Source organism: Oncorhynchus masou, chromosome 31, assembly GCF_036934945.1.
Source record: "Oncorhynchus masou masou isolate Uvic2021 chromosome 31, UVic_Omas_1.1, whole genome shotgun sequence".
NCBI lineage: Eukaryota > Metazoa > Chordata > Actinopteri > Salmoniformes > Salmonidae > Oncorhynchus > Oncorhynchus masou.
This window is the reverse complement of record NC_088242.1, coordinates 32,474,870-32,763,227: the sequence shown is the minus strand read 5'-3', so window position 1 is coordinate 32,763,227 and position 288,358 is coordinate 32,474,870. Positions and strand designations below refer to the sequence as shown.

Genomic DNA, 288,358 nt, shown 5'->3' with positions numbered 1-288,358 from the left:
ATAGTGAGGAGGGAGGTCAGACACCTGGCCGTTTGGTGCCAGGACATCAAACTCTCCCTCAACGTGATGAAGACAAAGGAGATGATTGTGATCTACAGGAAAAGGAGGACGAAGCACGCCATTCTCATCGACGGCGCTGTAGTGGAGCAGGTTGAGAGCTTCAAGTTCCTTGGTGTCCCCATCACCAACTAACTGTCATGGTCCAAATACACCAAGACAGTCGTGAAGAGGGCACGACAAAGCCTATTTCCCCTCAGGAGACTGAAAAGATTTGACATGGGTCCTCAGATCCTCAAAAAGTTCTATAGCTGCACCAAAGAGAGCATCCTGATTGTTTGACTCACTGCCTGGTATGGCAACTGCTCGGCCTCCGACCGCAAGGCACTACAGAGGGTAGTGCGTATGGCCCAGTACATCACTGGTGCCAAGCTTCCTGCCATCCAGGATCTCTATACCAGGCGGTGTCAGAGGAAGTTCCTAAAAATTGTCAAAGACTCCAGCCACCCCTACTGTTTTCTCTGTTACCGCACGACAAATGGTACCGGAGCGCCAAGTCTAGGTCCAAAAGACTTCTTAACAACTTCTACCCCCAAACCATAAGAATCCTGAACAGCTAATTAAATGGCTACACAGACTATTTGCAATCCCCCCTTCTTTAACGCTGCTGCTGCTCTCTGTTTATTATCTATGCATAGTCACTTTAACTCTACCTACATGTACATATTACCTCAATTGACTCTGTACCGGTACCCCTCTGTATATAGCCTCGCTATTGTTATGGTACTGCTGCTTTTGAATGATTAGTTACTGTGTTTTTTTACTCATCTATTTTTTACTTAACACTTATTTATTGTTAAAACTGCATTGTTGGTTAAGGGCTTGCAAGTAAGCATTTCACTGTAAGTTGTGTTGTGTTCCGCACCTGTGACAAATAAGATTTGATTTGATATGCTAGAGGGTAGAGCGCCTAGGCTATGTCCACATGATACGGTGCAATGGTTACAACACAATAAGATCAACTCAAACTGCAATTGTTAGACTACGTACTATACCTCCACACATAATCATTGTCAATGAAGTGCTTACTACACACGTTGTCACACCTGCTCTTGCTCGAGCGCCAGGCTCCCCAGCGCCAGGCTCCCCAGCATTGCACACTCCTGCCATCATCATTACGCACACCTATCTTCCCCACATTGCACACTTCCCCATCATTACGCACACCTGTTAAACATAATTTTAACTTTCACTGCTATGCGGATGACACACAGCTGTACATTTAAATGAAACATGGTGAAGCCCCAAAATTGCCCTTGCTAGAAGCATGTGTTTCAGAAATAAGGAAGTGGATGGCTGCAAACTTTCTACTTTTAAACTCGGACAAAACAGAGATGCTTGTTCTAGGTCCCAAGAAACAAAGAGATCTTCTGTTGAATCTGACAATTAATCTTAATGGTTGTACAGTCGTCTCAAATAAAACTGTGAAGGACCTCGGCGTTACTCTGGACCCTGATCTCTCTTTTGAAGAACATATCAAGACCATTTCAAGGACAGCTTTTTTCCATCTACGTAACATTGCAAAAGTCAGAAACTTTGTCCAAAAATGATGCAGAAAAATTTATCCATGCTTTTGTCACTTCTAGGTTAGACTACTGCAATGCTCTACTTTCCGGCTACCCGGATAAAGCACTAAATAAACTTCAGTTAGTGCTAAATACGGCTGCTAGAATCCTGACTAGAACCAAAAAATTTGAACATATTACTCCAGTGCTAGCCTCCCTACACTGGCTTCCTGTCAAAACAAGGGCTGATTTCAAGGTTTTACTGCTAACCTACAAAGCATTACATGGGCTTGCTCCTACCTATCTCTCTGATTTGGTCCTGCCGTACATACTTACACGTACGCTACGGTCACAAGACGCAGGCCTCCTAATTGTCCCTAGAATTTCTAAGCAAACAGCTGGAGGCAGGGCTTTCTCCTATAGAGTTCAATGTTTATGGAATGGTCTGCCCACCCATGTCAGAGACGCAAACTCGGTCTCAACCTTTAAGTCTTTACTGAAGACTCATCTCTTCAGTGGGTCATATGATTGAGTGTAGTCTGGCCCAGGAGTGGAAAGGTGAACGGAAAGGCTCTGGAGCAACGAACCACCCTTGCTGTCTCTGCCCGGCCGGTTCCCCTCTTTCCACTGGGATTCTCTGCCTCTAACCCTATTACAGGGGCTGAGTCACTGGCTTACTGGGGCTCTCTCATGCCGTCCCTGGAAGGGGTGCGTCACCTGAGTGGGTTGATTCACTGATGTGGTCATCCTGTCTGGGTTGGCGCCCCCCCCCTTGGGTTGTGCCATGGTGGGGATCTTTGCGGGCTATACTCAGCTTTGTCTCAGGATGGTAAGTTGGTGGTTGAAGATATCCCTCTAGTGGTGTGGGGGCTGTGCTTTGGCAAAGTGGGTGGGGTTATATCCTTCCTGTTTGGCCCTGTCCGGGGGTGTCCTCGGATGGGGCCACAGTGTCTCCTGACCCCTCCTGTCTCAGCCTCCAGTATTTATGCTGCAGTATTTTATGTGTCGGGGGGCTGGGGTCAGTTTGTTATATCTGGAGTACTTCTCCTGTCCAATTCGGTGTCCTGTGTGAATCTAAGTGTGTGTTCTCTAATTCTCTCCTTCTCTCTCTCGGAGGACCTGAGCCCTAGGACCATGCCCCAGGACTACCTGACATGATGACTCCTTGCTGTCCCCAGTCCACCTGGCCGTGCTGCTGCTCCAGTTTCAACTGTTCTGCCTTATTATTCGACCATGCTGGTCATTTATGAACATTTGAACATCTTGGCCATGTTCTGTTATAATCTCTACCCGGCACAGCCAGAAGAGGACTGGCCACCCCACATAGCCTGGTTCCTCTCTAGGTTTCTTTCTAGGTTTTGGCCTTTCTAGGGAGTTTTTCCTAACCACCGTGCTTCTACAACTGCATTGCTTGCTGTTTGGGGTTTTAGGCTGGGTTTCTGTACAGCACTTTGAGATATCAGCTGATGTATGAAGGGCTATATAAATAAATTTGATTTGATTTGATTCCCTCCGTCACGCGCATCAGCGATTATTGGACTCACCTGGACTCAGTCACCTCTGTCATTACCTTCCCTATATCTGTCTGATTCCCCACTCTGTTCCCAGCTTCTGCATTAATGTTCATATGTCCTTGTACCCGTGTGCTGACGCTATTTCTGTCCTGTTAAAACTTGTTAACGGTACAGGTTCCCAAGGGGGTACCACACCCCCCCCCCCCTCAACTCAAACGGTGGCGCACAGAATGCAAAAATATTCTGAGAAATATTCAACCTCCCCACATTAACAAGTCCAATAGCTCAAATGAAAGATAAACACCTTGTGCATCTACCCAGCGTGTCAGATTTCTAAAATGTTTTACGGCGAAAACATAGCACATATTTATGTCAAACCACCACAAAGACACAGACGATATACAGCCATTTTGTCGAACAAAAGATGCAATCACAAACGCAGGATTAAAAGAAAAATAATTCACTAACCTTTTGAAAATCTTCATCAGATGACAGTAATAGGACATGTTACACAGTACATTTATGTTTTTTTCAATAATATGCAATTTATATCCATAAATCTCCCTTTACATTGATGCCATGTTCAGAAAATCCTCAAAAATGTCAGGAGAAATTATAGATAGCTCCGCCAGATAACAGAAATACACATCATAAACTTTGACTAAATATACATGTTCTACATATAGTTAGAAAGATACACTGCTTCTTAATGCAACCGCTATGTCACATTTATTTTAAACGTTACAGAATTAGTTCACTATGCAATAATCTGAGGCGGCGCTCAGACGTAAGCAATATTTCTCCGCTATGTTGGAGTCAACAGAAATACAAAATTACAACATAAATATTCCCTTACCTTTGATGGTCTTCGATCAGAATGTAGTGGAAGGAGTCATACTTACCCAATACATCGTTTTGTTTCAATTAGTGTGTCATTATATTAGCATCTGCTACCACTTTCAGCTGAAATGCATCCAAAATGACTTCTGGTCCCGAACAGTTGCGCATCAAAACTTCAAAATTACATATTATATGTCGACTAAACTGGTCAAACTAAGTGCAGAATCAAGCTTTAGGATGTTATAAATGTACAAAACAATTGGCAATTCAACCGGACAATAGTAGTTCTTCTCAGGCAAGCTGGAACAGAGGAAGGTCTGTGTCCAATTCGCGCCCTAACGCACATGTATTTTCTCACGACACCCACTCTTTTGCCTCCCAAAGGGTCAAAGCTCACGGGATTTGCACAATTAAATGCTCTACTGAATGAGGACATCTAGTGGAAGACATAGAAAGTGTTTCCAGATCCATTGCTGGTTGGGAAGGGTGGGGGCGATGATGTCAAAGTTGCCCCAACTTTCAGGATTCCAAAACTAGTTTGGGAGATTGCCTGCCCTGTGTGTTCTGCTATACTTACAGACATAATTCAAACGGTTTTAGAAGCTTTAGAGTGTTTTATATCCAATAATAATTATTATATGCATAGATTAGCAATTTTGGACAGATTTTTTTTCAGTTTACTATGGGCATGTAATTCATCCAAAGGGGGCAGTGTTATGCCTAGCCTTAAGTATTTTTAAATGTTTGACTCCCCATACCTGCTTCTCATCCCCGGCATCGGTCCTTACACATGTAGATTTGCAAGATTGGCTGTATGAGTGTTTATATCATATTTACAGTTTTTATTGTTTCTAGCCTTCTTCTGCATCTGTCTGTACCTTGTAGTGACATTTTGTGCCTTCTTCCCTAGATTTCTTATATAAAGTGCAGCCAGGGACCGAATACCAGCCTGGTTTTGATTCCATCTCTTCGTATTTCCACTTTTCAGTGTATGGAATCACTTGGGAAATTCTGGATTTTAGGTTAAAAAAAGGACATTATTTTGACAGAAATTATAAAATAGTTTGACAACAATGTTTGTAAGCTTTTAAATTATATCAATCTCAACCGTTTATCTTTTCCAGTGATGATGTCTAAAAAGTCACTTTTTGAGCACTTCTACAATGGGCAAATATGTATGAAAGGTTTCCAATCAAAAGGGCTGCTGTCAAAAAGTGATTGAATTCAAATGGACAACAGTGGCCGCAGGCAGAGGAAACGTTACCGGTTCCCACCAACTTCTCTGCCCGATTGCAATGGGAGAAGTATGGCTTCAGCATGTTTACATGACACAGCCTGTTTTTCTATGGGTGTTTTTTGCTCCGGTGTGGCGAAGAGCTAATCCGGATTACTAACTTTTTATGGTGTAAGGGTCTTTAAAAGTGATCTTTCAACGGTGATCCCAGTACGGTCAACAAAACCAAGACTTGATCACCCCCATTGAAAGTGCGATTTGTACCAGACTTTCCTTCTTGTTTGAACCTTCTCACTGGCAAACTCACAGGCACAGTGCAACCTGTATTGAAAAGTGCTTACGTGCTTCAACAGATTTGTCTTTAGATTTTGAGGTGTTGTCCTGCAACAACCTCTCTCTTAGCAAGCTCAATGGACCCCTGACATAATATCCAAACACCAGCTCATTCGGACTGAAACCGAGAGACTACTGAACAACCTCCTGTGCTGCAAATAGCACTAGAGGCACCCCTTCATCCCAATCTTTCTCAAACTCAAAAAGCTTTCAACGTAAACTTCAAAGTCTGATGAAATCTCAAGAGCGCCTTGAGACTCTGGGTGATATGCACTAAAGGGGCAATGGGAAACATACTACTGCTGTAGCATTTACTTGAAGACCTTTGAAATGAAATGTTAATCTTGGTTAAAATCTGCAGAACCCCAAATGTTGAAAATCATTTCACAAGGGCCTTAACAATACTGGGAGCAATGATGTTCCTCAATGGAATGGCCTCAAGGAAACGAGTGGCAGCACACATTGTCGGGTTCACCTCGGGATCATGGAAAGGGTTGTACCAAAATGTTTGATGTATTAGAATAATTTATTATGCTTATGTTTTATTAATATAAGGGGAGGGGTTATAAGACCCCTACCTCCTTACATTTATAGGGTCCTTGACTACAGATTAACAATATATATTCATTATAAAGTGTTAGAATTGTTCCACAGTTGTTTACTCTCTCTCTCTCTCTCTCTCTCTCTCTCTCTCTCTCTCTCTCTCTCTCTCTCTCTCTCTCTCTCTCTCTCTCTCTCTCTCTCTCTCTCTCTCTCTCTCTCTCTCTCTCTCTCTCTCTCTCTCTCTCTCTCTCTCTCTCTCTCTCTCTCTCTCTCTCTCTCTCTCTCTCTCTCTCTCTCTCTCTCTCTCTCTCTCTCTCTCTCTCTCTCTCTCTCTCTCTCTCTCTCATATAAAGACCCCTCTTAGAGATGTGTGACTGAGACAGAACTCTGCATGGGAGTGTAGGAGATAAGAGACTACTCAGACATTCCAAAATAAATCAACTTTGGGGAGGGGAAAATTATTGCCTAGCTTTTATAACACTGAAACTCTATGTTTGTATAGCTATGGATGCAGTGTTTTGGCCTCAGGAGTAAAAAGGTAATGACGTAGTCAGTGACATCACTAAGGTGGGACTTCAGTTTAATAAAACAACTTGAGACCTTTTGTTTGATGCAGAACGGAGTCAGAAACATGCGCGATATGTTCCTGTTGGTCAACATCTGTCTGCAATTGCATTAATAAAGGTTTTGAATGATTGAATTAAAGATATTGTAATAATGCTAATATCACCAATGAACCAATGTTTGACAAGGAAGGACGTAAGGAACGAACCCTAACAACATGATGGTGTCTACTCTTTTCTTTGAGCAAAGGACCAACACAGTTCACCTGAACCCTGGTGAAAGATTAGCCAAAAGCAGGTATAGGCGGCAAAGGTGGAACCAGGCACAGTTTGGTTCGGTTTACCCTTCAGCTGGCAAATGTGACAGGTTTGACAGTAAGCCACAACATTCTGTTTCAGACACGGACAGAAGTTACACAAGATACTGTCACACGTCTTGTTGACCCCAAGATTGTCCAGCCATGCTTCCATTATGAGCCAACCTCAGTATCTTTTGTCAGAGTGTAACTGGAACAAAATTTTTAGGTACACTGGGCCTATCGTCTTTCCCAGAATTGGCCTGGGAACACAATTTCCTCATCAGAACATCATCTCTGTCAAACCCATATGTTCTCTGTTCAGCAATCAGCTGTTTCCTAGACGTCGAAGTGTTCACTGTAGGGACCCTTTCCTCTTTCAGAGGTCGTACAGTACCAGCTCGCTCACTGAAGTTAGGACCACATATAAATGTCTCAGACAGATCAAACTTCGTGGGATAACTGACATCCTCCTCAAAATTAGACTTGCTCTCGGCAATCTTCTTAGACACAGCATGTGTAACGGCACACGCTGGGGACACGCTAGAGTACTTCTCTGAAAACCAATCAGGTTCCTCTACTCGAGGCACCTTACAAATTACAGGATTTGGCACAACCTTCCCAACAGCCAAACCGTTGCCCAAAATGAATGAGGCTCACTTCACAGGTAGGCTCGGCCTCACTCCCACAACCAGACTTGAGTTTAACATTATACAAAGGAACTTCCATGCAGCCCATCTCCAATCCTGTCATCTGTAGTGTCAAACAAAGGCAAAACACCCTCCAAAATGAAGGACTGGGCTGACCCAGTGTCCCGCAGTATATTCACAGGCTGCTTAACAGCATCACCACTCTGAAGACACGAACCCATCTTACTTTTTTTTCCATACAAATGATCCAAAATCTCATTTAGGAGATAAACCAGTCCCAACCAGAGATGTAATGGTCTGGAGAGATCCCTCAAGAAAAAACATATTTTTCTCTCAAATTCTTCTGTTTCAACTTAGGACATTAGACAATATGCCCATTCTCATGGCAGTAATGGCAAACTGGCAGATAGAAAGAAGCAGTTTTCTGCCCATCCCTGTCTTTGGCAGACTGAAACCTCGTAGTGGAAGGTGACTTGGAATGGGAGGTGACTCTGGATTGTTTTTTTGTGTAGGGATTGTGTGGATTGTTTGTTGGTGCCTTGCATGTGAAGGTAGTTTTGTGTGTCAACACACTCATCTGCAAGGACTGCAGCATTCTCAAGAGTGAGATCCTTGTGTTCATTAATATAGGTAGCAGCCCTATCGTGAAGGAAATTCTTTAACCACATGAGTAGTATGAATCTTTAAATCCTCAATGTCCTTGACCTCTTGAGAAGCACACCAGAGATCAAAAATAAATGCTTTGTTCCCTTCCAAATTCAGCATGACTTTGTGACTGTCTTTTATAATTTACGTTACTGTTGTCTGTATGCCTCTGGGACCAACTCGTAAGCCTGAAGAATAGCAGCTTTAACAGGGTCAAGAGAAAGCAGCGTACACTGAGCTTTTTTCACAAGAATGCTTTGGAAGAGCAGTGACCAGATATTGCAGCAATCAGCTCCAACAGAGTAAAAAATACAAGCTGGATGATGGCCTGGCTGGATACAGAGTGTTTCCAGATCTAACCCTTTTAATCAAATGGCATGCTCCAACTCCAGTTCCCCTTTCTTGTACTCAAACTTTAATCTCTGATGCTCCAATGTAGTTCTACCTCCCATGGTTGCACGTCTATGGGATTTACTCTACTACCCGTAACACCGCTTTCATCATCCTCTCCCTCCGGTAGGATATCCTTCTCTACCAAAACAGTATCGCATAACTACTGCTTTTGAATGGGCAGATGTCATAATGCTTTACAATGACGATCAGATTTGCCTTTGTACATTTATCTAGTATCTCCTTCATACATTAATCTAGTTTTACACAAGTGTTCCAAATTCAAGTTAATGTTTTTTTTCTTCGGTTTTCTTATGCAACTTTCAAACATATTTCACCAATTGTATAACCCCCCCACATTGGTTGCTAATGACAGAAACTCTATATTTTCTTCAGAAAAGACAAACCAAAGGAAAAACCCACACCAACCTAGGATAGGGTGTAACAAATATGGACCAAATTAAACAAGGAAAAAGGCCAGATTCTGGCTTTGTTTGGCTACCTAAATTGGAAGCGCTAACGTCTCTTCTCCAACTGATGCACTGGGCCAGCAGGTCTTAAATACCAGCTAGGCCAGCACAGGTGAAACACATCCTGACTAATGAGGTGACTCCAATCAATGTGTGCCACCGCGAATCAGGACCTATGCATCCAAAACCAACCTCGAAATGCAGAGGATGACCAACATATTATTTTCTTATTTAAAATAAAAGTGACTCCAAAATGACCCAAACCACTGGGCACACCACAAAATTGATTCCAACCTATTTTCACACACTCAAAAAGTTTGTTGAATTCCCAATGTGTTATCATCATGCTTTCAACCATCTAAAAGCCCAACCAAATTCCAATGGAAAATCAATGTCTTGTTTTTGTTTATCACCTAAATGTTTTATCACTGCACTTTCAACCATTAAAAAGTTCAAATGGGAATACAAAGTCAGATATTTTCTTCATTTATATATTCAAGAACTATACCTGTGCTTTATCTAATAGCACAACCAAATGACCTGGATTGCAATTGAGATTATTAAAGTGCATGGTCCAATTGATCAATGCCATTTGAGATTTTGTGCAGATGTTTTAGCAATTGTGAAGATTTACACAGACCTGAGACCCTGAATGCTTTCTATGATTACAAAAGAAGACATTTATTGTTACAGTAACCTCAAAATGTGGTCATGGATGTTACTCATTTTAAGATTTAATAAATACTGTTACATTAGTTTGTAAGCCTTAACATTGGGATATTTACTGTCTTACAGAAGTCAAATTTAGTCATGTTTAGATGACAATGCAACCAAACAAAAACTTTTAAAGGAGACGTATCTACTGCTTGGATAGTTCCATCTGAGCCACTGACTTAATCCTATTCTTAAACTTTTATTTTTGGTTGAAATGGAGACGTGAATCCAACATATAATTTCTTAACTTGTTGACAAGTTAATAGGCTATTTACCGTATTGCAAAATTGATATTGAATTATGTTTAGCTGTAAAAGCAACCAAATGTCAACTATCACCAGCTTGGATAGCTCCATCTGTGTCACGCCCTGGTCGAAGTATATTATGTTTGTCTTAATTTATTTGGTCAGGCCAGGGTGTGACATGGGTTATTGTGGTGTGTTTTTGTCTTGGGGTTTTGTCTAGCATAGTCTATGGCTGCCTGAGGCGGTTCTCAATCAGAGTCAGGTGATTATCGTTGTCTCTGATTGGGAACCATATTTAGGCAGTATATTCAGGCTGTATAGGTTTTCACGTTCCGTTTGTTCATTTATTGTTTGTTTGTTAGTTAGTTATTTCATGTCGAGTTAATTTCATTAAAGAACATGAATAACCACCACGCTGCATTTTGGTCCGCTTCTCCTTCACCAGACGAACGGCGTTACAGAATCACCCACCACAACAGGACCAAACGGCGTGGTAACAGGCAGGTGCAGCGAAAGGAGGAATGGACATGGGAAGACGTTTTGGATGGCAAGGGTTGTTACACTTGGGAGGAGATACTGGCTGGAAGAGATTGCCTCCCATGGGAACAGGTGGAGGCACTTAGGAGAGCAGAGGCAGCCGGAGGGAGGAGCCGGTGATACGAGGGAACACGATTGGCTAGGAAGCCCGAGAGTCAGCCCCAAAAATTTCTTGGGGGGGGGACTCACAGGGAGTATGGCTACGCCAGGTAGGAGACCTGCGCAAACTTCCTGTGCTTACCGGGGGGCTAAAGAGACCGGGCAGGCACCGTGTTATGCTGTGGAGCGCACGGTGTCTCCAGTGCGGGTGAATAGCCCGGTGCGGTACATACCAGCTCCTCGTATTGGCCGGGCTAGAGTGGGCATCGAGCCATGTAAGGTTGGGCAGGCTCGGTGCTCAAGTGCTATCCAGTGCCACCTCCACACACCAGTCCTCCGGTGGCAGCTCCCCGCACCAGGCTTCCTGTGCGTGTCCTCGGCCCAGTACCACCAGTGCCAGCACCACGCATCAGGCCTACAGTGCGCCTCGCCTCTCCAGCGCTGCCGGAGCCTTTCTCCTCTCCTGCGCTGCTGGAGTCTCCCGCCTGTTCAGCGTTGCCCGCGCCTTCCTCCTCTCCTGCGCTGCCGGAGCCTCCCGCCTGTTCAGCGCTGCCAGAGCCTTCCTCCACTACAGCGCTGCTGGAGTCTCCCGCCTGTTCAGCACTGCCAGAGCCTTCCTCCTCTACAGCGCTGCTGGAGTCTCCTGCCTGTTCAGCGCAGCCAGAGCTGCCAGCCTGCATGGAGCAGCCAGAGCTGTCAGTCTGCAAGGAGCTGTCAGTCTGCAAGAAGCTGTCAGTCTGCAAGGAGCAGCCAGAGCTGTCAGTCTGCATGGAGCATCCAGAGCTGCAAGGAGTTGCCAGTCTGCAAGGAGCTGCCAGTCTGCAAGGAGCTGCCAGTCTGCACGGAGCCGCCAGAGCTGCCAGTCTGTAAGAAGCCGCCAGAGCTGTCAGTCTACATGGAGCAACCAGAGCCGCCAGTCAGCATGGAGCAGCCAGAGCCGCCAGTCAGCATGGAGCAGCCAGATCCGTCAGTCTGCCAGGATCCGCCAGTCAGCCAGACTCTTCCAGATCCGCCAGTCAGCCAGACTTTTCCAGATCTGCCAGTCAGCCAGACTCTTCCAGATCCGCCAGTCAACCAGATCTGCCAGTCAACCAGACTCTTGCAGATCCGCCAGTCAACCAGACTCTTGCAGATCCGCCAGTCAACCAGACTTTTGCAGATCCGCCAGTCAACCAGACTCTTGCAGATCCGCCAGTCAGCCAGGATCTGCCAGAACCGCCAGCCAGCCAGGATCTGCCGGATCCAACTACCTGCCTGAGCTTCCTCTCAGTCCCGAGCTGCCCCTCAGTCCCGAGCTGCCCCTCAGTCCCGAGCTGCCCCTCAGTCCAGTGGGGTTCTGGGTGAGGACTACTAGGTCATGGTCGGTGGCGAGGGTGGACTATAATAGGACGCGAGGGGGAGGAACTAAGACATTGATAGAGTGGGGTTCACGTCCCGCGCCGGAGCCGCCACCATGGACAGACGCCCACCCGGACCCTCCCTATTGTTTTGATGTGCGTCCGGCAGTCCGCACCTTAGGGGGGGAGGGGGTTCTGTCATGCCCTGGTCAAAGTATATTATGTTTGTCTTCATTTATTTGGTCAGGTGAATGCCGTTACAATCTGTGTCATTGAGTCTGGCTTTAATTCCAGTTTGTCTGCAAATGAATCATTTATATGTTGGATTCACAAAAATCTAAGTTTAAGAAAAGGACTAAATCAATTCAAATTTAATGAAATGCACTTTAAATCAGGTTTGATTTGATTTGATTTTACAGCCTGAATTTAAAATGGATTAAATGTAGATGTTTTTGACCCTGGCCTACACACAATACCCCCGTAATGTCAAAGTGGAATTATGTTTTTAAATTATTCTTTTTACAAATTGATACAAAATTAAAAGCTGAAATTTCTTGAGTCAATATGTATTCAACCCATTTGTTATGGCAAGCCTAAGTAAATTCTGGAGTAAAAATGTGCTTAACATGTCACATAATAAGTTGCATGGACTCTGTGTGCAATTATAGTGTTGAACTAGATTTTTTAATACAACCCCATCCATGTACGCCACACATACAATTATCTGTGAGACACCAATGGGAAGCAGTACATATCAAACTGTTAAGGGAATTTTTATCTATAATGGCTAATTATGTATACATTTAAATCAGGATGTACTAATCAGAATACCATTATGCTACTGTACATGTATGAATTTTCTCTCTTGATCCCAGTATTGAATATAATGTAGTGAATGTGGTCAAGAGTTTAGAACAATGACGGTCTGTTCCTTGGTACAAATGAATGAACTATATCTCCAAACTGTCTAGAATGCTTATCTACACTGACTGACCTTGGCTCTAGGCGAGGAGGGAAGCCTTGAGAGCTATAGAGCCTTTCTACCAGTGTCAAGAAGAGACGGAACATTTAGAAAACGCTGACGTTTCAGTTTATAACCTGTGATAAAATGTGTGTGTACTCAGTACTCTCTTGAATAAAGGCTGTTACTTAACTTTTAAGGCTCTGTCCATTCCTATAAAATAAGGGTCTTACAAATTCTTATGAATTGACAGAGTGTTTAATTTTAACTGGGAATTAAAACAGAGGAATTAAATTCCTTCAACACAAACACAGTTTTTGACTTAAATCTGTTAGAAAATCTATGGCAAGGGCTGAAAATGGTTGTCTAGCAATGGTCAACAACCAATTTGACAGAACTTGAAGAATTTAAAAAAATAATAATGGAAAAATGTTGCAAATCCTGGTGTGGAAAGCTCTTAAATGCTGACAACACTCCTCACACTAAGTGTGTGAGCATTGCAAAATAAATGTACACATACAGTACCAGTCAAGATTCAACGACCAACTCATTCAAGGGTTTTTCTTTATTTTTTATTTTTTTTCCCTACATTGTAGAATAGTAGTGAAGACATCAAAACTATGGAATCATGTAGTAACCAAAAAAGTAGCCATCTTTTGCCTTGATGACAGCTTTGCACACGCTTGGCATTCTCTCAACCAGCTTCACCTGGAATGCTTTTCCAACAGTCTTGAAGGAGTTCCCATATATGCTGAGCACTTGTTGGCTGATTTTCCTTCATTCTGCAGTCCAACTCATCCTGAACCATCTCAACTGGGTTGAGGTTGGGTTATTGTGGAGGCCATGTCATCTGATGCAGCCCTCCATCTTGGTCAAATTGCCCTTTTACAGCCTGAAGGTGTGTTGGGTCATTGTCCTGTTGACAAACAAATGATAGTCCCACTAACTGCAAACCAGATGGGATGCCGTATCGCTGCAGAATGCTGTGGTAGCCATGCTGTCACACTTGCTACTGCTCTCCCTCTCTGGTGCTTGAGGGCCCCAGGCTGCCTTTCATTACGCACACCTGTCACTATCATTATGCGCATCACTGTTCATTGGACTCACCTGGACTCCTTCACAATTTGATTGCCTTCCCTGTTTCAGTCTGTTTCCTCTGTTTCATCCCCATGTCAGCATTATTGCTGTTTACATTTCCCCTATCCAGTCGCTGTCCGTATTCTGTTCCTGTCCGTTGGATATTAAATGTTGATTATAGAATGCTGACACCACTATACAAAACATCAGGGAGGGTTTTGTTTTTTGTTTTGTTAGTGACATTGCGACCAGGAGCCGCCGTAGATGGAACCGGGGATGCCTCATGCTGGCTCGTCGGGCTTCCACGCCGTAGCTGGCTCAAGAGGTTCCCTTGCCTCATTTGGGTCGGCAGGCTCCAATCCCATATCATGCCTCAGCCGGCTCGTCGGGCTCCCACTCCTCAGCGGGATCGTCAGGCTCCCACGCCTCAGCCGGCTCACTATGCTCCCACACCTCTGCCGGCTCGTCGGGCTTCTACATCCCAGCCGGCTTGTCCAGCGCCTATGCCTCGGCCGAACCTCCAGGCTCACCCAGGTGGGACGCCAGGTAGGGCGCTCTGAGAGGGGGGGGTACTGTCACATCAGGCTGCCTTTCATTACACACACCTGTCACCATCATTACGCGCATTGGACTCACCAGGACTCCTTCACGTTTTGATTGATTTCCCTATATCTGTCTGTTTCCTCTTTCATCCCTGTGTCAGCATTATTGCCATTTAATGTTGCCCCTGTACAGATGCTGTCCGTATTCTGTTCCTGTCCGTTGGTTATTAAATGTTCACTCCCAGTACTTGCTTCTCGTCTCCAGCGTCTGTCCTTATACATGCTGGTTAAGTGTGCCTTAAATTCTAAATAAATTACAGACAGTGTCACCAGCAAAGCACCCCCACACTATCACACCTCCTCCTCCATGCTTCATGGTGGGAACCACACATATGCGGAAATCATCCGTTCACCTGCTCTGCATCTCACAAAGACATGGCAGTTGGAACCAAAAATCAAACATTTGGACTCATCAGACCAAAGGACGGATTACCACCAGTCTAATGTCCATTGCTCGTGTTTCTTGGCCCAATCAAGTCTCTTCTTATTGGTGTCCTTTAGTAGTGGTTTCCTTGCAGCAATTTGACCATGAAGACCTGATCCACGCTCCTCTGAACAGTTGATTTTGAGATGTCTGTTAAGCATTTATTTGGGCTGCCAAATTGTTTTTTTGATTTCACATTGAATTCACGTTAGTTTATAAATCAACCAAATGTAAATCAAAACTAGACGTAGAACTGACGTCTGTGCCCAGTGGGCTGTGAGTGAAGACATGCCTTCTGAAATGGGATCAACAACAACTATTTTTATTTTTTATAATACTGATGAAAGAAATGGTGCAGCTCTCACACCTATCATCTCTGAAAAGTGTGAAAATGTTCCAGCAGTAACCAAAGAGAAGAAACCACAGAGAGAAATACAAACGTGGTCTGTTTGACTCTGCCAAGAAAGACTACTTGACAATAACCGCAAGATGAGCTTTTAAGGTATTTCAGAGGCCAAGGGAACACGAAGCTTGTCTACTGAAATAACCTTCATCTTCTCCTGTCTCTCAGGGAGCTTGGCCGTAGAACCATACCAGCTGTAGTGCATCTCTGACTTGCAACCTCTGATGATCAATCACCTGTCTCTGGAGTCTGTTCACTACCATAATTACAGGATGTCACATTGTTCAAGGGCAATCATGAAGTGACACTTTTAGCCGTTGTCGTGGAAATTTCCTCTATTTACCAAATCATGAGAGCAAACCACACACCAGTCAGAGTTATTCTTAATCTTCACCTTTAATAATAATTAAGCTTTTGCAATAGCATTTTGACTTTCAACAGTTCAGTATCTCTAATGAAAAGGTTGAGAGTCCCAACATAATGGCAAATGGGATCCTTTATAGCAAAGATCCACTACCCTAGACGACATGACAAACCACAGGTCTTAGGAACTTACACAAAGAAAGACTTTACTTCAGAGAGGAGTATCCCCTAGCCAGACAGAGTTGGCTATAAATTATCGTTCAGTTTGGTCTCCTAAACAAAGCTCTTATTTCGTCCTTGGTAGAAAATGGTACCAAGACATTACCCCACCCTATGATATTTATCAAATTGTCATTTAGATACAACCAATTCTAAATACAACCAATCCTGGACAAGCTCACGGAGAGGAGCGTGAGGCTATAGGTTAAGATAGGGGCAACAAAAGAGGGAGCATAGAATGATTCCAGACACTGCCATCCTCCTCTCCCCGATGGGAAAAGTAGGGAGTGACTGGCACACAGACACAGTGGAGCAAAATATATGTTTACACATGATGACACCTTGACCTCTCCCCTCTCTGCGGCCCAAGCAACTTAGTCCTGACAGAGAACAGATAACTGCCAATGGTCACCACTATAGTACAACAAAATACATTCTTATGAGAAATAACTCATAAGCATATCATGAAAATAAAACATCCTATCTATGTTACCCAACTAATTCTGATTATTCCCCAACACCGTGCCTATATGCACATTTGAATGCTGATGGGGCAGTGATGAGACCTGTCATTGTGTGCAACTTATGCGATTTCATAGCCTATACTTGTCATTCAACAGAAGTGGTGCAAATTGAGGATTGGGGAAAAAAATCTAATTTGTATCCTATTATTCCTCAACTTTAAGCACACGTCTTCCAACATACTGTATGTCAGGTAGATATACAGGTAACTGCCAAAATAAAGGAAACAATTGAGTAAATTGTAAAGAGTTTGATTAGAAAATTTGATATGATTGATGTGTGTGTGTGTGTTCAACCCAATTGAACACTTATGGGAGTTCCTGGAATTAAAATAAAGTTACACAACATGCCTACCACTTTGAAAATGCAAAATATTATTTGTTGTGAAACAAACAAGAAATAAGACAAAACAACTGACACGTAGAATTCTGACCAGTTTCCCAGTCCCTGGCAAAAGCATCCCCACAGTGAAGCATGGTGGAGGCAGCACCATGCTGTGGGGATGCTTTTGTGTCCTCGGGGTGATGAGATGTGTTGGGTTAACGCCAGACATAGTGTTTGCCTTGACGGCCAAAACGGTCCATTTTAGTCTCATCTGACCAGAGTACCTTCTTCCATATGTTTGGGGAGTCTCGCACATGCCTTTTGGTGAACACCAAATGCGTTTGCGTATTTTTTTTTAAGCAATGGCTTTTTTCTAGCCACTTTTCCGTAAATCCCAGCTCTGTGGAGTGCATGGCTTAAACCACTAACCACTACCCTGAGAGCACTTGATTCAGTATATCATGCAGCCCTCAGGTTCATTACAAAACAAACATGTCTAACACATCATTGTGATCTCTACAGCGCTGTTGGCTGATTGTCATTGACCTAGCATAGGCTAAAACACTGGAATACACTGATTTATAAGGCCATTACGGTCCCATTCTCATTTGCTTCTAACAGTACCAAAAATTAGAACAGGTCATGGTAGAAATAGTTTTAGTTACTTACAGTTGTAGTCTGAAGTTTACATACACCTAGGTTGGAGTCTTTAAAACTTGTTTTTCAACCACTCCACAAATGTATTGTTAACAAACTATAGTTTTGGCAAGACGGTTAGGACATCTACTTTGTGCATGACAAGTAATTTTTCCAACAATTGTTTACAGACAGATTATTTCACTTATAATTCACTGTATCACAATTCCAGTGGGTCAGAAGTTTACATACACTAAGTTGACTGTGCCTTTAAACAGCTTGGAACATTCCAGAAAATGTCATTGATTTAGAAGCGTCTGATAGGCAAATTGACATAATTTGAGTCAATTGGAGGTGTACCTGTGGATGTATTTCAAGGCCTACCTTCAAACTCTGTGCCTCTTTGCTTGACATCATGGGAAAATAAAAGTAAATCAGGCAAGACCTCAGAAAAAATTATTGTAGACCTCCACAAGTCTGGTTCACCCTTGGGAGCAAATTTCAAATGCCTGAAGGTACCACGTTCATCTGTACAAACAATAGTACACAAGAATAAACACCATGGGACCACGCAGCGGTCATACCGCTCAGGAAGGAGACGCGCTCTGTCTCCTAGAGATGAATGAACTTTGGTGCGAACAGTGCAAATCACTGTAAAACGAGTCCTATAACGACATAACCTGAAAGGCCGCTCAGCAAGGAAGAAGCCACTGCTCCAAAACCGCCATAAAAATGCAAAAATACGGTTTGCAACTGCACACAAAGATCGTACTTTTTGGAGAAATGTCCTCTGGTCTGATGAAACAAAAATAGAACTGTTTGGCCATAATGACCATCGTTGTGTTTGGAGGAAAAAGGGGGAAGCTTGCAACCCGAAGAACACCATCTGAAATGTGAATCACAGGGGTGGCAGCATCATGTTGTGGGGGTGCTTTGCTGCAGGAGGGACTGGGGCACTTCACAAAATAGATGGCATCATGAGGTGGGAAATTTATGTGGAAATATTGAAGCAACATCTCAAGACATCAGTCAGGAAGTTAAAGCTTGGTTGCAAATTGGTCTTCCAAATGGACAATGACCCCAATCATACTTCCAAAGTTGTGGGAAAATGGCTTAAGGACAACAAAGTCAAGGTACTGGAGTGGCCATCACAAAGCCCTGACCTCAATCCCGTAAAAGAAATTGTGGGCAGAACTGAAAAAGCGTGTGCGAGCAAGGAGGCCTATAAACCTGACTCCGTTACACCAGCTCTGTCAGGAGGAATGGGCCAAAATTCACCCAACTTATTGTCGGAAGCTTGTGGAAGGCTGCCAGAAATGTTTTACCCAAGTTAAACAATTTAAAGGCAATCCTACCAAATACTAATTGAGTGTATGTAAACCTCTGACCCACTTGGAATGTGATGAAAGAAATAAAAGCTGAAATAAATCATTCTCTCTAATATTATTCTGACATTTCACATTCTTCAAATAAAGTTGTGAATATAATTGACCTAAGACAGGGAATTTTTACTAGGATTAAATTTCAGGAATTGTGAAAAACTGAATTTAAATGTATTTGGCTAACTGTAGCTCCGTTGTCCTGGAATTCTCTCCTGAACATTTAAAGATATTGTTTCATTGGTGGAGTTTAAACACTTGATATATCATAGAAATATCATATAATTGTCTTTAGGACAGCTGTTTTTAGTCAAGACTTTTGTGTTTTTAACATAATATGTAATTGTTGTACTGTATGTGTGTTTATAGTTTTGTTTAATGTTGTGTTCATTTATGTAAATTGTTTTGTCTGAAATGTTGTTCCCCCTTCTGCTATCGGACCAGGTCTCTCTTGTAAAAGAGATGCTATATCAATGAGAAAAACCTGTATAAATAAAGATTAAATAAATAAAATGGTCCTATGGACAGATACTCCATTCTCCACTGTGGAGCTTTGCAGCTCCTTCAGGGTTATCTTTGGTCTCTTTGTTGCCTCTCTGATTAATGCCCTCCTTGCCTGGTCCGTGAGTTTTGGTGGACGACCCTCTCTTGGCAGGTTTGTTGTGGTGCAATGTTCTTTCCATTTTTTAATAATGGATTTAATGGTGCTCCGTGAGATGTTCAAAGTTTCTGATATTTTTTTAGAACCCAACTGATCTGTACTTCTCCACAAATTTGTCCCTGACCTGTTTGGAGAGCTCCTTGGTCTTCATGGTGCCGTTTGCTTGGTGGTGTTGCAGACTCTGGGGCCTTTCAGACCAGGTGGATAAATACAGACATCATGTGACAGATCATGTGACACTTAGATTGCACACAGGTGGAATTTATTTAACTAATTATGTGACTTCTGAAGGTAATTGGTTGCACCAGATCTTATTTAGGGGCTTCATAGCAAAAGGTGGTGAATATATATGCACAAACCACATTTCTGTGGTTATTTTTTAATTTCACATCACCAATTTGGACTATTTTGTGTATGTCCATTACATGAAATTTAAATAAAAATATATTTAAATAACAGGTTGTAATGCGACAAAAATAGAAAAAACTTTCGCAATGCACTGTAGATGCTAATTTAGCCATGTTCAATAATAAACTGCACTCTGGCTATCTGTCCATAGTCTTTTTTTTTTTACAAGAACTGATTTCGATATCTCTTCTGTGCTTTGCTCATTGAGTGTCAGAGGTTAGCAATGGGCCAAAGCATGTGCTGCTTAAGGGGGCAGAGAGACAGATCCCCTCCAGGACTGACTCACAGACACCTGGCATCAGTCAGTGGAACTATGCCTAACGGGAGTCTGACAGTCCTGCAACAAAAAAAATGTACATCCTGCGTCAATGGCTGAGATCACATTTCAACCAGAAAAAAAACGATGGAAAAGTCATGTTTGTATTGTCTTTAACACATCTTATTCAGTCAAAGTCCATTTTTGTTTCCGATCTTCATAAAATGACATATCCACAATGTGAAAAGCAAGATGACTGTAGCAGTAAAGAATTGCAGTGGTGGTGGTTGTGTAGGAAGGCCTAATGTTTGGGGGAACGTAAAGTGATATAAATTACTTTTCACATCCCACGGCAAGGCAATCCATTCTAGGGGAACAGGTATCGGGACTGTGGGTTATTAATCATTACTCGACATCAGCTGGCACATCAGTTCATTCCAGTTTGACTCAAGCCTCTTTTTCAGGCACCGAGTGCTTTCAACTCGTCCAAATCCACTAGGCTTCTTCTCTCAAAGCTCCTCCTATCATATGTTGACAGATCCTGTCATGTCAACCCATCTCTGCACAAATACTGCAGATGAGATGCGGTGGTTTTCTGACACCTGACTGACACGCAACTGCTATCCAACATTTCAGACGGGATCAGTGAAAACAAACAGAAAAAGAAAACATGTCAAAGAGCAAAAACTAATTATTCTATAAAAGGCTGTTTGAGGATAGAAGGACGGCCTATAAGGCCTATCGCAAACATCAGTTCTAAAAGTCCTAATCAAAGGTGAATTCTACCATCTTGGTAGTTTGAGGGTGTTTTCCCCCCCCCCCCATCTTTGTATTCCTGGGGACCAGAGTGTTCAAGGCTGTCTTTTAGGACCCTGCTGAACCTTAAAGAGCACCAACGCTTCAACAGTCTGACTTGATCGGAGTTGAAAGGTGCTCAATATGTTCCATATCACGAGTAAAAGCAGAAGTGGCGGACTTCATTTGGTCAAAAGGCTTAATCAATAAGACACATTCCATCATTATGCTATCCCCTTCTACATCATTAATTCAACTGAAAGAACCTAACACTCGATTGGATTAGACTTCAATTAAACAGCCCCATTAAGGAAATACACTTATTACATGGCTAGTTGCTATGAGACTCTCTTTATGCCTGCAGATACAGGGATATCTTACTTGAGAAGATGCACTGTATCTCCTCTCAAGGTACTAATTAAGGTATTGGTATAATCGGTAGTCTATTTTAAGAAGGTCAGTATCATACAGCTATGCACATTATGAATTGAACCACATGTAGAAAATGTCATGTATTGAGCAGCTATATAAATGTTATATTAATACATGAGAGAATGAGAATGAACACCACAACCGATTAATATTACCTGTAATCAAGGTCTCAGCTTTAAGGCTATGTTAATCAAAAATCTCTGAATTTAGCTAGGTAAAAGATACTATCACTTTGTAACAACTTGAATACTCAAATGACTGAATTTGCGACGGTTTATTTGTGTGAGTGATGTAAGTGAAAGGGGCGTGAAGTTGGCCGTTTGTGGGCTGTGATTCACTGGTATTTCATAATTGTCGTTTCCTCACCCCATCAGTAGGCTCCTGTTGATGCGCTTCATAAGACGCCGGCAGTCTCAGGAGTGGAGTCGGTCCGGAAAACACAACTGATGTAATACATTGTTTTGCCCGTTTGACGTGTGTCTGGAGAATGAAAATGAGATAAGAAAAGATGTTAAAGGATTGTCTTATTTGATCCACAAGGGACAGATCTCTATCACAAACAGTACAGTACTGTACTGTACTGTGAAAACATTGGGCCAATAGTGGGTATTTACAACAGTGACATTTACAAAAATTCCACATGTTATTTTCCAGAGGGTATAAAACATGAAAGGGAGAATAACATGTAAAATAAATATTTGGGCATGAGGGATGAGACCTTAAGATAAATTGTAATAGGTTCTTGCCCTTAGCATCTCAAATAACACGTGGGCATACCATTTTGATAGACAAATCTGTCACGCCTGCTCCCGCTCCCCTTCCCTGGCGTTCGAGGGTGCCAGGCTACCCGTCTTCACACGCACCTGTCACCACCATTACACACAGCAGCGCTCATTGGACTCCTTCACGTGGTGTTCCCTGTGTCCGCGCTCATTGTTGTTATGTGTTCCTGTTCTGTTTCATGTCCGTCACTTATTAAACCTTCACTCCCTGTACCTGCTTCTCCTGCGTTGATCCTTTCAGAATGCGGACACCATTGCAAGAAGCATCAGGGAGTTTTAAGGGGTTTTGTTTTGTTGGTGACTTCGGACCCTGGGGTGCCTTAGCTGGTTCGTCGGGCTGTCATGCACTAGCTAGTTCGTGAGGTTACCTTGCCCCGGTTGGCTCGGCAGGTTCCCATCCCACGCCATGCTTCCGCTGGCCCATGGGGCTTCTACGCTGCAGCGGAATCGTCAGGTTGTCACACCTCCGCCTGCCCATCCGGCTCGCGCCCCTAAAGGGGGGTTACAGTCATGCCTGCTCCCACTCCTCCTCGTGGGCGCCAGGCTGTCCGTCTTTACAAGCACCTGTCACCATCATTACTCACAGCAGCGCTCATTGGACTCATCTGGCCTCATCTGGCCTCCTTCACGTGGTTGATTGCCCCTCTACAACTGTCTGTTCCTCGGTGGTTTTCCCTGTGTCCGCACTAATTGTTCTTGTGTTCCTCTCCAGATGCTGTTCCTGTTCTGTTTCGTGTCCGTCAGTTATTAAACCTTCACTCCCTGTACCTGCTTCTCATCTCCTGCGTCGATCCTTTCAACATCAAAAATCCATTCAACCCCAAAACAGGAAGAAAAAAAATAAGTGAAACGGGAGTAAATGGAAAGTGCACACACCTGTCGCTGTGCTGGGCTAATTGGCATTATTTTCTTTGGCATTAAAGAAAACATGTGGAAGCAAAATGGCTCAGGGGCCCTTTAGACCTCAGAAAGTTTTTTTAGTTTTTTTACTTAAGACTTGTAAAAGCTACATTAGGCTGTTTCCTCCAAAACAGACTCGAGGTTAATGTAATCCAGTGTTCTCAGATGAATTAAGAGATGCCAGAAGTAATACAAGTTTTTAGCACTAACGAACCTCTGCTGGAGGAATTTTCCAGTGATATCTCAACAGAGAGTACAGTCGAGAAATTATAGTTTGTTCAAGAAAGTGAATTGCAAGCTGCATAGTATCAAGAGACTCCTACTTTGTTGAATTGTGTATACAATATTCATGGAAACACTGAGGCCAGAAGTTTAATCAATATTCAACTATGATGGAAAACATGAACATCTACTGGATGAGATATTTATCATAATTCCGTATCTCATCAAATAAAGGATGCTAAGATGTGCCAAGCAGTCCTTGTGTCCAATTTATAGTAGTAACCACTACATATTCTGTTCTCTGAAGGCAGTGCTAGCCCAGCCATTTTGAGTGAGAGTGGTGTAATAACAAAAAGAGGTAAGAGAAATGATCGCAATGTACAACTTTGTTTGACAGCATAGAAGACGGAAAATTCAATTAAAGTCCACAGGCAGTGATCTGAGGACACCATGTTCTACATTTCATCTGATCTGGGAAAGGTTGAGCTGTGTGCTATGTGACTGGACAATGGAAGCATATGGATAGGAATTTCCACACTATTGTTGTTCTAATATATTATAGGGTCTACTTTGTTAAACCACCGAAATAAAATGTTGTTTCATGGATGTGGTATGACGAAATGAATTAGACAAGTTAGATTGTGCATATTATTTTTGCATTCCTCTGTAGATTCTGTTTCACCCTAAAATCTCCCGTCATTGGTGTCCCAAGAGGTGTGAGCGGGTGTATTCGGTCTGTATTGTTGATATGCTATCTTTTCGGCACCATTATGGGATGATAGTCATGAAATTCGCTTTCATACTGGTATCTCAGCTGATCTGAGCTGATCTGTGGTTCACCTCTATACTTTAGTCACTTAGTTGATGCTCTCATCCAGAGCCATTTACAGTAGTGGGTACATACATATTCATACTTATGTTTTCTTCCATACTGGTCCCCCGTGGGAAACAAACCCACAACACTGGCGTTGCAAGTGCCAACCTCTTCCAACCTCTACCAACCTAGCCACACGGGACCTACTCAGTATGCTTTACTGAAAAGTAAACAAAGAGCAAAAAATGTGGTCCCCTTAGCAATTCTTTTTTATATTTTATGGATTAGATTAGCATAAAATGCTACAGCAATCCCTCCAGAGTGCAACGCTCAAAACGTGGCATTGCCCCACTACCTGACATATGAGCTTCTGCACTGAATGTAGGCTCTGATTTGAATATGCTCCAGTTTCAACTGTTCTGCCTTATTATTATTTGACCATGCTGGTCATTTATGAACATTTGAACATCTTGGCCATGTTCTGTTATAATCTCTACCCGGCACAGCCAGAAGAGGACTGGCCACCCCACATAGCCTGGTTCCTCTCTAGGTTTCTTCCTAGGTTTTGGCCTTATTAGGGAGCTTTTCCTAACTACCGTGCTTCTACACCTGCATTGCTTGCTGTTTGGGGTTTTAGGCTGGGTTTCTGTACAGCACTTTGAGATATCAGCTGATGTACGAAGGGCTATATAAATCAATTTGATTTGAATATCAACCCTATCCAGACACAGTGTAACTGGGCAGGTAGTTCTGATAGGAGTTTGAAGGGCAGCAAATATCAAATATCAAACCAAAAGGCAAAAGAATGGACACAAGGGTAAAATGTATTGCTCATTTGGAACTGATAAAATGACTTATATCCTCAGTAATCTGATAAAGAAAATACGAAGGTAACCCTCAGCTGAGTGAGAAAGGTCAGGGCGTCTCTGTCTGCACAGGCCACTGTCTGTCTGCTCAGTATTCTGATTCTGCCAGGCCATATGTGCCTGGAATATGCTAGGCAAATGGCACTGGCAAAAGTTGAGTTGAGAGTTGTAAGTGATTGACACAGGAATTGGGTAATACAGCTAAAGTGCCCCCTGAGATGGACAATTTGCAAAAGTAGTTCTGAGCAAAGAGAGAGGCACGTGGTACATGAAGGAAGGGGTCTGTGGGATAGGGGGGTCTCCTCCCCTTCTGCTCAGCACATCCCATGCAGCTCTCAAATACACAGGGTCAGGGTGATATTTTCACTGTGCAGACACACAACAGGTGTCCCAAAAATACCAAGTACATCATTGCTCTGGTCTTTTGAGGGGGAGAAATTAATCTCCCAGTCTGATAATCGTTACCCTGAACATTTATGGGCCGTCTGAACATTACCCAGAGATATCCCCCTTCTCAGCGTGATATCAAAATTGTATCGGGGTAACTTATTAAATGGTTGTGAGAGACTGGTGCAATTACAGCTTCAGAGGAGCCCGCTGTGCCAGACAATTTTTCTCTGGAAATCCAGTCCCTGCTCAGTGCTAACCAACAAAGGCAATAGGACTAATTTCATATCGGGTTAATGGAACTCAATTTGAATTTCTTAATGCTAAAACTACAATTTTGAAATGTAAAATGACACTTGAAAGGAAATTGTCGTTAAGGAAAAAGGAAGAAGTTGAAGTGTTTGAAAAGACAGGGGATAAATGTGAAAATACACTCTTCTCCATCACACACTATATTTAGTGAGTGAAACTCTAAAAGTAGTGGTAAGGGCCCTGAAAATATCCTCAAATATCTATCCCAATAACATACATCAAAACAGAATTTGTATTTTTATGTCCCATATAGTTTTTTTCTGATAAAGATCCATAAAACCCTGACTGTGCCTCCACTGTATCCACAATCCTTTTTTAAACAGTATGCATTTTGCACCTCAACTACCTCTTAATGTTCTGATCAGACCTAAACAGCAATATAACAAAATGCCAATGTTTGACTTTACCAAGGGCTGGTTTTACTTGACGTCTTCAAAGCTCAACAGTGTGTATGAATCTGTTCTTGGGTTGTCCTTCTTTCTGGTCCAAAAATAAAATGACTCAAGAACCACCAGCAGTGGTGCGGATCAATTCTCCACTGTTGGAATTGTGAACATCAGTAATCCCCAGGCGAAGCATCAAGTTAAGATTTTGATTGGATAATACTGACTGACTGGTTGCCTGGGCATGTTTTTAGAATGTGAATAATATCTGGAACTGACGGGATTGTAGTGCAATATTGAACCTGGGAAAGTATCCACTCACCTTGCCTCAAGAGCAGCATCAACGTCAGAACATTTAGCAAATCTACATGGCGCAGAACTGACCATATTTTAGAAAAAAATGTGTTTATTCTCAAACCACAGCCAAATGCTTCCTCTTGGGAACATTAATTGGTGTGAGGCCAGGCCATGTACTGAGCATTCAATGTATGTATTCAATGTATGGCAAGGCACCACAGGCTAAAATTACATTTTTCCTTCTACCTATCAATTTAGAGATTTGTTGGTATTTTTGTCCATGACTATTAGTATTTTTTTTTAAGTATATTTTTCATCAACATTTTAATGAATTTGAATTATTTTAAAATGGATCTATATAAATAATTGCGAAGCTCACTACATTAAATGATGCATCATTTAAAAGCTCATTTCATAGAGAATGTTACAAACGGCACAATTGTTTTGTAACTTACTTTGAAGAGATGGATGGTGATTGGGTCTAAATACTGTAGGCATTTGGCGTTTGGTAGTCTAAATTCAGTCTACATTCATTTCCATTTCCCGAAAGTCAGACTCTTCTCACACGCCGACTCATTTTTCTCAGCTTCAGAAGTATCTCCACTCGCCGAATTAGGTGTGGTTATCCTTAGAAATATTCTCCAGACTTTGTTGATATGTTTATGTATCAAATCAATGCTAGTTTCTAATATCTAATTAGAAAGGTTCATGCAGGTGACTGACTGATCGTGTATAGAGGTATCCTCACAATCACTGTTCCTCAACTTGGCAGTATGCCCAGAATATCAATTTCAATGTTTCAACTTGGAAAGAGAGAGAGCCTCGTGAGGTATTGGTCAGTCACATGTGCGAGCCATCGGTAGTGATGAATTATTTATGCTACATGGAAATATAACTTGTCCGTGTATAGCCATTGTGGCAGTCAGCAGGGAGAGGTGAGGGGAATGGTAATTGAGGAGAGATATCTTGCAGGTTGCTGGCTCCACTCCCAAGCCTTATATGGACTTCCTGCCCCAACAAGGCAAGACTGAATCGTTAAGACTGGGCAACAGAGTCTCACAATCAATTCGTGCATATATGTACAAAATGCATTTCAGCAAATTTTGTGTGTTTTTCTGGCTTAATTCGTGAGAAACGACACAAATTTATGTGCTTCTTAATTAGTGCGAAAAGACACAAATTTAACCAGTAGGCTACACACAAGCCTTTTCAACAACCATATAGATGCGATAGTTTATATTTAATTTTTGTTCTTAAACTCGATGTAGGATCAGGCAAAATCCCTTGATTTAAGCAGGTTTGGTCCTCGGTTGGTTGCCATGTGTCCATATCGAGTGGTGTGTTCATGATGTCTAGGTCCGCTTGTCAACGGATGTGGAAAGCATAGTGCAACCTAGGAGTTTGGTTTCTAGTTTTGAGTCGGTTGATCCACTTCCATCTCTGACACGTGGAAACCGAAGGCGGGAAGGGAGGGGGTGCACTCCACACATATGCGCGTAAGCCATCCGTAGGGTGGGGGTTAGGGTTAGGTCCAGTTGGGGTTAGGTATAGTTAGTAGAATGGTTAAGGTTAGGGTTAAGGTTAGGGTAAGGTATAGTCGCGTATATGGTTGTTGCAAAGGCTTGTGTGCCTACTGGATAAATTTGTGTCTTTTCGCACGAATTGAACCACAAAAAAATGCACAAAAACGCACAAAATCTGCTGAAATACATTTTGTACATATATGCGCAAATTGGATGTGAGGCTGGGCTGGCCTGGGAGTGCTTGGGGATAAAGGAGAAAGCAGCCTGCACAAAGGGGCAGAAGAGGAGCGAACCGAAAGAGTGATGAAGAGCGAGAAGCAGCGAGAAGCAACGAGAAGCAGCGAGGAGAAGCAAGAGCAATACCTGTGTGGTGACCTGGACTGTCGGATTACCCCCTTGTGTACCGGACCGGATTTCCCGAGGACCCGAGTGTGAGGAGTACCCCTGGAAAACGGAACAGAGAATGAGAACTGCTTGTGGACTGTGAGGTGATTGGTGCATTCCCCCCTTTTACCTGGTATACCAAAAAACCCTAATAAACATCCCATTTGCATTCTATTTGTGCTACTGGTGCCTGTTTGTTATTGAACTTGGTGACGTGGAAACTCCACACCCTTGATCTCGCTACACCGTATATAAGACAACTGCTGGAACCGCCCCAACAGGTCTTCTGATAGACCTGATAGTGCAACTTGTTGTAACCTCTCCATTTTGCTGATAATAAGGAGTGCTTCATTTTAAGATTGGCTTCGGGTGTCCCTGGTGTCAAATTTCCCACCACAATCTGGCGTCATGGACTGGATCAGTGCCTCCACCTGTGGAGCATCCCAGTGAAGATCTGCGAGGGAGACACCGTTGCCGCATTCCCTAGGGTGAAAGTGGAAAGGAAATTCCCATATGATCGAAGTCGACCCGCCCAAACCAGATTTTTACTGAGAGCTGCCCGGTGGAAGATACCTGCTCTGCGAACATCTACTGCATTTCAGTAAGTCAATTTAAATGCATCGGTAAAAGATAAAATCAATAAAATAGAAAATAAAGATGTAGAAGAAGGGACCACTAGTCTAGGAGAAGGTTAGATTGAGGACAGGAGAGGCCCCACAGACAATTTTCTGAAGGCATTTATAAGAGAAGTGTCTGCATGGTCAGGGAACCACTGAGAATAGCATAGGGTGCTATTCTACAATGTATGGGAAGTGGCAAGACTATAGAGTCTATAGAGACCATAACATTTATGATTACATAAACTATTGATACTATGGATAATAAGGGACTGTAGGTGCTGAGGGACCATAGATGCTATACCTATAGGGACTATGGATTCTATTGGGACTATTCATACTCTAGAGACTATGGTAACTATGGAGGAACTGCAGAAGATACATATGTATGCAAAGGAGGTAATGACGAGTGATATGGGAGATTACTGAGTGTGTGAATGTGGATGAGAGTATTATGTGCTTGACTAATTAACTGAACAAGGGTTAAGACCCGGTGTGAGTGTGGGATGACGTGTTAAGCTGGATGTTTTTTTCTAAAGATTTCAACAAAGGGTTTGAGTATGGGACAGGGGAATAGTAAGAGTAGGATGGAGGATCCATGCTGAGAACCAAAAGTGCCGTCTAGTGTAATGGCAACAACAACAAAAATGATAGGGGGGTACTGGACAAAATGGACAGATGGACATTTCCCTGTTGATGGGACACTGAGCACAGAAAGACTGGAGTAAGTGAAAGGCCAACTTGAAAGTAAAGAAAGAAAACACAAGAAGGTTAAAGTGAAGTGGGACGATTTCAGAAAGTGGGAGAGAGAAGCAGAAAATGCAAAGGATAAAGTTGTAAGAGGACTGATGGTCAAGCAAGTGGAACTGGAGAAGAAAGAGGACGATGAAAAAAAGAAAAAGAAGAAGACTGGCTGGCTGGCTGGCTTTTCTCTGAGGGGAACACTTGCATGGGGCCCCCCTTGTATCCGCCACTGCCAAATCCTCCACCAGCACATGGAAATGGTGGCCTCCCACCCCCTCCTAAAACCTTGGATCATTGTTATTCTAACTTCCGCGACGCATGTAAGGCCCTGCCCCGCCCTCCTTTCGGAAAAGCTGACCACGACTCCATTTTGTTGATCCCTGCCTACAGACAGAAACTAAAACAAGAAGCTCCCATGCTGAGGTCTGTCCAACGCTGGTCCGACCAAGCTGATTCCACACTCCAAGACTGCTTCCATCACGTGGACTGGGATATGTTTCGTATTGCGTCAGACAACAACATTGACGAATACGCTGATTCGGTGTGCGAGTTCATTAGAACGTGTGTTGAAGATGTCATTCCCATAGCAATGATTAAAACATTCCCAAACCAGAAACCGTGGATTGATGGCAGCATTCGAGTGAAACTGAAAGCGCGAACCACTGCTTTTAATCAGGGCAAGGTGACTGGAAACATGAACGAATACAAACAGTGCAGCTATTCCCTCCGCAAGGCTATCAAACAATCTAAGCGTCAGTATAGAGACAAAGTAGAATCTCATTTCAACGGCTCAGACACAAGAGGTATGTGGCAGGGTCTACAGTCAATCACGGACTACAAAAAGAAAACCAGCCCAGTCACGGACCAGGATGTCTTGCTCCCAGGTAGACTAAATAACTTTTTTGCCCGCTTTGAGGACAATACAGTGCCACTGACACAGCCTGCAACGAAAACATGCGGACTCTCCTTCACTGCAGCCGAGGTGAGTAAAACATTTAAACGTGTTAACCCTCGCAAGGCTGCAGGCCCAGATGGCATCCCCAGCCGCGCCCTCAGAGCATGCGCAGACCAGCTGGCTGGTGTGTTTACGGACATATTCAATAAATCCCTATCTCAGTCTGCTGTTCCCACATGCTTCAAGAGGGCAACCATTGTTCCTGTTCCCAAGAAAGCTAAGGTAACTGAGCTAAATGACTACCGCCCCGTAGCACTCACTTCCGTCATCATAAAGTGCTTTGAGAGACTAGTCAAGGCCCATATCACCTCCACCCTACCTGACACGCTAGACCCACTCCAATTTGCTTACCGCCCAAATAGGTCCACAGACGACGCAATCTCAACCACACTGCACACTGCCCTAACCCATCTGGACAAGAGGAATACCTATGTGTGAATACTGTTCATCAACTACAGCTCGGCATTTAACACCATAGTACCCTCCAAGCTCGTCATCAAGCTCGAGACCCTGGGTCTCGACCCTGCCCTGTGCAACTGGGTACTGGACTTCCTGATGGGCCACCCCAGGTGGTGAGGGTAGGCAACAACATCTCCACCCCGCTGATCCTCAACACTGGTGCCCCACAAGGGTGCTATCTGAGCCCTCTCCTGTACTCCCTGTTCACCCACGACTGCGTGGCCACGCACGACTCCAACTCAATCATCCAGTTTGCGGACGACACAACAGTGGTAAGCTTGATCACCAACAACGACGAGACGGCCTACAGGGAGGAGGTGAGGGCCCTCGGAGTGTGGTGTCAGGAAAATAACCTCACACTCAACGTCAACAAAACTAAGGAGATGATTTTGGACTTCAGGAAACAGCAGAGGGAACACCCCCCTATCCACATCGATGGAACAGTAGTGGAGAGGGTAGTAAGTTTTAAGTTCCTCGGCATACACATCACAGACAAACTGAATTGGTCCACCCACACAGACAGCATCGTGAAGAAGGCGCAGCAGTGCCTCTTCAACCTCAGGAGGCTGAAGAAATTCGGCTTGTCACCAAAAGCACTCACAAACTTCTACAGATGCACAATCGAGAGCATCCTGGCGGGCTGTATCACTGCCCGGTACGGCAACTGCTCCGCCCACAACCATAAGGCTCTCCAGAGGGTAGTGAGGTCTGCACAACGCATCAACGGGGGCAAACTACCTGCCCTCCAGGACACCTACACCACCCGATGTTACAGGAAGGCCATAAAGATCATCAAGGACAACAACCACCCGAGCCACTGCCTGTTCACCCCGCTATCATCCAGAAGGCGAGGTCAGTACAGGTGCATCAAAGCTGGGACCGAGAGACTGAAAAACAGCTTCTATGTCAAGGCCATTAGACTGTTAAACAGCAACCACAAACATTGAGTGGCTGCTGCCAACACACTGACTCAACCCCAGCCACTTTAATAATGGGAATTGATGGGAAATTATGTAAAATATATCACTAGCCACGTTAAATGCTACCTAATATAATGTTTACATACCCTACATTATTCATCTCATATATACACATATATACTGTACTCTATATCATCCACTGCATCTTTATGTAATACATGTATCACTAGCCCCTTTAACTATGCCACTTTTATGTTTACATACCCTACATTACTCATCTCATATGTATATACTGTACTCAATACCATCTACTGCATCTTGCCATCTTTATATTATACATGTATCACAAGCCACTTTAAACTATGCCACTTTTATGTTTACATACCCTACATTACTCATCTCATATGTATATACTGTTCTCGATACCGTCTACTGCATCTTGCCTATGCCGTTCTGTACCATCACTCATTCATATATCTTTATGTACATATTCTTTATCCCTTTACACTTGTGTGTATAAGGAAGCAGTTGTGGAATTGTTAGGTTAGGTTACTCGTTGGTTACTAATGCATTGTCGGAACTAGAAGCACAAGCATTTCGCTACACTCGCATTTACATCTGCTAACCATGTGTATGTGACAAATAAAATTTGATTTGATTTTTGATTTGAACCCAGGACGGGTTGGGCCTGTGCCAGGTGAAGGAGTCATGGGATTAGGAGCTGTTGAAGGCACTGCAGGTGCTGGAGCTAGAGAAAAAAAACAGAGAGGAACAGAGAGTGAAGAAGAGGAGCTCGAAGAGCTTACAAAAGAACTGGAGAAACGTAAGAGAAAAAAGGAAAGTAGAGAAACAGGAAGCAAATTAAGGAGTGCAAGCAGTAGAGAAACAAGAAGAAAATGAAGGAGTGCAAGCAGGAGGATATAGAAAGTAGCCAAGACAAAGATAAAAGGAGCAGAAGCAAAGACAGCAATGGAGGGCCAGCAGAAGGATATAAAGAAAACCTCTAGAAAGAAGCTTGTGTCACGGCTTTCGTTGTGGGAAGGAGGAGCGGACCAAAATGCAGCGTCGTTGTGATTCATTTTATTATAATAAAGAAAATATATACACGATAATCTAACAAAATAACAAACGTGCGAAAACTGAAAACAGCCCTATCTGGTGCAAAACACAGAGACAGGAACAATCACCCACAAACACAGTGAAACCCAGGCTACCTAAATATGGTTCCCAATCAGAGACATTGACTAACACCTGCCTCTGATTGAGAACCATATCAGGCCAGACATAGAAATAGACAAACAAGATATCCAACATTGAATGCCCACTCAGATCACCAACCGGTGCTGGACGTGGCCCCCACTTCACCGTAGTCCTCCCCCACCTTGTCCTAGCCACGGCAACCCTACTAAATAACACGGGACAGAGGGGCAGCTCGGGACAGAGGGGCAGCTCGGGACAGAGGGGCAGCTCGGGACAGAGGGGCAGCTCGGGACAGAGGGGCAGCTCGGGACAGAGGGGCTCCTCAGACTCCGGCCGTACAGGCGGGAGACTCCGGCAGCAGCGCCGGACAGGAGGGAGACTCCGGCAGCAGCGGAGAGAAGGAAGGCTCTGGCAGATCCTGGCTGACTGGCGGATCTGGAAGAGTCTGGCTGACTGGCGGATCTGGAAGAGTCTGGCTGACTGGCGGATCTGGAAGAGTCTGGCGGATCTGGAAGAGTCTGGCTGACTGGCGGATCTGGAAGGGTCTGGCTGACCTGGAAGAGTCTGGCTGACTGGCGGATCTGGAAGAGTCTGGCTGACTGGCAGATCTGGAAGAGTCTGGCTGACTGGCGGATCTAGAAGAGTCTGGCTGACTGGCAGATCCTGGCAGACTGGCGGCTCTGGCTGCTCCATGCTGACTGGCAGCTCTGGCTGCTCCATGCTGACTGGCAGCTCTGGCTGCTCCATGCTGACTGGCAGCTCTGGCTGCTCCATGCTGACTGGCGGCTCTGGCTGCTCCATGCTGACTGGCGGCTCTGGCTGCTCCGTGCAGATTGGCAGCTCTGGCGGCTTCTTGCAGACTGGCAGCTCTGGCTTCCATGCAGACTGGCAGCTCTGGCAGCTCCTTGCAGACTGGCAGCTCCTTGCAGACTGGCAGCTCCTTGCAGACTGGCAGCTCCGGCTGTTCCATGAAGACTGACAGCTCCGGCTGCTCCATGCAGACTGACAGCTCTGGCTGCTCCATGCAGACTGACAGCTCTGGCTGCTCCATGCAGACTGACAGCTCTGGCTGCTCCATGCAGACTGGCAGCTCTGGCTGTGCTAAACGGGCAGGAGACTCCGGCAACGCTGTAGAGGCGGTAGGCTCTGGCAGCGCTAAACAGGCGGGAGACTCCAGCAGCGCAGGAGAGGATGAAGGCTCTGGCTGCGCTGAACAGGCGGGAGACTCCGGCAGCGCAGGAGAGGAGGAAGGCTCCGGCAGCGCTGGAGAGGCGAGGCGCACAGTAGGCCTGATGCGTGGTGCTGGCACTGGTGGTACTGGGCCGAGGACACGCACAGGAAGCCTGGTGCGGGGAGCTGCCACCGGAGGGCTGGGGTGTGGAGGTGGTACTGGGTAGACCGGACCGTGCAGGCGCACTGGAGCTCTTGAGCACCGAGCCTGCCCAACCTTACCTGGTTGAATACTCCCGGTCACTCTGCCAGTGCGGCAAGGTGGAATAACCCGCACTGGGCTATACAGGCAAACCGGGGATACCGAGCTTAAGGCTGGTGCCATGTAAGCCGGCCCAAGGAGACGCACTGGGGACCAGATGTGTAGAGCCGGGTTCATGGCATTTGGCTCGACGCTCAATCTAGCCCGGCCGATACGCGGAGCTGGAATAGAACGCACCGGGCTATGCACCCGCACTGAAGACACCGTGCGCACCACAGCATAACACAGTGCCTGCCCGGTCTCTCTAGCCCCCCAGTAACCACAGGAAGTTGGCGTAGGTCTCCTACCTAGCGTCGCCATACTCCCTGTGAGCCTCCCCCCCAAGAAATATTTGGGGCTGACTCTCAGGCTTCCATCCGTGTCACCGCGCTGCCTCCTCATACCAGCGCCTCTCAGCTCTCGCCACCTCCAGTTCTTCCTTGGGGCGGCGATATTCTCCAGGCTGATCCCAGGGTCCTTCTCCGAATAATTCCTCCTCCCATGTCCATTCCTCCTTTTGTTGCTCTTTGGGGCGGCTACACTTCTCCTGGTTTGGCCCAGGGTCCTCTCCCGTCGAGGATTTCCTCCCAAGTCCAAAAGTCCTTTTTACGCTGCTCCTGCTGCTGCCTTTGCTGTTTCTCGTTACCACACCGCTTGGTCCTGTTGTGGTGGGTGATTCTGTCACGGCTTTCGTTGTTGGAAGGAGGAGCGGACCAAAATGCAGTGTGGTTGTGATTCATTTTATTATAATAAAGAAACTATACACGATAAACTAACAAAATAACAAACGTGCGAAAACCGAAAACAGCCCTATCTGGTGCAAAACACAGAGACAGGAACAATCACCCACAAACACACAGTGAAACCCAGGCTACCTAAATATGGTTCCCAATCAGAGACAATGACTAACACCTGCCTCTGATTGAGAACCATATCAGGCCAGACATAGAAATAGACAAACAAGACATCCAACATAGAATGCCCACTCAGATCACACCCTGACCAACCAAAACATAGAAACATACAAATAAACTATGGTCAGGGTGTGACAGCTTGAGGGAATGTTTCCAATAACACGCTACCCCAACCCCAAAACAAATGGAGAAAACGTAGAATGTTGACGAAATAAAAGCAATAGTGGGCGATCTCATTGACCCAGCCAAGGAAGCTGTGAGGTTTGAGGAAGAGGTAAAAGCAATCATCTCAAAGTACAACCCCACCACCAGAACAATTGAAGAAATACTCCACTAGTGCTTGAAATTTTAATGGAAGGACTATAAACACATGTGGGACCGCAATGTACCCGTTGATGGTCGTGGTGATCAGCTGGATGCAGTTTTTACCACAATAAAGGCTGATTTCCTCAAACGCACAGACTGGCAGAAAATCGATTCCACCAAACAGGGAACTGATGAGAAATTAAGTGACTACATAGAAAGAATGGAGACAGTCTTCCTCCAGCACTCAGATCTGATGCCTGACAAAGACTCATACAGTAGCCTACTGTGCAATGCTGTGGTGACAGGCCTGAGACAAGATCTGAAGACAGCTGTAACTACAACTTGTATTGCATTGGGAAATGAAACTGTCTGACGTAAAGCTATGTACTGTACATCACCCATGCAGAAAGACAGTTGAAGGAAAATGAAATTAAGGACAGAAAGACACTGAAGAAGGCACAGTTAATGTACTACTCTGGAGGAGGAAGAGGACATTGGGGGAAATGGTTGCAACCAAGGAAACCAAGGAGGCAGAGGGAGAGGTAGAGGCCGAGGGGACCCAAGACTGGAGTTGCTGCAACTGTGGGAAGGTAGGGCATCTTTCAACACACGGCCCAGTAGGAGAAGCCCAAAGAGAGCAGCCGTCACCACCTGCAGGCGTGCTGGTGAACAACCCATCGGGAAGAGGTGGCGGACGAGAGGGCTACCAATCATAGGATGAGGCGGAAACAGAAGAGAAAAACAAATTAAGAGAACAATTATGAAGAACCGGGAGAAAACTGTCAAATGCTAAAAACAATTACCACCTTGTCAACCCAAAACCAACCTTATTGATATCTTAGTTAATAAACATAGAATTCAATTTTTTGGTGGACACTTGGATCGCGGTCTCAGTGTTGAAAATGTCTGCCCTGTCTGTCTCCCCCCTCAAAGAAAACAATGCCCACAGCCGGAGCGTCTGGAATTCCCTCTGAAGAATGTTCGACTTTTCCCCTGGACGTGAAGTGGGGAGAGGGCAAATGGAGACACTGATTCCTGTACTCCTCCACCTGCCCAGTAAATTTACTAGGAAGAGATTTGACAAGTAAAATTAATCTCTGTTGCCTGTACGTACTGAAGAAGGATTATTATTGGGATCGAGAGAAAATGCAGTCTTCCCATGCCTGATGAACTATTACAATGCTTGGCACCTGAATGATCACCATGTTGAGAGACAGCCGAGAGAGAAATCCCTTTTTTTCCCCGTTGCATGGTAACTGGGAAGTGTCTGAATACCTACATTCTACTGCTGCTGTTCCCTCATCTGAAGAGGACCCTGAATACCAACATAGATGGTCAAAAAGAGAAAGAGAGAACCATGAATGGGATATTCAGAGGAGAAGTCTTCGTAGCAGCTGGAGTGTTGTTGACCGATACTCGGATGAGTTTGCATGAAGCCCCTGACTCTGTTCCCCATTGTAGCTTGTCAAAAGCTCCAGGAAAACAATGAACATATGTGGGTATTTGGATGAAGAAAGTGATGGAAGCAACTGATTGGGTGGCCTGGGAAGGGGAAGGACAGTAGTCAGCTTCTACAGCAACTTTCTATTCCCCATACTGGGCTACTCCAAGAAAATAACCAATTCCTGTTGAAACCATGTCTGTGGTTTTACAAGATAATTCACACATTGATTGGCTAAAAGATATCCCTAAAGAACTGTGGGCTAAATCAAAGACCGACATTGGACGCATGAAAGGAGCTGCACCTGTTGTGGTAATTCTAAAAAGCACCAACAGACCTTACAAAGCTCAGTACCCTCTTAGCAAGGAAGCCGGAAAGGGTATCATTCCCATTCATAGTGCGTTAGTTGAAAGAGGCGCTCTGGTTCCTTCCTCAAATTCACCTTGTAACACACCAATTTTACCTGTCAGGAAACCATCTGGTGATTATCATTTTGTGCAAGACCTTAAGACTAGTAAACAACGCTGTACATGCTAGAGCACCCCTGGTGCCTAACACTGTTACCATTTTATTCAAGGTGCCTCAGGGTAGTTGTTGTGTTTCAGTAATTGTTTTAGCTAATGCTTTCTTTAGCATCCCTGTGGCTGAAGAGTCACAGGACTGGTTCTCATTTACGTTTTGTTGCTAAGGGAGGGAGTACTGGTTCAGTATGTTGACGATTTGTTGGTTTGCTCAAAATCAGAGAAGGTATTGTCATGAGGGCATTGTTGATTTTTGGGGCAGAAAATGGTCATAAAGTTTCAGAGTAAAATGCAATTATGCCGGAGCTCTGTTAAATATTTGGGTCATGACATTACTTCCGGGGGTCGCGCCATCTTCAAAGATAGATTAGAGGCAATTAAAGCTTTGCTTAAAACTGTTAACTGTGGAAGAATATCGTTTTTTTATTGTTTACCTCGTCTGGAAAACAGTTTGCGCACAGTAACCTTGTTCTGTCTCTCTTACAGTCTGTCCCTCCTTCGTTTCTATAGTCAAGTACTTTCTTCCTCTAACGTCAACATTCCTCTGGGGAACGCTAAAGCTAACCGTGCAGCTAAATTAGCTGCTTCCTCTTCTGTTCCCCCCCCCCCCCTCCTACAGATGGCAGCAATTCCAGCTCCCACCAACCCTTTCTCTGTTTATGACATGGTTGCTTTGCAGGCAACGGTTGATAAGTCAGAGAGATGCAAGTGGGCTGGGTGTTGTTTGCCCCGTTGTACTTTCCATTTCCTTGCTAAGTTGTCACATGGTCAGGATCATGTGTGCAAAGCAGGGATGGTGGATCTTGTAAATAAATATTGGTGTACAGTAGGTTTTACTGTGATTGCAGAAAATGTCTGATTTGCATGACATTCCAGTATTCACAGTGTACCATTCAAGGCCTGAAGGACCTTTTGAGCACTTAATGATGGACTTCATTGAGTTGACCCCTTGAGAGGGGAACAAGTATTGTTTGGTGATTGTTGATATGTTTTCTAAATGGATTGAAGCATTCCCTTGCAGGAGTGCCACAGCGGTTGCTGTGGTGAAAGAACTCATAAGCGAGATCATACCCAGGTGGGGTCTGCCATCAAAAATCTCTTCCGACAATGGTTGGCATTTTGTGAATAAGATTGCCCACTCCCTGTCAGAGGCTTTGCAGATTGATTTGAGAACACATTGTGCCTATCATCTTCAACTGGGTGGACGATAGAGAGGGCGAACCAATCTATGAAAATTAAATTAGTTAAATTGATTGGTGAAACAAGCCTGACACAGGTGAAGGTGCTTCCATTGGCACTGATGAGTATGAGAGGCAGAGCCCATACAGTCACTGGTCTCTCCCCACACAAGGTGATGACTAGCCATTGTTACTGTAATTTAATTATGTCAATATGTTTTCATTAATTGAAAACCCTTAGTCTATTTTATGAGAATTTGTAAGATTCATGTTTGCATAAAATAGACGGAGACCAGTCTTTTCAATAATAGGTAACATAATTTATTCTCCGAGCTTGCTGCCACTTCACCACGAGCAACAGTTTATATACAAAATGACGTCATTTCATTGCTTAACAGAAACCCCTCCTCTCGACAGGGACAAAATGAGGTGAAAAGTTCATTCTAACTTACTAACACACTCCCAGGTAACATTTGACCCCTCAACATTATCGATCACCACTTAGCTGACAGTTCTAATTAACAGAAAACCTAGGAATGCACTCACTGTCTTTTCTTAACCTCTTGAAACTCCCCATCCCGGATCCGGGATCGTGACTAAAGCCTCAGGCTCATTAGCATAACGCAACGTTAACGATTTCTGAAAATCGCAAATAAAATTAAAATAATGCGTTTGCTCTCAAGCTTAGCCTTTTCTTAACAACACTGTCATCTCAGATTTTCAAAATATGCTTTTGAACCATAGAAATGGACTAATTTGTGTAAGAGTATGCAAAGCTAGCATAGCATTTTGTGTAGCATGTAGCACGCAACATTTTCACAAAAACCAGATAACCAAATAAATAAAATCATTTACCTTTGAAGAGCTTCTGATGTTTTCAATGAGGAGACTCTCAGTCACATACCAAATGCGCAGTGTTTCCTGAAAGCGTCTGTGTGTAGGAGAAATCGTTCCGTTTTCTACATTGCGTCTGGCTACCGAAACGAACCGAAAATGCAGTCACCTACAACGTGAAACTTTTTCCGGATTAACTACATAATATCGACCGAAACATGGCAAACGTTGTTTGGAATCAGTCCTCAAGGTGTTTTTTCACATATCTCTTCATTGACATGCAGTTCGTGGAAGCTTGCTTTACTCTCTGTATCGCATGGAAAAATACTGGCAGGTGACTTTTGCGCACCAATTTCGGCGCAGGACACCGGGCGGACACGTGGTAAATGTGGTCTGTTATGGTCAATCTTCCAATGATCTGCCTACAAATACGTCACAATGCTGCAGACACCTTGGGGAAACGACAGAAAGGGTTGACTCATTCCTCTTGCGTTCACAGCCATATAAGGAGATCATGAAAAACAGAGCCTCAAAAATCCTTGTCATTTCCTGGATGCCATCTCATCTTGGTTTTGCCTGAAGCTCACGTTATAGGGCACGCACAGAGAAGATCTTTGTATTTCTGGACACGTCAGAGTGTTTTCTTTCGAACGGTAGCAATTATATGCATAGTCGAGCATCTTTTTGTGACAAAATATCTTGTTTAAAACGGGAACGTTTTTCATCCAAAAATGAAATTGCGCCCCCAGAGTTTCAAGAGGTTAAACACCCCAGAGCTAAGTTTTGTCGGTTCAACCATGCTGGAAACCTGACAGAGGGTGAGATAAGTCCCGAGCCAAAGGGGCCAATGCCGGTCCAGAGTAGTGGCCCAGAAGTGGATGATCATCGGAGAAGGAGAGCCCTACTGGGCCCTCATAACCATGAGGAAAATCTGTTCCTCTCTAGAGCAGAAATGGTTGCCAATCTTACATCTGAACAAAAATAGTGTTGGGTGTGTTGGTTGGGGCCAGTTAAGGTAGGAGCAGGTTTACTACTTGTGGGCGTTCTCTTAGGGGTAAATCTGACTATACAAATGGACTTAACGTTCCTGGAAGTGATGCCACGTGACCCTGACCCCATGACGTTTTCTGCATTATTTATCCACATAGGCCCACCATTGTTTGCTAGGCCAGATAATACGTCACTCCCACCCATCTCAGTAGCAGGGGTGATGACAACCCCTTGGTGTATTAGAGGAGAAGGAAGTAATCATTTGGGTGAACTACAATGTAATTGTACAATGTATTACAACGGGTCCAATACCTATAAGTTAACTGTTAACAATGCCGACACTGGGGAACCTGGTAATGTAAACTTATGGCATTTCAGTCTATAATATTCTTATCCCTTTAAAGGGAAGCCCCAAATGGCACCTATTGGTTGTGTGGAAAAATGTCTTACTATAGCCTGCCCCTGAACTGGGGAGGTAGTTGTACTGTTGGGTTTGTGGTAACAGCTATGAGAACCGTTCCAAACAATGATAAGAGTCTGAAGGCTCTGTTTAGAGACTACAAACCTTCTGGAATGAAGAGAGATAAGAAGTCTCTGGCTGACATCACTCCCACCAGGTTCTTTGGTGTGTTTTTTCCAGGGTATGGAGATGCATGCGCCCTAGATCAAATGTGTGATATCTCTAATCCTGGGGAGGAAATTGGCAATGCTACCCGAAATGCCCTGGAACAATTGAATGATGCATTAATTGGCTCTGCAAAACAGAGAGGCTCTTGACTATATTTTGGCAGGTCAAGGGGGCACATGTACAATAATTGGAAATTAATGTTGCACTTTTTCCTCAGATCGGTACTCTGTCACCGATCTCGCCAAATACATTGCCACTGTGGCTAAGAACAATTCCCCACAGCCCAAGTGGATTCTTGCAACTTGGTTGAAATCTGTGTTTGGGAGTTGGGGATCCCAGATTGCACAATGGGCTGGAGCGTGTGTTTTTTGCTTAGTCTGTCTAATTGTATTACTAACATGTTGCATAAGGTTATTTGTGCCTCCCTAGCTGAGAAGGTTTCGCACGCCATTATGTTTAATGCTCCCCAAGAGGATGGTGAGACTGATGAGCTGCCGATACTGGATGAGCTTCCTTTCCCTCCTGTAGATAAGGACGATGTGTGAGAATTGGGGGTTGTTTATGTTTGACACGTTTAGAAGGCCCAAGCGGATTTTTTAAATGTTTTGACTCGTCTCAGGAACAGTTGGTGCAGAACAGATGTCGCTGCAAACCGATGGCGGTAAGAACTATGTAAACAATGCTTAAACATTGAGATATTTAATCAACCCTGATATTTAATCAACCCTGTTAACAGATCCCTTGTATGTGTATATTTTAGATTGTAAAACCCAGAGTAAAGGGCTTGTAAGGATGGAGTGTCTGGAGTGTCTGGTGCAACGTGTTGATTTAATGTACTTTAATATAAATATTTTGATAGAACCTCTTTTTATAGAAGCAGTAATCTGATGCTTACATTAACATTTAACAATATTTATCAGAGTGATTAAAGGGGGGAACGTGAGGGAAATGTTTTGTTTATGTATCAAATCAATGCCACAGAGTATCGAATCAATGCTACTTTCTAATAACTCATTAGAAAGGTTCATGCAGGTGACTGACTGATCGTGTATGGAGGAATCGTCTCGATCACTGTTTCTCAACTTGGCGGTATTGCTATGGGAACAACCAAGGTATCTCAGTTTCAAGGTCTCAACTTGGAGAGAGAGAGAGCCTCGTGAGGTATTGCTCAGTCGCATGTGCGAAGCACCGGTAGTGATGAATGAATTATGCTAAATCATGCAAATATAACTTGTCTGTGTATAGCAGTATATAAGACAACTGGTGGGACTGCCCCAACAGATAGACCTGTACGGTGTGCAGTTTTTTGTAACCTCTCCAGTTTGCTGATAAGAGTGTTACATTTGGTTGAGTTCAACAAATGTGAATTCAATGTGAAATCAACAAAACATTTCACCATGTCATTGGATTTAGCTTAAAAGTGGGGTGAAAAAAATACCAGATGCTCTCATGTTGATGACTTATTACAAATCCAATCAGTTTTCCACATTGATTCAATGTCATCACATACATTTTTTGATATGCAAAATCGCACATATTTAATGACAAATCCTCATTTGCATATTTCAATAAAATATTTCTGAAAAAGAATCATGCAAAAAAGTATTATATTTGTGCCTACATGTAACGGCTTTCCTCTTCCTCTTCTGAGGAGGAGTAGCAAGGATCAGACCAATACGCAGCGTGGTAAGTGTCCATGATACTTTAATAATAACTGAACACGACTCAATACAAAAATAACAAAGTGAATGGAATCGAAAACCGAAACAGCCCCAAATGGTGACACAAACAACAAAACAGGAAACAATCACCCACCAAACACAGGTGGGAAAAGGCTACCTAAGAATGATTTTCAATCAGAGACAACTAACGACACCTGCCTCTGATTGAGAACCATACCAGGCCAAACACAAAACAAAACATAGAAAAACGAACATAGACAACCCACCCAACTCACGCCCTGACCATACTAAAACAAAGACATAACAAAAGAACTAAGGTCAGAACGTGACACTACATTTAACTGGTAAATGTTGATTGTGGTATGATTAGGGGGGGGAATGCCTGGCATTCCCCCCCCTGGTGTGGTGGTGTGGTGTGGTGCCTGGCCTTAACTGTTATAAAAAACAGCTCCCTAATAAGAAGCCTGTTCTGATGGCTGAATAATTATTTGAAGAAATAAGGCATCTTTGTGGGATAGATCTGTTCACAGCAGACAGAGCATGATAAAAACCCTTCTTTTACCCACCGGAGATGTGAGAGGCATTTAAATATGTTGACCGCCACTGCTGTGTCTTCCTCCCTCCATCCTCCCTCCATCCCTCACCACTTGTTCTTATTAGGGAGCTGTCTTTTGTACTTAAGTACTTACCATACAAAATGACCCATAGCACCAGGGAGGTCAGAACCAGTGAATGCATGTGTCTCACAATATTGTACAGGATAATAATGAGGTAGTTATTTCTTTACTGGTACAGCACTCTCATTCAAATGTTCAGAATGTCAATTCTATTAATGATGTTATAACTAGGCCTATACCAATATCTCTTGGAAGATTCTTCCTCATATGGCTCAAGTCCAACCCATAATAAAAGCATCGCAAACATGCTGAATGGGTGACGTGTCCCGTGAGTATGCAGGCCATGGAAGAACTGGGACATTTTCAGCATCCAGGAATTGTGCACAGATCCTCGCGACATGAGGCCATGCTGAAACATGAGGTGTTGGCGGTGGATGAATGGCACAACAATGGGCCTTAGGATCTCATCTCGGTATCTCGCTGTATTAAAATTCCCATCGATAAAATGCAATTGTGTTTGTTGTCTGAAGCTTATGCCTGTCCATATCATAACCTCACCGCCACGTTGACATCAGCCACGCCATACACGTGCTCTGTGCTTGTGATGCCGGTTCGACGTATTGCCAAATGATCTAAAATGACATGGAGGTGGCTTATGTTATATCAATTAACATCAATTCTCTGGCAACAGCTCTGATGGACATTCCTGCAGTCAGCATGCCAATTGCACACTCCCTCAAAACTTGAGACATCTGTGGCATTCTGTTGTGTGACAAAACTACACATTTTAGAGTGGCTTTTTACTGTCCCCAACACAAGGTGCCCCTGTGTAATGATAATACCTTTTAATCAGTTTCTTGATATGCCACACCGATCAGGTGGATGGATTATCTTGGCAAAGTGGAAATGCTCGCTAATAGCGATGTAAACAAATTTGTGCACAACATTTTTGAGAAATAAGCTTTTTGTGCACATGGAACATTTCTGGGATCTTTTATGTCAGCTCATCAAACATGGGACCAACACTTTACATGTTGCGTTTATATTTGTTTTCAGTGTAGTTATGCAAGAGGTCTGAACCTCTTGATGAGGTTACTAGGTGTTAGGTTAAGGTTACTACATTAACCCCTTCCTTTGGGAGAGCATGTCCCCACACTTCTATATACCAAGTCTCTCATGCATATACGCTTCTCCGATTTCCTCACAGGCGCCATCCCACTTCTGACACCAAGGTACTGAATGTGGGGGTAGGCTCGATTGGGACTCAAAGGCAACACCTTAAGCGCTACACCAAGAGGTCCGACCCCTCGAAGAGTTTGCTACGTGTTGGTTTAAGGTCGCTACAATTGTGTAACCGGTGTCACTGTGCTACTAACAGCTTCGCTTCCTCCAAAGTCCCTGTCGCCTTACTGGGCTCGAACCAATAGGTGACCGGCCGCCTGGCAAACAGACCAGATGTCATAAAAATGTGTCTCCAGCATCAGATTTTGTTTTCACGATGACAACAATATTCATGATAGATGGATGAACATATTATTTATTAGTAGTATTATTCTATTATCAATGCCTCTATTGTTATTTTAAATGACCAAAAAACAACAGATTGCAATTTAGGTTGAAAATGCAACAAAACATTTTTTTAACAGGGTAAAATAAAAATGACATGTTTTAATGAGGATTTTAAAAAATCCTGAGATTCACACAATTCATATGAGGATGATTCCTTTTCCCAGAGAATGACACCAAGTTCTTCAAGCATTTCGCTACACTCGCATTAACATCTGCTAACCATGTGTATGTGACAAATAAAATTGGATTTGATTTGAAGTTCTTATGAGGATGAGACATGTGACGAGTGCGCTGTGAGTCAGGTAGCAAGTTCAGGAGTGAGTGTTTTAATAAACTAAAAAACTAAACTGACTAAAAAGAAACGTCCTCTCACTATCAGCTGTGTTTATTTTCAGTAAACTTAACATGTGTAAATATTTGTATGAACATAACAAGATTCAGCAACTGAGACATAAACTGAACAAGTTCCACAGACATGTGACTAACAGAAACTGAATAATGTGTACCTGAACAAAGGGGGGGGGGGTCAAAATCATAAGTAACAGTCAGTATCTGGTGTGGCCACCAGCAGCATTAAGTGCTGCAGTGCATGGCCTCCTCATGGACTGTACCAGATTTTCCTGTTCTTGCTGTGAGATGTTACCCCACTCTTCCACCAAGTCACCTGCAAGTTCCAGGACATTTCTGGGGGAAATGGCCCTAGCCCTCACCCTCCGATCCAACAGGTTCCAGACGTGCTCAATGGGATTGAGATCCGGGCTCTTCTCTGGCCATGGCAGAATACTGACATTCCTGTCTCGCACAGAACGAGCAGTATGGCTGATGGCATTGTCATGCTGAAGGGTCATGTCAGGATGAGCCTGCAGGAAGGGTACCACATGAGGGGGGAGGATGTCTTCCCTGTATTGCACAGTGTTGAGATTGCTTGCAATGACAACAAGCTCAGTCCGATGATGCTGTGACACACCGCCCCAGACCATGACGGACCCTCCACCTCCAAATCGATCCCGCTCCAGAGTACAGGCCTCGGTGTAACGCTCATTCCTTCGACGATAAACGCGAATCTGACCATCACTCCTGGTGAGACAAAACCGCGACTCGTCAGTGAAGAGCACTTTTTGCCAATCCTGTCTGGTACAGCAACGGTGGGTTTGTGCCCATAGGCGACATTGTTGCCGGTGATGTCTGGTGAGGACCTGCCTCACAACAGGCCTACAAGCCCTCAGTCCAGCCTCTCTGAGCCTATTGCGGACAGTCTGAGCACTGATCGAGGGATTGTGCGTTCCTGGTGTTGTTGTTGCCATCCTGTACCTGTCCCGCAGGTGTGATGTCCGGATGTACCAACCCTGTGCAGGTGTTGTTACACGTGGTCTGCCACTGCGAGGATGATCAGCTGTCCGTCCTGTCTCCCTGTAGCGCTGTCTTAGGCGTCTCACAGTACGGACAATGCAATTTATTGCGCTGGCCACATCTACAGTGCTCATGCCTCCTTGCAGCATGCCTAAAGCACGTTCACGCAGATGAGCAGGGATCCTGGGCATCATTCTTTTGGTGTTTCTCAGAGTCAGTAGAAAGGCCTCTTTAGTGTCCTACATTTTCATAACTGTGACCTTAATTGCATACCGTCTGTAAGCTGTTAGTGTCTTAACGACCGTTCCACAGGTACATGTTCATTAATTGTTTATGGTTCATTGAACAAGCATGGTAAACAGTGTTTAAACCTTTTACAATGAAGATCTACGAAGTTATTTGGCTTTTTACGAATTATCTTTGAAAGACAGGATCCTGAAAAAGGGACGTTTCTTTTTTTTCTGAGTTTAGTAAGTTTTCTTAAAACAAAAACAAAAAAGTTTTTTACATGTTTTTATTGTTGAGACATTTTCATGCATTTTCAGTCTAAATTGCAATCAATCAACTGAAAGTCAGTGGTGAAGAACAGGCAATTGACAGTTATTTCATGGTCACTTATATAAACAATATAGCCATTGATTCTAGAATATAATAATAATAATAAGTCCATCAATTTAACAACTAATCTATCAATAATGATAAATATTGTTATCAACTCTTACTGAGATCGACTCAAGTCCTTGTGAGTGCGACTCAACTCCTGCGGCATAAACTCTATCTGTGACTGACTCAACTCCTGAGACGGACTAGACTCTTCCTGAAACCAGTCTGACACAATTCCCTGCTGACTCAACTCCTACTGTGAGCGTCCTAACATGGACACTGTACATCTTTTAAAAAGAGCACTTGAGATGTGAATTAGACGTTAGCTCATTCACAGTCTAAAGATGTAGCCACGAGACACTTTGCCATTTGGATTGATTCTATGATGGAAAGACGGGACTGGTCGCCAATGAGGTTGGACTGGTGCCTGATGCATCACTAGTTGGCAACAGAGCCACTGATGAAGTTATTAGGTCATGACAGAAGACGTAATGGAGGATGACATGTAGGGTACAGGAGGTCCATCTGCCAGTTGAGGTGACCTCTCCCCTCTGAGACACTGTGGGGCTCTCAGGTTGCTGTCACATGGTACAGTAGCTGCCACGTGACTATTGGTTCGATCGTAAACTATCTCAATCAGGATTACGTTGAAATACATAGATTTTGCGGGTTGGGAGGTCACACTCCTTTTGGAAGATGCATTGCTGGTTCCAGACTCGAGATGCACTGGTGCCAGATGCACGGCTCGTTGGCTTCAAAGTCACTGACGAAGCTATTAGGTCCTGGAAGAAGACGTGTCAGGTGCAGGATTATGGAGATTGACACGTCAGGTGCAGGATTTCCATCTGCCAGTCAAGGAGCTCTCCACAGACAACTGAGACACTGTAGGCTACTCAAAGTTTGCTGTCTGATTCTACAGTAGCTGACATGACTATTGGTGTGATCCTCCTACCTCAACTATCTCAACCGGACACAATGGTTTAGCCCACATATCAAGTGTTCCGTTTTAACTCAAGTTGTCCCAGTTTGCCACTGCTGTTCTTATAACAAGTAAATAACAACAAAAAGAGGAGTGCTGGTAAAAAAAAAAATACTGCTGTGCATTGATCCTGTCCTGTCACCCACTGACAAATGTTTCCCAGGGCAAGCATTTCAACATTCTATCAATACCACCTCTTAATTATTCATTGTGTATAGGTGTTCAGTTTGCGTTATCACAAACGGTGTTACATTGATGACTAAATACTGGAGCCTGATCAATCACAGAAATGTAAGATCTCTCTCAGGGGGAGGCTGGCTAATTCGAAAAGCAAGTGAGATGTTGCAAAGTTCAACAGACTATGCGGCTTTAAAAATGCGTAAGCTTAACAAATTTCCCCAACATCTGCCCAATGAATCATTCCTCAGATTTGTGCTACCTTTGAACCAACACCAGCCCCATGTCTCGTATTCTCTCCTCTCTTCTGTACTGCAGTAATGCTGTAGGTACTGTGTTTCACTACATTTCAGGGTTGTTAACCTTCGATTGTTTCTTGTTTCACCCACACTGTTATTTTCTACCTACTGCAGATTGTTTACTATTGACGACAAACTGCTATTGAATTTGGCAAACAAAGCCACAGTAAAGTGTGTACTTCAGCATTAAAGGTCAAATCAAATTGTTTTGGATAAAATATGTTGGGCTCCGCTGTTCAGCGTGCTATTCATTGATCACACCAGTGCTTTCATTTGAAAGACTTGCTCGGGGAACACATCATTGTGCCTAAGGTTTTCATGCTGAGACGTGGGAGGCCATTTTAATGATACGAGTGCGTCAGTAGATATAGAATCACCCAAGAAGCAAGCCACCTCTGTGAACAACCATTCCATCTGAGGAATTTGATTCATCCTCTCTGAAGCATCACGGTGCCCTCAGAAACAAGACGGCAGACAGACAAAACTGACATTTGCAAGCACGCACACACATCCGTGGACCATGCCATTATGTTGTCCTGCAGGTGGGATTTCAGATACAGAGCTGTTCTGTCCTTAACGATTTACTGTCAAAGTTGGATAAAACCAAAGTTGTGTTTGTTATTGATGTCTGTCAAGAATGACACAATAATTTACTCTGGGTTTCCAAATGCTGAGCAGAATGCCTGTTGTCATTATTGACAGGTGAGCAAACCCTGAAAAGCACCTGTATATCAAGACATAATTTTTAATGACTATCAAATGTGTATAATATTGCTAAGAAAGTAATTAGGAATGGAAGGTCCACTGTAAGTAGCTTATTATTATCATCATTAATCATTATCACATGCAATATAAGTGTTATATTATTTCCGCAAAATGCATTAGAGTAAATACATCTTACTATTAGCCTTTATGAGATAATAAAAATAACATTAAAATATACAGTTGAAGTCAGAAGTTTAGCCAAATACATTTAAACTCAGTTTTTCACAATTCCTGACATTTAATCCTAGTAAAAATTCCCTGTCTTAGGTCAGTTAGGATCACAACTTTATTTGAAGAATGTGAAATGTCAGAATAATAGTAGAGAGAATGATTTATTTCAGCTTTTATTTCTTTCATCTCATTCCAAGTGGGTCAGACGTTTACATACACTCAATTAGTATTTGGTAGCATTGCCTTTAAATTGTATAACTTGGGTCAAACACTTCAGGTAGCTTTCTATAAGCTTCCCACAATAAGTTGGATGAATTTTGGCCCATTCCTCCTGACAGAGCTGGTGTAACGGAGTCAGGTTTGTAGGCCTCCCTGCTCGCACACGCTTTTTCAGTTCTGCCAACAAATTTTCGATAGGAGTGAGGTCAGGGCTTTCTGATGGCCACTCCAATACCTTGACTTTGTTGTCCTTAAGCCATTTTGCCACAACTTTGGAAGCATGCTTGGGGTCATTGTCCATTTGGAAGACCCGTTTGCGACCAAGCTTTAACTTCTTGACTGATGTCTTGAGATGTTGCTTCAATATATCCACATAATTTTCTTTCCTTATGATGCCATCTATTTTGTGAAGTGCAACAGTCCCCCCTGCAGCAAAGCACCCCCACAACATGATGCTGCCACCCCCGTGCTTCACGGTTGGGATGGTGTTCCCCGGCTTGCAAGCCTCCCCCTTTTTCCTCCAAACATAACAATGGTCATTATCGCCAAACAGTTATATTTTTGTTTCATCAGACCAGAGGACATTTCTCCAAAAAGTACGATCTTTGTCCCCAGGTGAAGTTGCAAACCGTAACCTGGCATTTTTATGGTGGTTTTGGAGCAGTGGCTTCTTCCTTGCTGAGCGACCTTTCAGGTTATATCGATATAGGACTCGTTTTACTGTGGATACAAATACTTTTGTACCTGTTTCCTCCAACATTTTCACAGGGTCCTTTGCTGTTGTTCTGGGCTTGATTTGCACTTTTCGCACCAAAGTACGCTCATCTCTAGGAGACAGAACGAGTCTCCTTCCTGAGCGGTATGACGGCTGCGTGTTCCCATAGTGTTTATACTTGCATACTATTGTTTATACAGATGAATGTGGTACCTTCAGGAGTTAGGAAATTGCTCCCAATGATGAATCAGAATTGTGGAGGTCTACAATTATTTTTTCTGAGTTCTTGGCTGATTTATTTTTATTTTTCCATGATGTCAAGCAAAGAGGCACAGAGTTTGAACATAGGTCAGAAGCTTCTAAAGCAATGACATTATTTGCGGTAATTTTCCAAGCTGTTTAAAGGCACAGTCAACTTAGTGTATGTAAACTTCTGACCCACTGGAATTGTGTTACATTGAGTTGTAAGTGAAATAATCTGTCTGTAAACAATTGTTGGAAAAATAACTTGTGTCATGCACAAAGTAGATGTCCTAACAGACTTGCCAAAACTATATTTTGTTAACAAATACATTTGGGGAGTGGTTGAAAAATGAGTTTTAATGACTCAACTGTACATTACCCATGGCTAATAGAGATGTATTTATATTCCATCGAAGTGCACTAATCATTTCAAATGGGCATTTCTTTACACAATCGATTGTCGGCAATGGTGTTAACATTTACGCAAATTACATCCATGATCATTGTAATCATAATCTCATCCTCGCACCCAAAGTTAACTTCCTACAATTCTGTTTTGCCATGGAGCAAAGGAAAACATTTGCACTTTTATAGCTTTGAGCAAACTGGAAACCGCATGTCCTGAGGCCGCATTCATTGTAGCTGGGGACTTTAATAAAGGAAATATGGGGCCTTCCGAGTGACACAATGTTCTGTGATTGAGGCGTCACGACAGACCCAGGTTTGATTCCAGGCTGTGTCACAGCCCGGCCGTGACCAGGAGACACATGAGACGGCACACAATTGTCCCAGCGTTGTCCGGGTTAGGGGGTTTGGTCGGCAGCGATTTCCTTGTCCCAGCATGCTATAGCAACTCCTTGTGGCAGGCCGGACACCTGCAAGCTGACTTCGTTCACCAGCTGGATGGTGTTTCCTCCGACACATTGGTGTGGCTGGCTTCCGGGTTAAGCAAGTAGTGTGTCTAGAAGCAGTGCGGCTTGGCAAGGTCATGTTTTGGAGGACGCATGGCTCTCGACCTTCGCCTCTCCCGAGTCCGTAGGGGAGTTGAGACAAGACTGTAACTACCAATATATCACAAAATTGGGGATAAAAAGGGGTTAAAGTACAAAATAATTATGAAGGAAATATTAAGAAAACACTCGACCATTGTTACTTTCCCTTCCGGGACGGCTATAAGGCCCTCCCCCGCTCTCCCTTAGGCAAATCAGACCACGCCTCCATCCTGCCCCTACCCACCCATAGGCAGAACTGTTGAACATTGGTCTGACCAATCGGAATCCATGCTTGAAGACTGTTTTTATCACGTGGACTGGGAAATGTCCCTTGTCGCCTCTGAGAATAGTATTGACGTATACACTAACTTGGTGACAGGGTTCATCAAGAAGTGCATGGAGGATGTTGTTTCTACTGTGAGGATAAGAACCAAAAACCGTGGATAGATGGTGGCATTTGCACATAACTGAAAGCTCAAACCGCAGCATTTAACCACAGCAAGGTGACTGGAAACATGGACGTGTACAAACAGACAAGCTATGACCTCCGTAAGGCAATCAAAGAGGCAAAACGACAGTATAGGGACAAAGTGAAGTCACAATTCAACTGCTCATTAGGGACTCCAGATAATCACGGATTATAAAGGGAAAGCTGGAGTGTTTACGGACATGTTCAATCTCTCCCCATCCCAGTCTGTTGTGTCCACTTTCTTCAAGATCTCCACCATTGTTTCTGTACCCAAGAAAGTGATGGTATCTAAACTAAATTTGTCATCGTGAAGTGCTTTCAGAGGCTAGTTAAGAATCATATCACTTCCACTTTACCCGACACACTAGACCCACAACAATTTGCATACCGCCCCAACAGATCCATGAACGACGCAATCGCCATTGCACTGCACGCTGCCCAGTACCACCTGCACAAGAGGAATACCCATGTAAGAATTCTGTTCATCGACTACAACTCAGCCTTCAACACTAAGCTCAGGGCCTTGGGTCTGAACCGTTCCCTGTGAAACTGGGTCCTAGACTTCCTGACGGGCCAACCCCAGGTGGTGACGGTAGGTAACAACACCTACGCCATGCTGATGATCAACACGCGGGCCCCAGAAAGGTCCCTGTACACTCATGACAGCGTGGCCACGCACGTCTCCAACTCAATCATGCAGTTTGCTGACGACACAACAGAGGTAAACCTGATTACCAATAACGATGAGACAGCCTACAGGGAAGAGGTGAGAGCCCTGGTAGAGTGGTGCCTGGAAAATAACCTCTGCCTCAACAAAACGAAGGAGCTGATCGTAGACTATAGGAGACAGCAGAGAGAGCACACCCCCATACACAGACGGGGCCGCAATGGAGTGGGTCAAAGCTTCAGGTTCCTTGGCTTGCACATCACTGAGGGCCTGCCATTGTCACTTCACACTGACCTCAAGAGACTAAAGAAATGTGGCTTGGCCCTAAAGATCCTCACAAACTTCTACAGATGTACCATCGAGAGCATTCTCAGCCTGTTCACCCCACTACCATCTAGAAGGCGGGGACAGTACAGGTGCATAAAAGCTTGGACAGAAAGACTTATAAACAGCTTCTATCTCCAGGCTTCTATCTTTGCACTCAGAACAGCCTCAATTTGTTGGGGCATAGACTCAAGGCGTCGAAAGCATTCCACAGTGATACTGGCCCAAGTTGACTACCATACCCCGTTTAATGGCATTTTGATTTTTTGTCTTGCCCTTTCGCCCTTTTAATGTCACACGTACAGTGCATTCGGAAAGTATGCAGACACCTTGACTTTTTCCACATTTTGTAATGGATTAAATCGTTTTTTTCCTTTATCAATCTACACACAATTCCCCATATTGACAAAACAAAAACTGTTTTTTAGAAATTTTGCAAATAAAAAATGGAAACATCATATTTACATAAGTATTCAGACCCTTTACTCAGTACTTTGTTGAAGAACCTTTGGCAGCGATTACAGCCTTGAGTCTTCTTGGGTATGACGCTACAAAGCTTGGCACACCTGTATTTGGGGAGTTTCTCCCATTCTTCTCTGCAGATCCTCTCAAGCTCTGTCAGGCTGGATGTGGAGCATTGCTGCCTTGTCTTGGGGGAGTGCATAGGGTCGGTGTCCTGTTGGAAGGTGAACCCTTGCCCTAGCCTGAGGTCCTGAGCCCTCTTGAGCAGGCTTTCATCAAGTATCTCTCAGTACTTTGCTCCGTTCATATTTCCTTCGATCCTGACTAGTCTCCCAGTTCCTGCCGCTGAAAAACATCCCCAAAAGCATTAAGCTGCCACCACCATGCTTCACCGTAGGGATGGTGCCAGGTTTCCTCCAGACCTGTCGCTTGGCATTCAGGCCAAAGAGTTCAATCTTGGTTTCATCAGACTAGAGAATGTTGTTTCTCATGGTCTGAGAGTCCTTTAGGGGCCTTTCGGCAAACTCCAAGCGGGCTGTCATGTGCCTTTTACTGAAAAGTGGCTTCCGTCTGGCCACTCTATCATAAAGGCCTGATTGGTGCAGTGCTGCAGAGATGGTTGTGCTTCTGGAAGGCTCTCCCATCTACACAGAGAAACTCTGGAGTTATGTCAAAGTGACCATCGGGTTCTTGGTCACCAAGGCCCTTCTCCCCCGATTGCTCAGTTTGGCTGGGCTGCCAGCTTTAGGAAGAGTCTTGGTGATTCAAAACTTCTTCCATTTAAGAATGATGCAGGCCACTGTGTTTTTGGGGACCTTCAATGCAGTAGAAATGTTTTGGTACCCTTCCCCAGATCTGTGCCTCGACACGATCCCGTCTCGGAGCTCTACGGACAATACCTTCAACCTCATGGCTTGGTTCTTGCTCTAACATGCACTGTTAACTGTGAGACCTTATATAGACAGATGTGTACCTTTCCAAATCATGTCCAGTCAATTGAATTTACCACAGGTGGACTCCATTCAAGTTGTAGAAAAATCTCAAGGATGATCCATGGAAACAGGATGCACCTGAGCTCAATTTCGAGTCTCATAGCAAAATGTCTGAATACTTATGTACAGTGGGGAGAACAAGTATTTGATACACTGACGATTTTGCAGGTTTTCCTACTTACAAAGAATATAGAGGTCTGTAATTTTTATCATAGGTACACTTCAACTGTGAGAGACAGAATCTAAAACAAAAAACCAGTAAATCACATTGTATGATTTTTAAGTAATTAATTTGCATTTTATTGCATGACATAAGTATTTGATCACCTACCAACCAGTAAGAATTCTGGCTCTCACAGACCTGTTCATTTTTCTAACAAATTCTTATTTTCAATGACGGCCTAGGAACAGTGGGTTAACTGCCTGTTCAGAGGCAGAACGACAGACTTGTACCTTGTCAGCTCTGGGATTTGAACTTGCAACCTTTCGGTTACGAGTCCAATGCTCTAACCACTAGGCTACCCATACCTGTATTAACTGCACATGTTTGAACTCATTACCTGTATAAAAGACACCTGTCCACACACTCAATCAAACAGACTCCAAACTCTCTACAATGGCCAAGACCAGAGAGCTGTGTAAGGACATAAGGGATAAAATTGTAGACCTGCACAAGGCTAGGATTGGCTACAGGACAATAGGCAAGCAGCTTGGTGAGAAGGCAACAACTGTTGGCGCAATTATTAGAAAATGGAAGAAGTTCAAGATGATGGTCAATCACCCTCGGTCTGGGACTCCATGCAGGATCTCACCTCGTGGGGCAATGATCATGAGGAAGGTGAGGGATCAGCCCAGAACTACACGGCAGGACCTGGTCAATGACCTGAAGAGAGCTGGGACCACAGTCTCAAAGAAAACCAGTAGTAACACACTACGCCGTCATGGATTAAAATCCTGCAGCGCACGCAAGGTCCCCCTGCTCAAGCCAGCGCATGTCCAGGCCCGTCTGAAGTTTGCCAATGACCCTCTGGATGATCCAGATGAGGAATGGGAGAAGGTCATGTGGTCTGATGAGACAAAAATAGAGCTTTTTGGTCTAAACTCCACTCTCTGTGTTTGGAGGGAGAAGAAGGATGAGTACAACCCCAAGAACACTATCCCAACCGTGAAGCATGGAGGTGGAAACATCATTCTTTGGGGCTTTTCTGCAAAGGGGACAGAACGACTGCACCGTATTGAGGGGAGGATGGATGGGGCCATGTATCGGTACATATGCTCAGTAAGAGCATTGAAGATGGGTCGTGGCTGGGTCTTCCAGCATGACAACGACCCGAAACACACAGCCAGGGAAACAAAGTAGTGGCTCCGTAAGAAGCATCTCAAGGTCCTGGAGTGGCCTAGCCAGTCTCCAGACCTGAACCCAATAGAACATCTTTGGAGGGAGCTGAAAGTCCGTATTGCCCAGCGACAGCCCCGAAACCTGAAGGATCTGGAGAAGGTCTGTATGGAGGAGTGGGCCAAAATCCCTGCTGCAGTGTGTGCAAACCTGGTCAAGAACTACAGGAAATGTATGATCTCTGTAATTGCAAACAAAGGTTTCTGTACCAAATATTAAAGTTCTGCTTTTCTAATGTATCAAATACTTATGTCATGCAATAAAATGCAAATTAATTACTTAAAAATCATACAATGTGTAGATACTGTTATCATGACTTTGCCCTCTTTGGGTACAGCAAGCCCCATCCCGCTCTCCCTGTCTCCTACACACAGGCTGCTGTGGTCAGAGAGAAGTTGTACATTCCTGGAGGAGATTATCTCCTCATGGCCACAGTATAGAGACGGTGAATTTTCATAGAGAACAAAGGAATTTCTTCCACCTCACAGAACTTGAGGTCCGAACAACATTTATGTTCTGGAGAAAGTATAAAAGATCGGTTGTCATGTCTTGTTATGTCTGTTCCTGTCCTTTCTCTTCACTCTGTCTCTCTCTGCTGGTCTTTTTAGGTTACCTTCTCTGTCTCTCATTCTTCAGCTGTTCTACATCTCCTCTAACTAGCTCATTCACTCTTTCACACCTGTTCTCTCTTCCCCCTCTGATTAGGTCTCTATTTCTCTCTCTGTTCCTGCTACTTTCAGTGTCTTATTCTTGTTTGTGTTTTTTGATGCCAGAAGCAAGCTGTCGTCCCGTTTGCTTCCACCTTGTCCTATCCTGTCGGAGTCTGCCTGGCAGGTGCATCCTGCATTATACTACGTTCTTTTGTTCCATTGACTACGTTGGAAGAGGATTTATGCCATTCCTGTTTTTTCATTAAAGAACTCTGTTTTCTGTTAAAACCGCTTTTGGGTCTTCACTCAAGTACATAACAGAAGAATCAGACCAAGAATGGACCCAGCGGCTCCGGACCCTTTTCACTCCGCCGTCGAGATCCAGGGAGCGATGCTAGGCAGACACGAGGAGGAGTTGTCTGCTGCTCGACATGCCGTTGAGACCCTGGCCGTCCAAGTCTCCGACCTCACAAGACAGGTTCACCAACTCCACCTCGATCCACCGCCCACTTCCAGGGTTTCCGAGTCTCCAGAGCCCAGGATCAACAACCCGCCGTGTTACTCTGGGGAGCCCACTGAGTGCCGCTCATTCCTCACTCAGTGTGATGTGGTGTTCTCTCTCCAGCCCAACACTTACTCCAGGAGCGCAGCCCGCATCGCCTACGTCATTTCTCTCCTTACCGGACGGGCGCGTGAGTGGGGCACGGCAATCTGGGAGGCGAGGGCTGAGTGTATTAACCAGTATCAGGACTTTAAGGAGGAGATGATACGGGTTTTTGACCGTTCTGTTTTTGGCGAGGAGGCTTCCAGGGCCCTGTCTTCCCTATGTCAGGGGAATAGATCCATAACGGATTATTCTATTGAGTTTCGCACTCTCGCTGCCTCTAGTGACTGGAACGAGCCGGCTTTGCTCGCTCGTTTTCTGGAGGGTCTCCTCGTCGAGGTTAAGGATGAGATCCTCTCCCGGGAGGTTCCTTCCTGTCTGGACTCCTTAATAGCTCTCGCTATTCGCATAGAGCGACGGTTTGATCTTCGTCGCCGAGCTCGTGGAAAGGAGCTCGCGTTCTCCGTTGCTCCCCTCTCCACATCACTGCCACCTGCCGCATCACTGCCACCCTCCTCCGCCGGCTCGGATGCTGAGCCTATGCAGCTGGGGGGTATCCGCATCTCGGCCAAGGAGAAGGAACGGAGAATCTCCAATCGCCTCTGTCTCTACTGCGGCTCCGCTGGTCATTTTGTCACCTCATGTCCAGTAAAAGCCAGAGCTCATCAGTAAAGGGAGGGCTACTGGTGAGCGCAACTACTCAGGCCTCTCCTTCTGGATCACGCACTACCTTTCCGGTCCATCTCCGCTGGCCCGGTTCATCTGCTTCCTGCAGTGCCTTGATAGACTCTGGGGCGGAGGGCTGTTTTATGGACGAGACCTGGGCTCGGGAACATGACATTCCTCTCAGACAGTTAGGGGAGCCCACGGCCTTGTTCGCTTTAGATGGTAGTTCTCTCCCCAAGATTCAGCGTGAGACGCTGCCTTTAACCCTCACTGTCTCTGGTAATCATAGCGAAACCATTTCTTTTTTAATTTTTCGTTCACCTTTTACACCTGTTGTTTTGGGTCATCCCTGGCTAGTGCGCCATAACCCTTCTATTAATTGGTCTAGTAATACTATCCTATCCTGGAATGTTTCTTGTCATGTGACCTGTTTAATGTCTGCTATCCCTCCTGTTTCCTCTGTCTCTACTTCACAGGAGGAGCCTGGCGATTTGACAGGGGTGCCGGAGGAGTATCACGATCTGCGCACGGTGTTCAGTCGTTCCAAGGCCACTTCTCTCCCTCCACACCGGTCGTATGACTGTAGTATTGATCTCCTTCCGGGAACTACTCCCCCGGGGTAGATTATACTCTCTGTCGGCTCCCGAACGTAAGGCTCTCGAGGATTATTTGTCGGTTTCGCTCAACGCCGGTACCATAGTCTCCTCCTCCTCTCCCGCCGGAGCGGGGTTTTTTTTTGTTCAGAAGAAGGACGGGTCCCTGCGCCCATGCGTGGATTATCGAGGGCTGAATGACATAACAGTTAAGAATCGTTATCCGCTTCCTCTTATGTCTTCAGCCTTCGAGATCCTGCAGGGAGCCAGGTTTTTCACCAAATTGGACCTTCGTAACGCCTACCATCTCGTGCGCATCAGGGAGGGGGACGAGTGGAAGACGGCGTTTAACACTCCGTTAGGGCACTTTGAATACCGGGTTCTTCCTTTCGGCCTCGTTAACGCTCCAGCTGTCTTTCAGGCACTAGTTAACGACGTCCTGAGAGACATGCTGAACATTTTTGTTTTCGTTTACATGGACGATATCCTGATTTTTTCTCCGTCTCTCTCGATTCATGTTCAGCACGTGCGACGCGTCCTCCAGCGCCTTTTGGAGAACTGTCTTTATGTGAAGGCTGAGAAGTGCATTTTTCATGCCGCCTCTGTCCCTTTTCTTGGTTCCGTTATTTCCGCTGAGGGCATTAAGATGGATCCCGCTAAGGTCCAGGCTGTCATTGATTGGCCCGTTCCTAAGTCACGCGTCGAGCTGCAGCGCTTTCTGGGCTTCGCTAATTTCTATCGTCGTTTCATCCGTAATTTCGGTCAGGTGGCAGCTCCCCTCACAGCCCTTACTTCTGTTAAGACGTGCTTTAAGTGGTCCGTTTCCGCCCAGGGAGCTTTTGATCTTCTTAAGAATCGTTTTACATCCGCTCCTATTCTTGTTACACCTGACATCTCTAGACAGTTTGTTGTTGAGGTTGACGCGTCAGAGGTGGGCGTGGGAGCCATTCTTTCTCAGCGCTCTCTCTCTGACGGCAAGGTCCATCCTTGCGCGTTTTTCTCTCATCGCTTATCGCCGTCAGAACGTAACTATGATGTTGGTAATCGCGAACTGCTCGCCATCCGCTTAGCCCTAGGCGAATGGCGACAGTGGTTGGAGGGGGCGACCGTTCCTTTTGTCGTTTGGACTGACCATAGGAACCTTGAGTACATCCGTTCAGCCAAACGACTTAATGCGCGTCAGGCTCGTTGGGCTCTGTTTTTCGCTCGTTTCGAGTTTGTTATTTCTTATCGTCCGGGCTCAAAAAACACCAAGCCTGATGCTTTATCTCATCTCTTCAGTTCTTCTGAGGTCTCCACCGACCCCGAGGGGATTCTCCCTGACGGGCGTGTTGTCGGGTTGACTGTCTGGGGAATTGAGAGGCAGGTAAAGCAAGCACTCGCTCACACTCCGTCGCCGCGAGCTTGTCCTAGGAACCTTCTGTTCGTTCCCGTTCCTACTCGTCCGGCCGTTCTTCAGTGGGCCCACTCTGCCAAGTTAGCCGGCCACCCCGGCGTTCGGGGTACGCTCGCTTCCATTCGCCAGCGTTTCTGGTGGCCCACTCGGGAACGTGACGCGCGTCGATTTGTCGCCGCTTGTTCGGTCTGCGCGCAGACTAAATCTGGGAACTCTCCTCCTGCCGGCCGTCTCAGACCGCTTCCCATTCCCTCTCGACCGTGGTCTCACATCGCTTTAGATTTTATCACCGGACTGCCTTCATCAGCGGGGAAGACAGTTATTCTTACGGTTGTCGATAGATTCTCTAAGGCGGCTCATTTCATTCCTCTCGATAAGCTCCCTTCTGCTAAGGAGACGGCTCAGATCATTATCGAGAATGTTTTCCGAATTCATGGCCTTCCTTCTGACGTCGTTTCCGACAGAGGCCCGCAGTTCACGTCCCAATTTTGGAGGGAGTTTTGCCGTTTGATTGGGGCTTCCGTCAGTCTCTCGTCCGGCTTTCATCCCCAGTCTAACGGTCAAGCCGAACGGGCCAATCAGACTGTTGGTCGCATTTTACGCAGTCTTTCTTTTCGTAACCCTGCGTCTTGGTCAGAACAGCTCCCTGGGCAGAGTACGCCCACAACTCGCTTCCCTCGTCTGCTACCGGTCTATCCCCTTTTCAGAGTAGCCTCGGGTACCAGCCTCCGCTGTTCTCTTCTCAGCTCGCCGAGTCCTGCGTCCCCTCCGCTCAGGCTTTTGTCCAGCGTTGCGAGCGCACCTGGAAGGGGGTCAGGTCGGCACTTTGCCGTAATAGGGCGCAGACTGTGAGGGCCGCTAATAAGCGTAGGACCAAGAGTCCTAGATATTGTTGCGGTCAGAGAGTATGGCTCTCCACTCAGAACCTTCCCCTTAAGACAGCTTCTCGCAAGTTGGCCCCGCGGTTCATTGGTCCGTTCCGTATTTCTCAGGTCATTAATCCTGTCGCAGTGCGACTTCTTCTCCCGCGCTATCTTCGTCGCGTTCACCCGGTCTTCCATGTCTCCTGTGTTAAGCCCGTTCTTCGCGCCCCGCTCGTCCCTCCCCCCATCCTTGTCGAGGGCGCACCTATCTACAGGGTTCGTAAGATTTTGGACATGCGCCCTCGGGGCCGTGGTCATCAGTACCTAGTGGATTGGGAGGGGTACGGTCCTGAGGAGAGGAGTTGGGTTCCCTCTCGGGACGTGCTGGACCGTTCGCTGATCGATGATTTCCTCCGTTGCCGCCAGGTTTCCTCCTCGAGTGCGCCAGGAGGCGCTCGGTGAGTGGGGGGGGTACTGTCATGTCTTGTTATGTCTGTTCCTGTCCTTTCTCTTCACTCTGTCTCTCTCTGCTGGTCTTTTTAGGTTACCTTCTCTGTCTCTCATTCTTCAGCTGTTCTACATCTCCTCTAACTAGCTCATTCACTCTTTCACACCTGTTCTCTCTTCCCCCTCTGATTAGGTCTCTATTTCTCTCTCTGTTCCTGCTACTTTCAGTGTCTGATTCTTGTTTGTGTTTTTTGATGCCAGAAGCAAGCTGTCGTCCCGTTTGCTTCCACCTTGTCCTATCCTGTCGGAGTCTGCCTGGCAGGTGCATCCTGCATTATACTACGTTCTTTTGTTCCATTGACTACGTTGGAAGAGGATTTATGCCATTCCTGTTTTTTCATTAAAGAACTCTGTTTTCTGTTAAAACCGCTTTTGGGTCTTCACTCAAGTACATAACATCGGTGAAGAATCCAGCTACGAACTGGTCCGTTTGGTACAATTTAGTGAAACTCATGGGAGGCATTACCATAACGCTGTTTATATAATAGCCTCAGATTTGAGGTTTACATCTAATTGTTGTATAAAATAAATGAGTGAGGATGATACTGTTTGTAAAATTGTGTAATGTGATTTTGGACTGTTTAATGAAGGAAACTCCAATTCCCTGAGTTTAACTAAATCAGAGGACCGCCTATGAGCCCAGTTAGGGTCGGGCATCCTGGGACAGGCCCTTTTCTGCAACTCCCAAATAAAACCCCCACTTTGAGAATTTCTCAACAGACCAAGTTTCTCTCAATTACGAGAGGACAAAGGTTGCAGACCAGCTTACCTCGATGATGAGAGGGCCAAGGTTGAGACCAGACTGCGGAATCTTTTAACCATCCCACCTGGTTAAACTCTTAGACTATCGATACCAACTGAATAAGAACAAGTCTTTGATATTAATTACTAGTCTGCAGCTAGGAATTCGGTATCATTGACCGACAACTGCTGAAACATCTATTCTTTAATGACATGAATGATTGTCACTCTGAACTATCCATTCTAACCATGACAGAGAGAGAGAGAGAGAGAGAGAGAGAGAGAGAGAGAGAGAGAGAGAGAGAGAGAGAGAGAGAGAGAGAGCGAGAGAGAGAGAGAGAGAGAGAGAGAGAGAGAGAGAGAGAGAGAGAGGGGACGGACGGACGGACACTCTCCAACAGAAACAAACTTTTCAACAGAGACCCCGACGACACACTGAGCGTAAATAAATATATTGATTGCAATTGGTCCGGAATTTTATTTATTTATTTTACCTTTATTTAACTAGGCAAGTCAGAATGAGTGAGCGTTCAGTGCAAAGGATTAGAATTTCAATTGTTATAATTATCAACTGTGTGTTGTCTTCTCAATCGACCCCCACTTTCCTTTTGTACACCAAGCCGCTATGCCGGTTTATCCCACTGGGGAAACTCCGTTATCATTTCCTTGTAACTATCTACTGTTTGTTTATGTATTTCTGTGAATTACTTAGTAAATAAATTATTTTAAGACAATTGATGTATGGATGACTCATATTGAAGACTGGGTTCGTGCAGATAATTTACGACGTTTGCAATGAGACTAACGTGAGGTAAATTAATCAGAAGACTAATTGATCAGAAATAAAATATCTGAAAAGTTATATTAGGAAAATTATTACTTTGTAAGCTGATTTTCCTTGGTGCTCCGACTTCCTAGTTAATTACATTTGCCTGATTAGTTAATCATGAATGCTAATTACAGAGAATCTTTGATTTAAAAAAAATATTCAGTTAATGATAGTAAAGCCACGACACTGTATAATAAACCGGGTAGTGGATGCTGATTAGCTAAAACAGCATTTAGCTGTGTGTATGTGAAACTATATACCATGACTATAACGTTTATCCTTTTCACCTTGATATCATTGCGCCTTTTCACCTTGATAAAATGGCTACAGTTACAATAGTTTGCCAATGTAGAAAATAAGCGTTTAGATGAACTTGAGAGAAACCAAAATGATAGTCCTTTTGTGGTTCAGTGAGAAGCTTGAATGGCGAAGAATATGGGATTAGCAGCTACGCTGGATTTAGAGCTTGTTTGTACTGACATATCAACAATCCCCTCTTAGTTTGTACCCCCAACACATTGACTCGGTACCGGTACCCCCTGTATATAGCCTCATTATTGTTATGTAAATGTAGTCTTCAACTTATTGATTGATACATTTTTCTTTTACTTTAGTTCATTTAGTAAATATTTTTTGAACTCTATTTCTTTAACTGCATTGCTGGTTAAGGGCTTGTAACTAAGCGGTGCATGTGACAAATACAATTTTATTTTATTTATCCATGAACTCTGCGCTGTTTATCCAGGAACTCTGCGCATGACGGTGCGTAAGAATAACCCTAAGCCATGGTAAATTGGCCATATACCACACCCCCTTGGGCCTTATTGCTTAATTCTAGTCATGGCTAATCCTGTATAGCTACTTCTGTACACAACGTTTCTATTCATATACTGTCTATACACACCATTCACATCAATATATACTGTATATTTATTTATATTACGTACTCTGGCATTGCTCGTTCTTAAATGTTTACATTTTAATTTTTTTTTATTTTCTTTGGGGATTGTGTGTGTATTGTTATTGTATTACTATATATTACTGCATTGTTGGAGCTAGAACAATAAGCATTTCACTGCAACTGCGATAACATATTGAAAAACAGTTTACGTGATCAATAAACATTGATTTGATTTGAATTCCCATTCATTTAGTTTAAACACACCTACTAATTTGTCTTTATTTGTCCTATTTTCTACATTGTAGAATAATAGCGAAGACATCAAAACTATGAAATAACACATATGGAATCATGTAGTAACCAAAACAAGTGTTAAACAAATTAAAATATATTTTAAATTCTTCAAAGTAGCCACCCTTTGCCTTGACAGCTTTGCACACTCTTGGCATTCTCTCAACCAGCTTCACCTGGAATGCTTTTCAAAACAGTCTTGAAGGAGTTCCCACATATGCTGAGCACTTGTTATGTGCTTTTCTTTCACACTGCCATCCAACTCAATTGGGGTGTGGTCGATTGATTGTGGATGACAGGTCATCTGATGCAGAACTCTATTCCTTTCCTTCTTGGTCAAATAGCCCTTACACAGCTTGGAGGTGTGTTGTGTAATTATCCTGTTGAAAAACAAATTATAGTCCCACTAAGCACAAACCAGATGGGATGGTGTATCGCTGCAGAATGCTGTGGTAGCCATGCTGGTTAAATGTGCCTTGAATTCTAAATAAATCACTGACAGTGTCACCAGCAAAGCACCCCCACACCATCAAACATCATTATCCATGCTTCACGGTGGGAACTACACATGCAGGGATCATCCATTCAACTACTCTGCGTCTCACAAAGACACAGCCTTTGGACTCATCAGACCAAAGGACAGATTTCACCAGTCTAATGTCCATTGCTCGTGTTTCTTGGCCCAAGCAAATCTCTTCTCCTTATTGGTGTCCTTTAGTATTGGTTTCTTTGTAGCAATTCGACCATGGAGGCCTGATTCGCGCAGTCTCCTCTGAACAGTTGATGTTGAGATGTGTCTGTTACTTGAACTCTGTGAAGCATTTATTTGGGCTGCAATATCCGAGGCAGGTAACTGTAATTACCTTATACTCTGCAGCACCGGTAACTCTGGGTCTTCCTTTCCTGTGGTGGTCCTCATGAGAACCAGTTTCATCAGAGCGCTTGATGGTTTTTGCGTCAGCACTTGAATAAACTTTCAAAGTTCTTGAAATTGTCCGGATTGACTGACCTTCGTGATTTAAAATTAATTATGGACTGTCATTTCTTGTTGCTTATTTGAGGTGTTCTTGCCATAATATGGACTTGGTATTTTACCAAAAAGGGCAATCTTCTGTATCAAATCAAATCAAATTTTATTTGTCACATACACATGGTTAGCAGATGTTAATGCGAGTGTAGCGAAATGCTTGTGCTTCTAGTTCCGACAATGCAGTAGTAACCAACGAGTAATCTAACCTAACAATTCCACAACTGCTTCCTTATACACACAAGTGTAAAGGGATAAAGAATATGTACATAAAGATATATGAATGAGTGATGGTACAGAACGGCATAGGCAAGATGCAGTAGACGGTATCGAGTACAGTATATACATATGAGATGAGTAATGTAGGGTATGTAAACATAAAAGTGGCATAGTTTAAAGTGGCTAGTGATACATGTATTACATAAAGATGGCAAGATGCAGTAGACGGTATAGAGTACAGTATATACATATGAGATGAGTCATGTAGGGTAATAAACATTATATATTAAGTGGCATTGTTTAAAGTGGCTAGTGATACATTTTTTACATCAATTTCCAGTATTAAAGTGGCTGGAGTTGAGTCAGTATGTTGGCAGCAGCCACTCAATGTTAGTGGTGGCTGTTTAACAGTCTGATGGCCTTGAGATAGAAGCTGTTTTTCAGTCTCTCGGTCCCTGCTTTGATGCACCTGTACTGACCTCGCCTTCTGGATGATAGCGGGATGAACAGGCAGTGGTTCGGGTGGTTGTTGTCCTTGATGATCTTTATGGCCTTCCTGTGACATTGGGTGGTGTAGGTGTCCTGGAGGGCAGGTAGTTTGCCCCCAGTGATGCGTTGTGCAGACCTCACTACCCTCTGGAGAGCCTTACGGTTTTGGGCGGAGCAGTTGTATACCACCCTTACCTTGTCACAACACAACTGATTGGCTCAAATGCATTAAGAAGGAAAGAAATTCCACAAATTAACTTTTAACAAGGCACACCTGTTAATTGAAATGCATTCCAAGTGATTACTTCATGAAGCTGGTTGAGAGAATGCCAAGAGTGTGTAAAGCTGTCGTCAAGGCAAAGGGTGGCTACTTTGAATAATCTCAAATATAAAATATATGTTGATTTGCTTAACACTTTTCTGGTTACTACATGATTCCATATGTGTTATTTCATTGTTGTGAAGTCTTCACTAATATTCTACATTTATAAAATAATGAAAATAAAGAAAAACCCTGGAATGAATAGGTGTGTCCAAACTTTTGACTGGTACTCTATATCAATAATAGTGTTTTTGAAACCATCAAGTATCCATTTGTTATTTGAAATAAGGCAGACTGTTACTTCAAACGATACAGAGCCAAAATGTGACAACATTTCCAAATAAAAGAGATACCAGATATGATTAGATGTGACAACACTAAGTTAAAGGGCATCTCTGCTATTCACATCACTGACAGTGTGACTGTGACTGCAATATTTACCAACAGCCTTTGCTGACAACAAAACCAAAAAGTATTTGACCACTCACTGTTTGTTTCATAAGCTACAAATAAATCATATGTGGTTTGATTGTGTGCACTCATCATTTCCATCTATATCGATTCGTTCATTCCTAATTTTACATCTGATCCCATAGATTTTCTTCAAATATCTCTTTCCTCTGGGGCGACAGACAGAAACTGTTGCTTCTTTAATGTAGACTTGTACAGCAGCCAATTAGCTAAGTCGCCCTTAGTTAAGCTAAGTTTGATGACAGCCTTGCCCTGAAGCCAGTGGTGACTTGTTAATTGACACCTCCTCATGATCATCCTGAACAGATGGTCAGAATTACTCAAAATACTAAAATGATCACTGACTCTGATATCTTAACAATTCCATGCATGCTGTGGGGCTCTTGGCTCCAGATGTTGCTTACAGGAATTCATCATGGATGCTCTCTGAGCCTTGACATGCTGTCATGTCTGTAATGAAGACTAGAGATCAAGCTTCTGATGGGATTTCTCTCATCAGACCGCATGGTTTCCATCTTCATCTATGTTTTCCTTTGGTTTCATCTGACTTCATCTAAGTCTGAGACGGAGCGGATGGGCAAAATGAAGACCATGGTGCTGTAGAGCAGTATTCCACATCTCAGTATCTGAGCACTGGCTCAGTCGGTTTGCAACCTGGGAACTCTGAGAGAAATCTGCTCACAGAGTGTGAATGAAACTGTTAGATGTCTGTTGGAAATAATATGATATAAAAGGTGAGTGTCGCCGTCTCAAGGATGGAAAATGAACGATCATCCGTATTCCATTTGTCACACCTCATAACAAAACAAATTAAATGACAGAGAGTAACCTGAAGGTAAACAATATTTAGCTTTTCCTGCCTGAAGACAGAGATGAAAAGGTATTGAGTCTTGGGGATATGAAGTGAGGTGATTCAACTAATAATGCACAAATTTCTTCTTTGTTGGACAGCAGCAAGAGACTGTAAATATGAATCTGAACAATATGTGAGGCATATTCATTTGGCCAGGGTCAAATGAGGAGGTGGTTGAATTTAGAAAATCGGTCTTGGGGTCATCATTGCAATCTGAAACCTTTCTTTGGCACCTGTTGGTTTGATTTATGAACTCGTTGTTTAATTTCGTCCATCTGAGAGACCATCCACATAATCTGTGCATCTGATATAACTGATATTTATGCACATGATATTAGGCGTACAACAGAGTCTGTGATACTCAACTTCATACCAATCCCATCACCAGATGCCTACAATGCCTATTTGCCATTAGCAAATCAAATAATGCCTTCTCCTTGTACAGACAAGGCAAGGACCAGCAGCTGAAACCACAGGGGGAAACGTAATTAGGAAAAAGTCTCCATGACCCTATCAGGAATAAGCTATAACAATGTTGTGTTTAGGAAGACAGCAATATTCGTTGGGGCTCTACATGATGTGTTATCCTCAAATAGTGTGACATATTGCCGGTGGCCTGATTGTTAGCTGGGATGCACTACTCTTCATCAAGCCAATCCATTGTGTCTGTGACAGCCGCGGACCGGGGCCCATGTTGCACAAACAACGCAGATGATTGCATTTTCCTTTTAGGGCCGCATGCGCCTATTAAGTCGCTCATAATGCACCGCTCACATGTTCGCTGGTTGCGGGACCGTGTAGCCTATCAGCGGCCTAATCATTTCGCATTTTGCATTTTCACTTTACAATTCTTTCAATAAATCATACATCTTAAGTTATTGGATTTGCTTCATTAGTTCTGTTCCATTAACATCGTAATTTGAGCATTGGCTCACAAATGAATAGCAAAGTCTAAATCAACAAGATCATAATTAAAACCTCAGTACATTAAAGGGTGGTGATGAAAGGATTTTATCTAGGCTCTTTTTGGAAAAACTGCTGAGAAGTTAGCAGGGGATATGGGGGGATTTAGGGAAAGATTCAATATCAATCGGCAGGGAAATGCAGCATTAATTTACATACTATTGCCTGTGTTTACATGCATAAATGTGAGCAATATTCCCTCGAGACTGCCGTGCAGCTCCCACGGGCACTGTTGCCAACTCCTCAGTAAGGAAAGTAGCTATTGAATGTCTTAAAAGTCGCTAGAAGTCGCTAAATGACGTCATCACCAAAGTTCACATAATTGGCCATGTGCATGTAATTGTGATGGACGCTGTAGGAGAGAGAAACAACGTCGTGAGAGAGACAAAAAAGTGAGTTAAAAAAAACACTCTAAATATGATTAGAACTACAAATGAACTTTCTTCTGTTGTTTTATGACACAATTCCAACCCTGCTCCTTTATCTGGGCTTGACACGGCAAAAGTGACCCAAAAGAGACACTTGACGGAGTTACTTCGTTTTTTATTTATTTATTTTATTTATTTTTTATTTTTATTTTATTTTTATTAATTTGGTTTGTTTTTTTAACCTTATGGTCCACAGGAGCCTACAACAAGTCACAGTAAAACATGAATATTTTTAACCACAACATTGTTTTGGTATACAATCTACACTAACAATTTAAATGGACTAAAATGAGACAATAGAAAAAAACTGTCAATGGCAATGTGAGAAAATTATGGTAATTCAGGTTAATTATCGTTTTTTCCAGACCCCCCTCCACACACACACAGGCTGTGCTGGCTCACAGAAAGAGTGGGTCATCGTAATTTTGGTCAAGGCTCTCTATGGCAGGTTCAGCCACTGAGGGAGCTGATTTAAATGAGTAAGCAGCTGATGAGCCAAAAAGCTGCAAAACATTATCAGGCAGCTGGTGCTCATAGCAAGCCTCACCAGACAGTTTCAGTCCATATTGAATGTACAGGATGGAGTTAAGGGTCTGCAAGGACATCCCATTTCTAAGTTTGATTTTTACCACACTCATCTGACTGAATACTCTCTGGACTTCAGCATTCGAGTGTGGCAAGGACAACACAGACACAGCAGCCATGGCAAGTTCTTGAAACGGGTTGATATCAGCTGCATCCCTGAACATCCAAATCTCACTCCAGCAGCCCAGTGTGTTTTTTGTCTCATTCCATTTACTAAGATGGATGGCACGCCATTGCTGGACAATCTTGTCTATCTCTGCAGTGGAGTAGCCAAGGAGCTTGGCTATTTTTTTTATATTTCTCCAGGGCTCTTCTTGTGCTTTAGTGTTTCCTCCACATTGAAAACTGACATGTACTGCAATGCTTTGATGTTGTCCGGCAGTCTCACCCTCAACTCATTAGTGAGGGAGATGGTGAAGGCTACACACCGCTTTCGGACATTGTTTTCATCCTCAGGCGAAAGGTGGAGCTCAGCTGCCTTTGACTCAAAAAGGTAACCAAGGTATTGTTTGGGACTGATGTATCCATCTATTGGCCCTTTGAGTACATCAACATTTGCCAGTAGATTCAGCACCCTGCTGCTCACAGACTTGATCAGGCTAACCAAGCTGTCAAGTAGCTTAAGAGGATCTACTTGCTCTCCCTCAAAAGCCTTGATGGTCAACTGTATCTCACCCAGCACTTTTTTGTCTTCAAAAAAGTCTGATACAATATGTTTTGAGGATCACTGTACATGGAGTATAAAACCACAGCCATGTAGCAGTGTTCACTGGACTTGGTGACTGCGAAGTGCAGCCTAAGCTCCTACCACTGGTCCAAAATGCGTGAAACTGTGGGTTCAATGGAGAGCCAGTGTGGCACACACCTTGGTTATCTGTAAATGTTTCTCCCCACAGTTGATGGTCTCATATATGGCCTTGTAGGCCTCCCTGTGCTTTGAAGACACTGAAAGCCAGTTATAAGTCTCTCGTACCAAGTATTCCACACTAGGGGGGATGGTGTCATTGGTAGCACGACTTACAGCAAGCTGCAGAGAGTGGCACACACAGCGAATAAGAACCAATATTTGAGGCCATACTCCTCCTTCAGCACTTTATGGAGCCCATTGTTAATCCCCGTCATAACAGAGGCATTGTCGGTCCCTATCCCCAGGAGTTTCTCTTTGGTAAGACAACACTTCTCGAGGAAAGTCACAACAGCACGGGCTATAGATTTGGCATCTCCTCCCTCCAACTCAACAAGTCCCAGAAATGTTGATACAATTGTCTGCTTGGTGTCACTAAAGTACCTTATCACAATCCCCAGGTACTTAGAAACACTTACACCCGTGGACTCATCGAGGAGGAGGAGGCTGAAACGCTGGTCACCCACATCTGCGACCAACTTTTTCAGAAAGTATGGTGCTAAAACAGCATTAATCATTTCTGTGCACTTTGTCCTGTGCATGTTGAAGTGGGTAGCAGCAGTGGAGTCTGAGAAAGCAGCTCTACATGCTTCTCAAATGTGATCACATGCCAGCATGGAACAGTGTTCAGTGATAGCTAATTCCATGGTGGCCTCAGCCTTTTTTGCAGAGTTACATTTTTTAACCATAAATGGCAGCTTGTTTTGAGTGGAACTGTTAAAAGGCTTTGCCTTTTGAGTATGTTTTTGGGTTGTCATGTGTTTTTTTACATCACTAAGTTTGGCGGAGAAATCAGCCTTACAATACAGGCAGTATGTCCGTGTATCATCTCCAATAAACGGCTTCAACCAGCCTTTGAATTCAGGGTTTGATTCCCACTCCGTTCTGTATTTTTGAGTGTACAGTTTAGATTGAGACTTGATGAGCTAGCCAGCTGCATGTTTAGCTTATGTCACAGGGAGGCACACACAGCGGACTTGGTGAGTAAGTGACAGGCTGTGTGAGTCAAATGCAGTGATTTATTTTTGTGCAGTGATTTATTTTAGACAAAGAACATTTTACATCCCGCCCAGAATGCAAGCCACGGCGGGATCAGCCAGCGGCAGTTTCCCGCATGCGCAATTCATTTGCAGTCTGGACACGGAGGGTTGAACATCTCCTGCTCTGACTGCAGCTGGGAGGGACTGCTGCGCGAGGACTGGGCCACCTGTGAGTGCTTTGGGACGAGAGTGCGGCCCACGGCTGCACCCGCTGCTCGTTGAGAAGAGTAAGACCGGTACGTACTTTCACGTCAGTCTCCAATAACACCAGAAAAAGTCGCTAGATTTTGTCGTTAGTCGCTTTTTTGAAAATGTGCCGCTAGAGGGGTCTGAATACTCGCTAAATTGGCAACACTGACCACGGGACTGTCGTGCAGACTAAATACTGTATCAGCCCACGGAGAGATGCACAAGATGGAACTTCACTCAACTTTCTAGAGATGTCCCTGTTAGTTAACACTATCAACGTTTCCCTTTACTGTGGCAATTATGATCAAATCAACGCAATAATAGCCACTTTCAATGCAACATATCAAAAGAAAACGAACTATGCAAGAGATGTTGTTCACACAGCCTGTCACTAGGCAGAACGCATCCGAGTTGGATTCTATTGCATTGACACACCCTGACTCTACTCAGACCGGGTGCGGCATAACCAATCAGAGCTGCATTAGGCCAATATGCAAATAGATCATTGCCATATGTATCTATGCCATTTACTATGATATGGACTGTTTACAGCTGTGGTCGTGAGTAGATGTGCTTGTTTTGAGATCAAAGCGAGAGCTTCATGTAGCCACGTGTGCACATTTTGTTCATAACCTTTGCTAGTTAGTGAGTTATTAGCCCAGTTGTAGATCATTTTTAGTCAGCAGTAGGGGAGGGATTGCTTCCTACAAGAGCACAAAAAGTGTACATTTCTCGAGATCTTTGAAAAGCAAGTCAGGTAAAGAGCTTTTGTTTAGACAGGCTTGAATAAGGTAAGTAGCCAATAGGCAGAGAGGGTAGCATAATTTGTCTGATTCTCTGTAATAATGCTATAGGAATAATAATGCATTTTATTTTGTAAAGGTGTTTCTTGCGTCCAACACCACAACACCATTTTCAGTCGCCTCCTTGTCTGAAGGACAAGTGGATAAACAGGTTAATGTCAAGCCCTACATGTTTCTTTCAAAAGTCTCATGGAATGTCGGCCTACATTGAACACCACATATTGGCTGCGACTGTAGGCTGAATGATAGAACAGCTATTTCCATGTTAAAATGTTGTGGGATGCATTTCCTCTATAGTTTTTGATGGTAAGACACTGGTAGGCCTACATTATGATCAAATAGCCACAGTCGTCTACTTGGCCACTGTTAAAAACGTAACTTAGAGCGGGTACAGTTCACAGTAAACGCGCACTGGACGTTGCACAGGATTTTCACAACATTCAAGTTTGCGCTCAGCAGACCTAAAATTTGCTTTGTGCCGAGAAAAATTAGAGGGAACATTGCCTGTGAGGGGAGTTTACCAGTTAGGTTATTCTTCCTAATCATATTTCGAGTCATAGCCATAATTCAATATTTCTGTCTCTTTCTCCAGGGGGCCTTTTTGAACAGATACATCATTCTCTCAGAGAGGCTGGGTCTACAGCCATGACAAGACCTCCGGATGACAACCAGCAGAGCGTAACAGACTAAAACACCAAGCACCAAATCCATCATCCTAATCAGCTTGTAAAGAAACCCAAGATTAGACCATGAAAATGCAACACCCCACACAACACAACTCCCACGGCCCCTCAGTGTCCTAAAATGATTTATAACCTGACAATACTGTATTTCAGATAGCTCATATGTAGATTTAGACCTGCCAGTTTGGGGGCATTGTTACAGTAGGGCACTATAAGGTTATTTTGGATGGGGGTGTACAATGCATCAGAGGTGATATGTCTCTGGTGGTTGGTGGAAAGGAGTTTACTGTACCTGCCACGGTTGTGACAGTCAGGATGCTGCCCTTAGCTCCGTTGTCCTCACCTGACTGAGTAGCCCCCACAGAGGGTATTGATGGAGCCCTCTGTGCAGCCAAGGAAACACAGCACAGAGAGAGTCATCAGAACAAAACAGTCTGTCCAAAGAGAGACAACGATTTGTCTTTGGCCACCAATAAAACTGACTCTCTCATGCTTTTCTTTCTCTCTGTATTTCAGTTTCTCCTTCCCTGTCTCTCATGATCGGTGCCTTTCAAAAATCTATTTGCAATGTCTCACTCTTCACTTTGGTAAACACTATATCACCCTCTTGACGATTGTAACTTATTTGATTATGAGTCGTAAAAGTGTGAAAAGTCAGCCGAAGGAGAGCGTTCCTGTTAATATTAAACAGCCTTGCAACTTATGGCCATTAGTGTCTTGGTATTACAGCTTCTGTTTTAATTGCTGAAGGTATGGTTGCATTGTTTTATCATTACCCTTGAAGATGAGGGGCAATTCTCTTTTTAAAACTCTTCTGAGGCAGAGACTAATTAGTGCTTCTGTATGGGAAAGGAGCAGAGCAGAGCTTGGGAGCTGTTTTTGAATTCTCATGCCTGCCTCTCTCTCTCTAGCGGGTAAACATCTGGGCTCCAGATATTTTGTGCTGTAAATCTTCATTTATTATTAAGCGTCACAGAGTTGAAACTTCAGCACCTTTTGAGTTTAGTTCATTGATGAGGTGATTTTAGTCAGACAAAGCTATGGTTTTGCATAACTATACATTCGTCTGCTATGTTGAGGCTACAAATATACACTAGATATCCAAAAGTATGTCAACTCCCCTTCAAATTAGTGGATTCGGCTATTTCAGCCACACCTGTTGCTAACGTGTAAAAATCAAGCACACAGCCATGCAATCTCCATCGACAAACATTGTTAGTAGAATGGCCTTACTGAAGAACTCAGTGACTTTCAACGTGACACTGTCATAGGATACCACCTTTACGACAAGTCAGTTCATCAAATTTAGAGCTTCTCCGGTAAGTAAGTGCTGTTATTGTGAAGTGAAACGTTTAGGAGCAACAACAGCTCAGCCTCAAAGTGGGAAGCTACACAAGCTCACAGAATGGGACCACCGAGTGCTGAAGCGTGTAGTGCATAAAGATTGTCTGTCCTCGGTTGCAACACTCACTACCGAGTCCCAAACTGCCTCTGGAAGCAACCGTCAGCACAATAACTGTTCATCGCAAGCTTCATGAAATGGGTTTCCATGGCTGAGCAGCCACACACAAGCCTAAGATTACCATGCGTAATGCCAAGCTTCGGCTGGAGTGGTGTAAAGCTCGCTGTCATTGGACTCTGGAGCAGTTGAAACGGGTTCTCTGGAGTGATGAATCACACTTCACCCTCTGGCAGTCTGACGGAAGAATCTGGGTTTTGCGGATGTCAGCAGATTGATACCTGCTCCAATACATAGTGCCAAATGTAAAGTTAGGTGGGGGAGGAATACAAGTCTGGGGCTGTTTTTCATGGTTTAGGCCCCTTAGTTCCAGTGAAGGCAAAAAAGCTACAGCAAACAATGACATTCTAGACGATTCTGTGCTTCCAACTTTGTGGCAACAGTTTGGTGGAGGCCCTTTCCTGTTTCAGCATGACATTTGCCCCCGTGCACAAAGCGAGGTCCATAAAGAAATGGTTTGCTGAGATCAGTGTGGAAGAACTTGACTGGCCTGCAAAGAGCCCTGACCTCAACCCCATCAAACACCTTTGGCCTAATTGCCGAACATCAGTGCCCGACCTCACTAATGCTCTTATGGCTGAATGGAAGCAAGTCCCCACAGCAATGTTCCAACATCTAGTGGAAAGCCTTCCCAGAAGAGTGGAGGCTGTTATGGCAGCCAAGGGGGGGACCAACTCCATATTGATGCCCAGGATTTTGAAATTAGATGTTCGATGAGCATGTGCCCACATACTTTTGTCATGTACTCTATGTGTGTTTGAGGCTACCACCTCTTCCTTCATTTGGCCATACAGTTACCATTGTGTCCATAGTGACCGTAGAGGTTTCCAGAGTGGTGGGTTTACTGATTTCCACAGTTGTCTTTGGCCCTGGTAATGACCTTTGTTCTCTGAGGCGAAACCTGAACCTCATCTGTCACTCCCTGCAGGACGTGCCTCCTAGAAAATGAATTGAAAATGCCACATGTAAGAATGGTTTATTGATTTTTTATCATCTTTACAATGACATTCAGCTCCATAAGTATCTGGGGAAATTCCAAGTGCCATGTATTTTTAAAATGTCATGATCAGTTATTTTTTCCATCAGGGAATAGAATGTTATTACACTGAACAAAAATATAAATGCACCATGTAAAGTGTTGGTCCCATGTTTCATGAGCTGAAATAAAATATCCAAGAAATGTCCCATATGCACAAAAAATATATTTCTCTCAAATTTTGGGTACACATTGGTTTACTTCCCTGTTAGTGAACATTTCTCCATTGACAAGATAATCCATCCACCTGACATGTGGCATATCAAGAGGCAGATTAAACAGCATGGTAATTACACAGGTGCAGCTTGTGCTGGGGACAATCAAAGGCCACTCTAAAATGTGCAGTTTTGTCACACAACACAATGCCACAGATGTCTCAAGTTTTGAGGGAGCGTGAAATTGCCATGCTGACTGCAGGAATGTCCAACAGAGCTGTTGCCAAACAATTGAATGTTCATGTCTCTACCATAAGCTGCCTCCAACGTCGGTTTGGAGAATTTGTCAGTATGTCCAACCGGCCTCACAACCTCAGACCACGTGTATGGCATTGTGTTGGCGAGTGGTTTGCTGATGTCAACGTTGTGAACAGAGTGGCCCATGGTGGCTGTGAGGTTATGGTATGGGCAAGGCAATAGCTACGGACAACGAACACAATTGCATTTTATCGATGGCAATTTGAATGCAAAGAAATACCGTGACGAGATCCTGAAGACATTGTCATTCAATTCATCCTTCGCCATCACCTCATGTTTCATCGTGATAATGCACGGCCTCACGTCTCAAGGATCTGTACACCGACACAGATTATTCATGATACAAAATAAATGAGCAAGTCCTCCTCTAATTACCTGGCTCCATCTGCACCTTTGTTTAAGAAACTCAATATCTTGTCTATTTACGACATTAATGTACGCCAATTATGCACTTTCATCTACAAATACTCCTACCTCCTAGACAGTTGACCTAAACCCCTTCAATTGATTCTTCCAGGTTTATTCTGAAATCCATCTATATAACACAAGACACTGTGATAACCTTCACCTTCCCCACTGCCAGACCTCACAAAGTCAATTGTCTGTCAGATGCAGAGGTACAATACTCTGGAAGTCTTATCTTCACATTGGCAAAACATCATTATCCCGCAATAACTTCTTGCAAAGACTTGGGGTCAGCCTGATGAACCAAACTATTCAGTAATCTTCTTCTCATAGCCTGACTCTCACACATTCACATGCACACAGACATTAAACTTGTTTTTATTTTGCGGTCACTGATCAATTCATTTATACATTTAATGAACCTTTTTTATTTTTGTAATTATGTATTGTATATATTTTTTGTGGTGTGGTTTTAATATAAGCCCTTGGGCTTCCAACCACACCTGCACACCATACTTAAAAAAAAATGTATCTGTATTTTTGTCTATGACTTTCTTTGATGCAAATATATAAAACATTCAAATAAACATTTCTGGAAACTGAAAATGTCCCAGTTCCTCCATGGCCTGCATACTCACCAGACATGTCACCCGTTGAGCCTGTTTGGGATGCTCTGGATTGACGTGTATGGCAGCGTGTTCCAGCTCCCGCCAATATCCAGCAACTTTGCACAGCCATTGAAGGGGAGTGGGACAACATTCCACAGGCCACTATCAACAGCCTGATCAACTATATGCAAAGGAGCTGTGTCACGCGATATGACTGGTTTTCTGGTCCAGTCCCCTACTTTTTTTTAAAAGGCATGTGTGACCCACAGATCCATATCTGTACAGCACTCTGTGACATCAGCTGATGTAAAAAGGGCTTTATAAATACATTTGATTTGATATGTATTCCCGGTAATGTCAATTCCATGGATTAGGGCCTAATGAATTTATTTAAATTGACTGATTTCCTTATATATGTCACGCCCTGACCTTAGAGAGCTTTTTTGTCTCTATTTTGGTTTGGTCAGGGTGTGATTTGGGTGGGCATTCTATGTTCTATTTTCTATGTTTTTCTATTTCTTTGTTTTGCCCGGGTATGGTTCTCAATCAGGGACAGCTGTCTATCGTTGTCTCTGATTGGGAACCATACTTAGGCAGCCCTTTCCCACCTGTGATTGTGGCTAGTTAACTTTGTTTGTGGCACTGGAAGTGTCATGGTTGTTTTTTTCGTTGGTGACATTTTGAAATAAAAAGGAAAATGTACGCTCACCACGCTGCACCTTGGTCTTCTTCCAGCAATGGCTGTGACAATATGTGAACTGTTGACTTAGTAAAATCATAGAAATTGTTGCATGTTGTAGTTATGTTTTTGTTCAGTATAGTTTTGAGAGGCATAAAACAGCTGACTGCTCAGAGGCCCTTCTTCTGAATGATGTTATTAACCTCTCTCATTACAGGACCCCAGTTTCACTGGGATCTCTGGGTGAGGAGGGAGGTGGCACTGGACACACACTGCACTAAGCATTTACCAAAAGGTGTCTTATTTTGCTACTGTCTGGAACATAAGCAGTGGTGGGAAAAAGTACCCAATTGTCATACTCCAGCAAAAGTAGAGATACCTTCATAGAAAACTGCTCAAGTGAAAGTCACCCAGTAAAACACTACTTGAGTAAAAGTCTAAAAGTATTTGGTTTAAATATACTTGTATTAAAAGTGCATGTAATTGTTAAAATATACTTTAGTATTGAGAGTAAAAGTATAAATAATTTCAAATTCCCTATATTAAGCAAACCTGAAGGCATCAGTTTCTTTTTTTTCTTTTTTTACAGATAGCCAGGGGCACACTCCAAATTTCAGACATAAATTACAAATGAAGTGTTTGTGTTTAGTGAGTCCACCAGATCAGAGGCAATAGGGATGACCAGGGATGTTCTCTTGGTTAGTGCATGAATTGGACCATTTTCCTGTCCTGCTAGCCATTCAAAACGTGTCATTGGGAAAATGTATATAGTAAAAAGTACATAATTTCTTAAGGAATGTAGTGAAGTAAAAGTAAATGTCAAAAATATAAATAGTAAAGTACAGATACCTCAAAAAACAACTTATGTAGTACTTTAAAGTATATCTTTTTAAAAGTACTTTACACCACTGAACACAAGTCTTTTTTTGTCTTCTTTTGGTGCAGTCCAGACTGTCCTAGATTTCAACGTCCATTGATGTAGATTTTCTGAACCAATCATAGACGTCCATGTTCGGTTCAGATTTGGTCCAGTCCGGACTGGCCTACATATGGCCCAAACATAGACATTTGGGAAAAGAGACGTCCGGACAGCACAGTACAGCCCAATACAGTACAGTAGAGAGCAGCAGGCTACAATGCATTAAAGTACAGAAAAGTAGAGTACAGTAGAGCACAGTAAATACAGCACAGTAAAGAAAAGTATTGTATCCTACTAAACTGTACCGTACTCTACGTAATTAAACTCTACTGTACTCTACTGAATTAAATTATAATGTACTGTATGTACTCTACTGTACTGAATTAAACTATACTGCACTGTACTCTACTATACTGAATTAAACTACACTGCACTGTACTCTACGTAATTAAACTCTACTGTACTCTACTGAATTAAACTATACTACACTGTACTCTACTGTACTGAATTAAACTACACTGCACTGTACTCTACTGTACTGAATTAAACTACACTGCACTGTACTCTACGTAATTAAACTCTACTGTACTCTACTGAATTAAACTATAATACACTGTACTCTACTGTACTGAATTAAACTACACTGCACTGTACTCTACTGTACTGAATTAAACTACACTGCACTGTACTCTACGTAATTAAACTCTACTGTACTTTACTGAATTAAACTATACTACACTGTACTCTACTGTACTGAATTAAACTACACTGCACTGTACTCTACTGTACTCTACTGAATTAAACTCTAATGTACAGTATGTACTCTACTCTACTGCATTAAACTATACTGCACTGTACCGAATTAAACCATACTGCACTGTACTCTACTGAATTAAACTATACTACACTGTACTCTACTGAATTAAACTCTAATGTACTGTATGTACTCTACTCTACTGAATAAAACAAATGTACTGTGTGTACTCTACTCTACTGAATAAAACTATATTGTACTGTACTCTACTGAATAGAACTCAAATGTACTGTATGTACTCTACTGAATAAAACAAATGTACTGTGTGTACTCTACTCTACTGAATAAAACTCTACTGTACTGTATGTACTCTACTCTACTGAATTCAACTCTAATGCACTGTATGTACCCTGCTCTACTGAATTAAACTCTAATGTACTGTATGTACTCTACTGAATAAAACTCTACTGTCCTGTTCTGTACCGTACCATACTGCGTTGCACGTGTTTGTTATACAGTCAGTGCATTCATCTAAGGTAGATAAACAACATATCATAGTCATAGCAAGGGTACAAATATCTGTAACCGTTATTGAGAATGTTATTGTAGTTAAAGTGGTTAGTTAGTAGTTAGTTTATGCTGTAGGTTTTAAACGTGCTGTAGGTTTTAAACATGATGTAGGTTTTAAAAATGATGTAGGTTTTAAACATGATGTAGGTTTTAAACATGTAGGTTTTAAACATGCTGTAGGTTTTAAACATGCTGTAGGTTTTAAACATGATGTAGGTTTTAAACATGATGTAGGTTTTAAACATGATGTAGGTTTTAAACATGCTGTAGGTTTTAAAGCTTTTGAAAAAGCCAGCGCAAGTGCATGCGGAGGGAGCAGGCCACAGGGGAGTACCATCACCGACCTCCGGGTCCTGGGCTTCCAGGACCCGTTCTGCAGATCCAACACCAGTTCCAGCACCAGACCCAGTCACAGCACCAGAACACTGGAAGAGGCGTGGCAGAGGGACCAAACAACAGACCTTCCCCCGGCACGAGCAGACTATAGGGGAGTTTCACCACGGAGCCCCAGGTCAAGGGCTCCCTTCTGTGCCTGCTTGCCCCTCAGGTTGTCCTTCTTCCCCTCTGTAGATCCAGCAACAGTCCCAGCACTAGCATCTACCTATTGACCGGTTTCCAGCACAAGCCCCAGCACCAGACCGCCAGATGAGGCGCGGAGGAGGGATCACAGATAAGGCCTTCACCCAGAGCGAGCAGGCCACAGGGAAGTACCACCATTGATCTCTGGGTCTAAGGCTCCATTGTGTGTCTGCTTGCTCCTCAGGTTGTCCTTCCTCCCCTCTCAGACCCAGATCCCAACCGAGCACCTGCAGCAGCCCCGGTTACCAGCACCAACCCCTGGTTTCAAGCCCTGGTCTCTGCTGGACACAGCACCGACCAATCACAACTGCCACTTCCATCGAGCAACTGTCAGCCCAGACCCCTTCCCCTCCAATAACACAAAGACAGGCACATTGTGGACTGATTGACTGACGGACTGATTGACAGGTTCTTCGGATTCTTTTTTTATTGATTGTTTGCTTTGTTTGATTGGATGACCATTTGGTTTACCTAATTTTAATTGAATGGAATTATTTATTATTTGGAATTTTAAATGAATGATGTATTGAATTTAAATGTATTTAAAAAAAATGTAAGTGCATGTGAAAGATGGCATAACAATAAATATTCTGTTGCAATCTTTAGTTGGCTCCTCTTACCTATATTAAGAGCCTTGGAAATGATTGTGACATAATGCTTACTTCATTGAGAATGTACAGGTAACTGCCAAAATAAAGAAAACACCAACATAAAGTATCTTGATAGGGCGTTGGACCACCACAAGCCAGAACAGCTTCAATGCACCTTGGCATAAATTCTACAAGTGTCTGGAACTCTATTTTTATTTTGTATTTATTTATTTGATTTATTTAAACTTTATTTAACTAGGCAAGTCGGTTAAGAACAAATTGTTATTTACGACAGCCTGCCAAAAGGCAAAGGCCTCCTGCGGGGACGGGGGCTAATAAAAATAAATTGAATTAAAATATAGGGCAAAAAAAAAACATCATAACAAGAGAGTCAACACAACGCTACATGAACAGAGACCTAAGACAACAACCTACCATGGCAGCAACACATAACACAGCATGGTAGCAACACAACATGACAACAACATGGTATCAACACAGCATGGCAGCAGCAGCAAAACAGCAGCACAGCATGGCAGCAGCAGCAAAACAGCAGCACAACATGGTAGCAGCACAAAACGGGGTATAAGCATTATTGGACACAGACAACAGCACAAAGGGCAAGAAGGTAGAGACAACAATACATCATGCAAAGCAGCCACAACTGTCAGTGAGAGTGTCCATGATTGAGTCTTTGAATGAAGAGATTGAGATAAAACTGTCCAGTTTGAGTGTTCGATGCAGCTCGTTCCAGTCGCTCGCTGCAGCGAACTGAAAAGACGAGAGACCAGGGATGTGTGTGCTTTGGGGACATTTAACAGAATGTGACTGGCAGAATGGGCGTTGTATGTGGAGGATGAAGGCTGCAGTAGATATCTCAGATAGGGGGGGGAGTGAGGCCTAAGAGGGTTTTATAAATAAGCATCAACTTGTCTTGCGACAGGCATACAGAGATGGCCAGTTTACAGAGGAGTATAGGGTGCAGTGAGGTGTCCTATGAGGAGCATTGGTGGCAAATCTGATGGCCGAATGGTAAAGAATATCTAGGCACTCGAGAGCAGCCCTTACCTGCCGATATATAAATTACATCTCCGTAATCTAGCATGGGTAGGCCGGTCATCTGAATCAGAGTTAGTTTGGCAGCTGGGGTAAAAGAAGAGCAATTACAATAGAGGAAACCAAGTCTAGATTTAACCTTAACCTGCAGCTTTGATATGTGCTGAGAGAAGGACAGTGTACCGTCTAGCCATACTCCCAGGTACTTGTATGAGGAGACTACCTCAAGCTCTAAACCCTCAGAGGTAGTAATCCCACTTTTGGAGAGGGGGGCATTCTTCTTACCTAACCACATGACCTTTGTTTTGGAGGTGTTCAGAACAAGGTTAAGGGCAGAGAAAGCTTGTTGGACACTAAGAAAACTTGTGGTAGAGTGTTTAACACAAAATCCAGGGAGGGACCAGCTGAGTATAAGACTGTATCATCTGCATATAAATGGATGAGAGAGATTCCTACTGCCTGAGCTATGTTGTTGATGTAAATTGAGAAGAACGTGGGGCCTGCGATCGAGCCTTGGGGTACATCCTTGGTGATAGGCAGTGGCTGAGACAGCCAAGTCAATAAAAATAGCAGCACCACATTGCTTAGAATCAAGGGCAATGGTGACATCCTTGAGGACCTTTAAGTTTGTCACGATCGTTTGAAGCATACTCGGACCAACGTGCAGCGTGATCTGGGTTCCACATCTTTATTTAGAGAAACGCACAAAACAATAAAGCAAGAACGAAATGTGACGACAATGGAGTGCTGACATATAACTACCCATAAACAATATCCCACAAACACAGGTGGGAAAAACAGTTACTTAAAAATGATCCCCAATTAGAGACAACGATTACCAGATGCCTCTAATTGGGAATCATACAAATCACCAACATAGGAAATAAACTAGAACACCACATAGAAATAAATAAACTAGATCACCCCCAGTCACGCCCTGATCTACTTCACCATAGTGAAACAATGGCACTCTATGGTCAGGGCGTGACAAAGTTTGCAGTGACACATCCATAACCTGCGCAGAAACCAGATTGCATACCAGAAAGAATACTACTAAAGCCAGTCAGTTGATTATTGACAAGTCTTTCCAATACTTTTGATAAACAGGGCAAAATAGAATAGGCCGATAACAGTTAGGATCAGCTTGATCTCCCCCTTTAAATAAAGGACGAACCATGGCTGCCTTTCAAGCAATGGGAACCTCCCCAGAGAGGAGAGACAGGTTAAAAAGGTCAGTGATAGGCTTGGTGATGATGGGGGCAGCAAACTTAAAGAAGAAAGGGTCTAAACCATCTGAACCAGATGTTTTTTGGGGGTCAAGTTTAAGGAGTTCCTTTAGCACCTCGGACTCAGTGACTGCCTGCAGGGAGAAACTTTGCAGCAGGTTAGTGGAAAAAGAGGGAGAAGCATTTGGGCTAGTCACATTAGAGGGGTGGGAGATGAGGAAATGTTGGATGGGCAAGGAGGCATGGCTGAGTCAAATAGGAATCCTGACTTAATGAAGTGGTGATTAAAAAGCTCAGCCATGTGCTTCTAGTCAGTAACAACCACATCATCAACTTTAAATGACATGGGCAGCTGTGAGGAGGAGGTTTACTTCTCCAGGTCTTTAACCTTTTTCCAGAACTTCTTGGGGTTAGACCCACAGAGAGAGAACTGCTCCTTAAAGTAACTAACTTAGGCCTTCCAGGTAGCTTGAGTGCACTTATTTCTCATTTGCCTGAACGAGAGCCAGTCTTGAAGTGGAGTAACTCTGCAAGATCACGGTCGAACCAGGGGCTGAACCTGTTTAAATTCTCATTTTCTTTATGGGGGCGTGTTTGCTAACCATATCAATTAAAATATTTTAAAAAAAGAAGGTCCGTATTCGACAGAGGGAAGCAAGCTGATTCTATACCAATTTACAGAGGCCAGGTCATGAAAGAAGGCTTGGTCATAAAATTAAATGTGCAAGTGTCTATAACAAATCACGACAGATCGTTTCACGGAGCAGCCATTACGAACACAGGCTGTAAAACAGTGATCACTAAGGTCATAACAGAAAACACCAGACTGATACCTATCAGGATTATTTGTGAAGATAACATCGAGGACAGTAGCCTTTTCTGGGTGTTTGGAGTCATACCTTGAGGGATTGGTAATAATCTGTGAAAGATTGAGGGCGGCCCATTGCTTTAGGACTTGGTCAGGTGGTTTAAGCATGTCCCAGTTGAGGTCACCTAGCAGGACAAAAGCAGGACAAATTCAGACTTAGTGTAAGGGGTCAGGAGAGAGCTTAGGGCAGGTATAAGGTACAGGCCGGTGCTGATGGAGGACGATAGCACCCAGCAACAGTCAATGAAGAGCTATTTGAAAGTGTAATGCTTAAAACCAGCAAATCAAATTGTTTGGGGACAGACTTGGTGGAGACAACCAAGCATTGAAGGTGATCTTTGGTAAAGATTGTCACCCCCCCCCCCGCCACCTTTGGAAGATCTGTCTTGCCAAAAAAGGTTACCAGAAAGGTTAACATCAGTATCCAAAACACTCTTCCTGAACCACGTCTCAGTAATGACCAACACATCTGGATAGGAGCTGTGAACCCACACTTTCAATTGATCCATTTTATTTAATAAGCTTCTAGTGTTAACTTGCAGAAAACCCAGGCTTTTACAAGAGCAGAAATCAGTGAAACAGAAATCAGAGCACAAGTCAGAATTGGGGCAAGCAACAGTTGGTGGGCCAGGGTGTAAATGCACATTTCCAGATATCATCAACTGTAATACAATCAAGGCACAACCTAGTACATGGAGAGCTCTGCAGTGCTGATTTATGACATTTGAATGTGCAATAGATGGCAACAAGATCATATTACACAGCAATTTCATCAGATAACATGAATACAAAGCCGGTGAGAGGTGGTTAGAATAGGATGGGAAGCCAAAAGTCTGTGTAACCAATAGAGAGTCAGAGTCCCAAGTGTGGGAACAAACATAGTCTGTCCCACTGTTGGGTGAACAAGAAAGTTCATAGTCAACAAAGTATGCAGGAGTCATGAGGCAAATAGCAAAATAGCAAAATACACAAGAAAAAATATATAACGACTTGGGACTGGGAGGGAGTGTGGTGGGGGTACCTGTACCAGACAAGGGGAGACAGACCAGGGCAGACAGTGAACAGAGAGGGGGAAGTGTGGTGGGGGTATCTGTACCAGACAGGGGAGACAACCAGGGCAGACAGTGAACAGAGAGGGGGAAGTGTGGTGGGGGTACCTGTACCAGACTTGGAGAGACAGACCAGGGCAGACAGTGAACAGAGAGGGGGAAGTGTGGTGGGGGTACCAGTACCAGACTTGGAGAGACAGACCAGGGCAGACAGTGAACAGAGAGGGGGAAGTGTGGTGGGGGTACCTGTACCAGACAGGGGGAGACAACCAGGGCAGACAGTGAACAGAGATGGGGAAGTGTGGTGGGGGTACCTGTACCAGACAGGGGGAGACAGACCAGGGCAGACAGTGAACAGAGAGGGGGAAGTGTGGTGGGGGTATCTGTACCAGACAGGGGGAGACAACCAGGGCAGCGAGTGAACAGAGAGGGGGAAGTGTGGTAGGGGTACCTGTACCAGACAAGGGGAGACAGACCAGGGCAGACAGTGAACAGAGAGGGGGAAGTGTGGTGGGGGTACCTGTACCAGACAGGGGGAGACAACCAGGGCAGACAGTGAACAGAGAGGGGGAAGTGTGGTGGGGGTATCTGTACCAGACAGGGGAGACAACCAGGGCAGACAGTGAACAGAGAGGGGGAAGTGTGGTGGGGGTACCTGTACCAGACTTGGAGAGACAGACCAGGGCAGACAGTGAACAGAGAGGGGGAAGTGTGGTGGGGGTACCTGTATCAGACTGGGGGAGACAACCAGGGCAGACAGTGAACAGAGAGGGGGAAGTGTGGTGGGGGTACCTGTACCAGACAGGGGGAGACAACCAGGGCAGACAGTGAACAGAGATGGGGAAGTGTGGTGGGGGTACCTGTACCAGACAGGGGGAGACAGACCAGGGCAGACAGTGAACAGAGAGGAGGAAGTGTGGTGGGGGTACCTGTACCAGACAGGGGGAGACAACCAGGGCAGACAGTGAACAGAGAGGGGTAAGTGTGGTGGGGATACCTGTACCAGACTTGGGGAGACAGACCAGGGCAGACAGTGAACAGAGAGGGGGAAGTGTGGTGGGGGTACCTGTACCAGACAAGGGGAGACAGACCAGGGCAGACAGTGAACAGAGAGGGGGAAGTGTGGTGGGGGTACCTATACCAGACTTGGGGAGACAGACCAGGGCAGACAGTGAACAGAGAGGGGGAAGTGTGGTGGGGGTACCTGTACCAGACAGGGTGAGACAGACCGGGGCAGACAGTGAACAGAGAGGGGGACGTGTGGTGGGGGTACCTGTACCAGACGGGGAGACAGACCAGGGCAGACAGTAAACAGAGAGGGGGAAGTGAGGTGGGGGTACCTGTACCAGACAGGGGGAGACAACCAGGGCAGCGAGTGAACAGAGAGGGTGAAGTGTGGTAGGGGTACCTGTACCAGACAAGGGGAGACAGACCAGGGCAGACAGTGAACAGAGAGGGGGAAGTGTGGTGGGGGTACCTGTACCAGACAGGGGGAGACAGACCAGGGCAGACAGTGAACAGAGAGGGGGAAGTGTGGTAGGGGTACCTGTACCAGACAAGGGGAGACAGACCAGGGCAGACAGTGAACAGAGAGGGGGAAGTGTGGTGGGGGTACCTGTACCAGACAGGGGGAGACAACCAGGGCAGACAGTGAACAGATCGCCAGGTGGAATCCAAGCAGCAGTGCAGCAGGCAACGGGAGTAGGGATACGACACCATTCTTCCACAATACATTTTATAATTTGGTGTTTTGTTGATGGTGGTGGAAAACGTTGTCTCAGGCGCCACTCCAGAATCTCCCATAATTGTTCAATTGGGTTGAGATCTGGTGACTGAGACGGCCACGGCATATGGTTTACATTGTTTTCACGCTCATCAAACCATTCAGTGGCCACTAGTGCCTGTGGATAGCCAAAATAATGGCCTGCCCAGCATTTTTATACATGACCCTAAGCACCATGAGATGTTAATTACTTATTTCCCTCAGGACCCAAACCTTTGTGGAAGCCAGCTTTCAATATAGTTTGTATCCCTTGTTTACTCAATTGTTTCAATTATTTTGTCAGTTACCTGTACGAGCAGTCGAAATTTGGTCATAGAATTAATGACCGAAAAATACTTATTGTTAACGTCCGGGAAAATATGTCTCTCGACGTCCATAAAATATGTATTTTCAAAGTCTGGAAAACACGTCTTTTCACCTTTTCATTCAGCACCTAAAATGCACCTGACGTCAACATCTAGAAAAGACGTTGAAAATACATATTTTTTTGCTTACTGGGATTGGCTCACTTGTAGTCCATCTGTGGCTGAACACTACTGTACCTGAACACTATGGGTGTTCACATTCAAGTCATCTTCAAAAATATTTCAATTTCATCCATCGCCTCTCGCTTCCCATTCAGTGTCTTGAAAATGTGATCGCACACATTCATTTGAGAACAATGTGGACTAATCCTGTGCCAACAATCATTCCCCTTTTGTCTGGCAACCGATTCATCACCCAATGAATGTACTGTAATAAAACAAACGGCACAACACATTGAAATGCCCAATCACACACACAACAAACAAACACATATGGATGCACACAAACACATACACACACACACACAGCAGCAGCATCTCGGAAGCAAAGTCCACAGCCTATCTTTGCGGGGAAACTGGTAAACGTCTACTCCATTCTTCCTGTCACATTTTCCCTGGTGCTGTGGTTTCCCCACAAGGCCTAGCTCTCTTTCTGACAGTTCACTTGGTTTTTGAAGTTCAACATGACAATCTCTGACAGAATTAGAACGTTATCCTTATTTCTCATGACAAATCCCCTCATCAGTGAGGTAAATACCGTACCTTGCTTTTCATCCCGTCTCAACAGAACAGCCTGAAGGAAGCAGCCACCGCCTCGTGCTCTCTCCGTCTCCAAACAAGGAGATCTGGGGGGGGAACACGAGTTCAGTGGGGCAATCATTTACAAGAGCTTGAATGTAATATTTTGAAATGCAGAATGTAACAAATAACTTCATTTCACATAATAATTCATATCCGCTAGTACAGTTGGGTCAGGTTATGATATATAATCAATGTACTTTGTTCTGGAGTCAGACAACAACATGTAGGCCTGCTGTCCTTTCATGGGAACTAAAGTAGGGTTATTTCCAGGCCTAGGATGAGGTGCATATTTTCAGTTTAGTGGTGAAGCACAAAACCCTTGAAACAATATGACAAAATGGAATTTTGTTATAGCATCATGCATACTGTATATACATGCATACTGTATATAGTCAAGCATGCTGTGCTTGACTATAAACCAGAGGGTCATAAAATCTGAGAAATGTTCTGATAGCCATGATATGCTTTTACATGTCAGATACAGTGTTTGAATTGGCTTCTAAAAGCGATATGGTGAGAGGTCAATCAGGCTAAACACAAACAGAAACACAAATCAGACGACACGTCGGAGATGAAGAGGTTGTAGAATTCAGCGATATCAGTCCAAGACAAATAGCAGCCTGACAGTTTGGCATTGCTGATTTGCTAAGTCCAGACATTAATGAATCACTTTGTTCTCATAGCTGGGTGATTAAAGTGATGAAAGGAGAACAAAAGCAAAGCACTGGTACGTCAGCCTCACCTCTCAATACGGACTGATTGACGACTCCCGCTTTGATGGATTGGAGAGGTCAGAGGAAAAGCGTCAGGATCGATAAATATTAAAGTTGATGGCTTGTTTTTCCTCAGGCGAAGTCCTGTACAATAGGAGAGTCTAGGTATGATTCCATCTCACAGTGTTAGATTGGTTCTCTATCTCGAGGACCAAACCTGAGTCTGCATCAAATGAATGCCAGTAGTTGTTATTGAGGGATAGCGAAAGACTATATCTCCCTAGATCTCAATATCACTTCATATTTTATCCCAATCAAATCATTTGAATGTCCAAATATCTGCTCAAGAAGCCATTTTAATACTTTGGGGCTATATCTGTATTGTTTTTGTCGGGGGAACACGAGGATTGCCTTTGACCTTATTGTGGATTCGGACCGTTTGACATTTGAGAGGGGAACTCAAGGGGTGTGTCTAGGTCCACGGAACTTTTTTTTTCAATCAGCGCCACACTGAATTAGAGCTGTGTTACTGACTTACATACATTTTCCATGGCTCCTGTGACTGTGACCGTACAGTAGAGCAGAAACAAAAGCCCTCACGGGATGACGGATGGACAGTTCTGGAGCGCGTCACTGGCAGAGGGCCAAGCACGCCTGATCCATAGCCTTCATGTCATATCAGACATGTTCAAGCACATTTACATTACACGTAAACACATGACTGTCTAAAACTTAGCCTTTAGAATCTACACAATCAGGCAGTTGCATAGATAAGGCTCTAGGGGTGACTGAGCGCCTGCCCTTCTGCCTTCATATAGAAAAGTGTCCTTTCGGATTGGTAGCATTTTTGTTATTAATACATTTTTATTTTACTTCTAGTCTCTTTTCTCTCCTGTTCTGTAAAGAATTGCCCATCAGACTAGCTAATTTCTCATTTTCGAATCTTGGGAAATTCCTCCTCCCCCGTTCCCCTTCCCGCACGCGAGCGCGAACTGCTCTCGTTCTCCTGCTGTTGCACATGCAGAAACTACTGGTGGCTAGCGGTGGTATGAGTAGTAGCACTGACACACAGGATACAGCCAATATGGGGAAGGAAAAACCCTGAGTATTCTGTACCGGGATCAGGGAACTCCTGTTGTATACGGGACACCACACAGGAAGGTATGACCACTCTGACATGTTTGCCAAGGTAGCTCCATTACCACCAGACAAAATGCCAATAGGCACAGTATCTGTATCAGCTGGGAATGACAAACAGCTCTTACACACAAAAAAAAGGGCATTGTCGTAATTTTCACAATTTCACAGTATTATCCCAACCTCATAGTGTGGAAATATATATACAGTGCATGACTGTTCTATTCTACACTGTGGTTTCTGGTCTGATCCTCTTGGCAATGAGCGACCGTTCTCCTGTTTGCTTGATTAGCATGACAGGGTTGCTTAGCCAGTGGCGGTGCCAGTCCCTGGCTCACTGCTGTCTCATCACATTGTTCCTTCCTGGTGGAGGGAGGCTGAGGATGAAGCCGAGGCTGTTGACAACCAAACTGTTAAGATAGAAAGACTCAAAACACCATAATTGTGTAGTAAAACCATGAAAAGTAGTGCACCTAAGCTGAGATCTAGTGTTTGGAGGGTGTTTGAATGTAAACCCTATGTAAGTGTCATGGTGTACTAAATGTATTTCAAAGCAGAATGGAAGTATTCTAAAACACCCAAAGGGACTCTTCAATGTGAATACGTGTGTTTGTGAGAGAGTGTTGTGAAACGTGTTGGTGTTTCAGTGCGCGTCCGGTAAAAGTCTCATATAATCAAATGTTTTTTAACTGCATATGATTTACAGCATACATTTTGATTGATTGTAAATATCGATTGAGAAGGTGGATGTGAACCTGGATCTCCTGCTTGTCAAAACACTGCCATAGTCTACTCAACCAGTCTTCAGGACTAAAGCTTTTGTGCTGAACCACCCTTGTTACACCCAGCACACGAGGCTCCATTCAGATTTGAGATAAGTAGACTTAATATGGACTAAATAAAAAAATGTACTATAGTAAAAAAATATATATGTCCATGTTAAATCAACTTATCTCATGTCTAAATAGGGCCTTGGGAGAATTTTTTTGTTTGTTGTGAAATTGAACTTTTTTTTTTCATACCTTCACATCAGAAGACAAATGTTTAGATTAAAGGCAAAATGTGAACATCAAACATTGTTCTGCTGTACTATTCAGAACTCCCACAATCTGAGGCATGGATGTGGAGAGAGGACAATCGTGGCAGGTGTGCCCTCTAACAAACTCTATGGTCAAGCATAAAAACAGGCAAGTTTGCTGTTGACTCCTTTATACTCCTGTCCTTCACGACAGGTGAAAGCACACCGAACGCTCAGATGAAACGCTCCAAAACAATCCAAAAAAGTATGTGTCAATCAAAATGTGAGTCCAAAATGTTATCACATTGAAGAAGGAAATAGAAAAGGAATTCACTCAATAAGAACATTTTTTTTGTGTTTCGGCCGCTAATGCTAATATTCCAAGTAAAACAGTCATTTTGATTAATTGATCAGTTATCTTGATGCTATATTTGCATAGCTTAATCACATATATTCTTTCTGCTTATTGGTATTGATTTGTTTAGTACTTATATGCATATTGCAATTCATTAATATTATAGCATTTGATAATGTAGTTATACATTAATGTACTATCATTATTGTTTATTATTTGCTATGCAGAAAACCATGCAGACATACTATGTAACTCACCGGCTGGCCAATCCTAACCAAAGCCAATCAAGACCAGGATCACTAGACTTATGTCAACTGAACTGTCAACTGTCAAGCATATCATCTAACTCAACTGTGCTGTGATTCAATTCATCTGAACAACCTTCCATGACATCTACCATCACCATCTGATTATAAAGACTCAGGTCAGGACATTAGCATAATGGATGACTGGTGGACCGCATTGAGCCATTGGGCTGTTTTGTATGTGTGCTAGCAGTCGTTTGCCTTTTTTTTTTCATGAATGTGAAATATGCCACTTCTGTAGATTTTGAAGAATAACATGATAAATACCTTACAGATCTTTGAATGGTTTGTATCAACATAAAATGTGAAAGACCTCATTTGCAAAGAAAAGATAAAGCATTTGAAGCTTCAATTATGTCTTGAAACATGTTTTTTTTTACCCATTAATTATTATCCTGGACAACCTTCCTCATGTCCTATGTTTGAGCATAGTACCGTACAATCGTAATTACCATTGAGCTTATAAACACCATATAAGAGCAGGGGAATATACAATAAGAGTATTTGGAAACTTGAGAAGAAGGGATCTAATTCTGCATTAGACATGACTTGAAACACCCTAATAGTCTTTTCAGACTTTAATTACTGCTCCCAGTCTCTGGCAAGGTGGTGCACAACTCTTGATTAAGTGGCGTTACAACTATTGGAGGCTCCTGAGGGAGGACGGCTCGTAATAATGGTTGGAATGGTATCAAACACATGAATGTGAAATATATGATCAATAACCAAAAATATTGTATTTTCACCATTTCAAGCCAGTGTACAAAAAAATTAAACTAAAGAACATGAAGAATATACATTTTGCACATGGAACAGCTCTACCACTTCTTAGACTTGCTTTCAATGAGTATGACAGATCTATAACTCCTATTTCTATATGAATTTGGTCGGGTCACCAAAAAAGTGACACATTGCAGCTTTAACTAAACGCAATCCTAACAATGGTCCTTTGGAGGAAGTATTGTTGACATATATTTGACATTTGTATCTAAAAGTACAATTGAGAAATAATTATTCAAAGTCGGCATATTTGGAGTTATTTTCACATTTTCTCTGATAATGCTTACAAATTGGATCATAACTTTAAAACAAGCAGAGATCCCACTCTGAAACTTTGATATCCCCATAGAGTATATTATGTTCAATATATAGAAAAATGTGCCAAATCAAACATTTTATATTTTCAATATTCATGTGTATTTATTTCAATATTCATAAATTAACGTCAATATTTTTTTAATATTTTTTTTTTGTGGGGGGGGGGGTTGTCAAAATATTAATATTTCAGAGAAAGCGTACAGCTTCATATGAAAACATTCGTAGCAGATGAAACATGGACTCTTAAAGGAGGTCTGGGTGAAGCCAAATTGTCATAAATATGCCAACGTTGATGAATTATTTCTCAATTCGGCTTTTAGAGACATATATCAAATGTAAAATGTAATTCTCCACACTGAGGTCGAAATAACACTGACATTGTGAACATTTTGATAATGCCCTTTTAGTGTAAGAGCTTTAGGGGGAAAAAACGGATTTATTAAACATACAGCGATGATAAAATATAGATATACTGCATTGGGGCTTTAACAATCCTTCCTCCAAAGGACCATTCCATGGATAGTGAAAATCATGATATTCTTTGGTCATGGTTTCGTATGGGAATCACATTTATAAGAAAGTGTCTGGTGTTGACCGATCTGGACACCCCTACCAGAAGTCCAATATGACTTTAGGAACGTTCCTCTGCCCAGAAGTTGCTGACACATGCCAGATCTTACAACTCCTGGAGAGATATTTTAAGTATCAGTTTAACCACATCATATGTTATAGCAATCTGTCAGTCGATGACGTGGCACACAACCATTGGTTGATTCATGCAACGTCTGAGCAGGGGAACATTACCCTTATCTGGAAGGGAGGACTGCTCAAGGCTGACCTCTATTGCCTCTGACACCAGCCAATAGAAGGCATCACACTTCTCTCCCAGCATCATGCTCCCTCCAGGTCTTTAACACATGAATAACACCACAACCTTCTGGGACATTTTATGGCACACAGTAGATCATTTGTCATATCATGCCTGTTATTGGGATAATGGATAACAGAAACAGGGGAGTAATTTGAGTTTAAATACTCCAGGGGTCTACATGATTATTCAGTAAGATATAGCTCGGTTTGTACAAATGTATGCGTCAAAAGTCTCCTACCTGTGTGTCAAAAGTGCATCCGCTGGGAAAGGATTTGACTGCAAAACTGAAGTGCATTTGCGTAAATACATCTTTCTCTAACCTGCTGTACAACTGAAGGCTAACAACCTAGCTAGCCGATTGTAACGGGCTAAGGTTTAGCTAGCCGATTGTAATGGGCTAATGTTTAGCTAGCCGATTGTAACAGGTTACATTAGCGTTACAGGTTAGCTTATACAAGACTCCGCCATAGATTTTTCAACTAGCCTGCCCTTGGCAATAGTGTGTCCAGTTGCAGGCGGTTCTACAAAAACCAGAGAAAACTCAAAGATATGAAATCCATGTTTAGTATCAAGTGAGAAATGTCTCTTGACTCTTCCCTTGTGTAGATCTTAGTTTTGGTCGCACTGTGTGTCCTCTACTTCTACACGTGGCCGCACATCGAAATTACTAGTTCCTGCAAAGATGCTGGGAAATTCCAGATGTGCGGCAGCTAAAGTGTCAAGGAACCTCATCACATGGTAAAAAACATGTTTAATATCTTTTAGATTTTTTTTTCTGGTTTGTCTAGTACAGTACGTGCCGGTAGTGCACCGTCCATAACGTTGGATGCCAACTGCTGATAAACCTGACAGAAGAAGAAGAGTTGGTGTTGACAGTAGCTAACATGCTTGGACACCGGTAGTCAGTGTCCTTTGCCAGCATGCAGGAAACAATTAAATGCTTGAGGGGGAATGCCCACATGCAGGAAAGTCACGAATTGCGAGCCGTAATCACACATTCTTGAAATGTATCAGTAATGCAAAAAAATATGTTTCTATCGAAGCGAGATATTTTACTCTGCCCAATATCTGTCCATAAAAATAAGCCAATGAAGGAAGGAATTTTTGAATGGAGGTCAATAAGAGTGTGTCGCATTTGGTCAACAAAGAATTGTAATTGCTAAATTCTTACATGAGGCTTATTTGATTGAATAGATGTTTCGTAAGGATTAGGTTGTTACGAATGCACTGATCTAAGTGGAGGGCACGTGGAATTTTGGCAACTTAGGAAAAAAACGACTTTATATCTGAGTTGTCTGTTGTCATAGAGATAGATAGAGGACTCATCATGGATATAACCTGTTTTAGCTTGAACAATGCCACTGAGGGCTTCCACCATTTTAAAGTAGTCAACTGGGTGGGGTGTACTACTTTAAAATGGAGATAGCATGGGCAGTGTCATTGAGGCAATCACAGAGCTACAATGGCACAGGAGTCCTCTATCTTTATGACCTGTTGTTCACATATCTGCCCTCTCATTAACTAGAATGGTCCCACCTGACATTGCCTCCTCCTGCCTGCCTTCCATATTTGAGGACATGTATTTCAATTGTTAGAGTGGTCACCCAAATATCTTGTCCATATAATAGACCATCTTTGATGGAAGTCCATCTACCTGCCATTGTGTTGAAAGGCAACTTCTGGATTTTCAATTGGTGGCCATGTTGGTTTTCGACAGTTGACGCTGGAGAAACCCATAAGTTGCCTTTTAAAAACAATGGGGGAAGAGAAAATCTGTGCAAAAACATTGACTGTATGGTATGACTTTATTTGGACATTTTATGCCATTACTTGATGCTGATCTACCAAGAATCATTGAAAGTGTGCCCACTTAGCTTTTTTTGTTGAGTAGGCTAATACAACAATACTCTAGCCGTTCAGTTCACATAGTGAGATCACCCCCACTACCTTTCCAGACAAAGACAGACACAGAGCCAGTAACTGGACTGTTGCATTTGTTTCCCCATGAAGATGCAAGGTCTCGTCACAAAACAAGAAAAAAACACAACATAAAACACATTTAAGAAATGTAATTCCTGAGCATGTTTGTCAACACATTTTGAAGGCAAGGGGAGGGAGTTGGGATATTGTACAAAGTCACTGGCAGTGTACAATGGTCCCCTGGAGACCCTGCCTGAGAGGAATGCAGGCAGCGGACAGCCTCCATAATTCTGAAACGTTCAATTAAATCAGACAGAATCATTAAATGAGCGCTGTCAGGAGGTGATACGTATTTGTCAAATGTCATTCTTGGGGGCTCAGAGGGCACACTGAGTGAATTAAAACAATTGGCTTTTAAGAGCAGGGGAATAATAAAATACGACCCCCACAGTGAATTTCTAAACTATATCATATGCATTCCTTGTTGTCCATTTAGCCAGGTTTGCAGTAGATGGAATCATTCCCTAACAATCATTCCCCTTCTTACTTACAGAGACAGCATTAGGATTCTAATATGTGCATTCTTAAGGCCTGTTTGTGCTCACAGTTAAGTTGTGAATAGGCCAATAAGACTACACATCACCATCCATCTGCATTTAAAAACCTCTCAAGTGTATTACATGTTCCACTGGCACTGACTAAACTAATAAACTATCCTGGGTCTGATTGATACTGTATGTTTACTCTGGTTTCAGGTGTTCTGGCGCCATCAAGGGGATACACCCTAAAGAGCACTTTCAAAATACAGAAATCATCCCCACGTGATGCATTAGAAAATCAAGTCAAATCAAATTGTATTGGTCACATACACATATTCAGCGGATGTTATTGCGGGTGAACCGAAATGCTTGTGTGCCTAGCGCCAACAGTGCAGTAGTATCTAACAATTCCCAACAATACACAAGTCTGAAAGTAAAATAATGGAATTAATCAAATATATCAATATTAGGACGAGCAATGTTAGATTGGCATTGACTAAAATACAGTAGAATACATTCTATACATATGAAATTAGTAAAACAGTCTGTAAACATGATCAAAGTGACTATTGTTCCATTATTAAAGTGGCCAGTGATTCGAAGTCTATGTATATAGGGCAGCAGATTCTAATAACATGCTGACCAGACAAGTCGCGTGCGCAAGCGTCGCAAATTAAACTTAGAAATCCATGTTATTCAATTATTGCAACCACACTGCTCGCGAGCGTCTGCGACAGGAAGGGCGAAATAGAACTCATACCTATTTCTGACGCAGATCGCGCTGAAAGTCCTGCCTCTCCCATCTCCTCATTGGTATATAGAAGCAGGTACCCACGTGCCATCTCCTCATTGGTTATACCCACGTGGTGACTGAAATAGGAACAGTTTTGCTGGCAGTTGTGGTAATACAATGAAAGTTGAAGTTAAATGATGAAAAAGCCTGGAAGGAGGAGAGATGTTTCGAAACGATTCGGTTGGCCGTTTTATGTGTGGATTAATTGTCAGTCGAGGTCCTTGTGCATTACAGGTAAAATAACAACTAAATGTTTATATCCCAGGACAAAATAGCTAACAGCAAGCTCGCTAAATAGGACAAATTAACGTTAGCTAGCAAGTGCAAGTTAACTAGCTAAATTGCCATACATGTTTAATCATTTTCAACCTGTCCCCAAATTAATGTCATTGGTTCACAGTTTGTTTTCATATTTTAACCTGCGTGACGTGATCACGTTTGGTGTTGGGGGGCAAAATAAATGTATGCACGATAGCACTCGCGTGCAGCCGGATTGGGTTCCGTGTTAGAGGCCAAGCAAATTTCTTTGTCAGTGAAGTGTAGGCCGAAGAACTTGAAGCTTTTCACCTTCTCCACTGCGGACCCGTCGATGTGGATAAGGGAGTTCTCCCTCTGCCGTCTCCTGAAGTCCACAATCAGCTCCTTTGTTTTGTTAACGTTGAGGGGGAGATTATTTTCTTGGCACCACTCCACCAGGGCCCTCACCTCCTCGCTGTAGGCTGTCTCGTCATTGTTGGTAATCAGGCCTACTACTGTTGTGTCGTCTGCAAACTTGATGATTGGAGTTGGAGGCGTGCGTGGCCTCACAGTCATGGGTGAACAGGGAGTACAGGAGGGGGCATAGCACACACCCTTGTGGGGCCCATGTGTTGAGGAGCAGTGTAGTGGAGGTGTTGTTTCCTACCTTCACCACCTGGAGGGCGGCCCGTCAGGAAGTCCAGGACCCAGTTGCACAGGGCGGGGTTCAGAGCCATGAATATTTGTGCAAAAAATATGATTTCCAGACAGAATATTAACATTGTCTGTATCCGGTGGATAGTTATCAGAACTGTTTTACAGAAGAAGAAAAAAACAACATCCAATTTGGTCTCTGAATACAGACATAATATAGAATTACTGAAAGATAAGTATTCCAATGGCACTATTTATGGGCTTCAGTTACTTTGTATACCCAAATTTGTGTATCAGGAATGCACTAGGCTATAATTAACATTGCAATAGCACTTCAGAAAGCATCCCGTCTGAATGGTGGAAGCAGTTAACTGTCAGTTAAACTGTGGTTTGTCTCCCTAAAAGCGTCTTATTTCCTCTGACTGAACGGGTGTACTTTGCTGTAATCGTCCTGGTCTGGGGCGGGAAAGAAAACCCCAACAACTTGAAGACGAGTCCTATGATGCAATGTCATTCAAGGCAGCCTACAGCAACATTAAACATCTTGCAGGGGAATTTCAGAACCCGCGGAATTCATTCTAAAAACGGATATTACAGCGCTAGTAAAAGGCGCACGCAGCTGTACTATTCATATGTGTAAACATACTGAATTGTAATTGGATGCATTTTACCGCCATATCATACTGTGCTATGATTGGTTAAGACCACCCAAATGGTTAGGTCATGGGCAGTTTGATCCTGGTTGGCGATACGTGAACATGCCAGTTGTTGCTAGCTAATAAAGAGCTACGTTAAGAAATATCCTTGTAGTACTGCATTTTATTATTTTGTACAAAGTGTGCAAAACAAGACAGCAGCAAATACTAACACATTTAATTAACAGATTCAAAAATACTTCCTGGCAATTGTATTGAAGCTTACTCGTATGTTGCATCAAGGGCCAAATGAAACTGGTACGATGAAATGTTCACCTTAATCTCTGCTCCTCGTAAATAGCTCAACCCCAACAGGCAGGCAGGGAGCATCTGCAAACGGTGACTATAGAAGGCCAGACAGTTCCAAAGTTGGGTTCACAAATCTGGCTAACCATTAAACCTCCACAGCTCTCTGGTACTGTGTCTGGTGACGCATTTCACCGACTTACCCACTTGTGAGAATCCATTTAGAATCACGTCTTTATATGACTATGAATGCATTGAAAAAAAAAAAGATCACCCAGTCATTGGGTACAACTACTCTACCTCAAAACAGTCATGTCTGTGTTCTGTCACAATCCCGATTCCAAGCGTCTTGGACTTAAAAAAATCTCTGCTCTGTGAATTGAGAGAGAGAGAGGGATCGTATCATTGCTCTGGGGTTGCGTGCCGTGGCATGGCTGTGGTGACATAAAGCAGGGTCACTGTCACTCCTCCCAGCGACATGTCAGGGCTAAGACCCCGATTCTGTTGCTCCTTCCCCCTCAGTGGTACGACCCTGGCTGTCTGGAGGAAACGTGGTCACCTCTGCCCCTTAACATGCTGCGAGATGACTATTCAACCTTCAGGAGCACCAACTCCTCCGGGTAGTCTACTTCTGTCACATTCACTGTTCTCCGTTGTATACTGTTCATTCGTGTAATTTCATTTCATGTGTTTTTTTTATGGTGCTGAAACCAGAGAATTGCTATATTGTATTATATGGTAGCTATAGAGACAAGGCAATAGCAGTAAATAAAAAATGGCATCGAGCTGGAGAGAGAAGCCAAACCCGAGGCTCTAGTCAACAATTCCCTCCTAGGCACTTCCGTTATAGAATTACTGAAAGATATTCTTTATTCAGTCTGCACGTGAAAGAAAATGGAAGTGGGGGGAACATACATGGATTCAAAGACCACAAGAAAAAGCTAAAAGAACCCAAATTTCATTGGGAATTTTATTAGTAATAATAGTGTTCCAAATATACAGCCATTATTGAATCTCTCCTATTATACATTCTCATATAGGTCATTTACAAAAAGTAGTAATTAGTCATCAATTTAGATCCGATATGAGAGAGAAACAGCAGATACACGTCATCATTTCCCCTGCATATTATGTTACTGTATACGTCAGAACAGATCAGCATTCCCCCGGGATGGACAGACAGCAGAACCAACGGGAGGAGATAGAACATTCTGACAGCACTGATACTATACTCCATATTATTCCAGACCACAGGAAGAAGCATGAGACCAGCCAAGGCTCAATGAAACCCAGGACCCGTATTTACAAAGTGTCTCAGAGTAGGAGTGTTGATCTAGGTTCAGGTCCCACCTCTCCATATAAATCGTATCAATTATGGCAAATGTAGGCAGAACTGATCCTATGTCAGGGCTGCGTTCAGTAGGTTTTTACGTTCTTTTCAAAAGCGTACAAGAATGTTTCAGAGAAATGTGTCGTTTAGTACAAACCGTTTCGCAACGTAGAAAACGTTCAAGCAAACTGAATACACCTTGGCACTCATACTCTGAGAATATGGCTGAGTTTAAAACAGGCAGCCCAATTCAGATGTGTTTTTCCACCAACTGGTCTTTTGACTGATCACGTCAGATATTTTTCAGGACTGATCTGATTGGTTAAAAGACCAATTTGTAAATACATTTCTGAATTGGACTACCCTTCGGTAAGCAGCCTTTGTAAGTAAGGGTTCAGAACAATAATTACAACAAGCTGGAAAATAAGTTGTTGATTCGCTAACCCAATCAAATCATCGGATTACTTAGCTACAGTTTGTTGCAAAAAATCTGAGAGAAATTGAGTTTGTCCTGTATATACAATAAATGATAACTCACTTCTGATAAGCTCAAGTCTAAAAGACAAAATCCAGTCTTGCCAAATGCCACATGAGAGTTTCAATACACCAACTTAAACATTTCAGTCAGATATTATATAAAACCACTTTGTGGATAAACTAAACAACATTCCCACAATGGGAAAGTCATTGGTTAGTTCACAGCAAAGGGACAGATTTGATACATTAGCTATATTCATTTGTTTTTCAGTGCATTTATTTATTTGTTTTTTTAAGAATAGCAGACTTCAGCAAACACAAACCAAAACAATTTTTGTTAACTTCTTGCCCATTAACTCTACGAAGACACCGTTTACCCAGAAAGAAGAAAAAAATAGAACCGGTGTGTAAACAAGAGATTTCAATTCATTGTAGAACAAGTCGTCATTTTGACTTCACCCAGATGAAACGTAAAGTCGTTGTATAGAGTCCCATCTACCCGTTGTGGCGCTAATGTATTACACAACTTCCAAAAGAGCTGCAGAGGGTGTCAATAGTAAACAACCATCTTAGAGGTACCTTATTCAGTAACGACAGACATTACTGCACCTCCAGAAACAGAACACTTATAGCACATCTATAAAACAAAATGTTATGAAATGTTTATTTTTTTTTTAAATGAATGTGCTTATAAATGGGTTAGGAGTTACTTAATGAAGACAGTGTCACTGTAATGTAAATCATTACCAACCGTTCTTTACCTACAATTTGGGGAATTTTACTCAAATAAACAATAGCCCTGTTGCAAAATGCTGAAGCTGGTCGCTTGCTAAGGAGTTGTTGGAACAATAAAATGAAGACATTTTGAGTAAATGTAAAGCTGCCAGAATGAACGTTTTGAAATGAATATATGGAGTAGAAAGAAATAAGGCAGTGATAATAAGTCAAAATATCTTCAAAAGACTGTAAACATCTCTCATAAAAGGTTGTTCCTCCTTACCATTTAAAATATGTACTAAATCGTCAAGGTTTTTTTGACTGATAAGATTATCATCCAAAATAAATGTGTCTTTTGGTATTAGTTTAAAAATCAAACATAAAAATGTAGCACGGTCAGCGTATCTGTGAAAAGATCAGCGTATCGTCTGTTAAAATAATTACATCAAACATTCTATAGCTATCAGGGTTAAGAAGAAGCAAATGAAAAACAACATTTCTCTTCACTGAAACGATTGACAATATCTTGACAGAGATCACACTGCGGAAGCATTGTCGGGGTAGAGACAACACCACGAGGATCTAATCTACCTCCAGGCCTCCAAGTTCAGAACTCTATCCAGACCAGGCTCCCTCTCCAAAAAACAAAAAAAGACCCAGTACTTTGGCATTCTATCCCTCTGAACATGAATCACTAGATAAAACAAACTCAAAATCTCTCTCTGGTCAGTCTGTGAATTCATTGTCATCACAGCAGCGTATTGCAATTTCTTCACAACTGAACAGACCATGACACACAGTGTAGTGGGCAGAGGGAGGACAATCTCCGGCATACAGATCACCTTCAGCTCTCGTTGGAAACAGTAGAAACAGCGGCAGCATCTGTCGACAGACTGTGGGATGTGATGACCTAACGAGGAACTCTTTTGTGCTATGCTGATTTTGTGTCACTAATCGTTTGGACAAATCACGATTTCACAGGTGCTCTCGGATCTTTCGAATTTCGGGAAGGGGACATTTGGCCCATAGACTTGTCTGAAACAAGCGTTTCTGTTGGGGTGGGGGGGGGACTTCACAAGTCGTGTTAGTATCTTTTAACATATCCCCCGAGAACTTAACAGAGCATCTGACACAACTAAACAAGACTTTAGTTCTTGTTTTCCGAGATTAATATAATCTTGAAGGTCAATCATGAACAAGTACCACTGCAAGGATACAGGTTAAGAAGATCAGGTAAGGCAATTTGGAAGCAAAACATATAGCTAGATAGAGAACAGCAATGCTGAAAGTACTTACCCTCTACTGAGTATAACTTAAAATGGATAAATACAAATCATTCTGGGACAATTAAAAAGACAAAAGGATCAGAAATAAAACAAAAAGACATACACTTAATTATATAAAAATTATAATTATATAATTATATATAAAAAAACATACAACATATCATACGCAAGCCAACAAAACGAGGGTACTCTTTAGGGATAATCACTTGAGTATTGATTACAGTAGTTTACCTGAGTTAGATACCTGTTAACAGTGGTTAAGAATCAAGAAGCACATACGTCGGACAAAGAGCTATGGAGAAACGACTTCATTGATATAGTGCATATAGTGCAGTGAATCACGGGGCGAGGGACTGGGACTGTAAAACACAGATTAGGTACACTTGACCAATGAGAGACAAGACAAACCACTGGAGAAAGAAGGTTATTGGTGGAGGATCTGCTGCAGCACCTCCAGCAAGTGTTTCAGGCCATAGATGTAGCCTCGGTCCTGGCTCTCGCTGGGGAAGACGTGAGCAAAGTCAATCATCCTCACCTCCACTTCGCTGACCCTCTGCTCTGGCTGCGGCTCCCCCCGGCCTCCCTCCCCCACTTCCTCTTCTTCCAGTCGTGCTTTGACACCGTTGCCGTTGGGCTGCTCCGAGGACACCAGACCTGGGCACTTCCACGTGCTGTTGTGCGCCTGGGGGTTGGGGTCTGTCGTGGCGTTGCCGCCGGTGATGTTGCCATGGTGACCCCGGGTGCAGCCCTTCTTGTGCATGGCATACATGGTGGACAGGCTGTAGTCGAGCGGCATGGCAGCGCAGACGTTGTTGTTGTGTTCCAGTACGTCCACGTTGGGCTCGCAGCAGGCGGCAGACGTGGTCTTCTCTGGTAGGCCCCTGGGGATGTGGCCCTCCGGGTTGGGAGGAGGCAGGCCCTCGTATACAAACAACAAGGAGCTGGCATAGAAGGTTAACTGGATCTGGCCCTCGAACCATCTCAGGATGTTCTGGACCTTCAGGATACTGGCAGTGATGGCGTCTTTCCTCAGACTCGTCCCATTATAGAAGAATTTTGATAAACCTGGGAGAGGAACGGGAGAGGTAATTGTTGTTGTTGAAGAATACAATGTTTTCTGATGAGAAATGGCGCCGATGATTTAGTCTGTTTAGGAAAACGCATCGGGCATCGTCTAATTGAGAGCAAGCTTGGCTAGCAACTACAAGCGAAACCCTGTGGAAATAGACAGAAAGGTATACATGTTTATTTTGTGCCGGGATTATTATTGTCTCAGGAGCTCACCGTCTTTGACGGTGTCCTTGAGGAGGCCTCGTCCGTAATGTTGGTCATACGAGTCATAGCCGTCAGAGTTCACCTTGTACACCTGGAGGGTTCGAAAGACAGAAAGGAAGAATGACTTTTTATTTAACTAGTCAAGTCAGTTACGAACAAATTCAAATTTTACAATAACGGCCTACCCCGGGCCAGATCCTCCCCTAAACCGGACGACGCTGGGCTAAATTGTGTGCCGCCCTATGGGACTCCCGATCACAGCCGGTCTAAGGCACTGAGATACAGTGCCTTAGACCGATGCGCCACTCGGTGCGGCCAAGTTAGATGCAGCACATAGTGCTTCCATATGAGAACAAACAATAGGCCTAACAAGCACTGCTTAACTTCAAAAGGAGATGACGTGTCTCTATATAACAAACTCAGTGATACAATCATGGGTGGAATACTCCCTCTGGTGGAGAAATTATTTTTACACAATTTTCTCAAAACATTTAGAATATGATGCACATATACATTTTTCCCCCGGTTATATTAATAGCAATGCGAGTAGATCTCTGAAGTCTGTGAGGACTCCGAGATAATTCCATTCCCACGCCGAGAGGAGCAAAACTGTTGTCTTCCCCAGAGGGATTCCTCCCTTCTATCACTACAATCCGGAACATCATTATCAGTAATTAGTCTTATCACTCTGTGGTGATCAGCAGATTTTTCCATGCTCCGTGCCAGAAAGCCTTTGACCCTGGGGCAAACATAGGGCATGTCAGTGGACGACCCCTCGTGCTGAAAGGTCTGTGTTCTTACAAAGCCTAGACTACGATGAATCTTATTTGCTTACTAGTCTACCTTATTGACGAGTGAGAAGACAACCTGGTATGACAGAGCTTGCCAGTGCAGGTCCTAGGCCATGTGGAGGCAAATATTCCAGAAGTGAAAACTATACCGGTGGTCCTCAACATTCATTTCCCAAAGCAGAGTGCGACAGGCACTTTTACTCATTCATTTGCCGATTGACATTGGAGTTAAGAGCAGTTATGTTATCATGACCCTCAGAGACCTGTGAGGAACACCCAAAGGAGGAGAGGGCATAAATGGTGATTGGGGTAAAGGAAAGGTCCTAGTCAACAGATCTGGAGATCAGTCAGATAGACGCTCCATCCTGTTCCACTGGTGGCTAGAGGCTTCCTATTACTGACCTCCCAAGAGGCTGCTGTTTGGTAACCAAAAGACAAACTCAAAATGTCGTTGCGCACAGAAAAAAAAGGGAACAAATGAGTCACTGACAAACACAAAACAGGTGGGGTTTAGAAGGGGCTCTAAAAGGCATCAATATGGGTGACTACTGGGTGCTGGCCAAGCAACTTCAGCGGGGTCTTAAAAAACACCCACCATGGATGCCCACTGGATTTGCCTGAGAAAAGACAAACTAAAAAAAAAAAAAATTAGGAAGTACCAATGGATATGAAGAGAAACCAGATGAAGGCTTTGTTCGGCTCTCTAATGTGGAAGAGCTGTAGGTGTAGTTCTCCCAACATCTCCCCTCCAACTGATGCACTGGGCCAGCAGGTCTTAAATACCAGCTGGGCCTGTGCAGGTGAAACACATCCTGACTAATGATGTGCTAGGTTACACATGCTAAAATGGAGAGAAAAACCCTAACCTGTAACACTACAAATACTGAACAAGGCTTACATTTTTACAACAACTACATAATTAGTTACACAGGCAAGATAAAAGACCAGCAAAGTGGAGCGTTTAACTGATTAGACTATTTGCCATGCAGTCAAATGCCTTTTGTCTGCGTGTACTTTTCAGGTATGTACAGTGCATTCGGAAAGTATGCCGACCACTTTCCTTTTTCCACATTTTGTTACGTTACAGCCTTATTCTAAAATTGATTCAATTGTTTTTTTTTCTCCCCTTCATCAATATATACACAGTAACCAGTGATTAAAGCAAAACATGTTTTAATTTTATTAACTGAAATTTCATATTTACATAAGTATTCAGACCCTTTACTCAGTATCTTGTTGAAGCACCTTCGGCAGCGAGTACAACCTCAGGTCTTCTTGGGTATGACACTACAAGCTTGGTATTTAGGGAGTTTCTCCCATTCTTCTCTGCAGATCCTCTCAAGCTTTGTCAGGTTGGATGGGGAATGTCATGGCACAGCTATTTTCAGGTCACTCCAGAGATGTGCGATTGGGTTCAAGTCCGGGCTCTGGCTGGGCCACTCAAGGACATTGAGACTTGTCCCGGAGCAGGCTTTCATAAAGGATCTCTCAGTACTTTGCTCCGTTCACCTTTCCCTCCATCCTGACTAGTCTCCCAGTCCCTGCCACTGAAAAACATCCCCACAGCGTGATGCTGCCATCACCGTGCTTCACCGTAGGGATGGTGCCAGGTTTCCTCCATACATGACGCTTGGCATTCAGGCCAAAGGAATCAATATTGGATTCATCAGACTAGAGAATCTTGTTTCCCATGGTATGACAGTCCTTTAGGTGCCTTTTGGCAAACTCCAAGCGGGCTGTCATGTGCCTTTTACTGAGGAGTGGCTTCTGTCTGCCCATTCTACCATAAAGACCTGATTGGTGGAGTGCTGCAGAGATGGTTGTCCTTCTAGAAGGCTCTCCCATCTCCACAGAGGAACTCTGGAGCTTTGTCAGAGTGACCATCGGGTTCTTAGTCACCTCCCTGACCAAGGCCCTTCTCTCCTGATTGCTCAGTTTAGCCTGGCGGCCAGCTCTAGGAAGAGTCTTGGGTGGTTCCAAACTTCTTCCAATTACGAATGATGGAGGCCACTGTGTTCTTGGGGGCCTTCAATGCTGCAGACATGTTTTTGTACCCTTCTACAGATCTGTGCCTCGACACAAGCCTATCTCGGAGATCTACGGACAATTCCTTCGAAATCATGGCTTGGTTTTTGGTCTGACATGCAGACAACTGTGGGACCTTATATAGACATGGGTGTACCTTTCCAAATCATGTCCAAGTTGTAGAAACATCACAAGGATGATCAATGGAAACAGGATGCACTTAAGCTCAATTTCAAGTCTCATAGCCAAGAGTCTGAATAGTTACAGTGGGGCAAAAAAGTATTTAGTCAGCCACCAATTGTTCAAGTTCTCCCACTTAAAAAGATGAGGCCTGTAATTTTCATCATAGGTACACTTCAACAATGACAGACAAAATGAGAAGAAAAAAAATCCAGAAAATCACATTGTAGGATTTTTAATGAATTTATTTGCAAATTATGGTGGAAAATAAGTATTTGGTCCACCATAATTTGCAAATAAATTCATTAAAAATCCTACAATGTGATTTTCTGGAATTTTTTTTCTCATTTTGTCTGTCATATGATGAAAATTACAGGCCTCATCTTTTTAAGTGGGAGAACTTGCACAATTGGAGCTGACTAAATACTTTTTTTGCCCCACTGTATGTAAGGTATTTCAGTTCATTTACTTTTAATACATTTGCAAAAAGTTCTAAAAACCTTTAGTCATATGGTCATTACGGGGTATTGTGTCTAGATTGAGAATATTTGTTATTTATTTAATCAAAAAGGCTGTAACGTAATGTGGAAAAGGTTAAGTGGTCTGAAAACTTTCCGAATGCAGTGTAAATATGCTGACGTGTAAGGCCACGTTCAGTGAATTGTTCAATAAAACCATATAGCACGTGGTAGTATTTTGCAGTCCAGCTGTATTGAAATCTTGCAAATGGCATGACTGTTTAACAAAGTGACACTGAGTTTTCCATATACCAAGGCAACACTGAAAGCTGCTCTATACTTAATCCATGGTGTCAATGTAAAAGCATAACAATCCTGCTGTTGAGGGGGGGGGGGCAATCAACTATATTACAATAGGCTGGATTTGGTCGTTGGGGGTAGAGATGAGGACTCTCCTGTAAGTCGTTATGGAATGGAAGAATAGTGGTATATTGGTTTTAGCTCTGTGTGATTGACTGGTCAGCGACGACCAACCCTGTGTTCAAACAGCGAGGACTTCAGAATGGAACCGGATGAGAAATGGAACTCTTCACATAAACATTAACCAAAACATGTGTGAGGTGTGAAGCCAGTCAGACAGTAACTGGGAAGTAGGACATTGGAACAGGTGACGTTGGACTAATGAGATGCATCTACAGTGCATTTGGAAGGTATTCAGACCACTTCACATTGTTACGTTACAGCCTTATTCTAAAATGTATTAAATTAAACATTTTCCTCAATCTACACACAATACCCCATAATGACAAAGCGAGAAAAGAAAAACAGGTTTAGACATTTTTGCAAATGTATTAAAAATAAAAAAACTGAAATACCCTATTTACGTAAGTATTCAGACCCTTTACTGTGAGACTCGAAATTGAGCTCAGCTGTATCCTGTTTCTAATGATGATCCTTGATGTTTCTACAACCTGGAGTCCACCTGTGGTAAATTAAATTGATTGGACATGATTTGGAAAAGCACCCACCTGCCTATATAAGGTCCCACAGTTGACAGTGCATGTCAGAGCAAAAACCAAGCCATGAGGTCGAAGGAATTTCCTAATCAGGATGGAGGGAAAGATGAACGGAGCAAAGTACATAGAGATCCTTGATGAAAGCCTGCTGCTGCTTTGGGACAAGTCTCTGAATGTCCTTGAATGGCCCGTGCAATGGTATAAGTATTCAGAGACCCGAATCCACTCCTGCATTGTCCTGTTGGGTCGTTGTCCTGTTGGGTCGTTGTCCTGTTGGGTCGTTGTCCTGTTGGAAGGTGAACCTTCGCCCCATTTTGAGGTCCTGAGCAGGCTTTCATCAAGGATCTCTCTGTACTTTGCCCTGTTCATCTTGCCCTCCATCCCGACTAGTCTCCCAATCCCTGCCGCTGAAAAACATTCCCACCTCATGATGCTGCCACCACCACCATGCGTAACCGTAGGGATGGTGCCTAGTTTCCTCCAGACGTGATGCTTCAGGCCAAAGAAATCAATCTTGGTTTCATCAGACTAGAGGATCTTGTTTCTCATGGTCTGAGAGTCCTTTAGGTGTCTTTTGGCAAACTCTGAGCGGGCTGTCGTGTGCCTTTTATTGAGGTCAGCTTCCGTCTGGCCACTACCATAAAGGCTTGATTGATGGAGTGCTGCAGAGATGGTTGTCTTTCTGGAAGGCTCTCCACTGAGGAACTCTGTCATCAGGTTCTTTTATCCAGTATTTTTTGCTCATCTTTATCAAGGTTGCCAATAATCTGGAGGTGGACTGAACATGTACAATTAGATGGGTCAGAGGATCAGGTACACTCAAGGTCATGGATATTTTAACATTGTTCAAAGGCAGTGTTTCTCAATCCTGGTCCCAGGACCCAAAAGGGTGCACACTCCCACACCTCCAACCCCAACGAAAGGCTTGATGATGTGTGAATAGTTCAATAAATAAAAAAGTAGTGAGAGAGCACTAGGGCAAGCACATTGTTCAAAAGGTAGTGTTTCTCAATCCTTAAAAAGGGGTCAGAACCAGGGCAAAGAAACACCACTTAAAAAAGGTTCATGGATAAGTATGGTAGCAGATTCTCAGCAGGACCAAGCCAGCAATACAGATTATGGAGGCAAATCAGATAGTTAAAAATAAATACCAAAAGCAGCATCAACAGTCAAGCAAGCAATTTACAAGTGGAAAGGGGAGGTCTGGCCTCTGGAGAAGGAATGATCTACATCATTTTGGAATGAAATACACTTTGAAAGGGAAAACGTATAACACACTTTTTTCTAGTTTTACAAAGTGAACCAAATCCTGCAGCCATCAACTGTGCGGCGGTGGGTGAACAGTTTTCCTACTCAAGGTCTATGAGTCTCTTGGCTAGGATACTAGCAAAAGCGATTGCGTCCTGCATTGCCCGGATACCATTAAGCCAGTAAGTGGTAGACCAGAAAGGGCGAGCAGAGGGCACACTTCTACATTGACTCCAAACATAGGGCATTGTTGCAAAAACACTTGACCTAAACACAACAATCTTTGAATCGTCCTTCTAGCTCTGGTTCAGCTGCCCAGGCAGGTTTATCAACACCTGGTAAAAGCCCTTGGAGGGATTATTGACATTGGGTTCCTGTGATTACAATGTTAACGGAAAACAACTGGTCTGATGGCGGAGATGAGGTCATCGGGTATTGATTCTACTTGTTCAATGCTGGTGAGTGTACAAAACAACACAGTGTACAAAACAGTAGGAATACCTTCCTAATATTGAGTTGCACTCCCCTTTGGCCCTCAGAACAGCCTCAATTTGTTTAAATGTTCCACAGGGATGCTGGCCCATGTTGACTCCAATGCTTCCGACACTTGTGTCAAGTTGACTGGGTGTCCTTTGGGCAGTGGACCATTCTTGATAGACATGAGGGAACTATTGAGCACAAAAAAGTCATACAGCGCTGCAGTTCGCCTGGCACCTACTACTATACCCCGTTCAAAGGCTCTTAAAATCGTTTGTCTTGCCCATACACCCTCTGAATGGCACACATACACAATCCATGTCTCCATTGTCTCAAGGCTTAAAAATCCTCCTTTAACCAGTCTCTTCCCCTTCATCTACACAAGTGGATTTAACAGATGACATCAATAGGGGATCATAGCCGTCACCTGGATCCACTTAGTCAGTTCCTAATGAATTGGTACTCAGCGTATTGAGTTGAGGTCTGGCAACAACAACAAAAAAATCATTGAACTTTCTTTTTCTGACCATGACAAACTTGACATAACAGATAAACTATTAATATAATGAAGATAGTGAATATCAATAGTGATCTAATCTACCCTTCATATAGAAATAACCTCATATCCTGCCATATAGAAATAACCTCATATCCTGCCCTGCCAGACTCTCAACCTTTATTTTCTCAAAATGGTTACTAAATGCCAAGTAACCACTTACGATGATCAATTTAGTCATTTCAATTACTTCCTTTCAATAAAACCTTTGACCCACCTGTCGCTCATTTTTCCTAAATATCTGTATTTTACAGTCTAGCAGTATTTTGAGATCCAACAGCATAAAAACGACAAACTTTCTGAGCATTTCTCCCTCAAAGCGCCATGATGGTCAAGTTGACCACATCAGTGCATTTGGAAAGTATTCAGACTTCTTGACTTTTTTTTCCACATTTTGCTACGTTACAGCCTTATTCTAAAATGAATTAAATTGTTTTTTCCCCCTCAAACTGTGGGAGCTTATATAGGATACTGTAGGTGTGTGCCTTTCCAATTCATGTCTAATTTATTGAATGTACACAGGTGGACTCCAAATCAATTTAGTTAGGTAAATAAGGTATATGATTTTTTATAAATTTGCAAAAAAAAATGTTTTTTTACTTTTTGCTTTGTCATTATGGGGTATTGTGTGTAGATTAATGCATTTTAGAATAAGGCTGTAACGACACAAAATGTGGAAAAAGGGAAGGGGTCTGAATACTTACAGAATGCACTGTATGCCTATTTAACACTACAAATAGCCACCAATACCTATTTTAACTAATAATAAATAATAATCTATTTAATATACAGTTGAAGTCGGAAGTTTACATACACCTTAGCCAAATACATTTAAACTCAGTTTCACAATTCCTGACATATAATCCTCGTAAAAATGTCCTGTCTTAGGTCAGTTAGGATCACTACTTTATTTTAATTATGTGAAATGTCAGAATAATAGTAGAGAATGATTTATTTCAGCTTTTATCTTTCATCACATTCCCAATGGGTCAGAAGTTCACATACACTCAATTAGTATTTGGTAGCATTGCCTTTAATTTGTTTAACTTGGGTCAAACCTTTCTGGCAGCCTTCCACAAGCTTCCCATAAGTTGGGTGAATTTTGGCCCATTCCTCTTGACAGAGCTGGTGTAAATGAGTCAGGTTTGTAGGCCTCCTTGCTCGCACACGCTTTTTCAGTTCTGCCATCAAATTTTCTTTAGGATTGAGGTCAGGGCTTTGTGATGGCCACTCCAATACCTTGACTTTGTTGTCCTTAAACCATTTTGCCACAACTTTGGAAGTATGCTTGGGGTCGTTGTCCATTTGTGACCAAGCTTTAACTTCCTGACTGATATCTTGAGATGTTGCTTCAATATATCCACAGAATTTTTTCTCATGATGCCATCTATTTTGTGAAGTGCACCAGTCCCTCCTGCAGCAAAGCACCCCCACAACATGATGCTGCCACCCCCATGCTTCACGGTTGGGATGGTGTTCTTCGACTTGCAAGCCTCCCCTTTTCCCTCCAAACATAACGATGGTCATTATGGCCAAACAGTTCTATTTTTGTTTCATCAGACCAGAGGACATTTCTCCAAAAAGTATGATCTTCGTACCAACGTGCAGTTGCAAACCATAGTTTTTTTTTTTTTATGGCGGTTTTGGAGTTGTGGGTTCTTCCTTGTTGAGCGGCATTTCCGGTTATGTCAATATAGGACTTGTTTTACTGTGGATATAGATACTTTTGTACCCGTTTCCTCCAGCATCTTCACAAGGTCCTTTGCTGTTGTTCTGGGATTGATTTGCACTTTTCACACCAAAGTGCGTTCATCTCTAGGAGACAGAACGTGTCTCCTTCCTGAGTGGTATGACCACTGCATGGTTCCATGGTGTTTATACTTGCGTACTATTGCTTGTACAGGTGAACATGATACCTTCAGGCGTTTGGAAATTGCTCCCAAGGATGAACCAGACTTGTAAAGGTCTACAATTCTTTTTTCTGAGGTCTTGGCTGATTTATTTTGATTTTCCCTTGATGTCAAGCAAAGAGGCACTGAGTTTGAAGGTAGGCCTTGAAATACATCCACAGGTACACCTCCAATTGACTAAAATGATGTCAATTAGCCTATCAGAAGCTTGTAAATTGTAAACAATTGTTGGAAAACATTACTTGTGTCATGCACAAAGTAGATGTCCTAACAGACTTGCCAAAACTATAGTTTTGTGGCGTGGTTGAAATATTTGTTTAAATGGCTCCAACTAAGTGTATGTAAACTTCCGACTTCAACTGTACACCATCACAAATAAACTAATTAGAATTTTGTTTAGGTGGGTCTTAAGTGGGCTCCCGAGTGGCACAGCGGTCTAAGGTACTGCATCTCAGTGATAGAGGCGTCAATACAGACACCCTGGTTCGAATCCAGGCTGTATCACAACCGGCCGTAATTGGTAGTCCCATAATGAGGCGCACAATTGGCCCAGTGTCGTCCGGGTTTATCCAGTGTAGGCCATCATTGTAAATAAGAATTTGTTCTTAACAGACTTGTCTAGTCAAATAACGATTAAATAAAAAATGTATTAAGAAACATGATGATGTTAAGAAAATTCATTTCAAAAAGAAAAGAATAGCATATTTTGAGTGTAATTATGTTCTGTTATTACATCTGTGCTAGTAGCCTAGGCTATATTGCTGTGCAGTGCCAATGAAATACACTAGTTTATTTAGCAGCCAAGACACACTTAAATTCCCCTGTCCTTATGGCAATCAACACATATTTTACAATTAGAATATAATAAAATAAAGAATATTTTCCCCAAACAATCTATTGCTGTGTGTCGCTAGTATTTACGTTGTAAACATGGTGATTCTACAAAAAAAAGTGATATTCTGAAGAGCCCATCCCCTCAATTTTTGAGTTGTTTGGCAAATATATTGAACCCACAAATGCTGACGCTTCAGATACTCAACTAGTATAAAGAAGGCCAGTTTTATTGATTCTTTAATCAGCACAACTGTTTTCAGCTTCTCTAAAATAATTGCAAAAGGGTTTTCTAACGATCAATTAGCCTTTTAAAATGACAAACTTAGATTAGCTAACACAAGGTGCCATTGGAACACAGGAGTGATGCTTGCTGATAATGGGCCTCTGTATGCCTATGTAGATATTCCATTAAAAAGCAGCTGTATCCAGCTACAATAGTCATTTACAACATTAACAATGTCTACACTGTATTTCTGATCAATTTCTTGTTATGTAAATGGTAAAAAAAAAGCTTTTCTTTCCAAAACAAGGACATTTCTAAGTATCTACAAACTTTTGAATGATAGTGTAGGTGTTAGAAAGTTTAGTATCTGCTCTTTCCGGTGCTATATAGGAATCAAAACTCTTGGACTGCATGTGGCTCTGTAGGAGGATTGGAAAAAGTCACTTTTTTTAGAGCATGCTCTCCTTCACAAACTGTGCTGTTCATCAGTCAACTTCAGAACGGAATAGGCATTTTTTTTTTTTTTTTACCTTTATTTAACCAGGCAAGTCAGTTAAGAACAAATTCTTATTTTCAATGACGGCCTGGGAACAGTGGGTTAACTGCCTGTTCAAGGGCAGAACGACAGATTTGTACCTTGTCAGCTCGGGGGTTTGAACTGACAACCTTTCGGCTACTAGTCCAACGCTCTAACCACTAGGCTACCCTGTAATTTCAGGTACCAACTCAATAAAAACAAGGAATACATTTCAGCCGTTTCAAAAACATAGCTCTGCTATTAAAGATATTTTACTGTACGAGTACTTCGCTTGAAGAGACAATCATGTTTACACCAGAGAGGGGTTAGTCTTGGCCGAGTCTCACCCGCAAACTCCACAGGTGGCATAGAGGATGGACGGGAGAATTTCTCAGCTTTACACTTCAGTAATAAGTAGTCGCGAGTATTTGTTTGGATTACTGCTCAATAATTGCAGCGTAAAAAAACGGCCTAAGGTACTGCCTCCAAGGTATCATATAGCCCCTCTCATTAACATGAATGGCAGTAGCAGTTAGAGAGGCCTTTTCAACCCAATGGGAGGGGCACATAAGGAGGCTGAATAGGAAGACTCACCCTCATTCCGAGAACCAGGAAGCCAATCTCCTCCATTAGCGGGTACTTCTTGATCTGCTGGTCCCGCTTCTCGTAGGAGGCGTAGGGATCGTAGCTCTTCTGGCCTATCTTCACGTCCATAATACAGGGCTTCTGGAACCGCCGAGTGACATCCTCAAGTTTCAGGTACAGCTCTGTGATGTCATCAGAGGGCGGCGCAGAAATAAGGCGTGGGAGAGAGACATTTTGAAATAAATCAACACATTTGGCCACTAGAATGATAGGCGAGGCTTTGTTTCACCACTACAGTGTCATGTTCCTTGGAGCAAAGCAGAACACTGTCATGATTGTTTACATTTAACAGCTGGAGAGCTCTGCTGTGAAACCATCCGAATGACAGAAGTCTTTCTGAATGAAGTTCTGACCTAGTATCAGTTTAGCCCTTTAGATCAGAATGACTAACATTTTATGGGCAGGGAGGACCTGATTCTAGATTAGCACTTCTACTCTGAGTTTATTTGTGAATACAGGCCCCGGGTACATGTTGAAATAATATCCCAGGTAAGTTTAAGGATTTTTGCTATGTGCCGGTGTTTACCGTTAGGAGATTCAGGAGAGGACCAGGCGCCAAAGTATTTGGGGAGGTGATGCTGAAGGTCCAACAGACACGGATCACAGCAGTCGTCGGCGTAGACCTGTCAGAAGCAAAGGACGGTTAGGACATACTTTATACTTGTTGAAGAATCACATTAGCTCCATTGAGGGAACTATTCACCATCTCTATGTGGGAATGTCTGTCTTTATTGACAGAGATGTTGTTTTACCAACACGTCGCATGTATAACAAATATTAAGAGTAATGCGATTTTACAGTACAAACATTTATTTTCCTTCCCTTTTATTATTCACTACAGTGAAATGATGGTGGTGAAAGTAGCCCGAGTTTGTAATACGTGATTCCTCTGTAAGAGAGTATTTCCAAAGCAACCATTTCGTCCCGTGTACATTTAGTCCACTTTAACAATAGTAGAGTAAGCGGTGCCAGTGGAAAATCTCTGATAATGCTTTGGCTAAATGTTGTTGCAGTGGACATGCTGAGGCAAACACCTTTCTTAAGCCCTTAAATAAACAGATAGCCCTCTGGTTTATACGTGTGGAGTGTGCTGACCTTGCCCATTGATTGAGCTAGTAGAGATGTGGACTACATTACTGTGCCCAGTATTGCCATAACAAAGGCCCCCAGAGCCACTGTAAAGGGGCCAGAATGCTAGGCTTCCTTAAGAACTATTCTGGGCGATTGAACGATAGAATGGTTTAGGACTAATCACTCACTTTTTGTTAACTCATTTAAATCTACACGTCAACTTGAACATAAACTTTGGACATGGGAGAACTGTTCCCTAGTAAAAAAAAAAAAAGTTTTTTTAAATTGAAAGTGATGCAGAACAGCAACTTCATAAAGTGCACACTGCACAGTGAAAATGATTGTACCTTCAGACAATAACATGTATATCTATAGATGTTGTGCATCAAACGGTGGATGGTTACCATGCTGTAGAACTGCATCTCTCTAGGACCTCGGGGAGGGGGCTGGAGCTGTTTGAGTACTGTGCCATCAGGATGTTGCAATATGCCTGTTGAAACAAAAGGTGTGGTCCATTCTGACACTTAGATAAAGATCTAGTACTGGTTGCAGCATAAAAGTCAAGTCAGAATATCTCAAAAAGACATCCTTCCGGCTAAATAATCAATGATCAGATATGACTGGATTGGAAAATGTGACCGAGAGGGCCCTAGCTTTCACAATTGTGCAACCATTTTAGAATTGTAGTTACTTCAAGAGAGAAAGGAAGGAGGCCTTTCTAAAGTACTCAGACAGGGCCAAACAGTTTGCCAGTTATACCCAGCTGAGAAGTGCAAAGGTTAACTTGTATTTAACGTGAAGTCATAAAAATAAAATTAAAAGCGATGCACCTTATCAAAGACGACTGGGCACCAGTATCATATATAGTAAGATACTTTACACTCACTCTTGATACTTGGCTCCAATATTAGATAGAATGAAGTGGGGGAAAGAATGGACAGCAATCCACTCAACTAAATGTTACTGCCTCAGGCACAGATTGAACCTTACACCTAAAATCAGTTGTGACATTTGAAACTGAGAAGAAAGCACCGGCATGTTCCTGTACGTTACGGCATATGCAGTAGGCTATGCTGATTAGAATATGCACCGGTTGGTTGTGGGTTTACAGCTAGCGATACTGTCTATGACAAAGAATTTACCCCAGCCTGGCCTTCCCACTGGTGGGAAATTAACACTCCAAGCGTCAGCGTTTAATCAACTCAGAGGTTAAACGTGTGTCAAGAGTCTTGACCTGAATACGAGTCTGACCCCCAAGCCCTGGCTGAGGGTAGGATTCAACTGAGAGGCTCTTAGCAGAGAGACAACACGGATTACATCCTACTGACACTGGCGCTCTGTCACTGTCTCCAAGGACAGAAATAATACATTGGCCCCTTCAGCTAAGGGAGTGTTACTTCAAACATTGGATGTGTAAGCCTAATTCATGATTTAGGCTATAGCCACTGGTAAGTTGCCTGGTGAGTTTTGTAGGCTACAACTAAGTGGATGATCAAGAGTGATAGTGGTGATAGAAGCCAAACTGGATTTCAGTTGCTTGATTATACAATAGGAGAGCAGATACTACAGGCTTCAACTAAAAAGTACACAAAAGGCTTACAAGCAGGTGCTCTATTCTGTTATTGACTGTCATTATGAAACCTATCACCACGGCTTGTTTGCTCCATAGCGTTGTCCTGGTGATAAAGAATCATGGGGAGGGGGAGGGGGGGGGGTTGCCTACTTCTGTCCGCTTTTCTGAGGTATTGTCATTGAACAAAAACGGAGCTATTCTACCATGCAGACCAAGATTGCAAAATTAAATGCAACTCAGTAGTGGATAAACAACATGCACCGTCGCGGCGAAAGGAGAACATATTGGATAAGTCCAGTCACTGACCTACTTTATCAACGCCATACTTATGACCGGCCACCTGATGGGAGAGTGGCACACATCCGTTCAGGTGCGCCGCCTGCGATCCTCCCTGAGCGGTCTTCTCTTTCACTGAGCCGGAGAGGCAAGTTCCCAGGTTCAGCATGGGACTATTGATTTCCAGTCTTCCCAAAGCTAAAGATGAGTCCACTGTCTGACGTTGAGTTGACATTAGCAAATCAATGGTTTTCAAAAAAATAAAATAAAAATAGCCAATCTATAATTCACATGTTGATATTATGTCATCAGAGCGGCCCCAGCACGATTTCGAACACCGACGGATGTCTTCATCGAATTCGTCAAATGGGCTCGCGTTAAGCACCAAGTCTAACCTAGTATTTACAATGTAGCGAGGCTCCAAAAGCACTGCTACAATGATTTTCATATCTTCGTCGGCAACATTAATACACTCTGGCCACATCCCACTTCCTCACAAGGGAGACGAACACACTCCTCTCACACAAAAAAAATGTTCTGATGACACAAGACCGATATCTGCATGCAAAATCGAAAAATGTTCGTCTCTTCGAAACTACCTCGAGCGCGACCGTAGTTGGCTATTTGGGATACATACACAAACGAGCCCCGTTGTTGTCTGCTTACATTTTACACGTCCCACGATGCTAAAATACAGGCTGCTAGCGGTGACATCACATCTGACACACAGGCTCCTCAACGCGAAATTGTTTCACAACCAAAATAAGCACGGGAAACAATGTCATGACGGACGCACTATCGATATCTTTAAATAGTTGCAATGACGTTCACATTCGAACAGTACCCAATGTGGGCGGCTATCAACATGTTATCTTGCTGGCTACCAACCTAACCTACTACACTTGCGACATTGCCCCTACTGTCGCAATTCTGTCTACTTCTGGCAACAGCTTCAGTGCAGTGACTTTTCCATCACTGTTGAAAGAAAATGCCTAAAAAATCTAATGTGGACTACGCCTACGTTCTAGATGAGTCAGGTAAAACCATGATTTGATTTAATGTTTTACATTTGCATGAGGTTTATCATCACTGTGCACAAATGAATTTAATGTAGTTGATGACTTTATCATTCTGAAACTTCAAGTTGTATTCGTCGTATATACTGATATACGCATGATATGCACTCATGGTAAACTAAATGCCTACATGCCGGTTTCTTGTCGGCAATGCAAAAACAAAAGGAAATAATAAAATATATGAATACGAACATAAAGTAAAAGGAGTCAGGGAACGTTATCACTAGTTTTCTTTCCAGCGCTTTGATTGACGTCACATCCTGTAAATAAGACTCAAGAACAAATCACACTGACCCTATAGTGGTAATTATAGGCCTTATCTGTTGTAAAATCTTCGTAATTGAGCCACATCTTGTAAACATGCTTGGTTCTAAACAAGTTAATTGCATTCGAGATTTCCACTCAGCAATCATAACATTGGAGATAATTAGTATACTGTTTATAGACCCACCCATAATGCATAATAGTCATTTAATTTAATCATAATGTTTAGAGTATGGAAGGATTTTAATCAAGTAGGCTGAACAATCCCATCATGGAACAACACGAAATAGACCCCCGCCCCCGAAAAAAAAACTGAAAACAACATGTAAAGAACAATGTGGTGGCTTGTCCACCAGATGGCAGAGGAGTCCAGTGCAATCTGTATCAAAATGGAAGAGACGCTGCATCAATCTCCCAGCCCCCATTTCCCCCCCACCTCTTTGCCTTTTCTCTCTCCCGTTCCCCCTCATTTTCTCCTCTCTCTTCCCTTCCCTCTGTGTCCCTCGTTTTGTGTCAACGGTGCAATTGGAATAAAGGTATTTAAAGGTGTGTGTGTGTGTGTGTGTATGAATGAGTGCGTACATACGTGCGTGAGTCTGTCGACTTGTGCGTGTGTGTGTCATCACAGTTATGTGTGCCTGTCATCCTGCTCTTCTAGATCAATGGAACACAGTTGCGTAGCAACCTGTGATGGGAGGACAAAGAGTAACATAGATTAGATAAAGACCAAGGGAGGAAAGGAGACGGAGGGATTCAGAGGTAGGGAGGGAGACCTTCACAGTGGTCTCTGGAAAAGTAGAAAAAAGGCTGTGAGAGGGGTAGTAGGCGACAAATGTGTTTGTATGTGTGTGTCAGGGTTGGGGTCAATGCCATTTAAATTCCAGTCAATTCAGAAAGAGAACCAAATTCCAATTTTTCATTTTCCTCATTTAAAAGAATTTAAGAGAAATGGGATTTCAGTATATTTCCTAAAATGACTGGAATTTAAATGGAATTTATCCCAACCCTGGCGTGTATATGAGAGCAGCCCAGAACTTAGTGCGAACTCGTGATGCTCAGAGCCACTGCGCTTTGGCAGTTCACAATGCTCTAGTAAGCCGTGAGAATACTTGATGATACTTAATGGCGGGGTGACACACCCCAAAAATCTGAGGAGTCACAAAGTAGGTAACGGTGGCTTGGGGTGGAGAATTTACATAAATTATGCTTTATTCTATATCAAATATGTGTAAACCTTTCTGAATATCTAAGCATACCTCTTGAGCTGTCTGTATCCTTCTGACTGGTGTTTCTTTTTTAAATACACTACTTATGCTTCTCTGCATCTCTGCTAAAGTCTGGGTTAAAGATGGAAAGGAATGTGAGTCTTATTCAGTTCATTTAGTAATTGCTTTCTTTTCTAAAGTCTTCCAACCTTGCCAGCAGGCATGCCAGGTAAGATACACTATATGGCCACGTATATGGACACCTGCTCATCAAACATCTCATTCCAAAATGATGGGATATTAACAGCCTCCACTCTTCTAGGAAGGCTGCGGGGACTTCCTTCTATTCAGCCACATAAGCATCCGTGAAGTCGGCACTGATGTTGGGCGACTATGCCTGGCTCGCAGTCGACGTTCCAATTCATCCCAAAGGTGTTCGATGGGGTTGAGGTCAGAGCTCTTTGCAGGCCAGTCAAGTTCTTCCACAGAATTAATGCCTAAACTGTTAACCTTTGAGTTGTTTCTGGTTGAACACTGTAACCACACAGAATTAACAATGCAACCATGCAAAATGAATGCATCAAAAATAGATGTTCATTAATAATATGTCACAATTCCAGATCTTGTTGATGAGAGATGGGGTACATACTTCTGTGTGGCTTGTTTTTTTGGGGTGTCCACACAGCCTTGTAGGTAGAGTGTGAGAGGAAATGATGGTTATGTGCATAGAGATGTGGTTGCTATGACAACATCTATTAGTCAGAAGGTCACTAAGTGTCCATTCTCTCTCCTCCATAAAGTTTAACAGCCTCTCTGTTCCCTGGTGTTATTGTAACACTAGACACCACACACACATAAACACACACACTCATACATACTCACACACTATCTCTCCCTCACACAGAGATACAGGTGTGCGTGTGTGTGTGTGTGTGAGAGAGAGAGTATGCTTTCAGCCACTTTGCTTGGAACAGATAAAGATAATTAAATGAGCAGCTAAACAGAGTGCTGCTGGCGTCACCATGGTAGCACTTTGATCTGCTACGTCTCTGTGATAGTATCATCAACTCATCGGTCTGCACACACACACACAGAGAAATAGGGCACTTCCTGTAGATATTCTTTTCCCTTTAGCCTTTCTCCCTGAAGTGTGCACTTGTTCACTTCCCCTCGCTGAAGTGTGCAATTATTGAACTGGTGGAAGAAATATGGTGTGGACTCCATCTATTCTACAGTCTACAACAATCCAATGCTTTTACATTTTTAAGTCCTTGAGGGGGAATGAATGCACACTTCAGATAACAGGGGGGAGGTGTTGGATTTGGGCTTCAGTGTTTAATTGGCACTGACCCCTAACCTCTAAGCCCTGACTTCCAACATTCACCCCCCCCCCCCACACACACACAGTGCCTTGAGAAATAATTCACACCTCTTGACTTGTTCCACATTTTGTTGTGTTACAGCCGGATTTAAAACTATTCTCAGCCATCTTCACAAAGTACCGCATAATGACAAAGTAAAAAACATGTTTTTAGACATCTTTGCTCATTTAGTATTCACACCCCTGAGTCAATAATTTGTAGAAGCACCTTTTGCAGCAATTACAGCTGTGAGTCTAAGTCCCTAAGAACTTTCCACACCTGGATTGTGCAACATTTGCCCATTATTCTTTTCAAAATTCTTCAAGCGCTGTCAAGTTGGTTGTTGATGATTGCTGGAAAGTAGACTGACCAAGTTTTCCTCTAGAATTTTGCCTGTGCTTAGCTCCATTCCATTTATTGTTTATCCTGAGAACTCCCCAGTCCTTAACTATTACAAGCATACCCATAACATGATACAGCCACCACTTATTTTATAAAAAAATTTATTTCACCATTATTTAACCAGGTAGGCAAGTTCAGAAAAAGTTCTCATTTACAACTGTGACCTGGCCAAGATAAAGCAAAGCAGTCCGACAAAAACAACAACACAGAGTTACGCATGGGATAAACAAATGTACAGTCAATCACATAATAGAAAAATCTGTATACAGTGTGTGCAAATGAAGTTAGGAGGTAAGGCAATAAATAGGCAATAGTGGCGATGTCACGCCCTGACCTTAGTTATCTTTGTTTTCTTTATTATTTTGGTTAGGTCAGGGTGTGACAAGGGTGGTATGTGTGTTTTGCTTGTCTAGGGTTTTTTGTAATTTTATGGGGTTTTGGTATGTCTAGGTATATGTAGGTCTATGGTGGCCTGAATTGGTTCCCAATCAGAGACAGCTGTTTATCGTTGTCTCTGATTGGGGATCCTATTTAGGTTGCCATTTTCCATTTTGATTTTGTGGGTTATTGTCTATGTGTAGTTGCCTGTCAGCACTCGTGGCTTATAGCGTAACGGTCATTTTTGTTGTTTTGTAAACTTTGTTCAGTGTTTCTCTTTCATTAAAGAAGAATGTATTCTTATCACGCTGCGCCTTGGTCTCCTCATTATGACGACCGTGACAGGCGAAGTAATTACAATTTAGCAATTAACATTGGAGTGATAGATGTGCAAGTAAAAATAATGGTGTGTAAAAGAGCAGAAAACAAAACAAATATGGGGATGAGGTAGGTAGTTGGTTGGATGGGCTATTTACAGATGGGCTGTGTAAGCTGCTCTGTCAGCTGATGCTTAAAGTTAGTGAGGGAGATATAAGTCTCCAACTTCAGTGATTTTTGCAATTCGTTCCAGTCTTTGGCAGCAGAGAACTGGAAGGAAAGGCGGCCAAAGCAGGTGTTGGCTTTGACCAGTGAAATATACCTGCTGGATCGCGTGCTACGGGTGGGTGTTGCTATGCTGAGATAAGGTGGAGCTTTACCTAACAAAGACTTATAGATGACCTGGAGCCAGTGGGTTTGGCGACGAATATGTAGCGAGGACCAGCCAACGGGAGCATACAGGTCACAGTGATGGGTAGTATATAGGGCTTTGGTGACAAAATGGATGGCACTGTGATAGACTGCATCCAATTTGCTGTGTGGAGTGTTGGAGGCTATTTTGTAAATGACATTGCAGAAGTCTAGGATCGGTACTATAGTCAGTTTTATGAGGGTATAATTGGCAGCATGAGTGAAGGAGGCTTTATGAAATAGGAAGCCGATTCTAGATCTAATTTTGGATTGGAGATGCTTAATATGAGTCTGGAGAGTTTACAGTCTAGCCAGACACCTAGGTATTTATAGTTGTCCACATATTCTAAATCAGAACCGTCCAGAGTAGTGATGCTAGTCGGGCGGGCGGGTGCGGGCAGCGATCGGTTGAAGAGCGTGCAGTTGGAGGCCACAGAAGGAGTGTTGTATGGCATTGAAGCTTGATTGGAGGTTTGTTAACACAGTGTCCAAGAAGGGACAGATGTATACAGAATGGTGTTGTCTGCATAGAGGTGGATTAAAGAATCACCCGCAGCAAGAGCGACATCATTGATATATACAGAGAATAGAGTCGGCCCGAGAATTTTTACATTTTACCTTTACTTAACTAGGCAAGTCAGTTAAGAACAAATTCTTATTTTCAATGACGGCCTAGGAACAGTGGGGTAACTGCCTGTTCAGGGGCAGAACGACATATTTGTACCTTGTCAGCTCGGTGATATGAACTTGCAACCTTTCAGTTACTAGTCCAACGCTTTAACCACTAGGCTACCCTGCCGCCCCAATTGAACCCTGTGGCACCCCCATAGAGACTGCCAGATGTCCGGACAACAGGCCCTCCGATTTGACACACTGAACTCTATCTGAGAAGTAGTTGGTGAACCAGGCGAGGCAGTCATTAGAGAAACCAAGGCTGTTGATTCTGCCGATAAGAATACGGTGATTGACAGAGTCGAAAGCCTTGGCCAAGTCGATGAATACGGCTGCACAGTACGGTCTTTTTTTGATGGCGGTTATGATATTTTTTAAGACCTTGAGCGTGGCTGAGGTGCACCCATGACCAGCTCGGAAACCGGATTGCATAGCGGAGAAGGTACGGTGGGATTCAAAATGGTCGGTGATCTGTTTGTTCACTTGGCTTTCGAAGCCTTTAGAGAAGCAGGGCAGGATGGATATAGGTCTGTAACAGTTTGGGTCTAGAGTGTCTCTCCCTTTGAAGAGGAGTATGAAAGCAGCTGCTTTCCAATCTTTAGGAATCTCAGACGATACGAAAGAGAGGTTGAACAGACTAGTAATAGGGGTTGCAACAAAGGCAGTGGATAATTTTAGGAAGAGAGGGTCCAGATTGTCTAACCCAGCTGATTTGTAGGGATCCAGATTTTGCAGCTCTATCAGAACATCAGCTGTCTGGATTTGGGTGAAGGAGAAGCGGGGGGGGGGGGGGGGGGAACTTGGGCCAGTTTATGCGGGGGGTGCAGAGCTGTTGGCCATGGTTGGGGTAGCCAGGTGGAAAGCATGGCCAGCTGTAGAGAAATGCTTATTGAAATTCTCGATTATTGTGGATTTATCGGTGGAAACAGTGTTTCCTAGCCTCAGTGCAATGGGCATCTGGGAGAAGGTAGTCTCTCCATGGACTTTACAGTGTCCCAAAACCTTTTGGAATTAGTGCTGCAGGATGCAAATTTCTGTTTGAAAAAGCTAGCCTTTGCTTTCCTAACTGACTGTGTATATTGGTTCCTGACTTCCTGAAAAGTTGCATATCGCGGGGACTATTCGATGCTAGTGCAGTACACCAAAGGATGTTTTTGTGCTAGTCAAGGGCAGTCTAGTCTGGAGTGAACCAATGGCTATATCTGTTCTTAGTTCTACATTTTTTGAATGCTTATTTAAGATGGTGAGGAAAGCACTTTTAAAGAATAACCAGGCATCCTCTACTGACAGGATGAGGTCAATATCCTTCCAGGATACCTGGGCCAGGTCGATTAGAAAGGCCTGCTCGCAGAAATGTTTTAGGAAGTGTTTGGCAGTGATGAGGGGTGGCCGTTTGACTGTGGACTCGTAATGGACACAGGCAATGAGGCAGTGATCGCTGAGATCCTGGTTGAAAACAGCAGAGGTGTATTTAGAGGGCAAGTTGGTCAGGATGATCTCTATGAGGGTGCCCATGTTTACGGATTTGGAGTTGTACCTGGTAGGTTCCTTGATAATTTGTGTGAGATTGAGGGCATCTAGCTTAGATTGTAGGACGGCCGGGGTGTTAAACATATCCCAGTTTAGGTCACTCTAACAGTACAAAATCTGATGATAGATGGGGGGCAATCAATTCACATATGGTGTCCAGGGCACAGCTGGAAGCTGAGGGGGGTCTATAACAAGCGGCAACAGTGAGGAACTTATTTCTGGAGAGATGGATTTTTAAAAGTAGTAGCTCGAACTGTTTGGGCATATACCTGGATAGTAGGACAGAACTCTGCAGGCTATCTCTACAGTAGATTGCAACTCTGCCCCCTTTAGCAGTTCTATCTTGGCGTAAAATGTTGTAATTGGGGATGGAAATTTCAGAATTTTTGGTGGCCTTCCTAAGCCAGGATTCAGACATGGACGGACATCAGGGTTTGGTGGAGTGTGCTACAGCAGTGAATAAAGCAAACTTAGGGAGGAGGCTTCTTGATGTTAACATGCATGAAGGCTTTTACAATTACAGAAGTCAACAAATGAGAGTGCCTGGAGACACACAGGGCCTGGGTTAGCCTCTACATCACCAGAGGAACAGAGGAGGAGTAGGATGAGGGTACGGCTAAAGGCTATAAGAACTGGTCTGCATTGGGAACAGAGAATAAAAGGAGCAGAATTCCGGGCGTGGTAGGATAGATTCAGGGCATAATGTACAGACAAGGATATGGTAGGTTGTGAGTACAGTGGAGGTAAACCTAGGCATTGAGTGTTGATGAGAGAGGTTGCATCTCTGGAGGAGGCAGTCAAGCTAGGTGCGGTCTCAGCATGTGTGTGGGGTGGGACAGAGGAGCTATCTGAGGCATGTTGAGCGGGACTAGGAGCTCCGCAGTAAAATAAAACAATGAGAGCTGCCCTAAACAAAAGTATACAAGACATATTGACATTAGAGTGAGGCATGTGTTGATTGGGAGAGCTAAGACAACAACGGATAAAGACAACAACGGGTAAACAGCTAAGATGACAGCAATGGGTAAATGGAGATGAATGGGCAGAGAGGGTCAGTTAGCTACACACAGGGCCCGAGTTCGAAGCTGGGGCTGACAGATAAACAAAATGAAGTATTGTGTTAATGAACAGTCCAGCAGGTATCAGCTGTGAAGCCGAGTGATCATAGGGTCCAAAGAGCAGCAATAGATGAAACAGGGAGCCGTACGGTAGTCATTACTACGCTAGGCAAGCGGGAGACACGGTGTTCAGGAAGCTAGCGGGCCAGGGCTAGCAGAAGGGTCTTCACCGACATCCACAACACATAGGCCGGATGAGAGCACACCGGTCCTGACAGATCGGCGGGGCTCCATGTCGACAATGGGTCCAGGCCAATTGGCAAGATAGGTATTGTAGTTGGTGTACTTCGTTTGCTAGCCGGGAGATGGGCTTAGCTCGAGGCTTGCTGGTGCTTGCTTCTGGACAAGGACGTTAGCCACAATAGCCACTCGGTAGCATCTAGCTAGCTGCGATGATCCGGTGTAATGGTCCAGAGCTTGCGGTAGGAATCCGGTGATGTAGTGGGAAAAAAGCAGTCCAATATGCTTAGGGCTAATATCGCGCTGTGCAGACTGGCAGGTATTATCCAGGCTACCCGGGCTAAAGCTGCTGGTGTCTAAGCTAAAGGTATAGACCGCTAGCAGTGGCTAACAATGACTTTAAAGCTAGTAGCTAATTAGCTGGCTAGCCTCTGATGGCTACCTTCTGATGGAGGTTCCAGTGAAAAGGTCTAAAAAAAATAGCAGATCCGTACCACATTGGGTGAGGCGGGTTGCAGAAAGGTATATTTAATTTGTAAATGGAAAAAAAGAGATTGAAATATATTGAAATGTATACAAAATAAATGAAAAAAATTAATATTTACATGGGACAAAGACAAACATCTTACTGCTACGCCATCTTGGAACACTATGCTTGAAAATATGGGGAGTGGTACTCAGTACTGTTTGGAGCAAATCTAATAGAACACATAAGACTTTATATTCAGTGAATTGCTTTGCCACATGTTTTGCAGTATTGCTTTAGTGGCTTATTGCAAACAGGATGCATGTTTTGGTATGTTTTTATTCTTCTTTTCAATCTGTCAATTAGGTTTGTATTGTGGAGTAACTACAAAATTGTTGATCCATCCACAGTGTTCTCCTATCACAGCCATTAAACTCTGTAACTGTTTTAAAGTCACCATTGGCCACAGTTTCCTTTCTCTCCGGCAACTGAGTTAGGAAGGACACCTGTATCTTTGTAGTGTATTGAATCACCATCCATTGTCTAATTAATAACTTCACCATGCTCATGTGGATGTTCAATGTCTGATATTCAATGACTACCAATAGGTGCCCTTCAATGCGAGGCATTGGAAAACCTCCCAGGTCTTTGCGGTTTAATCTATGTTGGAAATTCACTGCTTCACTGAGGGACCTTACAGACAATTGTATATGTGGGGTTGTTATTCAAAAATCATGTTAAACACTATTATTGAGTCCATGCAACTTATTATGTGACTTGTTAAGCACATTTCTACTCCTGGACTAATTCAGTCTTGCCATAACAAAAGTGTTGACATTTCAGCTTTCCATTTTTTAATTAATTAGTAAACATTTCGATAAACATCATTCCACTTTGAAATTATGAGATTCTATGTGTAAGTGAGTTGTAAAAAAAAATGTTTTATCCATTTTAAACTCAGGCTGTAACAGAACAAAATGTGGAAAAATTCAAGGGGTGTGAATAGGCTCTGTATACAGTCAGGTCCAAAATTATTGGCACCCTTGATAAAGATGAGGAAAAATGACTATCAAATAAAAAATACAAACACTGAGCTATATTGTATGCAATTAACCATTAATGTGTGCTTGGGGTTATTGTCTAGTTGGAAGATCCACTTGCGGCCAAGTTTCAGCCTCCTGGCAGAGCCACCCAGGTTTTTGGCTAAAATGACTCAAATTACCTGGTACTGGTCATTCAGGAAAGCCAATGTTCTAAAAGCTTGGCCTAAAATAGTGTATGAGATCATACAAAATATTTTTCTGTGACTCTTATGTGCATGTAACCAATATTTTGTGGTCTGATGTGATTTAATAAGGAGCATCCAGATGCTGCACTTAACTTCTTTGAATTATTAATAAACATGCAACTGTTAAGAAATGGACTCTTAGAACTGTTAACGCTCCATGGATTGATGAGGAATTGAAAGAGATGGGTCAAAGGGAGTGGCTAATAAGTCCGGCTGCACATCTGACTGGCTGACTTACTGAAATTGAGAAATTATGTGACTAAACTCAACAAAAAGAAGAAAAAAACTGTATTATAAAGCCAAGATCAATAATACATAATGATACATTTGTCTACTATGTTTGAGGCTATCAATATACAGTGGGGCAAAAAAAGTATTTAGTCAGCCACCAATTATGCAAATTCTCCCACTTAAAAAGATGAGAGAGGCCTGTAATTTTCATCATAGGTACACTTCAACTATGACAGACAAATTGAGAAAAAAAATCCAGATTGTAGGATTTTTTATTAATTTATTTGCAAATTATGGTGAAAAATAAGTATTTGGTCAATAACACAAGTTTATCTCAATACTTTGTTATATACCCTTTGTTGGCAATGACAGAGGTCAAACATTTTCTGTAAGTCTTCACAAGGTTTTCACACACTGTTGCTGGTATTTTGGCCCATTCCTCCATGCAGATCTCCTCTAGAGCAGTGATGTTTTGGGGCTGTTGCTGGGCAACACGGACTTTCAACTCCCTCCAAAGATTTTCTATGGGGTTGAGATCTGGAGACTGGCTAGGCCACTCCAGGACCTTGAAATGCTTCTTACGAAGCCACTCCTTCGTTGCCCAGGCGGTGTGTTTGGGATCCTTGTCATGCTGAAAGACCCAGCCACGTTTCATCTTCAATGCCCTTGCTGATGGTAGGCTTTGTTACTTTGGTCCCAGGTCTCTGCAGGTCATTCACTAGGTCCCCCCGTCTGGTTCTGGGATTTTTGCTCACTGTTCTTGTGATCATTTTGACCCCACGGGGTGAGATCTTGTGTGGAGCCCCAGATCGAGGGAGATTATCAGTGGTCTTGTATGTCTTCCATTTCCTAATAATTGCTCACACAGTTGATTTCTTCAAACCAAGCTGCTTACCTATTGCAGATTCAGTCTTCCCAGCCTGGTGCAGGTCTACAATTTTTTTTCTGGTGTCCTTTGACAGCTCTTTGGTCTTGGCCATAGTGGAGTTTGGAGTGTGACTGTTTGAGGTTGTGGACAGGTGTCTTTTATACTGATAACAAGTTCAAACAGGTGCCATTAATACAGGTAACGAGTAGAGGACAGAGGAGACTCTTAAAGAAGAAGTTACAGGTCTGTGAGAGCCAGAAATATTGCTTATTTGTATGTGACCAAATACTTATTTTCCACCATAATTTGCAAATAAATTCATTAAAAATCCTACAATGTGATTTTCTGGATTTTTTTTCACTCATTTTGTCTGTCATAGTTGAAGTGTACCTATGATGAAAATTACAGGTCTCTCTCATCTTTTTAAGTGGGAGAACTTGCACAATTGGTGGCTGACTAAATACTTTTTTTGCCCCACTGTACATTATATATACAAAAGTATATAATTAGTGGATTCAGCTATTAATTAGTGGATACAGCTATTACAACCACACCTGTTGTTGACATGTGTATAAAATCGAGCACACCACCATGCAATCTCCATAGACAAACATTGGCAGTAGAATAGCCTTACTGAAGAAGTCAGTGACTTTCAATATGGCACCGTCATAGGATGCCACCTTTCCAACAAGTCAGTTTGTCCAATTTCTGCCCTGGTCAGCTGTAAGTGCTGTTATTGTGAAGTGGAAACATCTAGGAGCAACAACGGCTCAGCCGCAAAGTGGTAGACCACACAAGCTCACAGAATGGTACCGTGCTGAAGTGCGTAGTGCGTAAAACAAAGTCTGTCCTCAGGAGCAACACTCACTTCCGAAGCAACATCAACACAATAACTGTTTGTCAGGAGCTTCATGAAATGAGTTACCATGGCTGAGAAGCCTAAGATCACCATGCACAATGCCAAGCGTTGGCTGGGGTGGTGTAATGCTCGCCGCCATTAGGCCCTGGAGCAGTGGAAATGCGTTCTGGAGAGATGAACCACTCTTTACCATCTGGCAATCCGACGGACAAATCTGTATTTGGCGGATGCCAGGAGAACGCTACCTGCCCTTGTGCATAGTGCCAACTGTAAAGTTTGGTGGAGGAGGAATAATAGTCTGGGACTGTTTTTCATGGTTCGGGCTAGGCCGCTTAGTTTCAGTGAAGGGAAATCGTAACGCTACAGCATACAATGACACTCTAGATGATTCTGTGGCAACAGTTTGGGGAAGGCCCATTACTGTTTCAGTATGACAATGCCCCGGTGCACAAAGCGAGGTCCATACAGAAATCGTTTGTCGAACGGTGTGAAAGAACTTGAATGGCCTGCACAGAGCCCTGACCTCAACCCCATCGAAAAATCTTTGGGATAAATTGGAACGTTGACTGCGAGCCAGACCTAATCGCCCAACATCAGTGCCGGACCTCACTAACTCTCTTGTGGCTGAATGGAAGCAAGTCCGTGTAGCAATGTTCTAACATCTAGTGGAAAGCCTTCCCAGAAGAGTGGAGGCTGTTGTAGCAGAAAACGGGGGACCAACTCCATATTAATGCCCATGATTTTGGAATGAGATGTTCGATGAGCAGGTGTCCACAAGTGTATAAAGAATGATGACAAAAAAAATATTTAAATTAAATTATGGGCAGAAAGACAAATTCAACTCCATCTTTCATCGAATCAGATGGTCTATTCATCAGAAAACCATTTGATGTTGCCAATTATTTTAATTATTACTTCATAGGCAAATTAGGTACACTTAGGCAGTAAATGCCAACAACTAACAGTGAGCCATCGTATTCATGCATAGAAAAAAACGAATAATGAAAGAAAAGCATTGGAAGTTTGAATTTTGTAAAGTTAGTGTAGCAGAGGTGTAAAAAAATCTAAAAAAATATTGATCAATAATGACAAACCTCCTGGCATTGACAACTTAGATGGAAAGCTACTGAGGATGGTAGCTGACTCTATAGCCATTCCTATCTGTGGCATATCTTTAATCTGAGCCGAGAGGAAAGTGTTTGTCCTCAGGCCTGGAGGGAAGCCAAATTCATTCCACTACCCAAGAGTGGTGAAGCGGCATTTACTGGTTCCAACAGCAGAACTATCAGCTTGCTGCCAGCTCTTAACAGACTGTTGAAAAAAAATTGTGCTTGACCAAATACAATGCTATTTCTCTGTAAACAAATAACAACATACTTTCAGCATGCTTATAGAGAAGGGCATTCAACATGTACTACACTGACACAAATGACTGACGATTGGTTGAAATAAATTAATAATAAAAAGATTGTGGGAGCTGTACAGTTAGATTTCATTGCAGCCTTTGATATGATTGACCATAACCTGTTGTTGAGAACTTGTGTTTTACGGCTTTTCAACCTCTGCCATATCGTGGATTCAGAGCTATCTATCTTACAGAACTCAAAGCGTTTTCTTGAATGGAATCTTCTCTAACGTCAAGCATGTAAAGTGTGGTGTGCCACAGTGCAGCTCTCTAGCCCATCTACTCGTTTCTATTTCTACCAATGAGCTGCCACTGGCATTAAACAAATGTATGCTGATGTTTCAGCCACTGAAACCCTTAACAAAGAGTTGCAATCAGTTTTGGAATGGGTGGCCAGTAATAAACTGGGCCTGAACATTTCTAAAACTAAGAACATTGTTTTTGGTACAAATCATTCCCTAAGTTCCAGACCTCAGCTGAATCTGGTAATGAATGGTGTGGCTGTTGAAGAGAATAAATTACTTTAGGTTACCTTAGATTGTAAACTGTCATGGTCAAAACATATAGATTCAATGGTTGTAAAGATGGGGAGAGGTCTGTCCATAATAATGAGATGCTCTGCTTTTTTGACACCGCACCCAAAAATACAACATGCCATGAAAAGGCACGGGGACGAAGCCCAAAACAAACACGTAAACAAAAACACAGGGATGTAACCCAAACAAAAGAGCGAGGTTAAGCCTCTAATATATACACGGAACGAGACCCGTAATCAAAAGTGCACAACAATACACGGGGACCAGACCCGTGATAACGAGTACACGGTACACGCAGCACGAAAGCCGAAACCACAAAGCACAGGTACTCACAAGACCAACGGACATGGGAACCAGGTGTTCGTAATGAAACAGTTCAGTGACGCCTAGAAGGCCGGTAATGTAGTCCTCCGGAGCTGGTGCGTGGAATGAGCAGCAGTACAGGGGGATCCGTGACAGGAACAAATTCAAGGAAACATACAGTATTATACAGAGCCATGAGTGAATGGAACTCCCATCTCATAGAGTGCAAGTGAACAGAAAACCAGGTTTAAAAAAACGGATAAATCAACACCTCAAGGCACAACGCCTCTCCCCCATGTGACCTACTTGTTGTGTGTATGTACTGTATGTGCAACTGATAGAAGCACACACACACACTACATGTTAATGTTTTTAAATGTATGTAAATAAACAAATATGTTTTGTCTGTAATGTATTTTTCGTTATGTGTCGGACCCCAGGAAGACTAGCTGTGGCCATTGGTGTCGGCTAATGGGGATCCGAATAAATCAAATCAAATTTACCTGCAGGTGGCTAGGTGGCCTGATGAAGGTTATAATTAACTATAGATCTATAGTGTTTCCATTAGGATACACCGACACACACGCACATACACAGGTCTCTCTGATCTGCTGTCAGTCTCCATCTGTTGGTCAGGTGATCAATACTAATATCTGTAGAAGGTTGTAATGAACTATAGATCTATACCTAACATACTGTCCATGTGTGTGTGTGTGTGTGTTGTTGCGCATGTGGGTGTATGCGTTGTGTTATGTTGTTATTTGCATCTAGAACATGCAGTCATTTGATAATGTCACCAATAGTATCATTATAAATGAGAGTTTGGGTGACCTCCAATACCACACACACTCAACACACACGGGTGCACACATAGCTGTTTGCACTATTGGCAAGTGGAATGAGTGAATATATGAGCTACACAAAAACTCATTACAACACGATTAGAAGCAAACCTCAAATTTAATCTCATTTACAGAAGGCTGTTTGCCTGTCAGACACACACACACAGGGGCAGACTGGGACCAAGAATCAGACCATAATTTTCCATGAGGCCCGCATTATTAGCCAGATAAATCTAATTTTGCGCAAAAATCTAAGTTAGGTCCACTGAGCTAAAGATGGGCCAGCCCATCTGGCATTTGCCCAAAATGCCAGATGGCCAGTCCGCCCTTGCACACACACACACACACACACACACACACAGCACACACCTCCCTCTCTGTCTCTCACTTCCTTTCTTTCTCTCTCTCTCTCTCTCTATCTCTTTGTGACCACCCATTGAGTCTGGGAGTATCTGTCTGACCCATATAGACCTGTGCACCGCTAAACACCTGCATATGGCATTTACACACAGACACACACACACACACACACACATACTGGAACTCACTCTGTATGCTGACAGCTGAGGTTTTATTTTTGGCTGTATTTTCTCTCTCCCTGCAATTCACATAAACACACACACACACACACACACACAATAACACATACACAAACAGTGTGCCCTGACCTTCTCTCTGCTGAGTGGGCAAAGAGTCAGGGGTCACTGCTCACTGTCAGCCTGTCAGAGAGAAGGAGGGAGGGAGGGAGAGGAAGGGAAGGAGGGAGCGGCAGGGCCAGGGAGAGAGGGGAAGGAGAGGTAGAGAATGTTAAGCCAGTGTAAAGCCAGTGTTGATGCTGAAATGTAGGAGCTTATAAAAGGCTGTGGCCACATAGACATTTAATTACCTGTCAAAAGCGCTTTTCCACTTCCTGTCCCACAAGCTTACCTGGAGTTCTCGTATCAAAATGGCCGTAGGGTAATGGCGTGCATACAGCATCAATAGGAACACATAATTAGATACTTCCAAGCACAATCAGTCATCGTGTGTGTGCAGCTGTGCATGTAGCTAAAAAGAGTGGGCAGCAGCTGGGGCATGGTACCCAGAGAGACCGTTCTGATGGACAAGACTCAGCTGGGACTCCCTCTCTGGAACTGATAGGCCTACACAGATTAATCCGAAATGCACACCTCACTGTAATAAACAAGTTGGAGATACAGTTGGAGGTGTGTGTGTGTGTGTGTGTGTGTGTGTGTGTGTGTGTGTGTGTGTGTGTGTGTGTGTGTGTGTGTGTGTGTGTGTGTGTGTGTGTGTGTGTGTGTGTGTGTGTGTGTGTGTGTGTGTGTGTGTGTGTGTGTGTGTGTGTGTGTGTGTGTGTGTGTGTGTGTGTGTGATGTGGAGAAATATAAGAGAGAGCGAGATAATTGATGGCAGGAGCAGAAGGGAGAACGCCGCTTGAGCGTGACGTGGAAACACCACTGTTGTTTTTTTCCCGCAGTTTTCGATCTCGAGCCATGAATGTTCTCTCTGTTCAGAAGTCTCTCTTGCTCAATCAGTGATTAATTCATGACTAGCGATTAATCACCTTAGATTCTCTGCAAATACTTTATCACACCGACAGTCATTATCAGAGCAAATTGGGTAATGATTCGGATGTTGCCGCCGTATTCCGTGGGTCCTCTCCGGTATTCAGAGAGTGAGCGCGCGCTGTCCAAGGTGCTGCAGCAGAGCGGCCCCGCCCATCCTCTCCTCCTCTCCTCTCCCCTTCATCATCCACGTGATGCACGGAGCAGCAGACTGCACCTTCGCCTCCTCCGTAGAGAGAGAGAGAGAGAGAGAGAGAGATGCGTTTGGTTCCACTGGTCTGTTTGATCGAGAAGAGACTGTGATTGTTTCGGTAGGCCTATCTAACAGGTATTTACCGGGAACGGTTTGGCTGCACTCAGCATCTCCCCTCACAACGCGGTGATTGTTATCAGATGACAAGGAGAAAATCGATGAGTAGCCACAACACCGACCAGAAGATGTGTGTAAGGTAGGCTGAGACATTTTTATCTCGGTGTGTATGTATTGTATTAGGTCTTTGCTGTAGACTATATGTACCTATTTAATTAGAATAGCCTAATATGGGCGTTTTCCCGCAGCAGTGTTGTTGGTGTATGGATTCTTTCGCACAGGTGAGGTAGATATAAACTCGGAGTAACGGGTGAGTTCGAGCTCACTGGAGGAGAGGAATAGCCTACGCACGCACACGGAGACTCTTAGGAGGGGGAGAGGAGAGAGGAATGGCCGTTGATCGATAATCGATATATAAACCTGCTCTCATCTCACCGCGTCTTTCAATACTGTGATTTGGAACCCTAATCTCAACCACATCACTAGAGAGACAGACGCCGGAGTGGTGTGAGGCGCCTTTTTTTCCCATGGTGCGAAAAAGGGGATAATTCGATAAACAAGGCGCATTTGAGTCATCCTCCGCATCGCTCGAGAAACCGCTTCCGAGTCCCTTGCGGAGGCACGAGGTGGTCATGTTGGAATGTCTTTTGCCGTCAGAGGTAAAACGTACAGAACGTTGTAGACATTAAGGTAATGAGTCGAGCTGAAATTATACTGTTCTACCTGACTGACAGTAAGTTCTATACAACACATGAAATGCATCTGAAAATTCTGTATCTTTCTGAAAAGACTCACTGGTATATCACATGGTGTTGGTGATAGGAGGACTGTCTGGAAAGACTGTGTGAGAGAGAGAGAGAGAGAGAGAGAGAGAGAGAGAGAGAGTGGGTTTCCATGCATGTATCTGACCCAGGGTGATAGTGCTGTCTCTTCCCTCTGTAGGTCACTGGAAAGAAAAGAGTGATGACGGGACAGTGAGGGACACACTCACAGTGCTCAACCCACAAGCCCCGCTGATAGAGACAAAAAAGAGAGGGAGATGCTCTGATAGTCTCTCTCTGTTTACGGTGTGTGACAGTGTATGACCATATTCTCCCTCTCTCTCTCTGAGGGGAACAGGCACTAACGAAGACACCGATATGGTTCTCACACTGCACCCCTCATTTCTCTAACACACACACACACACCATTGAAGGAAGACAGTGGAGGAGGAACGAGGAGAGACAGAGACGAGAAGATAGAAGACTAACATTGGGAACACTTGGACCTCTATAAGGAGCCAGCTCCCTCTCTTGACTGGCAGACAGAGGAACACCTATGGAGGGTGTAGGGTGCTACTAACGGGGCTAAGAAGACTGTAGGGTACTAGAAAGGGCCCTAAGAAGACTTAAGGGTGCTCTCAAGGATGTTTGCACCATGAGTTGTAGAGTAGTTCTTGCTGCCCAGCTCTAGCCTTTGTGTCTGCGTGTGTGTGCGTTGTGTGTATGTGTTTGCGCGTGTGTGTGATGGCGGTGTGTGTGTGGGCCGCGGCCCCCTGCTGTGTGTCTGGCTGTGCCTCTGTAGCCTTGGGGGATCCAGAGGGGAGGTGCTAGAGTTTGGGGGGGTGTCGGGACAGTGGGGGCGGTTCCCGGTGTGGAACGCGTGCTGCGAGAGCATCCTGTCGTTCAGCGTTAGAACTCACAGTGAGGACGGACTGCTGCTTTACCTTGACGACGAAGGATTCTGCGACTTCCTGGAACTATTGTTGCTACGCGGGAAACTCCGCCTACGCTTCTCCATCTTCTGCGCCGAGCCGGCTGAGGTGAGTTCCGGGGTCGCCGTGAGTGACGGACACTGGCATGTGGTTCGTGTGAAACGGGACTGGAGGAACACAAGCCTTGAGGTGGATGGAAGGATGGAGGGATGGGCAGAGGTGAAGAGCAAACGGAGAGACATGACAGTGTTTAGCCACACCTTTATGGGTGGGGTTTCCCCAGAGCTCCACGCCTCCCCTCTCCGCCTCACTTCCCCTGGCGTCAGAGACCACGCCCCCTTTGCTGGCTGGCTCACTTCGGTGACCATCAATGGATCGGCGGTTGTAATGGAAGGATCGGAGGGCGTTACCATGGGGGGAGACGGGTGTGGGCCGGACCACGTGTGTCAGAATGGAGGGGTGTGTTCTGTCGTCGAGCAGAAGAACGTTTGCGACTGTACCGACACCGGCTACAAAGGCAACGACTGCAGCGAAGGTAAGGCTTTACCCAAACCCTACCTTGAAACATTGTGATTTCATCTCGCACACACATTTAAAAACACACACACAGGGCCGGCTCTAGCCTTTTGGGGGCCCTAAGCGATATTTGGTTGGGTGGTGCCCTACCAAGTGGAAAACAAAATAATTGTGTCCCCCCTCTTGACGTGAAAAATGTTGCAGTTTTAAAGCAAGTTTTCTGCAGTTCTACACATTTTGCCATGGGACGGAGAGAACATTTAGCAATTCTATAACACATTTTCTGCAATTGTACACATTTTGCCATGACTTATGCCATGTAAATGATATATGAGTGAGAGTGACTAACAAAATCAATGGGGGGCCCCTGGAGGTCAGGGTCCCTGGGCAAGTGCCTGACGTGCCTGATCGGTATTCAGACATGATTCCTACAAGTTTAGATAACTGGCTAGACTAATTTACCAATCTATAAATTGTTAGCTGACATGGCTAAAACTTGCTGATGCACAACCAAATTTCCAACCTTGTGTAGAGTACTTTTCTAACTCTCAATAGTATGTTGAGACCTCGACGGAGGCCCTAAGCGACCACTTATGTCGCTAATGCCATGAGCCAGCCCTGCGCACACATACACACAGACCTCCCCTACACACAGATTTAAACTACTGGTGTTATTTGTAGTATATAGTGTAGAACATTGAAACCCATATCTTTAATATGACTGTTACATAGTGAATCACAGCACCAGCCATTCTCCCTGTCCTATACAGTGGTGGTTAGTAGATCCTAGTGGTGGTTAGTAGATCCTAGAGGTAGTCAGTAGATCCTAGTGGTGATCAGAAAATCCTAGTGGTGGTCAGTAGATCCTAGTGGTAGTCTGTAGATCCTAGTGGTGGTCAGAAGATCCTAGTGGTGGTTAGTAGATCCTAGTGGTGGTCAGTAGAACCTATTGGTGGTTAGTAGATCCTAGTAGTGGTGGGTTGATCCTAGTGGTGGTCAGTAGATCCTAGTGATGGTCAGTAGATCCTAGTGGTGGTTAGTAGATCCTAGTGGTGATCAGAAGAGCCTAGTGGTGGTCAGTAGATCCTAGTGGTGGTCAGTAGATCCTAGTGTTGGTCAGAATATCCTGGTGGTCAGAATATCCTAGTGGTCTGTAGATCCTAGTGGTGGTCAGTAGATCCTAGTGGTGGTGGGTTGATCCTAGTGGTTGTTAGTAGATCCTAGTGGTGGTCAGTAGATCCTAGTGGTAGTTTGTAGATCCTAGTGGTGGTCAGAGGATCCTAGTGGTGGTTAGTAGATCCTGATGGTCAGAAGATCCTAGTAGTGGTCAGTAGATCCTAGTGGTGGTCAGTAGATGCTACTGGTTGTCAGTAGATCCTAGTGGTGATCAGTAGATCCTAGTGGTGGTGGGTTGATCCTAGTGGTGGTCAGTATATCCTAGTGGTGGTCAGTAGATCCTAGTGGCGGTGGGTTGATCCTAGTGGTGGTCAGTGGATCCTAGTGGTGGTCAGTAGATCCTAGTGGTGGTGGGTTGGTGGTTGGTAGATCCTAGTGGCGGTCAGTAGATCCTAGTGGTGGTCAGTAGATCCTAGTGGTGGTGGGTTGATCCTAGTGGTGGTCAGTAGATCCTAGTGGTGGTCAGTAGATCCTAGTAGTGGTGGGTTGATTCTAGTGGTGGTCAGTAGATCCTACTGGTTGTCAGTAGATCATAGTAGTGGTCAGTAGATCCTAGTGGTGGTCAGTAGATCCTTGTGGTGGTCAGTATATCCTAGTGGTGGTTATTCGATCCTAGTGGTGGTGGGTTTATCCTAGTGGTGGTCAGTAGATCCTAGTGGTGGTCAGTAGAGCCTAGTGGTGGTGGGTTGATCCTAGTGGTGATCAGTAGATCCTAGTGGTGATGGGTTGATCCTTGTGGTGGTTAGTAGATACTAGTGGCGGTGGGTTGATTCTAGTGGTGGTCAAGTAGATCCTACTGGTTGTCAGTAGATCCTAGTGGTGGTCAGTAGATCCTAGTGTTGGTCAGTAGATCCTAGTGGTGGTCAGTAGATCCGAGTGGTGGTTAGTAGATCCTAGTGGTGGTTAGTAGATCCTAGTGGTGATCAGAAGATCCTAGTGGTGGTCAGCAGATCCTAGTGGTGGTCAGAAGATCCTATAAGTGGTTAGTAGATACTGGTGGTAAGAATATCTTAGTAGTAGTGGGTTTATCCTAGTGGTTGTCAGTAGATCCTAGTGGTGGTTAGTAGATCCTAGTGGTGGTCAATAGGTCCTAGTGGTGGTTAGTATATCCTAGTGGTGGTTAGTAGATCCTAGTGGTGGTCAGTAGATCCTTGTGGTAGTCAGTAGATCCTAGTGGTGGTCAGAATATCTTAGTGGTGGTCAGTAGAGCCTAGTGGTGGTGTGTTTATCCTAGTGGTGGTCAGTAGATCGATTGGTGGTCAGTAGATCCTAGTGGTGGTCAGAGGTTCCTAGTGGTGGTTAGTAGATCCTGATGGTCAGAAGATCCTAATGGTGGTCAGTAGATCCTAGTGGTGGTCAGTAGATCCTAGTGGTGGTCAGTAGATCCTACTGGTTGTCAGTAGATCCTAGTGGTGGCCAGCAGTTCCTAGTGGTGGTTGGTAGATCCTAGTGGTGGTCGGTAGATCCTAGTGGTAGTCAGTAGATCCTAGTGTTGGTCAGAGGATCCTACTGGTGGTTAGTAGATCCTGATTGTCAGAAGATCCTAGTGGTGGTTAGTAGATCCTAGTGGATGTTAGTAGATCCTAGTGGTGGTCAGTAGATCCTAGTGGTAGTCACTAGATCCTAGTGGTGGTCAGAATATCCTAGTGTTGGTCAGTAGAGCCCAGTGGTGGTGAGTTTATCCTAGTGGTGGTCAGTAGATCCTAGTGGTGGTCAGTAGGGCCTAGTGGTGGTGGGTTGTTCCTAGTGGTGATCAGTAGATCCTAGTGGTGGTGGGTTGATCCTAGTGGTGGTCAGTATATCCTAGTGGTGGTCAGTAGATCCTAGTGGTGATCAGTAGATCCTAGTGGTGGTGGGTTGATCCAAGTGGTGGTCAGTATATCCTAGTGGTGGTCAGTAGATCCTCGTGGCCGTGGGTTGATCCTAGTGGTTGTCAGTGGATCCTAGTGGTGGTCAGTAGATCCTGGTGGTGGTGGGTTGATCCTAGTGGTGGTTGGTAGATCCTAGTTATGGTCAGTAGATCCTAGTAGTGGTCAGTAGATCCTAGTGGTGGTCAGTAGATCCTTGTGGTGGTCAGTATATCCTAGTGGTGGTTAGTAGATCCTACTTGTTGTCAGTAGATCCCAGTTGTGGTTAGTAGATCCTAGTGTTGGTTAGTAGATCCTAGTGTTGGTCAGTAGATGCTAGTGGTGGACAGTAGATCCTAGTGGTTGTTAGTAGATCCTAGTGGTGGTTAGTAGATCCTAGTGGTAGTCAGTAGATCCTAGTGGTGGTCAGAAGATCCTAGAAGTGGTTAGTAGATACTGGTGGTGGTTAGTAGATCCTAATGGTGGTTAGTAGATCCTAATGGTGGTTAGTATATCCTAGTGGTGGTCAGTAGATCCTTGTGGTAGTCAGTAGATCCTAGTGGTGGTCAGAATATCTTAGTGGTGGTCAGTAGAGCCTAGTGGTGGGGTTTTTATCCTAGTGGTGGTCAGTAGATCCTAGTGGTGGTCGGTAGAGCCTAGTGGTGGTGGGTTGATCCTAGTGGTGATCAGTAGATCCTAGTGGTGGTGGGTTGATCCTAGTGGTGGTTAGTAGATCCTAGTGGTGGTCAGTAGATCCTAGTGGTGGGTTGATCCTAGTGGTGGTCAGTATATCCTAGTGGTGGTCAGTAGATCCTAGTGGCGGTGGATTGATCCTAGTGGTGGTCGGTAGATCCTACTGGTTGTCAGTAGATCCTAGTGGTGGTCAGTAGATCCTAGTGTTGGTCAGTAGATCCTAGTGGTGGTCAGTAGATCCTAGTGGTGGTTATTATATCCTAGTGGTGGTTAGTAGATCCTAGTGGTGACCAGAAGATCCTATTGGTGGTCAGTAGATCCTAGTGGTAGTCAGTAGATCCTAGTGGTGGTCAGAAAATCCTATTAGTGGTTAGTAGATACTGGTGGTAAGAATATCTTAGTGGTAGTGGGTTTATGCTAGTGGTTGTCAGTAGATCCTAGTGGTGGTTAGTAGATCCTAGTGGTGGTCAGTAGGTCCTAGTGGTTGTTAGTAGATCCTAGTGGTGGTCAGTAGATCCTAGTTTTGGTCAGTAGAGCCTAGTGGTTGTGGGTTTATCATAGTGGTGGTCAGTAGATCTTAGTGGTGGTTAGTAGAGCCTAGTGGTGGTGGGTTGATCTTAGTGTTGGTCAGTAGATCCTAGTGGTGGAGGGTTGATCCTAGTGGTGGTTAGTAGATCCTAGTGGTGGTCAGTAGATCCTAGTGTTGGTGAGTTGATCTTAATGGTGGTCATTTGATCCACGTGGTGGTCAGTAGATCCTAGTGGTGGTGGGTTGATCCTAGTGGTGGTCAGTAGAGCCTACTCGTTGTCAGTAGTTCCTTGTGGGGGTCAGTAGATCCTAGTGTTGGTCATTAGATCCTAGTGGTGGTCACTAGATCCTATTGGTGGTTAGTAGATCCTAGTGGTGGTTTGTAGATCCTAGTGGTGATCAGAAAATCCTAGTGGTGGTCAGTAGATCCTAGTGGTAGTCTGTAGATCCTAGTGGTGGTGGGTTGATCCTCGTGGTGGTTAGTAGATCCTAGTGGTGGTCAGTAGATCCTAGTGGTGGTCAGTAGATCCTAGTGGTGGTGGGATGATCCTAGTGGTGGTGGGATGATCCTAGTGGTGGTTAGTAAATCCTAGTGGTGGTCAGTAGATCCTAGTAGTGGTGGGTTGATCCTTGTGGTGGTCAGTAGATCCTAGTGGTGGTCAGTAGATCCTAGTGGTGGTCAGAATATCCTAGTAGGGGTTAGTAGATCCTGGTGGTCAGAATATCCTAGTGGTAGTGGGTTGATCCTAGTGGTGGTTAGTAGATCTTAGTGGTGTTTTGTAGATCCTAGTGGTGGTCGGAAGATCCTAGTGGTGGTCAGTAGAGCCTAGTGGTGGTAGGTTTATCCTAGTGGTGGTCAGTAGATCCTAGTGGTGATTAGTAGATCCTTGTGGGGGTCAGTATATCCTAGTAGTGGTCAGTAGATCCTAGTGGTGGTCAGTATATCCTAGTAGTGGTCAGTAGATCCTGGTGGTGGTCATTCGATCCTAGTGGTGGTCAGTATATCCTTGTGGTGGTGAGTTGCGTTCAGAAACAAGCCTGTTGGTGTTCATCACCTCCCTGTGTGTTTGTTGTGTGTGTGTGTGTGTGTGTGTGTGTGTGTGTGTGTGTGTGTGTGTGCGCGCGCGTGCGTGTTTAGTCTGAGATCTAGGCCCCTCCTTTGTCTCCATAGCAACCCTGTCCCCTTTCTGCTGAACAAGTTACCATGGAGACAGCAGGGCTCTGAAAGAGAGACTCAGTTACATATGCTGCCCTATGCCTCCATCCATCCCTCTACCTATTTACCTATCACACCCTCGATTTATCCCTTTTTACAATTTCATCCTTCTCTAATAGGGTGGTCAATCGATTCATTTGGATTAATTGGTTGGTAAATCTCGGTTGGAAACGTAGTATGTTGTCATAAGAACATGAAATATGTGGCGAGTGTAGTGTGTTGATTACTGTGTTGGGTGTTGGAAAGAAGGCAAGTGACATATGTTGGCGCGACAATTGTTTTGACAATACTGCAGCGCGGAGCACATTTTCGAACACCGGGACTGAAGGTTAAATTGATGTAACATTGCTTAGACCTATCCAATTATTTTAGATCAACGGGTAGGGACTGTACCAGGCCTTTAATTAGTGAAAACCAAGCTGTTAGCGTTTCTTTTCACTAATTAAAGGCACAGAGCGGTCAAAAACGTGTTTTCCTGTGATATATATATATTTCCACAGTATGAGGTTGGAATAATATTGTGAAAGTGTGAAAATTATGATAATTCCGTTTTAGTGTAAAAGCTGTTTGAAAATACCACCTGAAATTTCATCTTGTTTTGATGGGATGGAGTTTTGACCTGCCTGGTGACATCACCAGTTCATAGTTCCAAACTGCCAATAACAGCTAGTTTTCCCTTCCCCCCCACTCCCAGACAGTCCTAGCAAAATTATTGCTTGAGAAAATACTCTTTACTAAGAAGCTATTTATTTTCTTTTTGACCATATTATTTGAAAACAATCACAGTAAGGTACTTAATTGTTACCCAGAAATGATTTGATATTGAGATAAAAACGGATGCATTGGACCTTTAATAAGAGACAGAGGAAAGGGACATTTGGTTCCAAAGACACACACACACTCCAGTACTGACCCCAGCATGTTTCCCCCCTGCACTGCTGTTTTCTATCATCAGTTACCTGTTTCCATTGATCTATTCACTATTCATTTACTGCAATGGTCAATGTGTGTGTGTGTCTGAGTGTGAGTGTGTGTGTGAGAGAGAGAACATGTGCGTGTATTCTGTGCTCTGGTACAGGAGGCTGTAAGGTAAGTTCTGGGTGAATAATTGTTCCAGATTCCAAACACACAGGTAGGAGCGTCTGCTTTCATCCACCCTGGCCACTGTGTGTGTGTGCGTGCGTGTGCTTGGTTTGGGGCACTTCAGTCGATTCCGTGTATTGAAATTCAAGTAATGTATTGAAAATCTACTATTGTTGAGGATTTTTCAATTAATTGAATTTCGATGAACTTCCTGAATTGAATAAATTGGCCGCAACCCTGACGTGTGTGTGTGTGTGTGTGTGTGCGTGCGTGCGTGTGGAAGAATGTAAGGCTATCAGTGCCACATGGTATCATGGTGATGTCTGGGTGGATCTGCATGTGTGTAACCAAGGTAATGGTGTGGGTGTGCATCTGTGTACCCGTGGTAACAGACGGCTGTGCATGGCGTGTTAATGAATGTCTGTCTCTCTCTCTCCTTCGTCTGGACGCTCCCAGAACACTACAACCCAGGTGGGTCTCTCTCACTCACTTTCTCCCCCCCCCCTCTCTCTTCTTCTTTACACCTATCCCATTCTTTCTTCCATGTCTGATTTGGGCACCGAAAGGTGTGTGGGCTGTGTGTGTGTAGGTTGTGTGTGTGCTGTATGTGGGTTGCAGTCAGACGGTAAGTAGACTCCCTTCATGGACAGATAAGTAGATCCATTCATGGACATATACCGGAGGTTTCAAGTGGCTCTCCACTCAAAGATAGAAACGGGCAGTGTAATAATAAGGTTTGATAAGAGGTTAGAGACCGACAGAGTAATAATAATAATACATTTGATTTGATTTGATACCCTAGGACAATTACAAGATACCCTAGGACAATTACAAGATACCCTAGGACAATTACAAGATACCTTAGGACAATTACAAGATACCCTAGGACAATTACAAGATACCCTAGGACAATTACAAAGTATACATGTAATAAAATAGCAAATATAAACATGATATTACTAAGGTCAAAGTGCAAAAAAGCAGCATGGCACCAAAGAATAAACAAACAATCCAGGGGATAAAAAGAAAGGTCATTGGAAGGCTGACTAACTCAGCACCCCCTTCGCGAATGATAGATACAATATTTTCGTTTTTTAAACAGGTAGGAGAGCAAGACCAGTGTACATAGTGCGTGTGTGTGTGTGATTCCGCAGTTATTTGATATATGTAGAAGCTACACACACATATACACCAACATGAGCGAGCAACAAGTTTAAACATGGTGTGTGTCTTAGACGTGTGGGTGGCAGGGATGGTTGTAGAACCCCCTCTACCAGCTGTTGGTGCTCCACACAGGTCAAGGGTGCGTTCAAAAAGACTTTCAGTTGCAGTGAACTGTCAGCTTGTAACAGTTACAGTTGAACGATCTGAATGAACGTACCCACATTTTACAGGAATGCGTCACTAGGTAAGGATAACCCTGGTAGTGTCTGCAATTTATTTGTCTACAATTTCCAAATTGTAATTTATGTCTACAATTTAAGTATCTACAATTTCCAAACTGAGAATCACTGTGCTATTCTAACTATATACAGTATTTAATAGAAAGACGACATTTTTATCTAATGTTCACCGCACACTAGCATCACTGTGAGCAAATGTTAGCAACGGTAGCTATCATGATGGTGTGTGAGTGTGTGTCTGAGTGTGTATGTTTGAGCGGGTGTGTGTGGGCACGTGTGTGTGTGTGTGTGTGTGTGTGTGTGTGTGTGTGTGTGTGTGTGTGTGTGTGTGTGTGTGTGTGTGTGTGTGTGTGTGTGTGTGTGTGTGTGTGTGTGTGTGTGTGTGTGTGTGTGTGTGTGTGTGTGTGTGTGTGTGGACAAAACCACGTCATGCTCCTCTGCTGTGCTGACTGTGCTCTTGTCTTCCTTTAAGGTCTGGCTCACCTGATGATCGGCGACCAAGGTACGACCTATTACATCACTATGACATCACTTCCCGTTCCTGCTGCTCCCCATCACCTCCCCACCTCCCCACCCCCACCACACCCCTCACCCCAAACCTCATCACCGCTGGACCCTAGACGCTGATCCAAGGTCAGGTTTGATTTTTGTCTATATTGGGTTCTTTTGGGTATATTAGAATATGGAGAGGCTTAACTGATCCCAGATGTGTGGTTAAGGTGAGGATATGGGTTTAGTGTTAGGATATGAACTGATCCTAGATCAAGGTCTGGTTCCATGGACGGTTTGTTGTGTGTGCGTGTGCGCATGTGTGTGTGTGTTAGTGATGCGTGGGTTGACTCATAACCCGCAGTCCCCCTGGTTATATCTGCGGGTTTAGGGTTTTAAAATATTATGTGGATGAAGGGCAGGTGGGTGGCGGGCGGGCGTGTTGAATAAAGAGAAAATAATACGTTCAAATGTCATAAATGTATCATTCTTGTGGAGTTCATATCTATAGGCTACACTGAGGTTTTTATTTATTATTTTGATTTGCCTGTAGGGTGTAACCTAAGCCTAAGCTTTAGGGGCTAACTGTACGCTCGCCAAAAACACAGCCATTGCCAAATGGTTTTTGGGACTTGGGCAGGAAAAGTTAACGTCGATCCACTGAGGCAAATAGGCCAATGTCGGAGTTGAATTCAATAAGAGAAAAGCTACGAAATGGAGAGTTGAAAATAAATAGAAGGAGGGTCAGAACAGTAGGTAGCCTAATGTATGGGGAAGATTTGGTGAAGAGGTAAAAGAGGATGATTACAGTGGGTTAAATGGAATAGTAACTGAAATCTGGACACTGACTGTTGTGTCTTTAACCTTTCACATGTAGCCTAATATAATATTAACTCCTGCAGAATGAAGCATTTCTTGCAGTAAAATGATACACCAAATGTACATTTTGACTCGGGAACAGGAGTGGAGAAATAGGATTTCTTTCAGCATCTTGGGAGAATGACTGCACGGTTAGGGGCCGTCTGTAAAAGTGCTATCGTTATCAGCATCGTAAAAGCTGATAGTATTTCAACCATAAAATATGCATCCAAGCCAAACTGAATTCTCATCAGGAACATGTTGGGTAGTTTTCAGAGCTTTTGATTTGCTTAAAAACGGTCAAAGGTAAAATCGTTCCATTTGATTTTGTTATTGAATTTTCTCCCCGGTCTCTAAATGTCTTTGCTGCATGAGAGAAGCAGAGATTAAAGAAAAAATGTTACCGACGTCAACTAGATTCAAGGCTTCATTCTATCGATTTATGACATTATTCTGGTGAGTGAAGGTGTATTTAGTATTCTAGGGCAACAAGTAAGACAGAAGAGAAGCTGCATGTATTTAATTACAAACAAGTTGACTAACAAATAGCCAATGCAAATAAAATGTCTTAAATGAAAAGCAGGAACATAGGCTTATCTAAAAGGCCTGTCAGAAAATTGCTCCGCCTTCTCTGTACAGCGCATTTTCTATATTTGCGGCTTAGGGTCGGAGTTCGGACCTCAGACTTTCACTCTATCACATATAGTCGGGCGGTTCCGGGTGGGTTATTAGCAATTGCGGGAGGGTGCGAATGAACAAACAGCTGACCCGCGCATCACTAGTGTGTGTGTGTTGTTGCGGCTTGTATGTCTGTTGCAGGTTTTTGGTGCCTCATCCTAACCCCTCCCTGCAGCAATCCCTTCCCCTCCCATTGCCTGACTCCTGCACATGGGAACTCCCCTCTTATTGGCCAGTCCTCTGTTCATGTAGTTTTTCACAGTGTATTAAATTAAACAAAAGTGTATTAAAGCAGCGCTGTCAAACACACCTCTGTAGCTCTGTCCTGTCTGTAAAGGCACATGACAACTACACAAACACACCTCTGTAGCTCTGTCCTGTCTGTAAAGGCACATGACAACTACACAAACACACCGCTGTAGCTCTGTCCTGTCTGTAAAGGCACATGACAACTACACAAACACACCGCTGTAGCTCTGTCCTGTCTGTAAAGGCACATGACAACTACACAAACACACCGCTGTAGCTCTGTCCTGTCTGTAAAGGCACATGACAACTACACAAACACACCGCTGTAGCTCTGTCCTGTCTGTAAAGGCACATGACAACTACACAAACACACCGCTGTAGCTCTGTCCTGTCTGTAAAGGCACATGACAACTACACAAACACACTGCTGTAGCTCTGTCCTGTCTGTAAAGGCACATGACAACTACACAAACACACCACTACTACTTGTATTACTTATACTACTATTACCACTGCTCACTTTAGTGGCACTGTACTGTAACACACCACTTCAGACTCAGAGGTAATCAAACACGGTTTGGAATGCATCAGTGACAGAATTTAGTAGTTTGTCTCTTACATTCTAAACCTCCATACAGCATACTGTAGTTGGTGGTGGGAGTGCGGCTTAGCTTGCAGTGTGGTACTCATAGAGAGAGATCTAATACAATATGGTGTAATGGTGCTCTAAAAAAACACGTATTCTGCTCCATTGGGAGTGTTTTGGTCTTGTTTGACACCAGCGCTGCTTTTCTTCCTTTTCAAAATGGTTCCCCTTTGCTTTCTTAGTTTCACACAACCAACTTACTCTCTCCCCTCCTTCCCTCCTCCCTCTTTCCCTTTCTCTCTTCAACATCTGACTGTAGGAAAGCTCAGAGGTATACGATTCCTTCTTGCTTATGGCTATGTATGGCTATGAGCTCGAATGTATGGCGGTGAGCTATACTGAATGGCTACACACTGTACTAATGTAAGATGCTGTATGTGTGTGGAATTGGAATGTTTCTTTGTTCATGTGGCTGCTGTACGTGCAGGTGGTGTGTGTGCGTGTGTGTGTGTGTGTGTGTGTGCACGCAGCAATGCAAAAGCAGTCAGAAGGGGCTGAAGTGGCCGTCGGCTCAGAGTAAAGAAGCTTTCTGAAGCTAACTATCTGAAATGTGTTTCTCTCAAGAAGCGGGCGAGGGGGGGGTTGTCTGTGGGTGGGTGGGTGGGTGGGTGGGTGGGAGAAAGAGAGAGACAGAGAGAGAGACAGAGAGAGAGACAGAGAGAGAGAGAGAGAGAGAGAGAGAGAGAGAGAGAGCGAGATGAAGTCCTTAGATGTCTAGGGTCTGTATCTCCAAAGTGCCAGTCAGTCAGTCCTGCTCCAGTCAAACTCACTCTGGCATCAGTGTGTGCGTACATGCGTTCGGGCATGTGACTGGTGTCTGTCTCATCGGTCCCAAGGAAATAAAGTGTTTTGGATGTTGTTTAGAAGACTACTCTCGTGTCATGATGCACAACTCAAGTGTGTAATTACATTCAGCTATCGAGACAGCATACAAACACAAGCAAGACACAGACACGCAGTCTAATTAGCGATTTGATGTTATTTTTTAATAAACATTGCGAACATTGGCTAAGCAGGAGGCAGGCAGGCAGTCAAAGTAGTAGTGGCGAGTAGCAACGATACGGCAACAACTCCAACGATTAGCTAACATCATCACACGAAATGCAATGTGTAAGGGCTGTGTCCTGCTTGTGCAACTGAAATATCCGTTACAACAGACAGAGAAGGTTTATGTCAGCTGTATGAGACAGAAATACAAACCCCATCTCCCCTCAATGAATTTCACTCCTTCATTCATTCGTTACGATTACAGGTACATTGACTTTACTTACAGTATGTACAGCCAATTTTATGGTATTGTACTGTTTCCTTACACAGTACTTGCTTTGATACTGTGTTTAGATTACAGTAGGTTAGGTGTACTGCAATATGAAATAGAGTAACTTACCACTAGCTGCCTGTAAGTTACTGTCAAATTCATGGCAACCCCTTTACAGTGTGGCTGTGGTGAGCTAGTATGTGTGTGTGTGTGTGTGTGTGTGTGTGTGTGTGTGTGTGTGTGTGTGTGTGTGTGTGTGTGTGTGTGTGTGTGTGTGTGTGTGTGTGTGCTACAGAGAGGACAAATCAAACCATATCATCACACAACAAGCGTTCTCTAAACATGACATTTGAGACACACACACACACACGCTCACAGACACACACACACGCTCAAAGACACACACACACGCTCACAGACACACACACAAATAACCTTTATCGAGTGCCTTCTTTCTGTGTGTGTTGTGTGTAAATATGCATGAGTAAGGCTGCCTGTGCATTCTCTTCACGGTATGTGTGTGCATGCATACATGCATATGTGTGTGTGTGTTGGTGGGGTGCACTGCAGGCGCGTGAGTCGGTATGTGTTAAGAGGGAGGTGGATTGTGACTCATCACTTTTGACTCATAAAGCGTTGGCAATCAAAGGAACTAATTTTACACACACACACACTACTAACCCTCACCACTACATAGACCAGACACACACCAGACCGACAGAGAGAGGGGGAGGACGAGAGAGGGCCAGAGAAAGGGAAAGAGGGGGATGTATAGGGAAGTGTTTCAGAGGAGCAGAAAGAACGACTAATGCAATTGGGAGATGAGGGGGGAAGGTCAGAGAGAGAAAATAAATGGGCAGAGCCCTGATATACCTGAGAGAGACAGAACAGCCCTTCTGATATGAAGGGGGGGACGGGAGGGGAGGGAGAGAGAAGGAGAGAGGGGATAGACAAGGTACAGTATTTATCTGGGCAGAGATGATCTACACCAGTCTATACACCATAGAGTAACAGGCTTGGCTGTCCTATTTGGCTGTCCTCCCAAACACACACAGACACAAACACAAACATGTGCTGTACTTATGCTGCAATGGCGGCAAGACGAAACTGGATGTCATTGTTTTCGATTAAACAGCGACAGCGAATTCGACCGAGGCAGGTGGAAACAATAAAACAAGAAACCTGTTTCTGATGTTTTATTCCCAGGATATGTTTAGTAGAGCTTTCAGGTGATAAGAAAAAAAGGTGTTCTTATCTTTCCCCTGTCAATGAGTCTGTGTATGGAATTTAGAAATGGTGTGTTGTAACATTCATCTGTCATCTGGCTATAGTTACTACCTACTGGCAGCTTCGTCTTCCCTGTGGTTTCAGTCACCAAAGGTAATGTTCTGTTTCATGGCTGACATAGCTAGCCCCCAACTAACTCACAAGTTTATTGTAATTTAGAATATTAGCAAGGTTCAATTTGGGCCAAGTGCCTAACCAATAGACCTTATTCACACAGGGGATTGCATTTTTTAAAACAACAACATTGTTGCCTATGTGGGTGCAGCATCATTCATTGCACTTGTGAGTTGTAACTAGGCCAGCTGAAGTAGCCAGACCATTAATTATAAACCCATTTTGTTATTGATGCCCATTCCGAAGCTGTTTCTGACTTTATCATCATTTCTTAATGACCTGCGTTAAGGGGTTTGTGTGTGTGTGTGTGTGTGTGTGCGTGCGTGTGTGTGTGTGTGTGTGTGTGTGTGTGTGTGTGTGCGTGTGCGTGTGTGTGTGTGTGTGTGTGTGTGTGCGTGTGAGAGTCTTGGGATAAAACTGATCTTATCTAGCTTAAGACAAAACACTGAGCTCTAACTGGAGAGATTGTCATGGCAACAGAGAGAGAGAGAGAGAGAGAGAGAGAGGTAGGGGGGGTTTCAGACTAGGGGTAAAGAGAAACCAGGCTATAGGTAACAGAGACCAGTCTGTAGGTGTTAAATAGTGCTAGAAGCCAGTGTGCACTATATATTTTAAGGGTTTTAGTTTCAGGGTGGCAGGTAGCCTAGCGGTTAGAGTGTTGGGCCAATAACCGAAAGGTCGCTGGTTTGAATAACCAAGCCGACAAGGTGAAAAATATTTTGATGTGCCCTTGAGCAAGGCATTTAACCCTAATTTGTTCCAGGGAGGCCGTACTACTATGGCTATAGAATAATAGTGAAGACATCAAAACTACAAAATAAAACATATGGAATCATGTAGCAAGCAAAAAAGTGTTAAACAAATCAAAATACATTTGAGATTCTTCAAATAGCCACCCTTTGCCTTAATGGCAGCTTTGCACACTCTTAGCATTCTCTCAACCGTCTTCACCTGGAATGCTTTTCCAACAGTCTTGGAGGAGTTCCCAAATATGCTGAGCACTTGTTGGCTGCTTTTCCTTCACTCTGCGGCCTGACTCTTCCCAAACCATCTCAATTTTGGTAGTGGTTGGGTGATTGTGGAGGCCAGGTCATCTGATGCAGCACTCCATCACTCTCCTTCTTGGTAAAATAGCCCTTACACAGCCTGGAGGACTGTAGGATCATTGTCCTGTTGAAAAACAAATGTTTGTCCCACTAAGCCCAAACCAGATGGGATGGCGTATCGCTACAGAATGCTGTGGTAGCCATGCTGTTTAAATTGCATTCTAAATAAATCACAGACAGTGTCACCAGCAAAGCACCCTCACACCATAACACCTCCTCCTCCATGCTTTACGGTGGGAAATACACATGCAGAGATCATCTGTTCTCCCACACTGCATCTCACAAAGACACGGCGGTTGGAACCAAAATCTCAATTTTGGACTCCAGACCAAAGAACAAATGTAATGTCCATTGCTCATGTCTAATGTCCATTGCTCATATTTCTTGGCCCAAGCAAGTCTCTGATTCTTGTTGGTGTCCTCTAGTAGTGGTTTGACCACGAAGGCCTGATTCACAGTCTCTTCTGAACAGTTGATGTCGATGTGTCTGTTACTTGAACTCTGTGAAGATTCATTTGGGCTGCAATTTCTGAGGCTGGTAACTCTAATGAACGTATCCTCTGCTGCAGAGGTAACTCTGGGTCTTCCATTCCTGTGGCGGTCCTCATGAGAGCCAGTTTCATCATAGCGCTTGATGATTTTTGCGACTGCACTTGAAGAAATTTTCCGTATTGACTGACCTTCATGTCTTAAAATAATGATGGACTGTCGTTTCTCTTTGCTTATTTGAGCTGTTCTTGCCATAATATGGACTTGGTCTTTTACCAAATAGGGCTATCTTCTGTATACCCACCCTACCTTGTCACAACACAACTGATTGGCTCAAACGCATTAAGAAGAAAAGAAATTCCACAAATTAACTTTTAATTAGGCACACCTGTTAATTGAAATTAATTCCAGGTGACTACCTCATGAAGATGGTTGATAAAATGCCAAGAGTGTGCAAAGCTGTAATTAAGGCAAAGGGTAGCTATTTGAAGAATCTCAAATATAAAATCTATTTTTATTTTTTGGTTACTACATGATTCCATATGTGTTATTTCATAGTTCTGATGTCTTCACTATTATTCTACAATGTAGAAAACAGTAAAAATAAAGACAAATCGTTGAATGAGTAGGTGTTCTAAAACGTTTGACCGGTAGTGTATATATTTTTTTTTAAAGAGTCGATTTGCCTGGCTACCCATCCACATCGCTCCGGCTAACTGATGTTTCGTCTCCACGATGAGTCTGGATTTGCCACCCCCTCTCTAACAATTTCTAGAATGTGAACACAGTCTTTCCCTTCATGATGATGCCATCAACTTTGATATTCTGATTAGTTAGATATATTAGAGACCATCCAATCACAGATGAATTTGTTTTACACAATGCCCTTCATTTTGAAGTCAAACAAACGACTTCTAGGATGACTTTTTCAGACTGAGTGTATGTAGCTATGAAGAGAGCAGTGGAAATACATTCAGGGTGAATGGTCAGGCAACTAGGCTCTATGGTGTACGTGTTACGGGATATAAGTGTAAAGGGTTTAGGGTGTAACTAGGCTCTATGGTGTTAAGGGATACAAGTGTAAAGGGTTTAGGGTGTAACTTGGCTCTATGTACCAGACTGAAGGTTAATATCTGGAGTCTGCATGTATTAGCATACATTAGCATCACAGGCGGCTGGTGGCACATTAGTTGGGAAGGACAGGCTCATTGTAATGGCTGGAATGGAATAAATGGAATGGTATCGAACACATGGTTTCCTTGTGTTTGATACCATTCCATTCGATCATTATCATGAGCCGTCCTCCCCTCACTAGCCTCCTGTGGTTAGCATACATTCTAGAGCTGGACATCCATTTGTATGTGTGGGCGAGTGTCTCAAAAAATGCATGTGCTAGTATGTACACATGGTGTAAGTACGATGTGTAGACTTGTGTGTGTATATGCAGTATGTGTGCTCATTCATGTGTGTGCTCAGGCTGGAAGGAGCTGATAGAATAAGTGCATGGTTAGCTGAAATGAGGTGCAGCGTGTTATCTCCACGACTACAGGACTACTACTGTGGATTTAGATACACCAGCATATGTCTCTCTCTCTCTCTCGCTCTCTCAGGTAGTGTTGTCAGCCTGCTGTTTCTCTATCCGCCATTTTGATTCAGTACAGCTGTCCCTGATAATGTACTGTTCACTCAATCACCCTCTCTCACAAACACACGCACGCACACATGCACACAGCTGTAGCCCTATTGCACAGGGTTACCATGGAAATGGCAAATGACTATGTGAGAGGCTGAGAAGAAGAGAAAAGAGCCACCACATCAGCTGCAGTGGGTGTGTGTGTTTGTGTATGTGTGTGTACGTGTGTGATAGAATCGTGAGCTGGCCCACAGATCGATGTCGAGATGTTTTATGTCCTGCTGTCTGATCTAATGACATGACTGTAAATAAGAGCCAAAATGGCAGAATGGTTGCCTGAAATCGAATGGCGTGACTGTAAATAAGAGCCAAAATGGCAGAATGGTTGCCTGAAATCGAATGGCGTGACTGTAAATAAGAGCCAAAATGGCAGAATGGTTGCCTGAAATCGAATGGCGTGACTGTAAATTAGATCTAGAATGGTGGTGGAAGGGTGGGTGATTTCTTCATTGTGAGAAATTGTCTCCTCTCACACTCAGCCCTGTCATTTGTGTGTGCGTGCGTGTGTTTCCTGCTCACTCTCGCTCTCCCTCCACGGTAAAGACTCGCTGCAGGCTCTGGGTTGGTAATAGCTTTCCTGACTCAAATACACCAATATTTACAAACACACACACACACACACACACACACACACTGGGAGGGAGGTAATTATACCCAGAACACGGTCACACCCATGATGACATGCTGGCAAAGACCTTTCTGTTCCCACTTACATCCTGGCACACATACTGGCATACAATTGATTCAATTATGCTAAATTATATTCTATATAAGAATGTTAAATGAAATTATAATCGATATAAGAATGTTAGAATATAATTGATGTAAGAATGTTAAATGATATTCTTATCGCTACATTTTATTGTATTGTGTTACATTGTAGATCGTTACATTCTATTGTAGTCAGTGGTGACGTGTAGAGGATGCTGCCAGTGCCAGAGGCTCAGGGGGTTGCCTTAGATACTGCTGGAAGGAGGACAGGAGAGGAGGGAGGTGTGAGAGATAACAGAGAGAGTGATAGAGGAAGTGGGGAAGGATGACTCGGAGAGGGGAATTGGTGTGAAAGAAAGATAGATAATGTTGCCTCACTCATCTCTTCCCGGTGTGTCTGTGTGTGCATGTGTGTCTGCCTGCATGTGTGTGTATGTGTATGATATACAATGAGATAGTCTAGTGTCCTTGAGAGTCAGAAAAGGTGGACATGGTAAGTAGCTATATTGGCTTGAAGCTGTCTGAGCTGTGGTTGGCTGTTCTGGTTGTCTGCGCTACTTGGCTGGCATGGCTAGTTGCTGATAGGTGCTTAAGAACACATCACTTCAAACGACACAGCATTCCTCTGCTAACAAGATGACAGATTTAATTTTTGATTTATTACATTTTTGATTTAACCTTTATTTAACTAGGAAAGTCTGTTCAGAACAAATTCTTAATTTCAATGGCGGTCTACCCCGGCCAAACCCTCTCCTAACCCCGAAGATGCTGGGCCAATTGTGCGCCTCCCTATGGGACTCCCGAACACGGCCAGTTGTGATACAGCCTGGGATTGAACCAGGGTCTGCAGTGATGCCTCTAGCACTGTGATGCAGTGCCTTAGACCGCTGCACAGCTCGGGAGGCCAAATGACTATTGAATGCATAATGACTGCTGAATTCATCAGAAAGTGAAGTATCACGACAGATCCATATGGTTCAATGTCAACTCACTCATGAACGATGCAATCAACTCATTCCAGACTACTGGATGAGCAACCAAAGAATTAGATATTAGGTTTCCGTTTTTCACTAACATTGCTGTTCACACATTCAAAATGGGGCTCTTGATATCATATTATAAATATTATTACACATTAAAAACAAACATGGAATGTTTTCTGTTTCTCTTTCTCCCCACTTCTCTCCCAATCGCTTCCTTCCTTCCTTCCTTCCTTCCTTTCTTTGTTTCTTTCTTTCTTTCTGCCTCCCTCCCTCCCTCCCTCCCTCCCTCTCCCCTCCAGCCCGTGAGGACTACTTAGCAACATTTAAGGGATCAGAGTATTTCTGCTATGACCTGTCTCCCAGCCCCATCCAGTCCTCCAGCGATGAGATCACCCTGAGCTTTAAGACCCTGCAGAGGAACGGCCTGATGCTCCACACGGGAAAGTCGGCTGACTACGTCAACCTGGCCTTAAAGAACGGAGCCGTGTCACTGGTCATCAACCTGGGGTCCGGGGCTTTCGAGGCCCTGGTGGAGCCGGTTAACGGGAAGTTTAACGATAACGCATGGCACGATGTCAAGGTCACGCGCAACCTGAGACAGGTAACCTGGCAACAGCAGGGGAGGGGGATGTGGGAAGGAAGGGGGAGAGGGGAAGGGAGAGGGGGTTATAGAGAAAGGGATAAAGAGGGTGAGAGGGAAAGACAGGCTGAGAGAAAGAGGGTGTGTGTGTGTGAGAGAGAGAGAGAGAGAGAGAGAGAGAGAGAGAGAGAGAGAGAGAGAGAGAGAGAGAGAGAGAGAGAGAGAGAGAGAGAGAGAGAGAGAGAGAGAGAGAGAGAGAGAGAGAGAGAGAGAGAATGAAAGAGGGCATATCTTTGCTAAACTCACTGTATGTATGTACAGTGTGTATGCGTTTGTGTGTGTGCACTTGCGTGTGTCTTTAGCGTCAAGGCTGGGGGTACAATGGTGCTGCTAACTATAGTCTTCTGCTGTTTGCCTGTGTGTGCGTACCAGCTACTAACTACTAACTGTACTTACTAACCTGCTAGTAATACTAACTAACCTCCATCCATGGAATGTGTCATACTACTAACCTGTTGCCTTCTCCACTCCTCTCTAACCTCCACTGGCCTTCTACCTTTTCTTTTCTTTTCTGGAAGTTGTTCTGTTCACACTTTTTGCTTTCCTTTCTCCCCGTCTCCCACAAAGCACTCAGGCATTGGACACGCTATGGTAAACAAACTCCATTGTTCGGTAGATACCATTCTAATTGTTTCTTAGTTTGGGTTTGTCTATTTTCTTTTTCTGAGCCGTAGAACAACTAGAACTATACTAGGACAGGATGACGGCGGTTGGTACTCTACGCTTATCACTCCCTTCCGAGCCACACAATTTTTTTCTACCTTTCCTTTTACCTTTTTCCAACATTCACCCCATCTCCCTGTGGTTGATATGTAGGCGTGTCCTGATTGGCTCATCCCTCACTTGCACGCGACTGGCCGCTCCCCATGCATGGTACAACTTCATGGTGCCTCTCTGATTGGTCCATTAGACACAGAGAAAGGCCAACCCCCCTCCCCCACTGTTTTAAAATCCTAATCTCTTTCCATTCCTCCTCTGTATGCTGTCCATCCTGCTGTTGTCATCCGTTTTCCCGTTCCTGTCTTCCTCCTGCTGTTGACTGCATGCAGAGAGAGGAGGCTGCATGTGTGTGGAATGACATGACTAACCCATCTAACGCTCTGCGTGTCCGTGTGTGAGTCAGTATGTGTGTCACATCATTCAGACCTGCTGATCTGACTAACTCCCCACTCCACACACTCACATACGCACCCACAATCTAACCCATCACCCCTACCCGCTCACACACTGTAACCCCCAACACCATCATCACTACTAACATCTTGTTTATCACTAAACTCAACACAACTAACCGCAATGACACCATTTACTAACACACTACAAACTACTATTCTACTAACCTGGAACTGACTACTAACTACTAGCTAACACACTAACAGCTGCACGCTAACTAACACACTAACCACTGTGGCTGTTGAGCCTCTGTTGAGGCCTTACTAACACTTGCCTGATTTACCTGGTTAGCTACTGATGCTAATGCTATATAGTCAGGGTAATCCTTGTTAGCTACTAATACTAGTGCTATATAGTCAGGGTAGTCCTGGTTAGCTACTGATGCAAATGCTATATAGTCAGGGCAATCCTTGTTAGTTACTGATGCTAGTGCTATATGGTCAGGGTAGTCCTGGTTAGCTACTGATGTTAATGCTACCAATAGCCACGGTAATCCTGGCTAGATACTAATGCTAATGCTAGCTATAGCCTGAGCTAGCTACAGTACACATGTTACTCTAAACCACCCAGTGGGTTAGCCGTTGTTGCTAATCAACAACAAGCTTGTTTGCGTTTTATAGAACCAATGTTCATCATTTGGTTGTACTCATGGCAGATCAATTACAATTGGTTGTGGCAAAAAGGTCAAGAGGTGTTGTGGATTCACTGACAAAGAAGACTGAGTGCTGCTTTTCTTTAGCATCAACGTTGCCATAAGAAGTTAAAACTCGACACATATCGTATTACTGCTTGAACTGGAGCCTGAAAATGATTGAAAATAACATATGTTGGGTGACTAGATTCCCTAATGCACAATAGGGGACATTGATTTGGGGCAAATTCCGCCATCCCGTTGAGCTCAATCCACCCACTAGGGTTGGATGGTATCCAGATTTTCATACCGTCATTCAGTTTCTGTATCATATCGGAGTATTTGCTATTACCATAAGTGCACACACTATACACACTTTTTTATTTACAATTTAGTGCAACGGGGATCTTGATCCAGGAGTGAATTGAATGCCTCTAATCTGGTTACCAGTCTTTTTAGCTAACATTGCACTCCTTGCCACTCCATGTCATTGCCAAAGATACTGGCCTTTCAGCAATCTCAACGTATATATGTAGCTGGATTAACGACGGAGTTGCTCTTTGGTTGTTTGAAATAACATAAATATTTTCCATGACAGCATCCCGAGCATCAAAAATGTAAATAAAAATTATAACAAAATAAAAAACAAACATTTAGCTGTTAGCTAGGCAAGTTGTTGTATTTTGAGGCTTAAAATCAAAGCAAATAGGTTTTGTGGTTGTAATTTCAGTAGCCTATATATTTAGTTTGAGGATTTAGACTTGAGCTAGCTACTTTTGACAGACTAGTTTCACCTGGACAAGCAGAAAGCGGTTGCATAGCAGCCGTATATGTGTTCCATGGAGAATAAAGTGACCTATATTTGGATAATCATTGTGATTGGAGGATAGCTGTGAGAGCTATCAATTAGGATTAGGATCAACTCCTCTATTCTCCTCGAGCTCATTAATGATAGAATATTCATATTTGAAAATTGCAGAAAGGCCAGTCTCTTTGGCAATGGCAAGGAGTGGAATGTTCACTAAAGAGACTTGTAGTCAGGCTAGAATGTCTCTGCTGTAGCCAAGAAGCTTGTTCTTGATATCTAGCCACTTAGCTAGCAAGTTAGCAAACCAAATGCAAAGCTGGATACCTGAGCTGAACATAATTTATTTGACACATCTTAGTTTTCTTAAAGGTATACTTTTAAGCACCGGTGTAGCACACACTCCCGCAGCCACCTCAAGGCTGGGGTACCCGCAACGGTATTGAAAATCGTACCGTAGTTATTTCGAATTACCCTGGTATATGGTATAAAGGGTTTTTGCTTAAGCCCAACACCTACTCTCTTGCCTTGTGCTCATGGTGATATTTAGGCAGAACAGCAGAGAAGTCATACTTTTTGCGTTGTTCAGAGTGGAGATACAGAATTGAGGCAATGAATCTACAAGAAACACTTCCCCCAATTCGTCAACGCACCATTGTCTGTGGATGAAATGGGGAGTTCCACATTTCCTCCATGCAATGCAAGAGGTATAAATTGCCTATTAGTCAGGTAATTTTAACAAGGGGGCAAGCAATGCTAAGCTAATACCATAGATGGCAAAATAATGAACATAGATAGATACCATGTACCTAAATATTGGAACTGACTGTTAAGATGCAACATAAAGGCAATAAATGTATGGGTGAAGGTCACCCCCAGGGCAGAATTTATATGCATAGCATCTTGTCCATGATGCCCTGAGGGCAAATGACTTCAAACACAAATTAGTAAAATGCTTTTAGGGCAGTTTTATGTAATAATCAAGTCCAGGACTCTACGATTTCCATGACTTGGAGCTTGACTCGGACTTGGCCATTGTTGACTTGAACTTGGACTCAAGTTCAAAGACTTGTGACTTTGTCAAGTAAAGTCCATCCCTATCATTACATGTATTTCCAGTACAACATCTTAGCTACAACAGCAAATGTTAGGTAGCTACAGTATTAGCAAAATATTTTAAATAATAAACTTATCTTGAAAGTTTTTTGGACCGCAGCCTCTAGCACTAACAAGGGAATTGTAACTCGACTACAGCTTGAGTATAAAGGACACAGACTTGGACTCAGATTTGCATTTGTTCTACCTCTAGGACAGATCTGCCCTGAGAATGGAATTGGTTCCATAATACTCTAACGAGCCCAAACCACCTCCTGACACAGACAGGAAACATGTCCAAACACAGCTAAACCAATGACATCACAGAATAAACACAGTTAGACCAATCAAATCACACAAACCAAACACAGCTAGACCAATGAAATCACAGACCAGTCCCAAACAACTGACCAACCAATCCACTGACCAACCAACCAACCACAGCCAAGACCAGACCACCTCCCCAGACCCTACCAAGCCAGAAAGGGGCAGACCAATTCGGCTGGCTAGCGCGTAGCGCTGCATTTGGTGTGAGTATAGCGTGTCCTTTCCCTGTGCTTTGTTGCATAGGTGACCATCTCTGTGGACGGCATTCTGACCACTACGGGCTACACCCAGGAAGACTACACCATGTTGGGCTCAGACGATTTCTTCTATGTGGGAGGAAGTCCCAGTACTGCCGACCTCCCTGGATCTCCTGTTAGCAACAACTTCATGGGCTGCCTCAAAGAGGTGGGGAGTACACACATGCACACTAACACAAATCTACATATCATACACATGAATACACACATCTACATATGCAAATATCCTTCATATACAGAGCTAGGCCTACAGGCTTATCTACACACTCATGATCTCATACTGTATACAGTAGTAAGGGACAGAGAGATACACAAACACATACACACACACACACACACACACACACACATTTGGCAGAGGCACACACACACCATCCTCCCTTGTGCAGGCTGCAGCATCAGAGAGAATCAGCGATGAGTGTTGCTGAGGGAGCAGATGCAGCGCTAAGCGCTAACATGCTAATTAGCTCTGCCACCGAGACCCTCTATCCATCCGCTCTGCTCCAAAAAAAGGACCAACAGCGCACACACACGTGCACACATAAACACGGACATATGCACAAAAATGCGTGTGCACGCACACAAATAAACAGACACATAAAAACTCACAAACAAACTGACAGATGATGTGCCAACAGAGTGATATCAGTATTATTAGCGTGTGTGTGTGTGTGTTGGTTGGTTCTTCTATTGTGGGGACCTAAAATCCCCACAGTTCACCACAACGATAGTAAAACAAGGAAAATGCTCCCTAGTGAGAACATTTCCCACATCCTCATGAGGAGAAAGGCTATTTTAAGCTCAGGGGTTAGGTTTAGGGTTAGCATTAGGGTTATGGTTAGAATTAGGGTTAAGATAATGGTAAGGGGTTAGGGTTAGGGAAAATAAGATTTTGAATGTAAATCTTAGGTCCCCACAAGGATAGAAGTACATAACGTGTGCGTGTGGTTGATTGGAACTGATGGTGTTGTAGGCAGGCTGCTGTCAGAGACACATTTACATATCTAATGTGATCATATGCTAATCCATGGGAAATAATTAAGATGTACGACTGAACACACTCGCATGACTGATCATCAGCCCTGTACAACATTTCATGCACACCAACACCCAAACCCATGCACATACACACACATATATACGCACAAACACACTCTTTCTCTCCCTCTCTCACACACACACACCAACACCCAAGCCCATGCACATACACACACATATATACACACAAACACACTCTTTCTCTCCCTCTCTCTCACACACACACACACACACACACACCAACACCCAAACCCATGCACATACACACACATATATACACACAAACACACTCTTTCTCTCCCTCTCTCTCACACACACACACACACACACACACACACACACACACACACACACACACACACACACACACACACACACACACACACACACACACACACACACACACATATAAAAGGGTATTTCAGTTATGCATTTAGCTGAGTTCTGCACAGTTCACAGACAAAGGTCTGATGTATGAAAGCAGAATATGTGTGTGTGAGTGACATTGCAGCCATGAAAATGCTGCTCACACACTTGGAGACAAAGATGGAGAGAGAAAGCAGTTCTATATTGAACCCTAATGAACTGAAGCCTTTTGCACTGCACCTCATAAGTTCTTCTTCGTCTCCTCTCCTCGTGTCCTCTCTTTTATCTAGACTGGTATGACAACACAAGTTTGGAGGAAGCAACATGACAGAGCTACCTGAGGTTTCGCTTCTTCTGTCCAACTAGCTCTGAACATTGTAACTGAAGGAGAAGAGACAAGGAGAGGGATATACCAGACTATTGATTGCTCTCTTCCCTTAACTTCTTACCCATGACCCTTGCCCTGACCCCTAAACCCTGACCTCTAGGTGGTGTATAAGAACAATGATGTACGGTTGGAGCTGTCTCGGCTGGCTAAGCAGGGAGATGCTAAGATGAAGGTAAGACTCCGTAGTTTCTTATTCACTGGTCTCAAATCACATCCTAAACCTTCAGTAGTCTATTGCCGCACAGCTCTATTCCTCGCTCTTTCACTTTATTTTACTGCATCTATTTGATGTAAAAATGTGTTGCACTTTAAATGCACTTCCCCATCCATCAGGTGAGCGGTATGGTGGCGTTTAAGTGTGAGAGTGTGGCGACCCTCGATCCTGTGACCTTTGACACCCCAGAGTCGTTTGTGGCATTAAGCAAGTGGAGCGCCAAGAAGGCGGGGTCAATCTCCTTTGACTTCAGAACGACAGAACCCAACGGACTGATGCTCTTCAGCCACGGGAAACCACGACAGCAGCAGCGCAAAGACCCCCGCACACCCCCCACCCTAAAGGTAAGGACACACACACACATTAACCTCGCACCGACCCTCGCACACACACACACATTCATATTATATTGATGTTTATACTTTTTGTTGGTGTTGATGTTCATATTGTACTGTTTTTTTCTATTGTTGCCGTTACTGTTGCAGGTGGATTTCTTTGCCATCGAGATGCTGGATGGTCACCTGTATTTGCTGCTGGACATGGGCTCAGGAACCACCAAGACCAAGGCCATCGACAGGAAGGTCAATGATGGGGAGTGGTACCATGTCGACTTCCAGAGGGACGGGCGCTCAGGTATCTGATTGATTTTTAGTAACCAGGTCTAGGTGCCGTTTATTATGTTTTGTGTTATATTTATTTCATCCCTATACTGTATCTACCTGTACTTACATTATATATAGAAAAGTATGTGGACACCCCTTCAAAATCTGTTGTTTCGGGCTATTTCAGCCACACCCGTTGCTGACAGGTGTATAAAAATCAAGCCATGCAATTTCCATAGACAAACATTGGCAAACTGTGACTTTCAACGTGGATCACAAGATGCAACCTTTCCAACAAGACAGTTTGTCAAACTTCTGCCCTGCCAGAAGCTGCCCCGGTCAACTGTGCTGTTATTGTGAAGTGGAAACATCTAGGAGCAACAGCGGCTCAACTGCGAAGTGGTAGGCTGCACAAGCTAACAGTAATGGCACCGGTAGAGTGCTGATTTGCGCATTGCTTAAGAAAATTCCTCGGTTGCAACATTCACTACCGAGTTCCAAATTGCCTCTGGAAGCAACATCAGCACAATAACTGTTTTTCGGGAGCTTCATGAAATAGGTATCCATTGCCTAGCAGCCACACACAAGCCTAAGATCACCATGCACAATACCAAACGTCGGCTGGAGTGGTGTAAAGCCATTGGACTCTGGAGCAGTGGAAAAGAGTTCTCTGGAGTGATGAATCACACTTCACCATCTGGCAGTCCGACGGACGAATCTGGGTTTGGTGGATCCCGGGAGAACGCTACCTGCCACAATGCATAATGCCAACTGTAAAGTTTGGTGGAGAAGGAATAATGGTCTGGGGCTGTTTTTTATGGTTCGGGCTAGTTCCAGTGAAGGGAAATCTTAATGCTACAGCATACAATGACATTCTAGATGATTCTGTGCTTCCAACTTTGTGGCAACAGTTTAGGGAAGGACCTTTCCTGTTTCAGCATGACAATGCCTCCGTGCACAAATCGAGGTCCATACAGCAATGGTTTGTCGAGATCGGTGTGTAGAAGAACTTGACTGGCCTGCACAGAGCCCTGACCTCAACCCCATCAAACACCTTTGGGATGAATTGGAATGCCGACTGTGAGCCAGGTCTAATCGCCTGACATCAGTGCCCGACCTCACTAATGCTCGTGGCTGAATGGAAGCAGGTCCCCGGAGCAATGTTCCAACATCTAGAGGAAAGCCTTCCCAGAAGAGTGGAGGCTGTTATAGCAGCAAATGGGGGGGACCAACTCCATTGTATTACCCATGATTTTGGAATGAGATGTTTATGTAGTGTACCTGTTTAGCACCCGGTTTGTCCTCATTGATTATATTTTGCTGCCAAGTGATTGTGTGGGTAGGAATTAGTCTGCCTGGGAATATAGACCATTTTTAACTGTATCTTACTCTTTTTGTTTATGACAATGACAGAAGTAGAGAAGGACAATAAATGGACTAAACTTATTCTCGGATTTCTCTCTTTTATTCGATTGTGTGTTGGAATTATTCCCAGGTCACTACCCAGCAAGCACATTTCATGGGTGTTGTGGGAACATACGTTTTTTGTGTCTGATTTGTTTTGGGAACGAATCCATACGTTTCCTGACCGGTAAATCTATTTTTTTAAACGTTCTGAGAACAGAAGTGAACATTTAGCCTGTTCTGGGAACATTCATTTTTAGGCTGCAGTGAGGTTCTCAGAACGTTTTACTCTGGTTCCTTGAAAGTTTTATTAACTCCCTGAGAATGGAAATTATAGGCTAGTTGGAGGTTTTTGAATAACTTCCTTAAAACTTTCACTGAATGTTTCAATAAGATTTTTTAATAAAACTGCTAACTCCAAGCACAGATAGGACACATAGAAATTCATTTCCTTAGGCATTAATCATGCAAACACATTTATTTTTTATTTTGATACGGCATCAGTGAGATTCAAACCAATAATCTTGGTTTCGTCCACTGCGCCATCAGGATGGAGCTAGCAGGCCATGTTTTTCTGCGCCTACAAAGCTTTTCATTTTATTCTATTCAAACAGACCCCATTTCAAAGGAAACAAGCACTCATTAAGATCAGCTGGGGACAATTCTCTGAAACGTTCTTGTGGTTTTTATGGAATGTTTTCTTTAACATTCTCAGAACAATTTGAGAATGTGACGTTTCATAGAACCAGGAGGAAACCTGTAGGAAACATACTGACGTACTGAAATTCCCACAAAAGAACATTTAGTTTCTCAACGTTCTCGGAACAATTTGAGAACATTCCCAATGTCAAACCAGTCCAACATTAATAAATGAAATATATCCATGGCTAGTCACTCGAACCCTACCTATATGTACATCGCTACCTATATGTAGATCGCTACCTATATGTACATCGCTACCTATATGTAGATCGCTACCTATATGTACATCGCTACCTATATGTACATCGCTACCTATATGTACATCGCTACCTATATGTAGATCGCTACCTATATGTAGATCGCTACCTATATGTACATCGCTACCTATATGTACATCGCTACCTATATGTACATCGCTACCTATATGTACATCGCTACCTATATGTAGATCGCTACCTATATGTAGATCGCTACCTATATGTAGATCGCTACCTATATGTACATCGATGTAGATCGCTACCTATATGTACATCGCTACCTATATGTACATCGCTACCTATATGTAGATCGCTACCTATATGTAGATCGCTACCTATATGTAGATCACTACCTATATGTACATCGCTACCTATATGTAGATCGCTACCTATATGTACATCGCTACCTATATGTAGATCGCTACCTATATGTACATCGCTACCTATATGTACATCGCTACCTCATTTACCCCGTAAATGCAATACTCATTATTGTTATTCACTGTGTATTTATTCCCTGTGTCACTATTTCTATTATTATTATTTCAATTATCTTTAACTCTGCATTGTTGAAAAAGGGCCCATGAGGAAGCATTTCACTGTTAGTCTACATCTGTTCCCAGGAAGTTGTGGGAAAGTTGTATGCAAAATAATCATTGGACAACCACGCTCTCACCAAGCTCGAAGAAACATATGGTTCTCAGAACGTTATGTGCTATCTGGGTAGTAAGTGGCATCATAACCTTCTTGGTATTTGCCATTACACAAGGCAAGTAAATTAAGAACAATTCTTTATTTACAATGACGGTCTGGCAAGTGGCGAGGGGCAGAGGGGAAAGGTCTCTTAACATTTACATTTGAGCCATTTACCAGACTCTCAACTTTATAGTCAGTGCACCCTAATCATTGACCACCCTTCACCCTAACCTGTGTGTGTGTGTGTGCGTGTGTGTGTAGGTACTATCTCAGTGAACTCACAGCGTACAGCGTACACAGCTCCAGGGGACAGTGAGATTCTAGACCTGGACGATACTCTGTACCTAGGAGGATTACCAGAGGATCGCCAAGGACTCATCTTCCCTACTGAGGTGTGTGTGTGTGTGTGTGTGTGTGTGTGTGTGTGTGTGTGTGTGTGTGTGTGTGTGTGTGTGTGTGTGTGTGTGTGTGTGTGTGTGTGTGTGTGTGTGTGTGTGTGTGTGTGTGTGTGTGTGTGTAATCTGTCTCTCCTCCTCTCTGTAGGTGTGGACAGCGTTATTGAACTACGGCTATGTCGGCTGCGTGAGAGACCTGTTTGTGGACGGTCAGAGTAAGGACATCCGTCGTCTGGCTGAGGTTCAGAGGGCTGTAGGGGTTAAGCCCTCTTGCTCCAGAGAGCCTCCTAAACAGTGTCTGTCCAACCCCTGCCAACACAGCGCCACCTGCAGGTACTACTGTACTACTTCATCGCCACTTACTCAAGTCAAGTCTACTGTCTACTGTACTATTTTGACATCTGCCTGACTGTTTCTAAAGGACTACCTTCACTTTTAACTGACTTTTAGGCAGAAAGAAGACATTATCTAGACATATTTACCAAAAATGATTTTATTATTTAAAAAAAAATGATAACAAAAATGTTTTATTGTCACATACACCGGATAGGTGCAGTGAAATGTGTTGTTTTACATGGTAGTATGCGACCCTGGAGCAAATGAGGGTAATTAGGGTTAAGTGCCCTGCTCGACAGATTTTACACCTTGTCGGCTCAAGTATTCAAACCAGCGACCTTTCGCTTACTGGCCCAACCGCTACCTGCTGTCCCGTTGTCAATAAAGCACCTTGAATTTATATATTTAATTTAGCAGACGGCTTTATCCATTTCGACCTACAGTCATGTGTGCATATATTTTACGTATGGATGGCCCTGGAAATCAAAACAACCCTGGCGGTGAAAGTGCCATGCTCGACCAACTCGACCAATAGGCCCCTTCACTAATGCCCCGCCCCAGAATTTTGGCCAACCAATCGCAGCGCTCCATTGGATAACAACTGTCGCTAACCAAGCTCTAGTACAGCGCCTAGGACAAGCTTTAGTGAAGGGTGAATTGAGGAATTCCAGTGTATGTAGTCTGTAGTCGGATCTAATCTGGCATGACCCTTGACTTGACACTTGACCTTTAACCCTAACCTCTTACCTCTGCAGGGAGGGCTGGAACAGATACGTGTGTGACTGCTCTGGGACCGGATACCTGGGACGGGCCTGTGAGAGAGGTGAGCGGATGGGGAGAGATGGAGGGATGGAGAGAGGGGGAAGGAGGTGGTGTTATTTAGTCTATGGTTTATTAAAGCATTGTCTACTGTATAGTTACTTCCCCTGAACAGCCACACTGAACCAACAAAACATATAAAAAGAGACAGACCGAGAGAGATGGAAGAAGGTAGATTGAGTGAGTGATGGATGAAGTGAATCCCTTAGAGGCTTATGGGAAAGATGAAGAGAGAGAGACAGATGGAGAAAAGAAAGATGAGTCAGAAAGGGAGGAGAGCGAGCATGTTGTCATGGTGAAGCAGCTGATTCTGTTACCATGGTAATTCATTTTCTTGCCAATGTCTAACAAACACACACACCTCAGATCTGTCCATAATAGAGAGATTAAATTAGAGAGAGAGAGAGAGAGAGAGAGAGAGGGGGGAGAGAGAGAGAGAGAGAGAGAGAGAGAGAGAGAGAGAGAGAGAGAGAGAGAGAGCCTCAGTAACTGGTGGTTCAGTGGATTAAAGGATGGACAGATGGAGAAACAGATGGAGAGAGTGGTTTGCCATGTTTACTCCTACCTGCGGGTTCTACCTCTTTCTTTCTCTCTATCCCTCTCACTCTCTCTCTCCATATCCCTCATCTCTCTCTCTCTATCTCTTTGTCCCCAATATTCTCTCAGATCTGTTTGTTGCTTCAGTTTTATTCCAGAACAGTCGTCAGAAGGACACATTCAGACATACTGCCTTCATTATCATCTGTCCTTCTCCATCTCCCTCTTTCTACCCCCCTCCTCAGTCAGGTGCTCTGCTGAAGTGCCATTTTAGAGTTTCAATTAGTCAGCTGTTTAGAAATTACTCAGGTGTGTGTGTATGTGCACTCGTATGTGTTAGTTAGTCATGTTATCGTGATGTAACAGGCTAACCTCCAGTTAATGAGGATTCATTTGCATTTTAGCCAAAAGCTTTTCTCCCGCTCTTCCACTCTCTTCCTCTCTCGCCTTCTCCCCATCTCGCCTTTGCTCTATCCTTCCTCGCTTTACTGAACCCTCCTCTGTTCCCTCTGAAATTCACTCCCTTATTCACATTCACATTCACACACACAAACACACACTGAGCTCATTAGTATTCATGAGGCCTCTCTCTTCCTGTTCTCTTGTTTTCGCCTCCAACGGTCTTCCACGGAAACAGAGATAGGAGGAGAGAGAGAGGAGTGAGAGAGAGATGAACGAAGGATCAGAGAAAGGTAGAAACAGAGAAAAAGGATAGAACCATCTCTCTCTCAGCCGTCTCATGGAAAATAAGCAGCTTTCAATTTGATTTATTTTCTGGCATTTAAATCAAACTGGAAACACTGGCTTGATTTGGTCTCATCTGGACTGGTCTGGGCTGGTCTGGACTTGTCTTTTCTTGTCACTGGCAGATATTCATGTCTTCTTCTGCTTCCTTCCCTCCTCTAGATGCGACCATCCTGTCCTATGATGGTAGTAAGTTTATGAAGGTCCAGTTGCCCGTAGCGATGCACACCGAGGCGGAGGACGTGTCGCTACGGTTTCGCTCCCAGCGGGCCTACGGTGTTCTCATGGCAACAACATCACGGAACTCAGCCGACACGCTCCGACTGGAGCTGGATGGGGGCCGTGTCCGTCTCACTGTCAACCTAGGTACAAACACACATACACTGTCAACCTAGATACACACACACATACACTGTCAACCTAGGTACAAACACACATACACTGTCAACCTAGGTACACACACACATACTGTCAACCTAGGTACAAACACACATACACTGTCAACCTAGGTACAAACACACATACACTGTCAACCTAGGTACACACACACATACTGTCAACCTAGGTACAAACACACATACACTGTCAACCTAGGTACAAACACACATACACTGTCAACCTAGGTACAAACACACATACACTGTCAACCTAGGTACACACACACATACTGTCAACCTAGGTACAAACACACATACACTGTCAACCTAGGTACAAACACACATACACTGTCAACCTACGTACACACACACCTACACTGTCAACCTAGGTACACACACACCTACACTGTCAGCCTAGGTACACACACACATACACTGTCAACCTAGGTACACACACACATACACTGTCAACCTAGGTACACACACACATACACTGTCAACCTAGGTACACACACACATACTGTCAACCTAGGTACAAACACACATACACTGTCAACCTAGGTACACACACACATACTGTCAACCTAGGTACACACACACATACACTGTCAACCTAGGTACAAACACACATACACTGTCAACCTACGTACACACACACCTACACTGTCAACCTAGGTACACACACACCTACACTGTCAACCTAGGTACACACACACATACACTGTCAACCTAGGTACACACACACATACACTGTCAACCTAGGTACACACACACATACACTGTCAACCTAGGTACACACACACATACACTGTCAACCTAGGTACAAACACACATGCTGTCAACCTAGGTACAAACACACATACACTGTCAACCTAGGTACAAACACACCTACACTGTCAACCTAGGTACACACACACATACCGTCAACCTAGGTACACACTAACCCATACTGTCAACCTCGGTAAACACATACACACACTTTTAATCAAAGCACATACACACATATGCACACAGACACTGTCAACCTAAGTACACACACATAATCTGAGAATAGGGTGCACACATACATTTACACCTAAATCTGATATTACACATACACAAACACTCACATCCACACTATTGTGCTGTACTGTACTGTCTGTCTGTGTATTGTTGAACAGAGGGTTGGTCCTCACGGTCCGAGGCTGCGTTCCCTGCTCACTCCCAGATGACCACTGCACCCCTAAGATCACACACACACACATGCAGGGGTGTGTGTTGGTCTCTGGCTGTAGCATCTGCGTCTCTGCTGTGGTTGACGACACCCGACACACTGAGGTATTATGGGAACCATGACCTCTGACCTCCCATGAGCCTCTGCTCCACCAGGGGCGGGATTTGGTACTCTGTTGCTAGGTGATGGAAATATGGGGCCACGCCGACCTCAGTGTCCAGATGTTATGGATGTCATGGTCACTGAGGCCATCACTCTGACCAGAGTAGCCAATGACACACCGTTTATACTGAAACCCCTCACTCTCCCTCAGCCAATTCCAGAGCAAGCCAATTCAGAGATCAACTAATCTTATCTGCTGGATTCATTGTGCTGTTATGCCATTTGCTCAGAGCAGATTGCAGAACGCCATATCCTCTGCTCTGATTGGCCCGTAACCCCCTCCCAGCTTGCCCCCAGGAGGTGGGGAGAGTGTGTGTTCTCAGTGAGGTGTGTAGCGTGTGTTGGTGTGTTTGTCCCCAGCGCGTGGTATTCTGTGTTTGTGCAGCGTTAACCCTCTGCTCTGCTCTCCCTCCAGACTGTATCAGGATTAACTGTACCGCCAGTAAGTCACGCCCCATCTCACACTACCTCTCAGTACGTGTGTGTTTGTGAGTGTGTGTGTGTTAGTGAGCGCGTGTGTTTGAATGTGCGTGTGTGTGTGTGTGTGTGTGTGTGTGTGTGTGTGTGTGTGTGTGTGTGTGTGTGTGTGTGTGTGTGTGTGTGTTCGTGGATGTACAACTGTATGCTTCTTCTAGAGTCCAGGGTGACTAAGGCAGCCATTTTAGAGAAAAGGCAAGAGAGAAGAGCGAGAGAGGAAGGGGGGGGTGTTAGTGAAGGAGGCAAGGGGGAACAGGAAAAAGAGATACAGAGGGAAGACAGAGGAGAGCCAAGGGAAAAGAGAGAGAGTGAGAGACAGAGATGTACAGAGGAGTGTGAAGGTGTGGAGTTCCATCACGGGGATTGACTGAAAGCTTCTTAGGGCTTCTGGGTAATTATGTCTCCTTCACGCCGGAAACAAAAGACTCTATCCCTCCATCCCTTTACATCCCTCCATCCATCCCTTCCTCTCTCCCTGATTTGTCTGGATGTTGTTTTCGTGACTTGAGCTCTGTGTGTGTGTGTGTGTGTGTGTGTGTGTGTGTGTGTGTGTGTGTGTGTGTGTGTGTGTGTGTGTGTGTGTGTGTGTGTGTGTGTGTGTGTGTGTGTGTGTGTGTGTGTGTGTGTGTGTGTGTGTGTGTGTGTGTGTGTGTGTGTGTGTGTGTGTCCTTTCACCACGGAAGACGGCTCTATGACGGTATCCTGGTACTCTCAAAGGGAGAAGGTGTTGCCATGGGAACAATACTAGCCGACTTTCTTATCTCCATCTGCAGTATGAAACATAATGCTTTTTATAAGCATATAAACCTTCAAAATGGATTATGATTTTCTAATGATCCTGAGTTATCAGCCATTTTAAGTCTAAAATACTGCCATGGAAAGAACTTCATATTCTGAGTTGATTATAAAACATAACAAGAGTTCATACCATTCAATAACTCAATGATAATGTCACCATTAGGACAATCGATTGTATTTCATACATTTGATTTGTGTAAGTTCCATAGACATTGGTTCCGCAATTAGCCTCTCTTCCATGACCACATTCCATGGTCCTGTGAGTGTGTGTGAGTGAGTGTGTGTCCTGGCTGTCTCGAGTTGACATGGATCACTGCCTCATACTCACATAAGCCCATTCACCCCATCTCACACACACACACACACACACACACACACACACACACACACACACACACACACACACACACACACACACACACACACTCACTCACTCTCAGGCAGTGATCCATGGTAACAGGATGAGATGCTCATGCCCAGAGCACAGCTGAGACTCCTCAGGGGAGCCCTCTGTCCTCTCCTGAAAACTAATCACACCTAACACACCTCACACACACACTCACACATGCATGTACACACACAGAGAGACCTCACACATGCAGCAATATGCTATGTGTTTGTGTCTGTGTGTGTCATGGTGCTGACATTTCCCACAGCAGAATCTGTCAGGCTGTTTACCTCTCGCCTTATCATCACTCCTATATGTCAACCCCTCCCCCCACCCCCACCCCTCCACACACACACATACACACACACACGCTGGTCTAGCCTGGCGAGTTTTCACTATTTGAGAGAGAGAGAGAGAGAGAGAGAGAGAGAGAGAGAGAAAGACTGACAGGGGGAGACAAGAAATGAGGAGATATGTACTGAGAGGGGGGATGAAAGGACTGACAGAGAGAGAGAGAGAGAGAGAGAGACATAGAGAGAGAGATGGACAGTGAGACAAAGAGGGAGAGAAGAGGGGAGGGAAAAAGAGAGCGATGGAGGGAGAATATTCTTCCTGCTGTATGCCAGCTCTCCATCAAGCCCTTCTAGCGACAGGGCTGAATATCTAGTGCCACCATGTGGCTGAAACGGTAGGACTCTATGGCAGGAGACATGGGTGTGTGTGCCTGCCTACCTGTGTGCCTGTGTGGGTGTGTGAATGTATGTCTAAGGTGTTTGTCTGTGTACAGGTATGTGTGTGTATTAACTAACTGGAATGTGTGTAGGTAAGGGTCCAGAGACCATCTTTGCGGGGGTGGGGCTGAATGATAATGAGTGGCACACGGTCAGAGTGGTGCGTCGTGGGAAAAGCCTCAAACTCACCGTCGACGACCTGCAACCTGTAGAAGGTAACCATAGCATCCCCCCAACACTGTCAACCCTGACCTTTCAGTCCTAACCTTAACCACTGTCCTCAAACCCATAACCTGCAGACCTGGCTTAAATACATACAAGCACTTGAAGTGTCTTGTATTTAGCTTACCTGATCCAATGTAACCAAAGGAATATTCCCAAAAGTGCAAACTCCACTCACCCGAGACTCTGGTCAAGCTAAATCAAGCGCACCTCAAATGTTTGAATGTATTTGACCCCGGTCTGCTAATCTCTCCCCTGACCCCTGAACTCTAACCCCTCCAGGTCAGATGGCAGGCGACCACACCCAGCTGGAGTTCCACAACGTGGAGACAGGCATTGTGACGGAGAAGCGCTTCATGCCCGCTGTGCCCTCCAACTTCATAGGGCATCTGCAGGGCCTCACCCTCAACGGGATGCCTTACATAGACCTCTGTAAGGACAGAGTACACACCTACACACGCCATACACACACCTTACACCAGGGGTGTCAAACATACAGCCCGTAGGCCGGTGGTTTGAGTAAGAAATAATAAATATATATGTGTACAAATACAAAACATTAAGGACACCTGGTCTTTCCATGACATAACATAAACTGACCAGGTGAATCCAGGTGAAAGATGAAAGCTATGATTGCTTATTGATGTCACCTGTTAAATCCACTTCAATCCGTGTAGATGAAGGGTAGGAGACACGTTAAAGAAGGATTTTTAAACCTAAAGACAATTAAGACATGGATTGTGAACGGATTGTGCCGTTCAGGGGGTGAATGGTCAGGACAAAAAAATGTAAGTACATTTGAACAGGGTATGGTAGGAGGTGCTAGGAGCACCAGTTTGGGTCAAGAACTGCAATGCTGTAGAGGTTTTCACACTCAACAGTTTCCCTTAATGGCCATGTACTCTTACAGTGGCTTGCGAAAGTATTCACCCCCTTGGCATTTTTCCTATTTTGTTGCCTTACAACATGTAATTAAAATGGATTTATCATTTGATTTACACAACGTGCCTACTACCACTTTGAAGATGCAAAATATTTTTTATTGTGAAACAAACATGAAATTAGACAAAAGAAGGAAAACTTGAGAGTGCATAACTATTCACCCCCCTTACCTCCTAAGTCAATACTTTGTAGAGCCACCTTTTGCAGCAATTACAGCTGCAAGTCTCTTGGGGTATGTCTCTATAAGCTTGGCACATCTAGCCACTGGGATTTTTGCCCATTCTTCAAGGCAAAACTGCTCCAGCTCCTTCCAGTTGGATGGGTTCCGCTGGTGGACAGCAATCTTTAAGTCATAACACAGAATCTCAATTGGATTCAGGTCTGGTCTTTGACAAGGCCATTCCAAGACATTTAAATATTTCACCTTATACCACTCGAGTGTTGCTTTAGCAGTATGCTTAGGGTCATTGTCCTGCTGGAAGGTAAACCTCCATCCCAGTCTCAAATCTCTGGAAGACAAACAGTTTTTCCTCAAGAATTTCCCTGTATTTAGCGCCATTCATCATTCCTTCAATTCTGACCAGTTTCCCAGTCCCTGCTGATGAAAAACATCCTCACAGCATGATGCTGCCACCACCATGCTTCCAGGATGGTTGTCTCGGGGTGATGAGAGGGGTTGGGTTTGTGCCAGACATAGCATTTTCCTTGATGGCCAAAAAGAGCAATTTTAATCTCATCTGACCAGAGTATCTTCTTCCATATGTTTGGGGAGTCTCCCACATGCCTTTTGGCGAACACCAAACGTGTTTGCTTATTTTTTTCTTTAAGCAATGGCTTTTTTCTGGCCACTCATCCGTAAAGCCCAACTCTGTGGAGTGTACAGCTTAAAGTGGCCCTATGGACAGATACTCCAATCTCCGCTGTGGAGCTTTGCAGCTCCTTCAGGGTTATCTTTGGTCTCTTTGTTGCCTCTCTGATTAATGCCCTCCTTGCCTGGTCCATGAGTTTTGGTGGACGACCCTCTCTTGGCAGGTTTGTTGTGGTGTCATATTCTTTCCATTTTTTAATAATGGATTTAATGGTGCTCCGTGGGATGTTCAAAGTTCCGGATATTTTTTTATAACCCAACTCTGTACTTCTCCACAACTTTGTCCCTGACCTGTTTGGGGAGCTCCTTGGTGTTCATGGTGCCACTTGCTTGGTGATGCCTCTTGCTTAGAGATGTTGCAGTCTCTGGGGCCTTTCAGATCAGGTGTATGTGTATATATATATATCCGTTGTGCAATCTAAGTTTCACATGATCTCAGTGTATATATATATATATATACACTGAGGTCATGTGACACTTAGATTGCACACAGGTGGACTTTGGTTAATTAATTATGTGACTTCTGAAGGTAATTGGTTGCACCAGATCTTATTTAGGGACTTTATAGCAAAGGGGTTGAATACACACCGTTTTTCCATTTTAAATGTTGGAGGGCCAGTAGGAGGCACTCTTTCCTCTGGTCTAAAAAATTATCCCAATGCCCCAGGGCAGTGATTGGGGACACTGCCCTGTGTAGGGTGCCGTCTTTCGGATGGGACATTAAATGGGTCTCCTGACTCTCTGAGGTCATTAAAGATCCCATGGCACTTATCGTAAGAGTAGGGGTGTTAACCCCGGTGTCCCGGCTAAATTCCCAATCTGGCCCTCAAATAATCACAGTCAGCTAATAATCCCCTGTTTACAATTGGCTCATTCATCCCCCTCCTCTCCCCTATAACTATTCCCCAGGTCGTTGCTGCAAATGAGAACATGTTCTCAGTCAACATACCTGGCAAAATAATGGATAAATTTAAAACAAAAAATGTAACAAGTTATTTTTTTCATTTCACTTCACCAGTTTGGACTATTTTGTGTATGTCCATTACATGAAATCCAAATAAAAATCCATTTAAATTACAGGTTGTAATGCAACAAAATAGGAGAAATGCCAAGGGGGATGAATACTTTTGCAAGGCACTGTATAATCTCCACCAGCACAGCCAGAAGAGGACTGGCCACCCCTCAGAGCCTGGTTCATCTCTATGTTTCATCCTAGATTCCTGCTTCTAGGGAGTTTTTCCTAGCCACTGTACGTCTACGTCTGCATTGCTGTTTGGGGTTTTAGGCTGGATTTAACAATGACTAAAACCAAATCGAAACTGTGTAGGAAGGATAATGGACCTATTGTATATTCATACTGTTTATTGACTGTGTCCAGCTTGCTAATAATCACCAAAATGAAAGCTAGACAGTCAGGGAGCATCGAAGATTCCCTAAACGATGGATAGAGGACTATTTTCTGAAAATGTTCACAGCAAGGAAATATAGCCAATTTTTTGTGCGGCTCTCCGGACCTTGTTGAAGGCTGAATGCAGCCCCTGGGGCAAAATTAGTTTGACACCCCTGCTTTACACACACCTGAACCCTCAACGGCATGCCCTAGACCTCTGTAAGAACAGAGTATTCAACTACCAACACTACTTACACCCACACACCTTAAACATACACAACTGCACTTACGCTGAATGACACGCCATACGTAGGCCGCTGTAAAACCAGAGTACAGACACACCTTACATGCACCTCACGCTGATAGGCATTCACTATAGACCTCTGTAAGGATAGAGAACACACGCCTACACACACCTTACACACACATACAGTGCCATCGGAAAGTATTCAGACCCCTTGACTTTTTCCACATTTTGTTATGTTACTGCCTTATTCTAAAATGGATTAAACTCATTGTTTTCCTCATCAATCTACACACAATACCCCACAATGACACAGAAAAACAGGTTTTTAGAAATTTTAACAGATGTAATCATATTAAAAAACAGAAATGCCTTATTTACATAAGTGTTCAGACCCTTTGCTAGTAGACTCGAAATTGAGCTCAGGTGCATCCTGTTTCCATTGATCATCCTTGAGATGTTTCTACAACTTCACTGGAGTCCGCCTGTGGTAAATTCAATTGATTCGACATGATTTGGGAAAGGCACACACCTGTCTATGTAAAGTCCCAGAGTTGACAGTGCATGTCAGAGCAAAAACCAAGCAATGAGGTCAAAGGAATTGTCCGTAGAGCTCGGGGACAGGATTGTGTAGAGGCACAGATCTGGGGAAGGCTACCAAAACATGTCTGCAGCATTGAAGGTCCCCAAGAACCACCAAGACTCTTCCTAGAGCTGGCCACCCGGCCAAACTGAGCAATCGGGCGAGATAGGACTTGTTTAGGGAGGTGACCAAGAACCCAATGGTCACTCTGACAGAGCTCCAGAGTTCCTCTGTGGAGATTGGAGAACCTTCCATTAGGACAACCATCTCTGCAGCACTCCACCAATCAGGCCTTTATGTTAGAGTGTCCAGACGAAAGCCACTCCTCAGTAAAAGGCACATGACAGCATGCGTGGAGTTTGCCAAAAGGCACCTAAAGGACTTTCAGACCATGAGAAACAAGATTCTCTGGACTGATGAAACCAAGATTGAACTCTTTGACCTGAATGCCAAGTGTCACGTCTGGAGGAAACCCTCCACAATCCCTACAGTGAAGCATGGTGGTGGCAACAGCATGCGGTGGAGATGTTTTTTAGCGGCAGGGACTGGGAGACTAGTCAGGATAAATAAATGATAAATGGAGCAAAGTACAGAGAGATCCTTGATGAAAACTTGCTCCAGAGAACTCAGGACCTCAGGACCTCGGGTTCACCTTCCAACAGGACAATAACCCTAAGCACACAGCCAAGACAATGCAGGAGTGGCTTCAGGACACGTCTCTGAATATCCTTGAGTGGCCAGAGCCCCGACTTGAACCCTATCTAACATCTCTGAAGATACCTAAAAATGGCTGTGCAACGACGCTCCCCATCCAACCTGACAGAGCTTGAGTGGATCTGCAGAAAATAATGGGAGAAACTCCCCAAATACAGGTGTGCCAAGCTTGTAGCGTCATACCCAAGAAGACTCGAGGCTGTAATCGCTGCCAAAGGTGCTACAACAAAGTACTCACTAAAGTTTTGCAAAAGTTTGCAAATATTTCTAAAAACCTGTTTTTGCTTTGTCATTACGGGGTATTGAGGATAGATTTATAAGGGGGGAAACGATGTAATCAATTTTAGAATAAAGCTTTAACGTAACAAAATGTGGAAAAAGTCAAGGGGTCTGATTACTTTCTGAATGCAGTATACTTGAATCAATGTGTAGACATACCTACACAGACTTCACCCTCAACGGCATGCCCGACGTAGACCTCTGGAAGGACAGAGCACACACCTACACACACAACTTATACCAACACACAAACCTTACACATACAGTGCCTTCAGAAAGTATTCACACCCCTTGACTTTTTCCACATTTTGTGGTGTTAGGAAGTGGGATTACAATGGATTTAATTGTCAATGATTTACTCAAAATACTTTGTAATGTCAAAGTGTACAAAACATTTGAAAATTTGTAAAAAATAAAAAATAAATAATGAAAATAAAACACTAAGATACCTTGATTAGATAAGTATTCAATCCCTCGAGTCAATACAGAATGACCTTTGGCGATTACAGCTCTGAGTCTTTCTGGGTAAGTCTGGATTGTGCAACATTTGCACTAAATTCTTCAAGCTCTGTCAAATTGTTGTTGATCATTGCTAGACAACCATTTGTAGGTCTTACCATAGATTTTCAAGGCCATTTAAGTCAAAACTGTATCTCGGCCACTCAGGAACATTGACTGTCTTTTTGGTAAGTGACTCCAGTGTAGATTTGGCCTTGTGTTTTAGGTTACTGTCCTGCTGAAATGTGATTTAATCTCCCAGTATCTGACTGAACCAGGTTTTCCTCTAGGATATTGCCTGGGCTTAGCTCCATTCCTTTTTTATCCTGAAAAACTCCCCAGTCCTTAACGGTTACAAGCATACCCATAACATGATGCAGCCACCACTATGCTTGAAAATATGGAGAATGGTACTCAGTACTGTGTTGTATTGGATTTGCCTCAAACATAAGACTTTGTATTCAGGACAAAAAGTACATTTCTTTGCCACATTTTGTGCAACATTACTTTCGTGCCTTGTTGCAAACAGGATGCATGTTTTGGAATATTTGTATTCTGTACAGGCTTCATTCTTTACACTCTGTCAGTTAAGTTAGTATTGATCCATCCTCAGTTTTCTCCTATCACAGCCATTAAACTATGTATCTGTATTAAACTCACCATTAGCCTCATGGTGAAATCCCTGATTGGTTTCTTTCCTATCTGGCAAATGAGGTAGGAAGGACATCTTTATCTTTGTAGTGACTGGGTGTAGTGATACACCATCCAAAGTGTAATTAATAACTTCACCATGCCCAAAGGGATATTTAATGTCTGCTTTTCCCCCCCTATCTAACCATAGGTTCCCTTCTTTGCAAGGCATTGGAAAACCTCCCTGGGGTTGAATCTGTTTGAAATTCATTGCTCGACTGAGGGACCTTACAATTATCTGTATGTGTAGGGTACAGAGATGAGATAGTCATTCAAAAATCATGTTAAACACTGTTATTGCTCATTGAGTGAGTCCATGCAACTTATTATGTGACTTGGTAAGCACATTTTTACTTTTACTTATTTATTTACTACTTACATATTTAGGCTTACCATATCAAAGTAGTTGAATACATCAGGTTTTCATTTTCTATTCATTTGTAAACACTTCAAAAACATAATTCTACTTTAACATTATGGGGTATTGTGTGTGTGGGCCAGTGAGGACAAAAATCTAAATTTGATCCATTTTAAATTCAGGCTGTAACAACAAAATGTGGAAAAAGTCAAGGGGTGCGAATGCTTTCTGAATGCACTGTACACAACTCCACACACCTCATGCTGAATGACACCCCTTATATAGACCACCGTAAGACCACACGCACATCTCATCCTTGGTCCTCTTGATCCTAGGTAAGAATGGTGACATCGACTATTGCGAACTGAACGCTGTGATTGGTTATAAGAGCATCGTGGCGGACCCGGTGACGTTCAGGTCACGGTCGAGCTACGTGACCCTGCCCACGCTCCAGGCCTACTACTCCATGCACCTGTTCCTCCAGTTCAAAACCACCTCCCCTGACGGACTCGTACTCTACAACAGAGGAGACGGAAACGACTTTATAGTGGTGGAGCTGGTCAAAGGGTACGACATAATTACTTACTTAACTACCTATTGATACTGTAGTCTGTCTACTACTGATACTGTACAACAGAGGATAGCTAACTCCCTATAGCTACTATTTACATTACTGATACTGTACAACAGTGTATAGCTAACTAGCGAACTCCCTATAGCTACTATTTACATTACTGATACTGTACAACAGAGGAGGTTGAAATCATTTGGTGAAGGGACATGTCAGAGTGGGACAACTATCGACAACTCATGGATATACAGTTCATATTATAATATTCTAATCCTGATCACCCTCCCCAGCTACCTCCACTATGTGTCTGACCTGGGGAATGGGGCACACCTGATCAAAGGGAACTCCAACTCTCCTCTGAATGACAACCACTGGCACAATGTGCTCATATCCAGGGACACCAACAACCTGCACACTGTTAAGATAGATACCAAGGTCACTACACAGACCACTATGGGGGCCAAGAACCTGGATCTCAAAGGTAACACACACACACTGTACATACCATACTACCCTTCTACTACTATGGAATCTCTCTGCCTCAGCCCTTGTTCCCTAACAGCAGAGGGCAGTACTGTCAGCTAAGAGAGAGACTTTTTTTTTTATTGTTGCATGGAGCTGTCACTCAAGTTATGCTGTGTTCCTATAGGTGACCTGTACGTAGGGGGGGTGGCTAAGGAGATGTATAGGGACCTTCCCAAGCTCGTCCACTCTCGGGAAGGCTTCCAGGGTTGCTTAGCAACCGTTGACCTTAACGGCCGACTACCCGACCTGCTGGCCGATGCTCTAGCTACCACCGGACAAGTGGAGAGGGGCTGTGAAGGTACACACACACACACAGGTACACACACACACACACACACACACACACACACACACACACACACACACACACACACACACACACACACAAACAAACCATGAGTACCTACACAACAAAAAGTATAGAGAGACACACACATACCAGGACTTTCTCCTTACCAATGCATATCATAGCTTCTTTGTTTTTGACTCATTCCTTCACTATTGCTCCAGCTAACAGCTGTTTTTATTATGTTGGAGATTGTCCACCTTGTTTTGGCATCTGTCTTTCTCTTCCCTCTTTCTCTCTCTTTTGCTCTCTCCGTTTTTTGTTCTTTTTCTTTTTTTTACAGGCATTTCTATGCTTTGTTTTTACTAACCATCTAACATATTTTGCTTGTCGTTGTTTTGTTTTTGTTTTCGGCTGGCGAAAGTTGCATTGATGAAAGCTGACTTGCAAGGTAGATCGCTCTGTGTGTGCGTGTATGTGTCTGTGTGCGCTTCTGATCGACTGGGTTCGAACCTGGGCCTCCTGCGCACCACACATCTGTGTTAGCCTGCTAAGCTAAAGTTTAGGCATTTGCTCAGCTAACGTATGTGCTCAGGTCTCAGGCAAGGGTACTCATTACGCAAGCCACCTCGGTTACATTTGTGGGTGCATGTGTGTGTTGTGTTCTGACGTAACCCGTCCGTCCAGGTCACCATAGTGACATCATTCCCTCAGTGACACCATTACTGTTTAATTTAGACCACACACCCTGCACCTCCTTCACTTGGAAGCATGATTCTAACCCCACCCCCTGCTTCTAACCCCACCCTCTTCTGTTTGACCTCTCCCTCCCTGTATCTAACCTAGGGCTGGCCAACCTCATGGACAGCTACAGGATGTCCAGTGAATTGGATATCCAATTCAACAATCCAAAAGTGCTATTCATTTTCAATGAGGATCAACTCTTAATGGAATGATTCACAAAGATTTTGGACTTAATATATTTTTTCTTGTCGATTTCTCCAGAGCATTTCTAAGGGCTTATTCTGATTATTTTCTTACTTTCAGCAGCCTCTGGTTGACATTAGCCTTCATCGTTTAGAAGTTAAAGGATTTGTCTTTCCAGGTCCCAGTACTACCTGTCAGGAAGACTCTTGCTCCAATCAGGGCGTGTGTTTGCAGCAGTGGGAGGGATTTAGCTGTGATTGCAGTATGACATCATTCGGAGGGCCGCTCTGCAATGACGGTGAGTCACTTTTATTCCTTCTATTCCTATGACCTATTTCCTGTTTACTACATCCTGTTTCTGCTCATTTGACAACAAGTCATGTAAATCTGTTGTCCACAGCGGGGACCACGTATATCTTTGGTCGTGATGGGGGTGTGATTGTGTACACCTGGCCTCCTAACGAGCGCCCCAGTACACGGGCTGACCGGCTCGCGCTGGGCTTCAGCACACAGCAGAAACACGCTACCCTGCTACGGGTCGACAGCGCCTCGGGACTGGGGGACTACCTACAGCTACAGATAGTAAGGATTACATTGTTTAACACTGGCCTCTACAAAATCCCAGTGGAACTGCGCTCTGTCTTCCTAAAACCAGCACTCTGCTACACGACCAACTATAAATCCCTTTCTCCCTTTCTATCCTCTTTCTCTATCCCTTTCTGTCCCTTGATCTCTCTCTCTCTCTCTCTGTGTGTCTATTTTTCACTCCTCAGGATAAAGGAAATATTAGGGTAGTGTTTAACGTGGGAACAGATGACATCAACATTGAAGAGACTGCTAAATCCGTTAATGATGGGAAGTACCACATAGTTCGGTTTACCCGCAGCGGAGGCAACGCAACCCTGCAGCTGGACGACCTGCAAATCATAGAGCGTTACCCCTCAGGTAAGGACCGACCACAGCCTACACCCCGCCTGTCACAGCCAATCACACTACAGGGCTTCGCTTTACTTCCTGAATAAAAGGAAGTGACTGTATACCGTAAGTATTTCTTTCAGTATTAATATAAGGGTGTTGTAATGTTGCTGTTACTGATGTTATTACTACATCATAGCTACGTTACTATTAGGACTTTTGTTATGACTTGCTGAAGATCAAATGTCTATGTTATGATGTAATTTTCCTGTTAAAACATAAAAAAGAGATATGTAGTAACACTTCCCCAGTTTGCCTTGACTCCAGGGAGTCTGTACTGACATGACTGGTAATTTATGTTGCTATGTTAAATAGTGTGATACGTAAATGAACCATGTAAACATTTAATACAGGTAGTAGTTGTGTTTTATTTAAAAAATAATAATAATAGCCATTGGGGCATTTGGCCAAACAGCAACACAATAAACATTTCATTTTCTGAGTAAACTAGACTGAAAAAAAAACAGAGAAAAAATGATTGTATTTTTTTTTTTTTTTTTTGCATTGGATTTTTAAACATTTGTTGTTGTTTTTATATAAAAGTAGTAATCATATATTTTCGAGAGTTATTTAGTTAGATGTTAGCTAAACGGCTAAACACTAGACAGAGAGGTGTATGAGGGTTGATCTGTTAGCTTTAACAATGATTATCGTTATTCTTCTGTTGTTTTATCAAACTCTCTAAACTCCTGTCTGTCAGATGATAATTAACTGTTTAAATGTCTCTTTAAATCAAAGTCCATGAACAGAAAGTCAATGTCCGCTCGGTTGCTGCTCCTGATCGTAACTCTTATTGAAATTAAGACACAGCAACAATGTTCGGACCGACTAACAGGACCTTGGTCAGGACTTTGACTTTCTCTTCATGGCTGTTCATTTTGTTGTCCAGCTCCTGTGCCAGCTGTTGATGTGCGTAATTACTGTGTTTTCATCTTTAAATTAAAGGCAACATTGATAACGAGCGCCTGGCCATCGCTAGACAGAGAATCCCCTATCGACTCGGTCGAGTAGTTGACGATTGGCTATTCGACAAAGGTAAAAACATCATTAAAATTACTTAAAACTTTTAGCTTAAAAGTCAACCTGAAGCAAGTTGAAACTGTGACCATCAACTAACATCTAAAATTCTAAATTCATAACTAAGTTTAAACATTATAGTAGCTGTTAGAGTGTAATATTGTCAGACTGTGTAAACTGTAGTGTAACTGTACTGTTCTGTAATACAGTAATTTACTGTAAACTGTAGCTAGAGAGAAAGGTTGATAAAACCAGGTTAAAGGGACAATGGGAAGATTCATCTGAATAACTGTGAAACTAGTACAGATAAAAAGGGCTTTATTAAGATTCTGTCATAATGCTGTTTCTCCAATTGTAAACATTTAAAGGCTTCGCTTTAGGGCAACTCCTAGTAATAAACCATTTATAATGGATTAGTAAATAGTTTATTCATCATTAATTAATCATTACTCCATTCATAAGATGTTTAATATAGGTCCTTATAAACCATCAGTTAAACATTAGTTAAGTCTTGTTGCGTGTCCTGATGAAAAGTGTTGAATATTTCTACTTTCTAAATGGTTTATAAGTGTTTTGAGTGACCAGTGCAATTTCTCACAAAAAGATGGACATACCATTGGTAGACATTCCAACAGTACCTGATGTTCCTTAAAAAGGTCCAATACAGTAATTTTTTATCTCAATATAAAATCATTTCTGGTTAAAAAAAAACAATTAAGTACCTTACTGTGATTGTTTTCAATTAAAATGGTCAAAAATGAACAAAAACAGCAAAGAGCAATTTCTCAAACAAGAATTTAGCTACGGCTGTCTGTGAGTGGTCTGAGTGGGGAAAACTGATAACAGTAAGGTACATTGTTACCCAGAAATGATTTTAGGCTGTATTGAAATACAAAACGCCTGAATTGGACCTTCAAATGCTTCCAGTGCTTCAGTCTTATAACCACAGACTATGTTCACACATGGCTTTGTTTGGCTGTACCTTTACTGGGCTTTTAAAAGGTAGTAACTCCTTTAAACGTAATTGAATAGTTCAGGACGATAATGTATTCAGATATTTGTTTCCTTTACCTCGTCGGCAGTCTACGGACTGCTCCTCATCTTTCATGGAATCATTCTGCCGTTTAACCGGAATCTCCTGCGACGGCATGGAATGTGTGGGATAACAAGCAGCGGTAGTTCTGCTGTTTGGGTTTTCGTCACTGGTTATTTGGCCGCACCAGGATTGGGTGAAAGCGGTGCTTTAACTTTGACTGCTTCATGCACGCGGGGAAGTTAGCGGGTGGGCGGTTGGCTGAGGGTTTCCTTTTGCGAGGGTGGCGATTTCTAACATGTATGGACCCACGGAGCTGACCAAATTCTAAGATTACACTGCTCTAAGGAGTGACTGCAATCCACACTTTGGTTTTGGTAGAAAAGTCACTGCCAAGAAATGGTTATGTTACCATTTTCGGGGGATGGGGGGGGGCATTATTTTACTCAAGTTACACATTACAATTGTGACTTTTGGAATAAAATGTTCAATATATATTCTTGAACATCCTCTTTATTTAATGCTTGTTGTTTAACCACTGATATGTCCTAGGGGGCATTTTGAGACCTTTAGGAGCATCAACCACTGTTGGAATGTCTACCAATGGCATGTCCATCTTTTTGTGAGAAAGTACACTAGTCACTCAAGACGTTTATAAAGTATCTATAAAGTATAAATAGCCCACACTTAAGACAATGCCATGCAAAGTGTTAACTGATAATTAGTAAAAGGGCATATATTAAACATCTTCTGAATGGTCTTATGAGTCATTATTAAATACTTTAAAAGTGGTTTAGAAATGTGTGAATAACTAGGTTACTAAAAATGTACAAATGTGGGAGTAATGATCAATAAATGATGAATAAACTATTTACTGCTCCGTTATAAATGCTTTATTACGAGGAGTCATTCTGAAGTGATACCACATATCAGTGTTGAACAAAGTTCATAATCAGATATTACTTGTAAGACTTGAGAGATGTTAAATGCATTGTTTTTCTATTAACCTCAAACTTAAGCAGAACTCCTTTACCAGTGACCAGAGACAAAGCTATGACCTGTGCATGCTTCATAGGGCTTCATATGGCTTTATAACGCTTCATTTGGCTTCTTAGGGCTTCATAAGGCTGTAATAACCATATTTTGAGGGAAATGAATCGATATGTCCGATCGACATGATGACTTGCTCTTGATGCGTCTCCAAGAGCAACCATCTCTCAGCTATCTCATGTCCTCTCTCTTCATCCGACTCTTCCTTTCATCCTCCTTCATCGTCTTCTTTTCCTCCTCCTCTCTTCCTCCAGCCCCCCATTTCCACAGTATATCTCAGGCTTTGTTCATACTTACAACACGCTAACATTACGATTAACGTGTATATTATCATCCCACCGACGACTCATATGTATGCGTGTGTGTGTCTGTGTATTTGTGTGTGTGTGTGTTTGTGTGTCCAGGCCGCCAGCTGACCATCTTCAACAGCCAGACGACGGTGACGGTGGGAAGAGGAAAGGAAGCAGGTCAGTTCCAGGGTCAGATGGCCGGTCTCTACTACAACGGACTGAAGATACTCAACATGGCCGCCGAAGGACACGCCCACATCCGCCTGGAGGGCAGCACACGATTGGTTGGGGACATGCCCTCCTCCATCACGCCCCAATCCAGCGCTGCCGCCGGGGCAAACCGGTCAGACCCCGCCGCCAATGCCGGCGACATCACCACGACAACCGCCACAAACAGGAAGCAAGGAGGAGGAACGACGCAGCAGGTAGGAAACTAACTATGACACTAAGGCATAAACATGCTAATTGAGCAAATCATAACCTCACAGATATAGATACTATAAACTGTATCTGCTATTACCTGTCAGGAGGTTATGGTGAACAGGCTCTCTTTGTTTGTGTGTGGAGAGGGATTCTGAGTTATGAAATAGTCTGACGCACTCTAAAAAATAATAATTTCCAATGATGCGAGTTGCCATGGAGATAGTGAACCCTCTTAGATATTCTTTCTCTCTCTCTTTCTCTCACTCTCTCGTGCTCCAAAGTGTATAGCTCCTTTGTGTATACCTCAGACATAAATAATGGAATGTGAGCAGAGCCTCAGGCATCAATAATATATCTAGATGGATGGAGGGTTTGAGTGATGGAGTGAGACACAGTGTTCCTTTTTACACTTCAGACGTGTGTGTGTGTGTGTGTGTGTGTGTAGTTGGTGGTGGTGTAACTGGTTTGCAGAGAGCATTGCAAATGAGTCAATATCCCAAGATGGGAACTAGGTCAGACAGAATGTATGCTCGATATGCTGCAGTGTGTGTGTGTGCATGCGTGTGTGTGTGTGTGTGTTGCAGTGAGTGTGTGTTTAATAAGAAACACTAATCTGGTGCTGGGGTTACCAAGCAACCAAGCTGTATTCAACAAGTGTTCATGGACACACACAAACATATAGAGGTAACATGTAGGCTGTACTTAGTTACAGTCGGTTGCAGCAGAGGGAGGAGCAGTGAAACCACTTAATGGTGGATCAGAGCAAGTAATCGATTTTGTGATTGTGCGCGTGACGCGTGTGTACATGTGACGTGTGTGTGTGTGTGTGCGCGTGGCGTGTGTGTGATTTTGAGTGTGTTTGATGTGTTTCTTCCTGCTGCCATGAGTTTAGTGAGACTCTCTCCTAGGAGGTCAAGAGTTATTAATAATGTAAAAGAGTGTGTGTTTGTGTTTTGCTCCAGTCTGCTCCGACTCACTTTGCTCAGTTTAGTTTGGGTGTTATCGGTGTGTTTTTGTGTGTGTGCGTGTGTGTGTCCATGTGTGTTATATGGGTAGAAGCATCACTCTCTCTCTCTCTCAGCAGTGGTAGGTAGTCAGCGTATCAGTACATATGCAGAATAGCTCCTCTTCTCTCCGTGCTGACAGAGCTGCAGCCAACAGAGTGTGTGTGTGTTGAAGTAGAGCAGTGTGTGTACACCGTGTGTGTGTGTGTGTGTGTTATGTGTGAGCTAGGCAGTCAGGCAGGCATGGACGCTCGCTGGCATTGTTCGGCTGCTCAGGTACTGATTTTACTCCTTCAGCATGATACCATCTTTCGCCTTCATCTCTCCATCCCTCCCTATTCTCTCTCACTCTTTCTTTCACTATCCGTCTCTTTCCTTTTCGATTTTCTCTTCCCCTCTTGCTTTATCTCTCGCTCTCTACCTTTCTTCGTCTGTGCTGGAAGGTGGCATGCATCGCTGCCAGACAAAGAGAGGGAGAGATAAGGCTGTAGAAGAGAGACGGAAGACGGGAGAGAAAAAGAGATGAGGCTATAGGAAGAGGTTGGCATGCATTGTTCAGGAGTGTGAGTGTGCATCAGTGGAACAGACTCACTTTTAATTGGCAACTTAAAGGGCTGTGGTTTGATTGGCAGGTCGGTAGTTTGATTGACATGTGAGTAGAGGTCAGCTGAGGAGACTGTTCCGTTTGGAGTCTAGAATGAGTCGGAGTCATTAGAATCCGTCTGGAATAGAGTTTGGAGGGGTTACAGTTAAAGGTGTTGAAAGGGCATTCATCTAAACATCTGCTTACAGTTGCTCTTGACCAATCACGCTCAGGCATTTGGGATCATGGGCACCCTATAAGCAGACAGCGTTATGTTTACTTTTCTCCCGGGACTTTTGATTGTCTAATTAGCAAAAGTGAAATCTATCACATCGTTGCAAGAAGTACCTGGCTGATGTAGCCATTAATGCGAGGTTAGCTTCTATAGTGCCTTTTACTAGACTTCAATAGTGCTGCATTTCTGTTATCTTGGGATGCATTACGCTAAATGTATTTGCATAGATTTTTTTGTGAGGGTGTTTGTGGGTTCTAGTCCCGTTCTATGTTGGGTTCTAGACCTGTTCTAGATTTGGATCTGCTGTTTTCTCCAGTCCCCATACTGAGGTTAGTTATGACTACTGCAATGCATCACTCTCCCATTTTAATACACCGCGGACTCTGTGTGGGTTTAAAACACGCACTCACACTCTCGCTCCCACACAAACACACACGCTTATGCACACACACACATTTCTCAGCTGTAAAGTCGAAGCAGGCGATATTTAATAAACTCATGAATATGCACACTCAATTAGCATGACGTTAACTTAAGCTGCAACACTTTGATGTCTCCTTCCTTCTCTCCTCATGCTTTTCCTTGTCCTATCCTTTGTCCATCTCTCCCTCCATGACTCTTCCATCTCTTTCTCTTCTTCCACCTGTCTCTCTCCCAACACAGCTCTTTCTTTTTCTCTCCCAACCTCCATTACTTACATCACTCTCTCTCACTCTTATCCTCTCTCTCTCTCTCTCTCTCTCTCTCACTGGGAAAGAACACAGAACGCTAGTCTTCTGTCATATACGAAGTCCAGGTTAACGCCCTGATAATCTCTCTCTTTCTGTCTGGTGGTGAGTGCCAGTGTTTCAGGTCTCTCAGTGAAACACGCCCTTCGTTTTAACGGCCTGAACTTAGAGTTGCCATGGCAACAGGCGGGAGAGTAGGGGAAGCGAGAGGGCGCTGCCAATGAGAGAAAGGGTGGAGGAGGAGAGGAAGTGGAGAAGCATTGTTCAGCTGAGAGAGAGTGAGGAAGGAGGGGGATTGGCCAAAGGAGCATCTTCCCAACTTGTTTTGCTCAAAGAGCAGGGCATGGACATGAAGGATTCATAGTTACTGCACTGTATGGTACACTATTGGTTAGTTACTTTATTATAGTTAACTTATATGTACACACAGTCCTCAGAGATCAGCAATCAGCACATCGGTGGACCACTATAAAGGGGAGGAAGGAATGTGGGAGAAGATGGGGTAAAGGAGGAAGGGGAGAGCCAGAGAAGGAGAGGGGAGGAGGAGGAGATGGATATGTGATCCCTTGTGATTAGATCCCAGCTCGTAACCAACACCTCTCTCCTCCTCTTCTCTCTATCTCACTTCCGTTCTCTCGCTTTCTCTCCACCTCTCTCTTCACAATTTGGCAGTTTGGAAGTTTGCCAGGACTCGGGGAAAAAACATATAGATTTCTGTAAATCCAAAGTATATTTGACTTCAAGTTGAGAGTTTTTTGGGTTCTGTTTGCAGAAAGAGAGGAGCTCTCTGGAAATACTTTACATGTCAATAACATGTACATGAAAGGCTCCAGTGATCCATAAGTATGACAAAAAACAAAAGTGTGTGTTTAATGATACATTGTCTCTCTCCAGTCGACAGACGACCTGCTGGTGGCATCAGCTGAGTGTCCCAGTGATGACGAGGACATTGACCCATGTGACCCCAGCTCTGGTAATATATACCATATACAGTACATACTACTACTGTACTACCACACTACTACCCTCACACACGAACAGTATTGCTAGTAGACTAGAGAAACATTTATTGCCCTCACACACTAACAGTATGGCTAGTACACTGGAGAAACATTTACTACCCTCACACACTAACAGTATGGCTCGTAGACTAGAGAAACATTTACTACCCTCACACACTAACAGTATGGCTCGTAGACTAGAGAAACATTTACTACCCTCACACACTAACAGTATGGCTCGTAGACTGGAGAAACATTTACTACCCTCACACACTAACAGTATTGCTAGTAGACTAGAAAAACATTTACTACCCTCACACACTAACAGTATGGCTCGTAGACTAGAGAAACATTTACCACCCTCGCACATAAAACAATATGGCTGGTAGATTGGTTAAAAATGTACTACCCTCACACACTAACAGTATGTCAAGTAGACTAGATAGACATTTTCTACCCTCACACACTAACAATATGGCTAATAGACTGGAGAAACATTTACTACCCTCATACACTAACAGTTTGGCTTGTAGACTGGAGAAACATTTACAACCCTCACACGCTAACAGTATGGCTAGTTGACTAGAGAAACATTAACTACCCTCACACACTAACAGTATGGCTCGCATACTAGAGAAACATTTAAAACCCTCACACACTAACAGTACGGCTCGTAGACTAGAGAAACATTTATTACCCTCACAGACTAACAGTATGGCTCATAGACTAGAGAAACATTTATTACCCTCGCACACTAACAGTATGGCTCGTAGACTAGAGAAACATTTATTACCCTCACACACTAACAGTATGGCTTACAGACTGAAGAAACAATTATTACCCTCACCCACTAACAGTATGGCTTACAGACTGAAGAAACATGTATTACCCTTACACACTAACAGTATGGCTCATAGACTAGAGAAACATTTATTACCCTTACACACTAACAGTATGGCTCGTAGACTAGAGAAACATTTATTACCCTTACACACTAACAGTATGGCTCATAGACTAGAGAAACATTTATTACCCTTACACACTAACAGTATGGCTCATAGACTAGAGAAACATTTATTACCCTCACACACTAAGAGTATGGCTCGTAGACTAGAGAAACATTTACTACCCTCACACACTAACAGTATGGCTCGTAGACTAGAGAAACATTTACTACCCTCACACACTACCAGTATGACTCGTAGACGAGAGAAACATTTACTACCCTCTCACTCTAACAGTATGGCTCGTAGACTAGAGAAACATTCACTACCCTCACACACTAACAGTATGGCTCGTAGACTGGAGAAACATTTACTACCCTCACACACTAACAGTATTGCTAGTAGACTAGAAAAACATTTACTACCCTCACACACTAACAGTATGGCTCGTAGACTAGAGAAACATTTACCACCCTCGCACATAAAACAATATGGCTGGTAGATTGGTTAAAAATGTACTACCCTCACACACTAACAGTATGTCAAGTAGACTAGATAGACATTTTCTACCCTCACACACTAACAATATGGCTAATAGACTGGAGAAACATTTACTACCCTCACACACTAACAGTATGACTCGTAGACTAGAGAAACATTTACTACCCTCACACACTAACAGTATGACTCGTAGACGAGAGAAACATTTACTACCCTCACACACTAACAGTATGACTCGTAGACTAGAGAAAAATTTACTACCCTCACACACTAACAGTATGACTCGTAGACGAGAGAAACATTTACTACCCTCACACACTAACAGTATGACTCGTAGACGAGAGAAACATTTACTACCCTCACACACTAACAGTATGGCTAGTAGACTGGAGAACTATTTTCTGCCCTCACACACTAGCAGTATGGCTAATAAACTGGAGAAACATTTACTACCCTCACACACTAACAGTACGGCCACTAGAAGGGAATAACATTTACTTCACTCACATACTAACAGTATGGCTCGTAGACTGGAGAAACATTTACTACCCTCACACATAAAACAATATGGCTAGTAGACTGGTTAAAAATGTACTACCCTCACACACTAACAGTATGTCAAGTAGACTAGATAGACATTTTCTACCCTCACACACTAACAATATGGCTAATAGACTGGAGAAACATTTACTACCCTCACACGCTAACAGTATGGCTAGTTGACTAGAGAAACATTAACTACCCTCACACACTAACAGTATGGCTCGTATACTAGAGAAACATTTAAAAACCCTCACACACTAACAGTATGGCTCGTAGACTAGAGAAACATTTATTACCCTCACCCACTAACAGTATGGCTCATAGACTAGAGAAACATTTATTACCCTCACCCACTAACAGTATGGCTTACAGACTGAAGAAACATGTATTACCCTTACACACTAACAGTATGGCTCATAGACTAGAGAAACATTTATTACCCTCACCCACTAACAGTATGGCTTACAGACTGAAGAAACATGTATTACCCTTACACACTAACAGTATGGCTCGTAGACTAGAGAAACATTTATTGCCCTCACCCACTAACAGTATGGCTTACAGACTGAAGAAACATGTATTACCCTTACACACTAACAGTATGGCTCATAGACTAGAGAAACATTTATTACCCTCACACACTAAGAGTATGGCTCGTAGACTAGAGAAACATTTACTACCCTCACACACTAACAGTATGACTCATAGACGAGAGAAACATTTACTACCCTCACACACTAACAGTATGACTCGTAGACGAGAGAAACATTTAATACCCTCACACACTAACAGTATGACTAATAGACTAGATGAACATTTACTACCCTCACACACTGACAGTATGGCTCGTTGACTCGAGAAACCTTTACTACCCTCACACACTAACAATATGGCTAATAGACTGGAGAAACATTTACTACCCTCACACACTAACAGTATGGCTCGTAAACGAGAGAAACATTTACTACCCTCACACACTAACAGTATGACTCGTAATCGAGAGAAACATTTACTACCCTCACACACTACCAGTATGACTCGTAGACGAGAGAAATATTTACTACCCTCACACACTAACAGTATGACTCGTAGACGAGAGAAACATTTACTACCCTCTCACTCTAACAGTATGGCTAGTAGACTAGAGAACTATTTTCTTCCCTCACACACATTATGGCTAATTGACTGGAGAAACATTTACTACCCTCACACACTAACAGTATGGTTAATAGACTGGAGAAACATTTTCTGCCCTCACACACTAACAGTATGGCTAATAAACTGGAGAAACATTTACTACCCTCACACACTAACAGTACGGCCACTAGAAGGGAATAACATTTACTTACATTTACATTTAAGTCATTTAGCAGACGCTCTTATCCAGAGCGACTTACAAATTGGTGAATTCACCTTCTGACATCCAGTGGAACAGCCACTTACAATAGTGCATCTAAATCATTTAAGGGGGGGGGGGTGAGAAGGATTACTTATCCTATCCTAGGTATTCCTTGAAGAGGTGGGGTATCAGGTGTCTCCGGAAGGTGGTGTTTGACTCTGCTGTCCTGGCGTCGTGAGGGAGTTCGTTCCACCATTGGGGGGCCAGAGCAGCGAACAGTTTTGACTGGGCTGAGCGGGAACTGTACTTCCTCAGTGGTAGGGAGGCGAGCAGGCCAGAGGTGGATGAACGCAGTGCCCTTGTTTGGGTGTAGGGCCTGACTTCACTCACATACTAACAGTATGGCTCGTAGACTGGAGAAACATTTACTACCCTCACACACTAACAGTATGGCTCGTAGACTAGAGAAACAATTATTACCCTCACCCACTAACAGTATGGCTTACAGACTGAAGAAACATGTATTACCCTTACACACTAACAGTATGGCTCATAGACTAGAGAAACATTTATTACCCTTACACACTAACAGTATGGCTCGTAGACTAGAGAAACATTTATTACCCTTACACACTAACAGTATGGCTCATAGACTAGAGAAACATTTATTACCCTTACACACTAACAGTATGGCTCATAGACTAGAGAAACATTTATTACCCTCACACACTAAGAGTATGGCTCGTAGACTAGAGAAACATTTACTACCCTCACACACTAACAGTATGGCTCGTAGACTAGAGAAACATTTACTACCCTCACACACTACCAGTATGACTCGTAGACGAGAGAAACATTTACTAACCTCACACACTGACAGTATGACTCGTAGACGAGAGAAATATTTACTACCCTCACACACTAACAGTATGACTCGTAGACGAGAGAAACATTTACTACCTTCTCACTCTAACAGTATTGCTAGTAGACTAGAAAAACATTTACTACCCTCACACACTAACAGTATGGCTCGTAGACTAGAGAAACATTTACCACCCTCGCACATAAAACAATATGGCTGGTAGATTGGTTAAAAATGTACTACCCTCACACACTAACAGTATGTCAAGTAGACTAGATAGACATTTTCTACCCTCACACACTAACAATATGGCTAGTTGACTAGAGAAACATTAACTACCCTCACACACTAACAGTATGGCTCATATACTAGAGAAACATTTAAAACCCTCACACACTGACAGTATGGCTCGTAGACTAGAGAAACATTTATTACCCTCACAGACTAACAGTATGGCTCATAGACTAGAGAAACATTTATTACCCTCACACACTAACAGTATGGCTCGTAGACTAGAGAAACATTTATTACCCTCACACACTAACAGTATGGCTTACAGACTGAAGAAACAATTATTACACTCACACACTAACAGTATGGCTCATAGACTAGAGAAACATTTATTACCCTCACACACTAACAGTATGGCTCGTAGACTAGAGAAACATTTATTACCCTCACCCACTAACAGTATGGCTTACAGACTGAAGAAACATGTATTACCCTTACACACTAACAGTATGGCTCATAGACTAGAGAAACATTTATTACCCTTACACACTAACAGTATGGCTCGTAGACTAGAGAAACATTTATTACCCTTACACACTAACAGTATGGCTCATAGACTAGAGAAACATTTATTACCCTTACACACTAACAGTATGGCTCATAGACTAGAGAAACATTTATTACCCTCACACACTAAGAGTATGGCTCGTAGACTAGAGAAACATTTACTACCCTCACACACTAACAGTATGGCTCGTAGACTAGAGAAACATTTACTACCCTCACACACTAACAGTATGACTCGTACACGAGAGAAACATTTACTACCCTCACACACTACCAGTATGACTCGTAGACGAGAGAAACATTTACTAACCTCACACACTGACAGTATGACTCGTAGACGAGAGAAATATTTACTACCCTCACACACTAACAGTATGACTCGTAGACGAGAGAAACATTTACTACCCTCACACACTAACAGTATGGCTAGTAGACTGGAGAACTATTTTCTGCCCTCACACACTAGCAGTATGGCTAATAAACTGGAGAAACATTTACTACCCTCACACACTAACAGTACGGCCACTAGAAGGGAATAACATTTACTTCACTCACATACTAACAGTATGGCTCGTAGACTGGAGAAACATTTACTACCCTCACACATAAAACAATATGGCTAGTAGACTGGTTAAAAATGTACTACCCTCACACACTAACAGTATGTCAAGTAGACTAGATAGACATTTTCTACCCTCACACACTAACAATATGGCTAATAGACTGGAGAAACATTTACTACCCTCACACGCTAACAGTATGGCTAGTTGACTAGAGAAACATTAACTACCCTCACACACTAACAGTATGGCTCGTATACTAGAGAAACATTTAAAAACCCTCACACACTAACAGTATGGCTCGTAGACTAGAGAAACATTTATTACCCTCACAGACTAACAGTATGGCTCATAGACTAGAGAAACATTTATTACCCTCACCCACTAACAGTATGGCTTACAGACTGAAGAAACATGTATTACCCTTACACACTAACAGTATGGCTCGTAGACTAGAGAAACATTTATTACCCTCACCCACTAACAGTATGGCTTACAGACTGAAGAAACATGTATTACCCTTACACACTAACAGTATGGCTCATAGACTAGAGAAACATTTATTACCCTCACACACTAAGAGTATGGCTCGTAGACTAGAGAAACATTTACTACCCTCACACACTAACAGTATGACTCATAGACGAGAGAAACATTTACTACCCTCACACACTAACAGTATGACTCGTAGACGAGAGAAACATTTAATACCCTCACACACTAACAGTATGACTAATAGACTAGATGAACATTTACTACCCTCACACACTGACAGTATGGCTCGTTGACTCGAGAAACCTTTACTACCCTCACACACTAACAATATGGCTAATAGACTGGAGAAACATTTACTACCCTTACACACTAACAGTATGGCTCGTAGACGAGAGAAACATTTACTACCCTCACACACTAACAGTATGACTCGTAATCGAGAGAAACATTTACTACCCTCACACACTACCAGTATGACTCGTAGACGAGAGAAACATTTACTAACCTCACACACTGACAGTATGACTCGTAGACGAGAGAAATATTTACTACCCTCTCACTCTAACAGTATGGCTAGTAGACTAGAGAACTATTTTCTTCCCTCACACACAGTATGGCTCATAGACTAGAGAAACATTTATTACCCTCACCCACTAACAGTATGGCTTACAGACTGAAGAAACATGTATTACCCTTACACACTAACAGTATGGCTCATAGACTAGAGAAACATTTATTACCCTCACCCACTAACAGTATGGCTTACAGACTGAAGAAACATGTATTACCCTTACACACTAACAGTATGGCTCGTAGACTAGAGAAACATTTATTACCCTCACACACTAAGAGTATGGCTCGTAGACTAGAGAAACATTTACTACCCTCACACACTAACAGTATGACTCGTAGACGAGAGAAACATTTAATACCCTCACACACTAACAGTATGACTAATAGACTAGATGAACATTTACTACCCTCACACACTGACAGTATGGCTCGTTGACTCGAGAAACCTTTACTACCCTCACACACTAACAATATGGCTAATAGACTGGAGAAACATTTACTACCCTCACACACTAACAGTATGGCTCGTAGACGAGAGAAACATTTACTACCCTCACACACTAACAGTATGACTCGTAATCGAGAGAAACATTTACTACCCTCACACACTACCAGTATGACTCGTAGACGAGAGAAACATTTACTACCCTCACACACTAACAGTATGACTCGTAGACGAGAGAAACATTTAATACCCTCACACACTAACAGTATGGCTAATAGACTGGAGAAACATTTACTACCCTCTCACTCTAACAGTATGGCTAGTAGACTAGAGAACTATTTTCTTCCCTCACACACATTATGGCTAATTGACTGGAGAAACATTTACTACCCTCACACACTAACAGTATGGTTAATAGACTGGAGAAACATTTTCTGCCCTCACACACTAACAGTATGGCTAATAAACTGGAGAAACATTTACTACCCTCACACACTAACAGTACGGCCACTAGAAGGGAATAACATTTACTTACATTTACATTTAAGTCATTTAGCAGACGCTCTTATCCAGAGCGACTTACAAATTGGTGAATTCACCTTCTGACATCCAGTGGAACAGCCACTTACAATAGTGCATCTAAATCATTTAAGGGGGGGGGGGTGAGAAGGATTACTTATCCTATCCTAGGTATTCCTTGAAGAGGTGGGGTTTCAGGTGTCTCCGGAAGGTGGTGATTGACTCTGCTGTCCTGGCGTCGTGAGGGAGTTCGTTCCACCATTGGGGGGCCAGAGCAGCGAACAGTTTTGACTGGGCTGACCGGGAACTGTACTTCCTCAGTGGTAGGGAGGCGAGCAGGCCAGAGGTGGATGAACGCAGTGCCCTTGTTTGGGTGTAGGGCCTGACTTCACTCACATACTAACAGTATGGCTCGTAGACTGGAGAAACATTTACTACCCTCACACACTAACAGTTTGGCTAGTTGACTCGAGAAACCTTTACTACTCTCACACACTAACAGTATGGCTTAAAGACTAGAGAAACATTGACTACCCTCACACACTAACAGTATGACTCGTAGACTAGATAAACATTTACTACCCTCACACACTAGCAGTTTGGCTAGTTGACTCGAGAAACCTTTACTACTCTCACACACTAACAGTATGGCTTAAAGACTAGAGAAACATTGACTACCCTCACACACTAACAGTATGACTCGTAGACGAGAGAAACATTGACTACCCTCACACACTAACAGTATGACTCGTAGACGAGAGAAACATTTACTACCCTCGCACACTAACAGTATGGTTAATAGACTAGAGAACTATTTTCTTCCCTCACACACATTATGGCTAATTGACTGGAGAAACATTTACTACCCTCACACACTGAAAGTATGGCTAGTAGACTGGAGAAACATTTACTTCACTCACACACTAACAGTATGTCAAGTAGACTAGTTAGACATTTTCTACCCTCACACACTAACAATATGGCTAATAGACTGGAGAAACATTTACTACCCTCACACACTAACAGTATGGCTAGTAGACTGGAGAATCATTAACTACCCTCATACACTAACAGTTTGGCTTGTAGACTGGAGAAACATTTACTACCCTCACACACTAACAGTATGACTAACAGACTGGAGAAACATTTACTACCCTCACACACTAACAGTATGACTCGTAGACGAGAGAAACATTTACTACCCTCACACACTAACAGTATGACTCGTAGACGAGAGAAACATTTACTACCCTCACACACTAACAGTATGACTCGTAGACGAGAGAAACATTTAATACCCTCACACACTAACAGTATGGCTCGTAGACTGGAGAAACATTTACGACCCTCACACACTAACAGTACGGACACGAGAAGGGAATAACATTTACTTCACTCACACACTAACAGTATGTCAAGTAGACTAGATAGACATTTTCTACCCTCATACACTAACAATATGGCTAATAGACTGGAGAAACATTTACTACCCTCACACACTAACAGTATGGCTAGTAGACTGGATAATCATTAACTACCCTCATACACTAACAGTTTGGCTTGTAGACTGGAGAAACATTTACTACCCTCACACGCTAACAGTATGGCTAGTTGACTAGAGAAACATTTATTACCCTCACACACTAACAGTATGGCTCGTAGACTAGAGAAACATTTATTACCCTCACACACTAACAGTATGACTAACAGACTGGAGAAACATTTACTACCCTCACACTCTAACAGAATGAATCGTAGATGAGAGAAACATTTACTACCCTCTCACTCTAACAGTATGGTTAATAGACTAGAGAACCATTTTCTTCCCTCACACACATTATGGCAAATTGACTGGAGAAACATTTACTACCCTCACACACTAACAGTATGACTCGTAGACGAGAGAAACATTTAATACCCTCACACACTAACAGTATGGCTAATAGACTGGAGAAACATTTACTACCCTCACACACTAACAGTATGGCTCGTAGACTAGAGAAACATTTATTACCCTCACACACTAACAGTATGACTAACAGACTGGAGAAACATTTACTACCCTCACACACTAACAGTATGACTGGTAGACGAGAGAAACATTTACTACCCTCACACACTAACAGTATGACTCGTAGACGAGAGAAACATTTACTACCCTCACACACTAACAGTATGACTCGTAGACGAGAGAAACATTTAATACCCTCACACACTAACAGTATGGCTAATAGACTGGAGAAACATTTACTACCCTCACACACTAACAGTATGGCTCGTAGACGAGAGAAACATTTACTACCCTCACACACTAACAGTATGGCTCGTAGACGAGAGAAACATTTACTACCCTCTCACTCTAACAGTATGGTTAATAGACTGGAGAAACATTTTCTGCCCTCACACACGAAAAGTATGGCTAGTAGACTAGAGAACCATTTTCTTCCCTCACACACATTATGGCTAATTGACTGGAGAAACATTTACTACCCTCACACACTAACAGTACGGCCACGAGAAGGGAATAACATTTACTTCACTCACACACTAACAGTATGGCTCGTAGACTGGAGAAACATTTACTACCCTCACACATAAAACAATATGGCTAGTTGACTGGTTAAAAATGTACTACCCTCACACACTAACAGTATGTCAAGTAGACTAGATAGACATTTTCTACCCTCACACACTAACAATATGGCTAATAGACTGGAGAAACATTTACTACCCTCACACAATAACAGTATGGCTTAAAGACTAGAGAAACATTTATTACCCTCACAAACTAACAGTATCGCTCGTAGACTAGATACACATTTACTACCCTCACACACTAACAGTTTGGCTAGTTGACTCGAGAAACCTTTACTACTCTCACACACTAACAGTATGGCTTAAAGACTAGAGAAACATTGACTACCCTCACACACTAACAGTATGACTCGTAGACGAGAGAAACATTTACTACCCTCACACACTAACAGTATGACTCGTAGACGAGAGAAACATTTACTACCCTCACACACTAACAGTATGGCTCGTAGACGAGAGAAACATTTACTACCCTCACACTCTAACAGAATGAATCGTAGATGAGAGAAACATTTACTACCCTCTCACTCTAACAGTATGGTTAATAGACTAGAGAACCATTTTCTTCCCTCACACACATTATGGCAAATTGACTGGAGAAACATTTACTACCCTCACACACTAAAAGTATTGGCTTGTAGACTGGAGAAACATTTACGACCCTCACACACTAACAGTACGGACACGAGAAGGGAATAATATTTACTTCACTCACACACTAACAGTATGTCAAGTAGACTAGATACACATTTACTACCCTCACACACTAACAGTTTGGCTAGTTGACTCGAGAAACCTTTACTACTCTCACACACTAACAGTATGTCAAGTAGACTAGAGAAACATTGACTACCCTCACACACTAACGGTATGACTCGTAGACGAGAGAAACATTTAATACCCTCACACACTAACAGTATGGCTAGTAGACTGGAGAAACATTTACGACCCTCACACACTAACAGTACGGACACGAGAAGGGAATAACATTTACTTCACTCACACACCAGCAGTATGTCAAGTAGACTAGATAGACATTTTCTACCCTCATATACTAACAATATGGCTAATAGACTGGAGAAACATTTACTACCCTTACACACTAACAGTATGGCTAGTAGACTGGAGAATCATTAACTACCCTCATACACTAACAGTTTGGCTTGTAGACTGGAGAAACATTTACTACCCCCACACGCTAACAGTATGGCTAGTTGACTAGAGAAACATTTATTACCCTCACACACTAACAGTATGGCTCGTAGACTAGAGAAACATTTATTACCCTCACACACTAACAGTATGACTAACAGACTGGAGAAACATTTACTACCCTCACACACTAACAGTATGACTGGTAGACGAGAGAAACATTTACTACCCTCACACACTAACAGTATGACTCGTAGACGAGAGAAACATTTACTACCCTCACACACTAACAGTATGACTCGTAGACGAGAGAAACATTTACTACCCTCAAACACTAACAGTATGACTCGTAGACGAGAGAAACATTTAATACCCTCACACACTAACAGTATGGCTAGTAGACTGGAGAAACATTTACTACCCTCACACACTAACAGTATGGCTCGTAGACGAGAGAATAATTTACTACCCTCACACACTACCAGTATGATTCGTAGACGAGAGAAACATTTACTACCCTCACACACTAACAGTATGGCTCGTAGACGAGAGAAACATTTACTACCCTCTCACTCTAACAGTATGGTTAATAGACTGGAGAAACATTTTCTGCCCTCACACACGAAAAGTATGGCTAGTAGACTAGAGAACCATTTTCTTCCCTCACTCACATTATGGCTAATTGACTGGAGAAACATTTACTACCCTCACACACTAACAGTACGGCCACGAGAAGGGAATAACATTTACTTCACTCACATACTAACAGTATGTCAAGTAGACTAGATAGACATTTTCTACCCTCACACACTAACAGTATGACTAACAGACTGGAGAAACATTTACTACCCTCACACACTAACAGTATGACTCGTAGACGAGAGAAACATTTACTACCCTCACACACTAACAGTATGACTCGTAGACGAGAGAAACATTTAATACCCTCACACACTAACAGTATGGCTAATAGACTGGAGAAACATTTACTACCCTCACACACTAACAGTATGGCTCGTAGACGAGAGAAACATTTACTACCCTCACACACTACCAGTATGATTCGTAGACGAGAGAAACATTTACTACCCTCACACACTAACAGTATGGCTCGTAGACGAGAGAAACATTTACTACCCTCACACTCTAACAGAATGACTCGTAGACGAGAGAAACATTTACTACCCTCACACTCTAACAGTATGGTTAATAGACTGGAGAAACATTTTCTGCCCTCACACACGAAAAGTATGGCTAGTAGACTAGAGAACCATTTTCTTCCCTCACACACATTATGGCTAATTGACTGGAGAAACATTTACTACCCTCACACACTAAAAGTATGGCTAGTAGACTGGAGAAACATTTACGACCCTCACACACTAACAGTACGGACACGAGAAGGGAATAACATTTACTTCACTCACACACTAACAGTATGTCAAGTAGACTAGATAGACATTTTCTACCCTCACACACTAACAATATGGCTAATAGACTGGAGAAACATTTACTACCCTCACACACTAACAGTATGGCTAGTAGACTGGAGAATCATTAACTACCCTCATACACTAACAGTTTGGCTTGTAGACTGGAGAAACATTTACTACCCTCACACGCTAACAGTATGGCTAGTTGACTAGAGAAACATTTATTACCCTCACACACTAACAGTATGACTCGTAGACGAGAGAAACATTTACTACCCTCACACACTAACAGTATGACTCGTAGACGAGAGAAACATTTACTACCCTCACACACTAACAGTATGACTCGTAGACGAGAGAAACATTTAATACCCTCACACACTAACAGTATGGCTAATAGACTGGAGAAACATTTACTACCCTCATACACTAACAGTATGGCTCGTAGACGAGAGAAACATTTACTACCCTCACACACTAACAGTATGACTAACAGACTGGAGAAACATTTACTACCCTCACACACTAACAGTATGACTCGTAGACGAGAGAAACATTTACTACCCTCACACACTAACAGTATGACTCGTAGACGAGAGAAACATTTACTACCCTCACAAACTAACAGTATGACTCGTAGACGAGAGAAACATTTAATACCCTCACACACTAACAGTATGGCTAATAGACTGGAGAAACATTTACTACCCTCACACACTACCAGTATGATTCGTAGACGAGAGAAACATTTACTACCCTCACACACTAACAGTATGGCTCGTAGACGAGAGAAACTTTTACTACCCTCACACTCTAACAGAATGACTCGTAGACGAGAGAAACATTTAATACCCTCACACACTAACAGTATGGCTAATAGACTGGAGAAACATTGACTACCCTCACACACTAACAGTATGGCTTAAAGACTAGAGAAACATTGACTACCCTCACACACTAACAGTATGACTCGTAGACGAGAGAAACATTTACTACCCTCACACACTAACAGTATGACTCGTAGACGAGAGAAACATTTACTACCCTCACACACTAACAGTATGGCTAATAGACTGGAGAAACATTTTCTACCCTCACACACTAACAGTATGGCTCGTAGACGAGAGAAACATTTACTACCCTCACACACTAACAGTATGGCCCGTAGACGAGAGAAACATTTACTACCCTCACACACTAACAGAATGACTCGTAGACGAGAGAAACATTTACTACCCTCTCACTCTAACAGTATGGTTAATAGACTGGAGAAACATTTTCTGCCCTCACACACGAAAAGTATGGCTAGTAGACTAGAGAACCATTTTCTTCCCTCACACACATTATGGCTAATTGACTGGAGAAACATTTACTACCCTCACACACTAACAGTACGGCCACGAGAAGGGAATAACATTTACTTCACTCACACACTAACAGTATGTCAAGTAGACTAGATAGACATTTTCTACCCTCACACACTAACAATATGGCTAACAGACTGGAGAAACATTTACTACCCTCACACACTAACAGTTTGGCTAGTAGACTGGAGAACCATTTACTACCCTCACACACTAACAGTATGGCTAGTAGACTGGAGAAACATTTACTACCCTCACACGCTAACTGTATGGCTCGTATACTAGAGAAACATTTCAAACCCTCACACACTAACAGTACTGCTCGTAGACCAGAGAAACATTTATTACCCTCACACACTAATAGTATGGCTCATAGACTAGAGAAACATTTACGACCCTCACACACTAGCAGTATGGCTAATAAACTGGAGAAACATTTACAACCCTCACACACTAGCAGTATGGCTAATAAACTGGAGAAACATTTACGACCCTCACACACTAGCAGTATGGCTAATAAACTGGAGGAACATTTATTACCCTCACACACTAACAGTACGGCCACTAGAAGGAAATAACATTTACACAATAATAGTATGGCTCGTAGTCTAGAGAGGCATTTACCACCCTCACACACTAACAATATGGCTAGTAGACTGGTTAAAAATGTACTACCCTCACACACTAACAGTATGTCAAGTAGACTAGATAGACATTTTCTACCCTCACACACTAACAATATGGCTAATAGACTGGAGAAACATTTACTACCCTCACACACTAACAGTTTGGCTAGTAGACTGGAGAAACTTTTACTACCCTCACACACTAACAGTATGGCTAGTAGACTGGAGAATCATTAACTACCCTCATACACTAACAATATGGCTAGTAGACTGGAGAAACATTTACTACCCTCACACACTAACAGTTTGGCTAGTAGACTGGAGAAACATTTACTACCCTCACACACTAACAGTATGGCTAGTAGACTGGAGAATCATTAACTACCCTCATACACTAACAATATGGCTAGTAGACTGGAGAAACATGTACTACCCTCACACACTAACAGTTTGGCTTGTAGACTGGAGAATCATTAACTACCCTCACACACTCACAGTTTGGCTAGTAGACTGGAGAACCATTTACTACCCTCACACACTAACAGTACAACTAGTAGATTAGAGAAACTTTTAGGTTTAATGTGCGTTAGGTTTATCCTGAGATCACACACTTGCGGAATTAATGCAAGTGAAACTATGGAGCACTGTTCTATATCCTTTTCCATGAATAATACTAATAATACATGGAATTTATATAGAGCTTTTCAAGAATTTCAAATACGCTTTACAGTTTCAAATAGAACAAAAACCAAAGCAAAAACTGCAGACTAAACAGAAAGATGGACAATGATGGCAACTAACATGGAGAAAAATGTTGGACAATGCAGACAACTCTCACTGTCCCCCTTTCCCTCCCCCTCTCCCGTCATCCTCCCTCCAGCAGCCCACCCCCCTCTCCCAGAGGTCAAGCCGTTCCCAGGGACATCAGAGGGAGTGAGGGAGTCCAGCAGCACCACCGGCATGGTGGTGGGCATCGTGGCAGCCGCCGCCCTCTGCATCCTTATCCTGCTCTACGCCATGTACAAGTACCGCAACCGGGACGAGGGCTCGTACCACGTGGACGAGAGCCGCAACTACATCAGTAACTCTGCCACCCAGCCTAACGGCAGCACCAAGGACAAGCCGCTGGGCATCGCCAAGATCTCCAAGAACAAGAAGAACAAAGACAAGGAGTACTACGTGTGAGAATTGGAGGGACACCCTTATGACATTTACATATACACATATACACATCTACACTTATACAGACATATGCACACATACAGGAGGACATGCCCTGAGACGCCCGCACACACACACACACACACACACACACACACACACACACACACACACACACACACACACACACACACACACACACACACACACACACACACACACACACACACACACACACACACATAAAAGAAACACACAGAGACAAAGAGACTGCCATGAGGGCAGAGACCCATCCTGTACAGTAATAATAACCACTAACCACATCCTCTCTGTGTGAGGCCTGTGTTCGACCAGAATAACCGTAATGACAAGCAGAGTAATCACCAGGTCGACTCCTGGTACAGGACCAGTAAAGAGCAGTTTTTTTCTCAAGGACTAGCCCCTGTCTCTCCCTGCTATAAACTGTCCTGTAGACTCAGAGGGGGAGGGGGCAGGGGGCAGACTGGGAACGAACACCAAAAGAAAAGACTAGTGTTCTGTCGTACGGAGTCAAAATCAGTATATCCAAATTAACACCCTGATAAACTCCCAGTAAACTCCCAGTTTCAATTTTGTGTAAGGCTGGTGTTGTCCAATGGGGGAACACCAGATTACCTGAACCCTGCCCTTAACCCTTGCCCACCAGTCAGCAGAATGGACGTTACCACGCCAATAAGACCGGAAGAGTCACACCCACCAGGGTTGCCATGGTGGCTCTGTTTGCCCGACTCGCTGGGGAGGGGCGGAGTAGGGCGTGTACGTGGAAAAGGGAGCTGTGTGTGTTTGAAATGTTGCCGGGACATTTATTTTCAAATGTTATACAACGTATGTTACAACGTTGTATCAACCCATCCAGACTATGAAAACGAGAGACTTTGACTCCTCTGGAGAGGAGACCAGAGACACCAGAACTACCTACCTACCTACCTACCTACACAACATACAACACACACACTCACACCTCCTACAACACCACAAGAGCTTCATTACCAGAGCTTCATCCCTGACCGGTGGCAACGATATCTGCGATAATGATGATATTATTATGATAATGCTGATGTCAATGATGAAGAAAAAGAAGAATGAGGATGAACATGTGGGCAGTTTAGACTCTTTGGGGAAATTGTTGCACGTTGAATTATCTTACTCCATGTGTTTCTAACAGAGCAGAGACTACAGGGGTTACTCCTAAACCCAGTACAGCCATAACCTACCACCTGGCTCACTGAAGCCTACCACATGATCCACCACCTGGGCTTATAATAACCTACCACCTGGCTCACCGAAGCCTACCACATGATCCACCACCTGGGCTTATAATAACCTACCACCTGGCTCACCGAAGCCTACCACATGATCCACCACCTGGGCTTATAATAACCTACCACCTGGCTCACCGAAGCCTACCACATGATCCACCATCCGAGGGCCAATTATTACAGGGCTTAATAGTGACAGACAGACAACACAACAGGATAAGCTAACTTCAGAAATAACATCATATAGCAATCATCAATAAGAAGACAGGACAAATGCTGTACACACAACAACGTTCCATCCCTTCCAACACACAGCAGAGTGTGACCAGGCTCCAGGGTCTCAGAGAGCCAGGTTGGTGTGTTTGTTTTGGGTTGTGGTTTAGTGAGTAACCCTGGTGTAAAGGCTGGGTATGTCCACCTGCCACAGGCCCAGCCCCGTTTTAAAGCCTGTCCTATAGACAACTATACGTGCTCTGATGAACGTTTTATATTACAAAAAAAAAATGTCTGTAAAATAATCAAAAACAGAATACTAAGTGTTATCATGTGTTTCTATAATGATAGAGCTGAGCTGTTCATGATGCCATTGGCTAATAGAATTTGAGTTGCTTTACTTTCATTGGCCCTCCCTCTCCGAGCATCCTGTGTGTTCACATTGGTTGATTGTCCCTCTCGTTGTCCATGTGATCAATTCCAGCCAGCCAGGAGTAGGGGGGTGGGGGCGGGCTCTGTGGAGAAGGTTAAAGGTGTGACTATGATGTCATTCAGTGCATGTCAGACTGTGTAGGTCTCAAATGGCAGATGTTTAAAGTAGTGCACTATTAGTGCTAACCCTAAAACTACATGGCTCTGATCAAAAGTAGTGCACAGGAAATAGGGTGCCATTTGAGACACAAACCTACTGTAAGAACAGAGTAAATAGAAATTCACTGTCCAGAACAGGCAGTAGTCTCCATTGTGACTAATCTGGACATTGTATTTCTAGCTTTTGTCGGCAAGCACGCTCCCCCGGGTCATCCAAGCAATATTGCCAACCAATCACATGCATGGGAATCAGACTGGGGGCGGGACATAAAGCATTAAAGACATAGTAGTAATAAAACCTAAAAATTTGACAGAAAAATGTAACTAATTGATTCCTTCTCTTTATCTATCCCTTTATCCCTATTTCTCTCTGTTCTTCTCTCCCTCTCGTCGACGCCTCTCTTCCTCTCTCTTTCTTTCTCCCTTTCTCCTCTCTCTGTTTCTATCTGAAGTGAAGGAGGAGCATTGAACTGTGGTGTTCTTCATCTAAGTGTTCATTTAGCCTTTTGATTTTATATATATACAATTTTTCTACAGTATTTTACTTTTATTTTTATTGTTACAGTTCTTTGAAGAACATAAAGTGGAACTTTATTATGAAAAATAGTTTTGAAGATCAAACGAGTCAATAAAATATTACCCAAGTGAAGTTACCTTAACTTTTATTCTATTCTCTTCTATTCAAAAATATGACATAAGTGAAGTTATTTAGCAAATTTCCTACACAACAATATTGTCACGCCCTGACCATAGAGATCCCTTGGTTCTCTATGGTGAAGTAGGTCAGGGCGTGACTAAGGGGTGTTCTAGTATGTCTATTTCCATCTTGGTGCTAATATGGTTCCCAATTAGAGGCAGCTGTTTATTGTTGCCTCTGATTGGTGACCATATTTCGGTAGCCATTTCCCCACCTGTGTTTTGTGGGATATTGTTTGTGTTTAGTTGCCTGTGTGCACGTCATGACTTCACGTTTCGTTGTTTTGTTGTTTCTTTATTGTTTTGTTTGTTTCACGGACATTAAAAAGATGTGGAACTATACTCACGCTGCGCCTTGGTCTGCTCATTATGACGATCGTGACAGAATATCCCACCATGCAAGGACCAAGCAGCGTGCCATGGAGTTGGACATGGGAGGAAATCATGGAAGGACACAATACCCTTCCTTGGCGGGAGTCGCCAAGGAGCATGGAAGGACAGCAACGACGCCGAGGACCACGGCCACAGAAACCCCAAGGTTTGTTTTGGGGGGGACAATAGGGGTTGCCGGTCGAGCCGAGGAGAGTGCCAGAGCCCGCCTGGGAGTCGATGGAACAATGTGAGGGAGGATACCGGAGAGAGGGGTTAGCAAGGAGTAGGCTGCAACTCTGGCGGGCTGAAGAGCAGTCCAGTGCCATCTGTGCCGGCTCCACGCACCAGATCACCAGTGCACCACCCCAGCCCAGTATGTCCTGTGCCAGTTCCTCGCACTCGCCATGAGGAGCGTGTCGTCAGAGAAACCCCAATATTTTTTGTGGGGGGGCACATGGAGCTGGCGGCTGAGCCGTGGGAAGAGCCAGAGACCGTCAGGGAGGCGATGGAGAAGTTGAGAGAAAGTTGAGCGAAATGTTATGTAGGTGTGTTCTGCATGGCATCCGACCTGAAGAGCCTGTCAGCAGTCTGGTGAGTCCTGTGCCAGCTCTCCATACCCTTCATGAAGTGTGTGTCACCAGTCCGGTACCACCTGTGCCGGCTCCATGCACAAGGTCTCAAGAGCGCCTCCCCAGTCCGGTATGTCCTGTGCCATCCCCACACTCGCCCTGAAGTGTGTGTCACCTGTCCAGTATCACCTGTGCCGGCTCCACGCACTAGGCCTCCAGTGCGCATTCACAGTCAAGAGCTTCCGGCGACGGTTCACAGTCGGGAACCTCCCGTGACGGTCAATGGTCCAGAACCTCCCGCAACGGTCAACGGTCCAGAACCTCCCGCAACGGTCCAGAACCTCCCGCGGCGGTCAACGGTCCAGAATCTCCCGCAACGGTCCAGAACCTCCCGCGGCGGTCAACGGTCCAGAATCTCCCGCGACGGTCAGGGTCCAGAATCTCCCGCGACGGTCAACGGTCCAGAACCTCCCGCGGCGGTCAACGGTCCGGAGCTTCCAGGCAAGGCGTCCGGTCCAGCTCCAGGGCAGGAGCCTTCCTCTGCGCCGATGCCCAGTCCAGGCATGGCATTCAGCCCGGCACCATGGCCGGATCCGGGGTCTGGGCGGGAGCTACGACCTGCACCGGAGCCGCCGCCGACACTAATCACCCCCCACCCTCCCCATTTGGTTTCAGAGAGACCTTGGTTCTCTATGGTGTAGTAGGTCAGGGCGTGACTAGGGGGTGTTCTAGTATGTCTATTTCTATCTTGGTGCTAATATGGTTCCCAATTAGAGGCAGCTGTTTATTGTTGCCCCTGATTGGTGATCATATTTAGGTAGCCATTTCACCACTTGTGTTTTGTGGGATAATGTTTGTTTAGTTGCCTGTGTGCACGTCATGACTTCACATTTCGTTGTTTCTTTATTGTTTTGTTTGTTTCACAGAGGTTAAAGAGATGTGGACCTATACTCACGCTGCGTCTTGGTCCGCTCATCACGACGATCGTGACAAATATTCCTTTATCCTCCCTTTATCCCATTCTCTCTCTCCCTCTTTTTGGTTTCAGGTAAAAACCCTTTACACGGAGGGTTCTACATGGAACTCAAAAGAGTACTACCTGGAACCAAAAAAGGTTACTACCTAATAACCATTTTTATGAGTGTTGTGTTAGAGAACATTATGTCCACATTGTTTCCCTCAGACACACACATACAAGCAGGCTAAACACACTCCCTGGTCGCAGTAGATATCCACAAGATCCTCTGGATTTAGGGGAACGGGGCAAAGGGTAGCAATCCAGGGGATTGGTGGATAAGTGAACAGTTTATCAACCCCATCTCCCAAGGTCTATGTCACACTGTGACCACCATCACACACAGACACACACCACTACAGGAAGAAACCGCAGCCTCTTTCAATCTCTTGTCTCTCTTTAACACACTCTTTCTCGCACACTGTCTCTCTCGCTCTCAAACTCACGCACACACACTGCTGACCGGAGAGAGACGGAGAAAGGAATGGAGGGATGAGTATCTGGATAGAGGAGTGAGGGCAATGCTGAAGCACCTGTGTGCGTTTTTTTTCAAAGAGGACATCGTGTTCCTTTTGATGCTATCACTACCCTTTTTTCATTATTTATTGACTTGGTGGAGGAGATGTGTTGCTGATTGAACATGGAGATCAGGGCAGGGACATGACGGGTTCATAGTTACCACACTGTAGTGACTGGTTAGTTACTGTGTTGTAGTTTATAGTATTTTCCACATTGCGTTATGCTACAGCCTTATTCTAAAATGGATTACATTTATTTGTTTCCTCATCAATCTACACACAATAGCCAGTAATAATAACAAATCAAAAACAAGTTCAGAAATGTTATCTGTATTGCTCTTTGGGGTTTTAGGCTGGGTTTCTGTATGAACACTTTGTGACATCTGCTGATGTAAAAAGGGCTTCATAAATACATTTGATTGATTGATGGATTTCCCCTGTCTATCAAGAATGGTCCAACCCCAAAGGACATCCAGCCAACTTGAGTCAACATGGGCCAGCAGGATGCTTTCAACATCTTGTAGGTTTCTGACAAATTGAGGCTATTCTAAGGGCAAGGGGGAGGGTAACCAAATATTAGGAAGGTGTTCCTAGTGTTTTAAACACTAAGTGGGGGAAAACAATGACTAAAACTAAATCGAAACTGTGTAGGAAGGATAATGGACCTATTGTATATTCATACTGTTTCTTGACTGTGTCCAGCTTGCTAATAATCACCAAAATGAAAGTTAGACAGGCAGGGAGCATCGAAAATCCCCAAAATTATGGACAGAGGACTATTTTCTGAAAATGTTCACAGCAAGGAAATATAGCAAATTTTTTGTGCGGCCCTCCGGACCTTGTTGTCACGTTGGTATAAAGGGATTGGAAGACAGGCGCAGGAATGCGTAATAGGGTTTTTTATTGACCCAAATTACAGCGTGCCATGTAAAGGCACGGGGACGAAGACTAAACAAACACGTACAGAGCGAGGAGTGCCTCTAATAAATTCACGGGACGAGACCCGAACACACACAAGCACACAATGACTACCACACCGGACGAGACCCATAATCATCTGCGCAATACAAGTGGCACGAAAGGCAAAACAACACAGCACAGGTACTCACACGACCAACGGATATAGGAACAATAATCGAGAGGACAATGGTAAACAAAGGGCACACTTATACAATTACTAATCAATGGGAATAGGGACCAGGTGTGCATAACGACAGTTCCGGAGGGATCCATGACACTTGTTGAAGGCCGAATGCGGCCCCCGGGGTAAAATTAGTCTGACACCCCTGCTTTACACACACCTCACCCTCAACGGCATGCCCTAGACCTCTGTAAGAACAGAGTATTCAACTACCAACACTACTTACACCCACACACCTTAAACATACACAACTGCACTTACGCTGAATGTCACGCCATACTTACATGCTTCTCACGCTGGTAGGCATTCACTATAGACCTCTTTAAGGATAGAGAACACACGCCTACACACACCTTACACACACACTTTTTCCACATTTTGTTACGTTACAGCCTTATTCTAAAATTGATTTACGTCCATTGTTTTCCTCATCAATCTACACACAATACCCCACAATGACAAAGCAAAAATCGTTTTTTAGACATTTTCACAAATGTAATAATAATAAAAAACAGAAATCCCTTATTTACATAAGTATTCAGACCTTTTGCTATGAGACTTGAAATTGAGCTCAGGTGCATCCTGTTCCATTGATCATCCTTGAGATGTTTCTACAACTTGATTTGAGTCTACCTGTGGTAAATTCAATTGATTAGACATTATTTGGAAAGGAACACACATGTGGTCCCACAGTTGACAGCGCATGTAAAAAAACAAAAACAAGCCATGAGGTCAAAGGAATTGTCCGTAGAGCTCCGCGACAGGCGTGACAGAGTCTGGAGACGCCGTGGAGAACGTTCTGCTGCCTGCAATATCCTCCAGCATGACCGGTTGGCGGTGGGTCAGTCATGGTGTGGGGTGGCATTTCTTTGGGGGCCACACAGCCCTCCATGTGCTCGCCAGAGGTAGCCTGACTGCCATTAGGTACCGAGATGAGATCCTCAGACCCCTTGTGAGATCATATGCTGGTGCGGTTGGCCCTGGGTTCCTCCTAATGCAAGACAATGCTAGACCTCATGTGGCTGGAGTGTGTCAGCAGTTCCTGCAAGAGGAAGGCATTGATGCTATTGACTGGCCCGCCCGTTCCCCAGACCTGAATCCAATTGAGCACATCTGGGACAACATGTCGCGCTCCATCCACCAACAGACTGCCAGGAGTTGGCGGATGCTTTAGTCCAGGTCTGGGAGAAGATCCCTCAGGAGACCATCCGCCACCTCATCAGGAGCATGCCCAGGCGTTGTGGGGAGGTCATACAGGCACGTGGAGGCCACACACACTACTGAGCCTCATTGTGACTTTTTTTATGGACATTACATCAAAGTTGGATCAGCCTGTAGTGTGGTTTTCCACCTTAATCTTGAGTGTGACTCCAAATCCAGACCTCCATGTGTCATGCATAGGTGTAATAGGTGGCAGGGAAGTCAGGCGCAGGAGAGTCAAAGTGAGTGTAAAATGGAGTCTTTTAATAAAGATTCACTAGTATGCTTCATAACAATAAATGAACAAACAAACCAAACATGGGTACGAGGACCCGACGCGCACCTATGCAACAATCACACTATACTGACAATAAAACAATCTCTGACAAAGACATGAGGGGAAACAGAGGGTTAAATACACAACAGGTAATGAATGGGATTGAAAACAGGTGTGTGGGAAGACAAGACAAAACCAATGGAAAATGAAAAAAAGGATCAATGATGGCTAGAAGACCGGTGACGTCGAACGCCGAGCACCGCCCGAACAAGGAGAGGCAACGACTTCGGCAGAAGTCGTGACACCATGGGTTGATAAATTTGATTTCCATTGATCATTTTTGTGATTTTGTGTGATTTTTGTGTGATTTAACTAAGAATGTATTTAATAAGAATATTTCATCGTGTTATTGTGTTATTTTAGTGTTCACTTTATTTTTTTGAGCAGTGTATTATCCACATAGTAACAAACTTATGGTAGCATAACAGTACATTGTGTAACATTATGACAGTTTTATATTAAACAATTTTGGAGCCAAGGACAACATACCCTGCTAGCCGAAGGTCAGGCAAAAGAGAACAATAAGGGGGTACGGAAATACAGATAATCCGCGATGGGCCAAACCAAAATATACAAAACTTTTACAATCACATGTATGTACAATATTGATATGAAAAAGTGTTTGAACACCAAAGAAAAACATTAGCTATGCAGCTGTAATTAAATTTAAAAAATACACTGAATTATTATTATTATTATCAAATTATTAACATCCCCTCTTGACCTGGCCTATTTGAATTGGTCCTTGTGTGCAATTTGGTGCATAATCTAGGGGAACAACATCACACTGCTACACAAGCCATGCCTCTTTGCCCAACATCAGCACTCGGCCTCACTAATGCTCTTGTGGCTGAATGGAATCAAGTCCCTGCAGCAATGTTCCAGCATCTAGTTGAAAGCCTTCCCAGAAGAGTGGAGGCTGTTATAGCAGCAAACGGGGGGACCAACTCCATATTAATGACCATGATTTTGGAATGAGATGTTCGACGAGCAGGTTGTCCACATACTTCTGGTCATGTAGTGTATGTTCTGATTTACAAAACTTTCTATGGTTTGTATCATTCACAACTAAAGTTGCCAAATAACTCTAAATATGTCATATTGAACCTGTTTCAAATGATCACTTTTATGCTCATCATAGCTACTCCGTAATTGTATTTATTTTATTTATTTCACATTTATTCAACCAGGTACGCAAGTTGAGAACAAGTTCTCAATTTACAATTGCGACCTGGCCAAGATAAAGCAAAGCAGTTCGACACGAACAACAACACAGAGTTAAACATGGAGTAAAACAAACATACAGTCAATAATACAGTAGAAAAATGAGTCTATATACAATGTGAGCAAATGAGGTGAGACAAGGGAGGTAAAGGCAAAAAAAGGCCATGGTGGCAAAGTAAATACAATATAGCAAGTAAAAAACAAAATAAATAACTAAATGGGAAACATATCCTTTCTATTTTATTCAGCTGAGTTAAATTATATTATTCTTACTATAAAATCATGTTGAATAAAAGAATGGCCCAGGATTTATAAGCATACATTGTCAGCTAAATGAACAAGCCTACAGCCTATGGCATGGCGCATAGACAGATAACATATTCTGTTCATCTAAAATACATTTTCTTCATATCAAAATGTTTCTTTAGACTTAATGGATTTATTAGACTTAATAAATACTTAATAAATGTTTCTTTAGACTTAATAATGGATTTATTGTGATGGTGTGTATTACATTGATTAACCCCCCCCCCCCTCCATCTGCAAAACGTAACCAACCGATTAAAATACATAAACATCAAATACATATTTATCCAGTGTCAAGTGGAAAAATGTTACACCAACCATGTTACACCAGCATAACATCAGCATTTAACATCAGCATTAGGGTAGAATAGTTGAACACGCATACATGTGCACGGGCACAGAGATTACATTTAGAACAATATCTAGCCTAATAGAAAGAAATATGGCATAACCCTCAACCTTTGCACAGGGCCCAGACCGTACAAATGTACCGAGCTAGGAACCCAATATTGCATCACCCCTATAATTTTGTGAGATTCCACCGTCATAATCATAACCAATGCCAACCCTCGTCAATGACGTCACATAGCTAGCTAGTAAAATGGCTCACAGTCGCTGATGTTACACATGTTGGCTAACCAGTTACAAACGCAAGGCGTAGCGCATAACAAGTTAGCAGGTGCCAGGCTAGCTAGCTAGCCAGCCAACTCCAGTCATGTGCTAACGTTTGCTGGTAAACCTAGCTTTAGGTGGCTTTTTGTAATGTAGGTAGCTGTTTAGTAGCTATGTCTATGACTAAAAAGAAAAGGGGTTTTACAATCGAGGTACAATAGATATCTGATTGTAAAGCCACTTCTATTTTTAGCCATAGATATGTTTACCTGTAGTTGTTCAGCTAGCTAGCTACCTAAGTTAGCAATCAGAAAAATAATTTGATTTCCCCCCACTGTAACACAGTAGTATGTTAGCCAGCAATACACAATATGGGTTTCAGTAGATAAACTGAAGTTACCTAGCTAGCTAGGTGGCTTGCAGGAAAATTACTTTCTTAGCTAGCCACCTTATTTGTCATCTGCCCTTTTACAGTAGTGCTGGCATCAGCTGTAGCTGAGCTTCTAGCTAAATCCAACTCTTTGTTTCAAATCCTTTTCGCTTTATTCTAATTGAAACATGTATGGTTGAATGTCACCATGTAGCTAACAGAGCATCAAACAATTCTTCATTGTCGAATTTGTGTTGATCAGAGGAATCACTTGAAGCCATTGTGGTCTGGTCAGTTCTTTCAGTTTTGCCCAAAGGATTGTGAAGTTAGTGTCTGCCTCCCTTTCAAAAAAGCCTGCCTTGTGGGAGGGTCAGGCCAGAGCACAAAGCACCGCCCCACATGAATTGTAGTTTTCGGAGACTGGAGAATAATTTGTTTTTTGCTTGTATATTTAGCAATGAATCCTCTGATAGGAACATAGCTGAAAGAGGTTCAATGTCTCTATCGAACAAGGACAACCATATCTACAAGCACAAAAACATATAGTGGGATCGGTATAACATAGAGCCTTTGAGATGTTATACTGTTCTAAAGCAGGACTATGTTTATTTTCCGATCTCAGCCTCTCTCCCCATCAGTACACCATCATATCATTCAGCGTGCAAGGCCCAGACCTTCCTCCTGGGCAAATATGTGGGAAAACAATATGTATGAAAAAAAGCCCAGAATCCCCCAGGGTGAGATTCTCCTTTAATTGGGGTCATGGTAATGGCCGGAGCGGAATATGGCAATGGTATCAAACACATGGTTTTCTATGTGTTTGATGGCATTCCATTCTCATCGTTCCAGCCATTATTATGAGCCAGCCTACTCGGAAAATAGAAAAAATCAGGACAAATATGTGGAAAATGTGAATACTTTCTTTATGAAACACCATTTTCCAACATTTTTCACCAATTGGTAGTTACAGTCTTGTCCTATCGCTGCAACTCCAGTACGGACTCGGGAGAGGCGAGGGTCGAGAGCCATGCATCCTCCGAAACACGACCCCGCCAAGCTTCTTGACACACTGCTCGCTTAACCTGGAAGCCAGCCGCACCAATGTGTTGGAGGAAACAACATACAGCTGGCAACCGAATTCAGTGTGCATGTGCCCAGTCCGCCACAAGGAGTCGCTATAGTGCGATGGGACAAGGACATCCTAGCCGGCTAAACCCTGCCCTAACATGGACGACATTGGGCCAATTGTACACCGCCTCATGGGTCGCCGGTTCTTGGCCGGCTGCGACACAGCCTGGGATCGAACCCGGAACTGTAGTGACGCCTCTAGTACTGCGATGCAGTGCCTTAGACCGCTGCACCACTCGAGACTTATTCTATATTCTATTATCTATATTCATATTATTATCACTGCATTGTTGGGAAAGATCTCTCATGGTATTTCACTGTGCTGTTTTACACCTGTTGTATCCTGTGCACATGGCAAATAAACGTTGAAACTTGAAACACTGACACACATATACTCACACTCACACCCCATCCAGCTCCAGAACAACACAGGTGCATGGAAGAAGGGGAAAAGAGGAGGAAGAGATAGAGGAGCGAGGTATGTAGGGAGAAGAGAATGGGGGAGAAGAGGAGGACAAAATACAGTGTGTGTGTGTGTGTGTGTGTGTGTGTGTGTGTGTGTGTGTGTGTGTGTGTGTGTGTGTGTGTGTGTGTGTGTGTGTGTGTGTGTGTGTGTGTGTGTGTGTGTGTGTGTGTGTGTGTGTGTGTGTGTGTGTGTGTGTGAGAGAGAGAGTGCTTGTAGGGCAGTGGGGTTAGAGAATGTTATGTCCACATTGCTCCCTTCAGACACAAATATGACACATCAGACTAAACTAAACACACACACATACAAACACACAGACTAAACACACTCACTGGTCCCAGCCAGGTCCTCTTTCAGCCCCTAACTCCTATCCTCAACACATTACAGCTCCTACTCCCTATCCCCTAGCGGCTTATACAATTGAGTAAGTGATTTGAAAGGTGTATGTGATTTAATCCAGCCTATCAGAGAGCAGGGTTACTGTATTACAATAAGAGTTACTGTATTTACATATTGATTGACCTATTTAATTTAGATATCCACAAGATCCTCTGGAGTTAGGGGAAGGGGACAAAGGGTAGGGGTTAGGGATCCAAGAGATTGGTGGATAAGTAAACAGTTTATCAACCCCGTCTCCCAAGGTCTATATTACACTGTGACCACCATCACACACACACACACACACACACACACACACACACACACACACACACACACACACACACACACACACACACAATACAGGTGGCTGGTGGCACCACAATTGGGGAGGCCAGGCTTATAGTAATGGCTGGACGGAATTAATGGAACGGTATCAAACACATCAAACATACGGGTTCTACAGTATGTGTTTTAATACCATTGCATTTCTCTAATTTCAGCCATTATTATGAGCCGTCCTCTCAGCCTCAGCCTACAGAGACTCCCAGCAGAGACATTCTCTCTCACACACGCTCAACAGCAGTTCACACACCCACACATACAGGAAGAAGCGCCAGCCTCTTTCAATCTCTGTCTCTCTCTCGCTCTCTCCCGCTCTCTCTCTCTCTCTCTCTCTTGTACACACACTCTCTCTCAAACTCGTGCACACGCACTGCTGAGGAGGGAGAGACGGAAAAGGGAACGGCGGGATGAGTTTGTGGGCACTGCTGAAGCACCTGTGTACATGTAAGCATTTACGGCGGAGAGGTGATAGGGATCTGAAAAGAGAGGACAAGAAGACAGAGAAGAAGAAGACAGAGAAGAAGTAGACGAAAGAGGAGAAGAGAAATAAACGGAGAGGCAGAAAGAGAAGAGGTGCTGGGACGAGAAAAAGACAGGCGAGTTGAAGCCATTCTGGACACTTTAGAACAGAGAAGAGAGGTGGAGGAGGGAGATGATGAAGATGAAGAAGATTATGAAGATGCTGCTGTGTGTGTTGGGCTGTGTGTCTATGTCTCAGGCAGAGGTAGCAATGGTAAACTCTGGGACAACATTTACCTACCTCTGTATGGGTAACACCATCACACACATGCCCACACACATCCCCAAGAACACCACTGACCTGTGAGTACACACACACACATCCCCAAGAACACCACCGACCTGTGAGTGCACACACACACACACACACCCCAAGAACACCACTGACCTGTGAGTACACACACACACATCCCCAAGAACACCACCGACCTGTGAGTGCACACACACACACACACCCCAAGAACACCACTGACCTGTGAGTACACACACACACCCCAAGATGCAAGAGAGGTGGAGGGGATCCAGTTTTGGCCATTGATGTTGCTGTTTGATTGTATTAACAGCTGCTGATGTGGTTGTTGTCATTATTGCAATTGTTGTCTCTTTGTGTTGTCATGATGTCGTTGTGTTGGTGTTATGGTGTGAAGAGGTGCGGGGGGAGGCGATAGTAGTAGACTGTGGTAAACTCTGGCCTCATGCTTTTATAGTTGAAACATTTCTGAAGGAATCTCAAGGCTATCACCACAAATGGACAACAGTGCGTATCTCCTACAAAGACTTCTAGCAGAGACATTCTCTAATGTAACAGTAATACAGTATATGCCACTTAGAATTGGACCCACTATCCTGGCGTTGCAAGCGGCATGCTCTACCAACTGAGCTATTCTCTCTCTCTCTCTCTCTCTCTCTCTCTCTCTCTCTCTCTCTCTCTCTCTCTCTCTCTCTCTCTCTCTCTCTCTCTCTCTCTCTCTCCCCCTCTCTATCTCCCCCTCTCTATCTCCCCCTCTCTATCTCCCCCTCTCTATCTCACACTCGCACGTAAGTGTAAATACAGGTCTTAAGACTAAGGTTGGGATTCAATCCGGTCAATCACAGCCAAAGAGGATATGACAGAGATATCAGGTCCCCCTAACACGGACGGACACACACACACACATACACACGCAGGCTGCTGTATCGTTCCCAGCAATAATGTGAACTCTTTGTGTGTGTTCTGTTCTCAGGTCAAGGCCAGGGAACGTTTTTCATTGATTGGCTAGACCTACAATCTAATTCGTTGTTGTGTATTACAGGGAGTTCAAACAGACGCACATCAGAGTGTTTCCCCAAGAAGCCTTCACCAACCTACAGCAGCTCACTGCCATGTAAGTGTGTGTGAGTGTCGGTGTGTCGGTGTGTGTGTTTCGTCCGACTATGTGTTTAGACTGATGTGGAACACGATGAGTAGAAACACTGTAGATTTTGATCACCCAAACAGAGGAGAGGAAGACAGGAATACCTTATAATAGGCCTATGTTATGGAAAATATGATTTGTCTCCTTAGGAACGACTACAACTAGGCTACTTAAAGTAACTGTCCATTGAAAAGCTAACTTTTAAAAGTTAATATTCTGTTTAACTCATACCCAAATAATGTTGTTGACATCTCCACCAAAAACGGAACATTTAAAAAAAATGCTAGCTATGTTGTCATCCTCCTGAGGAGGATGAGCTGGCCAATCAGCTGACTGCTCGCATTCATATTTTTAATGACCGGTATACGCCCACACCCGTCTGTTGTTTAGGTACGCCCACACCATTCCAACACAGAGAATATGCTTTTCAACATACTTAGTTGCTTTCAATGTATTTTTTGGAAGGAAAACTATTTCAATCATATTGTAATTAATTATAGCTCACATTTCATAGAAATCTGGAAACACTGGACAGTTACTTTAAAACCAAGTGTGCTATAGATAGATAGATCAACCACTCTCACTGCTATACTCCTCTGTCCATTTCTATCTTTTCCAATCTCTCTTCCTTTGTCTCCCTTTGTCTCCCTTACTCCCTCTCTCCTTTTCTCTGACCATTTCTCCCTTTCTCTGACCATTTCTCTCTCTCTCTCTCTCTTAGTGTGCTGACAGAGAATGGTATGTTAGAGAGCATCGGGGCTTTTGCATTTGCTAACCTCCCCAGACTAACTGAGATGTAAGTATTAGTACTACAGTACCACAACACAACATTCATACCCCGCTCATACACCATTCAAACACATTCATACCCCGCTCATACACCATTCAAACAGCATCAATGCACCATTCATAAACAACTCAAACACCACTCTCACACCATTTCATGTATCATGTGTGTATTTCAAATGTTGCATGTCTGCTCCAGAACCATCACCAAGTCAAAACACCTGGTCATCATCCATCATCAGGCTTTCATTGGACTCCCGAAACTCAGTCACCTGTGAGTTTCATATCCCCTAAGCCCTAACCCCTTATCCCTTATGCCTAACATTAACCCCCAAACTCTAACCCTAATACCTAAGCCCTAACCACTACCCCTACTTCAACAGGCTTTCATGGGACAGCCCAAACTAATATACATGTGAGTGCCAGTAAACCCTAACCCTTAAACCCTAAGAACTAATCCTAAATCAGTTGGCTTTGACGGGACTGCCCTGTTTTCAGGACGATCTGCAACACTGGACTGAGGGTTCTACCTAACTTCTCCCGGATCCACTCCGCCGCCATGACGTTTCTTCTGTATGTCACCATGCTCTCTTACTGTAGTGTTCGTGAGTGTGTATTCACTAGTTCACATGTTACTGTATTGTGTGGGAAATATGAGCTGCTTCTCTTACAGATGCAGGATCTTAATTTAATCACACTTTTGTACATTTGAATGCACAGTAGGAAATGTTATAATCCACATAATGAGTGTACATTTCCTGTTGCTGTAGCAAACTGGCTCGAATTAAGATTTGTACATCTGTAGCTGTAGGAGTTTGGTTATTTTCTTTTTGTGAGTGTGTGTACTCTGTGTGTGTGTGTGTGTGTGTGTGTGTGTGTGTGTGTGTGTGTGTGTGTGTGTGTGTGTGTGTGTGTGTGTGTGTGTGTGTGTGTGTGTGTGTGTGTGTGTGTGTGTGTGTGTGTGTGTGTGTGTGTGTGTGTGTGGGGGGGGGGGTGCAGGGACCTGCAGGACAATGTACACATAGTGATCATCCCCAGCAACGCTTTCCTCGGCCTCACCACTAATACCATTGATGAACTGTGAGTAGTAACAAACACACACACAGAGTACACTACCCACACACACAAACACACACACACAGACAGGAGGTTGGTGGATAAGTGAACAATTTATCAACCCTGTCTCCCAAGGTCTATATTACACTGTGACCACCATCACACACACACACACACACACACACACACACACACACACACACACACACACACACACACACACACACACACACACACACACTACAGGTGGCTGGTGGCACCATGGTTTGGGAGGCTAGGCTTATAGTAATGGCTGGAATGGAATTATTGGAACGGTATCAAACACATCAAACACACAGGTTCTACAGTATGTGTTTTAATACCATTCCATTTTTTCCATTTCAGCCACACACACAGAGTACACCCACACACACAGAGTACACCCACACACACAGAGTACACCCACACATACAGAGTACACACACCCAGAGTAGCCACACATCTCCCTGGAAATATAACATTTTCATGGAATGACTTTATACATCGTTCCTCTTACAGACGACTGACCAAGAACGGCATCAGTGAGGTGGAGAGTCACGCCTTTAACGGAACCAAGATACACAAACTGTGAGTCCACACGCCCACACACATACACACACACATACACACACATACATACATACTATAATGGTTTCTCTTTCTCTCTTTGCTCAGGTATCTCATGGGCAACCTGCAACTTTCTCATATGCATAATAATTCCTTCAAAGGAGCAGAGGGGCCAGGGTACCTGTAAGCATGGCTCCACAACGACACGTCAGTGACATCATCAGCTGTCATTTGTTTTTGTGTCCAAGTGTTGTTGTCTGTGTGTATTTAGAGACATCTCTCGTACAGCGCTGAGTTCCCTGCCAGAGTCAGTGCTGGGTGAAGTTGAGCATCTGTCCGCTGTCTCGGTGTTCTCACTCAGAACGCTGCCTCCCCTGTCCCTATTCACAAAGCTACGACAGGCTAACCTCACCTACCCATCTCACTGCTGCGCCTTCCATAAACACCAGAGGAACAGGTACGAAGACAAACACACACTCCAAGATAGAATATGTCTGTGTATATTATGTCACATATAAATTAATGTGTGTGTTTGCGTCTGTATTTTCGCATTCTTGCGTGCATTTGTCAGGACCTTCCGGATGACCTCCGCGTGCTTTAAACCCGGGGCTCAGAACAACCTCCACTTCTTTATGGACTTCTGTTTAAATTGGACGTCTGTGGCCTGTAGTCCCGCCCCCGATGCCTTCAACCCCTGTGAAGACATCATGGGCTCCGCCCCTCTACGTGTCCTCATCTGGATCATCTCTGTGCTCGCACTGTTAGGCAACACCATCGTGCTGCTTGTGTTGCTAGGTCAGTAAAAAAATGAAACACGTTTTATGTTTATTAGAAACTCTCAAGCCATTTTTATCGCATTGACAGTTTTTATCACAATAACTGTTTTTATCACAATACAAATGTGTGGATGATGACACATTTTGTAATGAAAGCAGTTATCGTATTAAAATACGTTCTTGTGATAAAAGTTATTACTAAACTTCCCCCTCCCCATTCTCCGTTGCTAGGCAGCCGAGCGAAGATGACGGTGCCACGCTTCCTGATGTGCCACCTGTCCTTTGCCGACTTGTGTATGGGCATATACCTGGTGGTCATAGCAACAGTAGACGTGCGTACGAGAGGTCTGTACTACAACCACGCTATCAGCTGGCAGACCGGGGCGGGCTGTGACATCGCCGGGTTCTTCACTGTGGGTATACTGTAGACCTAGGAGGGTGTGTGTGAAGTGGTCTGAACGCTTAGAACTGATGCTCTAACAGAGGCGCTATACTGAATGTGCAGGTGTTTGCCAGTGAGCTGTCTATGTTTACTCTGACGGCCATCACCCTGGAGCGCTACCACACCATCACCCACGCTCTCAGACTGGACCGCAAGCTCCGCCTCCGACACGCCTGTGCTGTCATGGCTACCGGCTGGGCCTTCTCCTGTCTGGCGGCTCTGCTACCCACTGTAGGGGTAAGCAGCTACAGCAAGGTGAGGGATGTGTGATGCTACCTGTTTTTCTACACGTATTATATTGCACAGCTTCTATGCTAATTTGGGTATTGTGTGTGTGTGTGTGTGTGTGTGTGTGTGTGTGTGTGTGTGTGTGTGTGTGTGTGTGTGTGTGTGTGTGTGTGTGTGTGTGTGTGTGTGTGTGTGTGTGTGTGTGTGTGTGTGTGTGTGTGCGTGCGCGCGCGTGCGTGTGCGTGTGCGTGCGTGTGTGTGTGTGTGTGCGTGCGTGCCTGCATGCGTCGGTGTGTGTGTGTTTCAGGTGAGTATCTGCCTGCCCATGGATGTGGAGTCGCTGCCGTCTCAGGTGTTTGTCATGTTCCTCCTGCTGCTGAACGTGGTGGCCTTCCTGTGCGTGTGTGTGTGCTACCTGAGCATCTACCTGTCTGTCCGTAACTCCTCCTCCCCCCCAGCCAGTGCTGAAACTTGCATGGCTCAGCGGATGGCCATCCTCATCTTCACGGACTTCCTGTGCATGGCGCCTATTTCCTTCTTCGCCCTCTCTGCTGCGCTCAAACTACCCCTCATCACCGTCTCCGACTCCAAGCTGCTATTGGTCCTATTCTACCCAATAAACTCATGCGCCAACCCCTTCCTGTACGGATTATGCACCCGGACATTCCGCCGGGACTTCTTCCTGCTGGCAGCGCGATATGGCCTGTTCACGACCAAAGCCCAGGTCTACAGGACAGAGAGTTTCTCCGTCCAGCAGGCTGCATGGATCCAAATGTCGCCCAAAGCCTCCCACGGGACACTGTGTTAATTGGTTCAAATCAGCCAAGCCACCGGACCCCTACTGAAACCCTGACCTTTAACCCCTCACCCCTGAACCCAAGACCAGGCACGGGACACTGTGGCCGGTTTAAACAACAACAGCTTCTCTGAGAGGGATGGGACCCTGATGCCTCAGAGTACGCACACACACGTACGCACTCATACACACATGCACACAGACACACACAGGACTGCAGGAGGTGTGCGCAGTGACAGGCTGCTGTTTAATAGTAGCAGATGGCTGTTTAGTAGTACTTTAGTTAGTGTTTGACTTCACAAATTCACCCGATCGCATCAACATACTGAACCCTCTCTCTGCTCTCTACCTCCTCCCTCTCTCTATCTTTCTTTCCCCTCCCTCTGTCTTCTCAATATAGAGTAAACACAGTTCAAGATTTGTTAAATGTTTTTAAGAGATATGTAAAGATGTTTTTTTGTTTGTTGTTGCTTCCAGACCTGGGTCAGATACAGACACAAAGAGGTGCTTTGTGTTTTTGAGGTGTGCCTAATGTAGATTAGAAAGTTTGCATTCCATTGAGCAGGGCAAACCAAACCAACGGCAGAAGTATTTTAAACTACTTTAAATGGTTTACTTAACCCAGGTCTGGTTCTTTCATGAGTTGCATTTATTGGTTGTGGAAAAAATGTGTCTATATGAGTTGTGCATCTACTGTTGTTGATAAAGCTCTATGATTGTGCATTTTACCAAGAGTGAGAATGTTACTGAGACTTGGAGTTGAGCTATAGTTTGTACTGGCTGCACATAGAGAAGCCAAAACGAACACATGAACACAGGCACACTCACACACACACACACACACACACACACACACACACACACACACACACACACACACACACACACACACACACACACACACACACACACACACATTTTTGAGCAGTTTCTTGTGTTATCAGAAACATTCTGTCCTTCAGCACATCCAGTCTGTTCAAGGACAATGACCAATCCCCCAACCCTTCTGTGTGTGTGTGTGTGTGTGTCTGTGTGTGTGTGTGTGTGTGTGTGTGTGTGTGTGTGTGTGTGTGTGTGTGTGTGTGTGTGTGTGTGTGTGTGTGTGTGTGTGTGTGTGTGTGTGTGTGTGTGTGTGTGTGTGTGTGTGTGTGTGTGTGGGAGGAGAGGTTACACAGCTGCACTCAGCCCGTTCATCAGGAAGAGGGAAATGGCTGGTAGATGGTTTATCAAACACACACACACTCCAAAGATGTTATTTCAAGGTTGCAGGTGCGAGGCAGGTCCATGGGTCCATCTCAATGTGGAAACACTCTCATGCCCAGACCCAAATCAACCCCTGGCCTAGCCCCTGAGCCTAGCTCTTACCACCTACCATGTACTGTTTTGAGCCCCCGACCTGAAGATCAGCAACGTCATCGTGATTCGACCTTGTGGGGGAGTTGTCTTGAAAGCACCATAAATCCAGAGAATGCCAGATTTTGATGACAGTTTGATGACAAAATTTGCCCTCGAAGGACCACCGAGCCACCTTCCTGTTCAAGTGAGCACAGCACAAGGTGAGTTCAAAAATGTATTGTATGCTGATGCATAAATTATGTAATATGACAGGGAGATATGTATGGCGCCGGAGGAGATGGCTGCCATTTTACGGGCTCTTAACCAATTGTGCTATTTGTAACTTATTTTGTACATAATGTTTCTGCCACAGTCTCTTATGACTGAAAAGAGCTTCTGGATATCAGGACAGTGATTACTCACCTTGTACTGGAAGAAGATGTTTTCTTTAATGAGTCGGACGCAAAGAATTTACTTCAGACACCCGACAAGGCCAACATCCCCGTCATTCGCATGAGAAAGAGATGGGGGTATCGTGGATCTAGGTCGGGTGCCTTGTAAGGATCCGACGGAGAGTGGGTAATCTGCCTCTACCATCAGTCCTATTAGCCTACGTACAATCATTGGATAACAAAATAGATGAGCTACGATCACAAATATCCTACCAAAGGAACATTAAAAACTGTTGTGACTGAACGACGACATAGATCAAATACAGCTGGCGGGGTTTACGCTGCATCGGCAAGATAGAACAGCTGCCTCCGGTAAGACAAGGTGGCGGTCTGTGTATATTTGTAAACATCAACTGGTGCAATGAAATCTTAAGGAAATCTTAAGGACATTAAGGAAGTCTCTAGGTTTTGCTCGCCTGAGGTAGAGTATCTCATGATAAGCTGTAGACCACACTATTAACCAAGAGAGTTTTCATCTATATTTTTCGTAACTGTCTATTTACCTCCACAAACCGATGCTGGCACTAAGTCCGCGCTCAATGAGCTGTATAAGGCCATAAGCAAACAGGAAAACACTTATCCAGAGGTGGCACTCCTAGTGGCCGGAGACTTTAATGCAGGGAAACTTAAATCAGTTTTACCTCATTTCTACCAGCATGTTAAATGTGCAACCAAAGGGGAAAAAACTAGACCACCTTTACTCCACACACAGAGACACGTACAAAGTTCTCCCTTGCCCTCCATTTGACCATAAGTATATCCTCCTAATTCCTGCTTACAAGCAAAAACTAGAGCAGGAAGCACAAGTGACTCGGTCAATAAAGAAGTGGTCAGATGACGCAGATATTTTTGCTAGCACAGACTGGAATATGCTCTTCGGGTGGCATTGAGGAGTACACCACATCAGTCACTGGCTTCGTCAATAAGTGCATCGATGATGTCGTCCCCACTGTGACAGTACGTACACACCCCAAACCAGAATCCATGGTTACAGGCAACATCCACACTGAGCTAAAGAGTAGAGCTGCCGCTTTCAAGGATCGAGACTCTAACCCGGACACTGATAAGAAATCCCGCTATGCCCTCAGATGAAACATCAAACAGGCAAAACATCAATAGAGGACTAAGATTGAATCGTACTACACTGGCTCTGATGCTCGCCGGATGTGGCAGGGCTTGCAAACTATTACAGACTACAAAGGGAAACACAGCTGCAAGTTGCAAAGTAACATGAGCCTACCAAATGAGCTAAATTACTTTTATGCTCACTTCAAGACAAACAACACTGAAGCATGCATGAGAGCATCAGCTATTCTGGACGACCGGGTGATCACGCTCTCCATAGCCGATGTGAGTAAGACTTTTAAACAGGTCAACATTCACAAGGCTGCAGGGCCATGCACTGACCAACTGGCAAGTGTCTTCACTGACATTTTCAACGTGTCCCTGATTGAGTCTGTAATACCAACATGTTATAAGCAGACCACCATAGTCCATGTGCCCAAGAACACTAAGGGAACCTGACAAAATAACTACCTGACCATAGTCAGACCATAGACCATAGTCACACCCTGACCATAGTTTCTTTGTATGTTTCTATGTTTTGGTTGGTCAGGGTGTGATCTGAGTGGGCATTCTATGTTGGATGTCTTGTTTGTCTATTTCTATGTCTGGCCTGATATGGTTCTCAATCAGGGGCAGGTGTTAGTCATTGTCTCTGATTGGGAACCATATTTAGGTAGCCTGGGTTTCACTGTGTGTTTGTGGGTGATTGTTCCTGTCTCTGTGTTTTGCACCAGATAGGGCTGTTTTCGGTTTTCGTACGTTTGTTAATTTGTTAATTTGTTAATTTGTTAGTTTATTCGTGTATAGTTTCCCTATTTAATAAAATGAATCACAACTACGCTGCATTTTGGTCCGCTCCTCCTTCCCACAACGAAAGCCGTGACAGAATCACCCACCACAACAGGACCAAGCGGCGTGGTAACAGGCAAAAGCAACAGCAGGAGCAACAAAAAAAGGAATGGACATGGGAGGACGAATTAGACGGAGAAGGACCCTGGGCTCAGCCTGGAGAATATCGCCGCCCCAAGGAAGAACTGGAGGCGGAGAAAGCGGAGAGGCGCCGAAAGCGGAGAGGTGCCGGTATGAGGAGGCAGCACGGCGAAGCGGATGGAAGCCCGAGAGTCAGCCCCAAAAAAATCTTGGTGGGGGCTCAGGGAGAGTGTGGCAGAGTCAGGAGTCAGACCTGAGCCCACTCTCCCTGTTTATCGTGAGGAGGCAAGGAGGAGACCAGAACCAGAGCCGGTGTTGGAGGTGAGCGAAACAGAGACTGTGAAGGAGTTAATGGGGAAATTGGAGGAGAGAGTAATGAGGGAGTTGCTATGTTGGTGCTTTAAGTATGGAATTCGCCCGACAGAGCGTGTCGGGGATTTGATGGCACCTGGGTCAGCGCTCCATACTCGTCCTGAGGTGCGTTAGTCGGCTGGTGAAGTTGGTGCCAGCCTCACGCACCAGGCCTCCTGTGCACCTCCCTAGCCTTGTATGTCCTGTGCCAGCACTGCTCTCAAGATCTTCAGTACGCCTTCACGGTCTAGCCCATCCTGTGCCACCTCCACACACCAGCCCTCCGATGGCAGCTCCCCGCATCAGGCTTCCTGTGCGTGTCCTCGACCCAGTACCACCAGTGCCAGCACCACGCATCAGGCCTACAGTGCGCCTCGCCTCTCCAGCGCTGCCGGAGCCTTCCTCCTCTCCTGCGCTGCCGGAGTCTCCCGCCTGTAAAGCGCTGCCCGAGCCTTTCTCCTCTCCTGCGCTGCCGGAGTCTCCCGCCTGTTCAGCACAGCCAGAGCCTTCCTCCTCTACAGCGCTGACAGAGTCTCCCGCCTGTTCAGTGCAGCCAGAGCCTTCCTCCTCTCCTGCGCTGCTGGAGTCTCCCGCCTGTTTAGCGCTGCCAGAGCCTTCCGCCTCTACAGCGTTGCCAGAGTCTCCTGCCTGTTTAGCGCAGCCAGAGCTGCCAGCCTGCTTGGAGCAGTCAGAGCTGCCAGTCTGCATGGAGCAACCAGAGCTGTCAGTCTTCATGGAACAGCCGGAGCTGTCAGTCTGCATGGAGCAGCCAGAGCTGCCAGTCTGCAAGGAGCTGCCAGTCTGCATGGAGCTGCCAGTCTGCATGGAGCTGCCAGTCTGCAAGGAGCTGCCAGTCTGCAAGGAGCTGCCAGTCTGCATGAAGCTGCCAGTCTGCATGGAGCTGCCAGTCTGCAAGGAGCTGCCAGTCTGCAAGGAGCTGCCAGTCTGCAAGGAGCTGCCAGAGCTGCCAGTCTGCATGGAGCAGCCAGAGCTACCAGTCTGCATAGAGCAGCCAGAGTCGCCAGTCAGCATGAAGCAGCCAGAGTCGCCAGTCAGCATGGAGCAGCCAGAGTCGTCAGTCTGCCAGGATCCGCCAGTCAGCCAGACTCTTCCAGATCTGTCAGTCAGCCAGACTCCTCCAGATCCGCCAATCTGCCAGACTCTTCCAGATCCGCCAGTCAGCCAGACTCTTCCAGATCCGCCAGTCAGCCAGACTCTTTCAGATCCGCCAGTCAGCCAGACTCTTCCAGATCCGCCAGTCAACCAGACTCTTCCAGATCCGCCAGTCAACCAGACTCTTCCAGATCCGCCAGTCAACCAGACTCTTCCAGATCCGCCAGTCAACCAGACTCTTCCAGATCCGCCAGTCAACCAGACTCTTCCAGATCCGCCAGTCAACCAGACTCTTCCAGATCCGCCAGTCATCCAGACTCTTCCAGATCCGCCAGTCATCCAGACTCTTCCAGATCCGCCAGTCATCCAGACTCTTCCAGATCCGCCAGTCATCCAGACTCTTCCAGATCCGCCAGTCATCCAGACTCTTCCAGATCCGCCAGTCATCCAGACTCTTCCAGATCCGCCAGTCATCCAGACTCTTCCAGATCCGCCAGTCATCCAGACTCTTCCAGATCCGCCAGTCATCCAGACTCTTCCAGATCCGCCAGTCAGCCAGACTCTTCCAGATCCGCCAGTCAGCCAGACTCTTCCAGATCCGCCAGTCAACCAGACTCTTCCAGATCCGCCAGTCAACCAGACTCTTCCAGATCCGCCACTCAACCAGACTCTTCCAGATCCGCCAGTCAGCCAGACTCTTCCAGATCCGCCAGTCAGCCAGACTCTTCCAGATCCGCCAGTCAGCCAGACTCTTCCAGATCCGCCAGTCAGCCAGACTCTTCCAGATCCGCCAGTCAGCCAGACTCTTCCAGATCCGCCAGTCAGCCAGACTCTTCCAGATCCGCCAGTCAGCCAGACTCTTCCAGATCCGCCAGACTCTTCCAGATCCGCCAGTCAACCAGACTTTTCCAGATTCGCCAGTCAGCCAGATTCTTCCAGATCCGCCAGTCAGCCAGGATCTGCCAGAGCCTTCGTCTTCTCCTGTGCTGCCGGAGTCTCCCGCCTGTCCGGCGCTGCTGCCGGAGTCTCCCGCCTGTCCGGCCCTGCTGCCGGAGTCTCCCGCCTGTCCGGCGCTGCTGCAGGGTGTGATCTGAGTGGGCATTCTATGTTGGATGTCTTGTTTGTCTATTTCTATGTCTGGCCTGATATGGTTCTCAATCAGAGGCAGGTGTTAGTCATTGTCTCTGATTGGGAACCATATTTAGGTAGCCTGGGTTTCACTGTGTGTTTGTGGGTGATTGTTCCTGTCTCTGTGTTTTGCACCAGATAGGGCTGTTTTCGGTTTTCGTACGTTTGTTAATTTGTTAGTTTATTCGTGTATAGTTTCCCTATTTAATAAAATGAATCACAACTACGCTGCATTTTGGTCCGCTCCTCCTTCCCACAACGAAAGCCGTGACAGTTTAGTAAAGTTAGATCAAAGCTGAATCCACATCTTGGAAGATCACAACAATCGTATGATGTTACTGTTACACCAAAAACACCACCTAATTTCTTCTGAGATTTTAGGATGGTTGGCTGAACAGTCCCCAAAAATGATCATGTTGCCAAAACTCCACAGAGAGCACACTCTAGTCAGAATGCGCTTTGATTGAAACAAAATACAGGAAGTCTATTGTGTTAAAAAAACTCTATCTGCCCTAATTTGCTCACGAAACAGTCATTCAAGAATATTAACATGCATATTCCCATGAAAAACTGATTTAGATCAAATGATTGGAATGCAGATGCAGTTTGGACATTTCACTGGTAAAATCAGAAGAATCCTCATTCACAACTGACAGTGATGGTGCCATGGTCTATTTTGAAGTTAGGTGTGCCTAACATGGTGTGCTGCCAAATCATCCTGTTGTCCCGCATTTGGGCATTTTAAATGTGGTCTAACCCTGACGCTACACTTAGACACAGGCGGTAGTGCTGACACATAACATTGTTAGTAGAGTACTGTGTTTCTCAACCATTTCTGTGCCAGTGACTAGCGAGACTTGGTCCTCCTCTTTTTTAACCAGCTCATGTTTAAAACAAATACAATATGTAAAAATACACTGGAGATATGTCTCACCACTATAACTGTGCCTCTGTTTAAGCCATTTTGTTTGCCTCCTTTCCATTTCCTGTTGTGCTGTCTATCCCAGCATATTTTCTGCTGTCTCTCTGTGCTTCTTTTGGTCTCTGTCTGTATGTCTGTCTGTCTGCCTGTCTGCTTAAGCCTTATACTTTATGAAAGCCAAGCTAACGACTTAGGCTATTTTGGAAATGAGTGCCTGTCATGTGTTCCCCTGAATCAACAACTTCCCTAAGTGTTAATTACTATTACAGGGCTCTAGACTAACATTTTTCCCTGGTGTCACTGACTTTTACTGTTGGTGGCGGCACAGGCACCAGCCAAGAATTGGTCAGACCCATTCACCCATGTCATGAGTAATGAATCTTATAAATTCATTCATAGTGTTTTATTAAGAAGTGTAATAAATAGACTTCTGAGGTATTCAAGAAATAAGTTGTTTCATCAAACGCATCCAAGCAGGAATGCATGACTCAATATATTTTGTACAACCTAATCCAGTGATTGTGGGCAAATGTTGGGTTGACAATTAAACTACAGTTGCTATATTTTACTGTCAAAATATGACTCCATAATTTCCAGATTTTGTTTTATACTATAGAGAGAAATTACAAACATATTTGTGTTCACTAACTAATATCATAGGCAAATTAAGTTGGGGTTCAACGCCCAAGGAACACATGCTAACTAGCTAGAATGCTAACTCTAAATATACTATCCACTGTTAGTAGCTATGTATTCATCCAACAGTAAATGCAATGTCCTAAAAAAAACATTGCAGTTGTAGGCTACTATCCATTAGACCTATAGGCCATACGCCCTCGCAATGGCCAGTGCGCATTTAGCGCATGTGTCAATCCATATCTCAAAGCCTTATCAAATATCTTGGTTGTAAAATAGTTGCTATTGAGCTGAATATTGAGAGTTGAGAAATAAAACCTATAGAATGCTTGCCTGTTTTGCATGTTATTTTGGCATTAATACATGTCACATATCAGTTTGCAAATGTAAAAAAATATATTAAAAAATAATGAATTGCGTTAGGAAATTCTCCATACAAACATGGTCTCTTTTTTGCTTTCTTGAGTAAGACAGCTCCAAAATGCAGGTGTTTCAGCCGAGCTCAGTGCTTTCTGTGGTGGTGGGGCAGACAGCAGAAAATATGTGTGTAAGGCTTGGTAATGTTCTCTAGTTATGCTGTGATTGGCTTAGTGTTCTGTCACTCATGGGGACACTATATCACTGCCAAATCTAAGGGTTGAGCTCAAAAATTCAAGCCATAGAGTTACATTAGAAGTGCCCATCCAAGAAGGCTCCATGTCATTGGCCACAGATAAAATGACGTCAAATTAAAAAATATATATATATATTATTTTTTATTTTTTTACCCCCAATTTCGTGGTATCCAATTGGTAGTAGTTACAGTCTTGTCTCATCGTTGCAACTGCTGTACGGACTCGGGAGAGGCGAAGGTCGAGAGCCATTTGTCCTCCAAAACCCAACCCAACCAAGGAGCACTGCTTCTTGACACAATGCCCATCCAACCCGGAAGCCAGCCGCACCAATGTGTCAGAGGAAACACAGTACACCTGGCCACCATATCAGCGTGCACTGCACCCGGCCCGCCACAGGAGTCGCTAGTGCTAAGACAAGGATATCCCTGCCGGCCAAACCCTCCCAAACTCGGATGACGCTGGGCCAATTGTGCACTGCCCCATGGGCCTCCCAGTCTCGACAGGGCCTGGACTCAAACCCAGAATCTCTAGTGGCACAGCTTGCACTGCGATGCAGTGCCTTAGACCACTGGGAGGCTTATCTACAGTAGCTTTGATTGGACTCTGTCATGCCAACATCATACTTTCAAAATCTTAGCTAGCAGTCATCATCATGAATCAAGTCGACAATTTACTGGCAAATCCTTTTTAATCCTTGTGATTTGAAGACAAATAATGAAGAGAAATTATAAACATGAAATACCTCGGACCCCACTTTGAGAACCCATGCTCAAGAGGACCTGTCTATTATTGGCCACAGGAGGTCGCTGTAAGCTCATGATTAGTAGCAGACATCCTCCGACTGTCCCTGTGTGAGTTAATGGCTCCTCCTGTTTGATATAGAGACAGAGCTGGTAGAGAGCTGTGCAGGAGGGAGCAGTCCGAAAAAACAAACTACACCTCGGGTAGCTAGCTAGCGAGGTGGGTGGTTTGAGAGAGACCGGCGCACTGGGTTGTAGTCGAGGCCTGGTGTTAAAGCGCAAAGTGGACGGTCGAGGAAAGCGTTTTGTATTTTAACAACCGACTCCCCAAATGAACTCCGTCAGAGCCACCAACCGGAGACCCAGGCGAGTCTCAAGGCCGCGCCCGGTGCAGCCCGACCAGAACGAGGGCGACCGAGGTGAGAGGGACCACGGTCAGAGTACTGTGGGGACTGTAGTCGTGTCAGGGCGGCAAGGTTCCACTGTGACCCCCAACCTCAGCTGTCTGGGTGTTATTTAGGAAAAGCCGACGCTTGTAGCTTTTTGGCCCGGGCCAGGCCGCGCTTTGTTTGGCTTGAGTGCCTGTGGCTACCAGTGGGGCTTGGGGTAACGACGTTAGTGAGTGCTTTGCCTGTGTAGCTAGTAAGGTGATTAGCCCAAACTACGCAACCATAACGACGACCATGGCGGAACCACAGTGACCACATTTTTATATATATTTGTTCCGACTTTGCCAGGACGTGTCATCATGGTCATGGCAGTAACGTTACCAGCTCACTAAAAGGTTAGCTATTAGCTGTAACGCTTCGGACGAAATTAATCTGCGTTGCGTTTTTGGACTGCCATTTTGGGGTGTGTTAGCCAGTCGCCATCCTCCAGCAAAGTTAGTTAACCTTACTAGCCAACTGATATGAATATATTATCCGCAATTTAGACGGGTTCATTTTCCTGCTAACGTTAAGCAGTCGGCAGCGAACGGTAGATAACTGCGCGGATCACATTCATCGGCTACCGTTAGTTATTTAATTTACCTAACTAGCTAGTTAGTGAACTACTAGTTCAATCTAGCTAAAAATTTGTGTCTGACCGATCGCTAACGTTAGCTGGCTAGCTGTATGTTTGTTTACACGACGGATTTACGAGCTAGTTAGCTCCGTAACTAAAGTTAGTTGTGTTTTGACTCTGGTCGCCCGCGGTAAAAATCTGCGGCCAGGTTACCTACAGGTCAACTGTTCAGGGCTGTGACTTTTAGTATCAGTGTGACGGGGCAGAGGCCGGTGTCCAGCTAGAGAAGGGAATGGTATTGTAGGGCTCTGTTGGGCGGCAGGGACACATCTGTGGTTGTCAATCACCAACCTTTGTCTGTCAGCCACACACACAGCCCTGCAAAACGACAGCCAGTCCCTGTCATTATATGCAGTCAATCAAACACAACCACGACACCCAGTCTGTGAATGTCCTGAAAGCGTTTTGATAAAAGGCGAACTAGAATGCCAGTGATCAGCTGTCATTATTAACCTGTGTTTTGTAATCAGTCTGTACTCCCCTACCAACTGCAGTACAGTAGATATCTGTGTGGGTGGATGGTGTTTAAATGTCATCTGCCTGACGGTGTTTGTCTGTCGAACTGCAGAGAGAGGATGCTGCCAGTCAGTTGAACTGTGCTGAAAGAGAAGACGTTTCTTTGTGCTGTATCTGTCAGACTGTGTTCTGACTGTGTCCTCTGTGTCCAGCAGATGAGGAGGCTCCAGCTGCAGCAGCGGAGGTGGCTGTGGAGGAGTCCGGGCCTGCAGCTGGGAACAGCCCCTACCAGCTCCGACGCAAGTCTCTATTGCCCAAGAGAACAGCCTCCAGTACTGCAGTGGCCTGTCCCAGCAAGACTGCTATGGAGGTCAGAGAGAGAGAGAGCACCTTTTCTGTGCTTGTTCACTTTCCTTAATTGGTTTATAAGGAGAGGACTGGTTTTTGAAACGTGGTGTATACTCCCACTAGCACCAGTGTATATTTCAGGCGAAAGGTAGACAGTGTAGTTGAGTGAGACAGAATGTTTAAGTGTGTGTGTCTCAGTCACGTCACTGGGGAAGGTAGCAGTGTGTGTTGCTGATGTGTGTTATTCTGACACAGGGAGCATCCACCTCAACAACTGAACCCTTCGGCCACCGAGCCAAACGGGCCAGAGTCTCCGGCAAAAGCCACGACCTGCCAGGTAACAATGTGTGTGTAGGTGTACAAGTCACGGATGTGACGTGTCTGCATGGCTCTTTCTACATCTGTGTATGCATCATCTGTTAATGCTAAGTGAAACTGTGCGTGTGTGTGTGTAGCGGCTCCAGCAGAGCAGTACCTGCAGCAGAAGCTTCCAGATGAGGTGGTTCTGAAGATCTTCTCATACCTCCTGGAGCAGGACCTCTGTCAAACTGCCTGTGTCTGCAAACGCTTCAGCCAGTTAGCCAACGACCCTATACTCTGGTACACACAGACACCCTTCTGTGATCCTATACTGAAGGAACACAAACATACATAAACCGAACCTATATTTTTTGGCCCGTTATAGTTAACTGACATGTCACCAAAAACAATCTAGTCGCTATCGACCATTACTGGTCCATACTGTTACTTTGTGCAAAACCCTTTATGCCCGGGGGGGTTGACATTTGCCCTCTGTGTGTCCAGGAAGCGTCTGTACATGGAGGTGTTTGAGTACACACGTCCCATGATGCACCCTGAGCCAGGAAAGTTCTACCAGGTCAGCCCTGAGGAACACGACCACCCCAATCCCTGGAAGGACAGCTTCCAACAACTGGTGGGTAAAGTGTGTGTAGTTAGATAAGCGTTGTGTTAATGTTATTTTAACTTTGTTTTAACATTTTTGCAGTATAAAGGAGCCCATGTGAAGCCAGGCTTTGCTGAACATTTTTACAGCAACCCTGGGAGGTACAAAGGCAGGGAGAATATGCTGGTAAGACACATGTGCGCACACACTCATGGTCCATTGAAAATACATTTTCATTATGGCTGCCCGTCGGCTCCAATTTTGCGTAACCGTGTTTCTGTGTTTCCAGTACTATGACACAATAGAGGATGCATTAGGAGGGGTGCAGGAGGCTCATTTTGAAGGGCTGATCTTCGTGCACTCTGGGATCTACACTGATGAGTGGATCTACATCGAGTCCCCCATCACCATGATCGGCGCAGGTATTGTGTGTGGTCTGTCTGTGCGTGTGTCTTGCTCTTTCCAGTCTGTGTATGTATGCTCTACTACTTATGGTAGAAACAGACTTTCTTTTTGTGTGTATGTAGCTCCGGGTAAGGTGTCTGATAAGGTGGTGATTGAGAACACCAGAGACTCAACGTTTGTCTTCATGGAAGGATCAGAGGACGCCTACGTGGGATACATGACTATCAGGGTACGCTGCAAACACAGACCCAGCAAACACAGACCCCATTACACACACACCTCCCCTCTAACCTCCTGTGTTTCCTATACAGTTTAACCCAGATGATAAGTCGGCTCAGCACCACAATGCCCACCACTGTCTGGAGATCACTGTCAACTGTTCTCCCAACATAGACCACTGTATCATCAGATCTACCTGCACAGGTAATGCAAACAGTCTGCAGTTGGGCATGTTTGTTTCTCCTGTGAATAATGTAGTTCAGGGTTCCCTTTTTATTTATTTATACACTACCGGTCAAAAGTTTTAGAACACCTACTCATTCAAGGGTTTTTCTCTATTTCTGCATTGTGGAATAATAGTGAAGACATCAACTTTGAAATAACACATGGAATCATGTAGTAACCAAAAAAGAGTTAAACAAATCCAAATATATTTGAGATTCTTCAAATAGCCACCCTTTGCGTTGATGACAGCTTTGCACAGTCTTGGCACAGTCATGGCATTCTCTCAACCAGCTTCATGAGGTAGTCACCTGGAATGCATTTCAATTAACAGGTGTGCCTAGTTAAGTTAATTTGTGGAATTTAATTTTTTTTGTTGAGCCAATCAGTTGTGTTGTGACAAGGTAGGGATGGTTTACAGAAGATAGCCCTATTTGGTAAAAGACCAAGTCCATATTATAGCAAGAACAGCTTAAATAAGCAAAGAGAAACAACAGTCCATCATTACTTTAACACATGAAGGTCAGTCAATATGGAACATTTCAAGAACTTTAAAAGTTTGTTCAAGTGCACTCGCAAAAACCATCAAGCGCTATGATGAAACTGACTCTCATGAGGACCGCCACAGGAATGGAAGACCCAGAGTAACCTCTGCTGCAGAGGATATGTTCATTTGAGTTACCAGCTTCAGAAATTGCAGCCCAAATAAATGCTTCGCAGTGTTCAAGTAACAGACACATCTCAACATCAAATGTTCAGAGGAGACTGTGAATCAGGCCTTTGTGGTCGAATTGCTGCAAAGAAACCCCTACTAAAGGACACCAATAAGAAGAGACTTGCTTGGGCCAAAAAACACATGCAATGGACATTTGTCCTTTGGTTTGGAGTCCAAATTGGAGGTTTTTGGTTCCAACTGCCGTGTCTTTGTGAGATGCGTTGTGGGTGAACGGATTATCTCTGCATTTTTGGTTCCCACCGTAAAGCATGGAGGAGGTGGTGTGGGGGTGCTTTGCTGGTGACACTGTCGGTGATTTATTTAGAAGGCACACTTAATTAAACAGTATGGCTACCACAGCATTCTGCAGCCATCCCATCTGGTTTGCGTTTAGTGGGACTATCCTTTGTTTTTCAACAGGACAATGAGCCAACACAACTCCAGGCTGTGTAAGGGCTATTTGACCAAGAAGGAGAGTGATGGTGTGCTGCATCAGATGACCTGGCCTCCACAACCCCACAACCTTAACCAAATTGAGATGGTTTGGGATGAGTCAGACCACAGAGTGAAGGAAAAGCAGCCAACAAGTGCTCAGCATACAGTTGAAGTTGGAAGTTTACATAAACTCAGGTTGGAGTCATTAAAACTCGTTTTTCAACCACTCAACAAGAAATTTGTGAACTATGGTTTTGGCAAGTCAGTTAGGACATCTACTTTGTGCATGACACAAGTAATTTTTCCAACAATTGTTTACATACAGATTATTTCACTTATAATTCAATATCACAATTCCAGTGGGTCAGAAGTTTACATGCACTAATTTGACTGTGCCTTTAAACAGCTTGGAACATTCCAGAAAGTTATGTAATGGCTTTAGAAGCTTCTGATAGGCTAATTGACATGATTTGAGTCAATTGGAGGTGTGCCTGTGGATGTATTTCAAGGCCTACCTTAAAACTCAGTGCCTCTTTGCTTGACATTATGGGAAAATCGGAAGAAATTAGCCAAGACCTCAGGGAAAAGCCGCCTCAGGCTAGACCTCCACAAGTCTGGTTCATCCTTGGGAGCAATGTCCTCACGCCTAAAGGTACCACGTTCATCTGTACAAACATACCGCTCAGGAAGGAGATGCGTTCTGTCTCCTAGAGATGAAGGCACTTTGGTGAGAAAAGTGCAAATCAATCCCAGAACAACAGCAAAGGACCTTGTGAAGATGCTGGAGGAAACGGGTACAAAAGTATATATATCCACAGTAAAACAAGTCCTATATCGACATAACCTGAAAGGCCGCTCGGCAAGGAAGAAGCCACTGCTCCAATACCGCCATAAAAAAGCCAGACTACGGTTTGCAACTGCACATGGGGCAAAGATTGTACTTTTTGGAGAAATGTCCTCTGGTCTGATGAAACAATAATAGAACTGTTTGGCCATAATGACCATCATGTTTGGAGGAAAAAGGGGGACGCTTGTAAGGCGAAGAACACCATCCCAACCATGAAGTACAGGGGTGGCAGCATCATGTTATGGCGGTGCTTTGCTGCAGGAGGGACTGGTGCACTTCACAAAATAGATGGCATCATGAGCAAGGAAAATTATGTTGATATATTGAAGTAACATCTAAAGACATCAGTCAGGAAGTTAAAGCTTTGTCGCAAATGGGTCTTCCAAATGGACAATGACCCCAAGCATACTTCAAAGGTTGTGGCAAAATGGCTTAAGGAGAACAATGACAAGGTATAGGAGTGGCCATCACAATGCCCTGACCTCAATCCCATAGAAATGTTGTGGGCAGAACTGAAAAGGCATGTGTGAGCAAGGAGGCCTACAGAGCTGACTCAGCTCCACCAGCTCTGTCAGGAGGAATGGGCCAAAATTCACCCAACTTATTGTGTGAAGCTTGTGGAAGGCTACCAGAAATGTTTGACCCAAGTTAAACAATTTTAAAAGCAATGCTACCAAATACTAAATGAGTGTGTTAACTTCTGACCCACTGGGAATGTGATGAAAGAAATAAAAGCTGAAATAACTATTCTGACATTACCCATTCTTAAAATAAAGTGGGGTGGCGCAGTGGCTAAGGGCGCTGTACTGCAGCGCCAGCTGTGCCACCAGAGACCCTGGGTTCGCGCCCAGGCTCTGTCGCAACCGACTGGGAGGTCCGTGGGGCGACGCACAATTGGCCTAGCGTCGTCCGGGTTAGGGAGGGCTTGGCCGGTAGGGATATCCTTGTCTTATTGCGCACCAGCGACTCCTGTGGCGGGCCGGGTGCAGTGCACGCTAACCAAGGTTGCCAGGTGCACGTTGTTTCCTCTGACACATTGGTGCGGCTGGCTTCCGGGTTGGATGCACGCTGTGTTAAGAAGCAGTGCGGCTTGGTTGGGTTGTGTATCGGAGGACGCGTGACTTTCAACCTTAGTCTCTCCCGAGCAACGGGAGTTGTAGCGATAAGACAAGATAGTAGCTACTAAAACAATTGGATACCATGAAATTGGGGAGAAAGGGGGGTAAAAAAAATATATATATATGTGTGTTGATCCTAACTGACTTAAGACCGGGAATTTTTACTAAGATTAAATGTCAGGAACTGTGAAATTGAGTTTAAATGAATTTGGCTAAGGTGCATCTGACTTCAACTGTATGTGGGAACTCTTTCAAGACTGTTGGAAAAGCATACCAGGTGAAGCTGGTTGAGAGAATGCAAAGTGTGCAAAGCTGTTATCTAGGCAAGGGGTGGCTACTTTGAAGAATCTCAAATACACTGCTCAAAAAAATAAAAGTAACACTTAAATGTAAATGTAAGTCATTTGGCAGACGCTCTTATCCAGAGCGACTTACAAATTGGTGAATTCACCTTATGACATCCAGTGGAACAGCCACTTTACAATAGTGCATCTAAATCATTTAAGGGGGGGTGAGAAGGATTACTTTATCCTATCCTAGGTATTCCTTAAAGAGGTGGGGCCGTACGCACCATACATTCTGTAGCACACAATGTAACTCCAAGTCAATCACACTTCTGTGAAATCAAACTGTCCACTTAGGAAGCAACACTGATTGACAATAAATTTCACATGCTGTTGTGCAAATGGAATAGACAACAGGTGGAAATTTTAGGCAATTAGCAAGACACCCCCAATAAAGGAATGGTTCTGCAGGTGGTGACTACAGACCACTTTTCAGTTCCTATGCTTCCTGGCTGATGTTTTGGTCACTTTTTAATGCTGGCGGTGCTTTCACTCTAGTGGTAGCATGAGGCGGAGTCTACAACCCACACAAGTGGCTCAGGTAGTGCAGCTCATCCAGGATGGGACATCAATGCGAGCTGTGGCAAGACTGTTTGCTGTGTCTGTCAGCGTAGTGTCCAGAGCATGGAGGCGCTACCAGGAGACAGGCCAAGTACATCAGGAGACGTGGAGGAGGCCGTAGGAGTGCAACAACCCAGCAGCAGGACCGTTACCTCCGCCTTTGTGCAAGGAGGAGCACTGCCAGAGCCCTGCAAAATGACCTCCAGCAGGCCACAAATGTGCGTGTGTCTGCTCAAACGGTCAGAAACAGACTCCTTGAGGGTGGTATGAGGGCCTGAGGTGGGGGTTGTGCTTACAGCCCAACACCGTGCAGGACGTTTGGCATTTGCCAGAGAACACCAAGATTGGCAAATTCGCCACTGGCGCCCTGTGCTCTTCACAGATGAAAGCAGGTTCACACTGAGCACATGTGACAGACGGGAGACGACGTGGAGAACGTTCTGCTGCCTGCTATATCCTCCAGCATGACCGGTTGGCGGTGGGTCAGTCATGGTGTGGGGTGGCATTTCTTTGGGGGCCACACAGCCCTCCATGTGCTCGCCAGAGGTAGCCTGACTGCCATTAGGTACCAAGATGAGATCCTCAGACCCCTTGTGAGACCATATGCTGGTGCGGTTGGCCCTGGGTTCCTCCTAATGCAAGACAATGCTAGACTTCATGTGGCTGGAGTGTGTCAGCAGTTCCTGCAAGAGGAAGGCATTGATGCTATGGACTGACCCGCCCGTTCCCCAGACCTGAATCCAATTGAGCACATCTGGGACATCATGTCTCGCTCCATCCACCAACGCCACGTTGCACCACAGACTGTCCAGGAGTTGGCAGATGCTTTAGTCCAGGTCTGGGAGGAGATCCCTCAGGAGACCATCCGCCACCTCATCAGGAGCATGCCCAGGCGTTGTAGGGAGGTCATACAGGCACGTGGAGGCCACACACACTACTGAGCCTCATTTTGACTTGTTTTAAGGACATTACATCAAAGTTGGATCAGCCTGTAGTGTGGTTTTCCACTTTAATTTTGAGTGTGACTCCAAATCCAGACCTCCATGGGTTGATACATTTGATTTCCATTGATAATTTTTGTGTGATTTTGTTGTCAGCACATTCAGCTATGTAAAGAAAAAAGTATTTAATAAAAATATTTCATTCATTTAGATCTAGGATGTGTTATTTTAGTGTTCCCTTTTATTTTTTTGAGCAGTGTATAAAATGTATTTTGGTTTGTTTTAACACTTTTCTTTTGGCTACTACATGATTCCATTCGTGTTATTTCATAGTTTTGATGTCTTCAATATAAAATAATCCAAATAAAAGGCCTTGAATGAGTAGGTGTTCTAAAACTTTTAACTGGTAGTGTGTATTACAACAAAAAATACACTTTCTGGACATAAGACTTAGAGGAAATCAGCTCCAAATGATTTTCATTTTTGGTGTCTGTTCTAAAATATTCCCACGCTTAGTGAGATATGGGATTGTATATACATGTAATCAAGGTTTGAAATGATGTTTTGGTCAAATATATCTGTTTGGGCTTATTGCGGGGAATTTGCATTCTACAAAAAAAATGTAATTATTTTCTGTCCTCCAGACCAGCTGCTCAAGAAGAATTAGGCCTGTGGCTGAATCTAGTTGATGATCCCTGATGTAGGTTGTCTCCAGTGGGGCATGTCGGGTAATGTAGTTTGTCCCTATTCTAGTTGGCTCGGCTGTCTGTGTGAGCGGCCAGGGGGCGTGTCCTAGCATCAAACACTGCAACATCAGCGACTGTGAGAACGTTGGACTTTACATCACCGACCATGCACAGGTAAATGCACACTTCATCACTGACCATGCACACACATCACTAACCACACTTAAACACCCTCTCTGACTGTGTATTCCTGCATGGTATCTATGACAATAATGTGATAATGTATTACAGGGTATCTATGAGGATAATGAGATCAGTAATAATGCATTGGCGGGAATCTGGGTAAAAAACCACGGCAACCCCATCATCAGACGGAACCACATCCACCACGGCCGAGATGTAGGAGTCTTCACCTTCGACCATGGAATGGTATCTCACTTTGACCTTTAACGTCAAACCTCTTACAACTGATTTCCACAGCCACGGTCAAAATTGGCTATATTGTCAAAATGTATGGAAACAACAATTTGCTTTTTGATCTTAACAGAAAAATCCACCCAAAAACTCTTGGTATTTGTTTCATTCGTTAATTGCAAAACGCAGCATCAAATGATTATTTTGGAAGTAACATATCTTAAACTTGATTGCTGACATGCAAAACATTTTGGGACTATATAAAAAATGGACTAATGAAACAAATGGCAAAATACAGTTTTTGGGTGGTGTTTTCCTTTAAGGTTAGGCGTAAGGTTAGCTGTGTGGTTAAGGTTAGGTTTAAAATACCATTTTAAGATGCATTTCATAAAAATGCATGGTTTATGATTTTGTAGCTGTGGAAGCTAGTGACAGCCTTTACCTCTCACCCATCATTTTGGAGATCTTTACAGTTGTGCTGAACATGGTGATAGTATCGCTCTCTCTCTCCTTCTCCCCCAGGGTTATTTTGAGAGTTGTAACATCCACCGGAATCGCATAGCAGGCTTTGAAGTGAAGGCGTATGCTAACCCTACAGTGGTTCGCTGTGAGATCCACCATGGCCAAACAGGGGGAATCTATGTGCATGAGAAAGGACGGGGACAGTTCATAGAAAACAAGATCTACGCCAACAACTTCGCTGGAGTCTGGATCACCTCCAACAGTGACCCTACGATACGGTACACACACACAATCAGTGGTGTCGAGCACTTAAGTAAAATTACTTTAAAGTACTAATGCGTCGTTTTTGGGGGGGTACTTAACTATTTATATTTTTGACAACTTTATTTTTCTCTACTACATTCCTAAACAAAATAATGTACTTTTTACTCCATACATTTTCACTGACTCTCAAAAGTTTATTACATTTTGAATGCTTAGCAAAAATGGTCAAATTCACCCAGTTATCAAGAGAACATCCCTGGTCCTAATGATTTGTATTGCTTTCAAATAGGCACATTCTTCGCCTCTCCCCTGCAACTCCTCCCCAGGTCCTTAGTGTACAAGAGAAAGTATTGCATTATGTTTTCTGTCAGTATACCTGGTAAAATAACGGTTTATAAACCACTCTAAGGGGGGGCCCTATAAAACCCCAATTCTGTTGTATATTTTCCTAAAATATGTTTCCTCTTTTGTTTTAGATTTGTTTTTTTACTCTCAAAATTACAATTGTTCATAAAGAAAGAACAAAATTGAATGTTCTGAGTTCATGTCAATGCTTAAATCACATCAGAAGACTAGTTTTCCTCCAGACCCCCACAAATATCAAATAGATGAGTGTAATTCTGCATCTAGCCCTTTTTTAATTGCGCATCTAGCGAGTGAGGAATGTACCATCTGTGAAGGTTCTGTACTGCTGCCGCTGATTTCATGGCAAAGTTCGCAAATAATATATTTAAAATTTTATTTTACCTTTATTTTACTAGGCAAGTCAGTTAACGTCTTGCATCGAGCAATCCCGGATCCGGGATCCTATTTATAGCCTCAAGCTCATTAGCGTAACGCAAAGTTAACTATTCATGAAAATCGCAAATGAAATTAAATAAATATATTTGCTCTCAAGCTTAGACTTTTGTTAACAACACTGTCATCTCAGATTTTCAAAATATGCTTTTCAACCATAGCTAAACAAGCATTTATGTAAGAGTATTGATAGCTAGCATAGCTATAAGCCTAGAATTTATCCAGCAACATTTTCACAAAAACAAGAAAATCATTCAAATATAATCATTTACCTTTGAAGAACTTCAGATAAGGAGACTCTGTTAGATAGCAGTTAGATAGCAAATGTTCAGTTTTTCAAAAAATATTATTTGTGTAGGACAAATCGCTTCGTTTTGTTCACGTTTGGCTTTGAAAAAAACCTGTATCCAGTTATAGCCTCAAGCTCATTAGCATAACGTAACGTTAACCATTTATGAAAATTGCAAATGAAATGAAATAAATATGCTATCTCTCAAGCTTAGCCTTTTCTTAACAACACTGTCATCTCAGATTTTCAAAATATGCTTTTCAACCATAGTATTGATAGCTAGCGTAGCATTTAGCGTAGCATTTAGCAGGCAACATTTGCACAAAAACCAGAAAAGGATTCAAATAAAATAATTTACCTTTGAAGAACTTCGGATGTTTTCAATGAGGAGACTCTGTTACATAGCAAATGTTCAGTTTTTCCTGAAAGATTCTTTGTGTAGGAGAAATCGCTCCGTTTTGTACATCACGTTTGGGTACCAAAAAAAAACTAAAATGCAGTCATCAAAACAGCAAACTTTTTTCCAAATTAACTCCATAATATCGACTGAAACACGGCAAACGCTGTTTAGAATCAATCCTCAAGGTGTTTTTCACATATCTATTCATTGATATATCGTTCGTGGAAGCCTGCTTTCTTCTCTGAATCCCATGGAAAAATACTTGCAGCTGAGGTTTGCGCACCAATTTCGGTGCAGGACACCGGGCGGACACCTGGTAAATGTGGTCTCTTATGGTCAATCTTCCAATGATATGCCTACAAATACGTCACAATGCTGCAGACACCTTGGGGAAACGATAGATCGGGCAGGCTCATTCCTTGCGCATTCACAGCCATATAAGGAGACAATGAAAAACAGAGCCTCAAAAATCCTGCTCATTTCCTGTTTGAAGTTTCATCTTGGTTTCGCCTGTAGCATCAGTTCTGGGGCACTCACAGATAATATCTTTGCAGTTTTGGAAACGTCAGTGTTTTCTTTCCAAAGCTGTCAATTATATGCATAGTCGAGCATCTTTTTGTGACAAAATATTGTGCTTAAAATGGGCACGTTTTTTTTATCCAATAATGAAATAGCGCCCCTATAGATTCAAGAGGTTAAGAACAAATTCTTATTTTCAATGACGGCCTAGGAACAGTGGGTTAACTGCCTGTTCAGGGGCAGAACGACAGATTTGCACCTTGTCAGCTCGGGGATTCGAACTTGCAACCTTTCGGTTACTAGTCCAACGCTCTAACCACTTGGCTACCGTGCGGCCCCGATTATAGATTATATAAACTCAGCACACAAAAAAGAAACGTCCTCTCACTGTTGACTGTATTTTTCAGCAAACTTAACATGTATGAATATAACAAGATTCAACAACTGAGACAAACTGAGACACGTTCCACAGACATGTGACTAACAGGTATGGAATGTGTCCCTGAACGAAGGGGGAGTCTAAATCAAAACCAACAGTCAGTATCTGGTGTGGCCACCAGCTGCATTAAGTACTGCAGTGCATCTCCTCATGGACTGTGCCAGATTTGACAGTTCTTGCTATGAGATGTTACCCCACTTTTCCACCAAGTCACCTGCAAGTTCCCGGACAGTTCCCTAGCCCTCACCCTCCGATCCAACAGGTCCCAGACGTGCTCAATGGGTTTGAGATCCGGGCTCTTTGCTGGCCATGGCAGAACACTGACATTCCTGTCTTGCAGGAAATCATTCACAGAACGAGCAGTATGGCTGGTGGCATTGTCATGCTGGAGGGTCATGTCAGGATGAGCCTGCAGGAAGGGTACAACATAAGGGAGGAGGATGTCTTCCCTGTAATGCACAGCATTGAGATGTGCGACGTTGTTGATGGTGATGTCTGATGAGGACCTGCCTTACCACAGGCCTACAAGCCCTTAGTCCAGCCTCTCTCTGCCTATTGCGGACAATCTGAGCACTGATGGAGGGATTGTGCGTTCCTGGTGTAACTCGGGCAGTTGTTGCCATCCTGTACCTGTCCCGCAGGTGGGATGTTCAGATGTACCGATCCTGTGCAGGTGTAGTTACACGTGGTCTGCCACTGCGAGGACGATCAGCTGTATTTGTCATCAACTGGCTACACACGGAGTAATAGAGCAGTGTGCACACCACACAGTGGCACTTCATTGGCTTAGGTTTCGCTTTTTAAGACAAAAGTGGCTAACCAGGGGTGGGATAATGTCGATGTTGCGTTGATTAGATAGTAGCTGAGAGCTTGCAGTGTCTAGTACTTGTAAGATTATTTTTTTTGACAGTTTGCAGTCGAACACTTAAATTGCATGTGCTTTCAGAAGTAGTTGGCCTGCGAGCTACTGGTAGTTTGCTATCGACCTGTTGGAGACCCCTGCAATAACCCCTCTCAGTATTATGGGCTGTTTGTTGACGTTCCGTTCTGTTATTCTCCAGGGGCAATGCAATCTTTAACGGTAACCAAGGGGGCGTGTACATATTTGGCGATGGGCGTGGCCTGATCGAGGGGAATGATATCCATGGCAACGCTCTGGCGGGAATCCAGATCAGAACCAATAGCTGCCCAATTGTACGCCACAACAAGATCCACGATGGACAGCATGGTGGCATCTACGTGGTAAAGACACACATACTGTTTAGATTTTTTCAGTCCTATAGATGTTGATTAAACAATCTAATCGTGTGCGTGTGTGTTTGCAGCATGAGAAGGGCCAGGGTGTGATAGAGGAAAACGAGGTGTACAGCAACACGCTGGCAGGCGTCTGGGTGACCACCGGCAGCACACCTGTCCTCCGCAGGAACCGCATCCACAGCGGCAAACAGGTAAAACACACTCCTTATCTGTTACCGTTGTTTTAAAAAAAAAACTTTCTGTGAGAATTGGAGGCCTGTCTCATTGTGTCTACATGATATATTCTGCAAAAAGTCAGATTTAACCCTCTTTATCCCTCAGGTAGGGGTGTATTTCTATGACAACGGTCATGGGGTGTTGGAAGACAACGACATCTACAATCACATGTACTCTGGCGTTCAGATACGGTACGTCCTGCCTCTTCTGTCAAATGCAGGACACAGTGGTTATAACGTTTGACTAACGTTCGATGAAGGCTTCACTAATATTGGTGGTTTTACAGAACTGGCAGCAACCCAAAGATCCGACGCAACAAGATCTGGGGAGGGCAGAACGGAGGCATTCTGGTCTACAACTCGGGTCTGGGTTTCATCGAGGACAATGAGATCTTCGACAACGCCATGGCGGGCGTGTGGATTAAGACGGACAGCAACCCCACGCTGCGGCGCAACAAGATCCACGACGGGAGAGACGGAGGCATCTGTATCTTTAACGGAGGGAGAGGTCTTCTGGAGGAGAACGATATTTTCAGGAATGCCCAGGCAGGAGTTCTGATCAGCACCAACAGCCACCCTGTGCTCCGCAAGAACCGTATCTTTGACGGCTTTGCTGCAGGTCAGCTGCCCATGTGTACACTAACTTTACCATGCTGTACTGACTGGTCAGTACTGTTACCTACTCATCCACCTGTGTTGATAATGTAATTTCCTGTCTCAGGTATCGAGATAACCAACCATGCCACGGCGACTCTGGAGGGAAACCAGATCTTCAACAACCGTTTCGGTGGCCTGTTCCTCGCCTCGGGGGTCAACGTCACCATGAAAGGTAACTAGTGCTACTGTAGCGCTAAGGGTCAGAGTATGTGAGGAGTTGGAACGATTGGAAATCTCGCTCATGGATGTTAGCGCCTTGCTTTAGCTACTGTCATGCACACGGCTCCAGCGCTCCACGTCCTTTTCAAACGCCCAGCTGAATACTGCTTCGCGCTCGCAGGAAAGAAAACTGCTGCTCCAAATTCGCGCCATTCATTAAAATCACAATTGAACACATTTATTTTTGTGACTACCTGAATGAACATAAAGGTGAATGAAAGCGGCGCATATCATTTCAAATAGGCTACATGTCATAGTAAACACTCGAAATAGGACAGGAGCCAGACAGGGAGCCTAAGAAGGAACGAAAATGAATTATTTAGGCTATATTATTTCAAGGCAATAGCCTACAAATTAATATGTTGTGAATCATTTGCGAGTGAGACACAATAGGCTGGTAGGAACAAAGCGCTCAGCATTTAAATGTTTTGTATTAAATCATTTAGTCTATACATTGCACATATAGGCTGCGACTAACTTAGAATAAAGGAAAAATGCCCTTGAATTTATTTTTAGAAACAAGCGTTTGGCCAGTCTGCGGCTTCAGGCTAATCTAGACAATGTGTCAAGAAGCGATGGTGCCTGGAGAGCCAGCCAGCAGTAGAGAATGTCCTCTCCACACTTGCAGAGCCACTGGGGATGCTAAATGTCCTTTTGGCCATCCTTGACCGGTTGGGCATCTAATCAGGCCTCCCGAATGGCACAGCATTGCATTGCTTGAGGCATCACTACAGTCCCGGGTTCGATCCTGGGCTGTGTAGCAGCGACCGGGACACCCCATGAGACACAATTGACCCAGCGCCGTCTGAGTTCGGGCATCGTTTGGCTTGCCCTGGATGTCCTTGTCCCATCGTGCTCTAGCGACTCCTGTGGTGGGCCGGGCGCATGTATGCTGACACGTCTGCCAGGTGTATGGTGTTTCCTCTGACACGTTAGTGCGGCTGGTTTCCGGGTTAAGTGAGCAGTGTGTCGAGAAGCAGTGCGGCTTGGCAGGTTTGTGTTTTTGAGAACACATGGCTCTCGACCTTTGCCTCTCCCGAGTCTGTACGGGTGTTGCAGCTATTGGACACGACTAACTACCAATTGGATAACACGAAAATGGGGTAAAAAGTAACACAAAAAAATTCCTGATCGAAACGGAAACCTCCTTGACTCAATTATGGCCTAGTATAGATAACACATAAAAAATGAACGAATTGTTTAAGATTTGATTTTTAGTTTATAAATATTTTGCTACAATGACACTTAGTTATCTACCCACCTCATTCCTTTCTTTTAGCATGTGCAAGTAGTAAGTACACCATGTTTTTGGAATATTTGTCTTTTCATATTCCACTATGATTCTTTAGTTGTGGACACTACATCACCACACTCCCTCTCTTGCTCTTGATCCTCATCTTTATAAGTTACCTTGATTTAGCACCTGCGTGTTTTATCAGTTTAATTAAAATATTTGGCAAACTCCATGACAGTAGCTAAAGCAAGAGGCACACAAGTAGACTACAAATGCATGCTGAGCCGGGTGTGACGTTAGCGCTATTGGAGCGGGCAAGAAGGCCGACACTCCAGTCAAATTGGGATCGCTCCGCTCCAGCTCCCATCCGCTCACATACTCTAAGGGCTAAAAACACTGCTATTACGTTATTGGACATTAGCCTAGCCTGTCAGCGGCACTAACGTAATGTAGCACTTGGGCTAATGCTAATATTATTTCAGTCTGTCAGTTCTTGAAATAGACCAGTGGTAGTCACTAATATTTCTGAAGGAGACACTTTTGTGAAACAATCTATATATCCTACCCTTTGGAGAAGGGGGGTTGTGGGGGGGGGGTCACGAATTCAAACGGATTCATACATGATATTTAAGATACATGGCCCATCAAGCTATTTTAATCTCTATTGTAGGACACTTGAGTGTCAGAAACAAATGTGTAATATACATTTGAGGAATCTTTTGAATATGGCCTCATTTCCATTAACTTAAAAGTTATGGCACAAGATCTGTTAAACCAGGTAATGGAAGGAAGTATAGGCTTTAATCAATTAATTTCCCCAGTCATTCTGTGCAGATTCATCACTCTACCTTCTAACGAGTCCTACACAGCTTGTGTGTGTCAGAGATGGAAACCGAGAGTCTTGGCTTTCAGGAATGGGGTCATATTCGCTAATAGCTTCAACTGTTGAAAAGCTTTAACCACATTCGTATTACCGCTTCGTTTGGCCCAGTTGCTAATAGTGGATATCGAAGGTTACTTACGTAACCACTGTTCTTTGAACTAAATCAGTGGCACATTCAGCTGACTGAGGAAAATAACTTGCACAACACATTCATTCAGATTGTTGCTGACACGCAATGACAGTTTGGCTTAAGACTATATAAAATAGGTTCTTGGTCAGAGCAGTCTCTTCCTCTCTTCCAGATAATAAGATATTGAATAATCAGGATGCCATAGAGAAAGCTGTGAGCAGAGGACAGTGTCTCTACAAGATCTCCAGCTACACCTCCTACCCCATGCACGACTTCTACAGGTACACACACTCAACTAGCCAAAGCATGACTTTCAGTTAGTTACACAGCAGTTACACCAGTGCTGATTTTCTGTGACCTATGTGTGGTGTCAAGGTGTCACACCTGCAATACGACAGACAGGAACGCCATCTGTGTGAACTGCATCAAGAAGTGTCACCAAGGACACGACGTGGAGTTTATACGGCACGATAGGTGAGTAGCGCACCAACCATTCATTACTGACTAGACGCTCCCATTTGTGGCTTGCCATGACTGTGTCTTGACTATAGAATTTTTCCTAGAATACCAGGCTGACCACTCAATTATATATTTTCCTTGTTTTGTCCTGTATTCCATGTTAACCCTCGTCTCTCTGTAGGTTTTTCTGTGACTGTGGAGCGGGAACTCTTTCCAACCCCTGTACGCTGGCTGGAGAACCAACGCATGACACAGACACACTCTACGACTCCGCTCCGCCCATAGAGTCCAACACGCTGCAGCACAACTGAACACAACACACACCCACACTACATAAACACACACCCTATAGTCTACACACATACCACACTCTGTCACACACCACTCGCAAACACTCAGAACTGTGGCCATAAGGAGGCAGAATACGGTGTTCTCAGCAGTGATGGTTATAGGGACCCTGAAGCTCAGACACTGCTGCACTGGGGGGGGGGGGGTCTCTTCTAAAGGGATTTGTCTGGTCTACTGTAATGAGAAATGGACTCTGGCGGCCACCAAATGGACGGGTAGAGTGAGCTGGAGTGGGTTATGGCTGCTCTGTTGGAGAGTGGCCAATGAGACTTCCTTTAACTGTGGCCCTTCACCTCTGCGACTCGCCACGGTCCTGGAAAACAAACTTCCTCCCCAGACCGGAAGAGGATTATATTTAGCCCCGCCCACTGAGAAAGACATTTCTGGTCCCAAGGCATTGTAGTCCTTGTGGCAACTGTTAATCGGCAGCGGATGGCTGATGGACAGCTGTACATGTACAGCTCACGGGAGAGACTGATCGAGCACTTCAGCTTTTATATTATTTTAATGCTTTCTCATGTAGTTTTGTATTTTCAAGCAAACATCTTACTGTACTTGAATGTCTTTATATATTATGTTAATTATTATTTTTTGTTAGCCCCAGGCTTGCTGCAGTAGCTCTTCATGTCCCAGTTCTTTCTGTGAAAGAGAATTGCGTTTAACACTAATGAAGACCCTCTCCAGGTTATAGATATATATAGGACCGGTGGAACAAGGTAGGTATGGCTGGCTGTTGTGCATCTGTGTGGATTGTTGTTTAGTGGGTGCATGTGTATGGTTGTGTTCATATTCAGCCACTGGAGAGGGTCAGACATGAGGTATCGGGACATGAGTAATTCTGCAGTCTCCCACCCGCTCCCAACTTCCCTCCCTGTGTATTGTGGTGACTGGCTCTTCAGGCAGCCTGGATTGTAAGCATGTGTACCATAACATCTAGACTTAATATATTGTGAAGTATTAAAAACCATTATGTAGATGCTAGTATGAATTCAAAAAGGGTTTTAATTTCCTAGAAAGAAAAAAAAGAAAGGAAACTGGTCATTTGTAAGAAAATAAAACTATTAGATCAGTGTTGTGTGTCTGATTAACCTCTATGGTTGTTGCTTATGTGACTGGAATGACTTATGGGCAGAAGGTTTCTTGTTAATCTAACTGCACTGTCCAATTTAGTGGGGGAAAAATACCGTGCTGTTTGATTTGTCGTCATGATGGTTCTAGTTTGAATCCCAGCTGTCTCTCCACCCGGTCATCGAGATGTGAAGGTTAGTGTTTTCTATGTGGAAGCTAATTATTACCATAGTATTATGTTATCCAGTACCAATTTAGCAGACTGTAGTTTAATGCTTCACTGGATCAGTCGGAGACTTTACACATATTACCTTTCTCTTGCATTTCAAAGATGGAACAAAAAATTATTTAAATTTGTGTTATTCTCCTACATTCATTTCACATTGCCACAAACGGTATCAAGAATATGCAGAAATTTGAAAAGGATTCTGCATCATTTTTTGCCAGAAGCGCTTAAGACAACCATGGTACCTAGAAATTGTTTTGACAGGTGCTTTCATAAAATATTCAGACCCCTAGACCTTTTCCACATTTTGTGATGTTACAGCCTTGTTGCAAATGTTATGTAAATAAGGTATTTTTTTATATAAGTATCCAGATGCTAGGAAACTTGAAATTGAGCTCATGTGAATCTTGTTTCAACTTAATTGGGTAAAGGCAAAAGTCTATAATTGCAAGTCAGAGCAAAAACCAAAGTCAAAGGAATTGTCTGTAGAGCTCCGAGACAGGATTGTGTCGACAGATCTGGGGAAGGATACCAAAACATTTATGCAGCATTGAAGGTTTCGAACCACCGAGAGCTGGTCGCACAGCCAAACTGAGCAGAAGGGCGACTAACTGGAAGGTACTCCTATGCACCACTCAGGCCTTTATGGTAGAGTGGCAAGACATGCCACTCCTCAGGAAAAGGCACCTAAAGGACTCTAACCATACCAATATTGAAATCTGGCCTGAAGGCCAAGTATCACAGTCTGGAGTTAACCTGGCACCATCCCTACGGTGCAGCATGGTGGTGGCAGGATCATGCTGTGGGGATGTTTTTCAGCGACGGACTGGGAGACGAGTCAGGATCGAGGAAAAGATGAACGGAGTAATCCTTGATATAAGCCTGCTCCGGAGCACTCAGAACCTCAAACTGAGGCGAAGGTTCACGTTCCAACAGCACAACAACCCTAAGCACACAGCCAAGACAACGCAGGAGTGGCTTCGGGAGAAGTGACCCAGCCAGGGCCCGGATTTGAACCTGATCGAACAGCTCTGGAGTGTCATGAAAATAGCTGTGCAGCAAAGCTCCCCATCCAACCAGGCAGCTTAAGATCTGCAGAGAAGAATAGGAGAAACTCCTCAAATACAGGTGCCAAGCTTATAGCGTCATACCCTAGAAGACTTGAGGCTGTAATTGCTGCCAAAGGGTCTGAGTATTAAAGTTTTTTTTTTCATTATGGGGTATTGTGTGTAGATTGAGGGGATTAATCAAATTTAAAATAAGGCTGTAATGTAACAAAATGTGGATAAAGTCTAGGGGTCTGAATAGTTTCAGAACGCTCTGCTGTGGGTGCAGGCTGATCCTCATGGGTGGAACTCTAATCGCTAGGGGCTGGCTCATGTGGTGGAAAAACAATTCCTTGTTTGAAAGCAACAGAGAACTAATTCTGCTCATAGGTTACACATGAACCACACATCAAATGTTATTGGTCACATACACTTGGTTAGTGAAAGCCGTGCGCTTCTAGTTCTTACAGTGCAGTCATAGCTAACAATTCCAGAACACCCTAATATACACATCTAAAGGGGTGAATGAGAATATGGCCGAGCAGCATAAAGGTGCAATAGATGGTATAAAATACAGTATATACAGTGGGGAGAACAAGTATTTGATACACTGCAGGTTGTCTTACTTACAAAGCATGTAGAGGTCTAATTTATATCATAGGTACACTTCAACTGTGAGAGACGGAATCTAAAACAAAAATTCAGAAAAATCACATGATTTTTAAATAATTAATTTGCCTTTTATTGCATGACATAAGTATTTCATACATCAGAAAAGCAGAACTTAATATTTGGTACAGAGATCATACGTTTCCTGTAGTTCTTGACCAGGTTTGCACACACTGCAGCAGGGATTTTGGCCCACTCCTCCATACAGACCTTCTCCAGGTCCTTCAGGGCTGTCGCTGGGCAATACGGACTTTCAGCTCCCTCCAAATATTTTCTATTGGGTTCAGGTCTGGAGACTGGCTAGGTCACTCCAGGACCTCAAGATGCTTCTTACGGAGCCACTCCTTAGTTGCCCTGGCTGTGTGTTTCGGGTCGTTGTCATGCTGGAAGACCCAGTTTCAATGCTCTTACTGAGGGAAGGAGGTTGTTGGCCAAGTTCTCGCACTACATGGCCCCATCCATCCTCCCCTCTACGGTGCAGTCATCCTGTCCCCTTTGCAGAAAAGCATCCCCAAAGAATGTTTCTAGCTCCATGCTTCACGGTTGGGATGTTGTTCTTGGAGTTGTACTCATTCTTCTCCTTCCTCCAAACACTGCGAGTGGAGTTTAGACCAAAAAGCTCTATTTTTGTCTCATCAGACCACATGACCTTCTCCCATTCCTCCTCTGGATCATCCAGATGGTCATTGGCAAACTTCAGACGGGCCTGGACATGCGCTGGCTTGAGCAGGGGGACCTTGCGTGCGCTGCAGGATTTTAATCCATGACGGCGTAGTGTGTTACTAATGGTTTTCTTTGAGACTGTGGTCCTAGCTCTCGTCAGGTCATTGACCAGGTCCTGCCGTGTAGTTCTGGGCTGAGATGACAAGCCAAATTTCTTCAGCCTCCTAAAGGTTTAAGAGGCGCTGTTGCACCTTCACTACACTGTCTGTGTGGGTGGACCATTTCAGTCCGTCTGATGTGTACGCCCAGGAACTTTCCACCTTCTCCACTGCTGTCCCTTCGATGTGGATAGGGGGGTGCTCGCTCTGCTGTTTCCTGAAGTGCACGATCAACTCCTTTGGTTTTGTTAACGTTGAGTGAGGTTGTTTTCCTGACACCACACTCCGCGTGCCCTTACAACCTCCCTGTAGGCTGTCTCGTCGTTGGTGATCAAGCCCACTACTGTTGTCTGCAAACTTGATTGAGTTGGAGTCCTGCATTGCCACTCAGTCGTGGGTGAACAGGAAGTACAGGAGAGGGCTGAGCACACACCCTTGTGTTGTCCCAGTGTTGAAGGTCAGCGAAGATGTTGTTTCCTACCTTCACCACCTGGGGATGGCCCAGTGGCACAGGGCGGGGTTGGAACCCAGGGCCTCCAGCTTGATGAGCTTGGGAGGGTACTATGGTGTTGAATGCTGAGCTGTAGTCAAAACAGCATTCTTACATAGGTATTATTTTTGTCCAGATGGGATTGGGCAGTGTGATGGCGATTGCGTCTGTGGACCTGTTGGGGTGGTATGCAAACTGGAGTGGGCCTAGGGTGGGTGGTAAGGTGGCGGTGATATGATCCTTGACTAGCCTCTCAAAGCACTTCATGATGACAGAGTTGAGTGCTACGGGCGGTAGTCAGTTCAGTCCTTGGCCTTCTTGGGTACAGGAACAATGGTAGCCATCTTGAAGCTTGTGTGGACAACAGACTGGGATAGGGAGCGACTGAATATGTCCGTAAACACACCAACCAGCTGGTCTGCGCATGCTCTGAGGTCACGGCTAGGGATGCCGTCTGGGCCAGCAGCCTTGCGAGGGTTAACACATTTAAATGTCTTACTCACGCTAGCCACAGAGAAGTAGGGGGGGGGAGGGGGGGGGGCGCAGTCTTGGTTAGTGAGCCGCGACAGTGGCAATGTATTATCCTCAAAGCGGGCAAAAGTGTTTTAGTTTGTCTGGACGAGTGACGGTGTCCGTGATGTGGCTGGTTTTCTTTTTGTAGTCCGTGATTTCCTATAGACCCTGCCGCATACGTCTCGTGTCTGAGGCATTGAATTGCGACTCCACCTTGTCCCTGTACCGGCATTTCGCTTGTTTGATTGCCTTGGATGGAACAACGACACTTTCTATTCAGCCATGTTTCCAGACCTCTTACCATGGTTAAATGTGGTGGATCGCACTTTCAGCATTGCGGGAATGCCGCCATCCATCCACGGTTTCTGGTTAGGGTAGGTTTTAGTCGTCACAGTGGGTACAACATCTCCAATGCACTTCTTTATAAAAGCACTCACTGAGTCAGTCGTTGTAGGTTAATGTTGTTCTCTGAAGCTGACCGGTACACAGAAAACAATCTTGAAGCGTAGCTTCCAATTGGCCGGATCAGTGTTGAATGGTTCTCGTCACTGGTACATCCTGTTGGGAGTTTCTGCCTATAAGATGGCGTCGGGGTCAGATTTGCTGAGGGGAGGGTTTGTATGCATCAGAAGTTTGAGTAGCAGTAGTCAAGTATTAGCCCTGAGTGTCCTGCAATCAATATGCTAATATAATTTAGGTAGCCTTGTACTCATTTGCTTTCTTAAAATCCCAGCTACAATAAATGCAGCCTCCGGATATATAGTCATGGCCAAAAGTTGAGAATGACAATATTAATTTTCAAAGTCTACTGCCTCCATTTGTATGATGGCAATTTGCATATACTCCAGAATGTTATGAAGAGTGATGATTAATTGCAAAGTCCCATTTTGCCATGCAAATGAACTGAATCCCCCAAAAACATTTCCACTGCATTTCAGCCCTGCCACAAAAGGACCAGCTGACATGTCAGTGATTCTCTCGTTAACACAGGCGTGAGTGTTGACAAGGACAAGGCTGGAGATCACTCTGGCATGCTGATTGAGTTCGAATAACAGACTGGAAGCTTCAAAAGGAGGGTGGTGCTTGGAATCATTGTTGTTACCTGCAAGGAAACATGTGTTATCATTGCTTTGCACAAAAAGGGCTTCACAGGCAAGGATATTGCTGCCAGTAAGATTGCACTTCAAGCAACCATTTATCGGATCATCAAGAACGTCAAGGAGAGCGGTTCAATTGTTGTGAAGAAGACTTCAGGGCGCCCAAGAAAGTCCAGCAAGCGCCAGGACCGTCTCCTAAAGTTGATTCAGCTGTGGGATCGGGGCACCACCAGTACAGAGCTTGCTCAGGAATTGCAGCAGGCAGGTGTGAGTTTATCTGCACGCACAGTGAGGAGAAGACTTTTGGAGGATGGCCTGGTGTCAAGAAGGACAGCAAAGAAGCCACTTCTCTCCAGGAAAAACATCAGGAACAGACCCATTCTGCAAAAGGTACAGGGATTGGACTGCTGAGGACTGGGGTAAAGTAATTCTCTGATCAATCCCCTTTCCGTTTGTTTGGGGCATCCTGAAAAAAGCTTGTCCGGTGACAAGGTGAGCACTACCATCAGTCCTGTGTCATGCCAACAGTAAAGCATCCTGGAGACCATGTGTGGGGTTGCTTCTCAGCCAAGGGAAAGGGCTCACTCACAATTTTGCCTAAGAACAAACACACCCATGAATATATTATGGTACCAACACATTCTCCGAGAGAAACTTCTCCCAACCATCCAGGAACAGTTTGGTGATGAACAATGCCTTTTCCAGCATGATGGTGCACCTTGCCATAGGGCAAAAGTGATAACTAAGAGGCTCGGGGAAAAAACATTGATATTTTGGGTCCATGGCCAGGAAACTCCCCAGACCTTAATCCCATTGAGAACTTGTGGTCAATTCTCAAGAAGCGGGTGGACAAACAGAAACCCACAAATTCTGACAAACTCCATGCATTAATTATGCAAGAATAGGCAGCCATCAGTCAGGATGTGGCCCAGAAGTTAATTGACAGCACGCCACTGCGGATTGCAGAGGTCTTGAAAAAGGGTCAACACTGCAAATATTGACTCTTTGCATCAACTTCATGTAATTGTCAATAAAAGCCGTTGACACTTATGAAATGCTTGTAATTATACTTCAGTATTCCATAGTAATATTTGACAAAAATATCTTCCGAGGCAGCAGACTTTGAAAATTTATATTTGTGTCATTCTCAAAACCTTTGGCCACGACTGTATAGTTTACATAGAGTCCAGTGAAGTTCCTGGAGGGCAGTCTTGGTGTTCGCTTGAGGGGGAATGTCCACAGCTGTGATGATAACTGAAAAGAACTCTTGATAGGTAAAACGGCCGGCATTTGATTGTAAGGAATTCTAGGTCGGGTGAGCAGGACTTGAGTACCTGTATGTTATGATTACACCATGAGTCGTTAATCATAAAGCATACACCCCACCCTTCCTCTTTCCAGGAGAGGTGTTTCTCTGTTGGAAAGATGCATGGAGAAGCCCGGTGGCTGAACCGATTCCGACAACATATCCCGAGACAGCGATGGTTCCGTGAAACAGAGAATGTTACTCTGGAAGACAACCCTGGCTCGGATTTCGTCTACCTTGTTGTCAAGAGGCTGGTCATTGGCGAGTAGTATACTAGGGAGTGGTCTACGGAGCCTGACCAGGAGGCCGCTCCATCTCCCCTTCTGCGGCTCTGTTGTTCTGGGTCGGCTCCTGGTATTAGATAATTTGTCCTGGGTGGTGGTCCGAACAGAGGATCCACTTCGGGAAAGTTGTATTCCTGGTCGTAATGTTGGCGGTGCTCCTATATCCTATAGTTTTTCCCAGGGTTGAAAATATAAGAAATAGTACAACAAAAATACTGCATAGTTTCCTAAGAATTCGAAGCGACCATCTGTCGTTGTTATTCTTACTATCCAGCAGAGTGAAAAAAACAACTTAGTTGCCAAAGTTTCAGACCTGGTCTTTTTTTCTGTCAGGCATCCGGAGCTTATCTGGTTGAAGCCAAATTCAGTATTTCTGACTTCCGAGTCTGGAAATGCTCCTTGATGTAGGTATGAAGCGTCTAATGAAGGGACCTGAGCTTTCTTACTAATTGTTTTGCCCTCCCCCCTCTGTCTCTCACTCGAGCACTGCCCTATACCAATCCAAAGCATGATAAGTCTCAATCCCACCCCTAGAAAGAACAATTTCAGAGAAACAAGCTGTGTGTCGCTGGTCATGGCTAGAAGGGTCCAGGTCGTCATACTAAGGGCAAAATTCTACTTTAGTCGTTAATTTGACAAAAGCTGGATCCCTTCTAGCCATGACCCTGTGTACCACAAGTCATGTCAGCCAGGCTAAATAAAGTCTCACTCAGATTTGATGTGTGTCAAAACCCACACCAACATTATTTATAGCTTGAACTTGATCTGAAAAAAATATTTATTCTGTTAGTGATGTGTTAATGACTTGACTTATTCATGCAACCATCATTACTTTCAAGAAAACACAATGATTTGCACTTATTTAAAGAGGTTTATTTTATTGGTAACCTGGTAACATAACGAGAAAGATGGTAAGGGAAAATTGACCAAACTACTGTAGATGACACCTCACTAGGGTATGTGTGTACCGTACGACCGGTCTCAGGTTGTGTGTGTGTGTAGCGTAGGACCAGTCTCAGGTTGTGTGGATAGGGGCGGAGCGTGCCAGGAGCTCAGTGATGTAAGCGTTGTTATGGGCAACAAGCTCCTGCTTCATGGCTCTAAGCTCCGCCTTCACCTCCTGGTCAGTCATGGTGACTGCCGGCAGAGATTTCACCTTCTCCAGAAACGACTGGATCAATACCTCTCCCTCCTGGAAAGAGATGGTATTAGAAGGTTGGAGTAATTATGAAGCCAAGTCATTCTACACCGAACCAATACATAAAAGCAACATGTCGTATTGGTCCCATGTTTAATGAGCTGAAATAAAAGATCCCTGAAGTTTTCCATTAGCTTATTTCTCTCTCATTTTGTGCAAATGTGTTTACATCACTTTTAGTGAGCGTTTCTCCTTTGCCAAGATAATCCATTCAGCTGACATGCGTGGCATATCAAGAAGCATGATTTTGTGCTGGGGACAAAAGGCCACCAATGTCTCTGGTTGAGGGAGCGTGCAATTGGCATGCTGACTGCAGGAATGTCCAACAGAGCTGTTGCCAGAGAATTGAATGTTAATTTCTCTACCATAAGCTGCCTCCAATGTCATTTTAGAGAATTTTGCCTCAACCACTAACCACTCCAGCCCAGGAACTCTACATCTGGCTTCTTCCCCTATGGGATTGTCTGAGGGGGGGTTCTGTATAGTTCTACATGCCAAAACGACCTTGTCTTAGCGTTGCAGTAGTGTGTACGTTTACCCGTTTATCGCTGCGTCGTTTCTTGGCCTCTGGCCCCTCCTCCCCACTTGGCTCCTCCTGAAACTCCTCCAGTTCTGCAGCCTTCTGCTTTGCCATGGCAACCACCGCCGGCGGGAAACAAGCCAACTCCGCCACATGGATCCCAAAACTCTGGTCACACACACCTAAACACACACATACTTTGTCAACCGCTGTTCTGATGTTGTGACATTTGTGTGTATATACTGGATACTACAGTGTCATGTGTGTACCTGGTTTGACCCTGTAGAGCATGGTGAGTGTGTGTTGAGTGGTCAGAGCGGTGACGTGCAGGTTGCGGACGGTGGGGTGGTGTGTGGCCAACGCCGTAAGCTCATGGAAGTGAGTGGCAAACAGACAGAAGCAGCCAATCTTCGAGGCGATGTGTTCACTGATGGCCCAGGCCAGACCAAAGCCATCGAATGTAGATGTTCCGCGACCCAACTCATCGATTATTATTAGAGAGTTCTTTGTGGCAGCGCTAGGGAGAGAAAACAGTGTAACAGTTGAGTCAACGTACAGGCAACTGCCAAAAATAATGGATACAAAGTACATTGAAAACAGGAGTTTCCACACAAGTGTGGTTGCTGAGTTAAGCAATTAACATCCCATCATGGTTAGGGTCATGTATGAAAAAAATGCTGGGCAGGCTATTATTTTGGCTATCATGGCTATGCCCCCACAGGATGACCATGCCTCCTTCCACAGGGCACTAGTGGTCACGGAATGGTTTGAGGAGCATAAACTATGTAAATCATTTGCCATGGCCGTCTCAGTCACCAGGCCTCAACCCAATTAAAAACATATGCACGAGACAGCATTTTCTACCACCATCAAAAAAACAGAAAATTGTGGAACAATGGTGTCACATCCCTCCAATAGAGTTTCAAACACTTGTAGAATCTATTCCAAGGTACAGTGAAGCTGTTCTGGCTCGTGGTGCCCCAAAGCCCTATTAATACACTTTGTTTCAGTTTCCTGTACATGTTCATTATCAATGATGCACACAAAACACTTTGATCGTGTAATCAGGGAGTGCAAAGGATTTGACTAAACTGAAAGAGCTGCAGAGATGGTGGCGTGTGCGTGCTCTCACCGGAGAATAGCTGCAGTCTCCAGCATCTCGGACATAAATGTAGACACGCCCTTGAGCTGGCTATCCCCCGCCCCCACACGGCACAGACAGCTGTCAATCATGCTTAGCTCCGCATTCTCACAGGGGACAAAGCAGCCAATCTGAGCCATCAGAGAGATCACGCCCACCTGCCTGATGAAGGTAGACTTCCCGCCCATATTAGGACCTGTGGAGGGGAGGGTTAGTGTATGTAAATCTGTACGTCAGGCCAGAGGGATGTGTGTTTGTACTAAAATGAACGTAGCACATACAGTACAGAAGAGCATTGTGCATTTCTCGGGCTAAATGTATCAAGACAAATGCACGTCTCCATGGTGTGCTCAGTTTATGGGTATTAACCCTTATAAAGTCTATGGTATGGACACTAGTGTTGTCGTGATACCATAAGTTTGACTTCGATACCAGGTTAACTATTGGATTTTGAATTTTAAGACTCCTTAAGATAAAAAAATTATTGGATGAAACATTGAATTTGGCATTACTGCCATTAGCCAATACAAACGCAATGAATAAAAGATTCACTTAATGGAACAGAGGTCAGTCCAAAACAAACTTTGTTCTGAAGTGTCTGTCCTATATCTGAGATAAGATCAGGAAACCACGTCTTATTTTCATTTACATGTACTTATTTTAGGCACTCAACGTTCATTTTTAAAAAAAATCTGGTACCGGGGATCTTAAGACGAGTCTTGTTGGCATCCTAGAGCAAAACGGAGCACAACATTGTGTTCGTGAGAGTCATCATTCAATAGAGTGGTCATAACAGTTTTATAGGCCAAACCGTTCGGACGCCACAGACGTTTGTGAGAAGAACGGTTTTTCGTTACGTCTCACGGTCGGACAAACACTGCTCTAGCTCTGCCACCTTTCACCACAGATGGAAGGGCAATATGGGCGGATTGAGACGCAGCCATGCAACAACAAAAAAAAGAAGATCTCTACATCTTAAACTGACAGATTTTGATAACGATAATAAATTATTTTGATGGTACATCTCTTGATGAACTGGGTAAATCAAGATGTAGCCTAGGTCTACTCACAATACAGGTGAAGGCATATTATTGAGTTTGTTTAACGCTTTTGGTGGCAATCAGATTTAAAAATCAGCATATTTTGCTGATTTTAATGGTTTCACAAACAAAGTACGAGGGTAGTGAATTCAGCTGTAAATTAGCAGAGAAAGTTAGCCTACAATTAAAGCTGGAAGCTACCAGTATCTTCTTGCATTGTGAGTGTTTTAGCCAGTGTGGACATTGTTTTGCGAACAATAATTAACAGTTTCAACATTTCTACATGCCGTGTTGCATTATCCACGTGTACCAACTTGCGTGTAGCAGGAGTTGGGGGGCTAACAATGCAGCCCAGACAGCTCTAGAAATGAATAAGTGTAGCGGGATCTTACCTCTTCGCGCTATAGACTTGATCCTCTCAATCGTGTGAGAGACGCGTGACAGAAGTACCGAACGCAACAAAAATTATAGTACCGAACCGGAGATCGCGAATGGAACTTAGCCCTTGTTTCCAATGTCCTCCGACTTGGTGTTCAGTCAAATCCCATTTAAACTGGTGAATGAAGGGCTTCAGCCTCCTCTGAAAGAACTGTGCATGTGTACCTGTGATGATATAGAAGCTCTGCTCCCCCTGTATGAAGGATATATCATTAGGAATGAAGGATGTGTCTGCGTCCGACTCCAGGCAGGGGTGTCTGGCCTGTTGGAGCTCCAGGCGCCTGCAGTCCGCAGCCAGGAGGCGTGGCCTGACGTAGGGGATGGGGGCAGAGACTGACGCCACAGAGAAGCTGACCACCGCATCCAGCTGGGCGATGACGTCACTCAACGACTGCAGGGGGTCCACGTAACCTGGGGACGTCCAAGGGTATATTTAAGAAACGAAAAAGGAGACTGTTCCAACATGCATTTCTACTAAAAATGCTACATCAAACCTGATAGGAAGTTGCAGTGTGTGTGTGTGTGCGCGTGTGTGTCCTCACCCGCGGCGATGCTGATGATCTCCTTAACGATGGCGTTCTGAGCCTCCTCATACTCCTCTCTGTTCCTGGTGTAGTCTTCATTCAAAGAACTCAGCTTACTACACACACACAAAGAAAGTTAGCTCACCGCGGGGCAAAGTGTGTGTATGTGTGTGTGAGCGAGCCAGACCTGTTGGTGAAACGGACTCCATTCTTCTGGACGTCTAGCGTTGTGAACGTTTTGTTGTTCCTCAGACTCTTCTCCTCTTTACAGGTCACCCTCAGGTAATACCCCAACACACTGTTACACTCCAACTTCACTGTCTTACCAGCATCCAGACCTATGCACACACACACACACACAATTAAATACACTGGTGTGCGTCTATTCTGTGTGTGTGTGTCTATCTCTGTGTGGTGTACCCAGTTCCCGTGCTGCGCTGTTCAGTACACTCTGCATGCTGTTCTCCAGTGTGTCCATCTTCTCCCTCAGCTCAGAGAGCACCGGGTCAAACGACGCCTTCACCAGGAACTCATGGTGCTCCACCTACAAAAACACACACGGTTCACATCTAGTGTATTCTACCACAGAACACACACACACACCCTACCTGGTTCACATCTAGTGTATTCTACCACGGAACACACACACACACCCTACCTGGTTCACATCTAGTGTATTCTACCACGGAACACACACACACACCCTACCTGGTTCATATCCAGTGTAGTTTCTATCATCTCCTGGTACTTGATGAAGTCAGCCTGCAGGTCTCTGAGAGGAGAGATGAACACAGCCTCCAACAGCATCTGGTGACTTCCTACAACACAGGATGGTGCTAGGGAGTTAGTGTGTTCGCGCGCATCTTAGTATGTGTGTGTGTGTGCGTGCACGTGTGTACCTTGGTGTTTCTCCAGAGCCAACAGAAGTGCAGGGATCTGGCCCACGGCCTGGTAACCGCGGTAACAGTCCTGCAGTGTTGCCGAGAGCCGGTGAAACTTTTTGGACAAGCGGTGGAGATCTGGGAACCGCCGCAACAGATCGTCCTGAAGAGTCTGTCTGGCCTCACCGTCATTCACGAGGCACTCTACCAGGTCCAGTCTACACACACACACACACACAATGAGAATTCACAGGTAGGGTCTGCAGTACTAGGAAAGACCAGAAGGTGGAAGCAGAACAGAGGGATACAGGAAACACTGCTAATACTTCTGGGAATGCCTCGGAGCAGGCTTGACAGACCAGGGGGTTGGGAAGTCAAAGTGAAAAATGTATCCTTAGTTATTTTTCTCTCAAATCTAAAAAAGGCACAACCCACAGTCGAGCCGGTAGCTAAGTTTCCATTAACTTGTACAGTGATTTTTTTGTTGTTGACATTTAGAAAGTTTGCATAGGAAGTAGATGCGACAATTGCCTGCCATGGTGCGTTTCCATTGAACTGTTGTCAAAACAACAAAATTAAATCTAGAATGTTTAATAAAGTGGTTCAAGTGTTTCCATTTCAGCAAATGATGCATTAATAAAGTGGCGACACACTGTATGCCCAGCCCACCCATCACAAAAGCCAGCATGGATACAATGCAAGAAAAGCCTAATATTCATGGCGTACCTTGCACTCATGAAGGCCTAGTAAAAATCTAACAATTTGATGGTGATACTTTGAATTGCAGTGTAAAGCAATTCAGGCATTCTTCAAAGTCAAGACCAGCAGTGTCTCGCAAATAAATATTTTTAGAGTTGAATGACTGGATTTTGCAAGCAGTAGGAGCTTCATAGTTACAGTTGAAGTCGGAAGTTTACATACACCTTAACCAAATACATTTAAACTCAACTTTCACAATTCCTGACATTTAATCCTAGTAATAATCCCATTTTAGGTCAGTTAGGATCACCACTTTATTTTAAGAATGTGAAATGTCAGAATAATAGTAGATAGAATGATTTACTTCAGCGTCACGTTCCCAGTGGGTCAGAAGTTTACATACTCAATTAGTATTTGGTAGCATTGCCTTTAAATTTTTAACTTGGGTCAAACATTTCTGGCAGCCTTTCACAAGCTTCCGACAATAAGTTGGGTGAATTTTGTCCCATTAAAACCTGACAGAGCTGGTGTAACGGAGTCAGGTTCCTGACTGATGTTTTGAGATGTTACTTCAATATATCCACATAATTTTCCTTGCTCATGATGCCATCTATTTTGTGAAGTGCACCAGTCCCTCCTGCAGCAAAGCACCCCCACAACATGATGCTGCCACCCCCATGCTTCACGGTTGGGATGGTGTCCCTCGGCTTGCAAGCCTCACCCTTTTTCCTCCAAACATAATGATGGTCATTATGGCAAACAGTTATTTTTTTTTGTTTCATCAGACCAGAGGACATTTCTCCAAAAAGTATGATCTTTGTCCCCATGTGCAGTTGCAAACCTTAGTCTGGCTTTTTTATGGCGGTTTTGGAGCAGTGGCTTCTTCCTTGCTGAGCAGCCTTTCAGGTTATGTCGATATAGGACTTGTTTTACTGTGGATATAGATACTTTTTTCCCCCGTTTCCTCCAGCATCTTCACAAGGTCCTTTGCTGTTGTACTGGGATTGATTTGCACTTTACCCACTAAAGTACGTTCATCTCTAGGAGACAGAACACACCTCCTTCCTGAACGGTATGATGGCTGCGTGGTCCCATGGTGTTTATATTTGCGTACTATTGTTTGTACAGATGAACATGGTACCTTCAGGCGTAAGGAAATTGCTCCCAAGGATGAACCAGACTTGTGGAGGTCTACAATTTTTTTTCTTGGCTGATTTCTTGATTTTCCCATGATGTCAAGCAAAGAAGCACTGAGTTTGAAGGTAGGCCTTGAAATACATGCACAGGTACACCTCCAATTGACTCAAATGATTTCAATTAACCTATCAGAATCTTCTAAAGCCATTACATACATTTCTAGAATTTTCCAAGCTGTTTAAAGGTACAGTCAACTTAGTGTATGTAAACTTCTGACCCACTGGAATTGTGATAGTGAATTATAAGTGAAATAATCTGCTTATAAACAATTGTTGGAAAAATGTATTGTGTCCTGCACAAAGTATATGTCCTAACCAACATACCAAAACTATAGTTTACAAGAAATTTGTGGAGTGGTTGAAAAACGAGTTTTAATGACTCCAACCTAAGTGTATGTAATAAATTGATTTGTCAATCAGTCGCAGGGTAGCTTATTGGTTGGACTAGTAACCGGAAGGTTGCAAGTTCAAACCCCCGAGCTGACAAGGTACAAATCTGTCGTCCTGCCCCTGAACAGGCAGTTAACCCACTGTTCCTAGGCAGTCATTGAAAATAAGAATTTGTTCTTAACTGACTTGCCTAGTTAAATAAAGGTAAAAAAAAAAAGAAAAAAAAGTTGGATGATAGAATCCACCAGTCGAATGGATAACAATGTATTCTAGCTTTAGAAAATGTATCCTACATCTGTGGCTTCCATTACAATTGACGCGATGATATTTTGTGACATTGCTTTTGTTGAATTAAACGTGCCAATGTACTAATGTTGACGTCCACTCACAGCAGTGCGACATGACTTGCATGGAAGGCCATGTTAGCAAAAGAGGTTGTCAGATGATCGCATATTCAAATTCTGCAGTTGACTTGATTTTCCTGTGTTGTATATATTCCACACTATGGAGGTTGGAAGAACGCTGTGAAATGGCAAAAATGCCCTTTTAGTTTAAGAGCTGTTTGAAGAGACTGCCTGAAATGTCAGCCTGTTCAGATGAGATGGAGTATTGACCTGCCTGGTGACATTAGTTGATAGATCAATAATGCCGCTTTCAAAACAACTGGGCACTCGGGAACTCTCCGACTTTGGTGCTTTCAAGACAACTTGGGAACTTAAAATTAACTCTGGAAAAAAATATCACTTTGAACTTTCATCCAACTCGGAAATTCAAGCATTTTTCTAGAGCTCCACCTTTGCGACCTGAAGATCACTGACGTCATAACTTGAGATATCACACACCCCTGCATTGGTCCTTAAAAGAAAGATTAACCCATTTTGAATGTTATATCATATGTGAATCTCTGAGCGGTGTTCTATCGATTCCAGGGGTCATTTCAACTATTCACCATTCAAGCAGGCAGTAATAGTTGGTATGATACATTTTAGTCATATGATTAGTCATTACTACAACCTTGACAAAACGGACTCTTCCATTTGTCAAAAACAACTTCATATCGAAGGAGTGCCTTTTATTTGATGGCTTGCACAACACAACCGTTAGACCTGATGACACATTCATGCGCATGAGCTTAGCGAGCTAAAGTCGCCATGACGCTGCCTACAAACCTGATCAGGGATTTCTATTGTCGAAGCAGTTTCTGGAGTTGTTCATGGACATTCTCTTTGGTAGAGTACTGAGATGAGTGAAAGAGAAAGGGAGAGAGAGTTGAAGAGATGTTGGACCTCACCTCTCCTCAATCCTGTTCTTGTCCATGAGTGGCTGTTTGATCCACTGGTTGACCAATCGCTGGCCCTGAGGGGTGCGGCACTTATTCAGAAGCCCGGCCAATGAGTGGGCTCCACTGGTGTCATCGGGAGAACCCTGGGGAGAACGAGCCAATCAGGACAGACTCAGACTGCTCGGAATCAAGACAAATACCAGGAGCACAATGTTTGGGGTTACCCGCACACTGAACTGCAACGTATACTCACTAAGTCGATTAAATAGTATGTAGTAACCATGGCTCGTGACTAACATTTTTTCCTCACCGTCCCGGTCCCAAAGCGCAATTTCAAATGTCCCAAAATTAAAATACTACAGATAGATTCAAAAATCTACCAGACACTCAGATTTTTATCAGTACAAAAAAAAAAAACATTTTGCAAAAATGTGCACCAAACAAAGTTGAGCTTTGTAATGTTTCTAAAACAATAAATCTATTACTCATAAGGAGTAATGTTGTATATTGTTTCATTTCATTTTTTGTGACCTAAGATTTTTATACAAAATATCAGATGAGAAAAATGCTCATCTGCCCCTTTAAGTGTGGAAGGTTACCGGGGTTGCTCAACTTGTCATGTTTGTGCCCGTGGGATTGAGAATCTGACTAGTATCCGTGTTGCTTCGCTTCTGGAGGTCGGCCGATTATGATTTTTCAATGCCGATACCGATTATTGGATGACACAAAAAAAAAGCCGATACCGATTAATCGGACGATTTTTTTAAATGTATTTGGACAATTACCTTGGCTTCTTACTGCATTTGCTTAACAGACGGGCTCCTTGTGAGGCAGGTGGTTAGAGCGTTGGACTAGTTAACCGTAAGGTTGCAAGATTGAATCCCTGAGCTGACAAAGTAAACAGCTGTTGTTCTGCCCCTGAACAAGGCAGTTAACCCACCGTTCCTAGGCCGTCATTGAAAATAAGAATGTGTTCTTAACTGACTTCCCTAATTAAATAAAGATTAAAGGTGTAAAAAAAATATAATTTTTTTTCTCCCCCAATCGGCAAAATTCGGCATCCAAAATTACCGATTTCCGATTGTTGGGAAAACTTGAAATCGGCCATTCCGATTAAAAAAATAAAAAAATAAAAAATAAATAAATGAAAAAAATCGGTCAACCTCTAGCAGTTGAAACTCAACCATCGAAAAACAACCTAGCTTGTGAAAAAAAACAGTGTAAATAGCCAAGAATCACAAGGACAAAGTCTCACTTCAGTATATTAAAAACGTTTATGCCTGTGCACAGCGCTTCTAAAAATGAATTCGTCACTCAGCTCTTCACGTGTGCACGCACAGCCCCCAGCCAGGCAATGTTGCAGCGTGATGCAGAAATACTTAGCACATTTTACAGTGTGAATTCGGTTCAGGGAGATACAACCATATTTTCTACAATACCCTAATAGCTAGCCACAGCCTACAGCTAATGCAAATGCCATAGCAACTCCCGGCACAAAACCTCAATTCTGGGCCTGCTGGAGGCAGGTAGCCTAGTGGTGAGAGTCGAATCCTCGAGCTGACAACGTAAAAATCTGTCCTTCTGCCTCTGAACAAGGAAGTTAACCCACTGTTCCTAGGCCGTCATTGAAAATAAGAATTTGTTATTAACTGACTTGTCTAGTTAAATAAAGGTAAAATAAAATAAAGAAATACAGGCTGGGAGAGAGTCAAAAGTGCATTCTAATAGGCCTATTTGCTTAACATTAGAATTATATTCTAAAATTATATTTTTCCATAACCTAAATAATTACATATGCCATGACTAACCAGCCATATCATTGATGGAAACCTGGACATTTTACATAGCCTATAGCATAGCCTATGGCTTATTCTGTCAGTAAGGCACAATCCTATTGTTGCATCTTCAGATATTCCCTCCAAGTTTCTACTATTACGCTGTATATCCATCTCTGTCGCATTATTTAAAGAACGTGCGCATTTGGTGCATGTTTGAGAACGGTGTTCTCCCGTAATAGCATTTTGGAACATTGACGCATTTGGCCCGCACTTGTGATGTGAATTATTCATAGTTGATCAACTTAAATGCTAAATGTTACCTGAAATGTACCTGAAATAGGTTGAGGGCTTGTACGGCAGCGTTGTCCAGCCTCATGTACTGGCTCAGGTCAAGGGTCGTCAAGCTGAAGGAGCTGAAGTTTGATTGGTCAGACAGCAATTCCAGGTAACGAACCACTGCTGCCAAGCATGACATAGCTACCTGGAACACACAGACATGTCATTTTACTACTAACAGAGTGGGTTGTGTTTGGAAACAGTCATATTATCCCATGTGCGACGCAGTTATATAAATAACTTATCTAATGGCAATGCACGCTGGCATAACAAACTGCTGCAACCCAGACCGACCCACAGCGTTAACAACAATTGTTTATTAAGACTCATCCTATACGAGTAGGTTTGTGTGTGTTACCTGTTTGTCTAGTTCAGGCAGAACGTTGCAGGCGTTGGCCTCCCCTTTCCTGGTCCGTAGCAGTCGGTTGAGGTCCTGGGTCATGTCTTTACTACTGAACTCTGTTCTCTTTCTGTCTGACAGCAACACACCGCCACGCTGCACCACCTACACACATTATATACACAGTGCCATCAGAAAGTATTCAAGACCCCTTGACTTTCTCCACATTTTGTTGGGTTACAGCCATCTCTACAATGGCTCCGAAGGAGATGGCTGTCATTTCACGGTCTCCTAGCCAATTGTGCTTGTGGGTTTTCACATTATTTGTAACTTGTTTATAGATAATGTTTCTGCCACTGTCTCTTATGATCGAAAAGAGCTTCTAGATATCAGGACAGCGATTACTCACCTCGTACTGGAAGACATTTTTATCCTTAAAAAGAGTGATGCGAAGGATTTACTTCAGACAAAGGCCCTCATCCCCCGTCATTCGCAGGAGAAAGAGAGATATTGGGACATAGGTCGGGGTGCCTTGGAAGGATCCGACGGCGAGTGGGTAATCTGCTTTCACCATCCGTCCTATTAGCCAACGTACAATCATTGGATAACAAAATAGACGAACTAAGATCACGTATATCCATCCCATCGACGGGACATTAAAAACGGATATCTTATATGCTGAACGACAACATGGATAACATAGTTGGTGGGTTTTACGCTGCATCGGCAAGATAGAACTGCTGCCTCCGATAAGACAAGGGGTGGCGGTCTGTGTAAACAACAACTGGTCCACAAAATCTAATAGTAAGGAAGCCTCAATGTTTTGCTAGCCCAAGGTGGAGTATCTCATAAGCTGTAGACCACACTTTTTAATCAAGAGAGTTTTCATCTATATTCTTTGTAGCTGTCTATTTACCACCACAAACCGATGCTGGCACTAAGACCGCACTCAACAAGCTGTATAAGGCCAGAAGGAAACAGGAAAACACTCAGGGAGAGGCAGCACTCCTAGTGGCCGGGGACTTTAATGCAGGCACACAAACCAGTTTTACCTCATTTCTATCAGCATGTTAAATGTGCAAACAGAGGGAAGAAAAACTCTTGACCACCTTTACTCCACACACAGAGGCGCGTACAAAGCCGCAGGTGGAAAGGGTGGGCAACAACACATACGCCACACTGATCCTCAACACAAGGGTCCCTCAGGGGTGCGTTCTCAGTCCCCTCCTGTACTCCTTGTTCACTCATGACTGCATGGCCAGGAACAGCTCCAACACCATCATTAAGTTACCCGACGACAACAGTGGTAGGCCTGATCACCGACAATGGTGAGACAGCTTATAGGGAGGTCAGAGACCTGGCCGTGTGGTGCCAGGATAACCTCTCCCTCAACGTGATCAAGAAGATGATTGTAGACTACAGGAAAAGGAGGACCGAGCACGCCCATACTCTCATGGACGGGGCTGTAGTGGAGCAGGTTGAGAGCTTCAAGTTTATCGGTGTCCACATCACCAACAATCTATCAAAGTCCAAACACAGTCGTGAAGATGGCAGGACAAAGCCTATGCCCCCTCAGGAGACTGAAAAGATTTGGCAGGGGTCCTCAGATCTTCAAAAGGTTCTACAACTGCACCATCGAGAGCATCCTGACTGGTTGCCTCCTACCTATAGGCACCACACAGGTAGTACGTACAGCCCAGTACATCACTGTGGCCAAGCTTCCTGCCATCCAGGATCTCTATACCAGGCGGTGTCAGAGGAAGGCCTTAAAAATTGGCATAGACTCCTGCCACCCTAGTCAAAGACTTCTCTCTGCTACAGCACAGCAAGTGGTACCGGAGCACCAAGTCTAGGTCAAAAAGGCTTCTCAACAGCTTCTACCTCCAAGCCATAAGACTCCTGAACATCTAATCCAATGGCTACCCAGACTATTTGCATTGTAACCCCTCTTTTACGCCGCTGATACTCTGGTCGTTGCAGTCAATTTAACCCTACCTACATGTAATTGAAGTAATATGTACCTTGACTAACCTGTGCCCTCGCATATTGAATCTGTACCAGGAACCCTGTATATAGTCTCACTACTTATTTATTGTTTTACTGGTGCTCTTTAAATTACTTTAAAAATGTTTTACTACTCTATTTTTCAATAATTTTTTCTTAAAATTGGTTAAGAGCTTGTAAGTAAGCATTTCACTGTAAGGTACACCTGTTATATAGCATTTGACAGATAAAACTTGATTTATAATTGTCGCCCCCCCCAATCTACACACAATACCCATTAATGACAAAGCAAAAACTAGTTTAGAAACGTTAGCCAATTTAGTAAAAATGAAAAAAATCACATTTACATAAGTATTCAGACCCTTCATTCAGCACTTTGTTAAAGCACTTTTGGCAGCGATTACAAGCCTCAAGTCTTCTTGGGTATGACGCTACAAGCATGGCACACCTGTATTTGGGGAGTTTCTCCCATTTTTCTCTGCAGATCTTCTCAAGCTCTGTCAGGTTGGATGGGGTGCGTTGCTGCACAGCTATTTTCAGGTCCCTCCAGAGATGTTCGATCGGTTTCAAGTCCGGGCTCCGGCTGGGCCACTCAAGCACATTCAGAGACTTGTCCCAAAGCCACTCCTGCGTCGTCTTGGCTGTGTGCTTCGGGTCTTTGTCCTGTTGGAAGGGGAACCTTCGCCCCAGTCTGAGGTCCTGAGCATGTTTTAATTAATTATCTCTGTACTTTGTTCCGTTCATCTTTGCCTCAATGCTGACTTGTCTCCCAGTCCCTGCCACTGACAAACATCCCCACAGCATGATGCTGCCACCACCACGCTTCACCGTAGGGATTGTGCCAGGTTTCCTCCAGATGTGACGCATGGCATTCAGGCCAAAGAGTTCAATCTTTGTTTCATCAGACCAGAGAATCTTGTTTCTCATGGTCTGAAAGTCCTTTAGGTGCCTTTTGGCAAACTCCAAGCGGGCTATCATGTGCCTTTTACTGAGGAGTGTCTTCCGTCTGGCCACTCTTCCATAAAGGCCTGATTGGTGGAGTGCTGCAGACATGTTCTTCTGGAAGGTTCTCCCATCTCCACAGAGGAACTCTGTCAGAGTGACCATCGGGTTCTTGGTAACCTCCCTGACCAAGGCCCTTCTCCGCCGATTGCTCAGTTTGGCCGGGCAGCCAGCTCTACAAAGAGTCTCGGTGGTTCCAAACTTCTTCCATTTAATAATGATGAAGGCCACTGTGTTCTTGGGGACCTTCAATGCTGCCGAAATGGTTTGGTACCCTTCCCCAGATCTGTGCCTCGACACAATCCTGTCTCGGAGCTCCACAAACAATTCCTTTGACCTTATTGCTTGGTTTTTGTTCTGACATGCACTGTCAATTTTGGGACCTTATATGAAACAGGTGTGCCTATCCAAATCATGTCCAATCAATTGAATTTACCACAGGTGGATTCCAATCAAGTTGTAGAAACATCTCAGGGATGATCAATGGAAACAGGATGCATCCGAGCTCAAATTTGAGTCTTATAGCAAAAGTCTATAAATAACATACATACAAAAAAAATGCTTTCTGATTATGGGGTGTGTGGGGTCTGTAGATTTTGGAGTTGGTTTTATTATCCATTTTAGAATAAGGCTCTAATGTAACAAAATGGGGAAAAAGTCAACTTCGTCTGAATACTTTCCGAAGGAAGGACGAACACACACAGGTATATACAGTTCCAGTGAAGTTTGGACACCTACTCATTCCAGGGTTCTTTATTTACACTATTAACAGACACAACATCAACTGTTCAGAGGAGACTGCGTGGTTGAATTGTTGCAAATAAATCACCACTAAAGGACACCAATAAGAAGAGGAGACTTGCTTGGTGCCAAGAAACACAAAGAATGGACATTAGATTGGTGGAAATCTGTCCATTGGTCTGATGAGTCCAAATTTGAGATTTTTGGTTCCAACCACAGTGACTTTGTGAGACACAAAGTAGGTTAACGGATGATCTCCGCATGTGTGGTTCCCTCCGTGAAGCATGGAGGTGGTGGTGTTTTGCTTGTGACACTGTCGGTCATTTATTTACAATTCAAGGCACACGTAACCAGCATGGCTACCACAACATTCTGCTGCAATATTCCATCCCATCTGGTTTGTGCTTAGTGGGACTATCATTTGTTTTTCAACAGGAGAATGACCCAAAACAAACCTCCAGGCTGTGTACGGGCTATTTGACCAAGGAGATTGATGGAGTGCTGCATCAGATGATCTGGCCTACACAATCATCAGTCCAAGAGTGTGCAAAGTTGTCATCAAGTCAAAAGGTGACTACTTTGAAATAACTAAAATATAAAATAGATTGATTTGTTTAACACTTATTTTGGTTACTACATGATTCCATGTGTGTTATTTCATAGTTTTGATGTCTTCACTATTATTCGACAATGAAGAAAATAGTAAAAATAAAGAAAAACCCTTTAATGAGTAGGTGTCCAAACTTTTGACTGGTACTTTATATAGACTCACTCCACTCACTCCCTTTCTCACAGACTTCATTCACCTCCCACAAAGCCATTTTCTCTCTGTTGCATAAGACACACGCACACCTACCTGTCGTATGTTATCAGTGTTGTCACCCTGTGGTAGCAGACATTCCTTAGGGCTCAGCTGCACAAGCAGAGCCTCCAGGTTACAGAAAGTCTCTCCATCAAGGAACTCGCACACTCCCATGGTCCTTAGGGACGCGTCCACATAGCCCACGCCCACCACGCGCTGTCCGTCACCCCCGACAGCCAACCGTACGGCCACAACCCCCGCTGAGCCAGCCCCTCTTCCCTCAGCCCCGCCAAATAGAACCTCCTCAAACTGGCTCAGATTCCCTGGAGACGCCTGGAGAAAGAAGTAGTAAAAGAGAGAACTATTACAAGACTTGTAAATGAAACCTTCAGATTGTGTCTATGGCTGTGTTTGTACCTTGTACTCCAGTTGCCAGCTGTGATCCTTGGTTTTGCTTTGGTTCCTGTAGACTTCCACTCTGTATTGTTTCACCAGCAGCAGGTCTCTGACCAGAGCCTCAAAGTTTGTCTTGCTGAGAACCACACTCTCCAGCTTGCGGCTACCTACACACACACGAAATACAGGTCATTAAATTAATTATCATGCAATGCTATGTAGTTAGTAGCAGCACAAAAACTCAACATGAACTATTTTAGACAGCTAGCTAGATAAGAGACACTACTGTGCAGCTGTATTCATCGACCTGGCCAAGGCTTTCGACTCTGTCAATCACCACATTCTTATTGGCAGACTCAACAGCCTTGGTTTCTCAAATGATTGCCTCACCTGGTTCACCAACTACTTCTCTGATAGAGCTCAGTGTGTCAAATCGGAGGGCCTGTTGTCCGGACCTCTGGCAGTCTCTATGGGGGTGCCACAGGGTTCAATTCTCGGGCCGACTCTCTTCTCTGTATACATCAATGATGTCGCTCTTGCTGCTGGTGATTCTCTGATCCACCTCTACGCAGACGACACCATTCTGTATACTTCTGGCCCTTCTTTGGACACTGTTAACTAACCTCCAGACGAGCTTCAATGCCATACAACTCTCCTTCCGTGGCCTCCAACTGTTCTTAAACGCTAGACTGTAAACTCTCCTTCCAGACTCACATTAAGCATCTCCAATCAAAAATTAAATCTAGAATCGGCTTCCTATTTAGCAACAAAGCTTCCTTCACTTATGCTGCCAAACATACCCTCGTAAAACTGACCATCCTACCGATCCTTGACTTCGGCGATGTCATCTATAAAATAGCCTCCAACACTCTACTCAGCAAACTGGATGTAGTCTATCACAGTGCCATCCGTTTTGTCACCAAAGCCCCATATACTACCCACCACTGCGACCTGTACGCTCTCGTTGGCTGGCCCTCGCTTCATACTCGTCGCCAAACCCACTGGCTACAGGTTATCTACAAGTCTCTGCTAGGTAAAGCCCCGCCCTATCTCAGCTCGCTGGTCACCATAGCAGCACCGACTCGTAGCACACGTTCCAACAGGTATATCTCACTGGTCACCCCCAAAGCCAATTCCTCTTTGGTTGCCTTTCCTTCCAGTTCTCTGCTGCCACTGACTGGAACGAACTGCAAAAATCACTGAAGCTAGAGATTCCCATCTCCCTCACTAGCTTTAAGAACCAGCTGTTAGAGCAGCTCACAGATTACTGCACCTGTTCATAGCCCATCTGTATACAGCCCATCTATCTACCTCATTCCCGTACTGTATTTATTTATTTTGCACCACAGTATCTCTACTTGCACATCCATCTTTTGCACATCTACCATTCCAGTGTTTAATTGCCATATTGTAATTACTTCACCACCATGGCCTATTTATTGCCTTAACTCCCTTATCTTACCTCATTTGCACTCACTGTATATAGACTGTATATAGACTTGTTTTCTTTTGTTCTACTGCATTATTGACTGTATATTTTGTTCTTTCCATATGTAACTCTGTGTTGTTGTACGTGTCAAACTGCTATGCTTTATATTGGCCAGGTCGAAGTTGCAAATGAGAACTTGTTCTCAACTAGCCTACCTAGTTAAATAAAGGTGAAATAAAATAAATAAAAACTAGAGGACGCACACTGGCTGGCAGAAAATGGAACTAGGGATTTTGGTCGACAATCTTCAAATTCTCTCAACGATTAAACATTTGATCTCGATACAGTTCCGGTCTCAAAAGTACAATCTGTTATTAACAGAGTGGACTAAGGTTTGTTGACTTTAACAAAATATATATATATATTTAAACGCGTTGTTTAGGAGTGCAACGGCGAATTCGTGCTTCGCTCTGCCCCCCATGGCTCATTTGTTCCCATTGGAAACGACAGACTGTGGTCCATCTTGGTTTAGTTATATAAATCTTTGGCTGAAGCACATTTTTTCTGATTTTCGGCTGACTTTACATGGAAAATATATATTTTTTAAAAGCGTCCCAACAATTGCATCAGGCATGTTCCTTGACAAATACTTTGATAAACGAGGCCCCTGCTGTGTAAATTCTCATAAAATACTACGAAAAGCTCTATTCCGGTCGTAAAATTATCGAAGTGGCGTGATTTTAGGTTAGCTCAAATTGGGATTTAGCTGGCGTCATACGTAGCAAGCTAACAATAGCCCACGCAAATAATGAAGTAGTTAAGCATCTAGCTATCAGGATTAGCTAATCTAAAGTGGAAAATCGTGCAGATGGCTAGCTTTGTGAGCTAAATAAGTGTAGCTACCTGAGCCCAGGGTCTTGATGACTCCGTTGGTCTTGAAAATCTCCTTGGCGGCGAACAGCGCTTCGGTCCCGTGCACCGTGTAGTAGTCACCCCGGTCGAAGACCCTGAAAGTGGTGTCTGGCTTCTCCGGCATGGAAAAGTAGTAGGTAAGGAAGCCATGTTCGGCAGCGGCATCCATGGACAAGCTCTGTTTAGGTTGCACCGCCATGCTGGAATCTCCCGCCACGGACTGGAGAAACGGGAAGTTACGTCAGGGCACAGATAGAACTATGAGACAGATATTTCACCGGATGTATAAATGTGAAGCATCCGGTTGGCGTGTCAACGCAGTACCAAATATGGTAGTGAGAGGAAGCCCAGGCAGTGTGAAAAGATGGAACAAAATATATTTGGGCCGACATTCTGTTAATTTTATTTAAATTATTTAACCTTTACCTAGACAAGTTAGTTAAGAACAAATTCTTATTTACAATGACCCTAACCCGGACAACGCTGGGCCAATTGTGCCCCGCTCTATGAGACTCCCAATCATGGCCGGTTGTGATACAGCCTGGCCTCTAACCAGAGATAACACCCTTGCTAGGCACCCTGCTTCGAAGATCCACACACAACAAATTCCAATCCCACAACTTCCTGAAACAAAATAAACCCACCTCTCTTTACTCTCATCGATGCCACCTCATTCAATAGAGACTTCAAACGGATCTCCCAGGTATCATCATCGATTCCAAACCCTTATTCCAACCAAAAACAACTAGTTTCCACTACCATTTTACTTATCTTATTTCCTTTTGCATTCACCACTGTAATACAATTCTTCTCACTCTCATCTCCACTCGACACGCCATCTGAGTCAAACAAAACATCCGCTTCCGCCATTTTCCCTGGCCCCCGAGTTGGCAACTTTAGTGCCAAAGTGTCGCAAAAAGGTTAAATGTGGGCCTTCCGAGTGGCACAGCGGTCTAAGGCACTGCATCGTGGTCTAAGGCACTGCAGTGCTTGAGGCGTCACTACAGACCCGGGTTCGATCGCGGTCGATTCCTATAGGGAGGCGCACAATTGGCCCAGCATCGTCCGGGTTTGGGGAGGGTTTGGCCATGGGGCTTTACTTGCACATCGCCCTCTAGCGACTCCTTGTGGCGACCAAGGTTGACCGAGGTAGTCAGTTGAACAGTGTTTCCTCCAACACAGTGGTGCGGCTGGCGGCGCGGTGTTAAAAAGATCAAAAAATCGCGGTTTGGATCATATTTCAGGGGACGCGTGACTCGACCTTCGGCCTCCCTAGCCTGTTGGGGAGTTGCAGCGATGAGACAAGATCGAAATTGGGGGGGAAAAGGGCTAAAATACAAAAAGGATTACATGTGTTTTTATAGCTACAGTAGTTACAAATCATAAGCTATTCTAAAAGTGTTGTTGGTTGTAAAAGAAAGGGTCCCACACCTGGATTATGGTTGGAGTTAGCCTGGAAACCTGAAGTTAAATTTGATTGAATTCTACGATGACAGGCACAAATGAGCGTTTGGATCAGGAAAGTTTCCTCTCACCACCTCCACAAGCCAGGATGTTAAATAAAATCATATTTTAACTTACTTTACCGGTTGTCCGTGCGGTTGGTCCTTTTGCAGGTAGGAATGTGATACAATATATCCACAGGAAAGTATAATTACATGAACTTTTCAAAGTGCTGGTATGTTCAGATTTCTCTCTTGAAGCATCCAATGTAATTCAACGTTGGTCTTCAGGCTGGGTTGGGGTAAGGCCTGGGCCTCCTTCCTCAGAGCCTTCGTAGTGGTAATATCATCATGAGAACCTTCTTACGATGTATCTAGTAGCCGAGGTGTTTCCCATAGCCTTCGTTAGTAAGATGGCCCTTAAAAACCTTTGCACATCTACAAGTGCTTTTTTTGCCCTTCCACTTCATTTTATTCATAGAAGATATCTGCTCAACATAGAATCAAGATGTTTAGGCTATCTGTCTGACTGACTGCTGATTACGTCAGAATGAAGTTGACTACAAGTACAAAGTTGCCTAATTATTTATTTGCAATTGTTACAAACAAGTGAAGGGTAAAATTATGCTTCAAATGAAAACCAAGATGACTGCATTGGGCTACATTGGTCTATAAAATAATTGTATTTGTCACATGCACTGAAATACACAAAAATAGAGCTATATACAGTACAGGAACAGCAACAAATTATGAGTGTAAAAATGTGTGTGTGTGTAATGTGTATGTGTGTTTGTTGTTGGTATGAGTGTCTGTGTTATGTGTGCGCATGTGAATGTGTATGGGTTTTGTGTGGGAGTGTCAATGTAGTGTGTGTGTGAGTGTGTATATGTTGTGTAAATATTGTTTAGTGAGTGTGCGTATGGTCAGTGCAAGATAGAGTCAGTGCAGATAGTTCAGGTACCACTAATTGATTATTTACCAGTCTGGCTTTTTAGCAGTCTTATGGCTTGGGGGTAGAAGCTGTCTCGAAGCCTGCCGGTCCAAGAGCCGATGCTCCGGTACCGTTTGCCGGACAGTAGCTAAGTGAACAGTCTATGGCTTGGGTGGCTGGAGTCTCTGACAATTTTTCGGGCCTTCATCTGACATCGCCTGATACAGAGGTCTTGGATGGCAGGGAGCTCAGCTCCAAGCGGTGATACACTGACGATTTTGCAGGTTTTCCTACTTACAAAGCATGTAGAGGTCTGTAATTTTTATCATAGGTACACTTCAACTGTGAGATTTGGAATCTAAAAATAAAATCCAGAAAATGAGGGATCAGCCCAGAATTACACGGCAGGACCTGGTCAATGACCTGAAGAGAGCTGGGACCACAGTCTCAAAGAAAACCATTAGTAACACACTACGCCGTCATGGATTAAAATCCTGCAGCGCACGCAAGGTCCCCCTGCTCAAGCCAGCGCATGTCCAGACCCGTCTGAAGTTTGCCAATGACCATCTGGATGTTCCAGAGGAGGAATGGGAGAAGGTCATGTGGTCTGATGAGACAAAAATAGAGCTTTTTGGTCTTAACTCCACTCGCCGTGGTTGGAGGAAGAAGAAGGATGAGTACAACCCCAAGAACACCATCCCAACCGTGAAGCATGGAGGTGGAAACATCATTCTTTGGGGATGCTTTTCTGCAAAGGGGACAGGACGACTGCACCGTATTGAGTGGAGGATGGATGGGGCCATGTATCGCGAGATCTTGGCCAACAACCTCCTTCCCTCAGTAAGAGCATTGAAGATGGGTCATGGCTGGGTGACACACAGCCAGGGCAACCAATGAGTGGCTCCGTAAGAAGCATCTGAAGGTCCTGGAGTGGCCTAGCCAGTCTCCAGACCTGAGCCCAATAGAAAATCTTTGGAGGGAGCTGAAAGTCCGTATTGCCCAGCGACAGCCCCGAAACCTGAAGGATCTAGAGACGGTCTGTATGGAGGAGTGGGCCAAAATCCCTGCTGCAGTGTGTGCAAACCTGGTCAAGAACTACAGGAAACGTATGATCTCTGTAATTGCAAACAAAGTTTTCTCTACTAAATTTTAAGTTCTGCTTTTCTGATGTATTAAATACTTATGTCATGCAATAAAATGCAAATTAATTACTTAAAAATCATACAATGTGATTTTCTGGATTTTTGTTTTAGATTCCGTCTCTCACAGTTGAAGTGTACCTATGATAAAAATTACAGACCTCTACATGCTTTGTAAGTGAGAAACACTACCAATTTTGCAGGTTATCAAATACTTGTTCTCCCCACTGTATAGATAGATGCAGTTGTGGGTTAACAGGGAGTACAGGAGGGGACCAAGCATACACCCCTGAGGGGCCCCCGTGTTGAGGGTCAGTGTGATGGAGGTATTGTTACCTACCCTCACCACCTGGGGCTGGCCCGTCGGAAAGTCCAGAATCCAGTTGCAGAGGGAGGGGTTCAGTCCCAAGCTTGGTGATGAGCTTGGAGGGGACTATGTTGTTGAAAGCTGAGCTGTAGTCTATGAACAGCATTCTTGCAGAGTTATTTCCCCTCTTGTCCAGCTGGGAGAGGGCAGTGTGAAGTGCAATTAAGATTGTGTCATCTGTGGATCTGTTGCGGAGGTATGCGAATTGGAGTGGGTCTAGGGTGTCTGGGATGATATAGGCTTTTTCAATCATATTGAATTCAATTTCATGTTCGATTTTGCAAATAGGTTACTGTCTGTAATTTTAGCCTCAATGTGTTTCATGATGTGTGACAACGTGCGCAATGATAGGACCAATCTGTGATTTAGTGCATTATTATTATTGGGTAATCACAATAAGCCCCCTCAATAGCCTATTTGCAGCCATAGGTGGAAATATGTTGCTAGGATCTAATCCATCTGTAGTATTGTGGAAGAATTTTAATGTTAAGGTAAGATTTGAATGGAGAAAGCTGATCCGAGAGCAGCACTGCTTTTCTTTCGATACTGTCAGTATCGACACATGGTTTAACGACGCACTTAGCCTACCTTCTTCTCACTATGTGCTTGTTTGGGAAACACCTTTAAAAAGTTGTTTCTTTAATAGCGACGCATCTGGTACAATCATCGTAATGCTTAAGTTAGTTACAAGGCAAGTGGGAAACGAGGCCCTGGACATTTCTGGTGATGGCTGGCTCTGTTTTCACAGTTCTCTATTCTTCTTTTTTTTCTTGTGTTCTACTTGGTGTGTGTGATACCTATTTACGGGTGAGAAATGACAGATCTCTTAATGTTGCCAGGGCGACCAATGCCATGGCAACATAGATGATATCAGGTGTGTGCGTTTCAACCACCTACGTCTCTGCGGGCTGCAACGCCCTCTTTTATTCTCCCTCTGGCTCACTCTCTCCCCCATATTGCCCCAGGGTATTGTGGATCACTCATCTCTGTTACAGAGATGAGTGACCCAACACTCGCCTTTGTCTAACCAAGACAGAAGTGTGCGTGTGTGCTGGATGGTAGATGTCTGTCTATCATCACTGGACAGCCCAACAGACAGACACACACACACACATTGACCAGACCTTTTCAAACCGTTTCTATTTCAAACCTTTTCACACAATGTGCACAACACTTCATTCACTTTCACTCACAGCTAAGTTGTATCTGTATGTAAGGGGATTCTGAAAGTGTACTCCCTGATAAAGGCAGATAACAAGCCCCAAACATGTTTTTAAATAAGTATTTCTACCTAAATAAATAAATAAAGGCATTTTAAATCAATTTGTTCATCCTTTTGTTTTTCTTCAAGAGTGCCTTGAAGGGAAAAGGCCCACAACAAAATGTTCTACATTTGTTTTACTAAGTGGCGGCCATTATCCCCTTTGTTTTTCTGAATTATTTTTAAGTCAACGTTACAGAACAGTGTGATTGTGCAAGGTCTTTTTTTTAAATGGGCACAGGAACATTGTGGTCTTAGCCTACATTTGATACTATCACTGTAATAAGCAAGCATTGCTTTATCCATTTTCTGGAACATTGTGTCTATTTCCATAGATAAAAATAATTGTATGTGTCCTTTTATTGCTGAGGGGAAATACAGGCAACATCGTCTAACAAAAAAAATTGGTTGTCAAAATCATCCCACCATTTGATGAACCACTTCTGCTGTTTGATAGATGCCTGAAACTCATATAACGACAGCAAATGTGTTGATTACAACATAGCAGTGATTCACCTGAGAAGCCCAGAGTGACAGACTACAGTAGATTACTACTGCAGCATCACACACAAACACACATACACAAGCTCACACACACGCACACACATACACTCAGACCTAGGATAATTGTAGTTTTAACTATGCTTTGTGGAAGGTAACTATTTTTAGTGGCGAACAAATAGTTACTTTGGAGCTGACTACAACTATTTGAATACAGATCCCCAAAAAGCACTACTTTTTAAAACTATTTGAATACAGATCTGAGAATGCAACTACTTTATTTTTGTTTATATTTGAAGTGACTACTTTTCAGAAACTATTGGATTGGATACCTTCAACTAATGCCAGTGCTGTATCTGGAACTGCATGTTGAAAACAGAAATACAATGACTAGAGCACCCACAATGTCCTATGCTATTCAAATCTATCTCACGGTAAATTTGATCTACACAATACATTTCTATCTAAACATTCTGTAAATGCCCATTCTCCTTAAAACCTCTTCAGGATTGGTGGGTCCCTCGTGGGACGGTTGAGCTAATGTAGGCTAATGCGATTAGCATGAGGTTGTAAGTAAGAAGAACATTTCCCAGGACATAGACATATCTGATATTGGCAGAAAGCTTAAATTCTTGAACTGTCCAATTTACAGTAGCTATTACAGTGAAATAATAACATGCTATTGTTTGAGGAGTGCACAGTTATGAACTTCAAAAGTTATTAATAAACCAGTTAGGCACACTTGGGCAGTCTTGATACAAAAGTTTGAACAGAAATGCAATGGTTCATTGGATCAGTCTAAAACCTTGCACATACACTGCTGCCATCTAGTGGCCAACAACTAAATTGCACATTGGCTGGAATAATACATTATGGCTTTTCTCTTGCATTTCAAAGATGATGGTACAAAAAAAATACAAAAAAGCACGTTTTTTTTTATTGTATTATCTTTTACCAGATCTAATGTGTTATATTCTCCTACATTCATTTCACATTTCCACAAACTTCAAAGGGTTTCCTTTCAAAATGGTATCAAGAATATGCATATCCTTGCTTCAGGTCCTGAGCTATTGGCAGTTAGATTTGGGTATGTCAGTTTTGGTGAAATTTTTTTTTAAAAAGGGGCAGATCCTTAATGTCCATTGCCCCAGGTAATCAAGTCAAACCGTTTAACCAATGGTATTTTGTACAGATAATAAGTATAAATAAGTTGTGATGCTCAACAAATGTATTTATTTTTCAACATACCACCGAAAAAGTCAACAGCTGCAATTAAATGTATGATACCTGAAAATACTGCAGAGAAATTCTAAGTAATTGCAATAACATTAAGCAATAACATTGCGAACAGCAATTTGTTCCTAGAAAGATCTCATACTTGCATACTTCTCACGCCCCCAGGGGTACGCGCAATGCCGTCGGGGTATGCCAAATAAAAATGCGATGACATTTTTAACAGTCCATTTATTTTTTCCAACTGGGCTATACATTTGGGTGAGGTTTTTTTGTTGCCAGAGTAGCCTTGTTTTACTGCCAAAAATCGAATTAATCTATCTCCTTTTCAGCGAAATAACAACACAATGTCAAATACAGGTAGCCTAGTCAAATAATTAACATCCAATCACATTAAGCATTACTCTCTGGTGGGAATGGTCCGTATGTAGCCAAACGTAGCTGCTGCTCATGTTGGTGTCTGTACTGATGGCGCAAAAGCCATGACAGGGAGACATAGTGGAGTGGTAACGTACATGCAAGCAGTTGCTCCCGACGCCACTTGGGTACACTGCAGCATCCACCAAGAGACTCTTGCTACCAAGGGAATGCCTGACAGCTTGAAAGACGTTTTGGACACTACAGTGAAAATGGTGAACTTTGTTTATTAAAGCAAGGCCTCTGAACTCTTGTGTATTTTCTGCACTATGCAATGATATAGGAAGCGACCATGTAACGCTTTTACAACATACAGAAAGAAGTCATCTGTTTATCAAGGGGCAAAGTATTGACACTATTTTGGAATTGAGAGATGAGCTTAAAGTTTTCACTTATCTGACGCTTGCATGATGGCGAGTTTCTCACATGACTGGCCAATCTGGGTGATTTTATTTCTTGCCTGAATGATCTGAAACAAGGATTACATCTCTGCAACTATATTTT

The 288,358-nt window shown here is 43.8% G+C and overlaps 4 protein-coding genes and 1 pseudogene across 5 annotated transcripts; 3 read left to right on the top strand and 2 right to left on the bottom strand.

The window, feature by feature from the left end:
- Positions 1-99,933: 99,933 nt before the first annotated feature.
- On the bottom strand, positions 99,934-118,614 carry ipmkb (inositol polyphosphate multikinase b). The gene is made up of 6 exons (XM_064950764.1): positions 117,907-118,614; positions 116,432-116,517; positions 115,483-115,579; positions 114,906-115,078; positions 104,086-104,167; positions 99,934-103,866 (listed from the first exon to the last, which is right to left on the bottom strand). Exons 1-6 carry the CDS (start codon positions 118,109-118,111, stop codon positions 103,226-103,228), a joined length of 1,284 nt encoding a protein of 427 aa, XP_064806836.1. The 5' UTR covers positions 118,112-118,614; the 3' UTR covers positions 99,934-103,225.
- Positions 118,615-135,086: 16,472 nt separating this feature from the next.
- LOC135523826 (neurexin-1a-like) lies at positions 135,087-209,852 on the top strand (annotated as a pseudogene).
- Positions 209,853-220,247: 10,395 nt separating this feature from the next.
- fshr (follicle stimulating hormone receptor) lies at positions 220,248-227,168 on the top strand. The gene is given in 12 exon segments (XM_064950763.1): positions 220,248-220,695; positions 221,685-221,756; positions 222,508-222,582; positions 222,772-222,846; positions 223,071-223,145; positions 223,572-223,652; positions 224,166-224,234; positions 224,322-224,396; positions 224,485-225,008; positions 225,221-225,402; positions 225,495-225,686; positions 225,967-227,168. Coding segments are annotated over 12 exon segments (2,136 nt in total). The 5' UTR covers positions 220,248-220,525; the 3' UTR covers positions 226,513-227,168.
- Positions 227,169-235,859: 8,691 nt separating this feature from the next.
- Positions 235,860-255,064, top strand: LOC135523824 (F-box only protein 11-like). 2 transcript variants are annotated; one of them, XM_064950762.1, is made up of 20 exons: positions 235,860-236,160; positions 237,478-237,632; positions 237,866-237,947; positions 238,066-238,210; positions 238,415-238,544; positions 238,617-238,700; positions 238,804-238,936; positions 239,042-239,148; positions 239,231-239,342; positions 245,075-245,181; positions 245,299-245,436; positions 245,944-246,161; positions 249,654-249,834; positions 249,918-250,040; positions 250,171-250,256; positions 250,352-250,683; positions 250,786-250,893; positions 253,360-253,468; positions 253,563-253,661; positions 253,828-255,064. In XM_064950762.1, exons 1-20 carry the CDS (start codon positions 236,073-236,075, stop codon positions 253,955-253,957), a joined length of 2,667 nt encoding a protein of 888 aa, XP_064806834.1. In that variant the 5' UTR covers positions 235,860-236,072; the 3' UTR covers positions 253,958-255,064. The 2 variants fall into 2 exon arrangements, with proteins under 2 accessions (XP_064806834.1, XP_064806833.1); XM_064950761.1 differs by having other exon boundaries at positions 237,475-237,632.
- A 7,308-nt stretch (positions 255,065-262,372) lies between these two features.
- Positions 262,373-280,802, bottom strand: msh2 (mutS homolog 2 (E. coli)). Its single transcript, XM_064950760.1, has 16 exons — positions 280,555-280,802; positions 278,244-278,389; positions 277,881-278,159; positions 273,296-273,442; positions 272,933-273,082; positions 270,833-270,966; positions 267,275-267,474; positions 267,084-267,193; positions 266,796-266,919; positions 266,563-266,713; positions 266,394-266,491; positions 266,017-266,262; positions 264,365-264,569; positions 263,502-263,749; positions 263,251-263,414; positions 262,373-262,706 (listed from the first exon to the last, which is right to left on the bottom strand). Exons 1-16 carry the CDS (start codon positions 280,760-280,762, stop codon positions 262,530-262,532), a joined length of 2,787 nt encoding a protein of 928 aa, XP_064806832.1. The 5' UTR covers positions 280,763-280,802; the 3' UTR covers positions 262,373-262,529.
- Positions 280,803-288,358: the final 7,556 nt, after the last annotated feature.

Excerpts from the sequence above, each read along its gene's own strand:
- msh2 (XM_064950760.1), bottom strand. The coding sequence starts at position 280,762 with ATGGCGGTGCAACCTAAACAGAGCTTGTCCATGGATGCCGCTGCCGAA. Across the intron at positions 278,390-280,554 it reads CATCAAGACCCTGGGCTCAG|GTAGCCGCAAGCTGGAGAGT; the intron begins GTAGCTACACTT and ends GTGTGTGTGTAG. Across the intron at positions 273,083-273,295 it reads TGCCTGAACTAGACAAACAG|GTAGCTATGTCATGCTTGGC; the intron begins GTAACACACACA and ends TGTGTGTTCCAG.
- LOC135523824 (XM_064950761.1), top strand. The coding sequence starts at position 236,073 with ATGAACTCCGTCAGAGCCACCAACCGGAGACCCAGGCGAGTCTCAAGG. Across the intron at positions 236,161-237,474 it reads CCAGAACGAGGGCGACCGAG|CAGATGAGGAGGCTCCAGCT; the intron begins GTGAGAGGGACC and ends CTCTGTGTCCAG. Across the intron at positions 250,894-253,359 it reads GGTCAACGTCACCATGAAAG|ATAATAAGATATTGAATAAT; the intron begins GTAACTAGTGCT and ends CCTCTCTTCCAG.
- ipmkb (XM_064950764.1), bottom strand. The coding sequence starts at position 118,111 with ATGTCAACTCAACGTCAGACAGTGGACTCATCTTTAGCTTTGGGAAGA. Across the intron at positions 115,079-115,482 it reads CTCTCCTGAATCTCCTAACG|AGCTGTACCTGAAACTTGAG; the intron begins GTAAACACCGGC and ends ATGACATCACAG. Across the intron at positions 104,168-114,905 it reads TCCTGGTTCTCGGAATGAGG|GTGTACAAGGTGAACTCTGA; the intron begins GTGAGTCTTCCT and ends CGAACCCTCCAG.